The sequence below is a fragment of the Aspergillus homomorphus genome (genome assembly GCF_003184865.1).
Source record: "Aspergillus homomorphus CBS 101889 unplaced genomic scaffold BO97scaffold_36, whole genome shotgun sequence".
NCBI classification, from domain to species: Eukaryota; Fungi; Ascomycota; class Eurotiomycetes; order Eurotiales; family Aspergillaceae; genus Aspergillus; species Aspergillus homomorphus.
In genome coordinates this window covers 1-249,314 of record NW_020291922.1, presented here as the reverse complement: position 1 = coordinate 249,314, position 249,314 = coordinate 1, and the positions used below count along the sequence as shown (strand labels likewise).

The window sequence follows — 249,314 nt, the reverse complement described above, 5'->3', positions numbered from 1 at the left end:
AACGTTCGAGGTGCACTCGAGTATCAATGGTGCATCGTAGGCTCGAAGGGAGAAGAAGGCGCGAGGCACTCCGCGTAAGATGCCGGCCTGTGACTTGAGGACCCGCCGGATTCGGAGGAAATCGTCGGTGGGGGTTGCGCGGGGAGATCGGTAACGCAAATACTGGGGAGCCGGACCAGCGAGGTATTGACAGCAAGATCGAGTACTGCAAAGGAAAGCTGACAGTGCGTTTGACGGCAGGGTGTCAAGGGAGCATATATTGGGAATCGCAGACTCAATGACACGAATGACGGGCAGATCTGTCGCCATCGCCGATTTTGCGCTGTTGGATAATCGCCGGTAATGGAATTACCATTTCGTCCCGCGGTTCGAGCCAACGCATGCGGTGGCTTATCCTCAACTTCACTCGTTGTTTGTTTGACTTCATAGTGGCTTGCTCATGGTTGAGATGCTCGTTAGCTCCTGTCAGAGAAGTACCACCGGATCTATCCACCTGTGATTGCAATTGTTGAGGACAAAACGTGGTGTTGATTGCATGGAAGCTATTGTATGCACGATTGTCTTATTCTGAGGAATCATTTGAGATCGCTAGTGTAAACACGAGGCTACAGGTTGACTCTGTACAAGAGACAGTCACAGATATAGATATCTGAGAGTGTCTGTTAATACGATGGGAGGAATAATAACGCAACTAATTAACCACCTTATACTAACCACCTGCTCGTATAATTACAGCTCAATCCACGTGAGAATGGGTATGACATCAGCGGAAAGCTGTCTGGCGCACAAAACCACCACTCCACTTTCTGGCGTGAGTGTTGTGATTTGCATCTGAGAGAATTCTATCTAAGCATCGCATTCTATCCTGAACTATCTCCATCTGCTTCTACTCGACTTTGACCTCAGAACAGGAGGAGAGCGTGAGGGAAAGTAGCTGGTCCTTGTCCTTGAGTGCCAAGCCGCAGCTCAACGCTTTTCCCGATCAGGAACCGCGAATCCGACGGGCGAGAAGAAGAATTACCGCGGAGGACGAGCAGAAGAGTATCTGAAGCATCCTCGTCTCAGCTCCCGGCCTTCTGCCCTTCTGTCTGCAGATTCCACCCAAGCTATGGCAATGGGTCAACCTTTGAGGGGAGCTGTCCGGACTCTGTCCTGGACTCGTGTTCTTCCCCCTCGGGCGCGACAGGGAGCTTTGCTGCACCGGGCATGGCAGACCAGAGGCGTCCAGATTCGCGCTGCGCCCGCGGAGCAGCCTGCAACGGTCAATGGGGACAATCTTCCGGTGTCCAGTACTCCCACGACCGCTGAATCTGCTGGTGAGTCTCATCGCATGACTTAAGTCAATAAAGCTGCAGGCAATGCCGAGCTCCACGGTCGCCGCTGAGAACTCCTTGCTAATACACCTGCGAATATAGATGCTCGATTCGACGTTATCGGCGCACCCTACTCGCTCCTATCGGTTTCACTTTCCGCCTCCCAGAATTTGTACACTCGTCGAGGAACTCTGGTGGGACTGAGTGGGAAGGCAGACAATGTATGTGGCTATTGGACCTATCGCGACGCGCTCATGTACGAGCTATCTCTAATGGCTGAGGTCTCTGTTACCAGGTGGTTTCCACGCTCAGTGTCCTCGAACCTTTCCGAAGAGCTGTTGTCGGCGTGCCCTTTCTCTACCAGAAGGTCTGATCTGTCCTGTCCTTATAAGCCGAGCGCTCTGGAATATTAATTCCCGTGCAGATATCTTCGGCCAGTCCGGTGACAGCCTTGGTCTCCGTCCGTTCCCCCAATACCTCCTTTGCCGTGGTACACCTCGATGGCTCCATCGACTGGATGGTCGCTCAAAGGCGAGCCTTGCTTGCCTGGACGGGTCGCTCGCTCGCGATTCGACCCACCATTAACACAAACCTGGTTTGTCTCATCCCGAACCACGCATGTGCCCGATGCTATGGCTAATTCGCGAAGAGCTTGGCCCATTGGGGTAGCTCGGAAGTCACTGGGAGAGGATTGCTGGCATTGATCGGCAACGGCCAGCTGTATTCGGTCGAGCTCAAGGCTGGCGAGCAATACATAGTCCACCCCAGGTATGCTTGTCGACAAGCACTTTTAGATGCGCAGCTGACTGATGTCAAAAAGCAACGTTGTTGCTTACACTATCTCGTCCCACCCCCCTCGTCCCTACCGCTTCAAGTCGACCACATTGAAGTTCCAGGTCCCAGGCCTCAAGAGCTTGCCCAACTTCATCCAGGGTTCCAAGTTCCTCCAAGCTATGTCTGAATCGGATACTTGGAAATCTACGATGAAGCTGGTGCACAAGCTTCGCACTTGGTCTCGCATGACCATTTGGGGAGATAGGGTATGTTTAATCCGCCTGATCCCGGTTGCGCAGAGTACTCATATCTCCTGCTTCTAGTTGTTCCTTCAATTCGACGGCCCTACAACCATCCTTCTCCAGACTCGCGGTCCTCGCATCAACGAGGTCCTGACGACACACGAAGTGAACGAGATCGCTAGTGCTCCTCGTGGACTGACCATCGGGCCAGCCAAGCCCCAAACGTCGGCGGAAGACCCAGTCCGAAGAGCAGCGGAGGAGGCGGTGAATGCTGCCCCTGTGCCTTCCCGGACGGTGGACGAATTGTTCCAGGAAGCGAAAGGCACGGCGCAAAGCATCGCCAAGCTCACCAAGGACGGCAAGGTGATTTTTGAGAAGCTGAAATAAGCCAGCTGAGCCGTAAGCAATTTGTTTCGATTATCATTGTTATGCATAAGTGCGAGAGTCTATGTTGGAAGATCCATTTTCATTGCAGGCTCAATGTACTATAGACAGCATGCGTCCGACTGTACGCCAACTTTCTTCATGAATTCTTCATTTATTAATCCTCTTATTAGGACCGGCTTCTGCTTGTCCTTAGCTTCTGCCTCTTCAATGGACTAGGCACACTATCAGTCACAGTAGATCAGACCTGCGGACGAGCCAAGTATAGAAAGTGGTGAACCCCATTCCGGACCAAGGGTCCTGCAAGGGGCTTCACTAGACCGGGCACGACAAGCTTGCTCATCATATCTGACTTCTCCATTGCGCCAAGCCCCCTTGGTTCTGATTGTTTTGAAAGATCCGTTCATTAGCTGACCTACCCGTAAGGGATAACACAACAAACCATGGCGACGAAAGGCCCCCGGGTGATCTCGTTCGAGTTGAAAAATTATTCACGGCCCGTGCCGGCACCTCGTTCTCATCAAGAACCATCCTATATTACGGCATCATCGAGTGGCAGTCCTTGACTAGGAGTGTGGCAGAGTTGTCTTGCCCCTGAAGTGACCTGTCGGACCGCACGAGTATACAAGCCCTCGGCAAGATGACGAACAGCATGCGACGGCCGGAGCTTGAGTTTCCCTATGAACTTCCCAGCGAACTTCCCGGGGAGGACAGCAATGGACTATCTCACAGCCATGGATCGACTTCAACTACACAAGTCGACGTTGAGCCGGACAAGGACGAGCGTAACAACGGGCTACAACCGCTTCAAGCGGAGCAAATAGGAAACAATAACTCGAGGGATGCTGCAGAGAAAACTGTTGCTGCTACGACACAGCTGGCACAGGGGCCTGGCGCACCTCCAGATGGTGGAATGAAAGCATGGCTGACCGTTCTGGGTGGCTTCTGTGCCATGTTCGTCAGTTTCGGCTGGGTCAACTGTGAGTTTTGGCGTTTGAGGACCTGAAATCTTTCCGCTTGGGATGCTGTTGCTAATTCGTAAACGCAGGCATGGGCATATTCATCGATTATTACAAGACACACCAGTTGAAGGACGAGACTACTAGCACAGTGACATGGGTCACCTCGCTGATGACTTTCATGATGTTTTTCGGAGTGCGTATATGCATATGCCCACCGAGTTCATACCCTTGATACTGATCAGAGGCATCCATAACCAAAAGGGCCCCTTTGTCGGGATACTTTTCGACAACTTCGGCCCCCGATACATCATGCTAGCCGGCACATTCTTCCACGTCTTCGGGCTCATGATGATCTCCATCTCATCGGAGTACTATCAATTCCTCCTGGCACAAGGCATCTGCAGCCCCATCGGCACCAGTGCTCTCTTCCACTGCAGCATCACCTCTATCAGCACCTGGTTTGGCCGGCGGCGGGCCCTCGCCCTGGGCATCGCAACCAGCGGAGCGAGTCTGGGGGGCGTCATCCTCCCCATCATGCTAACCCGGCTGTTCGCCCAGCTCGACTTCGGCTGGGCGGTGCGAATCTGCGCCTTCCTGATCCTCTTCTGCCTAATCATCGCCAACTGCACGCTGCAATCCCGGCTCCAACACCGGCGCAAACCATTCCACTTCATCGACTTCGTGCGGCCCCTCCGCGAGATCCCCTTTCTCCTCACCACAGCGGGCACATTCTGTTTCTTCTGGGGCATGTTCCTCCCCTTCTCGTTCATCCCAAGCCAAGCCCAAAAGAACGGCATGTCCGCCACTCTAGCATCGTATCTAATTCCTGTCATGAATGCCGCAAGGTTCGTTCCGCCCCTATCCTTTCACCCCTTTAGCCCCCCTCACCGTCCCGAACAACCCACCTGACCTGCAAATAAAAAAAAAACAGCACCCCAGGCCGCATCATACCCCCCTACCTCGCCGATCTCTTCGGCCGCTTCAACCTCATGATCCTGATGACCTTCTTCTCGGTGATCCTGGTCCTGGCCCTCTGGCTCCCCACCCACGGCAACGTCCCCTCCATTCTTTTCAGCGCCCTCTACGGCTTCAGCTCCGGCACCGCCGTCTCCCTGGCCCCCGCGCTGGTCGCCCAGATCTCCGAGATTCGCGAGATCGGCGTCCGCAGCGGCACCTATTTCTTTATCGTCTCATTCGCCGCCCTCACCGGCACGCCGATTGCCGGCGCCCTGCTCCCTGACCCCCTGCATGGCTCGTATCTGAAGCTCAATATCTTCTGCGCTGTGGTCATGTTCTCTGGGGTCGTGTTTTATTGTCTTGCTAAGGGGTCGATTAGTGGGTGGAGGATTGGGAAGAAGGTTTAGCTTTATTTGGTCTTTCTGTTTGGGTCGTTGATGGCGGGGAGAAGAATCGGTTTTGGAAGAAGGATGGAGAGAGAACAAAAATGCATTAGGATAGAAGTATCGGGTTGATTTATAGACTGTTAGTATGGGTTTTGCACTTTTTAGAATGAGGTTATCATATTGACAGTTATGTGTGTGGTGTTGTGTGTTGAGTGTATCTCCCGATTCAAGAATGGCAAAGTAATTTCAATCATGAGCAACACAATTCACATCCAACTCCGAGAACTCCCTCGCTCAGTAATCAAGTAGTGGTTCACACCACCCATGCATATTCACAGTCGCAACAAATCAAGAAACAAGAAGAAAATGCTGCAGAAACACGGACATCAACCAGTATCCAAAATTCTAAACGGAACGAAGAACAGACTGCCAACAAAGCTTGACATGAGTGCCACCTCGCAAAGCTCGCTTTCTGCAAAACAAAAAGGAATGCAGACAATTATACCAAAACGCCATTACGCATGCTTTGCACACTCTTCATCCCTACCCCCTTCAACTTGCTCAACTCTGCGAGACTGTGGATGTGGACCTGGGCTTCTTCGTGTTCGGCCTCTGGCTGGCCTTCCAGATGCTGGTCCATTTCGCAGAGACAGTCGACGATGGCCTCGGCTTTCTTGGCGCCCACACCCTTGAGGAGCCGGATCTGGCTTACGTCGCGCGAGTTGATGATGGAGAGGAGGTGGATGGTTCGTGGGGAGGGGGCCTCCAGTTCCTCGACGATGTCGGTGGGGGTTTTGGTGCGGGTGCGCTTCCGCCGGCGGGAATGGGCGATTTCCTCGAGGTCGAGCTCGATTTCTTCGAAGTCCTCGTCGTTCGTGGCCTTGTGCGTGGTGACTACGACGGGCTCATAGTCTGCGTCGTCGGAGTCGTCGGCGTTGTGGCGTTTGGGGGCTGGTTTGGCGGTGGGTTGTTGCTTTTTGAGAGAGAGCATGCTGCCGAAGTCTCGCTTGTTTCCTCCTGCTCCTGCTCCTGAGCTGGGGTGAGAGTTGATGGTGCCGGTGGTGTCGACGGCACCGGGGGCTTCCGAGTGGGATTTGCCGTGGATACGCTCCTTCAGCGTGGCGATCTTCCGGGTGAGCTTCTCGTTGTTGGGGAAGAATGGGAGCGCGAGTTGGTACATCTTGAGGGCAAAGCTGTCCTCGCCGCGGCCTTGGTGCTGTTTGGCCATCAGGAGGTAGGATAAGCCCTCTGCTCTTGCATCTTCCGTCCCCTCGATGCGCTGCTCGAGAAGCTCCAGGCGGCGTTGTACTTGCTCGTTGAGCTCGCGGACCTGCGTCTGTCGCGACTGTTCGCTGACGGCTCGCACGGCGAGGATTTCCTCCACTTTCTTCTCGACCATCTCCTCAATCTTGGCGGCCGAGAAGTCCTCGAACTGCTTCGGGGCCTGCTGGTGCGTGGCATATACGGGGCGTGTAGGCTGCTTTGAGAGTCGGGCGGTGGTGTCGGCGCTTAGAGAGGTCCGTTTGGGTATTTCGGGCTTCTTGAACTGAGTGGAGTAGCGGGGTTGTGACTTGTCGGAGTAAACGTGGAATGCTTTCAGGGGCTTCTCGGGGTTTGCAGCGTCTTTGGTAGCTGTTGCGGTCAGGTTGACATTCACAGAGGCAGTCAGCGGCCGCAAGGGTTGGCGAAGTGTGCCAATGGTCGAGGGTCGTGCCACGGGTCTGGGAGGTCCTTTGAAAATAGGCTCATTCTCTACCTCGCGCACTTCGATCTTCTTCGTTCGGTTGGCGAAATTGAGGGAACTGATTGTGTCCAGGTGATAGGATTTAACAGGAGCGAGGTTTAAGATCATGACGGTTAGCCCGTTATTTTGGCCCAGCGAGAGAATCCGGGTCATCTTCGATTCGCGGTATGGGATTCTGGAGTGTTTCTTGCTGATCGCTTCTACACACTGGGCCAGGACAAACAGACTCTTGTTGATACTGGCGGATTCTACCATGCGCTCCTTGTCATTGTCCGTCCGACGATTGTCCTCCGAGCCGGCAAGGTCAATGGCTGATGCGGTGCTGATGCAGGTTTTGTCTCCAGTGCTGACTGCCACGCGCACGCAGAGGATAGCGTGAGAGCGTGATGAGTGGGCGTTTAGCTGTAGTGACGTGAGCATTTAGCTTGTTAGAGAAGGACCAGGGTACATACCTTGGTCGCAGACGTCGATCTGTTGATATTCGCCTGGTCATACAAACTTTCGAACTCCTTCAGATTGTGACATGGCCTCTCCGTCAGGCCGACGACTACGGTCTTGCCTCCGTTATCACGGAGGGGTAGGCCTGCCAATGTTCTTTTTTCTGGGGGCTCGAACAAGTCGAACACCTTGTCGTTGTAGATCTCGTAGTAACTCAAAGAGACCTTGACGGCAGTCTCACCGTTGCTTTCTTTCTCCATCTTTCGGCTGCGCCTGTATATGCTACTGAGGAGACGAGGGATGACGCCTCTGTCGACTAGGCTTTTACCGCCTCGCATAGTATGCGTCTTTCCCGTTCCTGTGACTCCGTATGCGAAGAGTGTGACATCGAACCCGTTGAAGAGGTGTTTAACGGTTGGTGCGACTGGGCGATCAATCAGACTGGTATACCTCTGGCTTTTAGTTTTGGTACTCACCCTCTGCCTCGTATAGCTCCTGCTGTGTCGCTTCTGCCTCGTAGACGGCATTGAACTGGAAGGAGTATTCTTCGCTCTCATTCTTGGGATTGGGAATCCGTACTACAGTATCCCTATCCCTCAATGCTGCTAATGATCCCTTCTCTTGTGCGCTAGCCTTTTTGTCGACGCTCTGAGCAGATGGACCAGTACGAAGAATGATATCCAGGTCGCGCTCCGACTTGAGGAGCGGCCGAACACGTGCAACAACCCGAACACTCATTATGTATTATTGAAGAAGATGATGTGCCAGCACAACCAAGTATCCCTATCGTCAAACTCAAAGAATATATGGTCCCACCAAATCAAATCGGCCGTGTGCTTGGGATCGAGCGTGTTGACCAATTGTGCTTCGAAGCTTAGAGCGATGGCGTTGAGATCATTAGCTTTTGGGTAGATGTAAAATTCGGGAACTGTCGCTTAATGTCGCAATATTAGGATGGTACCGGACTCCGATGAAATGGACGCTCAATTGACTTTCATGGACAATACCGAAGTGCGGCGAACCAACAACCGAAGAATTGGCACAGATGTCGAGGGGCAGTTGACTTTGCGGAGAAGACAGACGATGAGGTCGAATTGAGAGACCGACAGGGATAGCCTCGTTGTGGTGCGACTGGTAGCGGTCAATGCTGTTGGCACGGCAACGAAAGCCACGTTCTCCGTATCTTCTCCTCCCACCTGCCGCTGTGGGCGCCATCGACTTTCATTTTCTTGTCTCTTGGGACTCGTCTTTTATTTGCTAGAGATATAATTCATGTTGGATATATATGTGGTATCATGTCGACTATGGTATCCCACTTTTGTCTGTCATACTATCTGCAACGGTCAGCCGATCGTAATTTGCACCTGCAAACTCTTCAACCTGCGCTCTAAATATATAGTTCCAGTGCACATTATAATTGGAGCTCTGCCTACTGACAATCTTCCAGAGAACGACAAAATTCCAGGGCATCTCACTTAAAGCGACAAGAGAGGCCAACGATCCATGCGACTGTGCTGGACCTACAATCCATGGTAGCAGGTCAGCAATACCCCGTACCCCGGCGGGAGTCCTATAAGTATAGGTTAGTGAAGGTAGCTAGTATGAGATCATTAGTATGCCACAGTCTGCAGGCAACCACTGTGGCTTGTTCAGCACCACCAATTACCCGTGGAGTATCCCCTTGAGTAGATACTACACAATTTAGATTGTAGAGCACCTTGAAGATTCGGATCCTAGAGGAAGCAATTGACTGTGCCTTGTACAAATCAACATGCATAGCAAGCACAGAGCAGGCCTCGAATTCAGGCTTGGATGCGGTGAGGTGCTGATTGGCCGGTTGGCGGCAGCCGCAAAGGCCACCGTACACCATCCACCATTCATCCTGCCCCAACTTTACCTGAAGCGTGCCCTTGACTTGACCACAACCTTCTACTCCTGTTCATCAGGAAATTCCCCCCCCCTTTCGCTGGAGCTCACCTTGACGTGTCCCCCTGCTTGACTTCTGACCCTGCCTCCCCGTGCGGTTTGGTGAATCTGTCCCGTGGTTAGTACACCGTTGCTCCTCCGTTCCCCTCCCTCCCTGACTCTCCCACTTGTATCAATTGTTGATCGACCATCCTACACCCAGTGACCCTATAGCGATTCACATACCATCCCGCACATCCCTCCAAACCGCCTCTTTCATACCTGCATACGTCTATAAATCACAGTCAACCTCCATGGCAGCACCGCAAGGGGGCTATCCTCCCCAGGAAGGGTACGGTCAGCCTGTCGGCTACGGAACCCCCGAACAACAGCCCGCCGGGCTCGCTCCCGGAGCACCTGCCCAAGGCCAGGCTGGCGCGCGAAAGAAGAGACAATATGCAGGCGAAGCCTTCGATTTCGGCTCCGGTGCCAATGCTGCTCTCGGAGGCCAGTTACCTGGGGGTGGCAGCTATGGAGCTTACGCGCCGCAAGCACCAGCTGCTGCGGGATATCAGCAACCGGCCTACGCAGATCCGACTCAGATGCACGCCGCTGCTCCTGGATATGGGGCGCCGGCCTCCCCGCCGGTCGCACAGATGACCCAGCAATTCGGTGCTATGGGAGTCACCGATCCACACTACTTGCCGCCACAGCCAGCGCCTCAAGCTCCCCAGGCTCCGCGGGCTGTTCCCCTCAATCAGCTTTATCCTACCGACCTCCTCACTCAGCCGTTCAATGTTGCAGAACTTGACTATCCCCCGCCTCCGATCGTTCTGCCGCCGGGGGTAAGTCGCCATGATCACATGTATCTGCACGGACTGGATACGCTGACCTCGCTCATTAGACCAGCGTTTATCCCTCCCCCTATGCCAACTGCCCTCCGAAATACGTTCGCTCCACGCTGAATGCGGTTCCTACGACACACTCGCTCCTGAAGAAGTCCAAATTGCCCTTTGCGCTCGTCATCCAGCCATATGCAGCCCTCCACGACTCAGAAGATCCTATCCCGGTCATTCCCGACCAAGTCATCTCCCGTTGCCGACGCTGCCGTTCTTATATCAACCCTTTCGTCACATTCCTCGACCATGGACACCGCTGGCGTTGTAACATGTGCAACTTGACCAATGACGTACCTCAGGCCTTCGATTGGGATACTGCTCTTCAGAAGCCTGCGGACCGGGCCTTGAGAGCTGATCTGAACCACTCGGTCGTGGAATTCGTTGCCCCTCAGGAGTACATGGTTCGCCCTCCCCAGCCGCTCGTCTACCTCTTCTTGATCGATGTAAGCTATGCGTCTGTCACCAATGGTCTGCTGGCGACGAGTGCACGGTGCATCAAGGAAAGCCTGGACCGGATCCCCAACGCCGACCGTCGGACCCGACTTGGCTTCATCGCGGTCGACTCCAGCCTTCACTACTTCAGTATTCCCCGAGATGGATCGGACAACTCTGACCCTAGAATGCTAGTCATCAGCGACCTGGACGAGCCTTTCTTGCCCATTCCGGGCGATCTTCTGGTGACCTTGAGCGAATGCCGCGAGAACATCGAGTTGTTCCTCGACAAGCTGCAAGAGATGTTCCAGAACACTCAGAGCAATGGCTGTGCCATGGGATCCGCACTGCGCGCCGGTTACAAGCTGATCTCTCCTGTGGGCGGTAAGATGACCGTGCTCAGCTCCTCTCTGCCCAACATCGGCCATGGTGCCCTCACCATGAGAGAAGACAAGAAGGTCCTTGGCACCAACAAGGAGAATGCGCTCCTGCAAACAGCGAACAGCTTCTACAAGAGCTTTGCCGTGGAATGTTCCAAGGCCCAGGTTTCTGTCGACATGTTTTTGTTCTCTTCTCAATACCAAGATGTTGCGTCTCTTAGCAACCTGCCTCGGTACACTGGTGGTCAAACGTACTTCTATCCTGGCTGGAACGCTGCTCGTCCCGAAGATGCGATCAAGTTCGCCCGAGAGTTCTCCGACTACCTTTCATCTGAAATTGGACTGGAGGCTGTGCTCCGTGTTCGCGCTACCACCGGCCTCCGCATGAACACTTTCTACGGAAACTTCTTCAACCGCAGTTCCGATCTCTGCGCCTTCCCCGCCTTCCCGCGCGATCAAGCGTATGTTGTCGAGGTCGCCATTGATGAGACGGTCACGAAACCTGTGGTCTGCTTGCAGACCGCTGTCCTCCACACTACCTGCAATGGCGAGAGAAGAATTCGCGTATTGACTCTGGCGCTTCCCACCACGCAGAATCTGGCCGACGTCTTCGCCTCAGCCGATCAGCAAGCGGTTGCAACCTACTTCAGCCACAAGGCCGTGGAGCGGGCTCTGGGAAGCGGTCTGGAACCTGCCCGGGATGCCCTCCAGGCCAAGGCAGTGGAGCTGCTGTCCACCTACAAGAAGGAGTTGGCCGGTGGAAGTGTGAGTGGAGGCGGTCTCCAATTCCCTGCTAACCTGAGAGCCCTCCCCGTCCTCTTCCTTGCCATGATCAAGAATGTAAGTTTCCTCTGCCTATGTAATTGGCCCTCAACATCTGACTCGCGATTAGCTCGGTCTTCGCAAGTCGGCGCAGATCCCTACTGATATGCGCTCTGCGGCTCTCTGCCTGCTTTCGACGCTTCCCCTTCCCCTCCTCATCCAATACATCTACCCGAAGATGTACTCCCTCCATGATATGCCGGACAACGCTGGTTTGCCCGATGAACAGACTGGCGAAATCGTGCTCCCTCCTCCGGTCAACCTGTCGGCTGAGCGGGTAGTTCCCTATGGTCTTTACCTCATCGACGATGGACAGACGCAGTTCTTGTGGGTGGGACGTGATGCCGTTCCTCAGCTGATTGAGGATGTGTTTGGGTTTGCGGACCGGTCGCAGCTCCGGGTGGGCAAGCAGAACCTGCCGGACGTGGACAACGAGTTCAGCCAGCGGGTGCGTGCGGTGATCGAGAAGAGTCGGGACCACCGGTCGAAGGGGGTGGGTAGCATTGTGGTGCCGCACCTCTATGTGGTCAAGGAAGACGGCGAACCGGGTCTCCGCTTATGGGCGCAGACGATGTTGGTGGAAGACCGTGCGGACCAGAGCGTCAGTCTGGTGCAATGGATGGGTTCTTTGCGGGAAAAGGTTTGATTGCTCCGTTTCCTAAGCGCTTTGTCTCCTGGCAGTTGATCCATTACCCTTTCTGCCGTCATCGACACACGAGTCTATACTTGGAGTCACGCAGACTGACGAGCTTTTCGAACACACCTACAGGTTGTTCAGTAATGATAGTTCTCTTTTCCCTTATTGGTAAATTATTTGAAAGATACATCAATACAATTTCCGTGGTTATGTCATGTTCCGATGTTTTTTTTTTCTTCTTCTTCTTCTTCTTTAGCGCTCCGGATGGTGGTCTTACCTTCTGGTTTGGTTTTCATTATCAGGTGGCGATCAGGCGACAAGAAGAGATACAAAAGTACGGGAGTGTGTTAAACGTATGGTTGAGGTTGGATGATGTTGGAGTAATACTACTACTGTGTATGGATTGGGACGACCTTTGGGCATCCCGAGTCGGGCCATGTGTTTTCTAATCCAGTGTGCCCTCATGGGCGTTGAAGATGTGCATTGTACCGAGTACTGTGCAGCAGCATTTTTGTAGATTATCTTGTCTGGTGTCATTGTTCCACGACAATGCTTACCAAAAAAAAACAAAACCACGAAACTCAGTCTGAATGAGCAAGGGCGTTTCGCCCGACGGGGTGTGTTGCATGGGCCCCGGGGTCTGCCATCCCTCGCGCTCCGTCACGTCACTTGCCTTGCCCTTCCGAACAAGCGTGTCGATGTAAGCGGGCAAAGCGTATCGCATGGAAGGTTCCCGGAATGATACGATGGGGGATGGAGGGGTCCAAGTTTAGTTGGTGACGAACAGACGTCGAATTGAGGCTTGTGATTCGATGGACCGGGTTGTGATCATGTAGGACCATCGAGCAGTAGCGGCAAGGTCAGTACTCAGTAGGTCGTACAGTATGGTAGGGTTAGTGCAGAGGGCAGCAAAGCACTGCGCTCTTCTCCTGTAATAAGACGAGAGTACTAATCTATCTGTGCGGCTAGGTCAGGGTGATGGATGGATGGACCGCGGATCCGTGAGCAAAGCAGCGTGTGATGGATTGATCATTAGTACTCCGTAGTAAGAAGACCCTCCCCCCTTGAGTGGAAACTATCGACTAAGTCGGACTAGTTCTGTAGCGTGGGCCAGGGTGTGTTGAGAAGACGGAGAAGTCGGTCGTCACGCCGTCACGGTGGTGAAACTGCCAGAGATTGGCGCCGTGGTGGGTTGAGGTGCGTCGCGTAAGGTTGAAACACTGGTCCAGACGGTGGTTTTTCTTGGGGTTTGACCGTTTGGGTAAGCTATGAGATGACAGGGTCGAAAGAGGATCTTCGACTGAGACGGGCTTTGATTCGGGGAATGATGATGTCTGTGTGTCTACCTATGTGTGTGTGTCTGTTGTCTGTTAAAAGTTGCTCATTTGCGCTCTCCACATAACGTTATTAAGATCACGTAGGGTCCGTAGGTCCGTAGGTCCGTAGGTTCCTATTGAGGGATGATCACATTGTCCGCTTGGGGTTATTGTAGAATATGGGCCATATCCGCTGAGGGATGAAGTGAGTTTGTGATTGATGTGGCAATTTGAATTGGTTTGTTGAGGAAGAGGAAGCGGAAGAGGAGGAGATCTGATACCGAGTATGGTATGTTGAAGAAATGGAGGATCTCTGGATCAGGAACCAAAACGGTGGTGATTTCCACTGCAGCGGCCCCTCCCCTCCTCCGTCTCTTCAACCAAGGTTCCTTTCTTTCCTTTCATGCTTGGGTATTCTACTCTCTGCGACTGTCCCCCTTGTTGCTGTTGTCGACACGGATTGATTATTCTTAGAAGATTCTGGGTGACTTGAAACTGTCAGTCAGTCAGTGACAGTGACCGAGCTGTGTCTTATCTGGCTTTGTTGCTCTCTAGTTATCGATAACTAACTGACTCTCTCCCCCTCTTGCTCCACGGCGATTCAGGTACAGTACACTTCCACTTTCCACTTTCCACTTTCCCACTTCACCCCTCCTTATTCTTCTCTCTCTCTCTCTCTTCCTCTTCTGCTCTCCGTCTCTCCGGTGGTATCTCTTGATCCTTCCCTTCGTTCCTATTATTAGGAATTCAATCTACACAGACCCTCTTTCCCATCTCTCTTTGTGCTTGTTGTTGTTCTTGTTCACTAGGTGGTTGACCTGAATTCCTTTGGTTTTCGCACTCCCCACTTCCGAGTGATTAACTTTCCCACTACGGACACTAGTTTCCCCTCCACGACTGGCACTATTTGCTTTTGCTCTGCTTTCTCTCTCTCTCTGTCTCTCTCCCACTTACTCCAATCCCTCCACCAGCATAATCAGCTGCTAGTCTGTCGTTCGTTACCTTTCCTCGCCTGCTCTTACTCCTCCCTCCCCCCCCGTTCCCCCTCCACACGCGCCGCCCCCCCTCCCTTCCTCTTCTCTGTCGAAACACCGTGGGTTGGTTGCCATTTTTTTTTTTCTTGCTTCAAATGTATTTTAGCCAGAGCAGCTCGAAACTGACCATTGTCGTCGATCTAGAACCAGGGCAGAAGACACCTGGAAGACCAACGGTCCCAAAAATAGAACCGACCTGTGAGACACCCAACAACAGTACTCCAGTTTCCTCACCACAACTGGTATGCCTTCTCCTTTTTCTCTTCTTTCTCTATTCTCATAAGCTCCTCCTCGGAACCTTTAATACGTCCCAAATCTTCAATCTTTCTTGTCGCCGTTGTGGATAATTGACCAATTCGTCGTTTTGTGGTCCAGGTCGTCATCAGTGACGTGGTTCGATCTAAGCGCCGTGTGAGCAGTCTATTTGTTCCTTTCATCACCAACTGCGCCCCTGGATCGTGATTCTACCCGGACTTGCTTCGTCTTTTCGAAAAATCAACAGACACTGCGTCGGAACCTTTGCAGCCAACGTGCGTCTTCCTTTTCCGGTTTGATTGCAGACACGCGCTGTACCCCGCTTTCGATCTTCGACCGTTCCCCGACAACGATTACTCGTCCAGCGCATACACCCTGGCATGCGCATTTGCTGTATTTAGGCCCCAACAGCGCTCAACCCCAGGCTCTTCATGTAAGCGCTATGTCTATGTCCTGTGTCTGTTGCTTGATTGTGTGATGGGCCCTTAGCGGTATCTCGTGGGCGATCCGCTACTTGTCCGCATGTGACGAACCATGCCCACCCTCCCCTCAGCGATGCTCAGGGATTGTTGGTCTGCTGTAGTCTCTCCCTTATCGTTGGGCTGGCAAGTCGGCGATGAGCTGGACTACCACTTGGCGCGGGGTCCGGGGTCCATTACACAAATGTCTGCCACTGTCGACGTGAACTGACTCTTGTTTAGAACTCTTATCATAAACGTCATCATGGTGCAGCAAATGCCTCCTCAAGGGGGATCACGCAAGATCTCCTTCAATGTCTCGGATCAGTATGAAATTCAAGATGTCATCGGAGAGGGCGCCTATGGCGTTGTCTGGTGAGTCCCGTCAGACGAAACGAGCGTCATGGCTCATTGCTAATGAGCCTCAGCTCCGCTATTCACAAGCCTTCCGGCCAGAAGGTCGCTATCAAGAAGATTACCCCGTTCGACCATTCCATGTTCTGCCTGCGAACACTGCGTGAGATGAAGCTGTTGCGATATTTTAACCATGAGAACATTATTTCCATCCTCGATATTCAACGGCCTCGGAACTATGAGAGCTTCAACGAGGTGTATCTGATCCAGGTATTTCCAGCGCCCGAACACGACCTACAGGGACGGGAAACTGATCGAAGCAGGAATTGATGGAAACGGATATGCACCGTGTCATTCGGACCCAGGACCTTTCCGACGATCACTGTCAATATTTCATCTACCAAACCCTACGCGCGCTCAAAGCTATGCATTCCGCGAACGTTCTCCACCGTGATCTCAAGCCCTCCAACCTTCTTCTGAACGCCAACTGTGACCTGAAAGTCTGTGACTTCGGTTTGGCCCGGTCCGCCGCATCGACCGACGACAACTCGGGTTTCATGACGGAATATGTCGCGACCCGGTGGTATCGTGCACCGGAGATCATGTTGACATTTAAGGAATACACCAAGGCGATCGACGTGTGGAGTGTGGGCTGTATTCTGGCCGAAATGCTGAGCGGAAAGCCCCTGTTCCCCGGAAAGGACTGTGAGTGCAAGTACGAGGGTGCTGCGAAGACAAGAAATGCTGATACCTTATAGACCACCACCAGTTGACCCTTATCCTCGACGTCCTCGGAACGCCAACCATGGAAGACTACTATGGGATCAAGTCCCGCCGGGCTCGGGAATACATCCGGTCCCTCCCATTCAAGAAGAGGATCCCTTTCCGTGCCATGTTCCCGAAGAGCAATGACCTGGCTCTGGATCTGCTGGAGAAACTTCTCGCCTTCAACCCGGCCAAGCGCATCACAGTGGAGGAAGCGCTGCGTCATCCGTACTTGGAGCCGTATCACGACCCCGAGGATGAGCCGACGGCGCCACCGATCCCGGAGGGATTCTTTGATTTCGACAAGAACAAGGATGCATTGAGCAAGGAGCAGTTGAAGCGTAAGTGCGCATGTGCTAATTGATGTTGGGTTTTGCTAATTTGTCGTGCAGTCTTGATCTACGAGGAGATTATGCGGTAAAGAACTTGACGAGCGTATGATTGCGGCTAAGATACCAAAGTACGGGGGAACGAAACAAGGCAGTGCCTGGTTGCTGGGTTTGGTCGGGATTTCATTCAAGCACATAATAACATGGATGGATAGAAAGAAAAGGATAGGGACAATGCTCGCGCGGTTTGCCCTGGACAATATGTTGCCATTTGCGATGGAGTTGAAGTGACGAATCGAGCATTTATGCTTGTTTGATATAATGCGAGCAGAGTAACTTTGATAGTAGTACAGTACATATAAGATGAACTACCTTAACCAACAGTGTCTTTCTTGGGTATATACAAGGTATTATCCTTATTCTCTCTGGGTATATACATACAAAGTATTGTCCTCAACTTACTATACATACAGGCACCATTGAGCCCAGTTGAGGGAACTAGATTACTTCCTTCCGGCCCTATACTCCTCCATGAATTTCTGAATCCCCATCCCCACCCCCTCAGGACTCGGCTTCTCCGCACAGACATCAGGCTCGAACCCAACGCGATTCTTGAGATAATCCCTAGTCGTAGGCCCGATCGTGGCAACGAAGAACCTCCTCGTCTTCTCCTTCCCCCTCCCAGATGTCAAGTCCGATAACGCACCCGCGGAATTAACCTTCTCCAGAACCCGCACCATAGCCTCACATCCCGTGGGCGAAAACACAACCGTCCAGACCACTCTATCCTCTTCCCCCTCTGCTTCCTCTCTAAGAATCCGTTCCGCAAACGCCCCCTCAAACCCCTCCATAACCCCCGTCTCATAAACCACAACCTCATCCACTTGAATCCGTTCCGCGACAGGTAGATTCTCATCCATGAGCGTCTTGGGAATGATATCCCGTCGCTGCTCGCCTACCAGGAAGAGAAGCGGTTTTCTTGGTCTCTGCCCTTCCGCCTCTGTACTCCCACCGGAGGGAGAAGGGGAAGGATAAGGGTAATGGGCAAGCATAAACCGCGCCAACGCCTCGCCGGTCCCTGAATCTTGGCCGTGGAGCGTTGCGTTCGGGAGGTACGTTGTTGTTAGAGTCGAGAGGGAGCGGTGCGTTGCGGGGCCGACGGTGTAGAGGGGGAGGTTTATTTCGGGGAGGGGGTCTATTCTCCCATTGGTTAGTTTGTGGGTTTGTATGGTAGGTTGGACTTGGGTATGGTAGGTATGGTGGACTGGGTTGAGCTAGGGCTGGACTGGCTGGGTAATAATTAACATACGACCAATCCCCTCCAACACCGTCGCGAAACCCTCCACTGCGCGCTGGCTGGTGAAGATTATTCCGCCGTATTGCTGGGTCGGAGTGTCCGGATCAAAGCCCCCCGACACTAAGAGGTCGTGGACTTTCTGCAGGTTCGGCGTGTGGAAGTTGTGTTCTAGGACGGGGATGAAGGTTGGGGCGTAGTTGTTTGTGCGGAAGAAGTCGTCGTAGCTGTCGTCTGGGGTGGAGCGGGTTTTGAGGAGGAGGATGGGTGTTCGTTTTTCTTTTTCTTGAGGCATTTTGGAAGTCTTGCTTGTTGGTTAGGTGCTTGTGTGAGAACAAGGAGGGGGGGGATTGAGGGGTTGTCGTTTGTCTGTATGTCTGTTGTTGCTGGATGCGGAGCGCGGGGCGGAGCGGAGATGCGCCGCTGCCGCTGCCGCCGAGGTACATACTTCTTCTAATTCCATAGGCTTACGGGCCATGGGTGAAAATGAATTATGCGTAAACCAGATACTCAAGCAGACCAATCACTTGTAATGCTTACAGAGATTTCACAGTGACGACTACAAAATCAATAATGGGTCTAGGTTGGTATGTACACTAAAGAAACAGACTACTGGTCGTCGAGAACGTGCAGGTACTTCTTCTCCTCCTGTCTCTCCCGCTCCGTGGCAGGAGGCAGATCGTAGTACGAGGCGCTACGGTAACCCAGCTACATTCGTTAGCCATTACCCCAAAAATCTTCAGAAATCAACTTACCAAGTAGTGGAAGGTCAGGTTGCTGAGCTCAGCAGGCTCGATTCCGAGGTCCTTGAACGTCTTGGCGTTAGGGTCGATCACCTGGTCGATGAACTCGCGCTCAACCTCGTCGGGGGAGACGGTGGGCCACCAGAGGAACTTGTTGAGGTAGTGAGCCATGGGCTTCCTGATTGCCTTGGGCAAGTTCACGTGACGGCGGTGCTTGACGATTTCCTTGTCAACCAGCTTGGCGATCTCGGCGGTCGAGTAGTTCTTGGGGCCGTAAAGCTCGAAAGTCTGACCGACAGTGCTGTCATCGTGCAGCATAGCCTCGAGAGCAGCTCCGACATCAATGGCCTGGGAATTGTCAGCACGGCCCAGGACAGAACTTGCTTCGAGAATCATACGTGCACGGGCCAGTAGCGCTCCTGCATGTGGTTGGAGGTGAAGATGTTACCCGCGCGAGCGAGCTTGTGGAGAAGGTTGTCCTCAAAACCGAACATGGGTGCGGGACGGACAATGGTGGTCTCAGGGTAGACGGAGCGGGCAATTTCCTCACCCCAAGCCTGCGGCAGTCAGCAACATGTAGCGGCAATACACCCGATTAACGGACCTTGGTAGCAAAGAACTCGGAAGGAGAGTCCCGGTTAGCATTGTAGGAAGAGACGTGGATGAAACGATCAACATCGTACTTGGCAGCAGCCTCGACAATGCGCTCCGTTCCATCGACGTGCACGTCGGTGTAGGTGAAGTTCCTGTCTATGGGTCAAAAAGGCGTACATTCGCAATGGACCACTGAGACTAACTTGGTAGGATATTGACGACCGACAAGGTTGTAAACGACATCGGAGTGTCGAACAGCCTCCTCAATGGACTGAGTGTTGCGCAAGTCGTATTCCTGCCGAACCACCGAGTTAATGACCTGCTTATGATGCACGGATGGAGGCGTCATACAATGAAGGTGACACGTCCGAGATCACCAGTGACCTTCAAGTGTCTCTTCGTCATCTCCTCACGGTAAGGGATAACAACGTTGATACCCTGACGAGCTATACCGGCGTTAATTTATGGCCCTTCCCAATCGACCACGGACCCGACCTACCAAGCTTGTTGACAATGTAACGACCGAGGAAACCGGTAGCACCGAAGACGGTGGCGGTGTGACCTAGAATATATGAGCCTTTTGAAACCGACGCGAGCAGATTATGACAGGAGGAAAGGGCGATGTACCTCCCAGAGACGACCTGCGGAGCAACCAGTTAGCATCATAGCACATCCATAGACCCGGTATATGCGCTCTTACCGTCCACCCTGAACCTTCAGAATCGGCTTTCCGGTCCGAGTGATAGCGACATCCTGGAGATTCCGGCGCTGGACTTGGAATTGAACCCGAGGGGCGGGGACGAATGCCCTCGACCCCAGGGCGGAATTGGCGGCCCGGCAGCTCTGCATGGTCTCAATTCTGCTTGCGAATCAGATGAGACCACCGAAATGCGTCCGGATCGGTGTTTGGCGATGGACAATGGGTGGGTAGAGGGGAGAGAGCCAAGCTCGACGTCAGGACTTGTGCTCGCAGCTGGTAGATGAAAGTCGCTGTCCAGAATAACCTTGGAGCGGGCACGGGACTCTGGCGCTAGTCCCCTTTCGGTCCACTCCCTGGCCGATTTCGACCTTCGTTCAATTGTCCGATCCTTTTCTGCTCCTGACAATTACCTGGTGAAGACGGTCAATACTCTCAATTGCAATTCTAGGTTGAGATTACTCAAGTACCTCGACTATGTCTATCATATTGGTCGTTTTGAACAGCTCCAACACCGAACAGTCGATCTCATGCCGGATCGCGTCTGACTATTCACGAAACATGATTGGTCGGATATCTGGCAGCGTCATGCTGTAATGCGACGCAACACTTTTGACTACGAAGACATGAACTGAATTTAAGAACAACAATCGCATTACTATCTTGACCGCACTATATCGTCAACGATGCTCAAACTCGCTGGCCCCGAGCAAGGAACAGGGTTTTCGGCAGCTTTGCATGAACCTTGAATGCCATCTTATGCTCCAACAATTCGCTTTGGAAGTCCCGACCCAACCCGGCATTTTCGTAGAGCTGTTGGATCCCCTCCAATGTGAACCCATGGCTTCCGACTGTGTGTTCAGCCTCGCCAAAGTCAAGCTTCTCATGAGCTGAGTCATGGTGCTCACCATGGTGATGGTGGTGATGGTGGTGATGCTGATGATCGTGGTCTCCGTTCGCAAGGATCTCCAAGATCAAAAATACACCACCCTTCTTAAGCCGCTCACCCAACCTGGCCAAGGCCAGTTCGGGTTTCTCGAAATGGTGAAGTGCCATACTGACGACCACAATGTCGAAGTTAGAGTACTCCTCTCCAGAGTACTCCTCAGGTACAGTCTCGGCAAGGAGATCAGCTTTGACTCCAGTCATCTTGTCTCCCAGACCTGCTTCCTGGGCGTTCTTGTTGAACTGACCGACCATGCCATCCGAAACATCCATGCCGACTACTTTTGTGACATAAGGTGCCAGAGTCTTCCGATTGGCCAGGTTAGCTTCGTCGAGACACCGGACCAGCCAGGGCTGGGAAACTTACCATGGAGACGGGACCAGGTCCGCAGGCGTATTCGAGCATCTTGATCTCCTTACCCTTGCCCGACTCAGTGTCGGTCCAGGTATCACTGATCCACGCACGGTGATTCAGGATCTCTCTGCAGTTTGCTGCTATGAAGTCCTTGAATTCGTCATTGTAGGTGCTAGCCATCTTGCTGCAAGTTGTATGAGCATCCTTCAGTATTAGTGGGATCTCATCACTTACTCAAAGTATTGACGGTTCTTCTCAGCGAAGTCAGACATGATGGCGGTATTGAAATGATCAATGTACAATCGGCAATAAAGGCAGGGTGCCAAATAAATGGGTTGAATGGTAAAGAGTAGAACAGTGAGATTGATGGCTACAAGAAAGACTGTTACGAAAAGGAGGAGAAGAAGCCCTTATTTATACCTTACTTGGAGCCAAAGAACTATGAACCACCAAGGTGCAGATGATTCAGAGGGCTGCTCGGAGAGATATCGGACACTTATTGAAACCAACCAATACAGGGTTGCTGTAGAGACTCATGCCTGGATTGGTGCAGCCTGATAGTGTTCAGCTAGCACATACCAGAAGCTACTCCTGATCTTATGAATCAAAGCTCATTCTGGGCAAGAGAAAGCAATAAGAAGTTCGGGAAATACTACTACTGATGATGATGTAGTTGAGAATCGCATCGATGTCATGTGCCTCACCGCCCGAGCTTCAAGGCGGTCGTTCACCTCAGCTCCGCTGCCACCTTCAGATCAGCTTCCTTCTATCTTGCCTCATCTCCGATTGACGTCTCTCTACCTCTCACGACCCTAATCTCTTCCTAATCCCTCTCTCCTGCCCTTGCCTCACATCTCACCATCCCCGGTTCCACCATGGAGAACCAAAGGATCACTGATTTCCTCGCCGACCAGCTCCAGCAAGCTCCCGAGCAGAGCCAGGCCTTGTTCCTGACCTTGGAAGACTACTGGGAGCGCAAACTATGGCACCAACTCACCGATTCCCTGATCGAATTCTTCCAGCTACCAGAGAGCGGTCCGCAGCGACTACCAATATTCAAGAACTTCGTCCTCAGCTTCGCCGACAGAATCAACCAGCTCAAGTTCGTCTCGCTGGGGTTGATGGCATCGACGGAATGTGCAGGTCTGTAACTGCGCCCAGTGGGCTGTGCTCGGAGAATCCCTGCTGACGAACCCTGGGGTATCATAGATGACAAAGAACGCCTCTCTTTCCTCACATCGCTGGCCGACAAGGTCAACAAGCCCGATAGCCAAGATGCTTACATCTACGCCCTCGCAGACGTCGCCAACGTCAAGCAACGACTACAAGATCTGGACGGTGCACAGAAGGACCTGGAGATCTGTCAGAAGGTGCTAGATACGTTTGACTCGGTCGAGACTGTTGTTCACGCCTCCTTCTACAAAGTCAACGCAGATTACTACCACGTAAGGATACCTCGTGCTCATCATAATCCTCCGCATCCAACCCCACCACCCAACCCAGCCAGCCATAAGAACAATGAATTCCAATCCGTTCCCCATCGGCTAATAAACAACCCTTAAAATACCAGACCAAACAAGAATTTGCCTCCTTCTACAAGAACGCCCTCCTCTACCTCGCATGCATCGACCTGGAGGACCTCAGCGACTCGGAACGGGTATCGCGGGCGTACAACCTGAGCGTGGCGGCGCTGGTGTCGGACACGATCTACAACTTCGGCGAGCTGCTGCTGCACCCGATCCTGGACTCGCTGACGGCGACGCCGCACAGCTGGCTGCGCGACCTGCTGTTCGCGTTCAACCGCGGCGACCTGACGGCGTACGACGTGCTGGCGGGCAACATCGCCAAGAACCAGCTGCTGGAGCAGCACCGCATCTTCCTGTACCAGAAGATCTCGCTCTCCGCGCTCACCGAGATGGTCTTCCGCCGCCCGCCCCACGACCGCAACCTGACCTTCGCCGCCATCTCCGCCGAGACCAAGGTCAAGCCTCAGGAGATCGAGCACCTGATCATGAAGGCCCTCTCGCTCGGCCTGCTCAAGGGCGCCATCGACCAGGTCGCCCAGGTCGCCCAGATCAACTGGGTCCAGCCCAAGGTCCTGGACATGAAGCAGATCGAGGGCATGCGCAATCGTCTCAAGGACTGGGATGCCGGCGTCAACCAGTTGGGTCACTGGATCGAGGGTGTCGGTAAGGATGTATGGGCGGCTTGAGAGAAACACAGATAGATTCATATACCTTTTTCGAACCTGCCAATTAACAGGCCACCTAAACAAACCACGTTTTATGTCCGTCTTCTTTTTCAACTACAGCATGTTCCCAAACTTATATACCTCGTGATCTGAACAGAGTAAATCCACCTGCGGTCCATGGATGTATTGAGTACTAGACTCGTTTGTCTTACCAAGCTACTATAGTCGAAGCATACGGAAGATGAACTCTTGCTCTTCTTAATCAAGTCTACTATGTATGAGGCATCGGAGTTCGATAGGAAACAGAACTAAATATATTTATTACCCTAACAATAACTCTATGAAACATATTGACGTTGTCAACAAGAACACTATGTATCTATCATGCAACCACGCAGACACAATAAGTCTAGAAAAGAGAGAATCCCAGCAGAGCACACCCGATCACCCACGCGGGCCACCAGACACACCAGACGACCACCTGCGTCCACATGCCCCAGACGTCCCATCCGAAGGCAGCTTGCGTGAGAACCGTCTCGACGTCGACCCCGAAGTACCAGCACGCGCCGAGGAGGACGATGGGCGGGGACAGCACGTTCAGGAAGGCGAGGCCGAGGACGGACAGCACGTACCGGACGGGGCCAGAGGTGGTCTGTGGGTCGATGCGGTTGACGAAGCTGAGTGGGGTGCAGAGGAGGCCGATCATGAAGGAGAGGGAGAAGTTGAGGGTGGCGAGCGTGGAGAGGAAGAGGCCGAGGACGAGTAGGGAAAAGGACTTGATGAGGAGGTACTGATGCGGTTCGCGCGGAGTGGTTAGGCCGTGGGTGAGCGAGGCGGCTAGGACGACGGGGAGGACGGCGTTGAGCACGATGCTGGCGTAGGTTGCCGATGGGTAGTACTGTTCCTTGATTAGCGGGTGGGCTTGTGTGGGTGGATTGAGGAGTGCTTGGGGGCTTACCTGGTGAGAGATGTTGTTGAAGATGTAGAGAGGGATGAGACCGAGGAGATGGAGGCTGACCACCAGGGTGAGCGGAAGAGCAAGATGACGCTCTCTGATGCTGTTCGTGTCTGGCTTGATGGCTGGTTGCGCGGTGCTCGCATCGGACTTGGTCGTCTCAACATACGCTTCCTTCTTCTCGTCTGCACTTGCAGACGGGGTGACAATGCTTTGCTTTGAACCAGCATAGTATCCAGTGCGCAGCCATAGCGCGATTGCCATGATGGTAAAGTTCACGGCAATCAGCATAGCACTAGGCAGATACGTGCCAATGCTGACGAAGCGGTTAGTTTGCATAAGCAGGTAGAAGAAGAAGCTCTGATGGAGATGCTCCAGGAGATTGTTCAAGCTGCGACAGAGACCCTCGATCGTGCGGCCCAACGCCATCTCATCCTGCCACCCTTCACCCTTGGGCTGCAGCGTAATGGCATCGATATGGTACGGCATGAAACTGCTATGCGCACCTGTCGCGTAGCCGAAGCCCTGCTTGACCATTCCTCTCAGAATCGTTTGCAGCCGCCTCTCATAGCTGTCATCGTGATCCCACATCTCCTGCAAGTTGGACCCAATACCCATCTGTCCACCAGCGATCGACACAGCCGTGTTGAACAGATCCAAGTTAGGCAGCTGACCATTAACGCCATCGTAGAGAATATGCAACGACTCGAACCGATGATCAAAGGGATACTCAATGACCAGCCCTCCCTGCAACGCGCCGCTCTTCAGCGGCAGCGGCTGCACAAAGGCCGGCTGCATATCATGGTATGCATCAATCCACGCCTGAGTACCCGATTTGCTATCCGGAGGGAACAAGAAGATGATATCCTTTGACCATAACGACCATCCTATATGCCTCAACATTGATTAGCAAGAAGAGCTGCACCATCTCCGCACCGACCGAAGCCAGGAAATCCACCACCCACGTTTGAAATATCCCGCCAGCGTCAGCGCAAGGCTCACGCCATTAAGATTTAGTTCATCATCCACCGTCTTCCATGCCGCAACAAGCACAATGGCCTCCGTAGCGTCTCCCCGAGGGGCTTGGATAATCGCGTAGACATTCTGCCCCTGATGTGTGATCCCGGAAGATGTGTACTCGTACTTCTGCGTCGCGACCTTCAACCCGGCAGCCCGCAAGATAGACTGAATCTTATCGGAAACCCTAGCACAAGTGCAAAAAGAAATACCCGGTCAGTACGTCAAAAAAGTGCCATACCTCGCCGGAGCGAGCGTAATCGCGCCATCGCGGAAATGTAGAACATACACCGGCGTGTACTCATCGCTTCTGCTTTCCTGGCCCTCCGGGGTCTGACTCGTCAGGATCGCCTCGAGCTCCTTCTTGTAACCGCGGAAGATATGCTGTTCGCTGCCGGAGAAGTATGCGTGGACCTGGCCGGGGAGGAGCGCGTTTTCGGAGATGTACGTCTGCCGGGAGTAGTCGTTGAGGGGAAGGAGGAGCAGCCAGACGACGCCGGCGACAATGCAAATGAAGGAGAGGATATGCGGCAGGTGCACGAAGAGGAAATGAGGATTGCTCCGCAACTTGCGGATTGAGGCTGCCATTGTTTCTTCTGTCAGCTTTCACTTGTGGGTGTTTGTTGGCCCGCAGAGGGCAATCCGGGGTAGATAAGTGTGGCAGTCGGGGATAAGCAGGGTCGCTGGCGGAAAGGCGGCATTGCGCTTGGGGTCTCAATTGCGCACATGGAATGAATAGACTCACATTGTAAAGCCATGAAAGTCGCGACATTCAAGGGCTTGGGCCCATAAGGTGATGCTACAACTGAACAGGCGCGGAATAATGGCGGCGTTCTGGCCGAAGGAGCCCGGAAATTTACGTCAGCCGCTAAAGACCATCTGTACACTGTCGACGCAGAAATAGTATTATTTGCTTCCCCAACACCTTCTACATATTACAGCAATGGCCGCGTATAATAAAAATGATAATATATGAACAAGAATGATAGGCATTTGAGCAAGCTTGCGTAAAAGTCCTCAAGCACCCAGACGCTGAGAGGAGCCCAGATAACTCATAGGAGTTGCCCTCTCACCACCAGCATTCGTAGTCGGGAGAACACCATACCGACCATATGTCTTTTGGTCGACCGACACATAGTGTGGCAGTCTCCCCAGAAGGTTCAACTTTCCTTCAACCCACCTCAAACCCCACTCAGGGGGGACCAACACTTTCAAATACCCGAGACCGACTAATACAACGTGTTAGAAAGCGCAAGACAAACGAAATTCGAAGAAGAAGATCACTTACGCAGGTAGCCCACGAAGATGGCGCACAGGTGACCTAGGAGGCTTGTGTTGGGGACAAGGATTGAGACCAGACCACACGCAAACAGGGGAGAAGTCCACGTAGGGATCTTATATGGCCCGAGGCTGACAAGTTGTCAATTCCGGCGCCAATGCATTTGACTGGAAACTTAACCTACCTAAAATAAGGGTTGGACTTGAAGGTCCTAATGGCTTCGGAGCCCAGGAGTAGAAACACCCAAACACTAGAACATCTGTTAGACACCCCTCAAGGCCAAACAATACCAGGCCAAAGCCACCCACCTGGCACCAGTCACTGCAGTATTTCTGTGCAAGGCAAATTTCTCAAACAGAATATATAGACCGGCCGGGAATGTAGAGAGAGCTAGATCCAGACATCATAATTAGCACATCTATAATGCCGACATTCAATTCAGGTCATGTTGACTTACGCCCAAAGAACAAAGCCACGGCAGTCAATGTGCCATGTTCAGCCTCAAATCTTTCCAACAATGGAGTGACCGCCAGGAGATTGAGGAAGGCGTGGAAGAACCCGACATGAATGAAGGGGTATGTGTTGAGTCGGTACACTATGTTCTCATGTCAGATACACGCGTCCCTTGTGTCCTCCTGGGGACTACCCGAGATTGAACATACTGGTGCCAATCCCGATCTCCTCCGGTATCAGGGAGCCCCATTGCACAACGCTCCACACCGTTTGTAATTCGAACAACCAGAACAAAATGATGGCTAAGAGCACAAGCCGAGTGAAGAGCGGTAGACGAAGAACATAAGATCGTACCCTTGACGGGTTGAACGGCAATGGCGGTAAAGCGGCTGGAGTAGCCATGATGGTGGTGTTAGAGTCGTTGATTACTGTATATTATGGAATGATATCAGATGAAAGCTGAACCTCGTAGCTTGAGGGTCTGCAATGTAAAGTTGGCTCTATGTAATTAAGGCAGACCGAGAGGGTTGAAGGCGTCGAGCGCACGGTCGTTCGAGGGGGGCGCAGTGGATCGACTTCGGAAGAGTGTGGACTATGCTTCTCAAGGATAAACAATTATTTCGAGCCCAGGCTATAAACGACGCTGCAAGGACTTATAACAATAGACAAAGACTGTGAAGACGGCTGCGTTCGTCAGTGCGACTAGCCACGGGGATGGAATGAACGATAAACACGCGACAGGGTCGCAAGAAGCCAGCAATCAAAGCCACGAAAAGCGAAGGCAACATACACTCGACGAAATTAGCGCATTGCCCCGCAAGTCAAGGGAAAGAAGAATAGCACTACTCCGTAGATCCGTACTTTCTCAAGTTTGCTTGTTGGCTCTTCTTGTTCGGGGATAATACACGCTGAGCTGTTCTCCCCGTCGGCCTTTTTCCCAGCGCCGATCCCCATGGTCACGTGAGTGATAGCCGTCTTATCAACAGCCTTCAACTTTGCTCGACTCACACAACTTCCTGCAGACTTCTACGGAGATCTGAAGAATAATTGAAGCATGTCGTTACTCATCTCTGTTCATTGACTTATGGAAAATCCTAGGCAGAGCGTCCAGGCCCGAACTATATACAGCACATCTAAGCATCTACAAGTACTGGCGGAACCAAGCAATAGCCTGGCAGAAAGCCTGCTCCTTAGCCCACTTGGAGTGCTTGTTGCTAAGATCAGCACGAGTAGCGAAGCCGTGGGAGACGCCGCTGAACAGGTTGATCTGCCAGGGCTGACCAGTCTTGATGAGGGTGCCCTCGGACTCGTGACGGAGCTCGGTGGTGAAGATGGTGTCGATTTCTGTTTTGGAAACGGCGCAATTAGCAACGGGTGGCGACGACAGATGCTGAAAAGGTGCGCATTATCTTACCGGCAGCAGCGATGGAGAGGGGGCCGGTGATGGCGCCAAGCTCCTCGTGGGTAACGAAAGAGGGATGGGCGTTGAAACCAACGTCGATCTTGCCATCCTTCATGAAGCGGCAGACGTACTAATAAGAATTGCCGTTAGAGTGGGTGTCCAGAAGATAGTGGGTCCGAATCATATCTAAAACAGAAGCTCACCTTGGCACCGAAGCAGTAGCCGACAGCAGCAAGCCTCTTGACACCCAAGTCGCCCTTGATGTACTTAACTGCGGCCTCGACGATGGGGTCGACGTTGGCGGGCTGGTGGTTGGGGAACCATGCGCCAATGTCGAACTTGCCAGACTCCATCTCGGCGAACGGGATAGCATCGCCATCGAAAAGATCGGGGATGACGCAGAGGTAACCATTGGCAGCGTACTCATCAGCAAGCAGCTTGGCGTTGTTGAAGAGACCGAAGATGTCACTTATGAAAAGGACAGCCTTCTCGGGAGACTTGTTGTCCTTGGGGTATGAGACGTAGTAGTCAACTGCAAGAAAAAGCTTGTCAATGATATTCCTTGAAGGTTACAGCTTCCATGAGGACGACCTACCGCCATTGACCTTCTTGACTTCACCAACGGGGGTGCCTTCGTGCTTGAAGCCCTGGGCACAGCAAGCTCCGGGAGGGTTGGATGCCATTGTGAGATGTGGGTATTGAAAAAGGAGGGATAAATACAACGATTGAAGGAGTGAGATATGTGGAATGAACAAAATCTTAGAAGGTCAAGAGGCGAGATTGCACTGGATATATAGCCTACATTGGCCGGGAATTGGAGCGATTTACCAGGACATTGTCGCCCACCCCCACTTCTTGCCCCTCCAAGGCTTCCACGGTTAGTTATTTAATTGCGTCGCTCTTACTAATCCTCTTCAATGTTCGAGTACCTGACATCACGAGCCGACTCTCCGTTTTTCTGCGCAAAGAAGCGCATCGAATCAGACTTAGGCGGTCTATCTTGTTTATACCGAGTTGGCTGCCATAGAGCAGATCGCAGTATCATTGATATTTCTCTGCCAAAAGGATTTCATAAGTGGAAGAGATCAGAGTAAAATAGCCGGTAACCTGCCATACTGCCGAGGCGGAAAGATCCTCGTGCCGACGTCGGGCCAACCGTGGCCATCTCTATTTTTTCATGGGCTAAGCTTTGGTGAACTCCGGATTTAACGGCTTAAGCCCGAGCATGCCGATCAGCATTCGTCTATCGAGATGAAACATTGCCCGGAGATAAGGGGGAATTGAAAAGCCTCAAGAGTATCTACAGACTCTTAGCTTGATGGAGTCTGATCTGATCAAGGAAACGAGATCAACAATATGCATAATATCGAATGTTCCCATATTAAGTTTCGATTCGATTGACAACTAGTAAACTTGCTAACGAAATCCCTCATCTCCTCCTCATTATTGCCCGACCATCTTGGGCAGATCTTTCATTCATAAAAAAACCACATTAACACAAGAGTTCATCGTGAAAGGCCGTGGTAGGTAGTCATGTTCATTGTCATTGCCCGAGTCCCGAGCTCCGACACCTGGCCGAAGAACAACCGATGTCCGTTTGGGGGTATAATGCTGTAGAAAGCAAATCTTCATTTTGGGTTTCTTTCTTGCTCGTTCTGATCCTTCAGAGTACTGCTGCTGCAACAAGAACAACTTCACAATTGTCGTTGGTAAGCCAGTCTGCTGATCAGCAAACAAAACGTGCATGATCTATTATGTTCAATCAGGCGGGAAACTGATAGGGTGGCAGCTGGGGGCGGGATTCCCGCTTCACCGCCCAGGCTTTTATCGCGATAGCGAGGATTTCGTAGGCCATGATGAAGGCGGTCAAGCCCATGGTGACGGTAAACACAAACATCGCATCGAGGTCGTAATATTCCATGACCTGAATCACGCTCCGTGTCTGCATTGAAAGTTAGCAGATTGCTTCTTTGTTTCTTTTCGTGTTTGCCAGCAGCACACTTACGCTTAGCATGAAAACCAGGCCACCCGAGATCAGACAGAATGAAGCCACGATCTCCGTAGGCGGACGAGATGGAAGGTAGGAGGTCGGTGGCTTCAGATACATCATCACATAGGTAACGCCTCGGGCAAGCGCGAATCCAACGAGAAGGTTGCCCCACTGCTTGTGGACCATGGTTGACACCATGCTGTCTTGGTGGTGAGAACCCATCATCATGCCCAGAAGAAGGATGACCAGAGCAGGCATGGGGTTCAGGGAAACGCCTTGGGTGTCAGGCAGCTGCCAGGCGGTATCGGCGGGAGCATGAGCGTTCATGTGGGAGGGATATTGCAGGACAGTGCTGTTCAACCAACCCTTGACGCGCTTCGACTCGAAGAGCATGCCGCACAGTCCACCACCGAAGAACATGATAGAGATAGAGACATGCTCAAAGTCGGTCGCAGTCCACTTGCCGCCCCAACCTGTGAGATGCTCTAGGAACATGTTACTCGCACCATATACGAAAATCACGAATGACTCGGTGAATTCTCCAGTGGGGACTCTGGCCTTCCATTTACCAACAATAGCGCTGGAAGGTTTCACGTTCCAGGCCCAGCCGAAATCAGCGCAGCAGCCAAGCATTCGGCCGAGTGTCAGAAAGCCGTACCACACAAAGATTCCGCCTTTGATGAAGTGCGCAAGACCGTTGAAAACTTCCTTGCCGCGCTGTGTGACATATTAGCCAAAGTCGCTCGTGCATTTACCGACGGGCGTGTCATACCATGATACCACCATAGGTCACGAAACCAGTGACGAGGGCGATGAAGCCAAACGGCAAGATGATTCTGTCAATGATCACATACACAATCGAAAGCGCGCGGAGCACACGGTTGGACACCAGGCCGGGCACGCGGCTGGCGAGGAAACGGTCGATGATGGGGATGCGCATTGGCCTGTGTGACTGAGGAGGGTCCTCGGGAACAGGATCCTCAGGTTTTTCAAAGCCGTCATACTCGTCCGACGGGGACGCGCATGATGGCGACTCTGGACAATGGATGGAGGACGAGTTTCTTTCAGTTCCCTGCCCGCTGTCTCTTGACCAGCGATATGAGTGACGAATACCAGTAGGAAAGGTGTGGTGGCTATCGGCCAATTCTTCAGTCGATACGGGAAGAAAGGCGGCGCGTTCATATGAGCTGGTTTCGGTCTCTCCTCTTCCGGCGTAGGCGAAAATCAACGACATGATGACTTGAGCGCTGATGACCCAGGTCACGATCCACCCGATCTTGTGGTGGGCGTTGTTCTCATATAGATCGGGGGTTTGGCTGTTGTAGATGATTCCGACGAGCATCCCAACCGCATTGAGGACCAAGAAGAGGAATTGCGACGGCAAGGCAAAGCGGGATCGTCCAACACTGAACATGACGGCTGTGATTATTTCCGTTAGCCCGCGTGCGTCTGGCTGGGTTTCAAATTGAGTTCGAAGCAGAAGAAGACCTTACCTATCGGAAGAATGAAGCACCAGGAAACGACCATTAGAGCGATGTGCGCCATGATGGCACCGCTGTGCTTGCCATAGGCGAAGTAGCTCATCGGCGAACCGTCATCGGTGTCTGTGTTTTCCTTGGGTTGCGAATCGTGACTGGACATGTCCATGCCACTGTCCATGTGCAATCCATCGTCATCTCCGTGCGGAATAGCATTCGCGATTGAGGCTAGGAGGAAGGAGGCCGCGAGCGCGGCACGAGAAGCTCGCTGCCACATGAGCGCAAGCTAAGAATTTGGTTTGCGACAAGAGAAGAATTGCGACGAAAGGAAATGTATGATGCGCGAGAGCTACGAGCTTGCTTAGACACTCGATAGCTGCTCCCTGGGCTGTAGATACGACAGCTATGAATCGGGAAGAAGCTGTCACCCGCGGATGCAGCAAGTTGACTTAGGTGGTAGGGCTGATGTATGGAATGGACGGTCGAGCGCCGTGGGAGAGCGGACTCTGAAGTATAAGAACCCAAGAGCTCGAGGGAACCCAATCGGTGGCTTACGTGTGAACCAAGAATTGAAGGGGAAGAAAATAAAGGAACGGAGAGCAGGAGGGTTGCGCCAGTCTTTTTAATCAGGTCATTACACATCATTACCGACGTCCGCGCTGTGTTGCTGGTTGGGTCTTCGCTCGTCTTCCTTCGGAGCTGGCGGGGATAGCCATGCAACAAGGCCGAGAGGCCGTGGAAACAACAGCCTCTGAGCTCCCGTGTGCCGATAAAAGTGGAGCGTGGATTACTGCTAGTTGCGCGGGAGCTCTGGCTCACTGCACACCCTTTGCGCTAGGCTAGTAGGGATCAGTTGGTGCTTTTTTTTTATGAACTAATTAACCCATCATCCATCCATTCTCAGCAAGTATCTCTTTCATTCTATAGATGCATCCAGAAGGGGTTACCAACACGCCAGATGTTTCTTCATTATTCTCATTACTTGTTATATCCAGTCTCTTCAGCTCGTCATCATGAGGTGCCGCTCTCGGTAGGGTAGGATTAGTGAGCAATCACTAGAAAGATCGCTGGAACGATCATTTAGACTAGTCCCAATTCTAGAACCTTAATTTTCTTTTTCTTTTTTTTTTTCTGTCGGGATTTCCCATCTCGAACTATCTATACGCTTGCCAGCCAAGGCCGCCCTCTATCTTCGACTGCCTGGAAATTCCACCGCCCAGCACATAATTCTGACTCATAATGAGTATCAGTGAGTAAGCTAAGACCTTTGCTAGTCTGATCGATTGCACCGACCTTTCGCGAGCTCAGGTCTGTGTATTTCGAGTTTGAAGAGCTCTCTCGAATGCACTGCGAAGAAAATCAAACGGGAAAAGCATTAGGGATTTGCTTCGGTTCTCGGAAGGCCGGAGCAGCCGGAGGGAGGAGTAGAGCCAGTAGTCCAGTACTGGGCATTGAAGTCATGTCGGGCTGACGGTGCCGTGGAAGATGACCTCATTCCAAGGTACCGGGCTCTTAGCGCCGGGTCTAGAGCTGACTCTCTGCCTCAGGCTCAGGCTTTGCTCGGCCTTTAACCCATTCCGGTCGATTTCATTGTTGTCACGGGTTGTTCGCGATCGCTTAATCTGCTGCTGATAGGTAAGTGGTTTAAACGCTTCAATAGGATTATGTATCGTTATCCTACTGAGTAGATAACCCTTTCTTGAAGACAGACCTTGTTGATACAGTCGTCTTGGCAAGCAAGTATAGGGAAGATCTGCAACTTACCTAGTACTCGTCACAAACCTTCATTGTTCTCTGGGGACAGGATGAGGTAGCTTCAATGTTTCTGTCTTTATACTGTATACAAGCTTACTGTGGTTAGTAAGTGTGACCGTTTTGATCTGAGAGTGGGAGAGAAACATGAACATTATGTCCACGATTTGCTTGCATACTTGAGGGATGGTCTTCCCCGCATATAGATGTGTAAGCGGCACTACCGAGTTGAGCCGGAAGACCCCGGCTTCACCCAACGACATGGTGTGAATTGATCGTGATGGTTTCTAGTCATATAGATGGGAAGGGTGAGACAATCCAAAATCTAAGTCCGAGTGAGCCCATGTCCTCATAGACGACTCAGTCAGCGCTATGGAACAAGTTCCTATCGCGATGGCTAGTTAATTGAGCGGGGACAACGATGCGACTCGGACTGTTAGCAACTTAGCATGAATGATACGCACTAACACCATAGCTCGTACAAGCCGGCCTCGAATCAATTGGTCCTTAAGGTCAGAGCAGGCCGAGGTCATCCAACGCTCCCCTTGCACGATCCTGGGGCTGAGTGGAGTCATGGGAGCCAAAGATCGTATAGCAGGGCTTACCCATACCCATACTTCTTTCATAAGCGAAAAGTCACAGTCGGCTTTGATAGCTGACTTGCTAAAGTATGCGACTAATCATTTTCCGAGAGGTGTATGGGAAGAGCCTCTTGCTATGGTAATTTCTGATCTAATTGACAACTGATAACGTCCTATTTTCTCAGGTTTTGAAACCTTTAACTTTAAGAACAACGTCAAACGGGCCCTATGTGTGCCTCTCAGGTTGACGATTGTCTCAGATTGGCTAAGGTGAAGTATATCTGATTGTTTATAGGGTATGGCCCTTAATTGCCATTTGTAGACATGGCCTGATCGTCGACAATCTGGGTGCTGTACATGATGGTGTAGCGTGACATCCTCATGCAGCTTGTCACACTAAAAGATCGCGCCTTGGGGTGCTGGAGAGGGAGAGGTACTGTACATGCCGTGGACAATCACACAGCACAGGCATGTGCTGGCACGAAAAGCTGCGTAAAATGCCAGCGAAGATCTTGAAATACGCATGCGTACGAGCAAGTTGACTGTCTAAAGATCAGGAGCTTACTGCTGACTCTGAGCCTAAATCTGAGTCGCGGCAGGCCCCAATGGTACAAGTCAGGCTCTAGAACGTACACGACCTCGTGTACTTAAGGGATGTGGCTTTTTGTTGTACAGTACATAAACTGACTGATTGGCGATATCGTTAATAATGAGGTGCTTGTGCTGGACTCACCAGCCGTGGCTGCCTTGCGATACCGGCTCGACCACCAACAAGCGTCGATCTCTTTAGGTAGTGTCATCCTCCATTTTCCATCCTTCGGAAACAGACCCCACCCACCACCGTGCGGGCCCTCGCACGTTGGGTGCCCAGCCCTGTTCGCGCCCGTGTGCCGTCTAGCTGTCTGGTCTTTTAGACTAGACTGAATGGCCGATGCTGATTTTTACCCCTTCACATTCTCTCCGTTGCTGTCGTCTCACAACCCAACCGGCGATCTTGGCTTGGCGTCACTACTGGAGGAAGCACCTGCATCCGCGCTCTTCCGTACGAACGCCGTCTTGCGAGTAGACCAGATATACTCTAGAAGAGCTGACCTGACCGCCTTGTGATCTACGGAGCATTTCCAGACAGCGCTGCTATCGATACATAATGAGCTCATTGCAATTTTCCAAGGTGAATAGGGCTGTGGGAAGCAGCATAGTGGAGCGAACTTGAACAGCACTTCAAGGTCCAGCTGGCCAAGCAACTTACAATTTACCTTAAAACAACACGCAGGGCTGGCAAAACGTGAAAATGATGTTATCCAAAGGTCGGGCGAACCAAGCTGCCAAAAACCAGACTAACCAAGCTGTGGGAATTCGACACGGACCAGTCCCTCAAGCGCAGCACACTACCAAATGACACGCACCGGTGTCTCTTGGAGACACGCCCAACGCTCCGCAAGACAGCACTCGCATGACCATATGGAATCTCCTTGTCTTCTTGTTTCTTTAGACTTCTCATTGTTCCGGACCTTTTCCCACTGAATGCCGAGTGGCCGAGATTCCTTTTGCGCTTACAGAGCTGCATCGTATGACTCATTGGAGAGCGCCTGAAATCGGTTATCATATGCGGTGTTGGAAAGATGCCTTGACGTCATCGGACCGCGGCCATAGCAGCATCATATGAGCTGATTCCTCGCACACTGACTTGCTTGTCTGCTTATTTGACCTGTTTACTGCTATCTGTATACTTGACCGCTGTGTTCTCGAGCTCGAGAGCCCTCCCCGCAAAATGCCGGGCATCAGAGCAGCAAATCATTACCATCTTGGACATCCGTGCCGCCAGCCTCATGAGGACCCGCCCGCCACACCCATTCCTGATAAGATCTCCTCCCATTTTAGTGCACTGCACAAAACTGTGTGCACTGTGCACAGATCTCATGCTAAAGTCCACATCGAGGACAGCTGTCAGCCGAGAAAGTCCTTTTGGATAATGGTGTCAGCACAGATGAGCCCGGGTCTTATGCATGCTCATGATTGCCCATCACGGCTCACCACTGTCAACTACCTACACTAGTAGTGTGCTGTGCAGAGTCCTGTACAGTAGGTGCACCATAGGTCCCTAGTCCAGGAGTCAGTCAATTGCAAGTGGGACCAACCTTCCGATGCACCGTCCAATCACTACAGCTATAGATCCTTTTGGGGGCTCTCTCGCGACGGGATCTTTTCCTTCATGTGGCATGGGACGTATTAATAATGCGACTCGACTTTGATTGGGAAGAACAAACAAGAAATCCCTGAATTTTGATATTATGGAGTAAGCAAAATACAAAACGGAGCCATTCCGAACGCATGCCGTTGGAGAGCCAACATGGATGTTCTGGCGGAAGGAAAATTTTCTTTGCTTGATGGGGCTGACCCAAGCCTTGTTGGCTCATTCCCACCGTATACGGCAACATAGATGATCTGAACTTCTAAAGTCGTTGCACTTCAATCCCAGCGCTTCACAAAGAAGCGCAGGCAGGCACAACTTGGTCAAAACACACTGATCCCCTACCACTATATATGCTGGATGTACAGAGTGAAAACAAAGCATAGTAGGGCTTTGCTGCTCTCGTCCGACTTACCTTGATCAAGAAAGCCTTGGAATCTACCCGCACTTCCCGAAGCTTCACCCAAAAAGGGTAGAACGCAACGAGGGGAGTGGGAAGTGGGAACACAAAACAGAGGCCGGCAATTCGGCACCGATCCATTGAAATCACGACTCGAAAGGTTGGACCAAATACTTAGACATGAAAAAAGGCCGGGGCTAGGCGGGCAAATCTCCGAAGCCGTTCTACCGCTGTAGACAAACCCCCGATGACCCCAATCAGATCCCGTGGGCAGAATGGCAACAGGTATGCACCCTGGGATGACGGGAAGCGCGGCTGCAGAATGCTAGAAAGGCTCGAATATCGGACATGGGCCAGCGCCATTTGTCACTTGCGATTAACGGCACTTGACCACGCAGAAACTGACACTCGCTTCCAAGGAGGACCATAAGCTAAGCGGGTAATCCCGTCCGCGAGTGGTACTAAGCGAAGCGAGGAATTCTCAACATGTCGGGTTTATCTCGCATTGTGGATGTTTACAGGTTTTCTCATCTCTGGTCATACCAGACTACCTGAGTTCCTGGAAGCGGATTTATGGGATTAACCCGGATGATGGACATGGCAGCTGAACGCTTTGTCGGTCATGGGGGTTAAGGACCAAACTATGGAGGATCACTTAGCCTGATGATCCTTTCTCCTCCCAGTATCCTGCAACATGCCATGTACGGTCTTTGCTCAATCATCTCTCTATTTTGTTTGTAGGTTAACAGTCAGATGACCATCCACTAGTCGCACCTAGATTCCTTGAAGGATGGAAACAAACGCGAGGTACAGTACTGCATATCCAGAAATTGTGAAGATTCTCCCTGTGCATGACCTAGCGGGCGGGCAATCAATAACCTTTCTTTGAATGGCACGGGACTACAGAAGAGGCTTAGAAATCCAGAGTCTGAACCACAAAAACACTAATTACTACCTTACCCACTAGCTCGGGGGCTATTTAGTGTTCAGATTAGTGTCCTAACAAACAATCTTCAACCATTGGGGGTTGAGTTGGATACAACTCGCAAATGCGGGCTGAGCTTCGAACTCAACAAAAGAATGCTACGAGCTGGTGTTAGCAATAGCAAGTTGGTGCTGTGAATTGGTGCAACTGAGGAAATACTCCTTATCCATCGGATGCGCGCGTTCCTATTACACCTCCTGCCTAGGGCATTGCGATTGACGTAGCGAGCACTGTCAATATTGCCCCTCTCCCCCAGACTTTCTATTTCATGAGCATCTTTATACCAGCTCGTTGGGTCACCCCTTCTCGTCAACGTCAAGTCAGCAAAAGCTCGAGGAATTGAGATCAAGAGATATAGAAACAGAGAAGAATGCCTCTTCAATTTGGTAGTTCCTGAACTATTATCAGCACATCACCTTCGCATGAAATCGACAAATTCAATTCCCACCACTATACTACGAGAAAGAAAGCCAGTGATAAGATGGATGATGATAAGCGGTGTCCTTCACCGCCCGTCCCCATGCGCCGTCGACCTGGAGAAACTTGAACCCAGACGATGGTCATGTGACTATACGCATCCCGAAGCGGCTTAGCGGCCCGCAAGCGAGATGGTCCGAGCCCGCCGCCCGGGCAAGCGCAGGAAAGCACACAACGGAATTTCAACCCTAGCCTTTTTGTCTGAATCCCCTCAACGCCCAGCCGACGACAAATCCGCCTGCCAAACACCCGACCTCATCCCCCAGGTTTTCTCTCGCCTCAGAAAATTCAAGATGACTCACGAGTCTGTTTGGTACAGCCGTCCCCGCCAGTAAGTGCTCCCCTCGGAATAAAAGAACGGTATATGGGATGAGACTAACGGAGGATTCGTTGTATAGGTTCGGCAAGGGCTCCCGTGGATGGTGTGTTCAACCCCCCCTGAATAAAAAAAGCAAGAAGGAAACAGAACGATCGAATGAGGAGGAAATACTGCGCGAAAAATAATACGACAATTGGGAAAGAAAAGGGTCAATCAATAATTGAACGGAATGACTGATTTATGCTCGATTAAATTACAGCCGTGTCTGCTCCCACCGCGCCGGTCTCATCCGCAAGTACGGGGTATGGATCATCCGATAATCTTTGTTTGCAGTTGGCGATTCGTGCGATGGCTTGGAATTGGTGAACTGATTGGGGATTTTTGCTACAGATGAACATCTGCCGTCAGTGCTTCCGTGAGAAGGCTTCGGACATCGGATTCTTCAAGGTTGGTTTTCACCTCCACCTATGCACCTTACTCTATCACACCACATGCGCCCGGGACTGGAGGATACGAATGAATGCAACCACGATGAGAGACTCGACGATATCAATAAAGGAGAAACAAGGAAAAAGAACGATCAATGCGAAAGACGATTATTCGAAAGGGCAACAACAGCATGCACATTCATACACATACACACACCAACCCAACCGAACACTCGAAACTAACATATACTTTTCACCCCTTCCAGTTCCGTTAAATTCCTTCCTTCTTCCGAATTCAATTTTCCTATGTTCACGACGGATCTCTTTCACGTGCTCGGGCGCTCGGTACCAAAATGAAGTGATGAATTGGGGAGAGAGAGGAAACTTAGTGTTGTCTCTTTTCGAACAATCCCCCAGAGAATCGCCGCGAATCCTCGAACTTCTCAAAAACCCCATTCCGCTCGGACAATCTTCTTTCATCTTGCTTCTGAAAACAAAGCAACCTTTGTGGAATGGTGGGACAAAACGGTACTCGGGGAGGATTTTGAATTTCTTAGAGAGCGGAGAAATGAGAGAAAAACATGAAATGAAATTTTAAAAAATCGAGGGATGCTTCAATATCTTTTGCCGGTTTTCTTATACTTGCTGTTGGTTTCGTCCTTGAAAAAAAGGGGTCAGTTGTCTCTTTCCATTACACTTTTCTTTCCCATTCATTTCCTCTGGTTCCGTGTGATAGAGGATCGAATTTACGGGGCTGTTTCGGGTTTATACTCAGCACTGGACCCTAGAAGAGGAGGCATCCACTGCCAGGTGTTCTGGTCTTTTCCCTGAATCCGGGACAGACCCGGCAGCGCGAGTCAACAACATGCGGTGGGTGGAAAGCACGGAGCGGCCTCCGTCTTCATCGTAGATTCCTTGTTGCTCGGAGCTGGACATGCGGGATTGTCCTGCTTGTCTGTTTTACGTGGTGCCTCTCCGACATTCTTCTTGCCTTGCCACTCCAATGCGAGTACCCTGTCCTCTCCCTCGTAGTACTCGGAAGACACGTATACTGCCGAAATACTCGTCCCATTTCCCATGTCCAGTACACCTATATCTGTATAATCTGAACATCCATATATCGATTGCGCTTCCCGGATAACAGTACCACTCAAATCAAACATTCTGTACATATAGCTGGGTGGAGTACACCTTCCTTCCCCTCCGATCTGGAATCCATGCTATTTTCGTCCTGGAGGAAACTACGGGCTACCGACCTACGTCCTTATCTATGAACAGTAAAGGATTGGCAAGTGTTGATATGAGTATGCGATGCTGATTCAATTCTCTTCATCCACCTTCTTACCCACACCTCCTTACTATGTATGCGAAGCCAACGGATGATAGACAATTGGAACGGAACAAAGAGCCCTAACAATGATAACGATGAACATCAACGATCGAACTCCGTGCCTTTGGTACTCCGGTGATCTCCTGCTGCTTCTGCTACAGGGATTTCTTAGGAAATGGACGCGATGAATGATAAACGGGACGACAAATCAAGGCTGGATTAACAGAGTCGTGTATGGTGATGATATGTACGGAGGAGATGACGGTGTACGGGAGAGTTGTAGGTAACGATTTAGAGGAAGCCTGGCTCAAGGCGCTATTACTGCGGGGCAGAAGCTAATGAGCGGAGGTTGTAAAATAGGAGGTAGGCGTCTGCGTTGAGGACATCGGCTTCGGTGACTGGCGTTACTTGGTCGTCGTTGAAAAGCATCCACTGTTTTGTAGGGTTAGTATCTGTGTGTTTTCGGGTGGAGGATCGTTGGAAAGGGAAAATCTCACCTCGTCGCCTTGGCGGCAGTAGACGTAGTAGTGGCCTGAGTCCAGCTTGCCCTTGTGCACGACGGCAGATGAGAGATCGTACATGAAGCGTGCTTTGTCGACCTTTGAGTATGGGTTCGTTGTGTAGGGGAGCATGTTGATCGATAGAGGGAATTCGATTCGGCCTTCGAGTTTTTCGGAAACAGAGGAGCTGTGTTCGAAGCGCTGGGGTTGGAGGTTTAGTCTAGGCTGGCAAGGTTTGTGAAGAGGCTTGTAGAAGCGTACCTTGAGCTGCATGCATAGGATGGCCGGCAATTTCTTAATGCGCAATTGTTTGGTTGCCTTCTGGGAGCTCCCGTTGCACTGGCTGCAGTTGTACACTCCCGCCATGAGCTTCTCGGGGGAGGTGAAACTCTCGAGGCACCCATTCAGCGTTGGTGTGGACGAACCGACTCCGCCGCCCATGGCGCGTTTCTTCACTTGGACGTCGAGACTGAGATCCACCATCGGATCCTCCGTTTTGGTGACATTCCCACACCTGTCGCATGTCACACTACTACGCAGCTTGCCATAGAATGTCTTGTGGAAGAAACAAGGACAACCCTTCTGGTGGTTCTCGTGATGACCCTCGGTGCTTGCATGTAGTTTATCCACGAGGAATTGATAGTACTCATGAGCATCCTGTTGCTGATAACCGGACAGTGTCTGCAGTGCATGTCAGCGGCGTTAGTTTGTCACAATATCGTGGAACACGTACGGAACTTGAGCGCCAGGTTGCCAAGAGCAGACTCAAAGCAGTAAACCCTTCGGCCTTGTCGCTGCTGTTGAAGTCGGCAAACGCTTCAGCAACTGCGCAACCTATGCAGTCGGGAACAGTACAGTCGTGGGGCTGATGTCCGTTGCCGAGGAAATATGTGCTGAGGATTGGATCATGAAGGAGAGTCTGAAGGATGACGTTAAGATAGCAAGTTTGGCCCAGGTTGAACAAACCCCTGACGCCCTGTTTTGCACAGGGACGTTTGGTAGCATTGCTCCGAACGTATAACTCATCCGCTGAACTGTCGCTGAACCGACGTTTCTTGGCGACTATGCGCAATCTTAGTGCCTGTGTCTTGAGTCTGCCTGGTGCGAAGTACATGCTTACCTTGTAAGGCACTTTCTGCTGCAGAACATCGGAGCCGTTCCAGGCCATGGTCGAAGACAAAGTCGCCGCACCCCTGACAGAACAGGTTACGAGCGCGAGAATCCATGACTAGTAGGGGGTTAGTAAGTGATCATGAAGTCGACAAGAATAATTTACAGAAGGAATGGCCCGTCTTATCAGTGTGGGCTCCACGGTCGCCCATCAGGAAGCTCTCCGAACACGTCAAGCAGGTATACTTAGGTTTCAAGAACCCGGTTGTCTTCAAACGGGCGTTCTGCTTGATAAGTCCGTCCATAGGTTTCGGAAAGACCGCCAAGGAGTTATGCGCCTTAATAAAAGAGCTCTTGAACTGGTCTGCGGTGTTGGCATCTTGTCCTAGCTGAGTGGCCAGATGCTCTTTCGTAACAATGTCAGTGATTAATACCATATCGCAGACAATGATTAGGCTCAAGGATGTACATACCGCAGCCGAATTCGGCCTCTGAGAGCAACGAGACAGAGACAACACTGGCCGCTGCCGCCACTGCCGCCATGGTGGATCTAAAGAACGATACGTTTCGTTTTGAAAGGGAGCGCGAGAAGCTCAAGCTGGCACAGCCAAGGTAGAGACTCTCAGTATTTTAGGGAAGAGGGAGCGTTGATGTTCAGCAGGTCAACTGCAGATTAGACAGAATCCATGCATTGCAGCACTTAAAAAGATCTAGGTGTCATCCACCATCAGTTTTGTCTGTGAATCAGGGCAAAGACATAACACATGACAATACCTAGTGGGGTCCAATGACAGTGACAGCGGGGGATACTGAATAGATCAGCTCCTCAATAGCAGTAGCAGCACAAGCAGCAGCCCGTGAGTGACACACTGGAAGCGACTCCGCCAGCCACCGGGGAGTTCCGCTGTCGGGGATCGGAAGCGGGTTTATTCTGGAGCACCTCGTCGGGCTGGCTTCCTTAGGCAGACCTCCAAACTAGAGAGCAAAGAGCATGAGAAAGCAAGACTATCATATAACAATAACCAATAATCCCAGAGACAATTACAGATTGTCCTGGATCTCGTGGATGAGGAGGCGCAGGAAGCTGGTCAGATCTTTTTTTTCGCAAGGGTCGACCGCGGCTGCTCCGGCGGCGATAAGACCCCCGGGATTGCACTTGATCCGAGATCGCCTCCTCTTTCTTTCTCTTACACCTAAGCGCATTAATGCGCCTTCCACATTACACTCTCCTGCGTCGTCTACGTATTTGTCCTGTGCAATATATCGGTGTGGTGCATCGTCTCCAATGCGATTTGTGCATTCTAAGAGCTATCCCAAGACTAGTATATCCACATATGACCCCTAGCAACCAGTCTAAGGTCCAGGCGGAGTTGGCTGTCAGATGCGCTCGCTCTTCATCCGGCATTGCTCAACATGCTAAAATTGATGCGATCTGCTCCGCAGGCCCTGCGCTATCATTCCTTTCATGTAAGTTGACTGGTGAGTCTATCGCGTTCATGACCACGCGGACCCTTCAGAAGCGCAAACGGTTGCGAAAGTCTTTCGTGGACCAGCATTTCAGAGCGCAGGCCCTATATACCCAGATTCCTACAGCGTATACTTCGCCATATCTTACCCACAGACTCTATCCCTTGCGCTCACCGAATACCTCTTCCGCGGGGCAATGCGCTGGGCCGGGACCCTCGGCTAGAGCCTCGCGTTGTATACCGTCCAGTTGTTGAACCACGCGTTCCTCTAGTTGCCCCTCTGGTGGTCCCTCTTGTAGATCCTCTCGTAGATCCGCGCGGAGGAGCCGGAATTCTCGGGGTAGGCTTGGTGGAGACGATGCTGGGTGGGTTTTCGACAAACGAGGTATCCGTAGTCCTAACGTGTAAAGTGTTTAGTATAGGTGTGGCACTCAAAGGCAAGATACTTAAAGCAACTCACATGAAGGTCATTTCTGCCTCGTTAACCGCTTGCACGGCTTCCGCTTCAGCTGCTAGAGGATGTCAGCGTCTCATATGCCAGGGTGGAGCCACGAAGATGTACCACTTTGCGATTCTGCTTGTTTTGCCCTCCGGAATGATTCAGAAATCGGTGCCTGAGATTCGGTGAGTGTTTTGCCCACCGTGAGATACGAGTCCGAGAATCGGAGTCAAGGTGCTCCCATACCTCCGGAAAATCCACGCAGAAGGCATTCATGTTCATTCCGTACAGGAAACTGGCGAAGCTCTCGCTGAATCGCGTCAAGCTCTCATGCATCAACTGGAGATGCATGAAGTTGGCTTCTAAGTCCGCCATCGAGTCTGCGAGTTCCGCGAATTGTGGTTCCAGCGCATTGATGGCGGGTTGGGTATAGCCTGTATTACCAATACTGCTTCCATATCCATGAGCTTCGCGGAAAGATGAGCGTGAGCTGGGTCGCAAAGGAGTCGTGGGTCGAGAAGAGGGCCGAGGGCGCGATGATGAGCGAGCATAAGCATCCATGGCGATCTCGGTCGGGTGTATCTGAAACCGAGGGTCGTAGAAGAGATCGGATTCTAGCGACACTGCGCACAATTGAGGCGAGATATTGGGGACTGAAATATTGAGCTGTCTCGGAAGTATATTCCTCAGAGTTATGTATGAAGATGTATGAAGATGTATGAAGATCAAGTTGTAAGTTTGTTGACGATTGTTGCCCGGCGGGCAGCTGTTGTTGATCTCCGCTTTGGGAAGGTGCGGCGGTCATTGGACCGGAGAACCCCTCTTGATTGATGCCATATCTTCCAGGCATTCAATCCGATCTCTGCCTGGACCAGGTTAGCGTTCACTAATTAATGGGCCCGACTATAATTAGGATTCCGGAGGATCCCTGGCTAGGAGAGGACGAAGACTGAAGAGCAAGCCTGGATAATTCGACCACAACTCTCTTATTTCGCGCTACTACGCTGACCCCTTTGCACCCCCTCCTCCCCCCACTCTTAGTGCTCTGTGGTTCAAGACATCCCGATCGCAGTTCGGACCCTGACTGTCCCAAGCGTGACTAAAGCAGCCACTCCTCCTTCCTTTCGCCTCTTGCGCTCTTGCCTTCCTCTTTTCCCCGCATTCCCGCTCGAAATTGAGGGTCTGATCATCCTCTCACGTTTCATCTCGAGCGTTCGGCGCACCAGGTCGGAAATCTAGAGGAAGAAAGTCCAGAGATCGCCAACCCAGATCCGATCTCTTACCCAGACTCGTTCTCCTCTGTTGTCAGGAGTCGCCAAAGAGAAGCACATGCATGCTTGTTCTTCCTTGCGCCGCCGTCTGCTTCGTTCCTCGGCCAATCTAACCCCATCTGTGCCCGCAAGACTTCATAATCTAGGTCGTGCACAGATCCCCCAGTCATTGTATCGGAATCAAAGGCCTATAACTTGGTCTCACTCACCGAGGGCTTACTCCACTTCTCCTCCATCGCATCAGTACGAACCGAGGAAGGCTTCAACCTTCTGGACGATCACATTCACCTTACTCCTGGTTGGTGCAGGAACCTGGCTAAAGGATAAATACTGGACAGTCAACGACGAACCTCTACCTTCTCCCGATTTCTCGGAACATCATCAAGAAACAGAGTCACCTTTTCACGGTATAATCGACACGTTGAAGACCATGCCTATCGAAGCTCAGCCCGGAACCGTGGGGAACCTCACCCCTGATCAGGAAGCGAAGCTCCAGGAATTCTGGGTTTTGCTGCTCAAAGTCTGTGGCGTTGAAGGCCTCGAGCAGTTACAGCAACAGCAAACTAGCGAGGCGCCCTCTCCCAGCCCAGCTCAGGAGAAGAAGAAGCCTGCTAAGCGGCGATTTGGCCTCTTCGGTAGAGGCGGCGACGATGCTGAAGACGATTCCGCGAGTTCCCAGTCGGCAAGCGATATCTCGTCCAGTTTGGCTTCCATCAGCATCGCCGATGGCGACGACAAGTACGGACAATCGAAGGAGTTTCAGCAGGCACTGGTTGACATGAAGCCGGAAGAGATCCGAGCAAGCCTTTGGAACATGATCAAGCATGATAACCCCGACTCGTTGCTACTGCGTTTCCTGCGAGCTCGGAAGTGGGACGTCAAGAAGGCACTGATCATGCTGATCTCTACGCTCCGGTGGAGACTCCAGGAGGTTAAGCTGGACGAAGACATCATGAGGAATGGCGAGCATGGCGCATTGAAGCAGAGTCAGAGCTCTGATCCCGACGAGAAGAAGGCAGGCGAGGACTTCCTGCTGCAGTTCCGCATGGGCAAGAGCTTCCTGCATGGCGTTGACAAATCCGGCCGGCCGATTTGTGTTGTCAGAGTGCGCTTGCACAAAGCAGCGGATCAAGGAGTGGAAGCTCTGGATCGGTTCACTGTCTACACCATTGAGACAGCTCGCATGATGCTTGCGCCTCCTGTCGAAACAGCTGTGAGTAGCTGCATCGGTCTTTATGGTAGAAGCCACTAACTCCAAACTAGTGCGTCGTTTTCGATATGACCGACTTCTCGCTGGCTAATATGGTATGTTCTATCCAGCCCTTCATCATATCTCTTCTAATTTGCCGCAGGACTATCACCCAGTCAAATACATGATTAAGTGCTTCGAAGCAAACTATCCTGAGTGCTTGGGAGTGGTCCTCATTCACAAGGCTCCTTGGATCTTCTCAGGTTTGTCTCTTTCTCTGTCAAGGCTTACAATGTTCGATCTACTCACAAATGTATTTTTTGCTAGGAATCTGGAACATCATCAAGGGCTGGCTCGACCCCGTGGTCGCCTCGAAGATCCAGTTCACCAAGAACGTCCAAGACTTGGAGAAGTTTATTCCTAGGAACCAAATCTGGAAAGAGCTTGAGGGTGACGAGAACTGGGCCTACAAGTATGTTGAGGCTGAGCCCGATGAGAATAAGAACCAGGAAGACGCCGCCAAGCGGGACGCCATGATCGCTGAACGACAGCAAATCGCCAAGGAACTGCAGGAGTCCACCATTGCCTGGATTGCAGCCAGCCAGAAGAAAGATGGCTCAGCTATCAAGGCTGCGACTGAGAAGAGGAACGGTCTTATCGAGCGGTTGAGAGCCCAGTACTGGGAGCTCGACTCGTATGTGCGGGCTACATCCTTGTACGATAGACTGAATGTCATCCAGGGAGGCGGCAAGATTGACTTCTACTCGACTGAGAGCAAGACGAAGGGAAACGCGCTGTACGAGGGCTAAAGCCTCGATTGAGCGGAATAGCCTCCATTAACAAGGCCTTTGTATAAATACATTATTGTTAGATGTTACTTTCTTGTGATGTGATAGATGATTCTGCGGGTCCTAATGATGCCTTTGTCATGGTATAACGACCTGAAAGGAACATGTCTATATGTACAATTGAATTGGATTATTTTTCTGTCTTTCGAGACCCTCTTTTCTTGATACATGATAAGGGCGGTAGATGCAGCTTTTAGAACGCAAGTTAAAGCGTGGTACTACATACATCTGGTAGTAGTATTTTAGCATTTTACCCTATCCGGAAAGCCTCTCAATATCAGAGTCCCAAAATTGAGCTCTGGTCGATCATCGTTCAATACACCCGCACCGCCAAAGTACCAGTTGCTCTAAAACCATCCTTGGGTCTGGTTGATTGACAGCTGCACCTGGTGACGCTTGCTGTGCTTGTCTTGTTTCAGATGTTTGAGATGTTCAGCTGGGGCTTGTGAGATCTTGTATGCTATTTCCTTAAGAGGTATGTGCGCAGGAAAGCTGAGCTAAATCTGAAACCACCAAGTCGGGCAGTGAACGATGAACTCTAACGTTTGGCGATATCCAGACCATTCTGTTGGGGGTATAAGAAGTGACTCGTCCCCCACTATCGGTTTTGAGGAAGATTTACAAGCAAGCTGGCTCGTCGGGATGGGTGTGCAGTTACTAACGAGAGTCTCGCGGACTCCGGAAGACAACTATCATATAATAAGGGCTACTCGAAGCTAATCCACTTAGATCCTAGCCTTGAGCTCCTCGAAGAAAGCCTTGAGCTCGTCCATATTCGCGTCCTTAGCGGGCCATTGGATGCCGAGACCCTCTTTCTCATTGGGCTTGGGGATCTACGAGATATAGTGATTAGTATTGGGTTAGTCGGCGTAGACGAGCACAAGAAGCTTACCATGTGGAAGTGAACCTAAATACGCAGAAGAGTTAGCTTTATAATGTCCTTTCGAAGAATGCGGGCGGGGCTCATACATGGTCAACGACCTGGTGCGCTATACGGCCATTGTTCTGCAGGATGTTGAAGTCGGTGGCGCCCACGGCCTGGGCGATTTTCTTCGCGACAGGCTAGTTATTCGCATAGATTAGAGGCTCAACATCAACAAGGTTGTACGGGGACCTGCGGGCGCTGCCAGGGCTGTGGTACGGGTGGGGGAGGGGGGCTGCTGTGCGTCTCCAAGGTCCCCGTGGATCGTAGCCTTTTTAAGAGCTAGATCTTGCTTCGCACCACAGGTAGGCTTGCATCTTAGATTTCGATCTGACTTACCAGAAGTTCCTGGAGGTGGTCGTCCGGGATGTCGGTGAGCTTGGCTCCGTGGTACTTAGGGATGACGAGCTGTTGCATCGGTACCACAGATTAGCGTGCGGATACTCTTGTTTCACGGACAGATGTGGTTGAGTGAGTAGACTCGGGACATCATACTGGCAGGAACAAGCCAGATGGCTTGTTCCTGCCTTGTGTTGTTGGGTTGGTGATGGTGATAGTGTCGTGCGGGGTTGAGGCTATTGCCAGGGTGTCGTTGAACTTGTTAAACGAGAATAGCACTCACCGCGTGGCCTTTGCTAAGGGGCTGAATGTCAAGGAAAGCGAAGACCTTGTCGCTCTCAAAGAGCTTGAAGGAAGGGATATCACCTATTTGTTTATACCTTCGGTTAGCTAGCTGTTATGAACTGCAGGTCGTATAGGAGGGATAGTTATATTGAGATCTGATTTGTCGGAACGAGAGGCAGAGAAAATGTTTACCCTTGATAATCTTGCAGAAGATGCAGGCGGCGGACATTTTGCTGTATGCACGCGAAGCGATTATGCGTGAGAGAGGGTGGAAGTGCTGGCAAAGTCGTGATGACCGAATGCGGGGTTGAGGTAAGTCAGTCTAAGGCGGAACGCGACGGGGTCGGAAACGAGGAATTGGAGAGACAAAAAGAAAGTGGTGGGGGAAGAAGAGCGCGGTCTGCGGATCGAACGCTGGTAGGGGATGACAAAAGGTACTATAACAAGCACAATAAGTGCTAACCTCCGAGGAGTGGGACAAACTAGCTCAGAACCCATTTCTTGCCTTTTACCAGAGATGGCCGTGGTTTGCCCATAAGACTCCTCTTCTCAATCTTTGGACTCTTCATTCGACACAGCTGTCGATTTTATTGTTTTTCTTTTTCGTCACCATCTATCTTGCTTGTCAGGTTTATGTAGGATTCTGATTTTTTTCGATTTTTATACCATCAAGAAACTGGTTTTCTGGCATCTGTGGTGCGTGTCAATTGGCTTCGAGGTCGGTGGTCGTATTGTCACCTCCCTCCTATCCACTGCAGTATGAACACCTACCCACCTGCCGTATCCGATGCACCCCCAACATACAAACAGAAGACTCTCGCTAAAGACACAGCAGTCATTGGCAGTATTGTGTATTCAGAGTAGTCAGGACTGCTGACCTAACTTGTCAACCTTCAACTTATAGATTTTGGCCTGTTATTTCATTGACACCATGCATATACTAGCTTATCATTGAGACCGGCCATTCTAAACGATTCGAGATGATGTCTTCAAACTACTTCCAGTGACCCATCTAGACTCACAGGCTCGGTGGACCAACTATGATGGTTTCAGGTGGTTTTGACCTGTTGCAGACTCCAGTCGGCAGCAACTGCCTTAGCGGGTTTAAACTCTTTTGACAGGACTGGGTCCTTTACGTGAACTCCAACAGCCGCCCGAAAGGACATTTCTATACGAAACCCATTGCGGGGGTTACCCCTATCGTTGGACGCCCTTGCTAACGTTACATAGGGCAATTGCCGACAGGCATTAGCATGTCTTTCGCCAATTGAGTCAATTGAATGAAGATCATCGGAGTGATTCGCTTCGACGCCATGGAAACTGCAGGCATATGATTCGGCAGGAAGGCCGAATCGCCAACCCCGCAGTATGGCAGCTCGCTATCTTATCGGTTGTTCCTCTTATCAGAATGCTGTCTCCAACACCAAGGGACACCCAGCGCCGAGTACATAAATACCTTGATCTCCGCTTGGGACGAATAATATGATTTGTCTTCGGATTTATACATCGACGCCTGCTAGGGTCACCAGATTTGCAGCCCAACAGCCCGCCATACTCTCGTCGAGAATCCACTCAACGAATCAACGTCGACATTTCTCCGTATCTTGGACGCCAGCCATGTTGTCTACCGAGTTGACCGAGGCTCAGGTCTCGGCTCTTAGGGCCAACAAAGAGCGTCTTGCACAGGATCTTCATCACAGTTGTCAATGGGGTTCTGGGATTCGATGGGGCAGGTAAGTACTTAACCTGCTTGGCGATGTACATACACGGTGTCTGCAATCATGCATGGTGACGATGGAAACATCACCGTTCAATGTCACAAAGCAACAATTCTTGCTCGGTCTGCTATTCAGAGATAAGGTGAGCTAATCCCTTGGAACAGTGGTCCCACGAATACGGGAATGCAGCGCCTCGCCTTGTCCCAGGAGGATAAGCAAGTGCGGGATTGGTTCATTGAAACGACAAAAGCCCTCAAATGTCAAGTCACCATAGACGAGATGGGCAACATCTTTGCAGTTCGCCCTGGACGAAGGACGGATGTACCCCCTGTATTCATTGGTAGCCATCTGGACACACAGCCGACGGGCGGACGATACGACGGAATTCTGGGCGTTCTCTCCGGTATCGAAGCATTGAAGAGCATGGATGACATGGGTCTCGAGACAGAAGGTGGCGTGGGTGTGGTAAACTGGACGAAGTATGACATCCTATATTCCTCCCATCAAATGCTCCTGCTGAAGTCTCTTTAGCGAAGAAGGCGCGCGGTTCCCTATCAGCATGATCTCCTCTGGAGTATGGGCCGAATGCATTCCCCTCGCGCAAGCCCACAGGCTTAAGGAAGTTCCAACAGTCGCATCGCTCCCTACCGCGTCTTCGGCTCCCGAGTCCTTGAAATCGGCACTTGAGAAGATCAATTATCTTGGGAGTGTGCCATGTTCGTACAAGCATACTCCTATGGCTGCTCACTTCGAGTTGCATATCGAACAAGGACCTCACCTTGAGACGGCAGGCCAGCACGTCGGTGTAGTCACTGCCGTGCAAGCATACCGCTGGTTCCGTCTCACCGTTGTTGGGCGGGATACCCATACGGGTACTACTGCTTTCGAGCACCGCGCAGATGCCTTGTATGCTTTCGCTCAGATGATGGTGCGTGCACGCGAGGTCGCCTCTTCTCATGGATGTCTGGCCAGCGTAGGTATCGTGGAGGCAAAGCCGGGCAGCGTTAACACCGTTCCTGGTGTGGTCAGTTTTAGTCTCGACATCCGTGGCCCCGAGGATGAACTGGTCAATGTTGTGGAGAAGCAGTTGAGAAAGGACTTCGACGACATCGCAGCGGAAGAAGGCAAAATCATCGGAAAGCCTTGTCGCGTGGAATGGACTCTGGACTTTGACTCGCCAGTGGTGAAGTTCCACCCGGACTGCATCGACTGCGTCCAACAATCTGCAGAGGCCGTTGTTGCGGATTTCAACTCAACAGAGCCCAAGTCTCTCACAAGGACTATCATGAGCGGTGCAGGACACGACAGCGTCTTCACCTCTCAGAGAATCCCGACAAGTATGATTTTCGTGCCATGCAAAGATGGGTTAAGCCATCATCCGGAAGAGTTCTGCTCTGCAGAGGATTGTGCAACCGGCGCATCAGTTATTTTGCAGGCCGTTATCCGCTACGATCGTAAGAGATTCTCTAGTTAGGGTTCCGGTAACGCGATTATGTGGTATAGTGTCATCCAGTCGGGATTGGTCCCTTGTGTAAACAGCTAGGAGCGATTATACTACGAGTTCAAGATATGAAGTCATGAATCATGCCATTAATCCTATTTCATGGTATCGAGACAGTAAAGAAAGGCATAATCCCATTTTTGGTAGGGTTAAGGAAGTGCATAGTGCGGCAATTTCTGACTAGACGTCTACTCAAGCCACACTAGCAACATCCCGTGTAGCCCTTGGAAGACCTGCAGGCGACATTCTCTTAAGAAGAGGGAGCACCACGGCCACGGCCGAAGCCACCACGGAAGCTAGGGGCGAACTCGCCGGGGGCACCACCCTCCTTGTTCTCACCCTGCTCGCGGCGGCGGTAGCCACCCTCACGGGGAGCACGGGGACGGCGCTCGCGCTCCTCACCACCCATCATGCCACGGGGGGGAGCGTGGGAACGCTGCTGCTTGATGTGGGTAGCGGGGACAACCTCAGCGGGGAGGTGGAGCCACTCGCGGAGGTAGTCAAGACCCTAAGATACAGGTGATTAGATTCTATCTGAGATTTTTTGCGGGGTGATTATTCGAGCATGAACATACCTCGGGGGTGAGGGTGTAGTAGTAGTACTGCCACGAGAAGCGGGTCTTGACGTAACCGCGGGAGTCAAGGGACTGGAGGGCCTTGATCACGTAGAGGTTCTTGGTGTCAATGTCGCCATGCTTGGGAAGGTTGAAGTCCTTCTTGGCCACGAGCACACCCTCTGTTCGAGACCGTCAGTAAACCACATTCATCTCAAGTCCAAAACACTTCCAACACATCCACAGTCCTCGGTCACTATGAGATATAGGCAAGACAGATAGAAAGACATTGACTTCTCTCAACTATCCATCTCGCCACTAGTCGTGATGATCGAAGGCGTGAATGAAAGTGGAAGAGGGACGGTCACATACCGCGGAAGAGGTACTCGTGGATCTTCTTGCGGTCTTCCTTGGGGATAAGCCTGGAATGAGGGTCAGTCAGGGGGATCTTATCATCATTGGTATCTTGCAACCTAAAGGGGCTATACGCACATTGTTGCGAGTTCCTGGCGCTCTTCGGGGAATCGCTCTAACAACGCGCGAAGAGAGTGGTTTAAGAGTAGTTGATGTCGAGTGGAGCGGGCGGCCGTCGAGTGGAAAAAGTGCGGTGATTCCGAATCGGGAAGACCTGCTAGGGCTGTCACCCTAATCGACTCCGCTAGTCTGATAAGACTCACATCACGTGCGGAAGTCGTCTTGTGGCCTGAGGCAAGGAAAGGAATCATGAATTAGTCATTGATCCGCTGCTTATCGGGGAAACTCTCCGCATTGCGTCTCTTAAGACATTCTTCGCCTCAGCAAGCGCCTTCCATCCACGTCAGATCGAATCTTGATATCACCTTAGCAGCTGGCGCAACTGCTGTGACCTGACACATATTCTCTCCATTTTGAACTTCTCAACTAGCTTTACTTGGGATATCAGTCAACACAAACACCTCCAAAATGGCGTCGCAAACCATCAACGTGCTCCTTTCATCCTTCCCGGGACTTTCGCTTCCCTCCACCGTCACCTTCTCGCTGCCTTCATCCTCGAGTCTTGCCGATCTTGCAGACAAGATCTCATCATACCTTCCTCCATCTATCCCCCTGCACTCCTTGATCCTAACGACCACGAACAACAAACAACTCATCCCCTCCGCCGGACCCCTCCTCCCTTATCTCTCCAGCGCCAATGGCGACGCCACCACCCCGACAACCCTGCTCCCTCTGCGCCTAAGCGTGCCCCTATGCGGAGGCAAAGGAGGTTTCGGGTCGCAGCTGCGAGCCGCGGGAGGGCGGATGTCGAGCAAGCGCAAGCGCAACCAGGGCGACGACAACGGGTCCAGCCGCAACCTCGACGGGCGGCGACTGCGCACGGTCAACGAAGCCAAGGCGCTGGCCGAGTACCTGGCACTCAAGCCCGAGATGGACAAGAAGGAGAAAGAGGAGCGGCGCCGCCGGTGGCAGGCCGTGGTGGAGGCCGCGGAGAAGCGGCAGGAGGAGCTGAAGAACGGCGGCGGCAAGCAGAAGATCGACGGCCAGTGGATGGAGGACAAGGAGGAGATGAACGAGAAGGCGAGGGAGGCCGTCCTCATGGCCATGAAGGACGGCCTGTGGACCGATAACCTGCGCGATACGATCCTGGGCGGCTCGAGCACCAGTGCCAGTCCCAGTGAGGACAGTGGTCGGGAGACCCCGTCCACCAGCGACGACGAGGAGGAGGAGAGCGATGAGGAGGCTGAAGTGGAGATGGTTGATGCGCCGGGTCCGTCGAACCCGACTCGCAGTGCGCCGAGACGGTATATTGGATTTGATGAGGATGATGAGTTTATGAGTGACTCCGAGGACGAGGAGGAGGCTGAGGGGCCTGCTGGTGATGTTAAGGGCAAGGGAAAGGCGAAAGTTTGATGGATATAATGCATGGGTCTCATGGTTTCTTATGGCGTACGGTCTGAATAAGGGAAATGCGGTTCTATTCCACTTTGATTGCGGCTTATGCTCTTTTTGCATGGTTATTCTAGTATAGCTTTCACTTAGCAATTATTTTTTGTACCAACTGAACATTATGGAGAAGTTATCTGTAAACATTCTATAGAAGTGCATTGATAATAAGTTATGTTCACAAGTGATCCAATCACTTATCAGTATTCGCCACTCCAACTTTTTACGGACTGCCAAGCGGACCAGCAATGCTGGCTGCTATCAACCAACATTATCCAGTCAAGTTTCTTACTGTCTCGTCTTCGCCGCATTCCTTGGCCCGTACAAGTTCAAAATGCCGGCCTATATCGGGCGTATGGTCCCAAGAGCGACTGGGGTGCATCGACTCTCATCGCGACTCCGATCTCAAGCCGTACGACGTCCATTGCATCTGTTGACGCGGCCGGAAATCCTTGCCCTCCGCACGCCCGCAAGCCCGAGTATCAGCAAACAGCTACGCAGCTACTCCACGGCGGAGGCGGAGCCAACACCCTCTATCTCGCCATCAATTTCGACAGACTTGCTTCCTATTTGTTGCCCGGGATGCGGTGCGTATGCGCAAACCGTCGAGCCCAGTGAGCCCGGATACTACAGCAGAACAAGGAAGCAGACACGGAAGCTCCATAAGAAGGCACAGCGACAACTCGAAGGACAGGAGGCCGATGGGGTGGAAGAGGGAGATGTTTCAAGACTGAAGGCTGAAGGGGATCAGGCGGTGGAAAGGATCCAGCAGTATATTACGACAGAGACTGCGCAGTGGGGGAAACCGCTGAGCAGACGTAAGTGATCAACCATGCTCGATCCAGCCACTATTGCATTGCTCGTTGCTGACCCGTTTGATTCGGTCATAGCTGGAAAGCTCCTCCAAGAAGCCGCAGATACTGCTGGCAAATACCTTGCCAAGACGCAGACGCCCATTCAAATCTGTGACCGATGCCACGACCTCATTCACCACAACGAGGCGGTTCCGGCCGTCTCTCCGACCATAGATTCCATCCGCGCGTACCTGGACGAGTCGCCACACAAGGAAAACCATGTCTACCTTCTAGTCGATGCAGCGGACTTCCCAATGTCTTTCATCGACAACATTCATGAAGCGCTGAATATCATGAGCCCGCGTTCGAAGAACCGCCGCTCCGCGACTCAAGAGTATCGGAGCTCGAAGAAGCTGCCGACCCTCAGCATTGTTATCACGAGGTCCGACCTCTTAGCCCCCACGAAGGAGCAGGTCGACTCGAAAATGCAGTACGTCCGAGACATGCTCCGTACCCGGCTCGGACTCTCCCAAGGTTTCCGCCTGGGTAACGTGCACATGATCAGTGCGCACCGCGGCTGGTGGACGAAGGACGTCAAGGAGGAGATCCGGAATCATGTGGGTGGAGTCTGGGTGGTTGGCAAGGCCAACGTCGGCAAAAGCAGCTTCATCGAGGCTTGTTTCCCCAAGGATACGAAAAATCTGGAGAAAATCGCGGATCTGGTGGAGCAGCGCGAAAAGGAGTCAAGGCTGTTGAACCATGTAGACCCTGCGCCTGTGGATACGGACGGTCTTCTGCCCCCTGCACCTCGCGAAGAAATGTTCCCCGTGCTACCGATTGTCTCCTCGCTGGCCGGCACGACCGTCTCCCCAATCCGCATCCCCTTCGGCCGCGGCCGCGGCGAGATGATCGACCTCCCTGGCCTAGAACGCGGCGATCTCTCGCAATACGTGCTCCCCGAGCACCGCCGCGGACTCATCATGACGAAGCGGAGCGCCTTCCAGCGCCTAACCGTCAAGCCGGGGCAATCGCTCCTGCTGGGCGGCGGCCTCGTGCGCATCACGCCCGTGAACCCGGAGGACGTGATCCTAGCGGCCTGCTTCGTGCCACTCGCAACGCACGTCACCCGCACTGAGAAGGCCATCGAGATGCAGCGCGGCGAGCGCGCGCTACCAGGCGACCCTTTCCTCCGCGAAGACGCGCTGCAAACGATCGCCTCAGCCGGCCGCATCAACCTGCAATGGGACGTGACGCAGTCGCACCTACCGCACTCGCTCGCCCGCGCGGTGGCCGAAAAGCGGATCAAGAACCCCAAAGTCCCCTACCGGGTGCTGGCCACCGACCTCCTGATCGAGGGCTGCGGCTGGATCGAGCTCACCATGCAGACCCGCACCAAGCAGCGCGACGCCCACGCCCTCAATCTCGACGAGTTCAACGAGGACCTCGACGACGACGACTTCGTCAGGGAGTCCCAGGAGGACGACGACGTCGACGCCGGCCTCTTCACCTCCCACCCCCAGGTCGAGGTCTTCTCGCCCCATGGCCGCCATATTGGCTCCCGCGCCCCGCTCGAGTGCTGGAAGTATATCGCTGAGAAGAAAGCCGCCGATAAGCGCGTGCACGGTGCCCGCGGCCGCCAGAATATAAGCCGTCAGCACCGCGTGAGTGCTAGTCGGGGTGAGTAGTGATTTGTCTACTTTTTAGTTCTTAGTGGGATGGGGTGCCCCGGAGGTGTGGTCTGTAAATTATCATGTATATTAGTCTCTATTGGTTGTTCGCATAGCGCTTGGCGCTTGGTGTTGTTGTTGTTGTTTATCTGTGTATATGCTGGTGTGGAATAAAAGCTCTCTCCTATCTGTACACTATATTTTGTATGTTCTGTAGGATATTCTTCCAATGATACGATGACCGTGATACCGGCATGCTGGTTTATTCTTCGAGTTTATGTTCCAGCGATGAGTAATAGGTGACATGTTTAGGATGTATCACATCAGATTGAACAAGGCTCAATTGATATATATCCGTGCATGTCGTATTTACAGTATCTACACAACACACCAACCCTAAAACAGGGAAATCAACAACTTAAGAAGACAAATGAACGTAAATCATCAAACTTTATATTTCTTCCTTGTAAAGTAAAGGATGCCATCTTCACGATATATCTTTCAGATCAAGCGAAACCCAAAACCGTCTGCGGTCTAGATCGCATGCAAACACAACTCTCAAAGAAACACCCCAGTAACTGCTATTGGTACTACTTTTTACTCAATATTGGCGAAGTGGAAAGTCGGCTGACCGGGGACGGCATTCTCAGCGAACAGGCCCTCCTTCTTTTCGCCGGTGCCGACGACCTCACCGGTCTTGCCGCCCTCGTCGACGGCGACGATCTCGAGCTCCTTGCAGCCCGTGACGCGGGTGATGGCGCCGACCATATCCTGCAGGACGGCGAGCTCGTCGAAGGGCAGCTTGCGGTCGAAGACGGTCTCGGGGGCCTCCTTGGCGACGACGAGGCGGCGCTTGAGGGTCTGCACGAAGGGCATGGCCTTCTTCATCTCGCCGAGCTTGCCGACCTTGGCGTTGAGCTCCTTGTCGTTGATGGCCAAGCCGTCGAACGCCTCGCGCACCAGGTCGATGTACTTCTCCTGCCACTGCGGGTACTTCTTGGCCGCGTAAATGGACAGCTTCTTGGGCTTGCGCGGGTCGAACGTCACCTGCTTGCCCTTGGAGAGCTTCTTGACGAAGGCGGCCTCCGCCGAGGTGATGTTCGACGAGGTGGCACGGGTGTAGGCCAGAGCCGCGGAGAGCTCGGGGGAGACGTCGGGGACGGTGGGGAACTGGGCCTTGTGGATGGTTTCGGTCTGAGGAGGAGGTATGGTGTTAGCACTTCCCATATTTCGGAGGCGATGTTTTCAATAAGTTTTGGGAAACGAACCTTCTTCAGGATCTCCAGCCAGACGTATTCTGCCCAGTGAGGAGCAATGATGGCGATCATCAGAGCCTGGAGCTCGATGTACCGGAGGACCATGTCGCGGTGCAGACCAACACCGGCCGTCGTTGTAGCCTCACGGTAGTAGTCACGGGCGCTGACAAAGTCATACAGACCGGACTTCAGGGCGAGCTTGAAGTTGGTGCTGTGGGCTGTTAGCTACTGTTACGTTGCATAAAGGTTTGGGGTGTGCTTACTCCTGGTAGTGCTTCTTGGTCTCACGAACCAGGCTGTTCAGCTCGTTGTCGAAAAGCTTGTCCCAGAAGGAATCAGCAGGACCGGTACGCAGGGTCTCGTCCTTGAGGGTCTCCTCCATCCAGTCCTTCAGGGTGTGGAGACGGAGAATGTTACTGTTAGCAACGGTCTCCTCGAAGTTGGCATCTTCAATACCATCACCAGCATCGGCGAAGGCGATACGAGTGGCATCAGCACCGAACTTCTCGACGGCATCCTTCAAGGTCAGGAAGTTACCCGTGCTCTTACTCATCTTCTCACCGTTCAGGAGCAAGTGACCGTTGGCACGGACACCCTTGGGCCAGTACTCGGGAGGGAAGAGAGCAACGTGGATGTAGAGGAAGAAGGTCAAGTGGTTGGGAATGAGATCCTTTCCGGAGACACGGACGTCCAAGGGGTACCAGTACTCGAACTCTCTGCGCAGCTGCTGCAGGGCCTCCTTGCTAATTCCGCTCTTGGAAATGAGCTCGTCGTTGAGCTCACGGCGGCAGAAGACGTAGTCCCAGACCTCGTCGATCATCTGCTCAGCCTTGATGTTGAGAGAGCCGAGAGTCTTACCATAACGGTCGCCGTGCAGAAGGTGAGCGATGGTGTAGTAGGCCATGTAGACCGTGGAGTCACTCAAACTCTCGACCAGGAACTGGGTGTCCCAGGGCAGCTTCGAACCAAGACCGTAAGTTCTGGCGCAAGCCCAGCGGTTGAGCCAAGAGAGGTTCTTCTCGAAGCCGTTCTTGGTCTCGTTGGAGTAAGTGTTCAAGGTGTTGACGACGTGGTCCAGGGTATCCTGCTGCCACTTGGCGTCGTTCTCACCATAGTTCAAGAACCACTGACCCAGGTAGGCGACGACACAGTCGTCTCCACTGCGGCTGACGACCTTGCCCATGGGGTCGGCGAAGGGGAAAGCATCTCCGCTGTCGTAGAGAGCCTTGCGAATCTTGTCCTTCACAGCACTGACGGGCTGACCCTTGAACTCACCAACAAGCATGGTGCCCTTGTAGAAGGCTTCACCATAAGCGAGTTCCTTGGCCTGTGCCAGCTGTGTGACATCCTTAGGAGAGTTGATCTTAAGCTGCTTGACCAGAGTAGGAGCGGTGAGGTTTCCGTAGGTGGGTGTGTCAATGAGAGGGTGGATCTCGAGCTCGGCCCACTCCTTCTTGATGCCGTAGTACTCGGGCTTCTTAGCGAGATCGAGCAGAGTGGCGTAGTCATCAGGGCTGTCAGAGGGGACAGAGGTGACGACACCAGTGCCTTTGGTAGCGGAGACACCCTCCATGGGAAGGATGCGCACACCTTCAGTGTGGAAAGAGAGGGGAGCGTTGACGAGGGTTCCGACGAAGGCAGATCCGGGGGCCTCGACGACGAGAGGCAGCTGATCCTGGGACTTGGGGAAGTTCTCGCTGTCGAAGAAAGTTCCCTGGAAGGCCATGTTCCAGGCAGCTCTCTTGGTAGCAACGAAGTACTCCTTGTCCTTCACCTTGTACAAACCGTAGGTGATCTTGGGGCCGAGGAAGCAGCAGGTTTGACCGTACATGGTCTCGGGGCGCAGAGTAGCAGGGACGAAGTAGACGCTCGCATCCTCCTCGATCTTACCCTTGACCAACTCAGCGATCTGAGGAGCCCACTCCTTGACCTTCAGCTTCATAGCGGTGTACTCCTGGGGTCCAATACCCTCACCCTCGGTTCGGTCGTGGTCCATGCAGGGCTGTCCATCCTTGGGGGAGTAGATGGTGTAACGGCTACCGTATTGAATCTTGCCGAGTTCGTGGAGGCGGTTCATCTGCCAGCGGACGAAGGCGTCATAGTAGGGGTTGGCGTCGGTGGTGACGAACTGTCTGCGCCAGTCAATTCCGGCACCAATGCTGTCGAGATCGCGGATAGCGAGAGGGGGGAAGTGCTGCAGCCAGTAAGCGGCATCGGCGAACTTGTGAATCTCCTCAAGAGGAATGCCAATGGCCAACATGATCTGGAACTGGTACTTCATCTTGACCGTCTTGGCGGCGGCCTTGCTCTTCTTGCCGGAGAACTTCTCCGCCTGCTCGGCCTTGACCTCCTGGGTCGGGGCAGCGACGATGGCCTGTTCCTGCTCGCTCTCTTCCTTGTAGTTCTCGAAGTTCTGGCCGAACTTCTGGACCTCATCGCGGAGCTTATCGGCGCAAGCCTTGATGGGCATACCGGTACAGTGGAAGCCCAGAGGGAAGAGAGCACGCTTGCCCTCCATACGGGCGACACCGGTCATGAACTCAACCTTACTGGCAGTGAAACTGTGACCAGCGTGCAGAGTACCGTTCATGTAGGGATAGGCCATGGTTCCGAAGAACTTGGGGTGCTTCTCACGGAGCTCCGCGGCGGAGATGCTGCCATAAGGCACTTCGGAGGCGGAGGGGGCATCGACCTCGAAAATCTTGTTCTTCTTCCATTGCTCCTGGTACTTCTTTTCAATAGCAATAAGGGTATCTCTCTTTTCGGTCTGTGAGTGTGGAAGCGAGGTTAGCATGGATTGGGAAACAAAGAGGGGCTCTCGCGGTAGGAAGAGGGGCAGGTGAGTCGAACGTTTTCCAGCTTCAGAGTGTTTTTGGTGCTGTTGCCCTGATCGAGCGCAGCTGCGGATGCAGCGGCGGCTGCCATGACTCCGACTGAATGATCTTCTTTTCGTGGAAATGAAGACAAGAGAGCCCTGGGGCAAGGATGGAAAGCGGAGTCGTATAGATCGTCTCGAGTTCACCGCGGGGTTCGAAAAGAATTCCTCCGTATGTGGGAAAAGGCGGTCCGTGAGTCACCGCCTGCCTTTTTGTACTTTGTTGGCTATCAATTGATAGTAAGTCTTTGAGATTGAGACTGCTTATCCTGACTCTTGAAGGTACTGGCTATAGATATAAGAGTCTCAGCTGCCCTGAAATGCCAACGGTAACAGCTGTGACTCATAGAATTTGATTTGGTGAGAGGGCTGTTGTTTGTCCCCCCACAAATTAAGTGGCTAAGTCGGGGAAATCTGACGGATCTATGCCTCCTATCAGAATGTTGGGTTACATGTAGCCTCCTTCATAATGAGATCCGATCCTAACCGGGTTCAAACCACTGTAGTTGCTCACTCAATATGGTACAACTCAACGGAATACAATATCTCTCGCATCACTCGTCAAACAGTTGTGCTGGTCATTCAAGAGCGGCAGTATCGTATGTCATCACGTGACTTGATATCGGCTGCTTTTCTTTCCGCCCAAAAATCAACGCGGAAGCTTCCAACCAGCAGCCAAACACCTTGAACCATCGCGGACACATTGCAACCAGTCGCTGCCGGATCTGCGCTGGGTAAACCTCTTGAAATCGTGCAGCGGAAAATACGAAGAGCTTTCGAGCCACTCCCGTCACAATGGTCAACCTTTTCAAGCGGATGCGGAAGCTGAAAACTGTATGTTAGCCATCGTCTCCATCCCCTTTGCCGAAACAACCTCGGAAGACTAACCTGGGCCTCGCTTATTCGTACAGAGGGTAATTATCCCCATATCTACATCCAGACGTTCTTATCGCTCCCTGTTATCACATTGAACCCCCCAAGCGACTATCGTCTCCATGCCGCCCGAACACGGAGTGGAAAGACATGCCCCCAACCAACCTAGGAAGAACGCATCCAGGCTAACAAGTAGCACCTATTGCCCGAATACCAATAGATCCTCAATGTCCGCGTCGGAGAGGGAGCGGCCATCCTGCCGGCCGCCGCATCGGCGACGAAGGAATTCCCGGCGATCACGCGGCTGCACCTGACCTACGCCCGCAAGATGTACAACGGCCACCAAGGGGCGCGGCATTTCTGGCGCAACTGCCTGCCGCGACTCAAGTACTACAACCCGGCGATTCCGATGACGGTCCGGCAGACGGACGACCAGGAGGGCCCGGCCGCCCTGACCGTCTACTTCGCCCAGCAGGCCAGCAAGACGGCGGGCCTGCTCGCCACCGCGGAGCTCAAGGACACGCACGCCCCCGCGCCCGCCGACAACGAGACCGCCGCCGCCCTCGACGTCCGAGGACTCGGCTACTCCGAGATCTGGACCAAGGTCAAGAAGCTGACCGGCGCCGAGGAGGTCCCCGCCACGGCCGAGGAATTGGCCGAACTCAAGGAGCTGGAGCGCTTGCGGGCCAAGGCGGTCGAGGACCGCGCTCGTATAGCTGCGCTCCGCCAGGCTAAGAAGGACCAGGAGCGCATGTTGCAGGAGGCTAGGGGTGAGCTTGAGAAGATGAGACAGAGCTAGATACAGTTTGTCTTTCTTTTTCTCCTTCTTGGGGAGTTTGCCTGGCTGTTTTGTGGTGTTGCGCCCATATATTGCGGTCTTCTCTCTCTTTTTTCTTCTTATTGTGTCGTTCGCCAACCCTCCCGTCTTTTTTTTTTTGTTGTGTCCTCGGAGGTGTGTCATATATCTCTGCTTTCCAGATGGGGTTACAGTTTAGGTTTGTGGGGTTCACGACTTGGTCATGGTCACTTGTAGCATAGCATTTCACCTGTTTTATAGTTTCCTATATACTCTTGTTCGATTATGTGGTTTTGAAAATGTTACATCTCCCTCAACAAAATTGGTATACCATTGTTATGATCGGTTGCGTTCTTCGTATTGTATGTAATTGACCCGGGTATCGCTGCATTAAAGAACGGGCTCGGTAAGATCCAGATTTCGAAGATATACAGTCTTTGAGCCAAAGATGAGACTCCCCTCAGTGTTACAACGCCTACCCGCTTGAAAAATTCTTGAATAATCATGAATTAAGGAAATGGGAAGAGAGCCAGGTTCAGTACGTGATTCAGGAAAGTGAAGTGCCAGCCCCCCGTTCAGTACTCCACGACACTATAGATATGTTGAGAAAGGATATTTCCAAGCGGACACACAAAGTAGCAAACACAGAACATGCTCCCAGCTCACACATCAAGCGTGGTCCGGGGTGTAGCTGGTTTCACCCAGCATCGCCTGTCCTGCTGCTACCGTGGGGGTGGGCGTCTGGCTGTGCGCCGCGGCGGCGGGCTGGTTCAGGGTCGACGGGGCCGCTCTCGCGGCGGCGGCCGCCTGGAGTCTCTGGTCCAAAGCCTTGAGGGCCAGGGCACGTCGTCGCTCGGCCTCCTCCCGCTTAGCCATGGCGCGACCGCCTCGCTGGGTCGACAGAAGGCTGGGAAGACCGGCTTCGCCGCGGGCCAGAACCTGTTGATTGCCGGATGCGATGTCCTCGTCCGAGAAGGGGGTGCAGATCTTCAGCGCGACCAAGAGCGCATAGACCTGGTCGGAGAAGAAGGCGATGGGCGGTTGAAGGAGGTCGGGGAACAGGCAGGCGAACGCGAAGGTCTCGCTGGCGTCGCCCTTGATGCCCAGTCCGTCGGTCGAAGTGCCGGTCAGGTCGGGCTGACGCTTGAAGAATCGCAGGTAGGTCCAGCTTGTCACCAGGCCGAGCCAGGCGAGGATCGCGGCGACGCGGGTGCCGAACGCGACGCCGCTGATCGTGTTCAGGAAGAGGAAGAGCGCGGGGAAGTGCTTCACCCGCATCTTCACCAGGCCTTTAAAGATGGTGACCGTGTGTTCGGGGACGAGCTGCTTGAACGCGACGAGGAAGGACGCCTGAATCGAGATACCGCCGCAGATCTGCGTGACGCTTGAGAAGGCCGGGGTGTCAGCAGGGAAAGCGCAGGAGGTTGTGCAGTCGCGATGGGTGGAGGGAGCGTACCCGTCGCTGGCACTGCCGCTCATCGCGGTAGCTAGGAGATAGATCGGTACAATGATCACATTGGGGAGCACTGCGATCGTGAGGATGAATTTGGCGAACTCGCGGGAGCCCCATGCGCGCTCCAAATACTTCCCGCCGTAGAAAAGGGTGGCGGCGTTCAGAAGGACGGTGAAGATGTTCTGCTCCACGAATGTCGCGGTCACGAGAGTCCACGGGTAGTAGATAATATACGACGGAACGAGTGTAAGGTAGGGTACGATGGGGGTGACGGTCGGCGTACCCCCGGTGGTGTCAATTTGGCGCCATCGGGCGATGTTGTACAGCAGGGAAAGGGTTAGGAGACTGACGAGGCAGATACGGGTTGCCGGAGGGAGGTTCACTCGGAGAGCCATGATGAATGGGAAGACTGAAGGAAGCTCTTGCGGTTTGCTAGACCGCAGGCTGTTTGCTCGAGCCCAGCTGGACTTTAGGGGTCGTGAGAAGGAAGGGAGAAAGTGGAAGGACAGAAATTCAGCCCGACTCAAACTGATGCTTCGGCGGTCACTTTGGGGGCTGAAGAGACGAGTCCTTTTTGGGATAAGCTGCAGGGATAGGATCGCCTCGATCTGATTGGCCATCTTGCATGGCCCTATCAGAACGGGGTCTCGTCCTTTAAAACTCCGGCCTACTACGCGGTGCTTGGACCTTTATCTGAACTATTATTCCTAACCACAATGTGGAGCATATCCAGGAAGAGTGTTTGTCGTTACTGACACTGCGGCGGAATAAGATAAAGAAGACAATGCGAAAATCGATGAAAACAAAGCAGGAAGTTGAAAACACTGCCAGCATCTATCTACTGGGAGCGACGACGGAGCCGTTCTCCTCAGCCTGGAGTATGAGATACCCCTATCGTCCTGGTCTTCTTCGATCGGGCTATCTGATTAAGCAGAAACGGGTAATAAATTAGTAAGTGCTCTAATGCCTCCCCGTAGCGTCCCTGTCGTCGATGCCTTCCGAGGGGTTTGTTCATAGCAAGTGTGGCGCAACCTCATCCCTCGTCGTGTCCCAGTACAATGGACTGAGAAAAAGAAGAGGAGGAGGAAGAGAATAAACCCAGCTGATCTAAGCGAGATTCATGCCTGTAATAAAACTACTAACTAACTAATAGGCAGGCAACACAGAGACAACCCTGGAGGCCTGTATTCTCACGGGCGGGGAACGGGGGTTTAGCCCAAAATGCATGCATGCACCAAAAAGATGATGTACAACGAACGGATCGACAGTTAGCCCAGCAAAAGGATGGACCGCACCAAGATCCAGATCGACCATCTAATAATCCCTGTGAAATAGATAACCATGGCAATGATAGCATCATTGATTGAGCCTGAGGGGTAAGGCTGACATCTACTAATGGACCTAGATGGAGATCGTATCACGGATGTCACGGCTTTTCTATCCTGGCTTGAAGGGGGGAAAGTTCCTTTCTTCTGTGTGTAGTTCCAACCATGTGTTCAAGAGGGGATGCTCCATGGATGCAGTGGAAAAGCAATTGACCTGATCAGAATAAGGTAACCAACCAGAAAAAAGAGCAGGCAGTTTCAACCCGCACCAGTCGGCCCCGTTTGCACTAATCCCAACCCGGCCAAGTGGCTAGGCCGATCCGTTGGCCGTCAATTTGATGGTCAGTGATGTTACCTAGTAGTTAGTCAACTGCACGCTAGCCGTGGCCTTAGGTAGCCTAGACGCCACAACGAGTCAAGCGCCCACTCTCCCCCCCGAAATTATCCCAGCTCAAGACCGTCCGTCAAATTGTCCACTCCCACTAAAACAATCATTTTCTCAGCTTGTTGGTGACTTTGAGGTCTCTGCTGAGGTTGATTGAGAAATCTGGACTAGACTCTTGATGAGTTGCATGAAGAAGAGACAGGTAGACTGAGTGACTGACACAAACCAAGTTCAAGGGGTGAGTGAATCTTTAAGATCATCGATCGAGTGTCCAGCCTACAATCCTACTTACATACCGTACCTGGTCTTGTGCTGCTGCTACTGCCCCGAAACTTAAGGTAGTTCCTCATCCGTCCCTCTGGCCTCCCTCTAACTTAACTTCTCCATCAGTCAACTCAACTCAAAACTCCCATAGAGATCGCCCGCTGACATCCCATCCCATCCCCCTCCCCCATTATCTTCGTATCTCTTTTTTTCTGTTCCTTCATTTTCTCCACTGACTGACCCTCTCTCCTCTGATTCTCTCTTTTTGCCCCCCCTCCCCCATTCCACTCTTACCCCCTCCTCCACCCTCACCACGCTTCCTCTTCCCAAACACCTGGTGTTGCTTCTCCGGTCTTTGCAGTTCGCTAGCGGGTCTGCCATCGTCAAGCCACACGTTGGTGTCGATTTCCTCCCGTCCCGATATTATTCGTTCTTAACCTTTCCCTTTCAACCTCTCCATTTCGTGCCTCCGCCAGAGAACTTCTCTTTCGTCAAAACTGTTTCCCCCAGGGAGCTTGTAGAATGCTCCGTGGTACATTGCACTCTTCTTGACTAATCTCACTGCCCTTCCTTCTTGGTTGACATTTCAGGCCTGCGTCTGGGTCCTGCATCTTTAACCTCCCCCTTCCGCATACTGTTCTTCTCCCTTGTCACAGCCTTGGCTGCGTCCTTACCCGTCTCATTCAATCTCCTCCCCTCTTCTCCAGCAAAGCTACCAAGTTCGAGAATTTCTTAGCACGAAGAATCTGCTCCACAGTGCTTATTCAGTCGGCTTGCGGGAACCTTCACACCTTTCGAAGCTTCATCTTTCCATCTCGCGCCGTTGCTCGTCTGTCTCGACGGAGAAGCTTTTCATTCCTGGCATGCTAGCGGACCCTTCATCTTACTAGCTGTCATACATGTAACAATGGCACACCCTGATCTCACATCACATCATGTCAATTACCTAATATGGAGGTATGTATCAGCCTTCCTCGTGAAGCCAACCTCATTACCTGGTCACACGCTCGTCCCCGTTTCACATCAGTGCACTCACTTTGTTGGTGGTTCCGTTGCATTATATGCTGACTCGATGGCAGGTACCTCCAAGAATCAGGTAGAATCCCTTCTTCTCGTGGTCAACGAAACATAACACTGTTTTTTTTTTTTCTTTTTCTGTCTTATTGACTGTCATTTACAGGACACGGTGAGGCCGCAATCACTCTGCAGCGCGCGTGGAATCATGATCCGCAGAGTTTGCCATTCGCCCCATACATCAAAACCCATGCTCTGGTCTCTTTAGTACAAAAGGGCTTACAGTATTACGAACTGGAGCATTCCATTGACCGGGTATGGACTCATTCTTCTCTATCTCATCCTCAAGTGCCTTTCCACCTTGCTATCTAATTCCCTGTTGCCACTTGCTTGCGTGAGTGCGTAAAAGCGAAGGGTGGTCCAAAGTCTAATTTGCTACATAGGATGGAAATGCCACCTCATTCTCACCGTCGAGTTATTTCTTCGGGCCAGCTCCATTAGAATCGGAGACATCAAAGGTTGAAAATGGCCTGGGGGAGACAGCAGTTGGCACTGACCAGGCGCCTGTCTCGCCCGCGAGCAAAGTTGCGCGCGAGAGCGGCGGAGGCGCCGGCGGCGGCGGCGGCGGCGTGATCAACGGTCATTTGACGGCCGAGGCTGCCGCCCCCCAGCCCGCCCCCAGTGTCAAGAAAGCCCGAAAGAGCGACCGCTCAGAAGCTAATGGAGACGAGGTGCCGATGGAAGTAGACTCCAATGGAGTCTCCCATCCAGAAATTGTACCCGCAGTGGCAGTTGAAGAATCGACGTCAGCAGCCGAGATGGTTGTGGATGGGGACGGTGATGTGAGCATGGGCATCCGACCGGAGTCGCAGGACCAGGAACCACCCGCACCGCCGCCGCCGCCGCCGCCAACCTTTACCCTGACAACCGGCCACAGCGTTGGCGTCCAGATCACCCCCGCCAAGGCGGCTGACCTGGGACCCGACACCGCCCTACTGGATGTGGCTGTTGATGAGCACGTGACACGAACCTTGTGGCGCCCCAACGACCCTACCGTTGTCGTCGCCGCCGGCGATACATTCTGTAGTCTATGGAGATTATCATCGAACGCTTCCCCTGTGCAAGAGAAACTGGTCGAGAACAATGGCGACCGCACCTGCGTCTCAGCGGTGTCTTGGGAGCCCAATGGGCACAAGTTGGCTGTGGCGACCTACAATGATATGAGAGGCTCGATCACGATGTATGATGTCTTTGGGCACGCCGTCGACTTGCTTCCAGAGGTACCACGGATGATCACCGGCCTGCACTGGGCGGAGAATGGCTCAAAATTGATTGTGGTTGCTTCCGATAGCCGAATCTCGGAACTCGCTCTTTGGGACGATTCTTTACGTCCGGACGAGTTCCCCTCTCCACAAGTCATCGATGGAACTGTACTCGATCTTTGCTGGCTCGGACCCAGCCAAGTCTATGCTTGTGGTCCTGGAATTGTCTATCAGTGTGATGTGGGCTCAAGCGTCCATATTTCCAAAACCTACTCCTCGAGTAATACAGAGAGGCTTTGGGCTTTCATCCGGTGTGCTACTGTTGGCTCCACACCCGTGGCCGTTGCTGCATCCTCCGCCAATGCTGCGCTGTGGGTACCGACCCACGATATACACCTCGAAAACGCCCATGAAGGCGATATCACCGCAATCGAAATCAAGCCCAACAGAGAACAGTCTTCGGTAATGCCAACACTATTCATGGCCTCATCATCAACCGATGATACGGTGAAGGTCTGGCAGATTAATCTAGAGTCAAAACGATTTGAATGCATACATCAACTCTCTCTCGGCCCGTCTTCGCCCGCTCTGGCTGCCAGCTTCTCGCCCGATGGCTACGCCCTTGCCGCTGCCAGCAAGGACAATCTAGTCATATGGAATGCACAACGGGGTGGGACTGCGATGGCTGCTTGGAAAGCCCCGGGACGTGAACAGCGGAAGGTGGAGGATGAATCAGGCGGGCCTGTCAATGGACATAATGGAACTGCAGAGCCAGTGCTAGATCGCTCTCTAGCGTGGGATACCGATGGCAAAAGACTTGCTTTCGGGTTTGGTAACCAGGTACGTCAATCTTAATTCTCAGTGGCTCATCATATTGACTGGCGAGAACAGCTGGCCATTGTCAATTTGCAACGCTGAGTGGCCCGCATTGCCGAACGAGGATCCCCACCACCCCAATCATTCCCAAATCTGCACTAGAAATCCCACGATATGATTCTCGATCAGTCGAAGCACATACTGCCACTATTATCAAATGGCGATGAAGGCAAATTGGGGGTTCCAGCCAGCTGCAGCACCATGCCTCGATATTTCGGTCAGACCTTGTCTTTTCGCTCCTGGTTCTCGGCAGGCCCCGATGTACTATGTTGTGAAAGCGTACCCTTGGAAAGCATCCATTTACGTCTACAAATTACACCGTTACAGCTATACTACCATAATTATAGTTCTTTCTTCGATAAATCTTTGGGTTAGATCACCTCTCAGCGGCGCATGTTGGGTCTCAGGCAGCAAAAGCGGCGGTTGGCGACTTTACGGGGTGATTTCGGTGGCTCTTTTGACTTCATTACGCTCTCCCTTCCCCTCGCACTGCACCATTTCTTCTTTGAGTCGGCTTGATCGGAGGCAAGTTTCGCCGTCCGACCTCAAATTCAGCGCGCTAGCACCTTTTCAGATATCTCTGGCATTTTGGCCTTGGGTTGCGTCACCGCTGCTTGGTGTCACAATCTATCTGTCCATTTCCTTTTAAAACAGCAAGCCCTAGTCTCAACAATTCAGACTTATTTGGGATGGTCCCTCTGTTTTTGTGTCTGCTCTTTTTGTCGTTGCTCCCTTCTCAATTTGCGATCCTTCTGTCGAATGTGGAAGCCCTCCTCAACGTCCTTCCAACCCCGCATCCATGCTGTGATGCCTTCAAAAAGTGCTTCTCCGTCGTCATCAATGGGCTCCTCTTTGGCACACTTTGTCCACCGCCGTTGATTCTTTCGCCGCCCTCTCATAGTGGGTCTTTCCGCCACAGATATAAGGTGCTGCTTATGCCAGTCATCTACCCATATCTCTAAGCCATTAATCGTTCCTTGCATCGCCTCACGTTCGGCCGAGTCTTCAAGAATATCATTTCGGCTGCCGGTGGGTTCAGTATCAATAGGACAGCAAGGCCAATTTTGGACATTGCAGGATCACTTACAGCTCGTGTATCTCCTCGTCTAGTTCCAATAGTCTCCGTGTCAACTCCTGACGCTCTTGGGTGAGCAAGCTGTGGATTTTGAGCGACTCCTTGCGGCGCTGGTCGAACTCCGCTCTCATAGTCGTGACCTCAGCAAGAAGACTCTTTACTTGCGAGTGCGATAATTCTGGGACAAGCACGACAGGATCGGTTGGGCCAACATGTGGACTCCGAGGGGAGTCTATTGGGCTGGGCGGTCGTGAATGGGCACGGGGCCGACAAAGGGCCACTTCCTGCGACAGTGCGGGACGCGGATCAAGCACGGTCTCCATCGTGTGAAGGCAGTGACGGATTGTGGTCGAGTCGGATTCAGAGATTGAGTGGCTTTCGGACAGAAGGTGCGCGAGTCGCATGAGACGTGCAGGCAAGGGAGTGGCATCGTGTAAATCGCTGTCGAGGATATGGGAAGCGTATTCCGGGTCTGAGAGAGCCTTATCCCAGATTCGGTCTGCTACCGAGGACGGCGGCGAGGGGTGCGAGTAAGGTGTTGGATGTTCCATGGGGGGCTGATCCAGGGTCTGTTGACTTGGTTATATTGTAGGTTTATTCGATCTGATGCTGTAATAATGTCACTTATTCCTTTATCTTGACAGTCCTTCAAAAAGGGTCAGATGCATGCAACGTAATTTGAGAGCAGTGCAAGGGGTGGACTGACGTGCTGCAAGCCCGTGCGCAGGCTGCAGGAAAGATGGAAATGGCGACGGGGGATGGAAAGTAGCGGGTCTCTTAGATATAAAGATTGGTACCCGAGATCAAGCTTGGGCAATGGTGTGAAGCAAACTGGAACAAGTCACGTCCTGTCTGCGATGACAGCGCGGACGACTTGCTGTAATGTCTCCAACAAGAACAACAGCTGATTAGCTGCAGGATTCCCACAGCAACCGGGGAGGAGCTTGAGCTTAACCAACGGGGACCCTTGATCAATGGAAGACAAGTTGTATAGTGATCATGGGCTGAGCGTGAATGATCAATTCGAAAGCAAGGTACTTCAGCAGATACTTAACCAAGCAATTGCCGGAAGAATAATGGGATTGTTGACCTGGGGGTTAATAGTTGACTACCTGATGATGAATAATGATCGGAATGAAAGCCGCCGCCATTTATTCAAGCCGGTAACGCTAGTCCCGCTTGGGATGCTTGTATGCCTCATACATGTAAATGGACTAGAATGGTACCTTGTCCAGCGTGCGTCATGAGCTGCTGCCTGCATTGACCAAGTTCTTTTTAAGGCACACATTTCACCATGCTTGGGAATCTGTTCTACGATATAAACCTGTTATTATATGTCTACCTCTTTCACTTTTTCGAGGCTTACTTGCGACTCGGACCGTTACCGTTGGCTTAGAATCTTTGACCTTGACAATGGGTGGCATGAATCGGGCAGCGTCCTTGGCAACGTTGGCGATTGTGTATATCTAGATTTCCTTTAATTTTTTTTAATGAGCATCTCTTTTCCTCTCCTACTCATTTTTTTTGTTCGATACGGCTGACTTGAATTGTCACCTTTTTAAAACAGATGCCTCGTCTTCTTTGTGGACATTGCGAACCTGGGCATGGCCAATATCGCCCTGCCCACAATCCAGAAGGATCTTGGTTATAATGACGGAACGCGGCAATGGGTTCTGACTGCCTACCAACTGACGGTATGGTCCTCACCTTTTCTGTTTTTGGGAGGTTTTGACGTTTTGGGCCATTGGCCTCTGGCATACAGTTTGGTGGCTTTCTTATGGCAGGCGGCCGGCTAGGCGATATCTTCGGCCACAAATATGTCCTCCTGGCGGGCATGACACTTTTCAACGCAGCGACTCTGGTCTGCGCCCTTGTCAATGACCAGATTGGGCTTATCATTGGCAGGGCCTTCCAAGGTGATTTTGTGCCGTTTCCGCGAGTATGACGTTTGATCTAATAGTTTTTTCTTTACATTCTGCAGGTATTGCAGCAGCGTTGACAATTCCTTCAGCGCAGTCACTAGTTGCCCTGTCATTTAGTGACCCTAAAGCGCGTGTCAAGGCTTTCAGCGCATGGGGCGCTTGTGGCTCGACTGGCTTTGTGTAGGTATTCCATTCTGGCTGTTTTGAAGGCTAAAGCTGCGTACAGAAGCTGATATCTTTGTTTTCTCAGGTTTGGTCCGATCTTTGGCGGCTTGTTTACTTCACTTGTCACATGGCAATGGGTATGCTTGGATAATTTAACCGCCTCCTATGCATTTGCTAATATAATTTCTTTTTATCCTGATCTTAGATCTTCTGGCTTTCTCTTATCGTTGAAGGAGCCCTCGAAATTGCAGCTCTTGCTCTCTTATTTACGAAAAACCTGCCTGATGAAAGCGCAGTAAGAGATAATGATAGTAGCAAATGGTCCAACTTACACATCCGGATCGATATTCTTGGGACCTCTATATCCGTGGCAGCATTGATCCTTCTTGTCTACGGCCTGACGACTGCTAATATCCATGGTTGGGACCAAGTAGACGTTATTACAACACTAGTTATTGCTGTCGTATTATTTTTTGTGTTTGTTCTCGTCGAGCTTAAGGTCTCCTCTCATCCCATCCTGCCTGATTATTTATGGGGTGACAGGATAAAGGTTCTGGGATGTGTGGTTGCAGCACTGACATATGCTGTCTGGCAAGGATCAAATTACTTGCTAACTCTTCAGCTGCAGAGTGCGTTTATCCCATTCACTTATTGCTACTTGATGTTAACAGGTAACAGACTTCGGCTTTTCTGCTCTATCAACAGCGCTTCGCTTCCTGCCCTTGGGAATAACTGCCTGCGTTGTTAATTTCGTCATCCCCATGCTCCTCGCACCTGTCGGCGCCCGCAAGCTACTCATTGCGAGCTGGCTTCTTGCCCTGGCTGGGTTAATTCTTCTGACCCGAATGGGCGCAGGCGAGGATTACTGGCGGCTTTGTCTCCCCGGTATGATCTTGTACATAGCCGGGATTGGAACGGTATATTTTGTGGGAAATGTGAGTGTTGTTGCAACGGCGAACAAAGAGCACCAGGGGACTGTGTCTGGTGTTTATAATGTAAGAGTTTATCCTTTACACTCTACTCGAAGAGTTTCAGGAACTGCTGTGTCAAAAACGTGGAAAGTGAGAATGCTGACAAGAGTGACCTGCCAGATGTTCCTCAACGTCGGCGGTGCAACCCTAGGTGTCGCGGTTTTGACAGTTATTTCTGATTCAGTTGCCACGAAGTACGGCGGAAAAAATGATACACAGGCTCTCTTGGAGGGCTATAGAGCTGGATACTATGGCGCCATTGCTATGATAGCAATTGGATTTGTGGTTTCCTTTTTCTTTGCAGCACCTGCCGAGAAAAACGAAGATGAAGGAGGTAACAATGCAACGCCCACCGAGATGAATAACAAAGCCGGAGAAGGCAACAAAACAAATGATGGAAAGGATGACAAGCAATCATCACCGATTTCTGATCCTAGCGCCGATGGAGAAGAGGATGGAAAGGCTGAAAAAACCGTTTCACCTGGAGTCATGGAAGGGACCTCTAAAGTTAGTGAACCAACCAACTAGAAGATGTCCAATGATTCAGCTATCGTAAGGATGGTTTTTACCTCTTATGGGAGCTGAAATGTGATCAATTGAGAAATTTGACCAGGAGAATGCGCATATGATTTCAGAATTCACACTCTATCCCATAGGAGTATCCGATTATACCTACAGTGAATTTAACTAAGCGCGGAGTCATGAAAGTAAAAGATATACACTAGCCTGTGAAACTTCGGTGAAGGAAATAGTCAAATTAGTGCTTTTACTCAAAACCATCTCTATTAATGGTAATTTTTATTATCATTTCGCCTTGTTTACGCTATGTTACTGTTGCCCTGGCGTTAGGACCGACCGCGAAACCTTCAATGCTTTCAAAGAGAGTACAGAGACAGTATGAATCTACACTATGCTAAACCAGCTCCGAATATCGATCGAGAGGAAGATGGTTTCTCCAGAATGATATTGCGTGAGCAGTCAATAGAGATGTTCTCTTCAGTGACAGAGGAATCTTTGACCAGCTCTGCCTGGGAAGCTCATTTTGTCACCTCCTATTCGATACTTGGATATTTGAGTGCAAACAAAACGTGAAATTCCTAATTATGCCCGGTGATGTAGTGCCCTGCAATGTGGACTGAGCTTGTGTGAGAAGAGGATGGCTTCTGCGTCCAATACGATAATCAGCGGACCAATTGAGTTTTGAAGAGTGGTCGTTGGACTGAGTGTCAGGAAGATATTTCCCGACAAAAGAGGGAGCTTGTAACCCAGCAATCGAAATTGATGTCTGCTACCAGGTTAATATCTGCTGGTTGCCAAAGTGCCTGCATAGATTTTGTTATTAGAGCATCCTGCTATTCGGGATCCGATTGCTCGACCACTGGCAAGCTAGCCACTGGTTAGGGTCTTTTATTGGTAGATGTCGTAACCGCCCAAGCATTGTGGGGTTTTCTGAGTAGTTATCCATTTCGGATTCATACATGTACTAATCTGGACGGACCTAAGTTTTGCTTTTGTGATTCTCATTAGGTCCAGTGGCTAATTCTCCATCCTCTCTGGTCTTTAAGTACCTTCTCTCTCTCTCTCTCTCGCTCTTTTACTGTACTGCCTCTCCACCTGCCCTCCTGCAAGCCCAATACTCGATCCCCGATTTCGGTTCTACTTCCGGAATTAGCCTCTTTTCGATTGTCTTCCTGTCAAACTTCCCCCCCCTCCTCTCCGCCTCTCTTCCTGCTGCCTACTTCTCCGCACATCACAACTCAGTTCCACCACGATGGCACCGCCTGTAAGTGCTTCGCTGAATCGTGCACTACTCTCTAATCTTGCATTGCGCCCGAGGAGGATCACCAAGTTGATTGAGATCAAAGTGGTTGGTTGCATGCTAATTTTCTTTTTGACTCACTCAGATCACAATTGTGCCGTCTCTCGAGACCGCGGGCGAGGTCATCGACTCCGTTCAAGACGCCAAGTTCGCTCCCAACCTCCTGCCGCTAGTGACCTCCATCCCAGCCGACCTCTTGACTCCTACGCTGGCATACCTAAAGATCGCAGAGAAGTGAGTCATTTTAGCCGCCCGCGATACCCTCCCGCCGCGGGAACCGATGCGCTGACCGGTCCAGATCGAAATTGTCGTTCCTCTACGAAAGTGCCGCTACGACAGAGACCATTGGAAGATATAGTTTCATTGGAGCCGGTATGCGCAAATTACACCCCCTTCGCCTACTAGCCAGAGAACCTTAGGTTTGGAGTTAAGAAAGACCCCGTGACTGATTTTCTCCGTTCGCTTTTCCGCACACTCAGATCCCCGCAAAGTTCTCAAGACGGGCGCCGGTCATGGACCCGAGTGTGATCCGCTCCCGATCCTGGAGGAGGAGCTGTCTGGTTTCCGTGTCGCGACAGTGCCCGGCTTGACGCTCCCGCCGCTGACCGGAGGTGCGATCGGCTACGTGGGTTATGACTGTGTGCGGTACTTCGAACCCAAGACGGCCCGCCCGATGAAGGATGTGTTGGGTATCCCCGAGTCGTTGTTCATGCTCTTCGACACGATCGTCGCTTTCGATCACTTCTTCCAGGTCGTCAAGGTCATCACATACATCCCTATTCCCAGCAGCAAGACCGAGCTGGAGGCAGAGTACCGCAAGGGCCAGGAAGTCCTACAGCGCATCATCGCAACTCTACTACGCCCCGACCACCCTCTTCCGCCTCAGGGCCCCATCCTCCAGAACCAGGAATACACCTCGAACATCGGACGCGAAGGCTACGAGCGTCATGTTACACGCCTCAAGGAGCACATCTCCAAGGGTGACATCTTCCAGACAGTACCGTCGCAGCGATTGTCCCGCCCGACCTCTCTCCACCCCTTCAACCTCTTCCGGCATCTACGCACGGTCAACCCGTCACCATACCTTTTCTACATCGACTGCGAAGACTTCCAGCTGGTGGGTGCCAGTCCGGAGCTGCTGGCTAAGGAGGAGAAGGGCCGCATCATCACGCACCCAATCGCGGGTACGGTGAAGCGCGGCCGGACGCCGGAGGAAGATGAGGCGTTGGCCAACGAGTTGCGGAGCAGTCTGAAGGACCGCGCGGAGCACGTGATGCTGGTGGACCTGGCGCGCAACGACGTGAACCGGGTTTGCGACCCCACGACGACACAGGTGGACCGGTTGATGGTGGTGGAGAGGTTTTCGCATGTGCAGCACCTAGTGTCACAAGTGTCGGGCGTTCTGCGACCGGACAAGACGCGGTTCGATGCGTTCCGGTCCATCTTCCCCGCGGGAACAGTGTCCGGGGCGCCCAAGGTGCGGGCGATGCAGCTGATTGCCGAGCTGGAGGGCGAGAAGCGCGGTGTGTACGCGGGCGCGGTGGGTTACTTTGGATATAACATCGCCAGCGCGAATGGTACGGCGGAGGTGCCGGGCGCGATGGACACCTGCATTGCGCTGCGGACGATGATGGTCAAGGACGGAGTGGCCTACCTGCAGGCGGGAGGAGGCATTGTGTTCGACTCGGACCCATACGATGAGTACGTGGAGACGTTGAACAAGCTGGGAGCGAACATCACCTGCATCAAGGGCGCTGAAGCCAAGTACCTGAGCTTGGAGGAAGAGCAGAAATCCTAGGGTAGCGCTTCTTCTTTGTCCTCTTGTTGTACCTATTCTTAGTTTCCAGCTTCTCATGATCTCTTCCTTTCAACGCTTCTAGAACTGGACGACACAATGTTTCGAAGTGAACAATGAAGATGGGGTATAGACTGCTCTTTGATAGTTGGCTGGGTAGGCGCTGTCAATGATTGATGCAGAAGTTTATTTGCACGGGACCCGAACGACAGAAGGGGTTTAGTCGGCAACAAACCGGAATGGATTCTGCTGCCTGTAACTGCTACTTCATCCCCTCCTCTCTCTCTCTTTTGCCCCGGAAAGAACTCGGTCGGGGGAGGTTGGACCCTTCAGATAGCATGGGGTAGGTAGGGTTGAACTCGGTCAGGATGAGGCCGAAGGTGGTTCGATCTGCAAGGCTAGCCTGGCGATGACGTCGATGCGAGGCCGGCTAGACGCTAAACACATTGCTGGAAAAGAATCGCACTTAGAGTTGGTCCTGTGTGAATGAGCAGGACGAGTCGGATGTCTAGGAAGCACGTTGATTCTCTTGCCTAGACCGCTCAGGCTGGGGAGGAAGTGCGTCGAATATATTGTGTGTAGTGTGTAGTGTGTATAGCGTTCCATGGGGGAGTCGGAGCCGAGGAATCGCGGAGGAAGCAGAGACTTGGATTCAATAACAGTGTGATCTTTAACAATAGTAGACAGCTTCCAGGAAAGGAGAGTGGAATGTCTGTATAGACTGAGGGAGAAATGACGAGAGGAAGCAAGTCAAGGGCGAGGCAAAGGAAGAGAAAGAAAAAGAGGAAGGAATGACACCATTCAAAGATCCATCATCGTCTCTTCGGCTTTCCTTCTCCTGATCATCTCAATATCAATCCACTCAATAGACCTAAACTCCTTTTCTCTGGCTCATCCTCTCCCACTTTTCTGTTCTCTGTGTGAATCTACCAGCAATTCATCACTCCATTGTATTACTGTAGCTCTTCTGTACTGTCCTAATTCCCTCTTGGTCCTTGTACATCGTTCTCGGTGCCCCCTATTCGACTCGCCGCTGCCCGAGGGAAGTGGAATGAAGGCCCGAGTGGCAGATCATACAACTTGACGCAACTGCACACTTGGAAGACTTTTTCTTGTCATTACACAAGCACATTGTATCCGAGAATAGCCAGACTAGACAGTTGTGCTATTCCAGTATATTTTGGAGGAGTGGTTTACTATCAGAAGTTGGCTGGGATTGAACGCACATCCGGTGGCACCCAATCTTTAGCCCGCCCGAACTCCTCCCGCTCCAGACTCCAACGCTTGCTTCCTCTTCCCTCTTCCTCTTCTCCTCCTCCTCCTCCTCCTCCACACTCTTCCTCTTTCCCTCCACCTCTTCCTTTCTCGACTCTATCCCTCCCTATTTCCCATCCTCTCCCTCTACGTACCGTCGCGGTCTTCTTTTCCTGAAATATTCCTGGATTGCATCAGTCGGCCCCGCCCTTACTGTGTGCCAGAGCGTTCCAAGTTCCCCGACTGTCTCACGGCCACCGAGTGACAATTCCGAACGCGGCTTACATACGCATCTTCCCCGTTTTAACCAACTAAGCGCGATAAGGAGAGTCGGACTGGTTCTACTCCCCGTCGCAGTCGCTCTATCCTCTTCTCCCATTCACACTTCCCTCTGCGCGATCGCCGTGTTCGCCTCGCTCACGCCCAACCTCCCTCGCACTCTCTCCCTCTTACGCAAGCTAAAGGCGGAAAGGGCCGCCTAGACTATCCTCACCTTGCCCCATACACACGCTCAATACCGCCACCATGTCCAAAGTCGTGCGCAGTGTGAAAAATGTCACCAAGGGTTACTCCTCCGTGCAGGTCAAGGTTCGAAATGGTATGTCGCACTGTTGTTGCCCGCTTATCGGGTCTCCGATCGGCTGCAGCCTATGATGCATCATCCTTATCGTCACAACTGCTGGTCTATTTATCGTCATTCCCATCCCAGCATGCTCTTCGATTGAACAACTTTGAAAGTCGAGTAAAAACTAACGACTCGCGCTTTTCTTCTTCACAGCTACAAGCAATGATCCTTGGGGGCCAACTGGTACTGAGATGGCCGAAATCGCCGCCTTGACCTTCAGCAGGTAGGCTACCCCGCCTCCTCCATGGCCTGCATGGTCCCGCGACTTCCACACTGACCCACCGTGCTACTATATAGCACCCCAAATGATTTTTACGAGATCATGGATATGTTGGATAAGCGTTTGAACGATAAGGGCAAGAATTGGCGCCACGTTCTCAAGTCATTGAAAGTCCTGGATTACTGCTTGCACGAGGGGTCCGAATTGGTGGTGACGTGGGCCCGCAAGAATGTCTACATCATCAAGACTTTGCGCGAATTCCAGTACGTGGACGAGGACGGGCGAGACGTTGGACAGAATGGTAAGCTAATATGGGCTGCATGTGGTTTTCTACGTCATTTGGGCTAATTCTCCTTGTCACAGTCCGTGTGGCCGCCAAAGAACTGACCTCGCTGGTCTTGGATGAAGATCGGTTGCGCAGCGAGCGCTCCGATCGCAAGCTCTGGAAATCCCGGGTGAGCGGTCTGGATGACCACCAAGGAGGCTACGCTTCAGAGCCCCGTCGAGAGCGCCGCGAGCGCCGCCGTACCACGAACGATGACGACGATGCGGAATACCGCTTGGCGATCGAGGCGAGCAAATATGAAGCCGAGGAGGAGCGCAAGCGGCGGGCGCGGGAAGCGGCGGGAGCCGAGGACGACGAGGATTTGGCGAAGGCAATCAAGCTGAGCAAGGAAGAAGAAGAGCTGCGCAAGCGCGAGTTGGAGGAAAACAACGCTCACTCGCTCTTTGATGATACTCCTACGCAAGTTGCGCAGCCGCAACCCACCGGGTACAATCAGGGATACCAGCAGCAGAGCGCGGTCGATTGGTTCGGCAACCCGATCAACCCTCAGCAGCCGCTGACGACCGGTTATCTGAACAACCAATATGCCCAACCTACTGGATTCCAGGGCCAGATGACCGGTATGCCCAATGGGTATGGCAACCAATTCCAGGCGCAGCCGACTGCATTCGACCAAAACCCGTACGGCCAGGCGCAGAACAACTATTTGCAACCTCAGGCCACCCTACAGCCACAACACACCGCATTCAATGTCAACAACCCCTGGGGAGGCGACGCATTCTCCCAACAGCAACACCAGCAACAGCAACACCAGCAACAGCAGCAGCATTTCCAACAATCCCAGGAGAATTTTCTGTCGGCAGGAACGAACAACCCTTGGGCTGGCACACAGCCTGCTGATACTTTGAAGCCTATGCCCACGGGGTCAAACAACCCATTCGCGCCACGGACGCAGCAGTTCCAGAGCCGACCCGCTGTTACCGGTCCCCCATCACTGAACACTCTGGCAGAAGAGCAGGCTACCAACCAATTCACGTCGCCCAACCCGATCGCAAACTACCAGGCACCGCCGCAGTCGCTTGCTCCGCCCCAACAGTCCTTTACGCCGCAGAAGACCGCCCCGACTCAGATGCTGGATCCGCACCGCATGCAGTTGAATGCACTCTTGGCTTCTGGGGATGGTCAGGACACATTCGGCAATGTGGGCGATCTGCGCATTCCCGCTCAGCACACGGCGCCGGGTACGTTCGTCAATTCGGCCGGACAGGGGCTGGACAAGCTCCGGGCCACACGGACGGGCAACAACCCGTTCTTCAACCAACAGCAGCAACAGTTTGTTCCACAGCAAACTGGGTTTGCGCAGCCGGCCAACAACCCCTGGGGAGGGCAGCAGATGTACCATCAACAGCCTCAACAGGGTGGCAGTTTGATAGATTTGTAGGTGGGAGAAGTGAGATGGTTTGTTGAGGTAGAGGTTGATTGTGAGTACGTGGTTGATCAAAGAGGACAGGCGGGGGGTGGTTGGGGGACTGGAATTAATTCTGATTCTGATATCTAAAGCCCGTTGTTGTCCCCCGGGCTTTTTTATGTTTGTTACTATCTTTGCCTTTCTCCTTGTTTCCTTACTTTGTCCCCTTGATAGTCGATTTTTTTTTTCTCTCTTTAAGAGTCATCGAATCCGGATACCAAGTTTTCTTGCCTTATGTTGTTCCTTGTCAATCTCGATCCCCAAGAAACGCTTTCTGTGCTCCAACTACCCACTTACGTACCTTCTGTGATTGACACGCCCCTCGATTCCTTCCCCTCGGTTTTTCCTCCCGCTCTCCTCTCATCCAACCCACCAATCTCTTTCTTTCCCAATTAAGTCATAGTCCCAGTCCCTCGAGATTACAGTATACCATATACCCTCCATTCTGGACTTCAACCTCGATGACAGCTCCATGAGTGCTACCTTCCTTCCTTTTGCCATCCTGTAGACAGATGGGCATCGGATCGTAGTATAGTCAGTTCCTCTCTCTCTCTCTTTTGCCTTGCCCTGCTCCTTACCCAGACCAATGATCACTACCGGGAAATGATTTATAAGCTCGCTCTCCCTACTTCTCCACCTACAACCTGGCCTTGTACCTTGTACCTACAGGAACAGGTTAAGCTGTGCTATGCTATGGAAACGGGTCCTTGATCTTACCTATAGACGACGGATTAAGTTAAAAGGGGAGGTGGAAGAGACATGTACTGTACAGATATTGCATCTCCAAAATCCACACACTCACGCATACGCATACGCACACACACACACACTCTCTCTCTCTGTGTGTGTGTGTGTGTGTTTAAAGGAAAGGGGGGAGAATCACAGGAAAAGGAAGAAGAGAAGGGCGAAAAAGAAATGCCATACATAGCCTTTTAGTCAATTCAATGCACCTAGAACCTGACCCTAGATAATCAACCACCATACCATATCATAGTCAACTTAGGAGGTATATAATCAACCCACGACCCATAAGCCTAGAATCAGGTACTGTACATATACCTACATATATCCTCATTCAGCCATCACCCATCGTCAAACTCCAGAGTAAGCAAGAAGAACCCAACAAGACACCGCATTCCCCGATTGAAGTCCACCCATCACACATCCATACACCCCAGAACAACAGCCGGAAGCCAAAAACGAAGTTGTTTTTTTTGGACGCCTGTGACGCCTGTGATTATTGAACAGAAGCCAGAAGTAAATACTTCTTACTCCTTTCAACCCCATCCAATCCCAACTATAATTCCATTCCTTGAACACGGGATGAAAAGAAAAAAGCACAATCTGCATGGACAGCATATGTTTTATTCATTCTTGGAATAAGCAACAGAGAGAGAGAGAGGACAGACAGGAAGGAAGGGAAAAGGATTATCCCCCCCTCTCACCGAACTGTCTCGCCCACTCCTCGTACTCCTGCAACCCTTCTTTACTGACACTTGGCCGAATGGAGAGCAGACTGGCCTCGAAATCCTGGAATCGGATCGGTCGGATCTGGTCCATCGGGGTGTGAAGTAAGGCTTCCCCTAAGTTGCGGAGCGGGCCCATGGCAGCGTCTTTGGCTAAGGCGGTCATGTCGGAGCCGGAAAAGCCTGGTAATAATTATCTGGTTAGCGGGAGGGGTATTTCGATGGTGTAAAGACCAAAGGGAAGGGAAAGCTCACCCTCTGTGACCTGGACCAGGACCTCGATGTCCTCATCCGTTAACTCGTGGATCTGGTGACTTAACAACTTGCGGAGCTGTTGTTCACGGACATGGTGCTCCGGGAGTGGGATGTATTGTCGGCGGACGAAGCGGCGGCGGGCCGCCTCGTCGATGTCCCAGGGCATGTTGGTGGCGGCGAGGACGAGGACACGGCTGGCGTCGCCGAGTTTCTTGTCCTTCTGCTCGCGGCCGGCGGCGGCGCGTTGCAGGTCGGACCATTGGATGAGGAACTCGGTTTTGGAGCGGCGGGAGGCTTCGTTTTCCGTGCCGGAGGAGCGGGCGGAGAGGAGGGAGTCGATCTCGTCGACGAAGATGATGGACGGCGCCAGCGCTTTGGCCAGGCCGAAGAGGGCGCGCACGAGTTTCTCGCTCTCGCCGTGCCATTTGGAGGTGAGCGTGGAAGCGGAGACGGAGAAGAAGGTCGATCGGGATTCTGTGGCCACCGCGCGAGCGAGCATGGTTTTGCCTGTGCCTGGCGGTCCGAACAGGAGCATGCCGCGGGCTGGTTCGCGGAGACCTGAGAAAAGGTCCGGGCGGAGGAACGGGTAGACCACGGCTTCTTTGAGGGCCTTTTTGGCCCCGTCCAGACCAGCGATGTCGTCCCAATGTACTTCGTCGCCGCGGACGACGATGTCGTTCAGAATCTGGCGTGCAGCGGTCACGTCGACGCCCTTGGGCAGCTTGTTCATGACATTCTCGATCGCATCTTCTTCGTCTTCGTCCTCCGGGTCCTCCTCGTCCGGGTCTGTGGACTTGGGGCCCAATGACTCCGGATCGCTGGAGGGTGGCGTCACGGTACGTTTCAATAGTCGCGGCGATTGAGCGGCTACGGGAGTGCTGGGTGAAAGTGTCAGCCGATCCAGCCCTGGACCCAGCCCGCCATCAGTAGACGAGGTGGGTGTGATCCGTGGCCGTGAGGCCGGATGGGTCCGCGGCTTGCCCAGACCATCCGGTGGGTGTGGAGAAACACCACTTGGGGAGGATGTGGGATGAGGTGACCGCAGGGATACTGGCTTCGGTTTGACAGAAGGTTTGGGGGGAGGTTGCGGCCGGATGACGCTCCTTGACTCCGGACCGACCGAAGTGGGGAGCGATTGATTCGAGGACTGATGTCGAACTTCACCGGTTGGTCTGCGGTGCGTCGATGTCGTCGGGGTGGTAGTTGAAGATGAAGTGGCCGTTCTCTTCGTCGGAGGCCGATGCGATACCGACTGGTCTGACGCACGGGGTTTCCGACCGATTCGACGTTCGTCCGGATCATTCGCGGGATGTGTTGCTCTTCTCGAAATACGTTCATCGCCTGAGAGTGGTCGTCGGGATTCGAATTCTTTTCGAATGCTGGAGTCGTTGGAGGCGCGCGTCGAGGCCAAAGCCGCATCACTGGCCGCCTTGTCTGGCGCCGTGAACGATGGATAGATACTACCCCAGGCTAGCCCCGCGGCCTGAGAGGCTGCGGCCGGCCGCAGCTCCCTCCGTCGGGGGCTGTCCTTCTTCTTGGTCTGTTTCTTAATCTCGGAACTGCGCAGGGTGAACGGCATGGTCAGCTTGCGCCGTTCGGGGCTCGAGGTGCGCGAATCGGGCTTGCTCGGGGAATGCGACTGGGTGCGCAGGGCGGGGGTTCCGGGCATGGGGGGAGAAGTGGCGGCGCTGGCGGACTCCCGTCTGATGGACTCGGAGCTGACGGTGGTGGTGGGAGTCGGACGACCAGGGATGGTGGGCGGTTTGGAGAGATCGGTGTATCCAACGGCGGGGACAGTGCCGTCGCCGATCCAGCCGGGGGTGGCTCGCGGAGGCGATTTGCCTGACGTATCCTTCCTACTCTCGCGGAGGGCTTGCAGGAGATCGACTCGCTCGCGGCATTGCAGCTCCAGTTGACGGATGGAGTCCTGCAGGGCCCGTTCGGTTTCGTTTTTGGGAGTATACTTGGCGGGGACACGATAAGCGTTGTGATAGTAGATCGTTTCCAGGGCGGAGCGCCAAGATCTTAAGGCTTCCTCTTCATTATTCTGGCAGGGTCGGATTAAATTAGCTGAGAATATGGAGGGAGGAGGGGATAGGCGCGGCAGCATGAACCAACCTGACCCTCGAAATAGACGGCAGTTGAGCACATCAGATAGCAATCATCGTAGGTCTTCTGTAGGGAAGACGCCGGCTTGGGGCGCATCATTCATTCGAGGTTTGGAGAAGAGAGGGAGGAAATGCAGCGGGAATGTTGCAGGACCCGCCCGCAATTAAGAGAACAACGGAAATCGACGGAAGGAAAAACGAGTGGAAAGAGAGTGCAGATCAATCAATTGAGTGGGTGGAGAAGTGTGGCAAGCGAGTCCGAGAGACACTGACTGGAGTTGGGGAGTTAAGTAAGTTGAAGAAGAGAAGTCCCAGAAAAGAAGAGTAGAATTGAAACTGAAACTGGAACTGGAACTGGAGGGGTTTGGCCGGCTTCGGTTTGGGGAGGTTCTTTTTCCCATTTTTGTCAGTGACGTCGTTCTCTTCCCTTCCCTTCAATCTTCATCTTCCCTCCCCTTCTATTATAAGTCGATCTAATTGACATAATAAAAATATCTCCATATTTCCAAATATAGCATACAATACATACAAAATTATATCCACAAGGAATCAATCGCAGCAGTGTATCCCGAACAGCCACAGAACCATGACCTACCACCAATGCAGTTGCGGTGCAGTGCAGAAAGGAAGGAGATTAAAAAATATCAAAAGGAAAAACGGAAAATCGTCCAGATATTTCCCCTGCGTCCCATCAACACCTATCAATTAAGCATACATCAGGCCCAGATTCCAAAGGCCTCGACCCAACGAAGCAGCAGCAGTTGTAGTCACAGCAGCAAAATAATCCCCATGGCCCTACTCTCTACCCCATCCAATCCAACTCATCTAGCCAGTCAAACAAGATTCCCCGCCCCGACCAAGGAAAAAAACAAAAGAAAAGGAGAAAGGAAAAAGGAAAAAGAAAAATGACAAGTCAGAAAAGTAATATAAGCATGGCCCTAGCTCGGGGGTCGGAGATAGACAATTCCTCGGACTGTCCCCAACTGGGCCTCGGACTTGCCGATATATGAGGTGAGGGTATCGCGGAAGATGGAGGGTGAAATCAACAAGAGGACCGGGGCTGGAGATAGAAGAACTTGGGGCGAGAGGAAGGTCATGAGAGGACAAAATCCCTAAATCAGCGCCCAGATAGTATCACCTGGTATCGCTCTCTTCCCATTCTCCCCTTTCCCTCCTCACATGTGATACATTGAGTGCAGCGTTCGTTCATCTTCTCTTCTCCACCATCACGAAACAATTTGAGTTATCTTCTGGGTCGTAATTTTATTATTTCTATCCTTAAATGTTTTTTAAAGAAAAAAAAAGAAGTATGGGGGGTGGGAGGGTAGGAGGGGGTGGTTGCGTGTTTCTCCCCGGCGGTGCGATCCAGAGGAAGGGAAGCGAAAAAGGGAGTTTTGGGAGCTGAAGTGTGTCGGATTCATGTGATCGAGCCGTTAAGGTAGGAAAACAATAATGTGATGTTGGAAGATTCGGCTTAGTTGTCCGGCCGGCCCTTGAAGTAGGCCTTGGCCATCTCATAGGAGGTCCTAGAATAATACAATCAGCGACACGATCCTCCATGTGTTGGGCACGAAGCGACTCACCAGCAAATAGCAGTACTGGGCATGGTGGAAATAATGCGGGGGCGAGCGCCACGCAGGAAACCCTTCCAGCCAAACTGCCGCTTGATGATGGCCGCCGCGTTGAACAAGCCCTTCGCCGAGCGGATTTCCTCGTTCTGCGCCAACCCTCGGGTCTGCAGCAGCGTCTTCACCACATCGAGCGGGGTGGTCAGACCGGCCGCAAACGCACCCGCCAGACCACCCGCCATACAGTGCGTGAAGGGGTCATAATCCTGCGACGGGTTCATGATCTTGGAAATAGACTCGTAGGCGACAAACTGAGTAGCGGTGAAGGGAACAGTCATGCAGAGGGTGGTGGGATAGGAGACGTAGAACGCCTGGAAACCTTCCGTGCGGTAAACGGACCGCGCACATTGAAGGAGACTCTTATGTACCGAGCCATGCACTTGCATACGTTGCTTGATCACTGCGCCCCATTAGACGTGGCTTCCAACCGTAGCGCTGTCGCACAGAACTCACCATCGAAAGGATTCATCAAGGCGTCACTAGCGATGGTCGCAGAGGCACCGCTCAGGGCTGGGAGTCATAGTCAGTCATCGCGCTCGCGTCGCCTCAAGTCCGCGGGCTTCGTAGCTCACCTGCCGCGACCGGGTGGTGGCCATCATCGACATTACCACCCGCCATCTCCTTCACCATCTCATATGTTCCAAAGTACACAGCGTGAGCGGGACCTGCCCAAAGGGAAATAACCAGTCAGCAAATCTGCCGGAAGTTCCGACTCGATAGGCAAAAAAACCACTCACCAGCGCCGACAATCACACTCGAGACCCCCTTCCACAGTGTCCGCCAGCCCTCAATCCGGTAAATCGTCGAAACCGCATTAGTCAAGCCTGTGTAGAGCCCTCCATTCGTAGGATGCAAGATTTGCATGCGAGTCTATCAGATCCGCCGCTGTCAGTCTCCCATTCAGATAAACATCTTGCGCATGGCTTGGGCGAGCTGCAGTCGTCGCAGCCGCCCGCCCGCCCGCTGGAATTCAACCGAGTCACTCACCTTCAGCAAGTCTACCGGATACATGACAGAGTGTTCCTAAATCCCTAGATCAGCATGACCCAGCCATCGCAAGACTGCTCTTCGTTGTTCTAGCACATACTGCGATTCCTGCGAAGGCGCCAGCCAGCATGTTGGCGCCTAAGCCGTAGTTGGAAGGGAGGGCTTCATAGCTATCATCATCAGGCTGCGGTTAGCTGGTGGTCAAATAAAACAGCGACGAAACTTCTTGGTCTTTGGCGAGGCATGGCAAGCAGCGCAAGTCACACTTATAGAGAAAGCCTGCGGTAGGAAACTCCATCCGCGAGGGTTCCCCAGCCAGCTGGTGTGGGGGAGCAATTGCCGACTAGAACAGGAAATGTGGATTGAAGGGCAGACGGAAGGCACATACTCATATTCTTGCCCGGGGATCTGTTCGGGGACCGCCATTGAGCTCTAAGGGGTTCTGACCGTAGCAACTGCTACAGAGAGGCGAGGATAGTTAAGAGGGGAGAGGCGACTGAGAAGTCCGAGGAGCGTGGACAGTTGTTCTCGAGCTGGAGGGCGAAAATGCCGACGCAGAAAAACGGACTTTGCGGAGCGGAGAGGGAGGGCCGATCCGGGCGGAGGGGAGAGAGTAGGAAGTGGGAAGACCGGGAGAGCGAGGGAGGGCGATCGAGAAAGGTAGGAAGAAATCGAAAGAAAAGGAGGAGATACCAACAGAACCAGCCTCAACCCGACCAAGGGACGCGGAAGAATTAATGCAGTAGAGGAAGAAGATGAGGGGAGAGAGATGTGCTGGAGAGGCAGGGAAAAAGAGAAATGCTGATAATTCTTGGGATGGTGAACAAAAAAGTCCGCCGGGACAGGTTCGATAGCAGGCCAGTTTCCCATACCGTCTGATTACCGTTTTGACGGTATGGTACCTTGACCTGCCAGGCTGGATCAAGGCCAACCGGGGAGCTCCTGGGCGGTATGGAAGCGGAAAGTCCGGTACGGGTATGGTCAGGATTGCTGATAGTGCAGTTTTTCTCTTGATTTGGAACTATTTTATTCATGGTTATTATTATGCTTCCTGCAGCTTGATTTTGGTTACTGATTGTCCGCCTCTGATAATCAGATAACTGTATAGACCTAGAAGAAGATTATGCTCTTCTCGCTTTCCGTACATGGTATAATTTTAAGTCCACCACTCCTCCACTCCTTTCTTCTATCTTAATGACCTTTCTGTCTTCCATCATCAACTCCCATGTTATCCCAGTGCAGAGGTCGCTGAATCAGCTTCCCCGACCTAGACCGGCTAGTCCGGCCAGCTTAGGCAATCCACAGCAAACCAAATTACACCGAGGCATCCACCATCCGATGACGGAGCTTTTCATATGAGTGAATAGGTAATGGGCTCAACCAGCCCACACCACCGAGAGCCAGCTCTTCTACAATTCCAGTCTTAAGACCGATTCCAATTAATCGCCTAGCCCCCAAATCAATAATCCCTCGCCATCACCCTCACACTTCCACCTAGATAAGCACGCCGTACGGTAGCCATGATAGTAATGATTCAAATGCCGAACGACGGAGGAATCAGCCATTGGCGCCTCAACCCGCGGCCCGGGAGGAGTCCAACCTTAGACTAGGTTAGTCGGGGTTAAGGGTCGCCGAAGATCCGTCACGCTGGACGGGAACCCGGACTCTTTTTCTGATGTGTTCTTATCTGATGGAGATTTTTAGATGAAGGCGGGTGGGTGCCGCTCACTCACTGTCTTCTTACTTAGAAGATCATTTGCCCCTTGGAGAAGTAGGGATTGTATACTATCAGCAATAGATATCTCAACCAGTCTAGAGTCTAAACACACAATACATCACTTAGGAGATCATACTTATAAATGTATCAACCATCTACCTTCCCATCCCCGACCATATACACAGTTCAAAACAAGGACCAACCCATCCAGAATCCCTTCATGAACCCGTTCCATGACAATCAATGTAAGATTCATCCATCAATCCAAAAGTGGAACCCTCAATTCCAGAAAGAAAATCGAAGACACCAACCCGAACTAATTACCTAAAACCAGTGGCACGGCGGCCCTTAGTCTAGTCTCCCAGTCCCAACCTAGTACCTAGTCTAACCCAACAACCTTGAAATCGAATCCAGAGTTCCGAACAGGACGTGACACGGCTCATGGATCCTACCACTTTTTCTTAGTCTATCGAGCTAACTCGCTCACTACTTCCTGGTTCTGTGGGTGGTTCAATGTTTACAGTACTCCCTGCACAGGATAAGTAGATACTGTACTAGATTGTGATCCAACGCTAAGGCAAGGAAAGCAAGGGAAGCAAGACAAGGAGGCTCGTACCGATGAGTAGATCTGCTAGACGAGCTCCCGTGAAACTAGACTAGACGCTTGATCTCCGAAGCGACTAAGTGCTAAGTTCCTCCTCCTTCCGGGCGACCAGTTGCTTCCTTCGCTTGGTGCATGCAGATCGAGTTACTAACTAGTCATGCCGACTCGGAGCTCTGAGTCAAACCTGTCCTGCCGCTCCTGCACCCGACTAGTTCCATCTAGTATGACTGGGCCTCTCTCCTAGCTAAGACCTTACACACTAGTAGCACTAATGAGTGCTTGTATACGAACCCATAGACGCCTGTTGATTTCATTTCTTGATCCAAGACAGTGTATATGTTCAGATTGCCCGCCCCCAGGAAACAGTTCACAAGTTGGAATTTAAATATAAATATAACTCCCTTCCCCGTGCGGCCCTATCTGCTATCGAAAACAAATGATATAGAATCAAAGAAAAGAAGGCCAGTATTGCATACATCAAGAGAGATTGTGGCACGGTCAAACAAACAAAATGGTTTCGCCCAGTAGTGGTCACGTGTATAGAGATACATACAGGAACAGCATCGGGGAACGCCGGTTGGGGAGATGAAAAGAGGTGAAAGTAGAAATATCGATGGGAATGATGATGAACTTGAAGACGGAAGGAGTTCATATGCGCTGGTGGTTTGTCATGCACGTCGTGAATCTTATGCTTTCTTCTAGTTGAAACAAGGAGGAAAGGAATTGGAAAGTGTGTTTCTCTACCAATCCACGTTGAATGACCATTCTCCTATTTGCGCCCAAAGTCAGTACGTTGATTGTTCGGTACGTCGAGAAAGAGGGGGAAGAGACATACCATTTTTCAAATTCTCCGCTGTATCACTCAGCAGGATCACCCGCCGCTTGTTGCAGTAGGCCGTCTTGTCCAAAATGTCAACCTTTAGCTTGGCGAGCTCCGGCACCGGTTTCTCGAACATCTCACTCAGACTCTCCACGGCCATTTCCAAGTCCTTCTGATTGTCCTCGAAGATCTCGGTCAGGTTGTTGCGCGCCAGGTAGTAGGCAAACGCATACGTCCACTTCAGAGTCTGCCGGCATTGCTGTAATGACTGTGAGGCGGTATCCAGAAACTGCACCTCAATCCACGAGAGACCGGATTGCGACTGCAGACTGGTCATCTTTTTCTCCGTTTTCAAGTATAGGTCCTTGTCCAACTTGGCCGACTGCTCGTGGTTGGCATATCGGTTGTAGTAGTGGAGATACCGCTCCAGCGATTCGCGAGATCGGGCCTGCGCTGTGCGGGCCTCGGATCCTGACTTCTCCTCGTATCGATTGCAGTTGTACCAGCTGGTGCCATGTTCCGACCACAAGCCCATGCACATCCAGCAGAACTCGTGCTTGCACTTCCGGCACGTCATGTGATTGCAACCACCATTCTTCTCAATCGTTGAGTGACATCTCGGGCACTCCTTCGTGTTGGCGGAGATCCAGTTTGCCGTCTCAGAATCATCCTCGCACTTCTTCAGCCACATCTTGACCAGCGTGCATGGTGCAGGCTGGTGGTCGTTGAGGGTGCATCCAAAGCAGAAGTAGTGTTTACAGTCGCACTGAACGGTGGGCACAATGCGCCGGAGGTCGCGCTGTTTGATAGGACAGTCCACTGCGTATTGGCATTCCGGGGCCGGGCACCACTTAAGATTGTCTTTGTCGTCGACATACGTGCGCATGAGGAGGGCTTTGTATCTGCAAAAAAGGAACAAAAAAATAACATCAGCAACATGGCGCAATCTGACCATAGACCCGGTATTATCTCACCTATCCCGTAGATCATCCGTCACAAGCAGCCCTAACGATTTCGAATCCACAATCATATGGCAGTCAGTGCCCGGGCATTCGATCCTCGCCGCTTCACCCTCCCCACGGATCTTCTGTGCAAGGTAGTGGCGATAGCAGTCAACGCAGAAGCGGTGCCCGCAGCGCATAGCATACGTTTCGAGCTCATCGCCATCCTCGCAGCAGATCTCACACATAAATCCCGGTACCACCTCCGTCGTCGGCGTCCCGTCGAAGTTGGTCCCCAGACCCGCCTCCTCCAGGGTCTGCTCCGGATGATCCATATACGACTCGATCAACTTCTCGCGCTTCCACCGTCCGTACCGCAACAGGATGGCCGACGACTCCGGGGGCAGTCCGAGGATCGATGAGACCTCGTTAATCTGCACATTCTGCTGCCGCTCAATATCTTCTGGGCTTAGGACTTTGAATTCGACCTCGTACGGTTTCCGTTTCGTCGCGATTATATCTTTGTCTTTGGAGAACCCGCCGTCAAAATCATCACCGAAGTCTATTATGCCGAGAACGAGATCAAACGCGTGTTAGTTGTATGCCACAATAACTCAACTTATAAAGTAGGAAAGACAGGTGCGCAGGGAGAGAGAAAAAAAAAGAACCAGAAGGGGTCATGACATACCATCTCCCAAGCTCTCAACATCACTTCCTTGAGTGTCCAGGAAATCATCGGGGCTCGAGCCGACGCTCATGAAGTCTTCATCGGACTCCATACTGGTGGACGCGGGGGTAACGAAGTCTGTCGGCTTTCTCCTCTCCACAAGTTCCGAAAGGTCGTTGGAGATCGCAGCAAGAGAATCTGTATCCGAGGCGGCAGGTTTCTGCTTCTTCCGGGAGGATTTGTCAGAAAAGGAGGAACCGGTGGCGGCGGGCGAGAGCGCGACGGTAGTGTTCGGGGTGGAGGAGGTGGAGGTGGCGGCGGCTGTTGCTGCTGCTTTGGTCGCGTCGTCTACAAGCGTCGCCTCGGCCGCCTTTCTCTTCCTCGTGAGGGGAGGCGTGGTGAAAAGTGTCGCAGGTTCCGTGGCAAGCCGGGGTAATGTGCTGACACGAAAAAAGGAGGTCTCGAGAGGGGATGTCGAGACCTGCTTTTTTCCGAGACAACACACGGTCACAGCCTACCAAGGAAGGAATTCGGGGTTGAGGTAATTTCTCCGGTCAGGGAGATTTTGATTTTTTGGAACTGGAAGGGGGTGGGGGGAGGTGTAGGTGTTCTGGGATGGTGGGGAATGGTAAGGTATAGCAGCACTAGCTTTCAGCTTCGCTGGATATTTAGCTTGTGATTATTCAAGCTGGAGAAGGGGTTTAATTTTGGGCGGACGAAAGAGGAAGAGGGGGAGAAGGAGGGGGGTGGAGGGAGATGCCGGTGGGTTGAGTGAGTGGGTGTCACTAAAGGAGCAGTGGATGGGATGGATGGATGGAAGGACGTCACGGGAAGGGGAGGAGAAGACTGAGAGGAGGAGAGGAGGAGGAATGAAATGATGGATGATGTGGGGGCAGATCACTTGGTCCGACCGCCTTGCTCCAAGTCCTGCTTCCTCAAACAACTACTACCATCCAGGATGATAATAGCCTCCTTTTCAGACTCAAATGCCGGATGAAGACAACACCTGGCATAGACGAACAATGGTCGGCCAGGGTGCAAAATCTGCCAGGCTCAAACCAGGTCAGGAGAAAGGAGAGAGAGCACAGCTGACATCCTTTTAAAGAAAAAGGGATTTTATATGTCACCTTGAGGCTCCGAAGTGGGGACGGATGCAGGCTGCAGAGCCACCACCATCACATTCAGCCTAGATACAGCACATACCACCGGGGCATGTTAGCGGTTGCAGGGTTGTGAAAGGACATAAACAAACACGGAAAGATACTTATGGTCTTTTCTTCCATTCTCCCAGAGCTGAGAGGTTGAAGCCCCAGTCGCTTACCATCCAGATCCGCGGTATGGCGAAACGCTGAAGTGCTGACTGACCCGGCGGGAAGTCGCAGGGGATGTATAGGTCTCATGTTGACTGACCTCGGCTACGTGTTTCTATTATTGAAATCAATCAAGCCTATTGTCTACACTGTAGCACAATGAGCACTATTGAATAGCCCCGTCTTTCAGGCGCCGAGGCACCGTTACGTCACATCTTCTTCCACTGTCAATCGATCATGAATCTTTATTTTGGAAGCAGTCTATATGCCACACTCTAAATCGTTCATTTACTCGTCATCTTCCTCGCTCTCTTCTTCTTCGCTGCTCTCCTCTTCCTCGGCATTGGCCAACCAGTCAACGAACTGCTGCGTTTGACTGCGCACTTGGCGCATCTCCTCGGTGCTGCTCGACCGCTCATCGTCCCACCACTGCTCGTAAGCCTCCTCATCGATGATCTCCAAGTCATACAGTTCTTTGGCGGTGAACAGAAGAACTGTATCGCCCCGGCTGCGGTGCACCAGGTCCTGCTGGATGAGGAGAAGCAGATCCACCTGGTCGGGCTTCGCCTCACGCTCCCGATCGAACAAGGATCGCTCCACTATCTCCCGGTATTTGCCGAAGATCTCGCGGACTGCGTCTCCAGCACCCTTTCCGCCTTCCATCAACTGTGCAACCCGCTTCATGAACGCGGACACCACCGCGCGTCGAACCTGGTGGTCCGAGGCATTGGCCGTCATACGTAGACTGACCAATTCCAGCTGAACCACGTCCGACGTGACGGCATCCCGCAAGCTGTCGTAGACGCTAGCCGCGGCATCATGTACGAAGTGATCCGACTCTTCGTCATCAGACATCGTAGTACTGAAGCTACCAGAGCGGGAACCGCCGAAGTCTGAGATCTCGGACGAGAGTGTGGAAATCGAGTCGGAGGATAGCGAAAGATGCGCCATGTTGTAAACTGTTGAACGAGACTTAGCCCAGCATGTTCGGGATTAAGCATAGTAAAGAAGAAGTACTTACCCAACCCCGACGAGGCGTTGCTTGCTGTGTCATCTTCATCCTCATCTTCGTAGGGAACATATTCATAGCCCGTACCACCCTCACCAACGACCTCGGGCTCGCTGGTGGGCACACCATCATCCTCCTCTCTGGGCGCTTTCGTGATGCGAAGTCCTTCACTAACATTGACTCCGTCGGCGATTTCTACACCAAAGGAGATCAGAGCACCGGCTTCAACGGTACAGTTCTTTCCAACCACCGCCCGGTCGGCAACAATGGCCTGCTTGACGGTCGTTCCGTCACCGATAACAGCGCCGTCCCAGATATAGGCACCTTCCAAGGTAACGTTCTTCCCAATCTTGCAGTCCCGGCCCAGAACTGTGTCCTTAACCGTTGTCTTGTCTCCAATACTCGTTCCCTGGCCAATGACCGTTCGACGGCCGATGACACAGGAGCGGGCCAGAGTCACGCCCTGCTCCTGGTACAAGCTTCCCTTGCGAAGCTCGTAGTTGTGACCAGGAAGCAGGTTAGTATCAGGGCAAAGAGGGTAGGTCCATCTGGAGATGATATCCTTGCTGACAGCATCGTACGCCTTCAAGTTCCTCACGCGGGCAGCATAGTGGTCCTTGATGATATGCGTGTGGATCGTCTTGCCGTTGAGCTCGTAGTCTTTCAACACACCGAACAAGAACTGCTTGCGCGGCGCCTGGTAATCGAAGCTGTCGGACCAGAGACTCAGCACATCGGGGGTGCAGATATCGATGTTGCAGTCGATCAGGTCCTGGCGCAGGTCGATTTCCTGATGTGAGGTGATGAGCTCGGCCTCGATGTTCAAGCGCGTGGAGTCGGGGTTGTGCTGGTCAATCTCCTCGTAGTGCAGGCAGCGGTCCTTGGTCGGGTCGATCACGAAGACAGGAGACACGGAGGAAGCCTTGGTGCGGTGGTTGCGGCCGGCTTCCCGCAGGATCATTGTCATGATCGCGTTCTTGTCGGCTTCGCGGCGAGCACGGTGCTTGGCCAGGGCGCCTTCGATCGGCAAGTTGCTGATGACATCGCCGCTGACCACGATGAAGTCTCCGGTGATGAGGTGCTTGCCGTCGAGGTCACGCATGACGTCTCCGACCGAGGTGGACGTCGACTTGAGGAAAGTCAATTGCTTGAAGGGCGACGAGGGCGCCCTCCACTTCGATGCACTATCCATGCCATCTCCGTCAGCATCGCAATCCTCATCCCACCATGCGCTGCACTCCGGCAGCACTCGAACATCTGAATCACGTACTTGATATATCTCTCCAACTGATCCGAGTGCGCACCGCCATAGAGGAAGACATCCTCAACACCCGCATTGGCAAGGAACTCCAGGGTATATTCGATGAGGGGCGTGTTCGCGAGCGGCAAGAGACACTAAGAATTCAACCCCCATTCGTTAGCCCACCGATACCCTCAGCCCTGTGTATCCCCGCCAGCGTGAACCCAAAAAAAAAACACATACCCGAGGTCTTTCCAAGGTGAACGGCTCGAATCTCGTCTCGAAGGTATCCGCAAGCACCTAATCCCAGCCAACACATGAATCAGTCAAATAAGCTCGATTCCGGCCGGGTTCCCACCGGCAAATAGATGTGAACCACATACCACCGCCTGCAGCGTCTCCTCTACCGTCTCCGTAGCATTTCCCCTCTGCTTCGGCGCGCCGCCTTTCTTCGGACCCATCTGCGCACAGACTAATCAGTATGAACCACTTGCGGCTGGAGGAGGGTGGAGGATAGAGGGAGGGGAAGGGTGAGGGGAAACTGGAACACAAAGAGAAGCACAGTACAACTCACATCGGGTAGATGATTAGGTAGAGACTGGAGAGGGTTCTTCTTTAAAACTGGACCCAGCCTCACACAAGCCAGTGACAACTTTTCCGACGACAAGAGAGCAAGTTGTAGGCCAAAGACAGAACAGACGGTGCAATGCCCACCCACGAGAGTCAGGACCGCGATTTGCAAGAGTCAGTCGCAAAATCTCCGCCAAGCCCTCGCCCGTCCCTCCGTCGGAGTCAGAACTTCATCCCACCTCGCGCGGCTGTTTGCCTTGTTTGCCTTGTTTGACGGGTGGTTGTCAGGACCGCCCCCCGTCTTGATCACATGACATTTCTCGAGTCCATGGGGTCATGTGACTCTTTCAGCCACTGAGCCACAGCTGCTAACCCCGGTCGGGGATTCTCGAGTCCAGAACGTCATCCACGGTCTGGGCCCTCCTGGACTCAATCAGGAATACCCCTTGTTCAGGAACCGCGGGTCTAGAACTCTAGCTGTCATAATTTAGCTGATGAACCCTCGATTGGGGGCCGCTGGATGCCTGCCAGTGGGTTGGGTTAAGGCGGGTGAAGATCAGATCTCCCTGTTTTGAACGCCGGACGGCGCCTCAAATCGGTGCACTTGTACTCTACACGTAACCAACTACTCCTTGTAGCTGATGAATCGGCCGCACCCCACGTAGAACGACTTACGCGGACTATTACCAGCTAAGTGTTACTTTTGGGAGGAAACCATGCGGTTGATGCGGAAATCTGATGATTGTAGTTATTTTAAATGACAACTCTTCCTGATTAAGTCAAAGAGTATGAGAATGATTACCCCACAATGAGATTACATGAATGCCGGCGCCTTAACGAACCACAAATCAATAGTACGTACAACAAGATGAGAGACAATGCTGCCAGTCCATGGCCTTTTGTGCCACGAAATCTGGATGCCAAACCCCGGGGATCCTCAAAACAAGCCCAGTCATCCAACAGAAACGACAATAGACCAGCTTGGCGGCAAGGAGACCCTCAAATCAAATGCAAGTGTAATGATGCGCCGCAACACCGTGATATATCATATAATTTCGAAACAACAGAAGAAAGCGATACAACGCCTGGATGTCATAGCAGGGTATGACTGAGTGACCATCATGGAAAGATGGGTAGAGTATAGATGCTCAAGGGATGGATGGGCTCGAAGAAGCTCGATGACGATAAAGTATTCAACGAGCTGGAAGGGAGGAGGGTGAGCAGTGATGAATGAGAAAGATGGTGGTCGCTTTAAGGAGGTGGAAGATGCGAAGGGAAATACAGTCGTGAGCAAGATGTCGACTAGGCAGTCCTTGCGGCCTGCATGGAACTGACAATAGGCTGGCTTGGATGTGCGTACATCCGCGGCCTCTTCGCCATGCCCGGGTTCTCAGCCGCGCTGGACATTTCTGAAAGCTGCCGTCGTACCTGTGGCCTAGCAGCAGGTGCTGCTGGGGCGAGGGCCACGGCGGGAGTGGCATATTGGACACCATTTTGATCAACAGCATATGCTGCGGGACCGGGGGTCGTGGGGACATATTGGCTCTGAACTGGCTGCATGTTATGGGGCAAAGCGGTCATGCCTTGGAATTGGCCTGGGGATTGCCAGTTGTTCACGGATGTTGCCGGCGACTGGCCCGGGGAGCTATCCTCTTTGATAGAATGTGCGGCAGAATTCTGTGCAGCCATCGTACCCGGGACAGCGGACTGAGAGGCTTCCATGTTCTGCGAAGCGACCTTCAGATGGGACAGGTGCTTCTCGAGCATATCAAGTAGACTCTTTCGCGTGAAAGGTTTGGGAAGCACATCATCCATACCTACTCTTGCGTCAGTGGGGGTCCATTTTCTCGTCAAATTTCAGGCCGACGGCATGACATACCATGTTGGAAGTAGAGCTGGATATCGTCGCTTCGGATATTGGAGGTCATGGCGATGATAGGAGTCCGATCGAATTGACGGATAAGATGCGTTGCGGATACACCATCCAAGTTGGGCATAATGATATCCATAAGAATTAAATCATATCCAGGGTTGGCCTGTGCTTTAGTCACGGCCTCCAATCCATCCAGCTAGAGACCATGTCAGCGATGCAGGCGAGGAAAATAGTTTCAAGGAAGCATACCGCAGTATCGATGATGCAAGAGAATGAGTATAGGAATTTTCCGCCAATCTGACGACACGTCTGGTCGTCCTCCACCAGCAAGATACGGGGGCTGCGAGCCCATCCAGGGTCCACATTTGCGCTCTTCTTCCGATTATCAGGGACTTGCTGCACCTGTTGGACTTGCTGCACTTGCTGCACCTGTTGGACCTGCTGGACCTGCTGCCTCCGAGAGTCGTCAACCTCTTGTTTCGGCATTGGGTAGGGAACATTCTTGACATGTTCGCCGTACATGGGATCAATGCCATTGGTCGCGCCAACAGGGTAAACGACAGGCTCAACATCGCCGTTCATCTTGGAGTACACCAACGCTGGGTTGGGCCCCGGAGGCGCGCGCACCACGCCATTTCGGGAGGCGCCATCCATGCCAGAACCAGATACGACCGCCCCTGCGGCCTTGGACGGATCACCCACGCCATCGAGTCCAACGAGATTGAACTGAATCTCAGCGTTCATATCGTTGAGAAGTTTCGTAGCCTGCTGCAAGGGAGATGAAGGCTCATCATCCATCGTGGCCACTTGGGAAGGGCTGAGGGTCGAGCCGGCTTGACCCTGGGCTTGAAAAGCCGCAGCCGCCTTGCTGTCGCGCCTTTGCCGGGCGTCGACCGAGAGTAGGTAAGCCATCACCTGGTGGATGACACTTTCGTGGTTGAGAACCGTCTTCTGGACTCGCATAACTTCCTGCAGCATCAATTGATGATCTACCGTCAATTGTGCATACCGGTCCGACAGATGCTGGATCTGCTGTTGCTGTGCCACAATTTGCTGATTCAACAGATCGATCTGTTGGGTGGGAACCGAGTCTTCGGTGTTCTGAGTCTGTTTGCGCGGAGCGGGAGCCTTCCGGCGGATATTGTCGAGCGACTCCTTGCTGTTGGCTCTAAATTCGGGGTGCTTGAATTCCCATGCCTGCAAGTCGGATTAGGCCGATCCTGGTTTCCGCTGTGCATTGCTGCACACTTACATTTTGGCCGTATGGCGATTGACCATTCTCTTCGTTGTTTTGCCTCACTTTGTGAAAGTCGTATTTGTTGAGTTGTCGCACGAAACTAGCGAAATTGCTGTGTTTGAAATGCTTTGGCAGGATGGTCTTCGTAAACTTCTCGCACTGGAGAGAAGCAACCAGTAAGTAAGAGAGTTCGTGATCGCAAGACAGGAAAAGAGGGGGCGGAAGCGCGGTACCTCCAAGACGACGAAACTGTCCCCTTCGTCACCCCATCGCACAATTTCCGCATATGACGGGTCCTCCAGCATCCTTTGAAATTTAGGTCAGTATTCATGTTGACAATATAATAACAGATCGACGGATCTGATATTGGCGCATCGAGACGTGGGACCAAGATCGAGGGAGGGTAGCGTTGAGGAGGGGAGGGGTTAAGGCGGAGGGGAGGTGGATAGGGTTGGGTTGAGTGAGAGGCAAAAAGCGACGATCAGGAACGGGAGAAGGGAAAGGAGGAGGAAGAGCGACGACTCACTTGTAGAGCTTCCGTACCTGAACATGGTTGTTAGCGACTGAAACACATTTGTTGTACAATACGAATAAATCAAAGGATGTTTTTCTTGAGCATGAGTTGCACCAAGATCACGATGAAGACTTACAAAATCGCTGGAGTTGCCGGCAGGGGCGGCGCTGGTCGAGGTCTGGCCACCGTCCATCATGGGCTAGATGGGTCGCGACCGATCGAACAAGCAACAGGCTCAACACACGTCGCAGGGCTTCGAGACCGGGAAGAAAGGGACCAGTCGGGCGCTCAATTTAATGGTCGGCAGAAGTAAGTAACAGGATTATCGGCGACAAACCGAGATTGTTGAAAATAATAAATAATAATAATAGTCAAAAAATGAAAGACAAGATCGAAGAAGGGTGAGGAAGAAGAAGAAGAGAAGGGGAAAAAAATAAAAAAAAGAGAATGGGAGTGGGTGGAGGAGAGAGGAAGAAGGGGAAGAAAGGCAGAGAGACCCTCCGGGTGGCCGAGTGGGCGGCGCAACAGATGAGTGGATGGTTCAAGTCAGGCTTGGTAGTGTGGTAGGAATGGGGGGATTAACTGGAATTATCATTAGTTAATCCGTTTGATTTTAGTTTAAGGTGGGACTGGGTGGTCGGTGATGTGGTGGTGGTTCAAGTTATGGTGGTGGTGGCAGTAATTTAGGTCCGTTGGTTTTGGGCGGGCGGGCGGGCAATGGGCGGCATCGGCTTGGTGTTTTCGGGTGCCTACTTCTATTGTATTGTAGGTTGTGCATTTTGATTTTTCTTGTTTGAAACTATTTGATTTGGTTCTGGTGATTGTTGGAACTGTTTGAAGCAGCTGATCCTGATCCTGATCATCATCGCTACTCCTCTCATCACTGTTTCATGTATGTGTTCTTTCACCTGGTTGGCAACACACAATAGGATAAATCAAGTAAACGGAGTGTATACTAGTAGTAGCAGTATGAAGTACTTCGTAGTAGCCTGGGAAGTGGGTGGATGCAAGAGTAACAGGCAGTAGTGCGTGGTCACTAGCCACAACATCCGACAGTTAGGTAGTAATACGACATATACCTAATCAATTAGTATGACCATACTATTAAATAAACAGCTCCGCCCCTCATTTGAATCTCTTGTGGTCGAGTATATCTACCTCCCGTTCATCATTTGAATTCATATTCCTTCCCCCCCCAAACAATATCATATTTGACATCCCTGCTATCTCTTATTGAAATTCCCATTCCCCCTCCAGTGCCATGGCCAGGCTTTGATAAGCACAAAATGGCTTGGATTCCTTTTCCCTCACGCAAGGAGATAGGAGGGGTAGATAGTCAAGAATTCTAACCCTCACTAAATTTTAGAGCCTCGGAGCTAAAGAAGGACAACTCAGGATGGGCCAACCCATCAACAACGTCACTGGACAGGAGAAAGAGAGAGAAAACCAGAATTTGGGGCAGATGATCGCGAGTCATTGGCAGAGAAATGGAAAAACAAATATCTGAGGACCGCGATCCCTCAAGCAATTCTGGCGGAAAAGCCGGCTGGAAGCTGTCAGTGCGCCTGAACGGTCGCAGACGAGCTGCATGGCCAGGCAGGGAAGGAGGAGAGAAGACAGAGAGATAGGTCTGCTGCCGGTGGGATGGGAGGGGCCGTTCATCCTGTGCGCCCACGATCACCTGGGCAGAAATCAACTGGCTTTCGCGGATCCGGCCTGAAACCAGAGAGGAGGGGAGGGAAGCAGACCGATTAATAGTTAGGCTCGAAACTAAATAAACACTGAGTAGGAGGAATGCCATCATTCAGTCACGGTCAGGCCCCTTCCCCTCCTTTCCCTCCCCCCTTATGATCATCAACAATGATGAACATCCGGGGTTCTGTTCGGTGAGGGGAGTTTCACGGGATTCGGCAACGACTGCCGATCCCTCGCCGCCGCTTTTGTGAGGGCAACACATGAGCGCTCTATGAGCACTCTTAGACACCCACTAATCACTCACTAAGCACGCATCTTGTGCTCCGATCGCTCCCGGCTTGCTCTGGTCAGCTTACTGAGTAATCCCAGAGCAGCTTCTGCTTGTTAAGACTCGATCTCCACATGACTAATACTGAGTCTTGGAACCCTGTATGCACTAACAACCTCTAGTCTATGGACTACCAATCTATAGCTTTAGTAAAGACATCACGAAGATGAGGACTGATACTCTCTACATTTCTATACTATACAACTGTCACAAGCCAGTGCCTGTTATCGGTCACATGAATCACGTGATTAGGTCCTACTAATGCGGGGACACGCGGGGGCGTCCTATAGTACATGAACTTCCTTTTCAAGGAGGCTGAATTCTCTTAGTAATGGGAGCTTTCAAAAAAGCGAAAATATCAAGTGTACGCGAAGCGGTGTGAGTTTTTAAAGTTCCGTGTTAGACTCTTGCCAAGTGTTTAAATAGAGTTAAATCTTGTCTTAATATATAAATTAATTTATATAAGTTAACTCTTCTAAAAGAGGATTCTTGAGAGGAATGGACTCAATACTTATAGATATCTAAAACTAAAATCTATACTAAGAATCTTGATTCTATGATAGAAGCCCCTCTACTATTTTTTTTGCTGCCCTTGTCAAGGTATCGCAACAAGTCCCCGATTCCGCAACACCAAGCTTGGACTTCTTTTATGTACCGCCGCATCACCATCAATCATTGTCTCATCTCCAAGTCCACCATGTCAACCCTTTGGCCCGTCAAGTCTCTTCTGATTGCCCTCGGAATTGTGGGTGTTCTGGGCACCTGGGGTCGTACTGCCCTTGACGGGTCGACCGAACTCCTGACCAAAGTGCTGGATGACCCCAACGGCCAGCTCCCGGGCACCCAGGTGCTTCTTCAGCGGACCTTCACTGGAATTCGCATCCCCATCGACCACATCATCTCCACCCTGGTGGTCTTCTAGTATGAGGTCGTGGACGGCTCCCACCCCTCCTCCACCGCGGTGGCCCTGTATTTCTTGGGACAGCTGCTCCCCTGCCTTGTGATCGCCTACACAAATGCCCAGCGTGCAGCAAACCCAGTCTTGTGCGGTAAGCCAGCCAGCCCTACAATTCTACAGTCAACCACGATGAGCCACCGAACAAGAATCTAATGCAACCCGCTGAAGACCCACCCTCTGGCTCACCCTTTTCCAAATCTGCTCCCTCGGAGGGACAGGCTGGATCTGGGCGTTCAGCTATATCACATCAGCGCTCACCGTCGCCAAGTCCAAAGTCTCCGTGGTGGGCTCGTTCAAGCCACTGCAGGGTGCTTCGACCGTCTCCTCGCCGGCGCTGGTCAAACAGCTGCTCCTGCCCGCCATCATCCTTGGCTATCTCGTCCCCGCAGCCCTGATGGGGATCTTCTCCTCCAGCCCCGCCAGCACCGCGCACAAATCCGCCATCGGCGCCTGGAACATGTACCCCATCCTCATCTTCCCCATCCTCATCTTCCCCATCCTCGGCATCCTCCGGTCAATCTTTCCTCCTGCGGTCGCGACGACAGGCCCTAAAGCGCACCTTCACGCCATCCGCGCCGCCAACATCCCCGCCCTCATCACCAGCGTCGCCCTCCACTTCTTCCTCTTAGGCGTCTCGCTCTCTACTATTCTGTTCCCCTCTATCTTCACCCCGGCCTATCTCGCAGAGCTGCATCCGTCCGCCGCCTTCGTGCCCCCGTTGGTCTTGCCCCCCGCTACCACCCCCGGCGGTGGGGTCAAAGGGTTCCTGATGTGGGATGAGTTGTTCGCCTATCTAGTGGTGCTGGTGGTGGTTGCCCTCGAGCTGCAGGGAGCCTGGTCTACCATCCAGCCGCGCGGTGGAGCGTTACAGTAGTCGTGATTCCTCCCCGCTGCGTTTGGGTCCTCTCTCCTGCTTGGACCGGGGACGACATGTTTGCTAATTAGTTGGTTGCGGGATGAGATTCTGTTTGGTGGGTGTGTTGACAGGAAAAAGGGGAAGAGGGCTGCGGAGTAGATCTGTCTTCTTCAGGTTTGCTGGTTCTCTAGTCGCTGATGGGGATTAGACTTGTAGAACGTTGGTCGATTAGCAGTTAAGGGTTATCGCACGAAGCTGACCCTGTTGTTGACCGTTGCGCGCGGCCAAGGGACAGAACTGACTTGGAACGGTCAACGCACGCGCGCGCGCGCGAGAGAGAAAGAGAGAGATGTAGGCTGAGGACTAGGTAACTAGGCTTGGTTTCCGCTATCCTGGCTTTCTGTTTTTGCTGCTGCCGTGGCGAAATTGGCCCTGAGAGTGATTGGGACCGCACACGTGAGGTACCCCCAGTCCCGGCCTGTGGGGTAATCCCGGAGTCAATCCTTGATCTGAAAGCATTTTAAAAAGAAGTGCAAAGCGCAGACGCTCATACGACTAATCTTTATGATGCAAGAAAACGCTTGTCCATTAGACTTGACTCAGCCAACAGTCAAAGGCCGGGGCATGTTGACGTGGATCTTGGGCCCGGGCCTACCGCAATGATACCCGCCGCACTGGGAATTTGGGGGCTCGTGCACCAAAGTGCACCAAATGACGGGCACGCTGGCGAGACTAATAATGTAGTCGTGTACTGGGTCACGTGACCAGCAAGTGTTAGCTCAGACGAGCGCTCAGGGTGACGGTCACTTTTTCTGGAGTTTGCTCCCGGAGCAGTCCGGGATCGCTCAGGGATTTGCTCAGGACACGCACTTTTGTGCTCATCCCACACTCCGGGCTGTTCAGTGAGCAAAAAGCAGTGTCAATTCGGGCCTAAAACGGAAGGGCAAGTGACTTAAATTCTGCAGAGATCCAGTTGAGTAGCCGACAGACAGAACCTGAATCAAGCTGGTGAACCATTGCGATCGCCTGCCTTATCTGTGCCAATTTATATGATAGACATCATTCTCTAGAAGTATCAATGAGAGTCAGCCAACCCTGTTACAGCATCGGTATGATACCAGACACATACATAAGAGTACATGAAGCTATGGCCTCATGCACGCACTAGTCAAGGGTGCAGAGTCTCAGACTATTCTTGTGGTCCAGGATTTAATATAAACAGTACCCGACTGCTTGGTCGCCCGCAGACTTGCCTTCTCTCGGACACAAAAGCCTTCATCTCGCCCATTCAGGCCGTAGTTATGGGTCTGGCCAGACTCCTCCCCGGAGTAAGCCACTTGAATGTTCGGCACCCTTGCAGTCCGATATACTGGAGACAATACAGGGTAATCGATGAAATTGGAATAGGAGCAATCATCCTCCCCCCTCCCCCCAGCCCCCCCTGAGATCCAGCCGGGCCCATGAAGTTCCAATGACTGCTTGAAGTCAGTTTAATCTAGCTCAGGCGAATTGTATGCAGCGTTCTTCCAACCCGAGAATTGAGCCATCCTCCTCTATATATGCCGCATAGGTCTAGACGACTTCCCGTCCGCCTGCAGACGAATCTTGCGTACAAGACCTTCGAAGCGAGGAATCTCAAATGAAACTGGTTAACATCGACCCTCAATCGCTGTGGTTATTCCGACAGCTCTTTTTTCCGTAAGTAAAAGGAAAGTTGGTGGTGCACGCACGTCCTGCCATTGAAGTGATTGACGTCCGGGCACTGGAGGCGGAAGCGACCATGACGAAATAATGTTCCGAGCTTGGGAGGAAGCTGGGCTGCCACCACTGACTGCACCAGTTAGCTCAGGAACAACCTTCCAACTTACCGTCAACTACCTCCCCAGCTCATCCATCCCCCTTTTCCCAAACAACAAACTCTGAATTGCAACTCTGTTCCAGGGACAGTGGCAAATTCGAAACCCTTTTAGTCTTCTCCCCGATACATCCTCGACTAACTCATCACCCAATTCGCCAATCACAATGTTCGCTGCTCGCCGTTTCACCGCTGGCGTTCCTCGCGTCCTGTCGCAAAAGGCGCTCTTCCACCGCACCGCACCGGCCTTCGTTCAGAAGGGCGACTCCATTCCGGACCTTGATGTTCTGGTCGAGAACTCTCCTGGAAACAAGGTCAACCTCGCCAAGGAGCTGAAGGGCAATGGAATCATCATTGGCGTTCCCGCTGCTTTCAGTATGTGCCATTCCCGGTTTTGCGCCCGAACCTTGACAGCCACGCATGGCTTCTTTTGGCTTCATCTTTCAGCCTTCGTACCAAATTGAGTTCGGAGCTAGTCTGCAAGATAGAGGACAGTACTGACCGTGCTGTTATAGGCCCCGCTTGCTCCAGCACCCACGTGCCCGGCTACATCAAGCACCCCAAGCTGAAGGAAGCTGGCCAGGTGTTTGTCGTTGCAGTCAATGATCCTTTCGTGTAAGCTGTTTGAGGCTCAGGCGGCAGGAGTTTCTGGGGTGCAATCTGGATTAATTCGCGCATAGGACCAAGGCCTGGGGCGAGTCCCTCGATGCCTCCGGCAAGAGCGGCGTAAGTTCCCACTATTGATCCCACACCCAAGATCTCGACAGACGCACTAACTCTGAGCGGCAGATCCGCTTCCTCGGTGACCCTACTGGCAAGTTCTCCGAAACGATGGATGTTACCTTCGACAGCGCCGCCATCTTCGGAAACAACCGCAGCAAGCGCTACGCGCTGGTCGTCGAGAACGGTAAGGTCAAGGAGGCTTTCGTGGAGCCCGACAACATCGGCGTCAACGGTATGTCTACACCAGACTTCCACTCGCGACTCAACCGTATCTAACGCGATTTGTACAGTCTCCGCTGCCGAGAAGGTGTTGGGTTAAGCGAATTGAATGGCTTGGCGTCGCAATGCTGTTTTAACTATAGAAATCTTGTCATACATGCAGAAAGCGTATGATATTTATTCATTCATATATTCTTTCTTCGCAACCATAGCATTACTTTAGACATGGACTGGCAGTGCAAAGCCTTGCACATGGAACAACCCTCTTGAACGCCTCGGATTATGCTGTTGGCTCTTGGACAAGCATACCCTTGTGACGAGCAAATCAATAACCCAGAATATATTTCCATTTTCGCCGATGATAGTCCGTAGTCGGCTTTCCCACGCATAGCACCCCATCAGGAACAAACCCCCTCAACCCTGGTGCAGCGCCTGCCACTGCTCGGGGGTGTAGCACTTGGGCGTCCAAGCATGAATGGCGGCGATCTCGGCCTTGAGGACCGAGTTCACCAGCCGGTGCCGAGCCAGCATGTTCTTCTTCTCGAACTGGGGCGATACAATCACGGCCTGGAAAGCCGATCCACAACCGCCTAATAAATAAAAAAAACCAGTCATTAGCAATCCGAGACCCAATTCTGAATGATCGATACAGTAGCCCGCGATGACAGCCAGTAAGGAGGAGAGGGGCCACGGATTAATCAGCCACGGATTTGAAGAACATACCCGACAAATCCTCAATCTCAACATGTTGCGCCTGGAGTTGGTCGAATAGCTTGCTCTTCAGCAGATCTGCGGTGACGCCGGAACTCATATCGGCCATGGCTGCGTTCACGGCCGTGAAGGAGCGAGCGGAGAAGGAAAAAGTCGAATTCGGAAGGCCGGAGGGCGTGCGGAGAAGGTAGCGGCAACTTCTGCTCAACAAGGGGAGGGTCGTGCGGGAGTACATCAAGCGTGGTGAGGGGGGACCTGGGGAGAGAGGTAGAGAGAAAGTTGTATTATTAGGTAGTGTCTATGAAGCCGGGTTGTTTTCCCAGAGGTGAGGATGGATGGGACGGATGAATAGATGGGCTCCAGTCTCGCGGGCGGTGATGATGCTTCTTCCGATGTAGGATGGATGACGGAATCTCTTACTTACTTTCTCTCTCGTTAGTTACTTACCGTAAGTTACCTACTGTCAATACATATTGGTCAGCGAACGGGGAGTTGGTGTGGCTGGTGGGATGAGCTAGTCTGTGTTAAGGCTAGTGCCAGTGCGGTTGTGGCGCCAGCTTCATCCTCGGCTTTGCTGTGTTCGAGACAAACTTCCTATGCTCAACTAGGTAGATAGCGTTATCAGATTGGAAAAGTCGCCAAGATCGCCATTTCGTGCTTTCGTCAAATTGCTATCTGCTCTAGCTACTACAGACATTGAAACCGAGTCTCACAGTGTCTATGACCCTCCTGTTGCGGCGATCAAATCGTCTCTATTCCACAATGGCTGCGTCTCTGAACCCCGCCTCGTCGCCGTTCACTCAGGCTGTGGTGAGCTCTATGAGGACGCTGTACGCAACCAAGTCCCAGCATCAATCGGCTCACTCTTCACTGACACAATTACTGTTTCTAGCTACCCTGAGTCACTGGCCGAGAAGAGCTGGGATAACACCGGCCGTGAGCTCTTCCCTCTTTCTCCACACGCCCTCACTCACTAACCGACTGCCCCAGTCCTCCTGGAAGCTCCCTTCAACGCATCGCGCCGCCAGAAGAATTCGGTACTTCTCGCAATTGACCTCACGAAAGCCGTCGCAGACGAGGCGATTGCGCGCCGAGACTCCATCGTCGTAGCCTACCGTACGCCGCCACCACCTCCTTAGATATCCGTGTATCTCACTAACCCTCACTAGACCCCATCATCTTCCGCGGCCTCAAGTCCCTCACATTCAACGACCCGCAACAGCAGACCCTCCTCCGGCTCGCGCAAGAAGGCATCAGCGTATACTCGCCGCACACGGCGATCGACGCCACGCCCGGCGGGATGGCCGACTGGCTCTGCGACATCGTGACGGGCGCCATTACCCCACTGACCACAACCAAACCCAGCACAGGCATCGAGCAATCCTCCTCCGCAAGCTACTCGCAACCCACGTACCCGGCACCGCAACCCTCCAAACCCAGCACCACCGACAGCGTCCCCAACCACACCCGCCAAACCATCATCCCGTCCCCGCCGCCGCTCCCCGATGGAATGGACACCGCCGGCATGGGCCGCCTCGTGACCTTCGCCGACGCCCAGCCGCTTACAGCGATTATCGACCGCATCGCCCAGGGCGTCGGCTTCCCCGGTGGAATCCCCATCGCCATCCCGCAGGGTGCCTCCGTGGACAGTCTCCACATCCGCACGGTGGGCGTGTGCCCCGGCTCCGGGTCTGGCGTGCTGATGAAGGGCGCCAAGCTCCCTGACCTGCTATTTACCGGTGAGCTGAGTCACCACGAGGCGCTGGCGGCTATCGAGCGCGGCTCCGTGGTCGTTGCGCTTGCGCACTCGAACACCGAGCGCGGGTATCTGCGGGCTGTGATGCGCGAGAAGTTGGCGAAGGAGGTCGAGGCGGTGTGGGCGGACCAGCGTCGTAGTTGTGCTGCTGCTGATGAAGTCGAAGGGTGGAAAGAGGTGCTGGGTGATGCCTCGTGTGAGGTGGCGGTTAGCGAGAAGGATCGCGATCCGTATGGGATTATGGTGAGACGGGTTTAGACCTTCGTCTTTATACTACTAGGAGGCGACCTGTGTGGATATACCCATACTTAAAAGGTACTTAGCCCGGTTGGGAAAAAAAGAAATATGCGCATGAGCAAGCTTAAAATACATCTACACTCTTAATGCATACTACGTTTATAAATACGTATACATTTTTATACAAAACCCACACTAGGACATCATGAAATCATGACAAGAGCCTAACTCAACAACACCCGAATCTCCCCCGTAGTCCGAGGGAACAACTTCCTCAACCCCCATTCTGTCTCGCCCTTTTCCTCGTCCGCCTCTCCATCCCTGTCACCACCATCACCATCATCATGGTGTTCCGATACAACCCCCCCATCACTACCCCGCCGAACGACGCTCCTCCGCGCCTCATCCGCCCCGATAATCATCCCCTCCACGAACTCAAAGTCCCGGCAGAACGCCTCGACCGCCTCCTCAGTGACACTTTTCACGAACGTGGCGCTCTGCACGCGCTTCAGATGGTCCGTTGCGTCCATCAGGGCCGAGGGGAGGAAGTCGTCGAGCTGTTGGCTTGTGCGAATGAGGGCCTCGGGCTGGAAGGCTGGGAGGGCGGTGATGTCTGCGATGTCGGATAACTGGGGTTTTTGTAGAGTAGGGTTGTCATTGTTGGAGGGGGATTTGGGGGGGGCGGACGGGGAGAACGGTCCTAGAGCTGTGAGGAGGGTTTGCAGGCCTGATTCGGTGAGGAGGTATTGGTGTTGGATGGATAGGAGGTCCATGCGGAGGGTGGAGAGGGCTGATGATAGTGCCGGCAGGTGGGTTGCGCTGGCGAAGGGGTAGGGGGTTAGGGCGGCGCGGGTTGCAAGGTGGATGTTCGTGAGGTAGATGGTTTGCGGGGTCGGAGGTAGGTCCTGGGCTGTGGATTTGGCGAGGTCCAGGAATGGGTCTAGTGCGCAGCGGAGGACCGGGGTGAATCTGTTAGGCTTCGGGTCTTGGGCGCCGTTGCTGTCGTTGTAGGGGGTGGGGGGTTGTTCCTCGGCGCCGAAGGAGATGTCGTGCGATTTCATGAGGAGGGTGAGCGATTCGAGGGCATCCTGCAAAAATTGCGGTGGGGAGAGATCGTTGGGCGGGGCGAGGGCCGAGTGGTCGCTTGAGAGGCTGTTGACTTCTTCTTGCATGAGGGTTTCGAAGTGGCGGAAGGTGAACTTCTCTAGCGTTTCGAGGAGCTCGGCCAGACTGGATTGGGATCCGAGGAGTTTAGCGAAGGTGGAGCGGTAGAATGACAACAGGTTGACCACCTTGTAGCATGTGACAGGGTCGTCGTGGCCTTGGACAACGAGCTCGACGCGCTGGCGGAGCGCCCGTGAGACGCCGACAAGGTCACGGTTGACGAGATCGCTGAGGGCCTTCTGTCCGTCGAAGGTGACTTCTTGGTCTTCGTCGATACGTGACCAGGGCTCGCTGCTCAGGCCGGCCTGGATGCCCTTGGCGAGCTCTTCGCCATCATCGACGAACAAAGACTCGAGGGCTTCCCGCTCCGAGACGGTCGTCGAGTGCACCCAGGCCAACATATCTCCAATGTATCGCAGAGGGTCATGAGCGGAGAACTCGATGGGTTTCACCTGGCGGTCGCCTCCACCTCCAGCAACCGCATCCGTAAGAGCATAATGGAAGGCATCGGAGAGAACATAATCGCGAGCTTCGGCGAAGAAATCCAAGCAGCTATGGAACAAGCTGGGTCGCTCCGCCAGCACGCGCAGGACGCGCCGGATAGAGCTGCTGATGCGAGAGTCTTCCAGGTTCAAAGACCGAAACTCTTTCTGAATCCAACGGTAGAGTTTCTGATAGGCGGAGTTCAGGCTCCTAGTGCTCTTCTCCATGAGCTCCAGACCCAGCCGCTCGTTCTCCCCGCCCAGCAGCACTTCACAGTCCCGGTGTACCTGCTTCACGCGGGCAAGGACTTCAAAAAAGTGGTCATCAATGGGCTCCTCGACAGCTGTCAGCACCAGCAATTCCTCTTCCGGGACAATAAAGTGTTGTGTGAACGCATTCAGCAGCTGTTGTTTGGTCTCCGCCTCGGTCCTTTGCCTCATCAACGCGGACGCTTCTTCGAGAACGGGCGTTGTGTCCTGCTTGGCGAGGACGATGTGTTTGCGCATCTCCTCGCATGTTTGATTAAGATTTGTGATGACCGTCCCGATCCGCTTCAGTTGCTGTGTGTTTTTGGGTGTCAGTATCTCTGCCATGCGAGCCCAGGCCCCTTCGGGGGCTATCTTACCTCCGCAACCTTCCCGAAGTCGCGCACAATCTCCGCATTACAATCGACGACCTCTTTTTGCACATCCAGACGAAGCTGCCGTCGAACTTCTGCGGTATTGTGGATGCCCCGGAGACTGAGAGTCTCTAGAGCATCGCGAATGTCCGAATCCGCGTACGATGCGGAAAGTACACTTGTCAATCGGTTGGACAAGGCATTGGATCGCTGCTGATTCGGCGGAGAGAGCGGGGACGAAGCTGGAGAAGACATCCTTGTTGACGATGCATGGCTTGCAAGATGTGCGTTAGGCGGGAAGTAGCTGGCCATTCTGACTCAATTGCTGTGCCTGAACAGGTGTGTAGGTATTGCTGCCCTGGGGTTGCGGAGTATCGCAATGGAAGCGGAGAAATGCCCGCGGGCGGAAAGGAGCGCGTGCTTACGTCAGGCGTATTCAGGAACCAGAATCCACCCCGCGCAAGAGCTACAAAGACATAGTCACAAGCGCATCAGTGCTTTGAGTAAAGGGGTACTAGATTCCAGTCATTCTTTGTCGACATCCTCAATCAATACACGGAGTCCTCTGGGACAACACCTATCACACTTTGTTGCGACCACCTCCATGGATAACGCTCTCCTCTCCCCTGCCAAGGCACGACAGGCTGCCATTCAAGCCAAGGATTGGGCCTACGTGAACTCCTGGCTAAGTCGGCAGTATGCGCCCAATCCAGTGCCCAGATTTGAACGGAACGACGACACTCTCCGGACCCTGCTTGCATTGGCTGCCGCCAACGACTCGGCAGATGAGGAGGCAACGCTACTCCATGATGCACGCGAGGAAGCGGTTCGGGCATTCAAAGCCTGGGAACAGGACCAGGACAAGCAGAAACTCGAGATCCTGGACGAGATAGAGCTCTCGCTCGATGGGAGTGGCAAGCAGAATCTTGATGATTTGGCGGAAACGACTGCAGTACTGGGAGCAGTGAGCACCGACGCAGTAGACCTCGGCCAGTCGATCATGGACCTCACGACGGAGGAGTTCGACGTGCAGCAGCAGATGTCTAAAGTAGAAGCGCTACAGAACTATCTCGAGAAGGAGCTTACTACTCTGCGGGCACAATTGGATGATCTCAAGACTAATGAAGCGTTTGAGATCCCCCCGGATCTTCCACCATTGACGGCCGAGTGGACGAGGAATACCAAGTTACTTAATGCAAAGGCTAGGGAGTATCAGGACAAGATCGCTTCTTTAAAGAGAAGCAGAAGCAAGGAACCACGGCTGGAAGATGTCATAGCCAAGGAGGCGGCTGTGATCAAGCTCATCAAAGCAGTCGAAAGCCTAGAGACCAAAGTCGCTATGTTCCAGGATCTGCCGAATGATGTATCAGGAGCTCGGGCAAAGTGCAAAGAATTAGAGCGAGAACTTAAGGAGCTCACTCCGTAACAATATGTTCTAGCCGATGAATGAAGAGATGATGGATACTGTCTAATTCTACGACAAATGCACATATTTCTGTTTAAGCAAGTAGATGAATTAAACCTAGTGAAAGTAATACAATCAAAGGCTTGGTTGGTATCGTCAACTCATGAAAATCATAAGAACAATCTGCCCAGAGTCGCCAGCTATCCTCCTTCGGACACCAGAAGTTATTCACATGATGGAAACCGAAAGTCCGCCGCTAACCCATGATACAGTTGTGTTCGGGATATGCGAGCCTGGCTTAGTTGTTGCCGAGGCCGACGGCGTTCTTGATCTTGTCACCACTGCACAACTGTTAGTATTTGTCGACCAAGTTCACCTCGGGATGAGGGATACTAACATGGACTCGGAAGAACCGCCGTGAACGGTGTTGTCGTGGGAGCGCTGAGTCTTGTCGAAAGCCTCCTGAGTGGTGGACTTGGAGTTGTCAGACTGAGTGCCGCGGGCAAGGCGATCAGTGGTGTCGGTGAAGGTCTCCTTGACCTTGTCCTGGGTGGACTTAGAGGAGTCAGGAGTCATCTCCTCCTTGGCCTCTGCAGGTACATGTGAGTTGTCAAGTTCGCAGCGAGGGGCAACGAGGGGCAGCGAGGGGCACAAGTGGGAATCACTTACTGGTAGAGAAATCCTTGCGACCGGTGTCAGACATGTTGATTGATTTGTGTTTGAACGAAGAGGTTGTTCTTGAAAAAGTTTGCTGTAGGTTGAAAGCTTTGTAGAGTGATTGAGTTTGTTGGATGATGGAGGAAAGATGGATGAAGAGGCTGATGAAGAGGGCTTTATATAACCTGTGAAACCCATTCATCCTCCTCGATGACGTCGTTTGCTTTATCGTTCATATTCACAATCACACGCCATCTGGACCATCTGTTTCGTATTCAGGGGCGTTTCCATGGAAGAGATACCAGCAAATGAACGTCATCATGAGGGGATTACCCCGGTCCCAATCATGGGGGCCAGATCGAGCTGATCGTCATAGTGGATGAGAATTTTGGGTCCATACCGAGGCAGTGAAGGCCGTGAGGGTCGCCGCAGTGGTGAAGGTCGTCAAGCCACGGCCGAGAATCAGGGAATCTTCCATTAGCAACGAGTCCAGATCCGATCTCTGGATCATGACGTCGTCATGACTGCACCCCAGATTTCCGAATGCGGCTTAGGCTCTGTGCTACCGCCAAGCCCATCGGATTATTGTTTTAGCGTGAGCCGTTTATCCGCTATACCTTCTCTGTACTAGCCTCTCTATGCTCTGAGAATAGTAAGCGGTATAAAGTGACAGAAAAGTGACAGTTGTTCACCGCCACCCGATGACTCCGCCTCCCGTTCGAGCCTGAGCCGCCCATGCCTGACCAACGCTCTCTCTCTCCCTCTGCATCCGACTCATCCTCATTCCTCCTTCTCTTTCTCTCTTCCTCCTTCTTGCTTTCCATGCTAACGTTCTCTATACGGGTCTTCTGACCAACATGTGGATTTTCTGCATCTGGATGCTTTCAACTTCTCTTGCAGACTCGTTCTCATAATCCTTTGATTCGTGTGGTTTCTTCAGTCAGTCTTTGTTATCATTTCTCATCGATATTGACAACCCCGCCCTTATCTGTCTCGGGCACCTATTGTTGAAGTGTCATTGCTCCACAACTCTATTGTTTTTCCATCGCCAAATCTTTCAATGCCATCTTCTGCCGAGTCAACTTCGAACTGGGATTTCACTCCGGTGATAAACCTTCTCCGCACGCCTACCTACGGCAGCGGCAGCTCATTTCTCCCTTATCGCCACCGTGATTCTCCCCCTGCTTCTCTGCCCTCTTCGGTAGTCAACCAGGATGATTTCACTCCAACAAGTATTGAACAAAGCCAACTGAGCCAGGGACGTCGTTCTCCCAGACTTGGCGACTTTGGCTCACTGTGGGAGCTCTTAGGGGGTACTGGCGACTTGTCTTCCAGTACCGACTTCGAGCCTCAAGATGCTCAGGAGAGTTCATCCTCGCCACCGACCACCAAAGTCGAAATACTTCAGCGTCCGGCTTCCAAGAACCTCTTGAACGATACCGATCAAGCACCTCCTCCGACATCACCCAAACCCATCCCTGGCTCTGGGAACCGAAGAGCCCGCAAGGTGCAGGCCGAGGTTGCAGCTGAAATAAGCAAGGCCAACTCCTACGATGCATCAACTAAAGTCACGCACGACCTCAGCTCATGTGAGAGCAACGTGGGTGCGGAATCCGACGGCTGTCTAAGTGTCTTTGATCCTCCTCTCACCACCAAGAAAGGCATCCTCTCTTTGGTTCCCCCACAAGTGGGTGCAGCGAGTGCTTTTGTCGATCCATACGACACCCCGCCATCTTCTTACGACGAGCCGGTGGAGCCTTTAGCTTCGAAAGTTGTCAGGTGCCCGCCTAACTCGGACCCTCTACGTGTCCAGCCTCTTACCTACAAGTCTACCACGGAACGACGACTTGGTCTCCTGACCAAGCTGTTGAAAAATTTCCCAGATTACGCAAACATCATCGCTCAAGCGAATCGGCCTGCGGCCACAAATAAGGACAAATTTCCAAGCCCTCCCATTCACGTCTTCGTGGATATGTCTAATGTAAGCATCTCGTTCCGTCACTGCACGAATTGCGTCGCTAACGCGCTTTAGATTATGGTCGGGTACCACGACACCATGAAGCTATCTCGAAATATTCCTGTGAAGACGCGGATTCGGCGCTTGCCATTGTCTTTTCAAAATTTCTCTTTGATTCTCGAACGTGGCCGGCCCACTGCCAAGCGAGTCCTGGTAGGGTCAGATCGGTTCGCAGCCATCCGTGAAGGCGAACAGCTTGGCTACGAAACGAACATTCTTGATCGTGTGCACAAGGTCAAACATATGACTTCCCGTCAACTGAAGTTTCGAAAGAATCTTCGGGCGGGCAACCACGACTCCGGTAGCGGTTCAGAAACGAACGAGGGACCGGGGGTGCGGTGGGTTGAGCAGGGTGTGGACGAAATTCTACATCTGAAGATCTTGGAAAGTCTGCTGGATACAGACGAACCCGCAACCATTGTCCTGGCCACGGGAGATGCGGCGGAAGCCGAGTTCTCGGGCGGGTTCATGAAGATGGTGGAGAGGGCACTGCGACGCGGGTGGACCGTGGAGCTGGTGAGCTTCACCCAGGTGACTAGCTACGCTTATCGCAGGAAGGACTTCCGTGCGAAATGGGGGGATCAGTTCCGGATAATAGCGTTAGATGACTACGTTGAGGAGCTCCTCGATATGTGATAATGCTTTTGGACCCTAGTCATGTATTCTTGCCATGCTGCAACCGTAGCTTGTAATTGAGATCAAGTGAGAGGATACTATCTGCAAATAAGCCTAAGCACCAGTACATGTTATCGCCAGGCCCAACCTCGTAGCAGATACGAACCCCTTTCCCATTGCGACAATCCCAACACATGCAAGCCAAACCTGACGATTCTCAGCACAACCACCTCCTCATCCCAAACAGCCAGCCCAGTCCGCGCATCGTCGTCTTCGCAGGCGCCGGCATCTCAGGTGTGAAGGGGGCGGTTCCGGTGAGGGAGACACGGCTTGAGATGGAGGGGTGCGTAGGAGAGTCTGCAGACGTTGGTTGAAAGAATGCGAGGTATACGATTCAGCAACTGATAGAAGTTTGCTTCAGGGAGTCATCAACGCATGTTGAAGAGTCACTGGAGAAGAAGTCGACGAATATCCTCGGAAGGAATCCGTCGTCTACTCAGGTCATTGCTATATCAATAGTGTGCAGCCATTGCACGCTCGAGGGCATTTATGATTCGCTTGCTGTTCCCAATAGTATATATAGTCCAGCCTGCACACCGAGACTCTTATAACATTCTGCAACGTGATATGTTTCAAACCGAGCATTTTGAGTCATGATATGAGTCCTGAGGTGGTCTAGATTATATACGGTAGTGAGTTATAGGCAGAATGAGTCATAAGGCTGAGCATAATTAGTCATTTATGCAGACCGAGAGACCCCGCAGCCCCGCTATCATGTGAAGTTCTTCCATCAGCTTGAGCAGCATTTTACTTATACAACATCTAACTACAGCGCAATCCATCTCAACAAGACATAAATACCCTCAAATCACCCACGAACCAGCTACTCACTCTCTCGCATACAAAAACTACCCAGTCCCCTTCCTCGCACGCCCAAACCAGACCACAACAAAACAAGACAGAAAAAAACAATGTCAACCTACACAACCCAACCCCTCTACGGCGGCGCCATAAAAGGCCTCATCCCAACAGGCTGGATAGACGCAAGGTATTTCCCCTCCCTCTTCCTTAATACCAGCCCTCACCTCAACCTCTGCTCCAAATTCCCCCCACCTTCAAAGTTAGCTAACAATAAAAAAAAAAGCACCCTCCGCGAAATCCCAGATCACCAAGAACTCTACCTCTCCCCAACAACCCTCTCCTCCCAAATCATCGAACTAAACCAATACGTCCCAAACCCCACCGCACAATCCACCCTCGCCGCCCACCCCTCCCTCCTCCCATCCGTGAGTGATGATTTAGACCAAGAATCCACCGACAAAGCCGCCACCCTCCACCACCTCCTCGACATCCGCGATCCCGCTGACTCGCTCACTATCGTTGCGCCGCCTGTTCGTGTCGCTATGCATGGGTTTTCTGCAAATGTGAGGGCGTATGCGGGGCAAGCTGCTTTTATTTCGGTGCTGGATGCGAGGGCTAGCTTGCGGGGTATCACTTCTGCTTCTGCTTCTGGGGTGGGGGGTGCAGCTGGTGCATCGGGCGTGGGCGGCGGGGTTGCTGTGCCCGGCTCGAGTGGCGAGGGCACGTTGACGACGACGACCAGTTGCTACTTTCTTTTGGTGCGGTTCGAGGAGCAGGGGACGGATCTTCTGGTTTTGGTTAACGTTCCTCAGAAGGAGTTTGAGGAGAGGGCCGATGCGGAGGGGTTGAGGGGGGAAAATGCTCTAGCGGGGGGGTTGATTGAGGGGTTGGTTCGGGAGTTGGAGGTGCTTGAGTGGGGTTTGTTTGAGGGTTAGTTTTGTTCTTTTCATCTATGGGGGATTGGGGATGGGTGTATAGCTGCGTGCTGCGGGAAGGAAGGGAGGACTTGGAGGATTTGGGATGGTTCTCGGGGGGGGGGGGGGGGGGGGGGGGGGGGTGGGGGGGGGGGGGGGGGGGAGGGGGGTGGAATGAAAGCGATGGTGATGGTCTTCATAGGTAGATAAGTTGTTACTGGCTCGGCCGCTTGTATAGATAGATAGATAGATAGATAGATACCTAGTTAGCAATGAATTACAATTAATCAATCGATTATATTACTTAGTGTCCGTCCTTATACCAAGAAGCAATCTTTGTACATACATGTATTGAGCTAGCTGAGCATGCCCAACACCAGGTCGTCGGCAGCTCCTCCCATTCCAAGCTAAGTACACCAAGAAAAAAACCCCCAAAGAATAAATACACCAAATGCTTTGTCGCTCAAAACTGAACAGAGGAAAAAGAAAGCCGTCAAGACTATTATGTTATACCAAAAGCCGCCGGTTCAGCCATCACTCACTTGCGAACTTGAATCACGCATCCAGCGTCGTGACCGCCGCAACCTCGTCCATCACCTTAACCACCTCCGCCAGCAAGCCCTGCGCATTCGGCAACAGCGACAGCGGCTGCTTCTTGCGCGGCGAAACGCTGCGCGGCTTGGGCTTGATCTGCTGCAGCAGGCCGTGGCACTTCCCGCAGCGCGAGCGCACGGGGTTAATGCTCTTGGAGTGGCGGCCGTAGGTCTGTCCGCAGTCGACGCAGCTCCACACGTACTTGTAGTCGATCTTGTAGTTGTGCTTGGTGGAGATCTCGACGCGGCCGCCGCCGTAGACCGGGTGGTCGCGCAGCGCCTCCATGCACCGCCGGCCCCACGCCTTGAAGCTCTCCCCGTGCGGGTTGTCGTGCACGTCCGAGATCATGTAGTTGGCCAGGTGGCAGTACTCGTGCGCCATCGTCTTGATGATGCGGTCCTCGCTGTCGATGATGCGCTCCGCCAGTTCGATCTTCACGTAGTGTTTGGCGGAGGGTGCGACGCTACTCTCTGTGGGGAGGGTGTGGTCGGACTCGCGCGGCCGCTGCTTGCCGGACGTCACTCGCTTCCAGGTGGCGCGGCCGGCGGTGGTTTGGAGCGTCTTGCTCCAGACGATCGAGACGCCGCCGGTCGACGCCGCCAGCTTCTGCACTTGGCCCTTGTTCACGGCATCGTCCAGCGTCGTGAAAAAGTTCTCTGCGAAGGCAGCCTTGGACTCGTCGAAGGCTTGCTTGCGCGCCTTCTCGGCTTTCTTTTTTTCGGTTTCCGCGCGTTTGAGCGCTGTCTTGCTGGGGGGTTTGCGGGTCGGGGTCGCTGGTTGGCTGCCGCGGTTGGCTCCCCGGGGCATGATGTCCACGTCGATGACTTCGGGGTCGGACTCCTCGTCGAACTCGCGGAGGAGGTCTTCGACCTTGCAGGGGGAGTGTTGGGTGACCCAGTCGCTGGTCGCTCCCTCGCTCCAGAAGGCGTCTACGCTCTCGCGGTACGGGGTCGGTGGGATTTGTACCCGGAGTCGGTCTTTGGTAGGGGATCGGAGGCGTCCCTTGGAGGGACTCGATGGCGGCGTCGAGGTTGTTGTGGTCGTCCCCGTTGCCAATGTAGAGCTTCTGTTGGCCGGCGATCTCTTGGTCGGAGAATCATCGTATTGGGCGGAACTGGGGTGGGTATATCAGCATAAGAATCGGGGGTTGTCGCCAAAGCGACAGGGAGTGAATGGGGATTTATGGTACTTACGTGAATAGATCCTGTTGGAGTTGCGCGGCTGATCCATTGTTCTCCAGGCGTAGATGGTTCAACTTCTCGGTGAGGTTGATCTCATCCTGAAAGAGACGTCTGGGTTTGGCCTCCAGCTTTGGAGCAGCCAGTGTCAACGTCGCTGGCAGCGTGGGTTCCAGGCTCAGGCTCACTTCATTGTCAGAACCCGGCGTGGATGCCTCTTCTTGCAGGTCTTTTTTTAATTCTCTTTCAGCTTGGGTTGGTCGTCGACCCCTGAACAATCTCTTTCTTGTTATTGTTCGAGGTGGAGAGGGCGTGGGCTGCGGTGGTTTGTTTACTTCGGCATCTGTTTCATTCTCAGATGAGTCGTGGAAACTGAGGTCTTCATTGTCGCTGACAATGAAATCATCCATTGAGTCGGCGTCATTGTCTCCCTCGCTTTCTTCGTCTGCAGACCCGGGTTCCGACCGGCGATAGCCCGGGAACACACGGCGGTTATTCGACATTACCCTCGCTGGAGTCGGCCGGGTATCAGTTTGCCTGCGCGTCGAAGATCGAGCCGACGATGCATCCGAAGGGTTCCTCGAAAGCGAGGGGCCGTTGCGATCCTCCGGCTCATGCTCGTGTTCGATGGGGTCATTCTCCTTGTCGTAGTTGTACGTCTCCGGCTTCCTTGTTGACCTGCTACGGCGAGGCGAAGGCGGCGGCGGCTGCGACAATGGGGCAGACAAAGAGTTAATCTGCGACAGTCTCAAAGGGTCCGTTGTCCGGGTTTCGCACAAAGACCGAGTCGAGGACCGAGCGCTGCTGCACTCGGTTTCACTGAACCCGCCATCGCTGTCCGAAAAGATGTCGAAGGCGCCGCTCGAGACGGTCTCGGTTCTTTGGAGTCGGACTCTCCGTTGTTGGGGTCTTTCAGTTGTGGATGTGGTCGTTGTCGCGCGGTCACTCTTTGTTGACCCGTTCCGTGCGGTGACAGTCCATTGTCGCTGCTGGTGATCATCCTCTGCCTCTGACGCGGACGAGGTCGTGTATTGGGACACCTCGCGGACGACCGTCCTGGTGATGGGCTTGGCCTGGGGCCGGAATAGAGCGGGCTTGATGGGGCTGTTAGGGTTGAGTCGGGCCATTGTGTGAAGCTATCGGATCTGTTAACTGTAGGTACCAGTTGCTTTGCAGTGCAGCAGCAGCCCCCACACTCCGCGTTGTTGATGGGCCCCGTGGCGATCTGAGGTGTCATACAGTACCTGCCGTGGCGTGGCAGTCGTCGGTCGGTCGGTCGGTGAGTTGTCGGTCTTCTTCGCACGCTTTATCTGCGAGAGGCTGGATCACTGGAGACGGCTATGGACCGGCGGTGGGAGTTTGGAGAGTGGTTGGCACAGCAACGCGGGTCGGGCAAGATCCCGGCGACAAAGAAACCAAGGCACTGGCCGGTAAGGTTCTTGGTGGTGGATTTTGGGGCTGGGGTTGGCCCATCCGATGCCCCATGGGCGTACACCGCTTGATGTCTCAGTGTCTATGATGGCATCATCGCTTGGAGGATCGGTCATAGCAAGAAAAAAAGAGACATCATCAGAATACAAAAAGATTAACGGCCCGAGCCGCGGATCGAACGCGGGACCTCTCGCAGATATGCTTGGGTTTGTATCCCTAAGCGAGAATCATACCACTAGACCACCCGGGCTTGTTATGCTTGGAGGCGCCGTATTTAAATATATCTCCCTTTTTTGATATTCTGGAGCAAATGCCCGTATTCACTGGTTGTCGTGGGGTTGGTATACTGACAGGTGTTCAGAACACTAACTAGCCATGTTGTTACTAACCTACCCTGACTGTACCGCTATGAATATATCAAGTCTCTGCTAACTAGCATTTGCCAACCGTACAATTGACGATGCGTAGATTGATGTTTCCCTACGACATAGATGGGTGTTTCTTGCCGGATATATACTTACACACCGCAGCTGGTGCTTCTGGGGAATACTTGGTTTCATCATGTATGGACAACGACCACGAAAAGTTCAAAGACCAGCACCCAATAATGCCGATTAGCGCTCTCAGGAGATACCAGTACAGAGACAAGCCCCCCTGCACCGCCATTGACACCCAAATACACGAGAGTTCCGACCCCAATGCTGACGGCACCGAAAACCCCGCACTATATATGAACGAGTGCGCCTCCGAGGTCTGACCTGTATCACGGATGACAGCATCGGGCACAGAGTATGATCACAGGCGAGAGGGAGAGCATGTTCAGATGTGCACGAACCCCCATTACAGCCGGTAAGCGCCCCAATCCTGCCGTGCCTGAGTCTTGGCCAGCGGCTACAAAATGGGCAGATAGCGAGGTGCAAGACATGGAAGTGGGCATGGGCGAGACTCGGGCGGGCAATACAAAAAGCTGACACCCGAGCGGCAGACCATATACGCATACCGAGAGCAACATGGAGTCACAGTAGCTGATGGATAGAACAGACGCGGCCAGCTCTGCGGCGTGGATGGATATATCGATGTATGGCAGCAGACCAGCGGGACCACCACCTCCTAAGATCTACGATATCAGGGAGGACCCGGCTACGGGGGAATCCAGTATAGGCCATGGGACCATAGCCGGCAACATATCAACCGAGACGGCTGAGATCGACCTAAGAAGCTCCACAAGGAGAGCAAGCCCAAAGCCGCCGTGCAATATGCAAGAACCACAAGGACCAGGGGCTCATACACAGCAACTTAACCGACATGAAGAGCCCGCAAAGGTAGCTCTTCCACAACGTCAGTGGCTACCAGCCATCAAAACGATCAGACGACCGCGGGACAGTCACGATGCAGCCACTGAGACATTCGTTCCCAACAAGGAATAACCGCAGATCCTGGAGGGAACCAGGAGTGGGAGAGCTAGAGAGCTTATTTTATCGTCCGCACTGGACTGGAGGCATAATTGTTCTCCAAGTTCGTGCTACAATGTCGGACGGGAAAGCATTGCCCATACCCAATCGGACACCCATACAGCTAGACCCCAGCGACGCCATCAAACGAACCCGCCTGAGTAGGTAGTAGGATCTCAGCTTTGTCCCACGAAATTTCATAACGGTCCCACGCGCGCGCCAATGACCACCAAACTGCGATACCGAGCGCGGAAAGGCCACCGCGAAAGGTGCGCAACATGAGAGGAGGTAAGAGATAGAACAGTCGCACATCGACGGAGATGGACTACGGTCAATCGCAGCAGTGGTCGCATTCGGATCGTCCTGGTACACAGGACTATATCGGCCCATGAAATCTATTTCAACCTGGTTGTCATACTTGTAGATGGTGGTCCCAGCTCAAAGGGATAGCATCCCCAGACAGCACCGCGCCGCAGTCGATGTGGCAAAGTCATCCATAATGACCGGTAGAAGATGCCGATGCGACATCCTCTAGGGTTGAATCACCATGCGACGATCCTTTCTTTTCCCGTCAGTGGAACTGTCCTAGCCGGCAGCGCACTCACCACCTTGAATGGAGTCTGGAGTATCGGAAATCTCAAACTAGTCGCGTCGCGAGCCGGTTCGCACAGATGATCATCGCACCTTAAACCAAAAGACCAACAGAGAATGGCTATTATACTTGAAAGATGCACGACTGATCCGAACAGAACCCCGTACCGCACTTTGTTGGCGGGTAACCTATCCATTGCATATGTGGCGTCGCGTTGTCGAAAACGGTCACCATGGGAGTTACAGGAGCACCTGGCACAGAGGTCTGTCTGCTTCGTAAGCGTGTCGCCGTGTGTACGAAACCAGGTGAACAGCTAACTAATCATTTTCCGAATCGTCGAGGATAGGTTTGTCAGCGTTGTACGTGGCGAGACCAGTGAACTAAATGAAATAACGAATCATTAGGGAATAGGGAAGTGATAGCGTGACGGGGCGGGGGAAGTCAATCAGGCGAGATGAAACCTGAAACATGGCCCCCCTTTTTTACTCCCATCCATCCTTCGACCGGGCCGGACCACACAATCAAGTTCTCAATCAACTTCGTCGCGGATATTGCCACCCGCTTTGTAGTCCCATCCGATTGGTGTTCGGCTACATCTCATGCTCCATTTGCCCACAGCCACTTCTGCATCTAGTGCCCTGTCGTGTCTGGACATTGGCCCATTCAATCGCTGTTGAAACCTGCTCCCTGCTAGGTAAGTGTCCTGAATACTATGAACACCCCACAACCGAATGAAGCAGGGCTTTAGGATGGGATTGGGATTACTGCTTGCGGTCGCATATCCCGCAAACTAGTACGGAGTCGTTGGAGGGGTGAAATTATTGGGGGAGGGGAAAGGGGCATTGACGAGGTGACCATGGTGGGTGAGATAGAGCCCCCCCTCCGCTCATCAGGGGTGGTTTTGGGGGAAAGGGTTCATCTGATGCCATTGAACTGATGTTGATCCTGCTAGGAGGGGACGTCTTATCATCTACTTATAGAGTCGCATGACAGACACTCAAGAACGACCCTGCAACTTGGGTTGCTGTCTTGCCCTGTCCTGTAGGTTCCTGATCTGCTGCAAGGGCAAGGAAGATATAAATGGAACGGGCAGACTTCCATCTATCTTGCATATCACCCCCCCCGGGCAGCTGCCAAACAGCTGGCGGACCATCCCACCCGGCTAGTATTGCGCTATAGTATTCTCTTGAGGTTCTAGGTCCAGTGAACCCTTTATTTTAATCTATGCGATGAAGATCACTATACTGCTAGAGGGCTAACTATCAAGAAGGGAGAACCGTAACCAGCAACTATTTTTTTTTTCGTGTGTTGAGGCTGGTCGGTTCCATGGCTACTGCCTGGTTGGCTCCCGGATCAAAAAATATTTGCATATTTTTGGAACCCTGATTCAGCCCATCCATCCATACAATCAACAATCATCCAACCCACGCAGGCGGAAGAACGTTTAGACCACCATAAATTTGCTTGGCTGCAGCCAACTGATAGCCTGATCTGGATTGGGGGGGAGAGAGATATCGAAGAGACCAGTTATCGTGGACGTTTCCCTCCCACCGATGCCGATGTCATCATGGATCTTACGTAGCTGGTGGGGCCGGCTACGCTTTTAGTTGAGCTTCTGACCTTCTCACAAATAACAGGACTGTCTTTGGGATACCGTGGCCGCGACGATTGAATTTCGGTACTTACTCATGGGCTGGCCATTGATATTGTTTTCCATTCCCTCAATGGGGTCTTTTTTTAGAGACGGGTTTCTCTTTCCTTAGGCGAGGAGCTGCAGCCAGAATATATTCACTTTTCTTCCCTTCTTTCCATACTATCGCCAATGGCCCGGACATAGGTTTCGACTTCGTCAATAGTGGGAGGTCGGGGAGTTGGTCCGTTCGTCCGTCCGTCCAGGGAAGATGGGTTGGTTAATAGTAATTAATACCTTAAGTTTGAATATGTCTCCACAATCTCATCTCCCTTTATCTACGAGTAAAAGGCTGGAAAGGCTGGAAGCCTGGAAGAGAGGGCCGGGAGGCTGGAACAACAAGCCAGAAGTACAAGTTACACCTGTCGATCATGCAGCTGATTAGTTGATTATGGAGCACAAACTACAAGTGCCTCCCTTCCCTTTTACCAATAGGAATTCAACGTTTCATTGGAGTTCAAAAAGGGCAGACACCAAACAGCAAGAAAAACAGCCACCGCAATCAAGGCTTAAAGTTGGGTCTTGTTTTCTTTTGGGGTGTGGGGGCATTTTCCATCCTTCTCCTACGCCGCCGCCGCCGCCGCCGCCCCTCTCCCCTGCCCGTCTGCGCAATCTGAGTGGCTTGCGCCTTTACATTTGGCGGATTGTTTTGTTTGTTTGCAAATATTACATGCCGCTACGAGTGGACGTACAGTAATTCTCCTCGTACGGTCGGAACCTACTCTGCAGGTATCCCGAAGGTAAGTTTCAAATCGCTTACAGTGGTTTGAAGACGTGTCTGGCTCTCTGTCTGTCTGCCTGTCGGTTATCGGTCTTATCTGGATCGCAACGGTTGACAAGTGTAGAGTTATCGATCGGACAGCTCGGGATGTAAGGATCCTGAAGAAGGAGACTGTTGTCTCACTATCTATCGCATTTCCTTATGCTAGCGAACTCCAGAGGAAGAGTTAGACTCGAGCGACAAGTCAATCACAGTGTGTTCATGGGCATCTTCCCCAGAAATAGCTTTCAATGATCTGAACCTATCCCCATCAACGATCGCAATCCAGTAGTGCATCCCTTGATCGTTGAGTAGATCTCTTCTGCAGGCAATCGCGGGTTCCCTCAGGGTCAGAAGAGTGGCTCTCTTGTCACTGCTGTCTTAGATGCACCCCCCATCTGCAATGCTTAAGAATAGATAAGTATGGAGCGCGGAGTCGATCTTTGGTCTTTCCAGTGCATTGGCGAACCCCCGCCCGCTCTCCCCCGACAGAGCTGAGCTGACCTGCTTCTTCTTGTTGCAGTAGGCGAGAATTCGGAATGTAATGTATCTGCCGCGAACCCTCGAACCGGTCACCAGGGAACCAATCCTCGAAACTCAATGCAAGTCTCCCGCAGGAATTGGCTTCACAGACCACGTTGTCCCCCTTTTTTTATTTTATGCTTAGGGTTGGTGTACAGTACGGATGTTCAGAAACTTTAGAAAATGGTATTGGTGGGTTGTCCAGACCACCTCCAGGCATCTCCCCCCCCATTCTTTGGATAGACTTGATGTGCAGCCGCTGTCACTGGATAAGTTTCGTGCCCACTGACTGGGGCCCGGGGCTATATTCGATCCAGCTGGTAATTCCGGAGCTTGGTTCTGGCAGCCACTTTGGCCTGTCAGAAACGGCCCTCCTTCCATAACGAAGGCCAATGTGTCCCTCTTCTGTGTAATGATAGGTGTGGCAAAGGAGACAGGAAGAAAAAAGATATAATTGGAAAGAAAAAGTCGGATTTCGCTGTCTGCCTTACTCAGCGGCATTGGGTCGAAGCAGCAAATTATGTAGGCTGTATGCTTCCTTATGCGTGTGGGCTCGTGGCGAAATAGTGAAGTACAACGCATAGAGCTTTTTTTCTTCTTTCCCTTTTTGTTGCTCGATGATTTCTTGTTTTTGCGTTGCATTGATCTGTATGGATTTGGCAGCGATAGGTACCCAAGCTCTATTCGTGGACGCAGGCGATAGTTATGATCGGTAGTTCATGCCATCAGGTTGATTGGAAATGCGACTGCGCGCCAGAAAAGTGTGTGCCTATTCTTGTCTTGCACTGATGGTCATGTTACTGTTACTCTACGGGCAATGGACAATTTGTGCTTGCTTCCTTCGAGCCGGAGTATATCTGCAGGAAGTGCCAACATTCATGTGCTTGCTTAGTCGAGGGGAGGATACCATGGCGAAGGAACTATGAGGAGGCGCGATTTAAGAAACGGAGCTCCATAGCATGAAGCTGTTGCAATAATCCTCCTCTGAGGGTCCCATCGAACCAAAGACCACAATAAACAACCAGCCAGCCCCGGCGACGCATTCGTGACCTTGCCACTATGATATTCTAAGGATATGGACTGGTGGTTGGCTGTTACGGGCGGGTTGAGGAATGGCGATGGTTCATGATTCATCCCTTCATGCCGAGGGGGAGAGCAATGTAGGTAAGTAGGTCGGTCCAAGACAGCAAGTATACACTTACAATACTACATATAATACACCAATACCACCACCTCTCTCACAGTTCGGTACGATCCGGGTAATTTTCCTATTCCCTGGCCTTGAGTGTGGGTCGGGGGCTTCAGGGGCCGTCGCTGATTTCCATGGATTCCGAACGAACCACACAGTACGTATCTCCGGACGACTCTTGTCCACTTGTTGCAGATTTCGATGCCGGTAAGCCTCCGTCGAACTTGTGTGTGTGTGTGTGTGTCCACTCCAGGCTTCAGAGGAGAATCATGGTTCGAAGTGGCTTCTAGCTACGTCAGTTGGATCGGATTGTCTCCATCCTGCCATGTACTGGACTGCTGCATTCGGTTATACCAAGGACAGGGCTCAGTTGGTTTTCTATGGACACCATGTGGTGGTTTCTTCGGGAAGGCGAATTGTCGGGGCTCTTCTACGCGTACTCACATTCGGCAGATGTGGCACCCGGGGAGGTTTCAACCACGGTCTCTGAGGGACCTTACTAGAGCACAGTAGACTGATAAGTTATTAGGAAGGATACATAGTAAGCAGTTAGGGACTGTCGGCCTGTTTTGAAGCCAATGGCCAAGAAGCTTTTCGCTGATCCAGCCTCTACTTAATGGTCGAAATAATGCTGAGAGGTGAGGTGGTGGTCAGTACTTGGTACCTGCTGGGATGGATAAGTGTAGGTGACTGGGAAAGTGGATAAGATGAATGGTGGTGGTGGTGGGTAATGTACCTAATACTAGGTAAGCTTGACTGACTGTTTTTACTTGTCTTAATACACTGGCTCTGTGTTTTGCATATATTCAACATACCGAAATGTGGTAAGAAATGGTAAATACCAGGTACACTGCAGTATCCTCCCATGGAACATTACGTGGGGAGTTCCTGGTTGGCTGCATATCCCCGCCCTGGTCTGGCTGACCGGACATATTTACCACTAGTCCAGGAGGAATCGTTTTTTTTTTTTTTTTTTTTTTTTTTTTTTTTTTTTTTTTTTTTTTTTTTTTTTTTTTTTTTTTTTTTTTTTTCACAACCCCCCCCCCCCCCCCCCCCCCCCCTTCCCAGTCTCTCTCTCTCTCTCTCCCACACACTCTGCCCCCTCCCCTTGTCCCTCTCCCCCCCCAAATCCTAGGGAAGGAGAAAAAAAAAGGCCTAGAGAAACCCGAGAAAAGGTCCTACTTGGGTTAAGAGGAGAAAAAGAAACAGTGAGAGACTGACTGGCCCAGTAAAAGTAGCGCCAGTGCTATCTTCCCTGCTTGTCGGTCAATCAATTCCCTTTTTCACCACTACCCGTCCAACTCAAGCCTCCTCTAACCGTCCTTCGCTCTGGGTCTTTTCCTTCTCTTCGTTCTCTCTTGCTTCTCTCTTCCCTAACCTCTTCCTTTTTTTCTTTTCGGTTCCCTGTCTTGTTCACTCTTTTGTTCTTATCATCCCCTCCCCCCCAAAACACACCCACCCACCCACACCACCATCCACCCCCCCAAGTCACCCAACCACTTTTCCTGCCAGGAAAACGCGACTTGGCTCCCTTCCTTCTTTCTGATTCTTTCGTTTGAGGAAAGAAGAGGGAGGTCTTGCTTGAACCGAGACGGACAGGTTCGACCTGCAACACGCCGGTCATTGACGCCTCCAGCTCTCGGTCGCCCTCCCCCTTTAGTTTCATTTCGACTACTTGGCTTGACCATTCCACTCGTTTGACAAACGGTCTTCAATTAACGATAACGCCGGCTTCGACCCCACACGAGTCGGCCTCACTACAAAACAATCAATCGTTTTCGGTTCGAGTTTGAATCACTTCTACACCGTTCAACTGTCGGGGACTGGTGCCTCCAGGGGACAAAAAGCGCTCTCGGTTTTGGTGTACTCGACGTGTTTCGACACCCTTTTCGATCTTTAAAGCGAACGGATCATAGCGGAAATTCGACTGCCTGTTATATGCTCCAGCCATCGGGATTACTTTCAGTTAATTTTTAATGGGTCATTGTTCATGTAAGTCTGACCACGACCGCCCGCTGACGGGTTGCTCCTTGCTCGCCATGAACACAGAAACTCACGACTCGCTATCTTGATAGAATCTTTTCGAAGACTCTGTGATTGTGGCACGTCAAAATGTCCGGTTATCCCGCAGGAGGCCACTACGAGGAGGGCTACGGCCACCACCAGGAACATGGTGACTCCTACTACCAAGACGAACATGGCCAGGCTTATTATGATCATGAAAATTATGGCGATAGTTACTATGATAGAGGGTATGTATCCCTAGTCTCTCCTTCTGCATAATTACCCCCCCTCAAGGATTCGAATTGACTTTTGGCCAGTAATAGCAACTATTATAATGCCGAGGGAGGTCAAGGATATCAACAGGAAGGCGGTTACTATGATGCTGGCCACCAAGACGACTACTACGGTGACCAGTACTATGACCAAGGAAATAATGGTGGCAGGGGAAGACGTCGTGGCGACTCCGAAGAAGACTCCGAAACGTTCAGCGACTTCACCATGAGATCCGAGACTGCCCGGGCCGCCGATATGGATTACTACGGCCGGGGGGATGAGCGTTATAACAGTTACGCCGACAGCCAGTACGGTGGTCGCGGCGGATATGGCGGTTATCGCCCCCCATCCTCCCAGGTCTCCTATGGTGCCAATCGATCCTCCGGAGCCTCCACCCCCGTGTACGGCATGGACTACGGCGGTGCTCTGCCTGCCGGCCAGCGCTCGCGGGAGCCCTTCCCGGCCTGGGCCTCGGATGGGCAGGTGCCCGTCTCCAAGGAGGAAATCGAGGATATCTTTATCGACCTGGTCAACAAGTTCGGTTTCCAGCGGGACAGCATGCGTAACATGTACGACCACTTGATGACACAGCTGGACTCCCGAGCTTCTCGTATGACCCCCAACCAGGCTCTTCTGTCGCTCCACGCCGACTACATTGGTGGTGACAATGCAAACTACCGTCGCTGGTACTTTGCCGCTCACTTGGATCTGGATGACGCCGTTGGATTTGCAAACATGAAGCTCGGAAAGGCGGATCGTAAGACGAGAAAAGCCCGTGCCGCGGCCAAGAAGGCTGCCCAGCAGAACCCCGAGAATGTCGAAGAGAACCTCGAGGCTCTGGAGGGAGATAACAGTCTCGAAGCTGCCGAATATCGGTGGAAGACGCGGATGAACCGCATGTCTCAGCACGACAGAGTGCGCCAAATCGCACTTTACCTGCTGTGCTGGGGTGAAGCCAACCAGGTCCGTTTCTTGCCGGAATGTATCTGCTTTATTTTCAAGTGCGCAGACGACTACTACAGCTCTCCCGAGTGCCAGAACCGGGTCGAGCCGGTAGAGGAGCTCACTTACCTCAATGAGATCATCACGCCGCTGTACCAATTCTGCCGTGATCAAGGTTACGAGATCTCCGATGGCAAGTACGTTCGTCGCGAGCGCGATCACGACAAGATCATTGGTTACGATGATATGAACCAGCTGTTCTGGTACCCCGAGGGTATCGAGCGTATCTCTTTCGAGGATAAGACTCGTCTGGTAGACGTTCCGCCCGCGGAGAGATGGACCAAGTTGAAGGACGTGGACTGGAAGAAGGCCTTCTTCAAGACCTACCGCGAGACTCGTTCGTGGTTCCACTTGATCACCAACTTCAACCGTATCTGGGTCATCCATCTTGGTGCTTTCTGGTTCTTCACTGCTTACAACTCCCCGACTCTTTACACCCACAACTACCAACAACAGCTGAACAACAAGCCACCAGGCTCTTTTCAATGGTCTTCTGTTGCTTTCGGTGGTGCCCTGGTCTCATTCATCCAAATCATGGCTACTATCTGTGAATGGCTGTATGTTCCTCGCCGTTGGGCTGGCGCGCAGCATCTCACCAAGCGTTTGTTCTTCCTCCTGGCTGTCTTCATCGTCAATCTCGCCCCCGGTGTTGTTGTCTTCGGATTCAAGAATACAATTGGGGAGACCATTGCTCTTGTCATTGGTATCGTCCATTTCTTCATCGCATTGGCAACCTTCTTTTTCTTCTCCGTCATGCCGCTTGGCGGTCTCTTCGGCAGTTACTTGAAGAAGCACGGACGTCAATACGTTGCCAGTCAGACTTTCACTGCCAGTTTCCCCCGGCTCAGCGGTAATGACATGTGGATGTCTTACGGTCTGTGGATTTGCGTTTTCGGTGCCAAGCTGGTCGAATCCTACTTCTTCCTGACCCTGTCACTGAAGGATCCTATTCGCATTCTGTCTCCCATGCGCATCCACCAATGTACTGGTGTCACTTACATTCCGAACGTCCTCTGTCACGTTCAGCCTCAGATTCTCCTCGGTCTAATGTTCTTCATGGACTTGACCCTCTTCTTCCTGGATAGTTACCTGTGGTATGTCATCTGTAACACGATCTTCTCTGTTGCCAGGTCTTTCTACCTTGGTGTCTCGATCTGGTCGCCCTGGAGAAACGTGTTCTCTCGTCTGCCCAAGCGTATCTACTCGAAGGTGCTTGCAACTACCGACATGGAAATCAAGTACAAGCCAAAGGTTCTCATTTCCCAGGTGTGGAACGCCATCATCATCTCCATGTACAGAGAGCATCTTCTGGCCATTGATCACGTCCAGAAGCTTCTCTACCACCAGGTCCCCTCCGAGGTTGAAGGCAAACGCACTCTTCGTGCCCCTACTTTCTTCGTCTCCCAGGAAGATCAGTCTTTCAAGACCGAATTCTTCCCTGCTGGTAGCGAGGCTGAACGCCGTATCTCCTTCTTCGCCCAGTCTCTGTCCACGCCCATGCCGGAGCCTCTCCCCGTTGACAACATGCCCACCTTCACTGTTCTCATTCCTCACTACGGTGAGAAGATTCTGTTGTCTCTCCGTGAAATTATCCGTGAAGATGAGCCTTACTCTCGTGTCACTCTGCTCGAGTACCTCAAGCAACTCCACCCCCACGAGTGGGATTGTTTCGTCAAGGATACCAAGATCCTGGCTGATGAGACTTCGCAATTCAACGGTGACCAAGAGAAGAGCGAGAAGGATGCTCAGAAGAGCAAGATCGATGATCTTCCCTTCTACTGCATTGGTTTCAAATCCGCCGCCCCCGAGTACACTCTCCGTACCCGTATCTGGTCCTCGCTCCGCTCTCAGACTCTGTACAGAACCATCTCTGGTTTCATGAACTTCAGCCGCGCCATCAAGCTCCTGTATCGTGTTGAAAACCCCGAAGTGGTCCAGATGTTCGGTGGTAACTCCGAGAAGCTTGAGCGTGAGCTCGAGCGGATGGCCCGCCGCAAGTTCAAGATCTGTGTCTCCATGCAGCGTTATGCCAAGTTCAACAAGGAAGAGCGCGAAAACACCGAGTTCCTTCTGCGTGCCTACCCTGATCTTCAGATTGCTTACCTCGACGAGGAGCCTCCCACCGAGGAGGGCGAAGAGCCTCGCCTGTATTCTGCCCTGATCGACGGACACTGTGAGCTTCTCGACAACGGAATGCGCAAGCCTAAGTTCAGGATTCAGCTCTCTGGTAACCCAATTCTCGGTGACGGAAAGTCCGACAACCAGAATCACTCCATCATCTTCTACCGCGGTGAATACATCCAGGTCATTGACGCTAACCAGGACAACTACCTGGAAGAGTGCTTGAAGATTCGCAGTGTCCTTGCTGAATTTGAGGAGCTGACCACCGACAACGTTTCCCCTTACACCCCTGGTGTTCCCTCTGCTAACACGACTCCGGTTGCCATCCTCGGTGCCCGTGAATACATTTTCTCCGAGAGCGTGGGTGTCCTCGGTGACGTCGCTGCCAGTAAGGAACAGACATTCGGTACTTTGTTCGCCCGTACTCTTGCCCAGATTGGCGGAAAGCTGCACTATGGTCACCCTGATTTCTTGAACGGTATTTTCATGACTACTCGTGGTGGTATCTCTAAGGCTCAGAAGGGTCTGCACCTGAACGAGGATATTTACGCTGGTATGACCGTCTTGCTCCGTGGTGGACGCATCAAGCACTGTGAATACTTCCAGTGTGGTAAGGGTCGTGATCTTGGTTTTGGCTCCATTCTGAACTTCACCACCAAGATCGGTACTGGTATGGGTGAGCAGATGCTGTCCAGAGAATACTACTATCTCGGAACCCAGCTGCCCCTCGATCGCTTTCTGTCTTTCTACTATGCTCACCCTGGTTTCCACATCAACAACATGTTCATCATGCTGTCTGTGCAGATGTTCATGATTGTCCTCGTCAACCTGGGTGCCCTGAGACATGAGACGATCACCTGCAGATACGACTCCAACTTGCCGATTACCGATCCTCTCCGCCCCACGTACTGTGCCGACCTGACGCCCATCGTGAACTGGGTCAACCGCTGCGTTATTTCCATCTTCATCGTCTTCTTCATCTCCTTCGTTCCTTTGGCTGTTCAAGAACTGACTGAGAGAGGTGTGTGGCGTATGGCGACCCGTCTGGCCAAGCACTTCGGTTCCTTCTCTTTCATGTTCGAGGTGTTCGTCTGTCAAATTTATGCCAACGCTGTCCACCAGAACCTTTCCTTCGGTGGTGCTCGTTATATCGGTACCGGCCGTGGTTTTGCAACGGCTCGTATCCCCTTCGGTGTGCTCTACTCGCGTTTCGCCGGTCCTTCCATCTACGCCGGTTCTCGTCAACTTCTGATGCTTCTTTTTGCCACCTCCACCGTTTGGACGGCGTCCCTGATCTGGTTCTGGGTTTCACTGTTGGCCTTGGTCATCTCGCCCTTCTTGTTCAACCCTCACCAGTTCGCCTGGCACGATTTCTTCATCGACTACCGTGACTACATCCGTTGGCTCTCTCGTGGTAACTCCCGCTCGCACGCTTCCTCCTGGATCGCCTTCTGCCGCTTGTCTCGTACGCGTATCACCGGTTACAAGCGCAAGCTGTTGGGTGTTCCCTCGGAGAAGGGTTCCGGTGACGTTCCCAGAGCTCGCATCTCGAACATTTTCTTCAGTGAAATCATCGCTCCCCTGGTCGTCGTTGGTGTTACCCTGGTTCCTTACCTGTACATCAACTCCAGGACCGGTATCTCCAACGACAACAAGCACGCCTCTAACGCCATTATCCGTATTGCCATCGTTGCCTTCGGTCCGGTTGGTATCAACGCCGGTGTTGCGGGTATGTTCTTTGGCATGGCTTGTTGTATGGGTCCGCTCTTGGGCATGTGCTGCAAGAAGTTCGGTGCTGTCTTGGCTGCTATTGCCCACGCTATCGCTGTCATTGTTCTTCTGGCCATTTTCGAGGTCATGTTCTTCCTCGAGGGTTGGTCTTGGCCCAGATGTGTCATGGGAATGATTGCCATGGCCGCCATCCAACGGTTCTTCTACAAGCTCGTCATCGCCCTTGCCCTCACAAGAGAATTCAAGAATGACCAGTCCAACATCGCCTGGTGGACCGGTAAGTGGTACAGCATGGGATGGCACACTCTGTCCCAGCCTGGTCGTGAATTCTTGTGTAAGATCACCGAATTGGGCTACTTCTCCGCCGATTTCGTCCTGGGCCACATCCTTTTGTTCGTCATGTTGCCTGCGCTCTGCATGCCTTACGTTGACAAGTTCCACTCGGTCATTCTCTTCTGGCTGCGCCCTAGTCGCCAGATTCGTCCTCCCATCTATTCCCTGAAGCAGTCCAAGCTTCGCAAGCGGAGAGTCGTTCGTTTTGCCATCTTGTATTTCACGATGCTGGTTATCTTCCTCATTCTCCTCATTGCCCCTCTTGTCGCTCGTAACCAGAACATCAACTTGGGTTCGGCACTTCCCATGAACCTCATGCAGCCCATCGACAAGGACAACAACGACACGATTGCCAGTTATACCGGACGGGGTCTTCCTGTTGGGTTCTCTGGCTGGACTCCCACCAACCCGGCGGCTACCAGCACTGGTTCGAGCTCGTGAGGTGTCTGATGCCACATCGATTCTCATTTTATTTTCTTCTCTACCTTCTCTCATTTTTGCGAAAATGGAACATGGAAACGAGCTGTATAAAGTATTCAGCGCCTTGAAGACGCTGCCGAGTCGCATACATTTGCTTTTGTTTTATTCTCTTTGCTTCTTGAATGACACTCTGCGTCCATGCTCCTTTCTGCCGTCAACATTAATGGATCCAATATCTGTCAATTGAATTCTGTATTCTCGAGGTGTTTCCCAGTCCTTCATGTATGTTCACTAGACTTGCAAGTTTCTTTCCTGTTGTCAGCATTCATTCAATTCCTTGTATTCTTGGAGATTTATTCTCGTTGGCAATTAATGGCCCGGTGGGATGCTAATTGCAAGCCTGCCAAGCCGTAGAAATTGGCATGTAGGAGCCGTTAGCGTTGACCTAGTGGCTCCCGGAGTCCTTCGTAGTAAACGGTGGGTGTTTTTGGTCCCTGACTTGCGGGCTGACTCGCCCAGCGGTCACGCCCCCTCGGCTTACGCTATGTACTACCACAATCACACCGCCATCTTGAATCGTGCTTTCTCCATCCTTGCTCTCCCAGTAGTTATGGTCTACTGCGGCAAGCCGTCGAAGGCTTGTGAGCCCTGTCGAACGCGACGTGTGAAGGTGCAACTCCGTTTGATTTTCTCCCTATCTGTGTCCATCTGATCGTCTCTGCTAGTGCGACCTGCGACGTCCAAGATGCAGCCAGTGCCGAAACAGCGGCCGTGTTTGCAGCGGGTATCGTTCCGACATCGAGGTCAACTTCCGCAATGAGACCAACACGGTGGTCCAGAAATACCAGTCGAAACCTGCAGCGCATGCCCTGCAGCCTTCTCGACCGCAACTGCTGGCTCTCAAGTCCTTCCAGACCGTAGGAACCACTCCCTCCATCGCCATCTCCTGCTTCCTGACTCAGAACGCCGACACCATTCGCGCTGAATACCTGCTTCCGCTAGTCAACCAACCGCACTCCTCCAATCTCCTCACGACAACTCTCGAAGCCGTCAGTCTAGCCTCTCTAGCCAACGAGCAAGGCCGCCCCGACCTCCTGATCCCCGCGCGAGAGAGATATGCCCTCGCGCTGCACCACCTTAGACGGAGCCTGCGCGGCCCCGGGCACCACCCTAGTGAGCTGCCCTGTACCTTCGCATCGGTGATGCTACTGGCCCAATTCGCAGCCCTATCGGCCCCATCCCCCGAAGACGAGAGCCCCCGCGGCGCCTGGTGGTCCCGTCACATCAATGGGGCCTTCTCGATGTTAGTGACGGCGACAGCTCAAGATGAGCGTTCTTGGTTCCCCTTGTCCAATCCGACCCACAGTAGCCTATTCCAGCACCTGGTGGCCTGTCTCTTGGTGGACTGCATTCAGCGCCGCACGACCTTTTCGCCCCAGCTACGGGCGAACCTGCATGCCTGCCGGATGGTTGTTCCGGAGTTTCAGCTGCGGTTCTGGGGGCTAGTCGATCGGATGTGCGTGCTTTCGGCTGCCGAATCCCGTTCGACCCGAGACGATGACACGGGCCGCGGGTCTTTGCGTGCAGCGGAGCAGAAAGGAAGCGCGTTGCCGCGAGGTTTATTGGCCTGGTTAGCGCTGGAACGTGAGGCAGATGTGTTGATGTGCAACATGCCGCGTTCGCAGGCGTATCAGTCCCTCGCGATGGCGGAAACAGCGGAGCTGGAGCTAGACCCTCACCTTCATGTTTACCCCAGCTACAGGGTCGCGCAGACGTGGAATACCCTGCGCATGGTGCGTCTGTTCGTTGGTGAGCGAATCATCGAGCATGCTGCTGCTGCCACGGAGGAAAATGATGATTCGTGGACGCTGATGATCGCTCAAGCTAGAGAAGTGATTGCGATGATGATTCACGATATCTGTGCTAGTGTACCTGAGCACTTGCGGCATTCAGTCATCGCAGAGTCTCAGCGCCGTGAGTTGCTTTCTCGTAGCGGTTGGGCGTATTCGCTTGCTTGGCCGTTGTCGCTGGCTGGTAATTCGCCCCATTGTCATGTGGGGCTGAAGGGCTTTATTGCGCGGCAGATGAAGATTCTACAATCTGTGATCGGGATGGATATCACGGCTACGGAGGCACCGCATGAATGGTAAGAGGAGCTCGAAATAGTGATAAGACTGCAATTACTGATCTACTCTATGATTCAGGCTCCATGTGTTCTTTCTTCTATGAGTAGGCTCTATAGCCCTCCATCTAACAGTTGGATGGCGATGACAGGCTGTCCCGCTCCAATACCACCCGGAAAGCAGAAAGCTCGATCTGCGTCACTGGGGACGTCTCGTTCTTCTTCCAGAATACTGCTTCGTTCAATGCCGTCCCCGCGTAGCTCAGCGGGTCTATGTTGGATACGCAATAGTCCGCCCAGATGGACGTGGCATTGCCCTGCGTTTCCGTGTCGCCGCCGTTCCCTTCCATAACGTTGATGAAACGCCATACCTCGCCTACGCGACCATCCGCATCGGCCCGGATCTCGAACGTCGGTATAAGCTCGAGGTCGAGGTTCTCTCCCGTGCCAGCTTGCGCAGCCACCAAGGGGATGAGGGCGCCCAGCACATCGGTAGAGTTAGACGTCCAGGAGGCCACGTACAGTGACTTCTGCATGGAGTGGCTGATCGTCACAGAAGATTTAAGCCCGGTGTGGACGGGTGCAAGGTACGTTCCCGCGTAGGTGGTGTTGAGGCTCATCTGAGCCACTTCCTCTGCGCCAACGATGACCGGGTCCACTACCACGTCGAGAAGCTCGTTCAACACGGTCAGGTCTCCTGCAGCCGCCATGAAGACCACAATATCGTACCCTGGAATCACGAAGCTATAGGTGTAGTAGCCGGCCAGGCCACCGCCTTTGGTGTTGATGGTGACAGTTCTGGTGCTATTGGGTAGTATGGCTGGCGAGCGGAAGATCTCCCAAGGGTACCCCAGATAAGAGTGGGCGCCTGAGGAGTAGGCTGCAGGCTGGAACCAGTTGAGAGCCGGAGTCAAAGTGTTGTGGTTCGCGAGTGCGAAGCGAAGGAAGGTGATCATGTCGGCTGGGGTGCTGTATAGTCCGCCGGATCTGCTCAGGTCTTAGCACCGCGACATTCGTGAAGAGGCAAGCGCGGTCCTTACGGATTCCCGACTCCGAGGTCTACGCCCCAGTAACTGTCGTCCACCAGGACACCGTTCGCTGCAGGCGGAGTGAATGATGTTCCTGTGAGGTTCAAAGGTCTAATGATCGTGGAATCGATGTATTGCTCGTAGGTGGTGTTGCTGATATTAGCCAGCACCTGACCCAAGAGATCAAATCCGACATTGCTGTATGAGGGTTCGACTTTCGCTGGAAAAACTGGCTGTGCATCTTGCAGATATTGCAGGAGGTCTGGTGACTATGTTAGCCTCTCCGAGATCTGTGACTCAGTGGATCTAGGATTTACCTTTCTTCGAGCATGGTTGCGTGTAGTTCGAGAAACCCTCGCACGCAGGCAGTGCCGCCTTGTCCGCAACGATAGGGGGTAGTCCCAGCACCGTCGGATCCGAAAGAGACAAGATCAAATCATCTTCAGCATCTGTCACACAGTAAAGGCTGCAATCAGTTTCGGGCCGTAACGCTTGCACACATACAAATAACAAGCCCATGCAAGTTGAGTTGGCTGGCACATACAATTGTCCGGAATTCCGCTCATATGCGACATCAGCGTCCGAAGCGTGATGTCTTCCCACGCGATCCGACTCGACGCATCCCCGCTCAAGCCGGAAATGAACTTAGTGATGCGGTCATCCAGACTCAGCTTCCCCGCCGCCTCTGCCTGGAGGATCCCTAACGCGGTGAACAATTTGGTATTGCTAGCGATGCGGTACGCCGAGGACCCGTTCACTGTCTCCGCGGTGGCCAACCCAGACCTGTGGAATGAGTACAGAGCTTGCTCCCTTGACGCAACCTCCACGGAGACAGCCGTGTTGTTGAACCGCCCGCTTGCTGCAAGGGCACTGATCGCTGCATCGATCTGGTCGACGGTGCGAGTCAGAGACTCCGCGGTGTATTGCGGCGGAGGGAAGGGGATCTCAGGCTCGCAGGCTGCGAAGGCTTGAGCTATCACCGAGGTGACTATGAGCAGAGGAGAGTGGAAGCGCATTTTCTGGGAGAGAGCTCAATGGTGTGTTGTAATTGGGAAAATGGCTGCTTGATGGGTTCTTGATATGGTGGTGTTCTGGCGGCTTTTATGCCTTTTTTTGGGGGCAGATGGTGTCCATGATGACTGAGCCCGTATGATTCTTTCTGCCTGGAGGATTCATGCTTGTCAGCGTTCGGCTTGCGACGAGAGTTATTACAGGCATGATTTGGTGTTTGATGGATTGCAGGCCAAACAATGGCGGACGAGCTGCACACCCCATTCGGGTTAGCGCTGACGGATCAGTGGGAAGCCAGGGCTAGTGTGGGGATTACTTTAATTAGAGTCGAGACTCAAGCGGTTCTATACAGCTAGAAAATGAATGCCTAGCAAGAAATAGGAGGCTGGCTGAAGGTGGTAGACTAAGCAGCTAATGCCTACTGCGCCTCTATCTGTCCAGGTTCTGACTTCTATCTTAAATTATTTACACTAGTCTGAGGGCAAACATTAGCATCGCTCAGATCACATGACCATATATTATATGGCTGCCGGCAAGGAGCAGCCCGAGATCACGTGTCTCTTCCCTCCGTGCCGGAAGTTGGGACTTTCCTCGTCGTTTCGACTTTCTGACGCCAGCTCCTTTACTGGTTTCACCTCCGGTTCCAATGCGAGAAATTCGACTGTAGATTGATTTGCTGTTGTTTCCTTTCCTTCGACCCTGCTTTCCACCCCTACCGACGGCGTCTTTCGTCCAGCGCCCCGAGCGCTTCGCCAAATCCGAGACCATGGATATCCAGGAGACTCAGCGTCTTCTTGCGGAGTACCTCCATGAGCTCGCGGCCCTGTTCCATCGCCTACCGGGCTCCGCCATTTTCCTACGTTACGTCAAGTCCAGCTACCAGAACGACCCGATCCGATCCGCCGTCGAGCTGTTCTTGTTCCTGTTCGCTGTTCGCTACCTTCTCGCCCCGAAGTATTCGACCAAGCCCGGCGTGGTCCAGCTCTCGGAAGATGAGATCGATGACCTCGTCGACGAGTGGACGCCGGAGCCACTTGTCGGCAAGCCTACTTCCTTGGAGGCTATGGAGGTGGACAAGCGAACGGTGATCGTTGGGTAAGCATCCTTATAAGCGCCTAAGCGATTGATCGCCATGCTGACGCGGGCGCGCGAACCAGCCCCGTAGGTCCGAAATCCAAGCTCGCGAACGGCCGGACGGTCATGAACCTAGGCTCGTACAACTTCTACAACTTCAACACCAACGAATCCCTCAAGGAGAAGGCGATCCAGACGCTCCGCAACTACGGGGTCGGACCCTGCGGGCCCCGCGGCTTCTACGGAACCCAGGACGTGCACATGAAGACCGAAGCCGACGTCGCCTCGTTCCTCGGCACCGCTTCCTGCATCATCTACGCGCAGGCGTTCTCCACCATCTCCAGTGTGATCCCTGCGTTTTCGAAGCGCGGCGACATCATCGTGGCCGATAAGGGCGTCAGCTTTGCTATCCGCAAGGGTATCCAGATCTCCCGCAGCATCGTCCGGTGGTATGAGCATAATGATATGGCGGATTTGGAACGCGTGCTGGCTAAGGTCACTAAGGAGCAGGCTCGGAAGCCGCTCACTCGCCGGTTTATTATCACTGAGGGGCTGTTCGAGTCTTATGGGGATATGGTTGATTTGCCTAAGATTGTATGTGTTTTCCCAGGGTTGTGGCTACGTGAGGGAGGGGGTGCTAACTGAAGCGTGTGTGAAGATTGAGCTGAAGCTCAAGTACAAATTCCGACTGATCCTTGATGAGACTTGGTCGTTTGGTGTTCTCGGCCGCACCGGTCGCGGAGTGACGGAGCATCAGAACGTCGATGCGGCTGAGGTGGACATGATTGTGGGCTCGCTGGCCGGCCCATTGATTGCTGGAGGAGGCTTTTGCGCGGGTTCGGAGGAGATCGTCCACCACCAACGGATCTCGGCTGCGGCGTACACGTTCTCCGCCGCTTTGCCGGCCATGCTGTCGACCACAGCGAGTGCCACGATCAACATGCTGCAGAATAGTCCGGAGACGGTGAGCCAGCTGCGCGAGTACACCAAGGCCATGTGGGCGCAGCTCGACCCTCGCAGTGACTGGGTGTACTGCACCAGTGCCCCGGAGAATCCGATGATGATCCTCGTCCTCAAGCCCGAAGTGGTCACGGCGAAGAAGCTCTCGGAGGATGATCAGCAGTTCTTGTTGCAAGATATTGTCGACGAGGTAAAAATCTCTGTTGTCTTACCCCGGTTAATGCCAGATTACTGACTTTGGTGCTTCCAGTGTCTCGCCAATGGGGTTCTGATCAGTCGCCTAAAGACTCTGCAGGACAACTTCGAGCCGAAGCAGGTGGTGGCGCCTGCTCTGAAGGTGTGCGTGACGATCGGTTTGACGCGAAAGGAGATCGAGAAGGCGGGCACCACCATCCGCCACGCGATCACGAAAGTCCTGAGCAAGAGGAAGTAATGTTGAGCCGTCATCCCTTTGCCTACTCCTTGATCTGTTGGGGATGGGCTATGACGTTTAATGCTTCCATGATATGCCCTCTGCCCTCTTGTCAACATGTTCTGCCCAGCCTCATTGTTCCACCCATTGTTGATAAAACCACTGTCGATGCACAGTTCTTGTACAGCATATTGCACCTAGATGAACAGGTGCCCCGGAGCTCCCGCTGGACGCTCCTGCACATGCCCAACCGGACGGGAGACTTGTCATTGTTACCACGGGGTGATGTTAGTCACCGATCCATGTTGCCCTACTTCTTTTGTTACCACGGGACCATGGACATTATTAGAGATCATATTATTTTAATACACCTTTCTTATTCTGTATCGGTTGCAATCTTAAGGGGATGCAGGGGTAAAGTAATTGCGGGGGGACAATCCAGGATCGCGCAGGAGGGAGGTTTTGTTCAAGGGGCATTCTCGCGATCGGCCAGTGTGTCCCGGCATGAGTCCAGCATTCCGGAGGCGAGTCTCATTCTTGTATAGTGACTCGCGGTCCTTGTTAATGCCCTGTTCCAGGGGGGATTTCATGGCCTAGTGTGCGTGCAGCTCGTAGTCTCAGTTGAGTCTTTTGGTGCTTGATCTTTCTTCTTGGCCTCTTCGACTGCACTGCCGTTCTGAACGAGGCAACTGGTGATATTGCACGAACTTGAGCGGCAACGCGGTGCAGATAGGTAGGGCTTGCAATGCCGTGTCTTTCGCAGCTGGTGGCCGCATGGCTGCTCAGCTGTGCTGTTTCTGCGCTTCCCACCGGTTTGTCTGTCTGTATACTCGGGGGTATGGTGCATTGCTAAGGGACATGTAGGACCAGCACCGCAAGAACAGCAACAACCACAACGCAACTGGTTTCCCTTCTCTCAAGCCAGCGCAGCGCTGGACTGGCTGGACCAGAGCGCGAACCAGCTGGGGAAGGGCGTGAACCAAGGCGTCAACGCAGCCGCGAGCGCGACAGACAAGGTGTGTGTTTCTTTCCTTTCTTCAGCTTGGACTGACTGTGAATACTATCCTAATAAATGACCAACAGCTCCCCAGTGCTCTCCTCCCCATCCCTGACAGTGTTAGAACCAACAAGCCCAACCCCCAATCCCAACCCCGACCCTCAACCTCTTCCACAACCGGAACAAAAGACGACAACTACCACTACGGAATAACCTACACACCCTACACAGCCAGCGGAACCTGCAAAACCTCCTCCCTGATCCACGCCGACATCGCCCAGCTCAAATCCTACGGTCTAATCCGCCTCTACGGCACCGACTGCAACCAAACCGCCGAAGTCCTATCCGCTCTCGCCTCTCCAAGGCCTAAAAACCCAGCCTCGACGCAACCAGAAACAAAAATAATCGCAGCCCTCCCCGACCTAAAAAACCAACAACAAAACCTCAACCTCATCATCACCGCCACCACGACAAACCCCACAGGCTGGACAAGAATCCACAGCATAGCAGTCGGCAACGAACTCCTCAACAGCGCCCAAGCCACGGCCCCGGAGATCGTATCCGCCGTGCAGACCGCACGAACTACCCTCCGCGCCGCGGGGTATGACGGCCCCGTCGTCGCGGTGGATACCGTCCCCTCCCACCTCCAGCATCCGGAGATTTGTCAGGTCTCGGATTATTGTGCTGTGAATTGTCATGCGTTTTTTGATGACAAGGTTACCCCCCAGGAGGCGGGGCGGTATGTTAGGACCCAGGTTGATGCTCTCAGGGAGGTTCACGACGCGAAAAAAGTGGTGGTGACGGAGAGTGGCTGGCCTCATGCTGGTATGGGGAATGGGGTTGCGGTGCCTTCGGCGGAGAATCAGAGGGTTGCTGTTCGGGCTTTGAGGGAGGAGTTTCGGTTTGGGGGTGAGGGTGAGGAAGGGGACGTGGGCTTGGTTTTGTTCTCTTCGTTTGATGATCTTTGGAAGGTTGATAATGCTTATACCTTTGGGGCGGAGAAGTTTTGGGGCATTCTTGGGCATTAGGTTTGCTTCTGCGTTTTTGGTTGAGGGGGTTGGATGGGGGACTGGGGCTTGATCATGCTGGTTGTGGTTGGGTCTTGGGTGGGTGTGGTTATGGTGGTGGTTATTGTGGTGGATATGGTTATGGTGTCGGAGGGCTATAGTATGGCGTTGGGGTCGATATCTGTTCCTGTATCACTGCAGTATTTATGTAACTATCTACACCTGTAAGTCTACGTTTCAATCTGGAAATCAAAGATATGTCCAACATTACCATACTGTTCATTTCATTCAACAAGCTTAAAACAACCCGCCCACGCGCCCCATCCCCCCCATAGCATGAGCACTCCGATCCGTCCTCAACTGCCCCTCAACTCCCACATATCCCGGCAACAACGCCGACCTCCCAGAGGTCGCCAACAACACCCTCAGCCCCAGCGGCGCATGACCAAGCAGCACATCCAAAAACGCCCTGCACCGCTCCTCCGCATCAGCCTCCATCTCCACCAGACCAGAAACAATACAGTACCCCAGCACCGGCGTGCCAGCCAACAGCATCCGAAACACCTCCAGCGCGGCCCGCCAGCCGGCACCATCCTCCCGGCATTCACTCATAGCAACAAGCATATCCAGCGGAAGCTGCACCGCATCCTCCTCCGGACGGAACTGCAGAAGCTGCAGAATCAGACTATACACCATAGCCAGCAGACCTGCCTCGCCCGGGGTTCCTGAAAACCCGGCGGCGATCTCGGACGGGTGCGGCCGGCGGCCGACGTGCGATATGAACGGACCCTTGGCCCGGATGGCCACCTGGATGACCTTGATGGCGGCCCAGTCGGCGCTCGTGCGCTCGCCCCGCTCGTGCGGACTGCTGATCCATAGTGTCTCGCAGGACGACTGCTCGGACGATTGCAGCCATGCGCCCAGTCGGCGGACCAGGACCGCGTCCAGGCGGATGAAGGGCGTGTCGGTCGCGAGATCGATCCCGTCGCTGGCGCCTACGGCGTGGATGAAGGTTTCTAAGTCGGTGCAGTATTGCGCTGCTTCGGCGCGGGAGACGGTTTGTGGGGTGCAGGGCGTGGGGTTGTTCTCTTCCGGGGTTGCGGCTGGGATGCTGGGTGGTTGGGGCGCGGGAGTAGGGGCTTGTGGGTGGTGAAGCTGCTCTAATTGTCGCACGTGGTCTGGTTGATGGGTCAGTGAGTATGTCCCGCCATGTAAGAGGAAGAGGTGACTGACTTTCTTGGGCGGCTGTGGTTTCCAACAGCGTGTACATGTATTGGCCCAGCTCCTTGCGGAACGTCTCGACCTCTTTGAACTCGGTGCGCCATTTCGTCATCGCCTCGCGGACGTAGGCGGCTGATCGGGATAGCTTCAGCACTCCGTCCGCGATGAGCGTCACTCCGTACTCCGTCATCAGATCCAGGGACCGTTCGATCGAGGAGACCGTCGCTTGATACTTGGGCGCGCAGTGGCTGTTGAACGAGTCCACGACCCGGGAGTACCAGGGCTTCAGATACCAAGCGGCTACTTCCGTGAAGAAGTCGAAGAACGCCCCGTAAATGCTGGACAGGCGTGCTTGCATGATCGGCTCATCGAAGGTGTCCACCCACCGCGTGCAGACCAGGATGCGGTCGGACAGCGTGTTGATATGCGAGGACAGCTGCTCCGCGATGGTCGAATAGTTGACCGATGCCTGGATGATCATCGAGACGGCGCTGCACAGCACCGACGTATAGACATTTTCGCTCGGGAAGCACTCGAAGATCGCCCGGTGGGCGTCGAGGTTGTTGCAGATGGTATTGAAGTTGCGCGAGATCTTTTTTTTTTTTCGTGGCATGTCAGTTCTGCGCTGCGCTGTACTGTACAGTCTTGTCCGCGCAGAAGGAGACTGACCTTCCCCGTACCGTCCATCCACTTGTCTCTCGTCTGTTGAGCCAGGGCTTTGACATGCTCGACCGTGTACAGCTCGGCGTCTTTGATCTCCACGCCAACCAACTGGCGTGACCCCGATTTGCGATGTCTTCGGAACCGCGACGGCGATGTCTTCGGCGCTCGGTCTTCTTGGGCGGCGAAGAATTCATCGCATTTGGCCTGTAGCGCTTTGCGGGCTATCTCGGCGCCATGGTATACTTCACTGGATTGGCATCAGTCCACCGTGCCCTGCACGTCTGGAAAGGAGTGATGGTGAGAGTCAGTACCCTTCTTCTGGAGCCAGGTCGTAGTAGATCCCATTCATGCGTCTCCGGTCGTTGGCGTCAGCCTCGTGAGTGAGACTCTCCGGATATGCTTTGGTCTGGATGTCGAGCTCGGAGGTCGGATTCAGTTGCCCTGCAAATGCACGGGCGGAAGCGGAGGAAATCCAGTCACTTTTGCTGATGGACATGATCAAGGTAGATACCTGGGAAGGAAAAGAGGTATAAGGGAGGTTTCTTCAACCTATTTGGAAGTCCCCTCAAGGACCTTTGTCACCGGTATATTTGGCTAACTAAAAAGACGAGCGAAAGCGAGCATACAGTGCAACTTATGGCAAGCTTCTTTACTCAGCCCCGCGTCACAGCGGCTCGGCAGAGGTTTGTATGATAGACAGAAGGCTGAAACCAGCCGGATTATATGCGCTTGCAGCCTTTAACCATCTGCTCAGCCTCGCGCTTCACACCTGACCATTCCATAGTAGGATAGTCCTTGGCCAGAAATTACTTCAAATAAGCTGACTTGCACCCGCACTGACAGACCCTTTGGATTGGCTCGCGTACGAGGCGGGGTGTTCGTGCGGCCGCTATCCCCCGCGCAGGATTTGACAATTTCCGTCCTTACTGTCTGTCATAAGACTGAAGAGGCTGGGAGATGCAGACTGCTTCTGCAGCTAGACGTACCAGTCTAGCATGGAGGACAGTGCTCTCTCCATGAGTGGTGCCCTGTCAGATTCAGTGGGGTGAGAATAGCCCACCGAGTGATGGTCAATCCCTATCACCGCTGCCACCGTAAGCATTCGCCTAATTCCCAGCGCTTGCAGCTTGTCATTCCCAAATTGGATCCCGTGTTCTGCGCTGACGGTGAGCTGAGATTGCTTTAAGAAGTAGTGTCGCCGAGTCTGGACGGACTCGTCATTTGTCGATTTCTCGAGAGTCCGTTCTTATATTTCTTCTTGTCTGTTGGCTTGCTCCCGTTTCTTTAGTGTGTTGCTCACCACTGTGTCGCTGACCACTCCGTAGGCTTTGAACTTGATCTACTTCTTGATCTTGAATTGAGCCTGGATACCATGTCCAGCGTGGAGGTTGAGGCTGCTGAGGCCGTCGGAGCCGTTGGAGCTGTCGGAGCCCCTGTTGAAGCCCCTGTTGATCGGAATGGGATTGCCCCAGTGAAGCCATGCATCACCTGTCTTGAGGAGAATGGTAAGCGAGGACATAATTAAGATCGCTAAGCATATCATCCAGCGCTGATGAGCACCGACAGGAGACCCCGCACCCCCTGCGACCAAGGAGACCCAGGGCGCGACAGCTCCGAAGGACATTGTCCAGACCACTGCAAACCCCGAAGACAGTCAAGATGCGACCGAAATACCGTCCAAGGGTGAGATCACGTTTGTTGATCCGGCGGGGACTCGCTGGAGGTTTCCTTACGCAATGTGCAAGACGTGGAAGGTCCGCGAATGCTCCAAGAATATATCCCACAACCCCAATTAACCTCATGCTGATCTGCTCTGCGTGAAAAGGAAGTCAAGGACTTGATCAAGAAAGTTTACGTCAAGGCTTACCTTCCTGACTGGTGCAGCGAGGAGCTGGACAAGGACAACGATCCCTCGGTCGAGTATGCGATCATCACCCTGAAACCGCACCGGTCGCATATTCTCGCTAGCCACTGGGAACACCTGGTGGCCCCCGACCTGGAATTCACCGTCCAATTCGACGCCAGCTACAACGTCCTTGACCAAATACGCGCCAGGAAGGCCGAGCAAAACGCCGAAGATGACGCCGACTCTTCCGGAAACGACGGCAACGCCACGCCGGTCGGGATCGAGGATAAGACGGCGGACATCGTCTACAACGTGGTTTTCCTGCAGCCCAACGAGTACCGGGATAATGTAGTCGTCGCCAGTAAGACCTCGGAGAACGAGCCGGTGATCGATGAGGAGGACGAGGACAAGAAGAAGAAGGAGACGGGCAAGCAATCGGTGCTGGAGGAGAAACGCGAGGTGGCGCGCAGCTCGACAGGGCTGGTCGGTGGCTCGCAATTCATTACCTTCACCAGAGAAGGGCCCCCGATTCTCTACATCCGGTCGGCGGTGCTTCTGGCTGCGCTGAAGACGGTCATGGATCTCTGCTCCACCCCAGAGGAGTATACCCCGCTGGAGTCGGGAATGGAGATGATCACCACCAACCTGGAGAATGGGGTGTTCATCTATCCCTTCACGGATCTGTGCCTTTACAAGGATCGGCTGCTTGCATACAAGAGCGATGCAGCCCATGAGACGCGGCTCCGTCATTCACCCGAGTACAATGCCCTGTGCGACAAGCATATCGATGTCCTGGTGAGGTATCTGTACGCCCAGCCCACCATCGGGCTGAAGGAGGCTGAGGATCTCTGGGCGCAGCCCATCCCCAAGACCACGTTCAAGGCGCTGTGGCTGCTGTTCAGGCCCGGGGCCGAGGTCTACGTCCATGAGCATGGCAAGCTCAACGCATATGTGGTCGAGTCCGTCGAGGGCGGGACGGAATGGAGCGACGTATACCGACGGCCGCAGCCCTACGAGGTGAAGGTCTGGAACTTGAACTACGATGGAAGGTATCTGACCCGGACCGTAAAGCTAATCAACATCTTGGTGTTTGATGGTGAGCGTGAGATTCGCAGCCTGCCTCTGTATCCCACGCGCTTCGCCGAGGACCCGGTCACCCTCCACCGCAACCTGGTTGCGCGGGGCGAGCGATTTGTGAGGATCATGAAGAAACCCACCCTCCAAGAGTTTACAGGACCAAGTACGCTTCAAGGAGCCCGAACGGTGAGTTTTGCGCCGAACTATATTGTTCGCCTGGTTGGTTGAAAGCAAAGTCTGACGGATGATGAAATCCCCAGTTTAGTCGCGCGCGGGTGGTGGTCGACCACACCTGCCAGCCATGGGAGCTTGATGAAACCAAAGCACAGGCTCAGGATAAACCTGGCAACCGGATAGTCATGAAGGACAACGAGTGGGGAGCCTCAGACCAAGTCGTGCAGCTTGGCTTGCGCACGCGACATGCTCGCTGTCCGTGCAAGGTGTGCGAGTCGCCCGAACCCCGCCAGACAACGTCGCTAAGGACCAAGTTCGATGATTACGACAACCTCGACCTGCAATCGAGCAAGGCGATTACCGAGCATCACTACTTTCTCTGTTACTCGCACGTCTATGCGTTTGTGCTTCGAGATCGGGCCTGGGGTACGTCCATCTCTTGCCGAATGCTTCGTATTCCATACTGACCTCCAATTTGTCCTGCAGATCTCCTCGATGTAGCTCTCATGGAAGATCCGATTCATAACAAAAACGTCATCGACACTTTGGTGATGAAGCCGGAGTCGAACAAGCAGATGATCCGGGCCATCTGCGAGGTCTTTGGTGGGACCTCTGTGCATTCGCCGTTTACGGCCGATTTCATCAAGGGCAAAGGCGAGGGGCAGATCATCCTACTGCACGGGCCTCCAGGGACCGGCAAGACGCTCACAGCAGGTACGGTTCCCGTTATTGCCATTTGACATTCAAACTAACCTGAGAACAGAATCCGTGGCGGAATACACGGCCAGACCATTGCTGAGCATCACAGCCGCGGATCTGGGCCATGAGCCCGAGATGCTGGAGCGGAAGCTGCTCAACTTCTTCCGGGATGGCAATCGATGGAACGCAATCGTCCTCCTCGATGAGGCCGATGTGTATCTAGAGCGACGATCGCAGTTCGATCTTCGGCGGAACAGTATCGTGTCGAGTGAGTTCGAGGCCATGCGCCCACTTCCTCTCACAAACATGACATAGACTTACGATCAACCTCCAGTCTTCCTCCGCGTCCTAGACTACTTCCAAGGCATCCTGTTCCTGACAACCAACCGGGTGGGCCACTTCGACGAAGCGTTCCGGTCGCGCATCCACGTGCAGATCGGCTACGATCCGCTGAACGACGCGGCGCGCGAGCGCATCTGGGAGAATCACTTCCGCAAGCTCGAAGACAACGCCAAGAACGGCGGACAGGAGATCATCTGCAGCTATTCGGCGCAGGAGTACATCCGCGAGTCTCGGCGGCTGCAGGAATTGCGGTGGAACGGGCGGGAGATCCGGAACGGTGAGTCCTCTTTGTCTACTGACGGCTTTGTATGTATGCTGATCCTTGGGTTCTGGCAGCTTTCCAAACGGCGGTGGCGCTCGCGTGCTTCGAGGCCAAGCAGCGCAACGAGCCGGTGCCGAAACTGAGCGATCGCCACCTCGTGCAGGTGGTGACGATGTCGCGCAACTTCAAGGCGTACATGCAGGCGACGGAGCGGCATGATGAGTCGCAGGTGGCGTTTTTGGAGGGATCGAGGGATGACCGACAGACGGCTAGCGGGGAGATGTCTTAGGGCTGTGGATGTAGATGTAGATGTATGCAATTTCTATAGAACAAACTATCTTACTATCACCTCAATCCAATCAATACTCCACCTCCCTACACCCAGTACACACCCAAGCCAAAAGATAAACCTACCCCACCCGCCCCCCCAAAAACAAAAACTAAGGTAAGGCGACCATCCCCTGAACCTGCACCGCCCCCTCAGCGGGAGCAACCCACCCCAACCGACTCCCCGTATAGATCTCCGCTTGAGGTTTATGACTCTCCAGAAACTCCTCATCATCAAGTATCCCCGCCCGCAGAATCACAGTCTCATGCGGAGTCCCATCCTCCTGCAACCTCCACCCATACAGCGGGGTCCCTATATGCCCAACAGTATCAGCAACTCAGCTCATCCCTCAGCCCCCCAATCCTGGATCTTTGGGGGGGGGGGGGGGGAAAAAGGGAAAAAAAAAAAAAAAAAAAAAAAAAAAAAAACCGCACCACACTCCCCGCAGAAATAATTCCGGATCTGGTTCCCGCTGTCGGCGGTTTTCCGGACTTCTTTGGGTTGACCGGAGAGGAGTTGGAGGTCCGCGCGTTGGATTACGAGGCTGTAGATCGACAGGCTGCCGGAGATTTTGCGGCAGTCTTTGCAGTGGCAGATTCCCTTGAATCATTGTCTATTAGTATTTGGTTTGGGGGTTGTTTGGGGGGTTTTTTTGGAGGGGGGGCGCGGGGATTCGCTGCTTGGAGCTGGGGGCTTGGGGTTGACGGACTGTGGTTATGGGCTGGCCGGTGTAGTTTATGCGGATGTGGCCGCAGAAACAGCTTCCTGTTGGCATTTTTGCTTTGGATTGGTTTTGGGGGTTGGAGGGGGGTGTGGGGTGTATCAATTATTGATTTGAAGAGTATGGAGGGTGTCTTTGAAGAATAGAAGAAAAAGAGGAGTGTATTGTGGAAAATAGAGGGTAATTGGGTTATGCTGGTGGACTGGGACTGGGGATTATTATATGCTGACTAGAATAGACTCGGATCAGCCTGGATGACTGTTTTGTTGGCGTCTCAACGGATATACTCTGTCAGAGTGTTGGGTTACGGGGCTCCTTACTATCTATAGAATGGATTCTGGCGGGGAAGGATCGCGGTAGGAGGTTTGGTTGAACGGCCCGTGCAGGCTTATGCTTCTAGATGCTTGGTTCGGCATTCTTTAGATTGGAAGGAAGTGTATCGTGATCGAAAGAAGAGTTCTGTTAGCATGTGAACCTAATTCTGTCAATATACTTGTGCTAATGCACGTGTTGTGTGGAGTGAGTATCATACGTATATCGAGTAGTACAGTACAACAATCGTGCTAGCCATGAACAGGATGCAGATCCTTGCAGCCTGGAGCAACCCCGCAGCTGTGGTCTAACAATATGCTGCTACATAAATAGGAGGTATGGTCTCTCACTCTCGCAGATAATCCATCCATCCACAAAAAAAACATACTATATACGATAAAATGACCCCCAAGAACACTAACTCGTACTTCCTCCTGGGCAATCCCTACTACCCACCCGACGAAGCCATCTGCTTAGGGCAAATCGTGACGGATCTCCGGGCCCCGTTCCGACCCCTCGCGCGGCCCCGCCTGCCACTGCCCCCCATCCACTCCCTCGTGCAAACCGACTACACCTGCTCGCAGTCCTCCCTCAACTCCCATTCAGGCGGCCTGACCGCGGCCTTCCTCGCGCAATTAGGCTCCCCCCTCAGTGCAGACGCCAGTCTCCAGTCCAGCCGGTCCGAAACCCAGGAATGGCACGTCGACCGGCTGGAGACGTATTCCATTGAGCCGGATGAGAGCTACGTCCGGGAGAGCGTGTTCGGCGGCGGTGCTGGTGCTGGTGTTGGCCCCGTTGGGCCAGATTCACAGTCTAAATCCCCCGTGCAGGACTATCTCATGCGCGGTCGGTTGCTCGGCAAGGCCGTGTATATGATTACCGGGGTGAAGGTCGGGAAGGGGCTGAAGTTCCAACGGGTCAGTGGGAGTGATTTCTCGGCTGATGCCTCTGTTAAGCTGGATGCTACCGCGTTGGCTGGGGTCCCCGTGCAGGCGGGCCCCAAGACTGGCCTCAAGAATCAGAAGGAAGTGCATGAGAGCTTCGAAGTGAGTGCCGCGTTTGTGTTCGCCTATCGGGTCCGCAAGATCTTCGTCGGTTGGCGCCCTTCTAAAGGGGTGCGGACGCGGGAGGTTTTTGGTGGGCAGCTGTTGGGGATGGATGATGATTCGGACTATGTGGATGAGATAGAGGATGATGATGATGATGATGATGAGGAAGATGAGGAGATTGGCGTGGTCAAACTAGAAAAGCGGGACTTGGGAGAGGACTATGCTCCAAGGGGATTTCAAAGGGTTATTCTGAAGGACGAAGGCACCGGGGAAGAGTGTCGCGTGCTGGTTTGACAAACATTCTCGCAGTCGGCTCTATGCACTCTCTAGGAGGGTGACCAGCATGATAGTTGACAAATGCTCCTCGTACGATCGAAAGCGACCCCGATCGCCTTTCCACGGCAATAACATCTTGTATCCGCCATCCGACCCCACGCTCATTCCGCTAAACACCCGATAGATGTAGTCGTAGTTCTCCAATGGCTCTCTCAAGGCCAACTCCGCCGCATTCATCCGGCAGTAAGTCAGAACACTGGCAGCCAAGGCTGCTGCGAGAGGGGTTGCCACTGACGTGCCCGACATGTATTTAGCCCTTCCAGCCAGCTCTTGACTATCAATCACCCCTTCTGACTCCTTAGACTTTTGAGACCAAATAGAGAGAATGTCGATTCCGAGAATGCCAAAATTCACACAATCACATTGAGGGCTAGGAGTGAAACGGGCAGGCTGACAGTCGATATCCGAAGCATGGATGCCAAACACAAAACGGCTCCTAGCAGGGTAGGGTATTAATTGTTGGTTTCCATCGTTGGAAGCTGCGCCGAAAAGAACAATTCCTTTTCCATCAGCAGCTCGGAGCTGTTCGTCAATCTCCCGGGTCCGTCCCTCGAGTCCAAAGGACATGGAGATGACGTCCACCTCCAATTTGTTGATGGCATATTTGAGAGCCTAACTGTTGATTAAGAGAAGGCTTACAGGAAGACCGAGCCAAACGGAAACTGACCTTCGCAACCCGACTGTGAATCTCTCGATCACGGCGAAGATCTTTGCGACGAGCGGCAATGCGGACAACATATAGATCAACATGGGGAGCAGATCTGAGGATGATACCAGCAACATGTGTTCCGTGACCATCCACGTCACTACCATGGGGATCGGTCCCTGCACCAGTAAAGTCTTGGTAGCCGCGGTCTTGCAATCCATCTCGGCGCCAATGGGCCTTGACGAATTCATGTTCAGCATCAATTCCGGTGTCAAGAACGGCGATCTTCGTTTTCACGTCCGCATGCCCATTTCTTTTGGCCAGAAATTGACAGAAGACTTTGAAGTTGCCGAACCATTCCTCGGTCGTCTGAGATCTATTGAGGACGAGACCGGTTAATCACACAGTAGAGAGACCAATGGGAAGAAGAATCAAGAAAAGACCTTTCGACTTACTGTTGTAACTTGTTGCTGTCAAAGGCCGAAGCCTTTTCTCCTAGAATGCCCATGATCAAGAATAAATCGTCCTTCTCCAAATCTCTCACCACCTTGGTAGGTTGAAGTAACACCTCATCTTCTGGCTCAATGCCCACAAGTTATAGATTCTGGTATCACAGTTTACCCCTCTTCCATCCTCCCTCCCAAGTAAGCACTAAGCGCTAGGTGCATGAAACCGCTGATCACGGCGCTTACGAAGAAGATCCCTTCCTCCCATAGCTAGACGATCAAGTCAAACCCCTGTAAGCGCCGGTGACAGAAATGCCAAATGAAGAGACATGCACGAGTGTGGCGGTTAGACTTCCTTACTGAAAATAGACCCTATCCATTCAATCCCTGCCAAGTTCGGTGCCTGGTCTCAATCGGCGCTACCAGTACAATACAGTATATTTTTGGATTGTGATGCCGATGACTTGGCCAATTAAGTGATAAGGTTCTATATGTCAATCTGATTCTCAAAGAATTCCTTATTATTCCTTTTCTTCTTGGCAATATGAAGTGATTCCAGTAGACTGCAGCAGCTAAAAATACTTGGCTTTTGTTAGCCGCCCGCTTCAGTGGATCTCAGAGACAATTGGGAACTCACGGCGACAGAGGGTTAAGCCGAACAAGCTGAGAACCAACGCCGCTTCTCTCATAGATGAGAAATGGTCGACATTCAGCTTGCCAAGCGCGGGGCTGTATCCTTTTGACCAACCCCCAAGGGGACATGGTCAAGGCCCGATGAAAGTGCATACTCGACCTGACTTGAGTCGCGGCCTGGGCGGCGCCTAGTGCGACTGACCGTGACCCAGAAATCACGCACGTTCTCAGAGAATGCCAATGATGCGCCTGGTCAATCTAGGAGACAGTCTAGTTTCAATAGGCAGCGCGACTAGTTCATTTGACGTGGTGGAGTGCCCTAGTATCTCATTATACGCCATATAGCTCCATCAGCTCTTGGGTCTCGAGGATTCCTATCGATCTTTCATCGATCCTCAACATCGAAAAGGAGTATGTACGTATGAAACAACCGCAGACCGACCCGTTTAATAGAACACGCATTGTTCGTCGTGAAAGCAGTAGCGTGTCGATTCGGCAGAACTGAGATTTTCTCAGGGCTCCAGTGTGATCACAGTCGTGTGCACTGGCCCAGCAGGAACAAAGGGCGCCCGGACAAAATGCATGGCGATTTGCTGCTTTGCTTCGTGGATGTCTGCAGACACCTTCCGAATACGACCAGATTCGGGCACGTACGTGGAGCCATCCTGGCGGCTCAGCATGCTCGCTTCCTCGATCTCAATAATCCGCCGCGCACACAGTCCCGAGTATCGATCGCGCCACGCCCCATGATAGAACGGCGATTCAAGCATGAGCTGGCATGCTCGTCGTCGGATATCGGGGTGACGACACCGGGATGCCACCAGGAACACTGGCGGCGTGATGTCCAAGTCGAAGCTAAACAGAAGGCTGTATCCCTTCGTGGAGTGTTGCCAGTCCGCGACGATGTGTTCGGCAGATTGACAATGATCTGAAAATAATTGGCGTGCTCGTCAAGTGAAGTCTCCAGTTCCGCATGATAGGCCCCGATTATGACGGTTGACGTATTGTAGTATAGGCCTAACAGGTGGCGGCTACAGGACTGGAGCGGAGTCGATTATAAGGATATCGAGCAATCGACTGCGGCTTTCCACTGGTGCAGGATCGCAACGGGGTCTTGCTTGATATGGTCATAATAGACAGCCTGGTTCGTTTCTAGGGCCGAGAATATGTAATTCATTGCGCGGTCAAAATCCCGGCGCGCGGCGTCGAAGGAGAAGTACGAGGAGGGGATAATCGGAGGCGGAAGACAGGGGCTGATGCCATATGCCTTCCAGCTATGGCGGGAGTCCATACACAGAGAGAATTGCACGCGGAGTCGTTGCAGGATCGGGATAATCTTCCCATTCATGAACTCCGATACGGGCCGCGAGTAATCCTTGAGATTGTTGTAGTTGCCCGTGCGTAAGCGGCACCAGTAGATGAGCTTGAGGCCAGCTGTCAGGTACACTACGCAGGCATCATCTTCGTTGCGAAGTTGCTCGAAGCAGACGAAAAGAATGCATAGAATCATGGTGACGTCGGGCGCGAGGACATACTGCTAGATCCAAGGAGAAGGGCCTGGATGACCTAGTTATAATGCTTTAAAGCCAGGATCTGGGCGGACGAATTGCGGTCTCGTTGCGATTGACGCAGCCAGGGGAGCCCAGTGGGCTCTCGTGTAAGGAGGCCAAGGCAGTGAGACCATGGCGGACGGCACTGTCAGCATGGCCGCGTTGAAGGAAGATAGTTATCCAGTCACTGGCATCCTGCTCGCCGAAAATTGAATGCACCGTGCGGCTGTGGAAGAAAGCAAAGGCTCGTCGGTCTTCATCCGCAAGGTGATTGGCCGTAGACAGAGCTTGGGAGACATTCGAATAGCCCTCGCAGATGCGCTGGGTAGTCAGACACTGCAAGCATGCTGGTTTCTGCTCGTCACATTTCACGCGCCTGGAGAAGGAGGTCTGTAGCTGTGAATTTGAGAGGGTTCAGGGTAGATGTGGGAGTGGAGAGCAGATGAGTACCTCTGCCTATATGTCCAGAAATTGAATTAGAACCGGCAATCTACCAGAGTAAGGAAGGTAGAATGGCTTACTTGCAAGTGAGGCAGCCCGTCCGAGCCTTGTACCTCTTGGTGACCGAGGCATTCGGCCTGAGACAATCTGTGGCCGTCGGAATAGCGGCCATTCCCAGTCGGACGTGGAGCTGTACGTAATACTGATCAATATAGTTGCGAGAATAGATGGGAATAGGAAGTCAGTGGGAAGAGGCCGGGGGGTGGATGGAAGAAGGACTGGGTTGAGTGCCGAGTGGGGATTTACGGTTCGGTGGCCGAAGGACCAACCCGCAGGTACTGTACAGTTACAACTACATGGATAATGCAACCAGAAACCTACTTAGCAATGAACGGGTTCTCCATCTTGATGAGTCTGCCAAGTGAGTGCAATGATCTCATCAAGGTGTCAATAAGAACCCATTCACAGACAATATGACAATAGAACCGGTGAATCCAGGTAGCTGTGGTGTATCTTAGTGAGTCATTTCCGCAATTGCAATTGAAGGTCTGCGCACCGCTCAGGAGTGAGCCATATAAAGCTTCAATTTTTTAGGTGTACATGATCTTGACCCCACTGGTTGACTTGTGAGAAGTTTCTCTATCTTACAGGACGGCTGCATGATAGGTTGCTCAAGCAGCAATGTCATAGATTCATTGCCCATGTGGTGCTGCAAACTTCGATGAACGAATCTGAATGGTGATTGGTCCGATCGCAAACCAACTTCTATAGCCAATAAGAGCTAATAGCTTTCGTGGATCACAATCTTCAGCTGGCCAATAGCGGTATGCTAAACGGCTCTAAAGGTCAAGCTTTATGGGACTAGACCGAATGTGATGCTAGTGCGATACGTCAGTAAGGTGCAGGATATAGTAGTATCGTTACAGTACCTAACATAATGTAATGATCCATTGCTTGCTTGCTGTTGACATGGACAAAGTACGCCACTCTAAGATTCTGGCATTTTACATCTCATCTCGTGCATATCCAGTCTTCCAATTTATCCAACTATTCCCTCTCGCAGTATGCATCAGCACATCCAACAAGAAGAGTCCGAGATGACGCTCGACCCCCGCGAACCCTCGCCCGAGGATCCGTCCAGCGGATTCGGCCAGGCCTTCCCCGAAGGCGGCTGTCAAGCATGGACATGTCTGCTAGGATCGTGCCTGTTGATGTTCCCATCCTTTGGCTTTCAGGCTGCTGGTGAGTTACCGTCATCATGAAGAGTCAACACAGTTTGAGGGAAAATCACAGCAGCCACCAACTGACACACTGTGTTCAAAGTGGGCGCCGTTCAAGACTGTATCAGCCTGCACCAACTGTCCGGGTATAGCGTGCGAGACGTGGGCTGGATCATCGCTATCTTGGTGTTTCTGACCCTGTCCCTGAGGGTCCAGGTCGGGCCTCTTTTCGATCGGTATGGGCCGCGGATCCTATTGATCAGCGGCTCAGCCGCCAGCTTTCACCTCGTACATCCTGCTCGCCGAATGCACCAAGTACTGGCACTTCATCCTCTGCCTATCGATCCTGGGAGGCGTCTCCGCAGCCGTCAACACAATGGTTGCAATCGCAGTGCTAAGCCAGTGGTTCCATCGCCGACGGGCATTAGCCTCTGGCCTGTGCATGGCAGGCTCGTCCGCCGGCGGAGCAGTGATCACTCTGATCCTCCAAACAATATTCCCCTGCTACGGTGACGACCTCCATCCGCACGATCGCCTTCATCGCGCTGGGATGCTACACACTAGGCGTGATCCTGGTGCGCGGCCGCCTCCCAGCAGGCAACCGCACCGCCAGCCGCGCAACAATCGACATGGGCGCGTTCCACTCCCCGCGGCTGTGTTTCCTGACCGCAGCGGTATTCGCCTTCGAGTTCATCATGTTCGGGTGCGCGGCGCTGCTGCCGACGTACGTGCGGTTTTCCGGGATCTCGACCAACGTGCAGCTCTACTCGCTCACAGCGCTGAACAGCATGAGTCTGCTGGGGCGCGTGCTGCCCGGGTTCGCGGCCGACCAGGTGGGTCTGTTCAACGTCTTGCTGTGTCTGGTGGTGGTCACATTGGTGGTGATGGCCGCCGTGTGGCTGCCGTTCGGGTCGCGTGACGTCGCTATCTTTGGCTTCGGGTCCGGTGGCTGGCTGTCGCTGGCACCGGTGTGTGCCGGCCAGCTCTGTCGCACTGAGGAGTACGGCCGGTTTTACGGAACGGTTTACTTTGTTGCTGCGTTTGGTGTACTTTTGACTGTGCCGGGTGGTGTTGAGTTGTTGCAGGCCACGACGCCGCAGGTGCTGGTGGGGTTTTATGCCGCTGTGTTGCTTGTGGGACTTGTTGCGTTGACGCTGTCGCGGTGGGCGGTGTTGGATTAGAAGTGGCGGTGGAAGGTTAAGGTCTAGGGTTAGAGTCTTCTAGTTATGAAGTCTGTCTTGGAGGAATTATAGGAGCTTTGGATGATGGCAGTAGTGATTCTTTATGTGCATTCTCGATTTACTATAAATCCGTCTTATGCAGGGCTTTCATCCTCCCATCCCACCCCTAACCACATCCTCATAACTAGGCAGTAGCCCTCCCTCATCCCCCTCACACAAACCAATAGGCCAGTCCTCACCTACGCAAGTCTCGGGAGGATTACCAAATCCCCGCTCGCACACCACCCGCACCGGAACCTCAAGCACAGTCCTCCGCGGCCACGCTATTGACCCATACGAGACATGCAGCTCCAGCACATGGCCCCGCAAGACGTCGCAGGACTGGAAGGACACTTCCGGAAAGTCCAAGACTGGAGTTCTGGGCTGGGCTGCTTTCCGGCGCGGGAGCACGAAAGAGACTGCGACGGTGGCCGTGTAATAGCAGCCGCGACCCGCCTCAGTATTGCTGGTGCTGAGTCGTGTCCATCGTATACGCTCTGTCCCGCTTAGTAGTTGTAGCATGGTAATCTGGACATGCGAGCCTAGATTCGGGCGTAACTGCGCGGCGGGGCCGGTGAGCGGGGGGACGGTTGTCGTCCGGGGGTTGGTGGTGTAGTCTGTTTGCGTGCGTAGCATGGGTCGGATCTTGTGGATGACTGGGGGCTGTTGCGCTGTGTGGTGATTTATTCGGGCTAGTAAGGGGATCGTGGCGATGGGGGAATAGGAAGGAGTCTGGGACGTGGCATCGGAGTTGAGAGGTGGGAGTGGAAGGCAGATCTCTAGAGGCGTCGAGATGGTGGTTATAATCATAGACTTTGGTTCTCGATAACGCGGGGGAGGCCGGTCGAGGGTCTCTGGCAGGGTCTGTGTTGCTGACTGAAGGCTTGGGAAAGTCCTCAGGGAGATGGTAGTGGTCGGAATGATCCTCAGCTCCCTGGTTTGCGAGGCGAGAGACTCGCTTGGGAGTCCGGCCATATGCTGCTGCACGATAGTGAAGCGCACGAGATAGAGAATCTCGCAACTGGATCGGGAGGTGTTGGTGAGGTGCAGAGTGGGTGGTAGCTGAATGTGCTGCTTCTCGGGCAGACTGGGATCGCTGGTCGGATGCGTGCAGGAGTTCGGCAACAGGTGGGTAGGAATGACATAGGTGTAGGGATAGGTGTAGACGTTTCCCGGCTGGAGTACTCCATTCCCCTGTACAGTAGGTTGATGTAGCTTGAGGAATGTTCGAGATGCTGCTGAATACTGTAAGACCGTGTCGGTTGGCCCGAGAATCACCTTGGTTGAGCCTACAGTCACGCCAACCAGTTAGCCACTGACGAGAGTAACGGTCTGGAGAGAAACCTTCGAATGTGAGATTCAGACTGCTATATGAGATGGGTCGGTCCACATTGACTGTAACACTCCCTTGGATTTGATCTCCGGAAGTGTAGTATGGCCGGGGGTCAGACAAGTGAATCGATATCCCAATGCCAGAGGAGCGCTTGGTTGAATTCAACCCCCTCCAGACGTTAGAAGGCAAAGTCATTCTGCAAGTCCAGTGAGGTCTCAGGCTACTAAGCACCTAGTATTCCCCTTGAAGCGCTTCGACACCCCTCCTTTAAGCGCTTGATGGGCCGGGATTGCTTATGGAGGCAGGGGTTTTTATGGATGATGTATCGGCATGTCATGATACAGTATCATACACCATATATGGTATGTACGCGGAGAACTCTCCGATTGGATTGATCGCATCTAGGACCGTAGCACCAATCGGATGGCAGGCTTTGACATGCGGTTCCCACCGGTAGGGCGTAGAGGTGGAGCAATCGAAGTAAGCCGGTACTGGGTATGAAGAATCTCATGCCGAGCAGACCTCAAGACGTGAATTGTGTTATTACAGAAATGAAGGCAGGATCTAACAATAAGGGTTCCAAGACATACTGGAAATCGTTCCATAGCTTTCCTGGCCTACCGTGATCCAGGTGCGGATACTGATATGGCTAGACTCGGTTCGCAGACTTGAAGCTCAGACGGGGCGCAGAAGGAAAATCGGGGAACTTCTTGGAGTAAGCAGCCAGATCTGTCTATGTCCAAGGCATGTCTATGTTGGATCCTTGCATGAGGCTGTGCTGACATCCACGGGGATATCAGTGACCTCAGCTTTGGGCCACGGCTGCTGCTTCCAGCTCGGGCGACACATACACAAATATAACTGACGTGAGCGGGCGCTCTTGTATCTTCCTGCACTTCCCTTGCTCACCTCGTCCACTATTACACCGACGAATCAAGCCACGGGTCCTCCAGCAGCTCTTTCGCCGTCTTCCTCTCTTCAGGCACCCACCGCAACATGGAACGTATGAATTGAAGAAACAAGCGCTGATTGATGTCGTCTCCACAAAGGGATTCCTCAGATGCTTCCAGCGAAGCCGTAGGGATGGTGACGCCCCCCGCACCCAGCCATTTGCCTAAGCATGATCCTTCTCATTAGCTTCAAAAAATTCTGGTAGAATAGGTGGGGAGGTGCAACTGAACCATCGTCGGTAAAAACATGGCGAGTATCTTGACTCCGTTTTACAAAAGACAGAAGGGGCAGTCCAAGACATGCCACCATCTCAGCTACATGGTGGGAAGGGGAGTAATCTCCGTCCTCGTCAAGCGCATGAAACAGATGTTTATCTTCAAAGACATCCCACACCTAGTGGAAGGATTAGCACTCCTCTAATATCTAGAAATATGCCGCATACCATGACCCCCAGGTTCCAGATATCAACACTCGGGCCCCATTCCATATCAAAGAGGACCTCCGGGGCCCTATAGGTATCCGGTTGGATGAGTCCGCGATGCGAGAGTCCGATCCGGGCGTGTCCCAGATCACAGAGAACAGGCTGGCCCCATAGCCCGTCCTTCGGGAAGCGGAGCTTCCGCGAGACGTAGGTCGTTCTATGCTGGTTGACAACCTTCCGCGGACTCGGGCTCTCGCACTCCGCTTTCTCAAAATCAGCTAGCATCGTATCATCATCGATACTGAGCATGATATTCGAAGCTTTGATATCTAAACACTATAAGCCATTTCCACTCACGCAGACAGCACACCCCTCAATCAAGATCTTCTGGAAAAGGGACACACCAGAATGAACAACTCCGGCCACCGAATGCAAGAAATCCAGCGCTTGGAGAACGCACCCCAAAGTCTGCTTCAGAATTCCATCGCTAAGCCCCCACGAAGAAGAAGACATCCGTCGCAGCTCATGCAACGACATGTGCATCGGCGGATGCACCAGACATCTATGGACACCGTCCGGACCGGATACATCGAACGTCTCGTACAAGCCCCGGATATATACGCCTCCGATATGTGTTGAACGGAGTTTGCTTAGATGGTCGTAGACTCGTAACTCTCCGGTTAGGGACTGCGCGGAGTGGGTGGTTGTTTGGATCTTGATGGCTGTGTATCTTTGTTCGCTGCAGCGAGTGAGAGTCAGTGGTTGTTGGTTGTTGGTTGTTGTTTATTGGAATACCCACCTCTGGTCGTGGCATAGCCATACCGTCGAATCGGACCCGTAGCCTAGTTTGCCCACTACCCGGTACTTTGAATGCAAGATTTCTCCGATGTGTACGGGGTAGAATTCCTCCGGCCGGTAGAAGGGTAGTCTTTCTTCTTCCCAGGGTTGGGTGGTCGGGATGTGAAGTGTTCGCGTGTGTGGTACGCGCTTACATTTTGGGATTGTTGCGAGGGGGATTATGGGGTTGAGGTTGGGGAGGGATAGAGTCCGTCTTGTTGCTGAGAGGTACATTAATTGGTGGGGGCGAGAGTGAGGGCTAGGCTTAGGATCTAGGCTTGGATGATGAGGACCTAGAGATTATATGGGAGATGAATAGTACGAGCTATAACTAGGGAGCGATGTGGCTGGGATAATGTGGCTTGGATGTTGGTGAATGCTGGCTTGCTCATGCGCACTCTAAGTATGCGGCCGGGGCGGATATCAACGTCCCCCCGGGCCAGCGCTCTCGACAGCATCAGTGAAGACGATGGCACGGTGTTTGAGCTACTTGTTACACACGGTGTCCAGTCTCCTTTGGGGCTACCGTCGGCTCGCGGAGCGTATACAAACTGCTAACACGCTGCCCTCAGACAAGGCCACCCGCATTGGCGGGACTAATAGCAAAACCCTCAGTAATGCATTATCCAGATAGATAAACCTCTCAATTAAAGACACACGCCGATATGCCAATGCAAAATTACCCTCCAAATGACAAATAAGTGAGAAAAAAAAAAGGCTATTCCTCTAGAGACATGTTCTGCACCGCTTCTTCAACACTGACAGGCCCTCCAGACTTCACCCCCAAGATCGAGGGCAGTCCTACAGCGTGGTCCTGCTGCTCGTCGCAAGGATCAACTCCACTCAGAGGAGTCGGCGCTTCGTGCTCGGCGGGTGACTCCGGTCGTTGTGAGGGATCCCCCGGGGTGTGTCTGCCCCGTCCCCAACGACGGGTCTTGGGAGGCTCCGGTTTTTGACCATGCTTGGAGTTGGAAACCATGTTAACCAAGCTGCTCCCGCTCCCTGAGGCGCTGACATTATGGTGATGGAGCTGGGGGACGACTCGCGATGGACTAGTGAGCGGCGTACAGTGGCTGGACACCGAGAGGGTGGCGGCGCCAGGCACAGCGGGATGGGTCGATCGTCGCGGTGGAGGAACCGCTGGCGGGGGATTGGAGGCGGACCGACGCGTGACCCGGGGAACAGGTACGTCTAAGCTTGATGTGCTGGTGGAATTCCGCCGATCACCCGCTCCACCCGTAGGAGGCGGGGGTAGCGGACTGGTGATTTGGATCTCTCGATCCTCCGGGATCCTATCCGCGTGGTCGTCATCCTCAGCCCTGGGACGGCCCCTCCAGCGACGGGTCTTTGGGGGAAGCGGTTTGACTTTCACTCTGCTCTTCAATGGACTGAGAGGACGGTCCGAGTAAGTGTTGTTGCGGCTCGGTGTGATCACACCCGGCTTTTCATGTTGCGATGCCACCTCCTGCACGCTAAGCGAAGATGATGAGGCCGGCTCCAAGTGCATGCCCAGTCTTTGCGCCTGACTAAGCTTACGGTGCGCGTATGGCTTACTATAGCCCGTTCCAGCCTCATCATCGACACGGGTAGGAGACAGATTCTCCGAAGAACTGTCCGCAGTGCTCGTCGGGGAGAGCGTCTGGGACAACTCCAGCGACACATCAAACTCACCTTCAGGCGGCTCGTCATCATTGACGTCGGCGGTTTTGATTGGTGTCAGGGCGTCCTTCCGAGCCTCCTTCGACTCCGCCTCCCGAATCCAGTCCACGGCTGCGCACCGGAGAACCAGCCTCCGCGTGGTTTCATCTGCATCGTCAAAGTGCATGATCTTCTCTTGGTCCGCCTCACTGTCGAAGAGCTGACCGTTAACCAGGATACTGAGCATCCGCTTGATATCATCACGTTTGTAGTAGGGCGGCAGTCGCAACTGCGTATGGGCGAGCAGCGGATAGAGAACTCGGAGGTAGGTGTGTCGAAGGGCGGACGACTCTTCCGGCAGATCCAGCAAGTTTCGAATCAAAATGTCAACCAGGACATGCAAATCGTTTGTGTAAAAGTATTCGTAGGTACTCGGAGTAGTGAAGATGAGGTATAGAAGCTTGAGCGTCAGAAGCTGGAGTGACGTTTCGCCTATACCATATTAGTCATTTGTCCAGACACGAAACCAAAGCGCAAGCTACCTTCTCGGTTGATGAGAAGAATTATGTTCTCGCCAAAGGTCTTGTACATATTCCCATGCATCGACAAGACCTTGATGACTTTATTGGTCAGGACATTCATGGGCGACTGCTCGTCAACGGGGTCGTGCGCCGAGATCATGAATTGCTCGTTCAGGACCAGCTACCACCGACATTAGCGACCTCGCCTCATCATTCCAAGCGCAAGACTCACCAGAACACGGATGACGGGGTAGTGATAAGGATCATTGACGTCGTAGGAGAGATCCTCGATAATGTCAAACAGGCCGCGAACAAAGTCGTCGTCCACCAGAACTACCACGCACAGGGTCAACAGAGTCCAAACCAGGACATGTCGGGGCAAGAAAGACCGGCGCAAACCCACCCAAATCCTCAATTTTCACCCGTTGTATCCGCGACATCTCGTACATCAAGTCCATGAGAAGCCGATGCAGGCCCGCCGGCATGCTCTCATCCTCCTCCGACCGATTGCGTATCTGCAGCAATTCCAGCAACCGTGGGAATGAACCCTCTTCATTCATCATCCGAAAAGCCACCTCATGCTGTCGACCATCGAAGAGCAAGAACGAGGCGATGAGATGAAGCGTAGCCGGGTCGTCGTCCTGGATAATTCGCCAATGTTAGGCCTTATGACAGCTTCGAGTTTGTAGAACGCCCGGGCGATCTGATTTCTTCGGCGTACCTGCAACAAACAATAGATCATCTGCCGTCGGACATAGTCTGTATGCGATTCGAACACTTTGGACGCCAGGAGCTTGTACAGGCACCGCGTAACATCCAACTCGCCTTGGAGGTATTCATCTATGGGTTGCCGCCCTGCGTCAGCTGCTGCGGGTCTGTTTGTTCGTCCAGCGATGACCGGAGCCGACCTTTGTACTTTGTAGCCAAGCTCAGATACGATCGGAGTGCATTGTCGATATGGTCTTCCGAGGAGCAAGGGGCGGAAACGATCTCTTGGATTTCTGCGGGTCGAGGAACCATTAGTACCTGATGGATCGGGTTGCGATAGATGGGGCCAGTAGAGGAACAAAAAAAAGAAATTCTGTGAGGTTCGGCGAAAGACTCAGAGCCTAGATGGCAGCACTCACCGTCCCAGAATTGCTGCTCGTTCTCCAGGATGACCTCAAACTCCATTTCCCACAGCTCGGTCGTCCTCGTCGGGCGTGGCGTGTCCCTGCACTCATCCCGTCTTGCGCCCGTAGCGAGTGGGTTGGATAGAGTGCTGCTCCAGCCAGGGAAGGGGAGCACGAGCGAGCGGGGGAGGAGTGACTAGTGGAGAGGAAGATAAGATTAGGTTTGAACAGAAGACGAGAAGAGGAAAAGGAAGAGGTGGAGGTGGAGGCGGAGAGAGAGGAGAGGAAGTGAAGCGGAGAGGGAGTGCTGTCAATAATAATCAATGAAGAAGGCGGGCGGGCCGGACGTCATTCCCGCCCTCCTTCGACTTTCGCTTGTCTTGTCCCCGCGGATTGCCCCATTATTCTCTGGTAGTCAACCAATCCACCTGGCATGATGAGCTCATTACTGACCGGAGACAACAATATTCTCAGTTGCACTAGACTCGTTCCTTTGCAGTGTTGATCTGACGCATGGCTACCACTCTATCCATTATTTACTACTAAAGTTCCGTACAATAGTACGCCTATACAATACAACATCATCCACAGCCACAGCCACCACCACCACCACCACAGCCATCACCACAACAGCAGCAATAGCATCAAAACTGACACCATATATAAACCTCTTATTTCCAAAGCCAGCTAAAGAAATAACGGAGCGAGCCCCACCAAGAACGACGCAAACAAGATAACAATAGGGGGATAATGCATCAATCAACAACTCATGTACTGGACCGTGGTATCTGTACTTTTACAAGCAAAAGCAGCAATCAAGGGAAGAAAGAGAGAGAAAAAAAAAAGCAAGGCGAACGTGAAATGCACATGCATACAAAACCATTATTAGTTCGGGCGCCTCAGAGGATGCGCTTCGGTGTTCCTGTACAGTGCCAGTTAGCCAGGGCACTTTATCGGGCCACAACAGAAGGAAAGACTTACAGTACATAGTCGTCGAGACTGACGACCGTGGGATCACTGAAGAGAAGGTAAAAGTACTTCAGCGTCTCGGCGAGCCAGAACGACTGCATCTCGTCTGTCATTTGGGGAGTAGCGACGGTGACGTCGTCAATCGCCGAATTAGCGAACTCGGTCCGAGTGTACTTCGAGACTGCCTGGAACATCTCCCAACCCTTCTTTCGCCAGGACTCGTCGCCGGTGAGGCGGTACATGATGAAGACAGACTCGATGGCCTCGGGCCGCAGTAGGTACTTGCGGTTGATGAGCCTCGTCACCCCCGGAGGCAGGCGTTCGTTACTGATACGTGTCGCCACGAACTCCTCGTGCGAGGGCACCTTCTCCTCTTCCTCCTGAGGAGGTTGCTCTGGCTCCGGCTCTTTCGATGCCGTCTCGTCTTCCAATCCAATGACATGCCAGTTGCCTCGCTCACGCTTGCCAAGCAGGGTCTTTTTCTTCTTCAAGTCAGCCACTTCAGTCTCGGCCTGCATTGCTGCCGCTGCCTCTTCCTTTTCCTTCTGCTCTTTCCGCTCCTGCGCCCTGGCGAAGCGCTCCAGCATGTCTGGATCCAAAGCGGTGTGGTAGACCGACTCGTCCCATTCGCAGGGCTGGCCCTTTTTGCATGGAACGAGGGAAAATTCCTCGGGCATGATACCAGTCTTAGTAGACTGGTACGCCCACACACAGCCATCGGTTAGTTGCTTAGCCAGATCCATATCATTATTCAACCCGAAGAGCTTGGCTCCAATGCCGACCATTCCACCGAGAAAGCACGACAGATGATCCCCTTGGTATTCCATGACCGTAGGACCTGGCTTGTTCTTAGGGATAATCGCTGTACTCAGGAACCGAACGTCCCAGCCACCCTTGATCATAGGCTGGAAGACGAGATGCTGCCGAATAGTGTTCATGGCCTTTTCGTACATCGAGCGGTACTGGTCATTGAGACCACCCAAGAGCATATACTCCTTGGGCAGGTACTCATAAGTAGAGTCAGCAAGAGCTCCCAGGCTGTACTTCTCCTTATCTATGGTGGCCGTATCCAGTCCCTCCGTGCACTGCGCTTCGGGTGGAGCCACGTTCGAGTTACCGGATCCTTGCGCCACAGCGCCAGGATACTCCGCGGGCTGCGCATCTTCGTGTAGAGACCGCGTATCATGGATTTTGAAGAAATCCTGATAGCTCTGCGCGTCCGTCGGGGCCGGTTTCGTCGGATGCGGCTTGGAGGAGTAAGTCCTCGTAGTCACAGGAAGCCGGTCGCGGGCATATTCCTGCTCAAGGCGAGCCTTGGTGTTCTCCTTGGTGTTGCCATTGGTCCCTTTTTGGCATCCCGAGGCGTCTAGCTTCAAGGGCCACAGTCCTGGATACTGGGTCTGGTCCTGAAGCTTCTCCAGCTCGTTGGTGATGCGCGCAATAGCATCGTAATATTTGTTCTCTTTCGTCAATTGCGCCAGGCGCGTGAATTCCACAGAGAGCGAGCCGATTTCAGCTAAGATGGCCTTCTTATCGGCATGATGGGGTCTAGTCAAGTGAGACCTGTGTTATAAAACTGTAAGCACCAATCAGAACACAGATTCGTAGTTAGAATCGACTTACGCAGAATACTTGTACATAAGCGAAGGCATACGATTGGGTGTGTCAAATGCACCCATCAGAACCTCGGCCAGTTCCACAGCCTTCTCCAGCAGGACATTATACTTATGTCCCGAGACATCATAAGCACTGATCAACCCACCCAGGTAGCGAATGACAGTTTCGAAGAGAGGGATATCGGCTCTCTTGGAAGTATTGAAGTCAATTGTCTTCACGTAGTCGACTGCGATCGAGAACTCCTCTTTCAAGTCCATGAGCCAGAGTGTATCCAACGAGTCCACCAGCGTCGCTCCCCAGCCGTTAAACGGGTCCCGGAATCCACCGCGCAGGGGCTTAATCTCATCGTGTCCCATGGCGGACGTCTTATATCCAGTCCAGGCGCGCTCGAAGACGGCCTTGATCTCCGACAAGCGTTCGAGACGTGTCATCTTATCGGCCGAGGTTTCGTCTTTGAAATCCGCCTGCAGTTTGGGGAGCGGCTTGGACTGACCCGAAGGCAACCGGATCAAGTCCTCGCTCCGAATGGGGAAGAGCTCGGGCAGCTTCTGCCAGTGCGGGCGCGTCCATGTTGCCTCGGGGGCTTCGCCACCTAATTTACCTTGTCCCTTGAGTGGTGCTCCAAGTCCTGCGGTTTTCCGGTTCTCCCCATCCTTCTCGGTGGTGGGTTTCTCGGATGGTTGAGAAGGTTCGGCCGAGGTCGACGGGGGCGCCTCTACGGCGACATCCGGTGCAGAGTTCTTGGACTCTTCAGTGGTGAACTGCTCGGGTTTGTATTCATGGGTGGACGGAGGAGAGACCGGGGAGAGAGGGGCGGCTTGCTCAGGAGTGGCGGGCGGGTTGGGTATTGAGGCGCCGGGTCGCTGATCGGCGGGCGGCGGCGAGGCACGCCAACTGGCAGAGGATTGTTCTCGTGAACCGGCAAAATGAACCAGGGCCAAAACAAAGATAGCTGCGAACACCAGGAGAACCCGGTATCGCCGGGCTCGGAACATCATCGATGAGGATGTGATCCGGAGGATTTCAGGAACGAGGTAACACAAAGAGGCCCCGGAACGAGGGAGGGAGACCTCGAAGTAAGAAAAGACAAGGTAAACGAGTAAGGGGAAACGAAGGGAAAGAGAAGAAGAGGACGAAGAAGTAAGAATCCCCAAATGAGAAGGTGGGAGAAAGACTCACAACCGGAAGGGAGACTAAAGAAGGAAGAAAGAGGGGAAAATACGAGCAAAGAAGATCACGCGGTGCCGGGGGGAGGGTGTGTGGAAAAATGTCTTGAACCTGCAGGAAGTAGTGGTAAGAAGTCGCGTGAGAAAATAGAATAGTGAAGCCAACGGTGCTTCAGGACAGGATGAAAGAGACTGATCTGATATGAGGAGTATGGCGGTAATCGCTAGCGACAGACAGGAGTTAACATGAAGACTCCCCAGAGGCAGAGGAAAGAAGGAATGACTGGTGACGATAGAATGAATATTGGACTCAATCGATCAATCAATCAATCTAGTCAGAGAAACGACTGACGAGAAACAGGAGGGAAAACAGAAAAATGGAGGACACTGAAGCCTCGATCAGGTCATGATTATTGACTTGGAGGAGTGGAAGAAGAAGAAAGATGATAGTGGAGGTGAAATTACCGTAGGTACAAAACTGCGGTAGTAAGTAGTCACTAATCAGTGACGGACTTCGACTGGTAGACTAGTAAGTAGTCATCACACTGCCCGACTCGGGAGAGGAAACGGACAATTCGATAAGCGTCAAACCCAAAGACTGGAAAAAGGACCGCAGCGAGTCTGGGCCAGACCATAACTGGGATTTGCCTTAAGAGCTCAGAGGTGGTCTATTCGCTGGAATGACTGACTGGGCCAATGCATTTTCTCTTACGGAGTAGCTAGTCTGAAATCCTCAACAGTGTGGAGAAAGAACCCGCTTGGGTGTCGCAACCCCGTGGATTCTTGTTTAATTAATTAAATTACTCAGTCTTTATGATTCTGTGGTCTGTACAGCACTCTGCAGGGCATTCATGAGAGGTGGACAGCTTTAATCCTCAATTTTCTTCAATTCGCGTAATGCCAACCCGGATCAGTCCGGGACTTCTTACAGTCGCAGGAAATTAATTTGCACCCCCCCCTCTCCCCCAATGTTTGGTTCTAGAGATACCGCCTGCTTGAAGCGCTCACACACCGCCTAAAATATATGGGAAGAAGCTGGCAGAATAGCCATAGGCTAGACTTGATTAGGGAAAGTGCTGAACTCTTTCTGAGGGGGGGGTGCATATTAATTTCCTCCCACTGTAGGGCAGAGGTAATCTAGTAAGTAAGTAGACTACTGGGCAAGGAAATCCTCCGACCAGATGCAGTCAAACTGGGAATTGATCTATCGATAGTTCATGCATCCATCATCATGGAACCAAAGTTAAAAATCGAACCAGTTGAGGAAAGAGAAAGAAAGACGGAAGGAAGGGCGACAAAAGAAAAAGAAAGAAAAGAAAAAATAAAAATAAAAAGGAAACCCCGGATTCGCGAGACCTGTAAGGAGATCAGCGGGCATCAGCCAGTCTGATGGAATGCGCCATCGATGGAACCAGCCCAGACTTGCCGATGGAGTCAGTCTACTTAGTTTAGTCTAGCCTAGTCCAGAGCATTCATCTCGGCTCCTTCCCTCCTCCTCACCCCATCCATGGTTATCCGACCGCACTGTTCATTCTGTTTATTCTTCCACTTCAGTTTACCTACTTCGGTGTATTTTCTCTATCCCGATATTGCCTGAATTTCACACAACGGACGACCTTCCCGTGGCCAAAGAAAAAAAGAAAAGAATGAACAAGTTTAGAAAGTGCCATCATCTGACTGCAGGGTGCGTGATCCAGGGGGGCAGGGAAGATACCAAGGAAGGTTTAGGGAGAGGGGCCCGTCCCGGAGGTTACTATTAATAACTGGGTATAGGATTTTCCCCCTGCTCCGGAGAGCGCCAAAGTGTCTCCTCCTCCCCTCCCCCGTAATTAAGTATTTCCGTCCCCCGACACTGGATGGACCGGATGGATGAATGGATGGATGGATGGATGGATGGATGGATGGATGTCTTTACTCCCTAATTTCCCTTGGCCGTTTCTTGGTTTTTGTTCTTCCCTGTCTCGAGCGGCCGCAGGAAGAACCAACAATGCCATTCCTATTCGGGGAGTTGCATAGAGAATTGAACCTAATGGAACAATGAAAAGCGGGATGGACAGGAGCCACCGTGATCGAGAATCATGACAAGGTGTCTGTCAAGTCATGTCTGGAGCAATGTACATAATTAGTACCTCCGAGAGTAAGCAGGGTATCATCGTGACCGCCACTTCTCCTGCAAGACACCGGCGGACAGACCCTTCAGGCCAAATCCACTAAGAGCCCATCGTGATGAAGCATAAGACCCTGACGGAGACCAATTCTGCTTTTCGAAACAAAAGTCCCCTAAGGTGAAACACCCGGGGGAGAATATTTCGCCCAGAGCGGCTGGTTGAGACAGAAGTGGGAATAGCTTCCACCCATCTTGCTCCTTCTAATGGCGGGCGATTACCGAAGGTCGCGCCGGGTGTTCGTGTAAGAAGTATCGCGTTCTTGCGTTTCTATTTTGAGCCTGCATGGGACATCTTGCCAAGCAGAGTGGCTAGTATACGCTTGCACCCAGACCTCATCTCTATCATTATACTCATGGCCATCTAGCTAGATGTTGATCCGGGGCGCTCACAGAGCCGGAACCCGGAATCCACCCCTATTCACATCCTGGTGAACTCAAAATGTCTGCAAGAAGACGGACTTCAGAGCCCAACAGTCGTACGCCCCCGATTGTCCTTGCTTACTTGTTGAAACCGTTGGATCAGTCCCAAGACCCCCGCGCCCCCGGCAAGCGCGTCGACGTTCTCTCCGCCTTCGTCTTCATCATCATCTTCGTCCTTCTCCTCCACCAAGTTCATCCGCCACGACTCCCCCAGATTGCTGTCGCTCGTGCCTAGGCCCGCCCCGCTCGATCCTGAAGCAACATGCGGTGAAGCTTTGACTCCAAGACCGCGAGTCGGCATGGACGGCCCGTCTTCATCCGCAATCGGGTCGGAGATCGTACGTGATGGTCGAGAGGGACGGTAACGAGAGTAGGCTGATGCACGATGGGTGGAGCGGAATCCTGACGCAGACGGCTGGTGATGCGGATCGAGGAGGATCGACGGCGCGGGAGACGCATGATCGCCCAGGCCCGGGGGGCCGAATCGGGGAGCGCCAAAGGTAGACTGTTGGCCCATCATTCCGCCAGCCGGGCCAGGCTGTGCCAGTGTGGCATCCAGTCGCTCGCCATAGTTGCCCATCTCGACGGTCGAGGGTGAACCGAGAGTTGGGAATGTGGGTGGAGGATGGAACTGTCGCTTGTTTGATGGACGGGGATTGGCCCCGTAATTATCCAAGAACCCATAGTAGGAAGCCAACATCTTACCATCCTTGGTTGAGAAGTAGTCGGCCCGCAGGTCCTGCCGTGCGGGATCCCGTCGCCCGGGGTCCGCCTGGGAGATGACGTTGGTGCCCTTCTTGAAATCAAACACAGCAAAGGAACACAGGTAGCCCATACCATCAACATGGACGGTAAACTCCCGAAAGAAATCGATGAGGCGGTCGCTGCATTTGGGCAGGCTGAACCACAGGATGAAAGGCGTGAAGATCATACTCATAATCTCCTCCAGGAAGATCACGATCTTCATCTGATATAGAGTGGCAAAGTCCTTCCGGACCTCGTCACTATGCAATCGCCCTTTCCAGTGGCCCGGGAAGTAATGAGTGAAATTAATCACCTCCAAGAGCGCATACTCGGGATCGAAAACATTTGTCTCCTCCGGCACCATGCCCTGGGCGACCGCCCAGACAGATCCAAAAACACCCAGGTAGAATAGCACGGTGCGGTCCGGGGAGATTTCGAACCCCAGAAACAATTCCGGGTCCACAACGGATGCTAGAGCCAGCACAGATGCCAGTGCTCCGGAGACGAAGGCAACGAACCCCGCAACCTGCACGGTCTTATCCTTGGGAAACTGGTCAACGTAGCGGCTAGCGAATGGATAGGACATGTTGATTCGACGCTCAAAGAGGTGCCAGAGCTCGTTGAACTCCCGAAATTTCCACTCCGCCAAGGGGGTGTATTGGCGCGAGCCAATCTGGGACGGATTCTTCTTGTATTCGTTGAAGTAGCGGAAGAAATAGTGTGTCATGAAATAGACGACAATGAAAGGAGCTGCAAAGATGTTCATGATTCCGGCAAAGATGAATCTGCGGCGCAGGCCGTCGCTCAATGCCCGTCGGTGAGTGTCCTTCAGGAACAGCGTTCGAACTTGGCCCTGCTCGTTGAACACATAGTCCATAACGCACAAATTGATGTTCCATTCTAGCGTCCGAGAAAATAATTGTCTGTTCCGCAAGAACGGAATCGGAAGCGTGAGATCAAGTATGTCCTTATTGACCAGAGCTATTAAGTAGTTTTCTTTGCGCATCAGCCGGTTAGCGATATCATGAGCATCCATGCGCTGTTTGGACTGGCTGCCCATGAACTTGCGATTTTTGGCAGAAACAGCGCCGGCGGTCGCTGGATTAGAATCTCGCAAGGTCATCAAGCGGCTGACCACTTCCTGCCAAGATATTGTTTGGATCTCTGCATCGGAGATCCCTAGTAGATAATGGTAGAAGTCATGCATGTGCTTGAGACGCCGAATATCGAGAACATACTGGAATGTCTTGCCAATCCAGAACAACGATAGCAACCAAAGTAGGAAGCTCGAAGAGAACGACATCTTTTTGGTACACTGCTGAATGTAAATGTCGTCTAACCTTTTACTTCCGCGTACACTGCGATAGTCGATGCAATTCGTCAGGAAGGTACTGAAACCTACGACAAACGCAAAAGTTCTATGGTCAGTCAGCGGATGTCAGCATTTTATCTCAATGGACCGCGAAGTAGTGAGAGCGTACAAAAGGCTTAAAGCTCGGTTCAGCAGGATCGACCAGATCCCGTTACCGAGGTAGTACGTATAAACTTCCTTCAAGAAGTTGTCTAAATCCTCCACGTTCGCCCACATCCACATTGCTTTCACTTTGGGATCTACTGTGGCCAGATCTGGGTATCCGGCTGACCATAAAGCCCCATGGTGACGCTTTCCAGGAGCACTGTGTACCGGTAATTGTCCCCGTGCCGTCTCCCAGGGCGTTTGTTCCCTGTGCGAGGGAGGCCCGGCGTGAGAATCATGGTCGCGAAGGTTATGAGAAAGTGGGGGTGGAGGGAGTTTCGCTTTGAGGTCCTCCTCGTCCTCTTGGTCGCCTTCCACGAGGAGGGAGGCCGGAACCTCGTCATCACTTTCCTCGGGTTTATGTTGCGGCGAAAGTGCTTGCGTTCGCCGCGAGCGACTGAGATTGCGATTCTGCGAGAGGCTCTTCATGGGAGCTTTCCCAGCTGCTCTTGTGCTCGGCGGCGCTTCGAGGGTCAAGAAGGGATCGCTGGGGCTTGGGGATTCATCCCTCTCCGCATCTGCCAGGGCTTCCTCCAGTTCTCGATCACTAAACCGGTTTAGGTGATCATCTTCTGGGGCAAGTCCTGCAAGCTCTTCAATATCCGACGAGTCTGAATGGGAGTCGTGCTGCCGGATGGTCTCATACACTGAAGGCGAACCGTGTGGAGGAAGGAAACGAGACAAGATATTTGAGCTCATCATCTTGGGCCAAATATCTCAAGTGAGTCATGAGCAATAGACGCATCAGTAGCTGGTATCAGCCATCAGCCGGGCTTTAGATCACTTCAGGGTCTTGTAGCATGTGGAACAGCTCCGGGAAATTCCAAGGACGCGAGGGTGCTTCGGAGTCAAATGGCGGAGCGGAACCGGAGACTTGAAGGCAATCAGTCTTCCGAACCGATAAGACAAAATCGACTTGGCAAGGCTTGATGCTTGATCTGCTTCAAGATGCAAAAGACGAGAAGTAATCAAGAAGCATCGGGGAAGGATGAAGATATGGATTTCGAGAATGAAGCAGGTCGGTTGACGCGGTCAAGGTCAGGAGTACCACCAGAAGCTGGTGACCGGCAGCCCTCGTGATAAGCCGCGATGATGCAGGCGGTCACTGAACGGGGCAAGAGCATGCTGCCTGAGGAAAGAGGCAGTCTATCAAGTCATGTGATGTACATACGCGGGGAAGATTGAATTCAGCCTGGAGATTGCGCAGTGGGCGGAGTCTAGCCTCGCAGCCGCGTCTATAGCTCACGTGATATTCAGGCTGACAAAGCGGGCTAGTGTTGACGAGTCAGTCCCGTCCCTAGTGGACTGGTCACGGGAGGTCATGGGATGAACCGCCAACGAGGACCACTGATTGGCTTCAGCGCCTGCGATCCCTGCCACTTGCATGGCCGCTTGGACTGGCTCGTGCGGGGGTGGACGACCAAGACTGAGTCGATTGCGGTGGTACCTTTGGCCTTCTGCTTTCTCGAAGGCACTAAAAGAATATCATGACGTTCAGCTGCCAGTGGTCTGGGCCGGGGTCCTGAGAGAATCTACCGGTTTCCATACGCGGCGAAGAGGAACGTTGCGACAGGTCTTTTTTCCATCCGATTCCTCAGCCCTTCGCTAAGACCGGAGTCGGAAGAGATGACCGGACATTAGTACTATTCCTGTTCCTGCTTATTGCCCTACTTCTCTCAGTTCTCTGTCCATCAAGACGGGAAAACCCTGGTGATCAACTGGTTCCCCGAGAGCGCCACATCCAGTATCCAGTGTGAAATGACTTTACGGTCTTTCTCGGGTCAAGGCTGAACAAAGTACGGACTACAGTATGTGGACGGACTATGGACGCATGGACGTGGTCTGCCATCTTAATCGGCCCCAGTTCCTTACCCCTAAGACGAACGACAATCCTCCTCTTTCTCTGCGCCTCTCTTTGGGATGTCCCCTGTCGTCAGTAGCTGAGAAGTCGACTAGGGACTGGTGAAAACCAATCGAAGGGTAAGGAGGCGGTCCATTGTTAGCAGCCACATCGCGCCCGAGTGATCGACTGGACCACTCAGGCCACAGTGCCTACAGTAGTGCCAACGCCTCCACCACGGAGGAGCTCATTCTACGACTTCTAGACGTAACGCAATCATTAGTATGGCCCGCAGGGTGCAGGACACTTGGCACTTAAACGGTCAACGATCAGGTCTTGCAGTGCACACCGTTGACGGGTGAAAGACGTCGGCAAGCAGCCATTGGACCACGCCAACACCGAATATATTACTTACTTCAAGGGAGGCGGGAAGAATCCCAGTGGCGATTATCGTTAGGTTCTCGGATCTGACCGCCGCACCCTGTTGGTCTGATTCTGGAATTAGGCCGCAGACCATTCCCTCCTTCCACTCTACTACAGACATTCTGTACGGGGTACCATATTCCGGAACCATCAAAGTGGACATCCGCTTCGTGCGGATAATCGGACCGGTGAAATTGGCTGGAGGACGACCGAAGCGGCGGAGAAAGGCGCAGAAGAAGACGAAGAGTGAAGAGAGAGGAGAAATTGACAGGCCGCGACCACGATGATGCAAATTAGGAGCCGTGAGGTTCGCTACAAATTTTCGTGGATCTACTGGAAAATCATGACTCGGCGATGCTTGGAAGAAACGATTCGTCAGGGGTGTGGGTGGAAACACACCGCAGCAGGAATAAAATAAAAAGGCCCCATCCATATCAGCGGTGGTCTATAGCCGGGACGAGGATTATCGTTCATTTCTCCTGAACTTAAAAATCCATTGGCAGTAGTCCCTGCGCGGTGAATAACAGTTTGTTGTCGATAGACCAACCATTGCCCGGTGGTCTCCATTAGTCAAATTGATAGAAAGACGACTGCAATACTCAGATACTGTAGGCCGCCCACCGACACTCGCGGAGTCCATCACCGCGTTGATAGTGGATCTCAGCCTCAGTTCTGGGGCCTAACAATTTTCCTTTGCTCCATTCACCCGCCTTCCCATTCTAGATAGCTGCACAATAGCAGGACAGCAGGTGTGAATTTGGATTGATCAGACCATGATGCTGGACAATGCAGGTGCGTCTATGACAGGTCGAGTGTCGTCTATTCTCTCTCTCTGTGACTGTGGGTGCGCCAGTTGCCCCTCATGAATCCTCCACTTGAGGAACCGACTCTGCACCTTCGCAGCGAGAGATACGACAAATTTGTCGGTACCTACATGGGAGGCACTTGGGGAGAGTAATATTATATGATTGTCAAGCATTGGTAGAGAAATGATCCTGACGAAGAAATTGGAAACTCGAGTACTCCGTAGTGCGGCAGCCAATGAATGGCAGATCTTCTTTTCCTTCCAACGCCTAAGGTAACTAACTAAGATTCCCCCTGCATCTTGGCTGATTTGCATATCTCCTACCTTTTCTCTTCCCTCACCACCATTCATCACTACCGCTTTATTGCCATCCTGACGGACGGACTGTTACCCAGTCGTAGTCTTCTTGCCTTCCGGCTCAGTGATCTACCCAGGGTGAAACGTAACTGCGGTAAGTACCGGTACTTTGTTTTCTGTTGGGTCTCCTCTTCTTCTCGAATTTTTCCTTTTGTTTTTTTCTCTGAATGCGACACCGGGAATACTTGGGGAGGAGTTATTTGGTTTGCTTGCTGCACTGTACGCCCAGGGTCACAGCTTTATCAGCTCTGAGCTATCTACACTTTTCCCTCCAAGCACTATTGATGGGGGATGATCAATTGTTCTTCTTCCGCTCTTGACCTCATCTTTCCCCACGATTATTCCGATTGAGTTTTTGTTTTTGATTGCCGTTTGCCGTTCTCTTGTGTCAATTCATCGTGTTGCTTCTTTCAGCTTGCTGTCTGCCTTTTCTCTGCCTCTTGTCTCTCTCTGCCCACGGCTTCAACACCGCCTCCCGCTTTCTCTCTCTCTCTCTCTCTCTCTTCTCTCTTTTACACAGGCACACGCATTCTCTCTTACTCTCCCTCTCCAGCCAAGCCAACTCCATCCTCTCTTCCGATCCTCTTCCTCCCACACTCTCCATATACTCTCTTTACTTCGCCTCGCTTACCCACAAGCCTCGACGGCTTTCCCTTGCTTGTTCCTCTTCCCACACCCTCCCCCCACCATCACCACCACCATCACCACCGCCACCACCAGACCAGCCCAACCCAGTCCAAATAACGAATTGTCGTACGAAGATGCATCCACGTTGATGCAGGATCTGCAGCTTTCACCACGCACGTTGCCAGGGTCATTGATTTCCCACGTCCATCAATTTTCTATCAATTCTCCTCTCCGCCCGCAAAATCACTGTCGCGTCTCCCCCTCTGATTGACAAGACCATTGAGCAGAGGATCAAGAAGACACCACTCCCTCCTCTCAGCGGATGCAGGTGCGTTAATCATCCTACCATTATGTTCTCCTCTCCCTGCCCTCCAGATGTCCCTCTCCAAGCTTCTCCATCGACTCCAATGATATCACGCTTCCCGGTGGTTCGAACCAAACCTTTGTGCCGACCGATTCCTTAGTACAAGGAGGAGTACCTTAGAAGCTACTGTCATGACCTAATCTCACTCAATCGTCTTTCTCCCTGCCTACCCTAAACTTATCAATGGTCATTATCTTGCAGCGATCCTGTGGTGTATCACTCGACGTTTCGAGGATAGGACTCGGAGCGCACTGATTAGCGATTTTCAGCCCTCGACATTCTGTTACGCCTCCTCCCGCCCACCCACTCAACGACTGCCACCGCACCAACGCCAGCGCCAGCACCATCTCCACCACCTCCTTTGACTGACCCCCCTCGAGCATCGTCACTGGTCCTTCTTCCTCCATTCTATTCAGAAACAGTTGATCTGTAACATCCTCATCGCTTGTACTCCCAACGCGCCGGCCTCGACCGAATGTGCGACTCCACGTCCTTTCCTCACCCCGGACTCCATGCGTTCAGCTAGCGACCCATTGGACGACAAAGGCCCTCAATTGTTCGAGGACGGTTGCGCAGCGTACGTTGGGTGCCAGCGTCCTGCAACGTAACAACCCCGCATCATCTCATCGCCTCATCGGTTTCTGTGTCTCGGCTCGCCTGTCTGCGTCTTCTGTAGCGACCTCGTTTGAGCGCCGCTGCTGCCGGTTCCGTCGTGCGTGGTTGGAAAAAAGATGGAGCCGGAAAGTTCTAACGGGTTCAAACGGAACTCCATCCACGGAATATACAGTCGTCCAGTGGAACGGCGCCCGAGCAAGAAGTCTTCCTCTAAAGATCGGCATGGGATGGTCTATCCGGAAAGTTTTCGAGATACAGGCATTCGCACAGTGACCCCCGACCCTGAGGCTAGGAATCATTCCCCTGCGTCAGAAGCAGAGCATCTGGCATCAAGTGCGGCCCCCTCTCCTCGTGCTGCCGCCCGGGCACGAGCCTCCGATCGCGAAGCTCGTCGCGAATTCTACTCGCGTCATTCGGCCGGTGACGAAGACGAGCCGCCGGTGGAAGTCAAGGCCCAACGGGCGCGGTCACGAACCACCACCCTGGATGGTCAGCGCAGCGAATTATCCCCCAATACATTTTTCAGATCCCGAAATCGTTTGGGTTCCATCAACACCACAAATCCTCAGTCTAGAACACCCGACGAGCAAACGACATCGATCGGGTTTCCGTCCATACAATCCCCCACTTACCTTAGCCATACCCTTGGCCGGCAGCGATCAAGCAAGCCTCCGGGTAGCTCGAACTTGGTAACGAGCGTGTCGGCCAATCAAACGACATCCCCGCTGTCGAGCACTGATGCGTCAAAGATCCTGCAACTCATGAAAACAACTTGTGGAAGGATGCACGGCATCCTTTCGTTTCGGACTGCATCTACAACCGCCTGGTCGTCGGGTTATTGCGCCATCAATGTTGCCACCGGAAGCTTGATATACCAAGCTAAAGGAGAGCCCGCATTGGCCAAGACGCTGATTCCCGATCTTCGTGGCTGTCAGGTTCGCACCCTGGTCGATCCTGAGACCCGCACCAATTATCTCAGCGTCTCAACGTTCACCTCTGGTTTAGGGGTGGAGCTGAAACCGCATGTGAGCGAAACATTTGACTCCTGGTTGGCTGCGCTCCTATGCTGGCAGCCCATCCGACCGAAAGGGGTTCAAAATAAGATGACGAAACCACAATCAGTCGTCATTGGAGACCGGCGCTTAGTTGATCGTAGGCGAAACTCAGAGAGCACTGTTCAGAAAGAGGCCGCAATTATCAAGGTGGGCAAGATGCTCCTCTGGGATCGACCGAGTGCCTCTGGTGTCCGACCATCGTCGGGGCGTCGGGTGTCCACTTACAGACAACAAAGGGCGCTTTCCGCGTCTTGGTTACGAGTAAGCTGCACGCTGCAGGAAAACGGCGCTTTCAAGCTATACACGGAGTCGGACATCACTCTGGTCGCTTGCGTTCAGTTATCGCAACTCTCCCGTTGTGCAGTACAACAGCTGCACGCATCCGTCTTGGAGGATGAATTCTGCATTGCAATTTACCCGCAGTATGCAGTACACTCTGCCTCGGGCCTGACGCGCCCAGTATATCTAGCTCTCGAAAGTCGCGTTCTGTTCGAGGTGTGGTTCGTCCTTCTACGTGCCTTCACAATTCCAGAGCTTTACGGACCTGAAACGCCGGTAGAGGAGGACTCACCGAAGACCCCTGGATCAAGCGATACTAGTGTGGCCTCTGTCGCCGACATGTTTCGAATCGAGAGAGTGCTTGATGTAAGAGTAACGGAAGCTAAGCTATATCGCTGCAGAACCGCGGACAAGGCCCCCCGCAGTCGGAAACAGTCTCGGTCCCATAGCAACTCCGCCCCAGCCTCTGCAGTGAGCGACTACTATACCGAAGTTCTCCTAGACGGTGAGATTCGGGCGAAGTCTGCCATCAAATACCGCACAGCGAACCCTTTCTGGCGGGAAGACTTTACCTTCAGTGACCTTCCGCCTGTCCTGTCTCAGGTCTCGATTCTTGTGAAAACGATCAACTCAACCCAGAAAGACTGGTCGCTTATTTCACATGGCTCTCATGCCTTGGGCCATGATTCGAACCCTCTGCGCGCGTTGGATGACGTAGAACTCGCTTCGCATGATGCCACCTTCGGCCGAGTTGATCTGAAACTAGATGATTTGCAACCAGGCATGGAAATCGAGAAATGGTGGCCGATCCTTGACGACAAAGACCAACCTGTGGGTGAAATGCTTATGAGGGCTCGGATGGAAGAAACTGTCGTGCTCATGTCTCAAGAATACACACCAATGTCCGAGCTTCTGCATTCCTTCACCAACGGCCTCACGATCAACATGGCCCAGGTTATGTCGTCCGAACTCAACCAATTGTCGGAAGCGCTCTTGAACATCTACCAGGTGTCAGGGACGACTGTCGAATGGATCTCTGCCCTGGTAGAGGACGAAATCGACGGCGTGCACAAAGAATCGACAGTAAGCCGACTACGATACACGTCAAGAATCCACTCGAATGACGCCCGGGAGTCAGCTCAGGATCGAGAAGTCCTCGTCAGAGACCTGGGTCGAACTGCTACTGTTGAGGCGAATCTTCTCTTCCGCGGTAATTCGCTTCTGACCAAGGCACTCGATTATCACATGCGTCGACTTGGAAAGGAATATCTGGAGGAGACGATTGGGGAGCGGCTTCGTGAGATCGATGAGACAGATCCGGACTGCGAGGTCGACCCGTCTCGGGTACATCGTTCTGATGACCTCGACCGTAACTGGAGAAACCTGATCGCTCTCAGCAATGGAGTTTGGAAGTCGATTGCGGCCTCTCCGTCCAGATGTCCGGCCGAACTGAGGCTCATTTTCCGCCATATCCGGGCTTGTGCGGAGGATCGGTACGGTGACTTCCTTCGAACCGTCACTTACAGCAGTGTTTCTGGCTTCCTGTTCTTGCGATTCTTTTGTCCGGCAATCCTGAACCCGAAGCTCTTCGGGTTGCTGAAAGGTAAGCAGCGACCGTCGTCTCTGAACATTCTGTGAGCGCTAATGCCGAGTAGATCACCCACGCCCTCGTGCTCAACGTACTCTGACTCTAATCGCGAAGGCATTGCAGGGTTTGGCCAATATGACTACTTTCGGGAGTAAAGAGCCTTGGATGGAGCCCATGAACAAGTTCCTGAACACAAATCGGTCCGATTTCAAACAGTTCGTGGATTCGATTTGCGCCATACCCGCTGATCGCCCGGCCCCAATTGTAACCCCTTCTTACGCCACGCCCATCCAGATTCTGGGCCGCTTACCCCCGACGTCACGCGAAGGATTCCCTAGTCTCCCTTTCCTGATCGATCATGCGCGAAGCTTTGCCAACCTGATCAGCATTTGGCTGGAATCAGCACCGGAGCGCCTGAACGAATTGGAGGATGTCGACTCCGCAGTGGGCAAGTTCCATGAATTGGCCCTCCGGCTCCATCAGCGGACGAAGGATTGCATGAGCCGAGCCGAGCAGGCAGAACGACCAACTGGAAGCCTGGAGGTCAAATGGGAGGAATTGATTGATTCTATGGAGCGATCAGCGACCTTTTACGACGACAGCTCTAAACCGGCAAGTCCGGCGACGGAGGCGGCGGTGGCAGGATCTGCCTCGGTGACGGGCAGTCATCGCAACTCGATCGGTTATTTTACTACACGGCCCTCCCTTCCACGTCGATCGACCGATCATCCGCCGGAGGGTGAGGAGGACACGCCACCTAGTTCCTCGTCCGCAACGTGGGACCAGAGCCGGGTGCCTTTTACGATCCCTCGGTGGGCTGACCCTCGGGATAGTACCGGTAGCTCAAAGAATTCATCGACATATTCTCTCGAATATCAGGAGCCCTCCAGATCTCGTCGCTCCAGCATTACGAGGGAAACAACAAGCAAGTATCGGTTCTTTGACTTTGTCCCTGCCGCGTCTCGGCGCAAAGCTAAAGATCGAGATCAAGCTCAACAGCAATCCCGTGAAGAGCAACGAAGTGAGACATGAGTATAACGCATTCGGTAGGCTGACCCTCAACTTCTCGAGGTTCACGACATATATGACGACCAGGCGTGGTCCGATTGAATGAGCGTCGCGACAGTAGCCTCGCGTCGTTTCCATGTCTCTACAGGAGCCGAGCCCCTGTTGCGGAGAAAATCGATTCATGAAGTATAAGCCGCATTCGGTGCGAACGTCGATCGAACGACCCAAAACCTATCGCAGGCGGCAAATCCACTGTTGTTATTCTTCTTCGTTTCTGTATAACACGAGATCGATTCATTTATCGAAAGACCAGCGTCTTCCGGTGTAAATTCTTTTTATATCTCCTTCGTCTTTCTCCCCATTGCCTTCCTCTATCTCCATTTTCTCTTGCTCTAAACAGCATGTGTCCATGATTTAACGTACTTTCTCCTGTGTGGTTGTTTCTGGAAAGCATTTGTCATGGTGTGTTGATACCCTGCTCCAACGGGGGCTGTTGTGCGTCCACTAATCGCAGGGACGTGTGAACAGCCCACTGGATATATTGATCTTTCGAGGATCGGGCGTGGCTCAGAGAGAGAGAAAGGTCTCGTCGCTGGCCACCCAATTCTTGCTTCCTTTTCTTAATCCCCGAAATTTTCTTCCTATGTAAATAGCATCTTTTCTTTTCCCCATTTCTCTGGGTATAGATGACACAAACTACTCCGTCAACTTGTTAGATCTCTCGCTAGTGGTTTCTTTGCTGTCTCGAGTAATCCATGTGACTATGTAGTATCTCCTTACTTCAGTCCTCCGGTCTTGCGAGATTACCTACCCACGACGCAATAGCGCATCACGCTATATCTACATATATACACCCACAGCCTTTAATGGATTCAAAACAAGGACATCAGGAACCACGCTATCAGACAGTCACACCACCTTCTCAAGAGTACCAGCCCGGACTCTCTTTTTACCTATCACATCACATCCACAAGCAGATCTTCCCACTAGCCGTTCCACCCGCCACCCAGTTCTTACTCCGATGGAAAACCGCGACAGCCGGCACGGCCGTGATGCCCTCGCCGCCGAGCTGCGCGAGTTGGTCGCCCGCAGCACTGTAGACGTCCACGAAGCGGTTCATGTTGCCGATGCAGAAGCGTTGAATTGGGGATTGTGGGAGTTGTTGCCATTGGGGGCGGAGACTGTTTACCCCCAGGGAATGTTAGCATCTGGTTTTGAATACTGCGGGGGGATTCTTTTGAGGAAGTTTGCATACATCGTCACCCATCGGCCCGTCTGACAATTATGCCGGACCACGGTATCAGGTTTCAGCTCGTCCTCGGCGAGAGTATGGCCCTTCGCCCACTTGTTGATGCCCTTCGGCCCGCTGAGGTCGTAGATCTTGATCGTGTCGTCGTACGAGGAGGTGGCGATTTGGCCTGCGCTGTTGAACGCCGCGTGCGACACCGACAGGCGGCTGTAGTGCTCGGCCACTGGGGTCCAGGTTTTGTCCTCTTCGTCTTCCTCCTCTTCCTTAATGGGGGCTTGTTGGCGTCGGGTAGATGATCTCCTGGTGCTGCTCGATTGCTTAGCGGCAGGGGCCTGCAGCATGCGCAGATCCCAGATACGCATGGACCGGTCCAGCGAGGCCGTGGCGAAGTAATGCGGCCGCGCCGGGTACAGCGAGAAGCCCCCGATTTTCTTCTCGGCCAGACGCCAGATCGTCACGGCCTGCGGCGCGCGCGTGTCGTGGCGCCCGAATTCGCCGTCCAGCGTCGTCCAGTACAGCACGTGCGGGTCGTCTGCTGCCATGTCCAACCCGGAGATCGGCACGTCGTCTGTCGTCGAGGCCGGCGCGTATTGCTCCACGCTGGTGCTTTTCTCGAGGTCCGTCGCTCGGATGCTGCTGTCGTAGCTGGCTGTGTACACCTTCGTCGGTGTCGATGGGTGTATGTAGATTGAGCTGATGGTGCGGGTGTGTGGTTTCAGGGTCGTGAGGTTCGGGTCTGCGTCCTCTTCATCCTCGTCCTCGTCCTCGTCGCCTGACTCCTCAGCTTTGATTGCTGTGTTCCGTTCTTGCGAGGCGTCTAGGATGCCCAGGTGGCCTAGTTTGTCGCCGGCGAAGAGGAGGGGTTTGCTCTCTGTGGGGTGGAAGGCCATTGTGTAGATCCGTTCGGGGGTGAGCTTGATGCCTGTTTTTAGTATTGTAGTTAGTATAGGGAATTCGGGAACGATAGGATGGGAGAACGAACGATTAGGCTCCCACGCCTCCCACAGCTTCAACCCACTCATCTCCTCCCTCAGCGCCTTCAGATCCTTATCCGTCGTCTTCTCGATATCTTCCTCGTCGAACGTGCGCTGGTAAGGCATCGCCACGCCCTTGGTGACCACGTCCACCCCAATCAGACTATCCCCCGACAACTTCTGCCCGTACACCACCATCTCATTGAACGAGAAAGCATCCGACTTGCGCACGCGCTTTGCCCGCTCCGCCGCCTGCAGCGCCGCGTCCTCCTCCTCCGCCTTCCGCTTGGCGACCTCGCTCTCCGCCGCGATGCCCCTCAGCCGCGACGACGTGCGCCGCGGCACCGGCGACGCCTCCTCCTGCTTGACGCGTTTCACGGGCGTCTTCTTCTTCTTCGCGCGGGCGGATTGATCTCGCGACGAGGGCGTCCTGGAGGGTTGCATCTTGGCCGGGAAGAGGCCTGAGGATTGCGCCTCCAAGGAGAGCTTCTTGAGGAGCGCATCGCGCTCGGCGATATTTGCCAGTCGCTGCTTTTCGAAGTCGGAGATCTCTTCGCCCATTTTGTCGCTTGCGCAGGCTAGTGCTGACTATGGGCAGGTATGCAAGGCCAGATCGGAGGCTAGAATATCAATTGAGACGAGACGAACGGCGAGGGAAAGAGAGAAGGTGATTTGCCATCCATCGTGCGAAGGAGACGCAGAGACGGAGAAAGGCGCGTCTGGGCCCGCCGCGTATGCACGTGACTTTAATGGACGGGCGGCGGGAAAAAAAGTGAAATAATTTCCAGTCCGCGGAAGTTTATTGATGGCAATCGGTGGTTCCGCAGATTTACGATTATCTTTTTTTTTTTACTTGTTCCTCCACCACCATCACCTTTTGTACCTGCGTATCATTGTAGGGTGTCGCATGATGAGTGCCCGCAGTTCTCGCGCCTGGCTGGTCCTGGCCCGGGCGACTCGCAATACTTATGCTCCGTTCCTCTATCAGACTCGCACGCTCGCCGCGGTGCCCGTTTTGCGATACCAGCATCGGCAGCTTGAGCGCCAACAGATTCGGTCCCTGACCACCGAGCCGCAACGACAACCACAAAAAGAAGAGGACGACGAGACGGACTTTTTGAAAGATGATGACTTCAACAAACAGACGAAAGATACATCATCGTCATCAGAAGCGCGGTCCGGCCGCCGCAGCTTCCTCAAACGCAGAGCCGCCTCCGTAACCGTCACGCCCGCGCTACCCTCCAACAGCAGCAAAACCACGACTCCTCTTCGGCCCTTGACGATGATGACTAGCAGCGAGAAACAAGCCTTCGGCGAGCTGCTCGAGGCTCTGGGCGCCGGAGTTGAAAAGAAGCCTGCTGCCTTACCCACATTGTCCGCCTGGCCGCCGCCACCCACATCGCCCGAAATCTCCATCCCCGACTCCGACCCTTCCCCCTCCTTCTCCTCATCCCTCGAATCCCTCGACCCCGACGAAGCTGAACTCGAATCCGGAGACGTCTCCTCCAAGGGTCCCACGCAAGCCGAGCTGGACGAGATGTCGCAGATCTCCGCCATCTTCGACACCGTGCTGCAGGACCTGCGGGCCCGCAAAGTCCGGCAGCAGCGGCAGGAGCAGCGCAAACAGGAGGAGAAGGGCAAGTCGTCCCTGGTGACCACGTACTCGACCTCCTACTATGCCGGCGGCGAGGACCAGGCCACGTCGCGGACTAATGCGTCGCTGACGGAGTTCATTGAGGCACGCATGAACACCGGCGATTTCCTGGACTCGCAGCTCACGGACTGGCTCGCGCGCCAGCTCGTTTCCACTGAGCGCGCTATCGAGGCGGTGATCACGCGCGAGAGTAATGTGATTCAGGCGGCGTTGCTGGATGCGGTCAAGAGGAGGAAAGGCGATATCAAGCTTTGGGACGTCTGTCGCACTAAGGTCTTCCCGCTTGTTGGCATTTTGGAGCGGTCCGTCGGCATGGAGACGGAGTATGCCGATGTCGCGAAGGCGAAGGCGGATGCCGAGGCCGCCGTTGCCGCTGCCGCGACTGAGTCTTGGGATATGGTCCCCGTCACTGAGGACTTGGCTGATGTGAACGTCGAGTTGAAGGACGCTGAGGATAGTGTGGAGGAGGAACAGGGAGTGGAGGAGCGGAAAATAGAGGAGAAGAAGGAGGGGGAGGAGAAGAAGAAGGAGGCAGTCGAAGAGGCGGCAGTCGAAGAGGCGGCAGTCGAAGAGGCGGCAGTGAAGAAGGAGGAGTGGCTGGATGATGCGCAGTACGAGGCGCCATACGAACTGTCTGTCCCCGAAGGCGTGCCCCTCACCTCGGTCGTGACCCGACTATACCCCCAGATGCTCCTCGTCGCATTCCGCCTGTTGAACCTGCATCACCCGGCGTCGCCGCTCATCGGCCAGTTCCGGGCCACGATCCGCTCGATGGGCCCTACGTCCACCCTGCTGGGCGGCTCGACCGAGCTCTACAACGAGCTGATGTATTTCTACTGGCGTGGATGTCAAGACGTCCCGGCCGTGGTCGCCCTCGTGCAAGAGATGGACATCATCGGCGTGGAGCCGGACCAGCGCACTCTGCGCCTCCTGTACTCGATCTCCGCGCAGCGCAGGCGCGACGTCGAGGCGCATTGGCACCGGAACATCCAATCGGTACCGAAACCGGAAGATCCGTCCAAGCGGGCGCGCGTGGGCCGCGAGACGTGGTGGGATCTGGCGCCGAACCGGAAGGCCTACTTCGCCTTGTTCGGCGAGGATGGATGGATTGATAAGATTAAGGTGCGCGTTGAAGAGCTGCGGCGCAACCAGCAAGTCGCTCTCACCAAGTCTCGTCGACAAAAGAAAGAAGCTGCATAGGTTATATAGATGCTAGAGAAACCCCAGCCAAGTGTAATATAGTGTATAGTACATAGAACAACTCTGAAGAACAAAACAACAATCCAGCAAAACTCTCTCTTTCTCAGTAGACAAGAAGACCAAATAATTAGTATAAGAGGGAGACAGTGGGAACAGAGATCGTCTCTAGATCTTCAACCCCCAACTCCGGCCCAACCCAACAGCCGTCGACCCCATGAAGCCCAAACACTCCCTCACGCCCGTAAGCTTGTCGCCCAGAGCCCGCGCATCCGCCCACCGACGCGCCACGAACTCCTCCGTATCCCGCAACCCAGCACTGGTGTCACGAGTCATCACGAAATCCGAAGCCGCATACACAGCCGCCACGGCCATGCGCTTCGAGTACCACGACGCATCAACAGACTGATCCCCCGCCAGATTCATGATATCGTCCGCCAAGGCGTGAAGTTCCGAGAGAGCCATCGGGATATTTTCACCGAGGGACATAACCGCCAATGCCTACATTCGAGATGCGTTAGCGTGATCATCCTACACTCTTCCTTCCATCCTTCCTTCCCTTTTTCATTTCTTCTACCTGCTTCAGATATTTGAGAAAAGGGAACATACATCCTGCCACTGCTCCCTAACCTCAACATTCAAGCGCAACCGCTCCATCAACAAAACCTGGATCTTCTCGTCCACAGAAAGCACGGAGCCGCTCCCCGCCAACAGCCCGTCGGACTCGACCTTCGAGCGGAGCAGACCCCGCCGGCTGGCCAGCCAGAACAGGATGAGGTCGAATTCGCCCCGCGGTAGCAGCTGCACCGACACATCCAGGAACCCGGCGTCCCGTGCGCCGAGCGTCAGGGCATTCCGGGTGAAGCCGTGCGTTGGGACGTGGTGCAGCGCGGCGGAGAGGATCGTTGTTTGAGAGTTTGTGTATTCGTGGGGTTGGCTTGGGTGGTGTTCTGAGTGGTAGGTTCGGGCATGCGATCTTGGGGTTTGTGGGGTGCTGCGTGGTTTGGTGGTCGTTTTGCTGGTGATGGCGGCGGTGGTGGTGTGGATTTGCGATTGGGGTTGGTGTTGGTGGAGGAGGGTACCGGTGCGGAGGATGCGCGGGGAGGGGGATGAGCGGGGGGTGAGGCTTCTCCGTGTTAGGGCTAGGAGGCTGGTTGGGCGGGTCATTTTGTTTCTTTTTTTCTTTGTTCAGTAGGAAGGGTTGGAGGTGAGTCAGGTGTAGAGGAATTGAGTTAATGGTGGTGGTGTTGGTTGGAAGAAAGTCGGATGGTCGGCGGGAGGAATTTGTTAAGCGGTGGCCTGAGCGGAGCCAAAGATTGGTTCGCCGCCGGGGGAACAATGGGAGATAAGTTCAAGGTTTGATCAACTGTCTGGGGATTGATATCGTCTGTTGGGGTTATGATATTTGGAGATATGGTGAACGTGGACCTAGGAACTATTGCTAGGTGTATATGGTCAATGCTGGGTTCGTTATATATTTTCTGCAGAAAATGGTTCACAGTTGATTTTGTACATACGTCCACCAACTACGAAAGGATACTGGAACTTCGGAAGTCCGGATAGTCTCAAAGAGCAAGCTTAAACACAAGAGTGTAAGTTAATTGACAGGAGATACTAATTATGGCATAATTGACTGGCCAATTGCTTCGCCGTACCTGAAGATCTTCCCTTTCTTATCATTTGGCAGTGATCCTGTTGTTGATGCGAGAATTGTGACAGCAGAGAATAGCCATTCAATGAGCACGATTGTTCTTTAATGCGAGTACAGAAGAAGTATCGAAGAAGAACGGGATCGATCGATCTTGTCTGATCTTCCTCAACTTGATCGATCTGGTTTACTCCGACACAGGGGGATGTGGGATTCCGATCTCTAGCTCTACTTTATACTGTAGTCATCAACCCTCACTACTAACAGGCAGGCTACTTCCGACTAATTTCCCCCCTTCATCTTATCTTGGACTGTCTGCCTCCACCCCCCACTCATCCTGTCATCATCCGCATCTGCATTCCATCCCCTCCCCTTCCAACCATCCACTCATCCGCCTCTCCTTTCACCCACACACCTTTTATCTTCTGGCCTCTTTCCTCGTTATTTCTCTCCTACTATTTGCTCCCGACTCTACGATTTGTCCCTGATCAGAAATCGTCATGGGTGGGTTTGTCTTTTCGATTCGTGTCTCGTCCCGTCTGTGTTTACTACCCCATATTCCTCCTCAGCCTAACATCCATTCCCGCCCTCTTCTCCAAATGAGACCAACCGAGGACTGCAGCTATCCTGCCTTGGGAGCGGCAGTCATGCCTGGTGTATCCTCATTCCCTGTAGACGTTCTCCAGTTGAGCCCTTGTCTGAGTAGGAGACATGTGAGGCAGACGATCGCACAATTGGAGCAGCAAGCATGTCTGTGCCGCCTATGTGACCATGATCCCTGTCTCTTGTCCGTCTCATTCATTGATTCATTCTTCCTGGTTGCATTCCATTGACCCCCACCGTGTCAGTCTGTCTCGGTTGCTGTCAGTCAGTCCGTCCGTCCTTCAGTCAGTCAGTGGGTGCGAGTGTTGGACTCAAGGCTGGCTGACTGACTGGGTGCAGTGACCAGAGTGAAAGCGGGCAGCGGGAAGCCGAGGCCAATCACATCCGGGGGAGCTGCAGGTAGAAGGAGAGACAGACACGGGCTGGAACAATCACTGATTGACTGATGGGTTGGTTGCTTGGTTTGTTGGTACTGCTGGTTGCTGGTTGCTACTGCTGCTGCTGCTGCTGCTACTGCTGCTACTGCTACTACTACTGCCAGTGTTCCTTCGTTCGTTCTTTTACTACCGCTACCACTGCTACCTTATGATTGATTACTACCACCACCACTACCACTGTTTCCGTCTTGTCTTCTGCCAACCAACGAGTGTTCCCTATTGCTCCCCCCCCCGCCATCACCCTCCTTTATCTCTCGTGCTCTCTCTCTCTCTCTCTCTCTCTCTCTACTCTTCATTCTCGCCTGTCTGCTTCGGCTGACTACTGACTCGTTTCCTCTCCGCCTCCTCCTCCTCCTCTTCCTCCTCCTCTTTCTTCACATTCCATCTCATCTTTCTTCCCCCCGTTCTTCCCCTTCCCCTCCTCTTTCACTTCACCTCACTTTCCTCCATTCCCATTGCTTCCCACTCCTCTTGCCCGTCTTCATTCTTCCTACTTCGGTAAATCTCTTGGTGGTTTCTTTGTCTTTCCCCGACCATTGGTTTGGTGGCTTACCATCTAGATTCGGGTGTTCAGCCGACGTGTATCGACCTCAGCAAGTAAGTGTGATTACTGTCTCTTTTCTTTCTATGTGCAACTGGAGGGGGGGGGAGAAAGGGTTGTGTAGCGGAGGGACGACCCTGGCCCCGAAGGTCCTTTTATTGTTGAGAAGTGGACAGGAATGGAGGCAAGAAGAGAGTATGCAGTGAGTGAGAGAGAGGCAGAGTGGGTGATGAGCCGGTCCCCACCGGGCGGGTTGTAGCCTTCCTCTCTTTTGCTTGGTTGCTGCTGCTGCTGCTCCTCTTCTCCGCCTGGGGCAACAAGCACCGACCACCACTACTGCTACTACTGCTACTACTCCTTCATCACTTCTTTTTGTTAACTCTCTTGTCGCAACACCGTGGATTGCGCTTATCTTCGTGTCTGTTTTGCTTGTGAACTGGTCCTTGGCCTCTGTTTCCTCCCTATTCATTTTATGCTCTCACTGTCCCACAAGGTCCCTCTTCCTCTCCTGCCTTGAACCTGCCTTCAACTGCCCGTCTGTCTGGCCCGCACCGGACCCGAAGGTCACCTGACTTAGAATCTCATCACTGGACTGCCCGGCAACTCGGGCCAATCCCTCCTCGTCTGTGACTGCTGCTCGAGTCCTCTCTTCCCCTTCCCAACTCACCATCTTTCATCCCTCCAATTCATCCACATCCCTCCCCAATCTCTTGTCCTTCATTCCTGTTTCAACCTTGAACAGGGACCTTGCGCGCACATTCTCCACTTCCCCTCCCCTTTTCCTTCTTTTCCTACACGTTTTCTTCACCCCCCCCTCCGTCTGTGCCCGGCTTTCCTGCGGCGCGCTCAATCCTCGCTCGTCGTCAATGTCTCCACCCGCCTTTGACGATACTGACCACGCCCAGCGCGAGAGGTCCCGTTCCCCCCGTCGCCGTTCCCGTAGCCCTCGACGCAGTCGTCGTTCCTACTCTCCCCGCAGTCGCTCACGCAGCCGTGACGACTACCGCCGCTCCGATCGTCGTTCCCGTTCGCCTATGAGCGCGGCCCAAGGCCCTTCTGGTGGTCATTCATCTTCTGGTTACGGTGGGCGCAGCAGCTACCCGCCTCCTGCTCGGTCATTCGAAGAACGCGCCGTCCACAAAGAACAAATGATGCAAGCCGTGCGCGAGTCGTCCCAGCAAGACCGTCGTGTCTATGTGGGCAACCTTTCCTACGATGTCAAGTGGCATCACCTCAAGGATTTCATGAGACAGGGTGAGCAGGGTCATATCGTCTTGAGCGCCTGGATCGCTTCTTTCGTCGCTACCGGATTTGAGGGCTGACTTTGGTGGGGGGTTCACCCGCGTCGTGTGTTTACAGCTGGAGAAGTTATCTTCGCCGATGTCTTGCTTCTTCCCAACGGAATGTCGAAGGTGGGCGCCAATGCGTAGTGTGGCTGGTTTTTTTTTTCTGCCCTTTTGTTATTCCTGGACTCTTTCCCCCTTCCCTTTCCCCCTTCTCGTTGGTTTGCTTGTTATGGACTGTTTGGGTTGACGGGCTGGGCCTGGCCGTCCGGGATATTGTAGGGATGCGGGTAAGCACACCCTTCTCATGATATGGTTCTGTATTCCAGAGCGCACGCTGACTTGTCCGGCAGGATTGTGGAATACGCGACCAGGGATCAAGCGCAGAATGCGGTCAACACCCTTAGCAACCAGAACCTGATGGGGCGCCTTGTCTACGTTCGTGAGGTAGGTTGCGGCTTTGCTCCGGCTGTTTACCATTGCCTACTGACGGGATGCCTATAGGATCGCGAACCCGAGCCGCGTTTCACCGGCGGACCTTCGCGCGGCGACTTTGGTGGTGCTGGTCGCGGTGGATTCGGTGGTGGTTTCGGCGGTGCTGGTGGTGGTGGTGGTGGTGGTGGTGGCCGCCAGCTCTTCGTGTCCAACGTGAGTGTTGCCAGTAGAACCACGCTGATTCGAGATGGATAATTGATGGTGAAATTTCTAGCTTCCGTTCAACGTGGGCTGGCAAGATCTGAAGGATCTGTTCCGTCAAGCCGGTAAGTCAACCTGGACGGGAGGCACCTGAGGCTCTCCGCCCGTTCTTTTGCGTCATCTCCACGCGACCAGATTGGATTCCAGCTGATTCTGTAGCTCAACAAGGTGCGGTTATTCGTGCGGATGTTCACACTGATGCTACCGGTCGGCCCAAGGGCTCCGGTATTGTCGCGTTCGAATCTCCCGAGGACGCTCGCAACGCTATTCAGCAGTTCAACGGCTACGACTGGCAAGGTCGGCCCTTGGAGGTCCGTGAAGATCGTTTCGCTGGTGCTGGTCCCGGCTTTGGTGGCCGCGGTGGCTTTGGTGGTGGTCGCGGCGGCTTCGGAGGCGGCTTTGGTGGCCGCGGTGGCTTTGGCGGTCGTGGTGGTTTCGGCGGCGGCTTCGGCGGTCGCGGCGGCTACGGCGGCGGTCCCGGCTATGGCGGTCCTGGCGGCCCCCCTGGCGGCCCCGGCTTTGAGGGTGTGGCTTCGGTTCCCCCTAACCCCTTCACCGACTTCGCCACCTCAGGCGGCGAGAAGAGCCCCGTTATCTACGTGCGCAACGTAAGATTCACCTTCCTGTCTTCCGGTGGCCTCATTCATGACTGACCTGGACAATATAGCTCCCCTGGTCCACCTGCCACGAGGATCTCGTCGACTTGTTCTCGACCATCGGCAAGGTTGACCGTGCCGAAATTCAGTATGAGCCCAATGGTCGCTCTCGCGGCACCGGTGTGGTTCAGTTCGATAATGCGGAAACTGCGGAAACTGCTATCGGTATGCGCATGCCCCTGGCGAGTCTGTCCTGAATTGCTCCATTAACCGTTCGTACAGCCAAATTCACAGGGTACCAGTACGGTGGTCGTCCTTTGGGCATCACTTTCGTCAAGTACATGAACGTGGGTGGCCCTCCCATGGACGCGATGGAGGGCCAGGAGCCCACCGCTCCCATTACTCAGGATCAGATCATGTAATTGTACCGGTTTGATGGAATATCTTGGCTTCCGGAGGATATGGTCGAAAAGTTTGCGATGTATGTCTCCGAGTGGTTCAAAGGATCACCTGTCGGCGCGGGCTCGCGTATGCTGATCACCTTGAAATATCGCCTCGCACCTCATTCCCCATTTTCGATATTGTTTGTGTTCTATTCAACTCACCTTTTATGATGTGTTATCGCTGGTTAGCTCTCATTATATGTTTTCTCATCTCCGGCGATCTGATTTGCGTGGGGATAAATCAGATGTGGTTTGACATGGTTCAAAAGAATGTGTTCTCCGGGCTGGGATGGGGAGTCTGCGTCGGATGCAGCCGCGGTTATCATTTTCTGCCTTCTCGACAAATTGTTGGTTCTGATGAACAGAGGGTGCGGTGCGATGATATCCTGGATCATCCCGTATTTGGTAGGCCTGGTAGTGTGGTAGGCTGTGTACAGTAGTGAGGGAGGTGTTTGACCTTTGTAGAATACCTGGCGGACTTAAAAAACCATCTTCGTTCCCTAGTCTTGTTGTCTTGGGCAACCATGGACAACATCGAGACATGATCGGTTATAAGCTTCTGTCTTATTCATATATGTCTTGAATCCTCGTGATGCATACACATCACATATCTTGATGCTTATCTGCAGAAGTAACAAAAGAATAGAGTGTTACTCGAATTACTAACTATAGGCTAGCTGACTGGCTACTAAGCTACACAGTAGCTTCTACTTATTCATCCTACATTCCCTCGGGGTCTACAGAGCAAGAAACAACATAGTCCAGTAAAAAAATTGGTCCAATTTTTCTGTGATGTGTCTGTCTGATAGACCCCATCCCATCTACACTAGCTACTTATCTAGGGAACCTGGTACCTATCCATCCATTCATCCATCCATCCATCCATCCATCCATCCATCCATCTCACCTTATTCCGGGCAACACAACAACCATATCCCAAAGGATGATATGGTAGGATATGATATGATACGACACGCAAATCGTCAAGAATAAAACGGAAGGAAGAAATCGACGAGTTCAGTAACACGCAAGACCAGCTGGAAAGTAAAAGAGATCAAACTAAATTCAACGAGAAGAGAAGAACTTCAAGCTCAAATCAACACCGACATCTGCCTGATGTGATGATAGCGCGATGGTAAATATGATACAGAGAAGTGAAGAGCGGATTTGTAAACTAAAGGGGCTTAGAGAGGAAAAAGGAAAAGAAAGGAAAGAAAAGAAATAACTTGAAGCCGATTTGGAAAGCTGAGAGCAGAACAATAGGTAGCAGTACTACTTGGCAATTGGTAGCAGCACACGCATAGTAGCGTAGTATTTCATATATGTTAATATCAATATTCGATTGCTGAACTATCCCAACATTCTCCCCAGTCAGCAGCTAATATAGTTCATGTAATTTTATTTCAGAAGGAAACTTGGGCGCGCATAATAAGCCGCCCTCTTTTTAGCCCCGCCTTCGGAAGCTCAATAGCCTTGAGAGGCTCGATATGCTCAGAATATTTTAGTTAAGACATACCGCCACAATTATACTAACAATAAGCTGTTTCATGCTCTCTAAGACCCATATACATCTTTTCAAGAGATTGATCTATCTCTCATTGGTGCCCTTATAGACACCAATTGATACTAGGATTTTCTCTGCCAATTCTTCAGTTAAAAACATTCGGGCTGTGCCATTTGGACCGAAAAACAGCGAGGATCACTCTTTATATTATAGAGTGTGCAAGTGATATAACATCTGCATAATCCATTGAAGATTTCGTTCTTTTCCCGTACCCCCTCAATAATACTCTATTAGGAATCCTCAATGCGGTACAGGCTTCTTGAATCCCAACGCTCCTTCATATCGTCGTACATGTTCCGCATCACAGAGCGATTGCTCAAATGGACTGAGGGAACGCCACTATAAGATTCGTCTCACTAGCACAGCAAGTGATGGTAATGACAACGGCGACAATTCAGTATATCGCGCTTTGGCAAGAACAAGTCTTAGTAAACGCGTGTTTCAGCCTCTAACTCTTGCTGAGATCCGTGAGTACGTTCCACGACAGACAAATGAGGACACCGAAGACCCGTATTATGGGGAGCTTATTCGAATAATTGAGTACGACGAGGACGGTGAGCCAGAACCACCAAACGTCGCTGTGCAGAACACATTTAGAAATGCCCCATTCCAGATTGGTACCGATGGTCTCGTGGGCTGTACAGTTGTGACCGTTGTGTCCAGGAGAGCAGTATACATGGTAAATGGTTCCATATCCATCCTAATTTCGGCTGGACTATAGTGTTAAATGTGTTAGATCCAACTAACATTCTTTCTTTGCGGTAGGGACACTACTGGGAAGGTCCGAACTGGAAAGACCCCAACGATTTCGTCACAATTATCCTCAACTTCATCAGCAACACGAATCCACGGGATGGCAGCGGCCCTGCCCTCAACCCAGCACTATTCAATCGGGCCACCGACGACACACGGATCTACATCATGCAAGCCGTGCAGAGAACAGGGAGGACGACTACAGCGCCCTATTATGCCCCAGAGCTTAGGCAATAGAAGACCCTTCTCAATCAGCAGTTGCTGCCTGGCGCACCCACGGCGACGTGGATGTACATTCCTATTAACTGGGAAGATGGCGAGCCCGATCCCCTCGCTGACCAGCCATGAAGACGCCATGCAGTCTTCCAATATAGTCCCCAAGCGCATAGCACCGGCAGGAGAAAGAAGGGATGGAGGCTCTTCTACGAGGGTCATTATTTCGATGATACCAACCCTCCTCCTTGCCCTGAGTCAGCTAATGGGATTCCGGATAGCCCGTGAGCGAATTTCCTATCGGTAGCTATTGAGGGCAGCCGTTTTATGTAATATTTGTGTGTTGGGATATTTATTTATGTTTATTTCTTTTTTCTTAATTATTGTCGAATTATCCTCGAATATAGCGCAGCCAGGGCACTCTTGCCGAGTCGCCAACGGCCAGAAGAAGGTATTCTTCCCTAGCACACGCTAGCAGTCGGGAACCATGAATAGGATGTCAGGAAGTGTTTGAAACAAGAAAAAGAGACAGTAAAGGTTGAGACAGCGGCTTATAATCCAGCTATTTCTTATTCCATCATATATGCACTCTGCTTGTTACATATACTATCTATTCTGCTCTTTTATCCCTCCCAGAATAGAAAGGTATATAAATAGCCTTCAAAGTCTTGATTATATCAAGAAATAACGAGCCGGCGCGGAGACCCTCACCGCTTCGAACCTCCACAATACGCAATATTCAACCTTGCTTAATTCAGTCAAAATTAAAGTTACTTAGATATATAGAGAGTCTTTCTCAAGATAAAAGGCTAGTACTTACCTGCGAGGCTTTTAATTACAGTCAATTTACCACTAAAAAGATATACGCTGCGGTATTTCATATCAAGAAAAGTATTAGAAATAAGATTCTTACATATATAAGTTTATTCAACATCAGAATTTTTCTGAGTCTAGCTGAGCTATTTTTCCGGCTCTGTTCTGAACCACTTGCAGCTGTATGCTCCCACGCACCGCAGTTGGGGTTCAGACCGGAGGAACCGTGGGCGGAACATCCTTTATGCGGAGGAGTGACAGGGAGGTGCCTCCTTAAGTTGTGCAACACAGACACAAACTACGAAAGAAACCGACAAGAGGGAAAACATCGGTTTTCCATAATGGAGGGTCTTGTCCCCCTTGCCTCCGCCCCCGCAAGGAACTTCCCCCTTGACGTGCACAATGACTACTCTGAGACCCCTGTCCGCTTCAACTGCCAAGCCTGTGTGCGCAAGAAGATCAAGTGCAACCGCGCGGTGCCCAAATGTGCCGGCTGCATCAAGTCCAAGCTCGACTGTGTTTATCTGCCACGGCCGCCACGGCGCAAGAGGAAGCGAAGCCGGGGCGAGGAAGATGCACAGGAACGATTGGCACGTTACGAGCGTATCTTGCACGACCACAATCTCCTTCCAACAGCCGCTCCCTCGATCACTAGCGGCAGAGACTCAGAGACCTCAGCAATCAGCATACAGACTCCGACTCCAGGGCCAGCGAATTCGCAGGCTGACGCCACAGCAGATAAACTGCGTCCCACTAATGGCAATTCTCGCTATATTGACAATGTTCTGCTCCTTGACGCTGGAGAGGGTGACCTATGTGAGCTATCTGAGTCTGAGCAAGAACACCATTACAAAGATGAGCCTGGACCCGACAAAGCCTCTCCAACCAGTCTTCTCGGTGCCCTCGCCGCGCATTCAATCTCGGACGCAATCCTCGGAGGCACGATAGGCCTCGCCGACCTTCACCCTAGCTACGAGCATGCGGCCAAGCTCTGGCATACCTACGTGGAGAACGTCGAGCCTCTTTGCAAGGTCCTTCATGTTCCGACTATTGCCAGAATGGTCGATACTGTCTCCAAGCACCCAGCGATCGCCTCTAAGAACGATGAATGCGTGCTGTTTATCATCTATTATTTCGCCGTATTCTCAATGTCGGACGACGAGTGTTCACGTGAACTCGATAATTCAAGGACCTACTTGATGTCTAGATACCGGACCGCACTTATCCAGGCATTAGTAAATGCGTCTTGGCTCAAAACAACCGCGATGCCGGTTTTACAGGCTTATACACTCTTCCTTATCGCGTTGCGTACCCAGATCGAAGCCCATACATTTTGGATTTTGACTGGGATTGCAATTCGCCTAGCCCAACGCATAGGACTACACCGGGATGGAGAAAGTCTCGGGTTACCCCCGTTTGAGGTTCAGATGCGCCGGCGGCTCTTTTGGCAACTACTACCCCTGGACAGCTACGCGGGTCAAACATCCGGCACGGGTATATCCCTCTCACCTGACAGCTGGGATACTAAACAACCGTTGAACATCAACGATGACCAGATCTTCCCTGGAATGACTGAGCCGCCTCGTGACCGACGAGGCGCATCGGAGATGATCTTTTGCTTGTCCCGGATGGAGATATCAAATTTCTACACTCGAACGGGGGTCAAGCTGAAAGAAAATATGGGTACAATCCAGTTCCGGGATCCCGAGGATATTGAGCGGCTAATCGACGAGGTGGAAGACCTCATTGAGACAAGGTTTTTACGGTACTGTGATATCATGAATCCTTTACACTTTCTGACCACCGGTATTATGCGATCAGCCATCAACGCAATCCGCTTACGCGCGCGAATGCCGCTGCTCAAGCAAGAAACTATTACTGACACCCAGCGGAGATACCTTTGTACTCTTGCCGAAAAGGTACTCGATACTAACAATGTCATTTATAACAATCCCGCAACGCAGAAGTTTCGATGGCATATGCAAGCGTTTTTCTTGTGGGACTCCCTCCTTTGCATTCTGAGAAGCATTGCGAAGGTTGGGTTTTATTCGCCATCAGAGCTTGATGCCGCCTGGAAAAGAGTTTCAGAGGTCTACATGAATCACGAAGCGCTGCTCCAGGGCCGAAGAACCCTGTACGTAACAATTGCTAAAGTAACTTTGAAGGCCTGGCTAGTAAATCCGCCTCGTAATCCATCTCCCGAGCCGGCTTTCATCACCGCGCTTCGCGCTCAACGGGAATCCAAAGCTATCGAGCAGCGGGATTGCAGCCTCTTTTCTGCCGATCAAGCTACGGATGGGGCCTTTTCTTTCGATGAGCTGTTCGACGAAATGAGCAGGACCGACCCAAGCAGGAGCAACGCCTTCAATCTCGACTCATCTTCCGATTGGCTATTCTGGGACCAGATGTATGGAGGAGCCAATCTGGGCTGAGAGGAACAAGTCCTTCACGGGTTTTGTTCTCAGCGTGTGACCCTCGGATTTTGCAGGGATTTTGGACGCTCAGCGGGATCTACAGAGCACGCGTCAACAGCGAGCGCAAGCTTTAAGATTACGCGTCGGAAAGTTATGGGGAAAACATATCATGATTTTGGGGCCCTCTTATCACCCAGCATCTCACGGGGCCGCTCACCTCCCCGCCCGATGCTATGCACAGGATGGACAATTCACGCCCTGTCCTCATCATCGGTGCGGGTCTGTCGGGCCTTGCCCTTGGGCGACTATTTACAAATTGTAATATTGCAAACATCGTCTTCGAGGCATTCTCGCCGGAACGCAGCCAGGGGTTTACCATTTCCATGCATGACTGGGGCAATCCACCGTTGCTCGAGGCCCTCGGCGGGCTGTCCCTGCAGAGTATGACGAAGGCTGTTGCACCAGATCGCTTCATCGGGGGCAGCGGATGGGTAGACCTTGCAATGCGCGAGAACATGCGGGCCAGATACTCGTCGAACCGGACGCTAATTCCCCGCCAGCGGTCGTGCGAGCGAATCGCAATGCATTGCGGGCTTGGATTGCCGACTGCGGGGACGACCAGCTGGATTTGCGTTATGGACATTGGCTGAAGAGTATATCGGGGCCAATGGGCAACGTTTAGGCAGTCTTCGAGAATGGAGTTATATATCGGGGCTCGGCGTTGGTTGCTGCTGACGGTGTCCACTCGACGGGTATGCAAGACTAAAACTGTTTACATCTTCGGCTGTATATCGGCTGACACGTATTTACTGACCCTCTACCCAATGCAGTGCGTTCGCAAGTCCTGCCACATATCGTTTCGGAAGTGGTGCCTGTAGTGATCTACCATGGCGAATTCGAGGTGTCGCGCGATGAGTACGACCGGTACCTGCGTCCTGTCATCGGCAATACTTTATTCTTGCTGGTGTGGGCGACGGGTTTAATCCTCCGATCACAGTCTGCAATATCACGAAGACGCGGGTGCACCTTGACTGGTCATATTCCCGACCAGCATACGGCGAAAATGACCGATTGTTTAATGCTAAGAAGCCGGAAGTCCAGACACGTGAGACACCCCAGGCGCTCCTGGATGAACTGTCATCGGGGCAGCTCGCGGAGCCGTGGGCACGATACATCAACTCGGTGACCATCCGACAGCACTGACCCATAGCAGAATGGCGGGTGATTGCGGAGAAGCGGCGGGCCAAGGTAGGTGCTCAAGCAGTAGATGGGGGTGAGATAGTGACTTCTAGAGGCTAGAGATAGCAAAAGTCTGAGATGATAATGGTGCCATGCTCATGAATTCCACAATCCTCTCTGATTTTCCCTCGGCACCTCACCATATATTGCCCGTCCTATTTCGGGGATCCTCATGCCGCCCCGTCTTCCGGGCTGCCTCATGGTCTCCGCTAGCACGGCGGTCACCTGCTGCACACGCGCCTCATTATGATGGATATAAAGTTACATCTTGGTGGGTAGGTCCTCGATGATTGCTCCGTGGCCTGGGTAGCCCCTTACTTAGCCGAGCGCTGCCATGCGCGCGAGACTTGCCATGTACTCAGTCAAATCCTGTACGACGGCGAAACCGTGGCCCAGCACATTGTCCCCCGTAAAAACCGCGTGCTCCTCTTCGATAAGGAAGCACATGTGGTCTATCGCGTGGCCAGGTGTGAATACTACGCGCACCGTCGCACCTGCTACTATGAACTGCTGCCCGTCTGCGATGAGCAATTGACCTCGGTCCGGGCGATACTTGTAGATGCGTGACTGCAGCGTCGGATCGTGTGCGATCAGGTCGGAAATTCCGCCCACATGATCGCCGTGCCAGTGCGTCATCAGCACGTACTCCAGCGTTAGGCGATGTTCTCGAAAATACGCTACCAGCATGGTGTGCCAGATCAACCGGCCTTCCCCGGTGTCGATCAGGCCCCCGTGCCGACCAGGTATGTGTCCGTGCCTTGCAATTGCACGACCCCTGGGTTGCCGGCCAGGAGCCGACTCACCCTGGGTGTGAGCTGCGTCAGCGCTGGGAGCGCTGGGAGGGACGCCTCTTGCCCCGACAGGTATTCTTCCCAGTAACTCTCGTCAAAAGGAATTCGTGTAACCATTTTTCAGTGTTTCGATCTGTGGGAGCAGTGCAGGGAAGGTAAGGCTCTAAGGAAGACAAGTATTGTGCAGGTTGGCGTCGATGATATTGCCTGCCATTGTGGTGTTCGTCGGGTTGAGTTACCTCGGGGCTTTGAACTCGGATTTTATACTACCACTTCTCCCTACTTAGCGTGAACTGCCAGATCGACAAGGTAAAGTCCGATTGACTATGTGTACGATGAAAATAAGGGCCTCCTCCGCTCCTGGCAGATATTGTCATCATATCACATCGCGGATACACATCGCCAACATGACATCCGGCAGCATTACTACAAAGACCACCGCGACCAATGACCTCCAGAGGACTCTTCCCAGCGAGGAAGTTATCTATAAGCCATGGGATCTGCTGATCCACGAGGTCTGGGTCCTGGGTATCGTCTCGACCTGGGCCTGGGGCTGCAGTACCTCCGAAGATCTTCTCCCACAATTCCGCGCCAGTATAGGCAAAAATCACCTCGATATCGGCAGTGGCACAGGATATTACCTTCGTCAGGGCGAGATCCCCGCCACGACGCTCCTGGCACTGCTAGACTTGGAGCACCCTGCGCGGAATCTGGGCTTGCAGCGCTGTGGCCGACCAGACGCGTGCGGCCTACAAGCTGATATCCTACAGCCCCTGCCGGTAACCGACACGTTCGATTCGGTCTCCATGTACTATCTGCTACACTGCATACCGGCTACTATGGCCGAGATATGTGCTATCTTCAAGCACATCAAGCGCAACATGACCCTCGACGGCATCATACACGGTGCCAGCGTTCTGGGCAAGGGTGTGCGCAAGGACAACTGCTTCGCTGCCCATGTGCGCCGCAGCGGACTGAACACCGGCATCTTTCACAATACCGATGATAATGCATATGACTTTGAACATGCTCTGCCCACGAACTTTGAGGAGGTCGAAACGCGAGTTGTAGGCTCAGTGTTCATGTTTCGTGCCTCGAAGCCTAAGCAAAAAAAAAGGGTGATTTGTTAAATAGTAGATTCTACAATTTTGCGAGCGGAGGGGAAGGATCTGCCTTGTGTGGTAACTGTCATGGATGGCTGGGTTGCAAACTTGAGATGATGCAGTTCGGATATAGATTGAAATGCTTCCTTAGATGCATTGCCATGAATACACATACAAACATCGAACATGGGAGAAGAAGTTGTTCATAGATACACTCATGGCTTCATTCTCTTTGCCCATGCTGGGAAAGCCTCACAGAACCTTCACCCAGTCATGCTGTCGGACTTTGATAGTTCTTGGCACAAAAGCCCCAACTCCGATCACAATAAACTTTGAACTCTGCATGCAGTAGACGCCTTCTTCTTTTAATATTTTCCCCAGTCATTCTTATAGTGACCACCATGTCTTAGGAGCCTCGATTTCCACCTTGGTCGCAGACACAGAATGCTCACTACCACCCTCTTGCAGAACTGGTAGGAGCGCCTCCAGGCGCTTCCTCCGCTTCCTTACGTCCTCGGCGCGCTTTTCTTCGCCTACCTCGCTTTCCACCTGCTGTTCAACCTCTTCCAACCTTCCACATAATTTGCCCCAAAGTCAGCTACTACCCCGATGCATTGTTTTTTCTGTCCAGAGATGTCATAATCTGGAGTACTTGATTGTAGTTTGTAAGTACTTACCGTTCAATTCACATAACACATAATTGGTATACTGGAGTGGGTATAACTAATGCTCTTCCATCTACAATAATGAAGCAAGCTCCCATCCCCCTAAGGACCCGCTTCGGGGCTTGCCTGCTCGTGGAAGATCCAGAGCATGATGAAATGCCCGGCATCGGATTACTTACCAGCTCTCGGGCCCGATCCAGGGCTGCCTCCTATTGGATAACGCATCGGTCCTTGGCCGGCAGTCCGGGCCCGAAGCAAGATCCGGCTTTTTGATTGGCTGGTATACATTTACGTACATCACTTGATGGGTAAGTAGGGCTGTTGAACAAGGACTATAATATGATATATAACGACACACAGGTTGCTCCAGACGAGCCGAAGAATCTACTTCTTCAGGCTTTACCCCCTTCCCCCTTCCCCCAAGTCATGAAGATTCGCCAACACAAAGATCAGTGATACGAGAAAAATGAGTGAAAAAGATGCAATGGCATCCAAGCAGGACCTTGAAGCAGGCCCCCAAGCGATCACCAACCCCGAGCTTCCCAACCAGGCCGAGAACGACAAAGATCCGAACCTCGTCACCTGGAATGGACCCGATGACCCAGAGTTTCCCAAGAATTGGTCAAGGGGCCTGAAGTGGAAGAACACCTGGTCGGTTTCCCTATTTGTCTTCATTTCACCCGTGTCCTCATCGATGATTGCCCCCGCCCTGGAGGGTCTCGCCCAGTCGTTGGGGATGCACTCGGAAATTGAGACATATCTGTCGTTGAGTATCTTCATTCTCGCGTATGCCATCGGCCCCGTTTTTTTCGGGCCGGCGTCTGAACTCTACGGTCGACTGCGTTTACTCCAAGTCAGTAATGTGTGGTATCTGGCCTGGAATCTGGGATGCGGGTTCGCGAAGACCAAAGGGCAGCTTTTTGCTTTTCGTTTCCTCGCAGGTATTGGTGGTAGTGCGCCGCTAGCTATTGGAGGAGGAGCCATCAGGTGAGTACTTCTAAAGATGAGATAAATATAACCCGCATTGTGCACTTCGCAGGAGAGCTGATCACATCGGGCAGCGATATGTGGTCCGCAGAAGAACGGGGTAAAGCCATGGGTGTCTATACTCTTGGGCCACTCCTAGGACCCGTAATCGGTCCGATCGCTGGTGGGTTTATTGCCGAGTATTCAACCTGGCGCTGGGTATTCTGGTCCACCTCCGCTGCGGCTGTCGCAGTGCAGGTAGTCGGGTTTTTCTGGCTGAAAGAATGCCACCCGGGCACGCTCCTAAGAAGGCGCCGTGACGTTCTTGCTAAAGAGACAGGGAATGAGAACCTTCGCACTGCAGAGAGAGTTGAGACGCTGGCTTACAAGCTTCTTCATGCACTTGAACGACCGGTGCGGATGTTTACGACACAGCCTATTGTCCTCTGTATGGGACTTTATATGGCCTACCTCTTCGGCGTCGCCTATCTGGTGTTTGCAACCTTCCCGGATATTTGGACCGAGGTCTACCACGAGAGACCCGGAATTGGAGGTCTCAATTATCTCTCCATCGCGATTGGATCTTTCATCGGGCTCTTCTTTAATCTCAAGCTCGTGGACCGTATCTACAGCATTCTCAAAGCCCGGAACAATAATGTGGGCAAGCCCGAGTTCCGAATGCCGTCCCTGGCTGTAGGATCGATCATCAGCACCATCGGGCTCTTCTGGTACGGCTGGAGCATTGGCAATACTCACTGGATCATGCCGAACATCGGTGCGCTGATCTACACGATGGGCACCATCTCCTGCCTACAGGGCATGCAAACATACATTGTCGACAGCTACCAAACCTACGCAGCCAGCGCTATGGCGGCCTGTGCTGTGCTTCGGAGTCTGTGCGGTTTTGGCTTCCCACTCTTCGCTCCCTATATGTACAACTCCCTGGGTTACGGTTGGGGCACGAGTGTGCTGGCCTTCATCGTCATGGTCTTCGGATGGGGTGGGCCATTTATTTTCTGGAAATTTGGGCCCCGGCTGCGGGCCATGTCTGAATATGCCTCTGGCTGAAGGAGGCAGAAATTTGGCACATGAGGAGGGCTGCGTGAGAGACCACAGCGATCGCGAGGCGCGAGTGACTTCTCGGCCTGGATCGGATTCGCCGGGTGATAGTTGTCACTGGGGCGGATGGAAGAATGCTTAAACGGGTCATATACTACGGGCGTTGTATTATTATTTACCGGTTGTCATATAGAGATAACTCCTATTGAATATAAGAAAGTTATGTACCATAAATGTCTCGCCTGCCGTGGTTCCAGATGGTTCAAAAATAATCCGACTGCAGAGAATGATGTGTCCGTTGTCAGCAGGATTTCGTCCCGCGCATGTACATCGTCCATTGGCATTATCTTAAAAAGTTATAAAAAAAGGTATTTTACCTGGGTATTTGATATCTAGATCTTCTATCATACTAAGGATTTTACTTTGAATGATAAGTAGATATTCAGATAATATGACTACTTTCAATATTAATATTATACTCAAAACTAGTACCTGACTTTTTCCATCTATAGATTAGATACTTTTTCTGCTGGCTACCTCTCAGCAAACAGAGATAGATACTTAAATAAAAATTATTAATCTTCAGACTTACATATTTGTATCAATTCTTGCTAATATATCTTTTAAAACTGATAGTCTGCTGCCTAGTGATCCCTCTGGTTATTAGTGCTGCAGGACAGCTTAGCCACATCCCTTGCCTACGCAGCTGTATAATAAGAAAACTCCAGGAATTAATTCTGCCGGCAGATTTGCAGTAAGTAAGAATTCTAAGCCCTTTGGCCGCAAAAGTCTGCCGTACCGCCGCCACCGAGATGTTTCCAACTCCGTAGTGTGGATCTGACCATCATCAACCAGCCCACACATCCATCACGACACATTTCAAACTATCGCGACTGTCGCCCAGAGAGACAGGCTCGATAATCGAAGGCTACACCGTCTCATCATGGTCTCGTCTCTCGCTGCGTCATGTTCGTCGCACTGCCGACAAACGCATTTATCGTTGTTTTTGATTATGACAATGTTATCTCATGACGGCCAATTCCCCCCTGATCGCGTGTGATATCTCAGCCGTCGCCTATCTTATGCGAGCGCCGATCACCGATGCAAAAAGCCCATCTCCTTCCAGGCCTGGACATACTTCCTCGCCACCGCCGCCGGGACGGGGCCCTGCGCGGCCAGGGTCGCCGAGTGCTCGCAGCTGTGCGCCGTATCCAGCAAAAGCCCGCCGCAAGACATGCGCCTGAAGTGATGGTCCAGAAAGTCGACCAAGCGTCCGGCCGGGTTGTCGGTCTCGACGGGCAGCGGGGAGCGCCGTACCCGCTGGATCCACTGGTCGAATGGGATCACATTCTCCAGAGGGATGTCCAGCGCTTCGGCCAGGACGGGGATCATCTCGCGCCAGGGCTGGCCGACCGGGTTGTCGACGTGGTAAACCGGATAGAGATCTTGGTCCTTGGGAAGCAGCAGCAGATCGACCAGGGTGCCGGCCACCTTATTCACGGGGACCCAGGAGAGGATGCCGTCGAGGGCGGGGAGGGCGCGCAGGGACTGAGCGGACTTGACCAAGAAGGCGAAGTGTTCGATCGGGTTCCAGTAGCCGCTGGTCTGCGAGCCGGCGATTTGGCCTAGCCGCACGGTCGTCGCGCGGAAATGCGTTGGGTGCTGCTGCAGGGTGGCCTCGAGTAGGCGCTCGCATACCCACTTCGCCTCGCTGTAGCCGTTGTCCAGCACCGACTGCACGGCCATTCGCTCCTCGGGCACTCGAGTCTGTCCGCTCCACAGCGGGTGGTGGCCGACAACGCCGATCGAGGAGACAAGTAGAAACCCCAGCTGGAATCCCGCAGGCCGCTGGGAGTGGGCGACCCCGTCGCGTGCGAGGAGGATGAGGTTGCGCAGGGCCTCGAACTGGGACTGGAAAGCCCGCACCGGACGCGAGCCGCTCATGGGCCAGGCGTTGTGAACAATCTGGGTGACGTGCTGCGCGAGCCAGTTATACTCCGCTAGGGGCACGCCGAGTTGCGATTTGGCCGTATCCGTCTCAAGTATCCGGAGCTTGGCCTGCTGCGCCGGGTCCAGTATGATGCCTCGCGAAGACAAGGCGTGTTGCTGCCGGGTCTTCACCGATACGCCCGTTGGCCGGTTCACACATACCACCTGCCACACGTCCTCGCGCCGAACCAGCTGCTCGATGAGGTGGGATCCCAGGCTCCCCGTCGCCCCGGTAAGGAGGATACAGTGGCCGGCAGGCTGTGGCTGGGAGGATGGAACCGCGGAGCGGGCAACCCTAATGGGAACCTCGAATCCTCGACTGTAATTTTCGACATACCGAGCGGCTTCATCCTCGCGTGCCTGGTCATTGCTGCCGTCTGCGATCGACGCTCGCTCGACCCCCGGCTTGGGCAGACGCTGCTGCGCGGGGCCACTGGCGAGGGCAATGATAACCTTCTGGATATCGTTCTCAGGCAGACGCCCGTCGGTCCAGTCTACGTGGCCGAAGCCAACGGACTGGAGGTCTCGCTCCCATCGTGACGGAGGCGCGATGGCGTGCTGTCGCCCATCCTCAAACAACCACCATCCCTCGAGCAGGCCGAAGATAATATCAATGAAGGGCACGATCTCCGTCATCTCCAACATCATGAGAAAGCCGTCAGGGCGGAGTGCCGCCCGGATGTTTTCGGCGGACCGCGTGAGGCTGTGGGTCGCATGAACCGCATTGCTCGCGATGACTATATGCTGGTTGCGCAGCTCATCGGCCGGGGGTTGCTCAATGTCGTGCACGCCGAACCTCATGAAGGGGTACGATTTGTACTTACGCCGGGCCAGCGCCACCATCGACGGTGCAAGGTCAGTGAAGGTGTATTCCACGGGGATATCGAGGCTGGCCAGAAACGGCACGAGGACCTGGGTGGTGCCCCCGGTGCCCGCGCCCATCTCCAGGATCTTCAGGGGCCCCTGTCCCGCTGGCAGGCGCGCAATCAGTCGGCTGATGAAGTCCTTCATCTGGTGGTAGGACATCCGATTGAACGAGTGGTCGCAGTAGAGCGCAGAAACCAGTTCCCGCCCTTCTGGGGTCCCGAAGATGACCCGGATGCCGTCGGTTTTGCCCTGGAGCACGGCCGCCAGGTGTTTCCCGGCGAAGGAGGTCAGCTTAAGGGCATACACCCACTCGGGAAACTGCCGCAGCAAATCCTCCAGTATCGTCTCGCTCGGCTTCTTTGGGGGTGCGATCGCGGTGCGCACGATTCGTTCCCCTCTGTCCTCGCGGTCGATCAGCCGGGCATCCTTTTCCAGGAGCTCATAGAGATACCCCACCAGTCGGTGATGTTGGGGCTCATAGGGGATTCGATCCAGGACCTGGCCGGCCGTGGCGGTGCGGAGCGGGCAGCCGAGTTCTTCGAAAGCTTCCACCACGAGGGCAACGCAGAGCTGGGTGGACTTGGCCATCACGGTGTCCGCGAAATTGTCGATCCGATAATCCCGGATGAAATTGTCTGTTAGGAGTTTTGACTCGGCAAAGGCTGCAAGCACCGCCCCTGCTGGGATATCCAGTGGATGCGGGAACGACGGCAATTGTACGACTGCTGCCTTGACGTCTCGGTCATCCGCGGTCTCCCCTGGTGGAGTGACCGTGAGCGTTGTGCGTGGAGTCTCGTGGCCGTTTGTCGACGTTTCCGACCCAGTCGAATCCTCCTCGTCTCCCTCCGGCGCCGTGACAGCACCTTCGTCGCCCTCGTCCAGATGCAGAGCGGCCGCGATACACTTAACGAACTTGCGAAAATCGGTGGCTTCCATGAGCTCGACTTGATCCAGCGTGCACTTAAACACGGTCTCGACCTCCCTTGCCAATTCCATGCCCATCAGCGAATCGATGCCAAAGTCAGCCAAATTGGAGTCATTCTTGATCTCACTGGCCTCCAGGCCGGAAACATTGGCGATGATCTCTCGAACTTGCTTGCTGAGGTCCGGCCTCGAGGACTGCGGCTTCTTGCTCCCCTGCCGTTTCGCCTGCGGGTCGACCGGCTGCGTCACGGCCCCGGCGGTGGTTACGGTCTCCCGCTCCAGAGGCAGCGCTGCTGGTGCACTCTTCGATATAGGGGCGGGCAAGGCCTCTGGGGCTGTGAGTCGAGTCAGAATCTTGCTCATAGACACCTTGGAGACTCGCATATAGTGAATGCCGAGCATCACTAAAACCAGGGCGCCGGTTGTCGCATCGAACACGAACACATCGGTGAGGAACATTTTCTCGGACTGGCGGTGATGCGCGGCGAAGACATCCCACGTCTCAGGGAAGGCATACCCTTGTTGTCGCACCTTCGGGGATCGCATCAGCAATTCGCACCCGCTGGCGATGTACAGGTCCGTCGCGGCGCGATCCGTCATGCAATTTACCCAAATGCCGGCGACCTGGCTGAAACAGTCGGCCAGCAGCGTGTCCAGCCAGGTCTCCCCTGTGTACGCCTTGCAAACACGACCGGCGCATTCGTCGCCTTTTCCGACCACCTTCTTCACGCCACGGTAGACCTCGCCATAATCCACGATTTCAGCAAATGTGCGATAGATGTTGCGGCCCTGGATGATGTCGTCGGCAGCCTCGCCACTCTCCAACACGCTTAAGCACCGCTTGTGGGCGACCATCCGCTCGTAGCGCGCAAACTCGGCCTGATACTGGGGGTCCTCAGACGAACAAAAGCGGATCTTGCCGGCGACATGGACGGTGTCGCTCTGCTGCGGCGCGTCCAGGCTCTGGTGGTTGCTGACAATCTGCCATGCCCACGTGTGGCCCTCGGGGTCGGCGACGGTGCAGTCCAACCATACCAACCGGGAGGGATCCACGCACACGGGGACCTGGTTTTGCATATCCAACAGCTGGGGCTGCATCTCCTGCGCCGCAAGCTCGGGACGCAAGCTGCGCAGGGCCTCGATGGCCATATCCACTTGCAGCGTGGCGGGGCAGATGGGTGCGGTCTGCGCGATCAGGTGCCCACTAACCAAGTCCTTGTATTGATCCGTCATCGTGTTGATGCGGAATCGCGCGGAGGTTTTCTCGGCATTGCAGTACTTCGTGAACGTCCAGAGCCCTACGGGGACTTCGTGCTGCGGGTTGACGTACGCATCGGTTGACAAGCCGGCGACTGCGGACTGGGGTACCTTGAGCTCTAGCCAGTGTCGGTGCTTCTCGAACTGGTACGGCGGCAAGATCAGAGGGGCGTAATCGGACGCCTGCAGCGCATGATGGCCCCAGAGAGAGACGCGAAGTCCTTCCTGCCACAAGCTTGCCGTAGCATCGGACAGCTTTTGCATTGCACCCTCACTACAGAGGTCCATGGCTTGAAAGTGCGACTCCCCTCCTCCTCCTCCACCAACTGCCCGTTTGGCCATCACCGTGATGGTGGAGTTGGACCCGGCTTCTAGCCAGACGCACGATGGATGCTCTTTTCTGAGCCGCTGGACCGCATGATCGAAGAAGACCGGCTGGCGCATGTGCTGGGCCACATAGCCGGTGGTCAAATGATCCGGTGATTGAAACGCTTCAGTCGACCGATGGAGTGGAATGAGCGGCCGTTTGAACGCCAGCTGCTCTCCGAGCGACTCCAGGCTCGGCACGAGCGGGTCAACCAGGACGGAATGAAAGGCGTTAGTGACGTTCAGCCTCTTGGTCCGGATGGAAGAATAGGTTGGCGCCTGCTGCGACACGGTCTCCAGCAGTACATCGATCGCCCTTGTGCTTCCCGCAAGGGTGAAGCTGCGCGGGCCGTTATAACAGGCAATGCTGGCCGGGCGATCGCCTGCATAGGCTCGGTTGGCCTCGACAATGAGCTGCTGGACAACATCCGGGTCGCCCTCCACGGCGACCATCGCCCCCGAATCATCACCCCACGCATCTCGGATCAATTTCGCCCGTCCAGCCACCAAGTTCAGCGTGTCGCGAAGGGACAACGCACCCGACACGCAGAGGGCCGTGAGCTCGCCGAAACTGTGGCCGACGACGGCAGCGACCACGATACCGCAATCCATCCAGCACTTAGCGCACGAATATTGCATGGCAAACAGCATGGTCTGAAGTTGAACCGGATCGTTGACAGGCGTCCGTTGAAAGATCGCGGGCAGGATGCTGGGGAGACCCAGGGATCGGATCATCGCGTCACAACGGTCCAGGAAACTGCGGAAGATCTTCACCTGCTCGTAGACGGCCTTGTCAAGGCCCACGAACGTGGAAACCTGCCCGCCAAAGCACAGGATGACGGGTCTCGCGGGCTTAATCAACGTCGCGGAGTCCGAGGATTCCTGTCGACCATTCGCATATGATTGGAGCTTGTCCTCCAAGTTGGCTAAGGAGCTGCAGCTGAAGATCAAACCCCGTGGCAGGGATCGGTTGGACTGGCGCGAGACACTGAACGCGATGTTGGCGAGCGTGGCCGTCTTTTTGTTACTATTCCTTGAAGTGATGATAAATTCCAAGAGCTTCCGACAATACGCCGAAATAGCTTGGTCATCGAACCCCGGAATCCAGAACGGATATCTCATGTCGGAAGCGTCGGTGCCCTCCGTCGTTGACCCCTCATCTTCACCGTGAGTGAACTGAGTAATGACCATCGAAGCATTCGAGCCAGATGCGCCGTAGTTGTTAATCAGTGCTGCCTTGAAGGGCTCGTCCCACCGCCGAAGGGTGGTCGGAATCTCGATCATCTCGGATGCAGCGATATGGTGGCTTAGTTTGGAATGACTGGCCTGCGGTGGGATGAAGCCCTCTTGCAGCATAAGGACCGCCTTGATCAGGGAAATGACTCCAGAGGTGCCTTCTGTATGGCCCACGAGCCCTTTCACCGACCCCAGCTGCAAGGGCCTAGTGGTTCGCTTCGCCCCTGCTGCCAGCGCCAGGCGAATACTTTCATACTCAGCTGGGTCCCCAACGGGCGTTCCGGTGCCATGAGCTTCCACAAAGGAGATATCCTCTGGTTCCAGCCTTGCCTTGCGAACTACCTCTCGGAAGAGATGAGACAGCGAGGGGGAGTTTGGCACGAAGAGCGGGGTGCAGTTCTCATTCTGCAGGACGGCGGTGCTCGCAATACAGCCGAAGATCTGGTTTCCGTCCGCGATAGCCCGGGACATCTTCTTCAGAAAGACGCAAGCGATACCTTCGCCGCGGCAGTAGCCATCTGCCTTCTCATCGAACGGCTTGCATTGGCCCGTGGGGCTCAGGAATGTAGCGCCCGCCAGGTTCTGAAACCATATGGGATTGCTCATCGTCGCTACGCCGCCGGCCAACGCGCCCCCTGTACACTCACCACTCAGGATCGCGCGGCACGCCGTATGGATGGCGACCGCCGAGGCAGAGCACGCCGTATCGATGGTCATTCCGGGGCCCGTCCAGCCGAAATAGTGCGCGACCTTTCCCGGGATGAAGCTTTTGAGATTGCCCGTGGCCGTGAACGCGTTGGGCGGGTAGCATGCCACGTTATGTTCGTAATCGGCGGCGCAGGCGCCTATGTAACATCCTATATGGTTGTCTGGGTTGGGCTGCGCAAAATATCCGGATTGCTCGACGGCCTGATACGCAGCCTGCAGCATGAGCCGTTGCTGTGGATCCATCGTGGCTGCTTCCCGCGGACTTCGCTTGAAGAACTTGTGATCAAAGGCGTCAACGTCGCGAATGAAGTTACCATACCACTTCCGCTCGTCCACCTCGCGCCACTGCGTCTGGAACCCAAAGCGGCTGGTTGGCACCTCCGTATGCTGGGATTCGCCGCGACGGTTCAAATCCCAAAACTCGGCCACGTCGTCCGCCCCGGCGACACGAATCGACATGCCGACGATGGCAATATCATCGTCCTCCGCGTTGCGGATGCTGGTGGCGCTCCGGTCAATTTTGGGATCCAATACACTGGCCGAGAACTGGGGTGCCTCCGGACGTTCCTCTATCATCGGCGCCTGGACCAAACGCGCTCCTAGCTGTCGCACTAAGGACGGAGGGACAGATCGACTGGGCCCAAAGGAAACCGCCACGTCACTGTCGGACTGCAGCACAGACGACTGCACGGCTGTGAAGGTCTTGTACCAGTTGCACTGCTCGACTAGGACCGCCCGCAGAGCCAAGTGATGCAGCCTCCCGGTCACCAGGGGCTGTCCGTCCGTATTGGTATAGCTTGGAAGCGCCAACTGCGACGCATCGGGGAACTGGAACCTTGGCTCTGAATCACAGAAACGCAAGACGGTCTCCAGATCCTTTTCATACTGTCTGCAGTGGAAGCGGCCCTGAAGTCCCACCTCCGACGCCACCATGCCGGCCGCATGGAGCTGCTGCACGAGCAGAGACGCTGTGTGCTGCGATATGGTCACGGTGGCCCGCTGGGTGTCATAAAGAACCGAGATGTATGCCTACAAGAAAAGAAGGAGCCATGTGAGTCAGCAGTTTCAACGGGAAATGTCTTGTGGGAGAGGTAAACAGTTGCAGGTTCGATGGCCTCCAGCTGACCGATCCTCACGCACCTCGGGAAACTGATCTATGATGCGATCTAAGATAGTACCCTGCTCGGTCGACGTCCATGCTATGGCAAAAGACTTGGCTGGGCCGTACACCGTGTCGGATGCCTCCTGCGCGTCGACCAGAGCACCGATCAACATGGCGAGGCGCACGGCCACCGCAGCGTAGTGCGGCAAGTCTTGCAAGCTCTTCGAACTGGACACTGCGAAAGCACTCAAGATTCCGGTACAGAAACCCAGGGTGGCACAACCACTCAGCGGCATGTCGTTACCAAGGTTCCTGACGCTGAAATATTGCCAACACTGTCCCAGCTGGGAAAGAACCACGAGGGGGGTGAGAAGAATGTTGGGCAGGTCATAGTTTGTCTCGGGGAATGAGCTCGTCATAAACCATCCCTCGAGCTCGGCGAGCAGCTTCTCGCCTCGTACCCACTGCAGTGTGGAAATCTGCTTCGCGAGCGTGGGCCAGTGAGCCCGCAATTCGGCGACCAGGTCCAAAACCCAGCGACGATCTAAAGGGCTATCCGAAAGAGACCTCAACAGGCTTTGGAACGATTGCTTGGTGAAACCAAGCGCCTGGGGGCCGAACAGAAGAAGTCGACTCCTGGCCGCGGAGTGTGTATTGGATGCTGAGCCCAGAGCCATGGCAACGGTGGTTGCTTGTCCCGGCGAAGAAGGCAGAAGATGTTTAAATAGATCTATTGTTGAAGGGGGACATGTAGTGACCAAGCTAGACCGTGAAACGAGGTTTGTTGAAAGGTAGGCACGGCTGTCGACTGACTGGTTGAGGGTCCGTACAGACTCTATAGGCAGCCTCCATGATTTTTAATAAGCCATCCTCTCCACCTGATCGCAGATTACCGGGGCTTATTCGGGTTCGCGCCAAGTGAATCGGCCGGCGTATCGCAATTGAGAAACACCCTCATTGCTGCTGCAATGAGACGATAGCCCAAGGGTTAGTCGGAAGCAGCCGAACCGACGCGGCCTGGGGAAATTGTTCCGAGTGGCGCATGAATGTTCCGACGGAATTATCCTCTTGAGACAATATGGCCCGGAGGCATCTGAAAGGAGCCAAAGCTCACGGTTGAGGATACACGTACAGTCGTCCCTCGTCCACGGCGAATTCACACGCACACACACACACACACACACACACATCTACATCTGTGTACACGAGAGCCACCTCTTCATACAATTCAATCATGGTTTGGAACAGGACCAACGGGGTCTGGCACGATGATCTGGACGGGGCGGAGAAGGTTTTCTACGACATGTCCCAGGCTTTTCAACCGGTAGGCAAAGAGCATGGGTCGGTCTACACGGTGTGCAAGATCCGCATGCTCGAGGATCAGCGTCCCCAGCACCCTCTCGAAGTTCGACTCCGGGACGCCTGGATCTCGCTACGGATCGAATTTCCCTCGTTAAGTGTCGTGGTATCAGACGCCCAGCGGAAAGAGTACATGTCGGCGAATCCTCAGCGTCTCCAGCATTGGGCGAGTGAGACCTTCTGGGTAGACGACTCGGGTAACTCAGCCATCCAGGTCGTGTCCTCGCTGCACCTGAGAAAGTTTCCCTGCCTGATCTTCCTGCCGCGAACCTCCGAGCTCGTCTTCCATTCGTCCCACTGGCGCATCGACGCTTTGGGGGCCTGTATGTTGTTGGACCGATTGTTCGAAAAGCTCTCCCGCGACACCGACACGATTTCCGTCAACGAGGACGATAATATGTCCCCGAACCTCTCTCCTAGCCTGGAGGATGCGTTTGGCTCCCCAGCAGCACCGACTCCCCAGATGGAAGCTGTGGCGAAATGCGTTCAACGGAGAAATTTCCAGACCTCGTACCCGACCGCCGGACTGCCCGTGGCGATGGGGGCGCGAGCCTCACCACCTGCCAGGTCCAGCCCGCAGGCCCTCGCGTTGACGCGTGAAGCAACGGAGGCCCTGCTTGCGGCCTGCAAGCGGCATGCCATCAGCGTCACCGCGGCGGTTCATGCTGCGTGTGCGCAGGCCGTCTTCGATCGCTGTCGCGATCCCGAGGTCGACTATAGCACCGTAGTATCAGTCAACCTGCGAGACTACCTCCCCGCGCCGTACAACGCCCGGGCCGGCGCCTGTGCGACCTACGTGACGGGCATCACCCACACCGTGCGGGTAGGGGATTCCTTTACTACTCGCGCCGGCCAGCTCACCAAGGCCTATCGGGGCGGTGATTGGGATGTGTCGGAGTACATGGCGGCGCTTCGGCCGATCTACAGGGTCCACGGGGAGACTCTCCGAGCCCTGGCCACACCCCACACACGGGCGCCTGCCACCAACATCACCGTCAGCAGCTTGGGAGTCATTGACAAATACTTAACCAGAAAACACGGTGCAGGGGTCCTCGTGGAACAGTTTCATCTCGGGAGTGCAATCATGAACCGACAGATGACTTTGTATATCTGGACATTCGACGGACAGTTAACCTTGTCGTTAGACTCCAACGAGGCGTATTACCCACCCGAGATTGTCCGTGGTATACTAGGGAGCATTTGCGCCTGCTTAGAGAAAGAGCTGAATCTGAATACGGTCCTGATGAGGGCGTGAAGGCGAAGACATAGTTCGATATCATCGTTGGATCTCATGTCGGCGTTTGGAAGGCCGCTTTGGTCAGCCAGTCACGTGCTACAGGAAACCCGCGATGCATTGAATCTCCTCACCACCACCATAGCAGATAACAATCATGTACGTAGTCAGAATACACACATTTTGACAACCATCGGGGCAGCAGGTTGACTGCCGAGAATTTACAATATTCTGGGAGAAACTAGTGCACAATTCAGACCTTTCATGCAACTTGAAACCATGCTCGCATTTCCTCATCACGGCTCAATAACTCCTGTTCCGCCTCGGGGAGAATAACAAACAGTTCGTAAACCCGCTCACTGCCCCGTTGACGCCGACCACTGTCGGGGAATATTATGGCGCAGCCTGGCATAGGCAGCATCCAGGTTCGGACACTGCGAGGGGGGCCGATGCCAAAGTCCCAAGTCGTGGGATTAGCCCCGCCCCAGCTGGTGACCAGAAAATTCTCCTGCAGAAGCCCCGGCGGACGGTATTGCAGCTTCTCCGTGGGCCCCATGGTGGCGCCCAGCGCCGTGACGGCGGCGTTAGAGGCTCGACTAGTGCTCTCCACTGATTGTCGGATTTGGGAGGCAGCCACCGAGAGGCCTCGCGGCCCGATCAGCTCTCTCACGGGCACCGGCCCTGCGCTGGCCACGGAAACTGCGTTTCCGAAGTAGTTCTTGGGAATTCCCGACCCGGGCCTGCTGCGCAGGTCCACCGGGTGCAGGAATCGCGAGGAAAAGTCCTGCAGACTCGGGTTGCGCGCGGTGCGTATGCGCATTACGCTTCTCCATAGCAGGCCGACAAGGCAGTCGTAGGTCGAGACATAGGCCACGCCATCCAAAGGGGTGCAGGAAATCTTCAATCTCTGAGCTGTGGACCCCTCGATTCGATAGACGACGCCTTGAAGGACAGTACCGCCGCTCTCGAGGACCTTGGTACTGTTGTTGCTGTTGCTGCTGCCTTTGGTGGTGGCCGCACCGGCATCGAGCACGGTGTAGTCGGGCACCTCGGTCAACAGGGCCTGCCGGGAAAGAGATACCAGCCGCTGTGATGCCGCAAAGGGACGCCGGTCATAGTCGAATGGGATAGGGGCTGTCGTCTCAGCGTTCTCCACCGACGCTTTGGTGCACCGGCAGATCAGCGAGATGGCAAGATCCATCGATGCCATGTCCAGGGGAACATGGTTAAACCCTATCGCCATGATGACTCCCCCGGGAATGACGTTCAACTGTGGAATGCACAGCGGCTTTTCCTCTGTATCCTGGTCCGCGCTCTCGGGCAGCAGCAGCCGGCGATCAAACTCGCCCGGGAAAAAGGAACGGTCGGCGAGCTCCTGGTACGATTTGTGTTGACCAGTCTCAAACACACGCACGGCAAGAGTCAAATTCCGGCCTGTCATTCGCTGCAATGGCTTCTTGCCGCGGTCGAAGGAGATGGTCGCTGCGAGGGATGGAAGGTGCTGGACGGCTTCGTTCAATCCGTTCTGGAATGCCGACACGAGCAGCCGCACATCGCAATGCGATGGCAATTCGTAGATCAACAACGGTGTCACCAGCGTGTCGGGCATAGTCAAGTCCAGATCAGACAGGATGAAAGGATCATTGCTAGGTTGCAAGCCGTGCTGGTGGGCGTTGCAGGGAACAGCGCCCCCGTCGCCCATGGACGAGCCCGCATCGTTGCCTAGACGGTTGACCATTGTCGTCCTTGGTGGGAATGGTTGGCCTTCACCCCGAATGAAGTTGGTCTTATCTTCTCAGCCGGACTGCTGTGTCAGGACACCAAACGAGGTGATTTCAGTGTCGAGCTGACAGAGGAAACCAGGCCACGCCTTTGTCGCCGAACCAATCGGAGGGTTCTCTTCGGAGTTTGCGCGGCGTCTTCGGTTCAGACTCGGAGGAAAGCAGTTAAGCCTCGGGCTGACAGGGCTAATCTCCAGGATCAAAGTGTTGGAGCCCGTGAGACTGGCATGTTAGTGGCCACGAGACACAAAACCCCTGTTTGTCCTCTGGCACCGACGCTTTTTGCCTGCAAGGAATAGGCATTGGCCGAGATCTATCAACACATGATGCATTCTGTCTCTCTTTTTTCCCTCTGGGTGGCTCCAGCCCTAGCCCTGGCACCGGCCGCCACTCCCCTGAGCGCTTCAATCACCGGGCGAGCGGACCCGCTGATACAATGCTTGTCTTCCTCGCTGTCCCCCAACGGGTCGATCATCTTTCCAGACCAGCCGTTGTTCACGGTGGACACTGCGCGCTACTCGGAGCTCTATGCGCCGACTTTCCGCCTCATTTCCAAGGTTGAAAACGAGCATGATGTCCGTGTCTCTGTAAGGTTTACCTACTATCTGCCGTCTTTAAACCCTAGTGCATCTCTGACCACCTGGGAACCAAGATTCAATGTGCAAAAAGCACCAACACCACATTTCTCCTCACGGGTCCACGACACGGCTTCTACCAGGGGTTTCAAAAGATCCGGGCTGGTCTCGAGATCGACACATCGGCCTTCAACGAAGTGACAATCGACCCGGAAGCCAATACGCTGACGTGCGGAGGCGCAACGATCTTTCAGCAGGTGATCGATGTTGCTTACGCCGCGAAGAAAGATATGCGTGAGTATCCAGGGAGAGATTCTCCTCACCGTCCAACTCCTCAACCACAACCTGTCTAACTATGAGGGCGCAGCAACCGGAAGTGGATCCTGTGTCGGGGTCCTGGGGGCTGGCGTTGGGGCGGGCATCGGGCGACTGGAGGGGTTGTATGGCCTCATCATTGACAGCCTGCTGTCGGTACGAATCATGTTGCCCAACACCACCGTGGTCGAGGCTTCGACGGAGCAGAATCCCGACCTCTTCTGGGGCATTCGTGGTGCGGGCTGGAACTTCGGCTTCATCCTCAACGCTACTTTCCGGGTTTATGACCAGGTCCCCAACGGCCTGCACCTGAACGCCGATCTCATCTACCCGTCCAACATCACCGAGTCGTTCTACGAGATCCTGCGTCAAGAGGCACCCCACATGCCGGCGCCATTGTCTCTCGCGTCTGGCCTGGCATGGAACCCGGCGTACAACGATGTGAGTGAAGCGGAGAAAATATCCCGTACAGGTGCCAGGCTGATGAATGGACCACAATCAACACGCAGACCACCTTGACCATCAATGCTGTCTATGCAGGGCCGGAACGCGAGGGTCGTGCCGCCATTCAATTCCTGCTCGACCAGGGGCCCATCCTGCGACAAAACATCACCATGGTGCCCTGGAACCAACTCATCCCCGCCACCTTTTTTGGGGCCGGCGCCGATCCAACCTGTAGCCTGGGTGGCGTGCGCAAGTCCGTCCTATCCTCCGCGTTCAACGTGATCGACCCCAAAGCACAGGTAGCCATCACTGAGATGTTCAAGGAGATGGTCATCCGCTATCCGCAGACGGGGGACAGTGGGCTGGCCTTGTACTTTCCCGCGACGCAGGCCGCGCGTGCCATTTCTAGTAACGAAACCGCGTACGCATGGCGTGATGTTTTGGGGCATATGTGAGTGCCTTCAATTCTGTGCTGTTGCTATTGCTGATCGATCGATCAGGAACTTTGAGATCGTCTACTCGGACAACACGACGACTGATGCCACCATCGACTACATTCCCGAGAAGATGCGCGATACCATCGCGGCCACGGCGGGCACCGATGGACTACAGGTCTACGTGGGCTTCTCCCACGGCGACGAGCCCCTCGAGTCGATCTTCGCCAAGGACAAATTGCCGCATCTGGCCGCGTTGAAGAAACAGTACGACCCCGAGGGATTGTTCAACGCATACCATCCTCTTCCCACTGTCTATCCCTGACCGTTGATGTGCGGGGTGGAAAGGAGGGGCGGGGCGGCGAAGGGATGGTGGTCTACTGATCGTGTTCCACGAGGGAAGGAAGGTTGAACCCTGTAAATAAGTGGCAGAGACCGTGTGGATGAACCCGATCTATGGTTCCTTGATCGAGACCATGGTGAAAAATGCTTTGTCTATCATATCCATCTAAGCTGGACTTCGGCTATCCGAGTGGTACTCATACACCTTTCAAGTCGGTATACATGGCCCCGCGGATTCCCGCGACTCGTAAAATTCCTCCGGTCACCGCATCGACATCAACAGTTCGAATCGGAACCCGATGTTCGCCATCCCATTCGATCAGGAGCGCACTGCCCGGGGCCGCGTACTCGCGCAGCAGGAGCCGATGGAAGGCGAGGCCGGGGTCTTGCAGTCCATGGACGTGCAGTGTCGGGGTAGTCGTCCAAATCTCATGTTCGTCCTCAGCAGCAGGAGCAGCTCGGTGCTGGTGGCTGAGGTTGTAAGGGGGTCCCCGACCCGCCAGCAGGACGCCGAACTCCCATTGCACGCCCAAGAAGAAACGGCCCTCTTTCCCTCGGCCCTTTTCTACCCGTTGGTCTTCCAGCAGGATACTGACCGCCAGACGCGCGCCTTGGCTGAACCCGAGCAACCCGACCCATCTCCCCGTGCCGGCGGAGTCGGCCTGCATCGCGTGCAGCAGGCTCGCTCGGATAGTTTCAATAGTCTCACCAGCCGGAAGGTCGGCATGCTGCGGCAACCAGCCAGCCCAGCGGTAGCAGGGACCCATCTGGCCGTAGACCGAAGTGAGGTCAGGGTGCATCTCGCTGGGGAACGGGCCATCGGCGAAGACCAAGCGGAAGTGCAGGGCCAGGGCCTCGATCAGCTGCCGCGCTTGCATTCGGAAGATTCTCGCCGACACGCCGCCTCCGTGTAGACACAGGATGCGTGGTTTGTGTAATGTTTCCGGGCCAGATGTATACATGATGTGAGGGCGTGACCTTATTCTGGGATGGGCAGCGAGGTGATTGAAAAAGGACCATGGACATGAATGGAATTCTGTAGAAATATAAAGAGGCGACGCGCGCTTACTCTTGCCTGAGGATGGTCAATAGCCAATCGGAGGATTATTTCTGATTTGTATCTAAGGAGAGGTTCATAACGAGCTACGCGCTTCGGAGCTAAGACCCCCCCCGTGAGTCCTTCAGCTGGCGGCAATAGCCGTCTTTGGCATCTTGCAGCATCTGCTCGATATCTAGATACCAGATGCGATGGGCGCGCCATTCGATCTCCTGCTTGCACCGATCCGGGTCCCCCCCGGCCTGCGCGTGCGCCCACTCATAGACCTCGCATACCTGCCGGGAGCTCTGGACCAGCCACTGGCTGCGTTCGAGGCGGGCGTGGCTGTACGCCTGGAGACTAACCGCAATGACCGCTGCCACCGAGTCGGGATCATTGCCCTCCATAGCAGTGATGGTAGCCACAGCCTCTTGCAGGAGCGTGCACAAGACGAGGGCGTCCTCGACGCCGAACCCGGCGCCAGCCCCGTGGTGCGGCGACGAGGCGTGGCGGCGTCTCCGGCCAGACACACGCGGCCCAGCGTATAGTAAGGGGCAGGATGGTCGTAGGTGTCGAAGATGGCCCACTTGGTCAGCATATCGGGCAGCAGGTCGATCATGGCGCGGACTGCAGGCCCCCAGTCGGCGAAGGCCGCCACCACCTCGTCGCGGCGGGCAGGCGCATCCATCTTGCCCTCCAGTGGCCAGTCGCCTGGATCGTGGACGAAGGCCACGACGTTCATCATCGTGTGCATGGCCACAGGGAAGTTGAGCACGTGGGCGCGGGGTCCCATATGCATGCACTGGTTGAAGGCGCGTTCTTTGCCTAGGGCAGCCACGGCGCTCTCCATGGGAATCAGACCCCGATAGGCGATCTTGTGGGTGTAGTGCGCTTGCGAGACCGGGTTAGCCTCGCCGAACATCTTCTGTCGCACCCGCGATTTGATGCCATCGCAGCCGACCACCAGATCGGCCTCGGCCGTCGTGCCGTCGCAGAACTGCAATTGCACTTTTCCCCCTTCAGTCCCATCATTCGCATACGAATCGAGCCGCTTGCGAAACTGCACCACGCCCGGCGGCAGCAGCTGGACCAACTCGGCCAGAAAGTGCGCGCGGTGGCAACCATCGAAGCCGACATCGCCGGCGTAGATCTGGAAGAGCAGCTCCTCCTCGCCCCCAGAGCGGTCGTGGTATCCGTCGACGTATTGGTAGTACTCGTTGGGATTCTTGTTGGCGACGCGCCTCATCCCGGCCAAGATGCGCGGGTCTAGCAGCTCCATGCACCGCTGCGCGTTGGCCGTGAAGGCGACCCCGGCCCCAATCTCGTGGAACTCATGCGCCTGCTCGTAGATCGTCACCCGGATGCCGTGTCGGAGCAGACCGAGAGCCAGGATGAGGCCCACGATGCCGCCCCCGATAATGGCCACGTTGAGGGTGGTGGCGGCGGCGGGCTTGCTCGTCGTCGTGGTGTCGTTGGGGACCGTCATTGCCGAATAGATCTCTCAGGGGGAAGTGAACAGGCTAACAGGGGAGGCGATACATGAACCGATTCCAGCGGTAGATATATTGTGTCATTAAACCCTAAACATCGGTGATCGTGAAATCAACTGCCATCGGAGCAATTTGAGTACCAGATTCTCGTCGTCCACCGTTCCCGCTACAGCTACCTGAAACAATGGCATGATTCTCATTCGTGCAATTCGCCAAACGTAGTGAAAAAATCCTCCGAGCCCCGAATTCGAGCTCGGCGCCGCGGCCAAATGCCGTTCTCTCGCTTGGCCGAAAGCCGCTTGATGTCCCTTTCAACTAATCCTTCCACTAGAAAATCCCTGTCTTCCGTCCCAAGTTATACTGGTTTTTACATCACTACTATGGCTGCAATCACCCGAAAGACCGTGCTGATCACGGGCTGCAGTGAGGGAGGGTTAGGAGCGGCCCTGGCGCGCAGCTTCGAACAAGCGGGCTTCCATGTCTTCGCGACGGTGCGCGACCCGAAGAAAGCCGCCTCGTTGCGAGACGAGCACATCGAGCTCCTGCCACTGGACGTGACCGCGCCGGACACCATCCACCGGTGCGCGGAGCAGGTGCGCTCTCGGACGGGTGGGACGCTGGACGTACTCGTGAACAACGCCGGGGCGATGCTGATGAGTCCTCTGTTGGATGCCTCGCTGGCAGAGAGCCGGCAAGTCTTCGAGGTGAACGTCTGGGGGATGCTGGCCACCACGCAAGTGTTTGCTCCCATGTTGATCCGGAGTCAGGGCGGGGTGATTTTGAACATCTGTTCCATTGCTGGGGCCGTCCGGATGGCCTGGCAGGGTACGTATCGACCCGGGACCGGCGGCCTGCCACAGATCCTGACTGACCTGACCGAGCCCCAGGGATCTACAATAGCTCAAAAGCGGCAGAGACATGGCTTTTGGAGACGCTGCGGATTGAGATGGAGCCCCTGGGCGTGCGGGTCATTGCGGCCATGGTCGGCGAGGTCGAAACGAACATCTACCAGAACGGACTGCGCACTCTCAAACTGCCGGCGGATTCCTACTATCGGAGTGTCGAGCACATTATCGCGGATCAGGCGGCCGGAAAGCTGCAGACGAAGAACGAACGCCCCGAGGTGACTGCCCGCAACCTGGTGCGCGACGTCCTCAGCGGCCGCTCGGGCTTCACCTGGCGTGGCGGCGTGGCGGGCACGGCCAGGCTGGCCTCGTGGCTGCTGCCCACGCGGTTCTTTGTAAGTGGTCTTATGATACCATGGGGTGGAAATCATGCTGATAAGCTCTAATGAACAGGAATGGATTCTCCATTCGCACAGGGGAGTCTACCAAGTGCGTCCGCCGAAGGCTGAGTTGAGTGATGGTTTCTGATAAGGGCCAGTAAGGGAGCGCAAAATCCCACGCACTTGCTAGCAGAAGAACTATACATCAGTACTACCAAATATAGTCTGCCATGTCCACTTCTAGCTAGACATCTTGATGTAATGCAAAACCCTATAAATTCATTCATGTGAAGTTTCAACTCCATGCACCTCAGCCAAACCGCTACATACACGTATCCAAAATGCCCTACGACACCATCACCATGGAGCCCTATCCAATGCAATCCGCATAGCGCCTCCACTCCGGATCGACGTCCAACCCAGCAAAATCCTCCTCAGTCATACAGAGCAACGCGTCAACATCTCCCTCCTCGGTGCGCGGCATGAAGTAGATATCGCTCTTCAGCGGCGCAAAATCAGGGCGTCGCACCAGAGCGGGTTTGCCGAGGAGTGGCCCGAACGCAACCCGGTAGAGCTGTACGTCGGCCCACGATGAGGACCCGATATCGGTTTGCGGGTCGAAATCGCCGCCGTACGAGATACGCGACCGATCCTGCTGCGTAGTAATCCGCGTCGCGAAGCTACGAATGTAGTGGCGTGTATCCCACGAAGCAGGGTGCCAAGGGGGACCACCGCCACGCAACTTGCAAGGGGGTAATCCCGCCGCGCGAGAGAAGGTAGCACTGGCGACGCTGGCGATGACCCGTGGAGAGGACGAGCAGCCTGTCTCCGGTGCAGTAAATTTGCATGCTGCTGCTCCTTTGGGGACTCATAGCACAGTCTGGTCACCAAGTCATGAAGACCTTGCATCCGTGCCAACAGCTACCAGCTGGTCAACTGCGCAAACCCCCTTGCTCGCATCCATTCCCCGCGTTTCGGATGCGACGCTGACGGGGTCCCCAGAAGAGCACGGGTCCAACTGGTTGCCGATACTTCACGCCAATGACCACATGGATGCGGTTGGCACGGGTCTGCCTGCCGCGTTCTGGGAATCCCTGATCCGCGGATCAGATCATGACTTTTCCTGGGACATGGACTGGCAACCCCTGAGTGCAAGACCCCAAGGGCACCCCGATGACCCCGGCAGCCGTCCACATCGTGCTAGTATGGGAGAAATGCCAGAGGCAAAAATAGGCCCCGTGCAGTCCGCGCAGCTTAGATCGCTTGACGACGGGCAGGTGAACAGGATACCCGCGCCAGACTTTCGCACGCAATCGCTACCGTCAGCGTTGCAATCAGAGCTGTCTTTCCCCACGTCTGCTCGTGCCAGGCCATCGTCAGAAAACCTAGGGAGCAGCAGTCGCGATAAGCCCGCCACAATTCCGCACTTTTGGATGCAACAGTTCTCCGAGTTGAACATGCGTCTGTATCAGTTGGCAGCGACCAGCAGCACCCCAGAACGGGATAACAACCGTCCGCGGCAGCCCGCGTCATTCCCTACCCAGTATGCTGGGAGGGTCATCGATGTGTCCTCGGCGTTTCTGGCACTGTTAAAGGCTATCGGGAGCCACACGCATGGTATTGATGACACCGACGTCAACAACCTGTCCTGGGACAGGGGAGAGAGGCGCCGAGATCAGCATATGAGCTTTCCGGAATACTCGTCTGAGTCCAGCGAAGACGAGTTTGGGGAAAGAGGAGGACGGTCACTGGAGAAAGATGGGCGCCGATCTTGGCGTGATGCAAAGAAATTGCGGAAGACAACACCCCCCTTGACAGATATCACAACCCTGCTGCAGCTGCTGGCCTGTTATCTCCGCCTCCGCCGACTACACAATATCCTCTACATTTACATAGAGCAGTATATGGCAACGACGGCGGCGACAGCGGCATTCCGACCGACATCCTCTCAAGAGACTTTTAACGCACTCGGAGGAGGCATGGGCACGGGCATACAGCCGCCATTGTTTAAGGATCTTCACATTGGAGGAGCCCCGCTGGGAGACTACCACCTCTTCCAGGTCAAATTCGTGCTACAGATCGTGGTACATATTCTGGGTGAAATCGAATTCTCCCTAGGATTACCGGCAGTCTACCGCATCAGTAAACGACCAGACGATGAAGGGTCAGGTATCCTTGGCTCAAGCATCTCCCCACAGGGTGCTCAGTACCGTGATGCAGGACCAAGCAGCCTCCGTTGGGCGCGATGGCAGAGAGACCAGCATGGTGTTAGCCATGCGCAAGCGGCTGGGCCAGATACGGAAGCTTCTGCGAGGCTCCATTAATCTGTAGACATCATTTCTCTCTGGCTAGACTATATATATAACATGGCAGGCAATATGAACCTGATGAAGGAGTACCAAATAAAAGACGTAGACGCTCCAGTAGGCAGTAGTTGGCTCTTAAGCCCAATGAGCAGGAGTCATTTGGACGCCCTCGTGGCCTTAGATCCGAAGCACAGGGCGGATATAGGTGATGGCCGGTCCACGATTGATAACTTCTTCTGCTCTGAAACTGGCATACCGATCCGGAATCGGCTTGAACTCGAAACTGAGAACGAGCATAATAATCATCATGCGCAGTTCCAAGCGAGCTAAACGTTTGTCCTGTAATCCCCTTGTCAGCGTTGAAACGAAGCCCTGCCAGGATTGCCTGGGGTTCCATACCAAAGCAGCCGCGAGGCCCGGCACCAAAGGGCAACATGGGTCCCGCATAGGCGTCGTAGTTCCCCTGGGCATCGATCCACCGTTCGGGCTGATACACTCCTTTGGTGGTGCGGTCCCATTTCCCGGTAGTTCTCGGTCTGGAAGAAGGGGAGCGCAACTGCGGGTCAATCTCAAAATCATCCATGTCCTCCAAGCTTTGCACACTGGGGGCTCCGAAGATGTCAATCCCCGGTGGGATTCGATAACCTAAGACCGTCACTTCCCGGGTGGTGCGGCGAGTCCATGACGGCGCGGTGAGCGCGATGCGGATTAGTTCTTGGATGCTCGCCTCCACGAACGGGTGTTCCGAATTCACCATCTCCTCGTGCGAGGGCAAATTATTTGCATTGGCCCCTGGGAACAGCTCCAGCAGAGCCTCCCGGAGCTTGTTCTGCTGGTCTTGATACGCCGTGAGATACTTCAAACTCCACTTCGTGGTATCCTGCGTAGTTTCGTGTCCTCCTACAATATAAGCAAATGTCTCGTCTATCATCTCGCGATGACTCGTCTGCCAGCCCTTGGCTTCTGCTCGCGCCTCCCGCTGGAAGATCTCGTCCATCGCGCAGCGGACTTCCCGCTGGGTGGTGTCGCGGCCGGATGATGCGAATTTACCGCGGGAATTCTCAATCAGCCGCATCATGGCGGACTCTTTGACCCGCCACGCCTCTTTCCAGGAAGGCAGGAATGAGATCCAGAGCTTGGTAGCAGACAACCAGACTGAGCCACGCATGTTCTTCAAATGTTCCACCAGGATATGACAAGCATGCACAATGTCTGGCAGGTCGTGGGATTCGGCGACGTATGCCGCCTGATCAATATCAGCAACATCCTAGGTCGACTTGGGAGTCTGTTCGGCGGCCTTGATCCGTCTCGTGGTCAGACCGAGATCGTCACCGGTTGCAGTTGTCCAGATCCTGTCATCGTTAGTCTCGAACCTCTAGACTTGTCCCCAGAATGCTACGTGGGAACAGTACATACTATGTCAAACCTCACACGTCAGTATCCCCTCTCATATTAGGACAGGCCTGATGTTCATACCATGTCAAAGGTCACTTGCTTGATGTCATCGGACACTTCCACCGGCCGTCCGTTGGCCAGGCGCACTTTGGTGGCCCACAGACGAACCAGATTGCCCGTGTGCCGGTGGATTGTACTCGCGGAGACCGTGTTCAGGAATTGACTGGCCATGGTGACCGCCCAGGTATTGCGCTGCTGCTTGAATTTGTCGTGGGAGGGCATGGAGATGGTCCCCTCGGGGAAGAGGATGCCCACCCACTCGGTCAGAAAGCCACCGCGGTCGAACTCCTTGGTCCGCCGCGACGAGATATCAATCAACTCCTGGATATCCGCCACCACCACAATCGGCTTCCGGAAGGGCCCCAGGAAAACCTGGAAGATCGGACTCCGGAGCTGGCGGCTTTTCGCGGCAAACCACCGGAACCCTTCTCCAGTCCGGCGAGTGAGTTCACAAAATCTACGGCGTCGCCAAACGGATTCCAGGGAGATTGCAACGTGTAGGGAATGCCGGGGAGAGGTTTTGGCACGGCCGCGTAGTAGATGGCCGTCATCAGGGTGGCGAGGGAGAGGACAGCGGTTGCGAGAGGGTGAGATAGAATCCCCTCTAGCACGCTCCGGGATCCAGAGGACACAGCGAGCGATAGTGTCTCGCTTGGTTCACGTATTGCCTCCATGGCGTTCCTGATAATGTGTGTTGGCAAGTAGGGGGTTGTATAAGGTTTGGTAAATATGTTCGATACCAAGGCAGTCTGGTACCAGCGGCAACGCCATATATATCCGAGCCTCATCGTAGCTGCGTCGGTGTCGGAGACGCTCTGAGCTCTGATAGTCTCGAGGCATTACATCTAAACTCTCCGATTCGTCGGTCAAAGCCTTCCAGTTCTACTAGCCCTCGGGCCGAGTCAAAATACCTAGGGCCATGGTTTACGGGAGAAGAAACATCGAATAACATACGGTGTCGTGGGTTTATTTCAAGCAGCGGTCTCATCTGATTGAGTCCTATCCGCAACTATCACGTAGTAGTCATATAGCCAAACGGAAATTAAACCAACAGCGGGTTCAGTTGGCCAACGTGACCAGCTTCTTCGCAGAGACACCCTTCTTCACTGAATCCAAAGCTTCCTGAATGCCCTCCAGGCCCTTGGTCGGCACGACCTCCGGCGGGGGCGCAACCTTGTAAGCCCCCTTCGCCAGCGCCTCGGGCAGATACCCAGCAAAGGTGGCGGGGTTTGTCTCATGGTAGATAACCGCACCGCCCGAAGCAAAGATCATCTTGGCCTCCACGCCCTCAGGGGCAGCGCCTTCAGGGACAGGGTTCGTGGCGACGACGCGCAGGTTTTGTTTCGATTGATGCGCCACCTGGCAGGATGGCGGCACGTCGCCAGCGGCTTGTAGAACCCCAACACATTCGCCCTTGTCCAAGTCGGCAACAATATTGCGAATCACGTCAGGGTCGTTGTAGTCGTAGACGTGATCGGCGCCCAGACCCTTGACGTACTCAAAGTTGCGGGCGGAGGCAGTGGTAAAGACCTCAAAGCCCGCTGCCTTGCACAGTTGGATCGCGTTGCCGCCAACTCCTGAACTGCCGCCCCAGATAAAGATGGATTTACCGGTGCTGTAGACAGGCGTGCTGGTCGTGGGGAAGGGCAAGCCAAGATAGTCCTTGGAGAAGAGACCATGGGCCGCCGTCGCAATACAGAGAGGAAAGACCGATGCCTCGGTGAAAGACAAGGAGTCGGGAAGCTTGCACGCCATGCTGTGGTCAAGGATCACATACTCCTGGAATGCGCCTTGCTCAGGCTTCGCGACGGCGGCCCCGAGAGCCAGGCCTAAAACACGATCGCCAGCCTGAAATCCGTCCACTGCTGAACCGATCTTCTCCACCGTACCGGCAACATCCTCGCCCAGGATCAGTGGGTATTTGATAAACGGCAAAGGCACATCCTGGACCATAGCATCAGCGGGATTCATTGCCCAGGCCTGCACCTTGACCAAGATTTCGTTATCAGCGATGTTCGAGGGTATCGGACTCTCGCGGATGACGCCGGGCTCACCGGCCTGGTCCTGCCAAAGAGAACGATTCATAGTCGGCAATGGTTCTATGCTGAGCGTGAATGTGTTGGAGATCTTTCATGAAGAGTGGAAAGGACTACAAGGCTCTAATCCGTAGAGTCTCTGTTCCACTCTTATGCTCCTGCCTTATCATGGACGGTGTACATGGCACCCTCAAACCGAGCAAGGATCTACTTGCTGTAAGTGGACACTTGCATCAATCGCAAGCTTTACAAGCATCATTAGTCCTGTCTTCGCGTCTCTTTAGCGTCGGAACCAGGGGTTCGGAGGATTGTTTGCGGATGTAAGCGGACGTAAGCGGATTTAAGTGTGCACAACTCGGGGAGACTCTTGTTGTTCGACTCGTCCGAGTCATAAGATTCTTCATATCCGCGCCCCTGTCTCCCCGACTAACATGTTGGTTGGGTAATGATCAATGCGCTGAGAATCTGTGTGTACAGGCTACGTAGTCATGTTGCAACGCTGGATTCTTATGCTCACACAGCCGGGTCCTGTCGAGCCCGAGATGCTCGCACACCACTACCCCGGCGCCGGAACGGCCGACGAGCCGTATCGCATCGACTTCCTGAAGCACGACCCCCACGATCCGATGCAGTTCCCTCCGTGGCTGCGATGGATGCTATGCTGCATTTGTGGGGGCGCCACCTTCTCTGTGGCGTTCATTTCCAGTTCATACGCCAGCGGAGTAACGCAAATAGCCAAAGATCTAGGAAGTAGTGAAGGGATTGCAACGTTAGGGCTGAGCCTCTTCCTCGTCGGCTTTATCGTTGGACCCTTATTTTGGGCCCCTGCTTCTGGTACGCTTGAACACCGCCACTCTTTTATCTCCTCTGACGTTAACCTTCGCAAACAGAATGGCTTGGGCGTCGGCCAATCTTTGTCCTCTCGCTCGGAGGCCATGTCGCCCTGAACGTGTGTCTCTGCTTCTGCCCAAACCTGGCCGCTGTACTCCCCCTGCGCCTTCTCTCCGGTGCCTTCGGTGCCTCCTCGTTGACGAATGCAGGGGCGGTCATAGCAGACACCTTCCCTCCTCAGGTACGGGGTCTGGCCATCACCGTCTATGCGCTAGTGCCTCTCTTCGCCCCGATCCTGGGTCCATTAGTTGGTAGCTTTGTAGCCGAAGCATGGGGTTGGCGGGCATTGATGGAACTGAATGCGCTTCTCTCTGCAAGTGCCTGGATTGCCCTGCTCATCGCGCTGCCAGAGACATACGCGCCTGTCTTGCTACGGCTGCGGGCTCAGCACATTGGTGAGCTAACGGGCAAAGTGTGCGTCTCATCCATGGCAGTCCAACCCAGCGACGAGCCTGGGGTCCGGTTGCGAGATGTCTTGTCGCGACCAATTCGGCTCGCCGTCCACCAGCCGATCCTCCTCCTCCTGGCCGGATACCAAGCAATCGTCTTCGGGACCCTCTATATGGCCTTTGCCGCCTTTCCGATTGTACACAGCGCGGGCCGGGGCTGGTCTCCCGGGATGAGCGGACTGTCAATTCTAGGTTTGGTCGGGTCCCGGTGCTCCGTACTCTTCCAGCTCTGGGATCACCATCGATATGCGCGGCTGATAGAGCGCTTGGCCCCCCAACACCCCTCGCCCGAGGCTCGACTGCCCGGATGCTGCCTGGGCAGCGTTTCTCTCACCATTGGGCTCTTCTGGTTGGCGGGGACGAGCAGCCCCCATTTCCATTGGCTGTGGAGCATCACTGCAGGCATCCCCTTTGGGTTCGGGGTGGTTTTGATCACCATCGGGTCGACCAGTTATCTGGTTGACGCCTACACGGTTTTCGCAGCTTCTGCGCTGACGGTCTGTATCTGTGCACGCGCAGCATGCGGCGCGTTCTCTCCTCTCTTGATTCGCCAAGCCTTTTCAATCTTGAGCGTCCGGTGGGCCCTCTCGATCCCGGCCACTCTGGCCCTGGTGTGCGCGCCGTTTCCCTTTGTGCTCTATCACTGCGGGCCACAGATGCGATCACAGTCCGGATTGGCACGTCCACTCAAGTCTATATCATTTCAAGATCGGGATCAGAACTCTTGGCCGGACTGGACTCCTTTGCTTCCGCAGGTATAGTGGGTTCTTGGCTTAATTGGGTTAGCATCTGGATTGTGGCAGACTAGAGAAGCCATGGAACAGATTTCCAGTGAGTCTAGAAGTCTTCTAGTACGAACTTTCTTTAGATCAGCACTTACCTTAATCTCACCCCCAGGGTCTGAAAGCCAAGCGCCACGGCGGTTCCTACGTCCCACGAAGCAGTAGCAATTCCACTTCGATTACCTCCAACCGCACGCAAAATACCAACACCAACATCGTCACCGCTCACGAACACACGCAGACCGTAGCAAGTGGTAGACAGGACGAAAGCCAAGGATCTCAGTCCAGTTTAGAAAGCATGGCGCAAACGATGAATGTCTACTTTCGCCCCCAGTCTCGTGGCGGTGGTTATATTCCCAAGCGAAGTGCTTAAGAACGCCGTCGAAAGCGAACATTGTATTTCCATAAATGGCAAAGAGGCAAGAATTCGGCGAAGGTTCTATGGCTTCGTTGAGAGGCGCAGGAAGCTTCTGCGATCATAGTTGAGAGGGGAGCTCAATGAGTACTAGTGTAACCATATGGCATCTAGTAGATTACCAGCGAAGCCCTCGTCTTATTACTCTATAATAGTACTGGACTACTTGGATTGTGTCCCTGCTTCCATTCATTGCAAAGTTCACTCATGGAATGTAACTACCCTTGCCTACCTTGGCCTATATTCAAGAGAAGAAGAAGCCTATGTGCGCTCTATGTACATGCCCACGTTCTGGACCTCATACATAATATTACCGTCACTGCTGAAGCAACTCTGATACGTTTGTCACTCGAGGGAAGCTGGCCCTCACGGGCACCCGGGGCTTGTGCTGGTCCTCGGGCAGAGAGACAAAAGAGCTCGCAGCTCAAAATCCCGGTTTTGAGGATGGGGGAAGAGTCCTAAGGTGCTATGTCTCGCGGGCAGGCTGTGGGGACCAGATAATGCCCTTGGCAGGAGCCGCTACAGGGGAGGTGCGCGAGAGAGACCCAGACATTATGACATTAGAAATAGACGGTCACATAAGACGGAGAATGCCAGGTATGCGGGCATCAAACCCCACAGTCACGCTAGCTTGTACTGCCGGAATATTTCAATGGGCATTATATGAGCCACGATGTCATCTCAACCATCGTACCCGGGTGAGAATTGAAAGCCCTTCAGAATAATCCCCGCCTCCTCCGCCTCCTCTTTGTCCACCCGGGAGGGTGATATCGGGGCGCAGCAAGCTTAGGTCAAGTAGAAAGGAGCAGCAGAAAAGAACGAAGTGTACAAAACAGCCAAGGATTGTCGAAGGCCCTGGAAAACATAAATGGAATGACTAAGAGATGAAGTAGCCAATGGTAGAGCAGGGAAGTTTCTACCTGGTACTAGAGGCACACAGATTACAAGGGAGGACATCGCCCTAGACAGCTTTCACACGATAGATTTCTTTTTTGGCTCTCCCGCTTTTGTCTATCTAGTTAGATATCTTGCCACATGAGGATGCCAGTCACTTTAGACCGAAAAGTTAGACTCAAACCCAAAGTTACGGTATAACACAATGAGGAGCCCAGCAAGTATGATTACGACCGTGAGTAGGCGATTGGACCTGGGGGAGTCCTGGCCATGCCTAGTTTATGTATATTGACATGCAAACCGGCGCATGTGCCCAACATGAGGCAGCTAGTAGTCTACAGCCTATGGTAAGTAGAACAGTCTTTTGCATACTTGCAAGTGATACTCTGGGTGGACTAGTTGCTTGGCTGATCATTCTGCCAGAAGAGGAATAATTTCTACAGAACTGTAAGATCTGCAAAAACGAACAGTGAGCATATGATCAAGGGATAAAGGGCTAGTGACGTGAGATCTTGTAGTAGAACTCGATCTCGCAGGTTTCTTACCGCCATCCTTCCCAAATATGCCTTCCCTCATGCGAGTATCGATTATCTACTTGGATGGTGCAGGTGCTTTAGACATCTGTTTATTGAGGCCCTCTATTTTTCGTTGATTAGTTGGCGCAATAACGTCTGAACCACTCGAACATATGAACGAGCCAACTTCGAATCCGAGCCCGTGTTATATCTGAATTGTGAACCCTGTACGAAAGTCTGAGCCTTCATGATACGAAGAGCTTGAGCCCAAACGGGAAAACTAGCCAGAATGGCTGAAAGACAAAGGCGCCAGGCGACTCCCGCCGGTGCAATATTTCGCTGGTGACCAGCCTTTTCCTGCAGTAGTTGTTTTTTATTTTTAAAAAAAAAGAAAAAGAAATCAATTAACTGGTTATTCGAATGAGGCTTTCTTATAAGCAGCAAACATAGCATTGGGGTGGAACATTCGAGAATAGATGACGACGAGGATCCCATGCCCCTCATATCCTCCACTCGATCAAGTGAGGCAAAATCATTACCCTCACCGTCACTCGTCAAATAGACCCTACCTTGCGGCTTAATGTCTGCCGAGGGAAGACAAGCCCGAAGCAAGAGGCCATTTTATCATGGTCACGTACACTGAGCACAGACATAGAGAGGATTACAATAAACGATCACCTACTCGCCTTGCTCAGACTGTGACTCCTGTTGGTTACTCTTGGTCTATAGCATACTTTCCTGAAGTTTAACAAAATGGACAGCTCTGTACCTATAGGCCTATCGCCAGGGTAGTGGGATGGCGACATCTAAGCTTGCTGCAATTTCCTGCACTTTGTTGTGAGTCACCTCCAGAATGATGAAGAAAGTTGCCAGTCTCAGCTGAGACTTTACATGTACTTGTGGTCAGGAGAACCTGTAGGTGTTTCCAACGGGTCTCCTTGTAATTGGTTGCCTTGTCAGACTTATGGCCAGGGTGCATGGCGGGGTAAGGCAAAAGGGAGGGGAGAGGAGAGCTTAAGCAGCACAAAACCTCAACCAGGCGAAAATTGCCAGCGGGGCCCGTGCCATGGCGGCAGATATAAGGTGGTGTTGCGCCCCTCGAATTTGGCAGATTAACAGCAAGATGTCGGAAGATGTTGGTCGAAGGGGTTTCCGTTGTCTGGAGTGCGGAGGAAGTAATGTTTTTCAGCGCCGAGTCCAGAAGCCAAATATTTTGCTGAATGGGGGGCGTCCATACCAGAAGTGCTACGGCTGTCGTGATCTCTTTTGGCTCGATGGCAAAGGCCTCTGGCCTACTAACCCGCCTTGCCCAGAATGTAAGATCCCTTGCCGTCTGCAACTTTGTAGAGGAGGATCTGGCTGTCAATCGTGCTGTGCTTATGGAACCTGTGGCTACTATGAGCCGAGAACTGTGGCAGAGGCAGAAGTGTGGATAGAGGAATTCCGACGTCAGGTGCAGATAGATCTTAGCCGTCTCGCTCTCGAAGAGGCATTTCTCAGGAGGTGTGGGCTGCGAGAGGAAGCTCTGGAGATGAGGCGTCTTTTTGAGCGGCGCCGAACCTTGAAGAGGGAAGAGGATGAGGCGCTTGAAATGAAGGGGTTCTTGCGGCGAAGACGGGGTTTGACTATGGGGGATGCGAACATCTGAAGCTTGGGGGCAGTGTGCAGTTCGAGTCAAATGTAAAGCCACAAAGGCTTTAGCGCGGGCTCATGATGTGTTATGGGGTATTTTCGCAAGTGCTAGGGAAAGAAAAGAGATGGGGACTTACCCTGTGGCTTTATTCCACAGGTGCGCCTAGGGAGAGCTGACGCCGCAAGGAGGGAAATTGATTGTTTTCTGATGGGATCTGGTGAATTTAATTTTTTAATTTATTTTGATTGCGTCGAATACTTCACTCGTAGCATAATTTGTTTTTCAGTACTACTTCCGCCCACGATCTGTTCGGCGGTTGTGCCTCCAGTCTGGCCCGGAAAGTTTGAAATTCTTCCCGCAGTTCCTCATTTTGAGCACGAAGGAGCTGCTGTCCTGCTTTTAGTTCCTGCACTTCAGATTTCACTGGCTCGGTTATCTGTCTGGTGCTTAAGTATATTATTGAAGCTGATTAAAACCGGTCAGATATCCTGGTTAATTACCCGTCTATTATTTTCTCTGTAAGTTGTGAAGTCCGGGTTTGTGATCAGTCCATTTTCTTCTATATCAGCGCCTCGTCTGCAATATATCCTTGTTGTCTGATCTTTAGGCTAAAGTTATATTAGCTGAAATATTTGGTATTCTCTGTAAATTTATAGAATAGGGTTTAGTAGCCCCTGCAGGCGGGATTATTATTAGACTGGAATTAGTTCCTACTCGGCATACAGCAACAGCTGTCATAATAAGACAATTCTCTGCAATTGTTTGATATTGAATCCTACCGACGAATCCAAATCCCAAGTCAAGGATCAATGTCCTCCTTTCTCGACCGTCCTTTTGTCACCTGTTCTTGACCGGCTACCACTCGATACAGTCGAATACTACAGTCAGGTGGTACAGTTAGAAAATAAACTAGATTCACTAAATAATATATAAGTATTATAGATATAATTACCTGGATTAAAGCTACTCAAACTATAAATAGGATTTTTAAATTATCCTAAACTACTTCAGAATGATTTTCTAAAGTTATAAGATAATAAAAAAATCTATTATAGTATCTAGTATAATTTATGGCTCTACTTTGAATTGCTCCATACAGCATGTAGTATTGTCAAACAGCATATTGACATTACAAAATGAGCAAAGGTGCGAACTTTGTTACATTGCAATTTAATCTTGGAAGAAAACAAAAGAAGTACCACTAGATCGGCAAGTAGCTACGTACACGAATTTCCATCTTACCCATTAAATTGTTTCCCATTGCTTAACGACTTCCAAGATAGTTTTGGTCAAGTCCTCCGGGGCGGACAATTGCGCACTGTGACCGGTGGCAAGTTCCCGGGTGATCCATTTGGCTCCAGTTGCCTGAACCATGGCCATCTGGGCCTCATAAGGCACCGCGCGATCATTGCGAGTATAGATGTAGGCAATCCTGTCGTTGAAGGCCTCAGTGTTCCAGCTGGCCTCGGGACAGGGGCTGGAGAAGGAGGTCAAGCCCTGACTAAGAGAGGTCTGGATAGCCGCGTCGGCAAGGGTGGGTTCAACGTCGTAGAAAACAGGCGGCTTGGGCTCGTCACATTTGACGAGATTTTGTTCTTTCTATTGATTCCTGATCGTTAACATCAAGTATGGAAGTGGGCCGGGTCAATTTTTGTTGGTGGTGGGGAGGGGAGGCGGCGGAGGAAGAGGAGGCACATACATCCATATACAAGTGAGGAGGCAAATGCCCACCAAAAGAGTCAATAATACTCAGACCATCACCTCCACGGGACAGGATTGCCGCGATAAAGATCTGGCCAAGCACGGAAGTGGATTTGCCCTGAGCGGCACGGTCGGCGGGACCCAGTCCGCGTGCGGCCGCGCTGGCAGGCATCCCACCGTAGGAGTGGCTGATCAGGATCACATCTTGGTTCCCAACATCCAGAAGAGGGAGTAGCAGCCGGTTTCGCACATAGTCGGCGTCGTCGGCTGCGGTGACAGCTCCTTGGGCGCCAATGCTGGGGAGGAGGCCAGTGAGGGCTCCGTAGCCAGCAGATAGGAGGAGGTGGAGGAGGTGGGCGTAGTGCGCGGGGTTCTGAGAGGCACCCGGCACAACAACCAACGCAGGCTTCTTCTTGTCGGGGGAAACAGTCATGATTGTATAAAGTTATTGTGGGAAGGGAGAAGCTAGTAATAGGATATGGTAAGGGGCAAAGAAGAAAACCAAAAATATCTTAGCCGTGGGAGAAATAAGTTCAGCTGCTGGAAGGGCAAACAAAGAGGGGTTTGGGACAAGTATTTATGTCTGTAAATGAGGGGGGGGGAGCCTTACATGACAGCAACGACTACCACATTCCCCTCCGAAGGCCGGCGCTTACCATATATTTGAGCGTCGTAAGATGATCTTTGTCTATCGCCATAGCGAGAGGAAACTACGTTTGCTGAAGCCAGCCAGGCTGAGTCTCGTCTTGCTCCAGAACAGGCAAGGGTAGTTGGGTGCCACAGTGAGTGAGGCAATGGAGGCAGTCGAGTAGCCGAAGTAATAAAGAACTACTGTTTTGGGGCTGAAAAGTTTTGTTGCTTCTTCGGCGATGTTCTGGACACTGTAGGCTGAGCCTTGGTGACCACACCTTAATTTATAAGGTAGATGTAGTAGCATACAATAATATGACGTAGTTTTAAGGATAATGACCAAAGAGACACAATTTCAACCACCCTCCATGGTCCAGCATTTACTTTTCAGACTGGCAAAAGTTCCACCTGGCTTGAGGAAGTTGGATGCAAAGTCTTCTCTGCCCCATGCTGGTGAGATTTTCCCGACTGGAAATGTGATAGCGGACAGTTGCGCGCCTCGTGGAACTTCGTTGATCCCTCCTTCTTGCTGCTGAGGAGCCGAATCCATTGTTTAGGCCCTCACCAATTGTGTAGCAGGGGTCCGTATATAAGTATAGAGCCCACAACAATAAAGATGAGTGGCTCGAGAAGTACCCATAGAATATTATAAATAAAGGGCGCTAGAAAATGAAATAAATATGTTATTAGTTAACATATACAACGAAAACTGAGACTGCAATATCAATTCCGGGAGAACATACCTTCAAATATACTACTGATGGTTGCAGTCTCCTTCGTCCACTGAACAGCATAGTAAAGTCTAACAAGTGATACCGCCATGCAGCTATTTCACCTCTCAATAATCAATTATCCGACGGAGTAACTGAAAGAAATATTAATATCACTTACGTGCTTCCCAAAACAAAGATCACAGACATAAACAGCTTCTTTGATTGATCTATTTGTAAGTTCTGTACAGCTGCAATTAGTAGAGCTAGTATCAGAAGATTAAAGAAGCTATTTCCAGCAACGTAACAGATTAGAATCGCTAACGTATTAATATCATAGGATACGGTGGGGTCCCATTAAAGGTATACCAGCTATTTTAAGAAGATAACAGCCAGTATAATAACCAAAGTAAAGCTGGAGATCAGTGTAATAAGCATATTACTCGCCACGACAAACGGACAGGAAATGCCAAAAGTTCGCCGGTAGAAAATAGTAAGGAGACTTTTATAACCCCCATAGTAGCAATCTAAGCATTTTCGCAAGCGAAATTTATCTTCAGTGCGAAAATAATAGCTTCCATGGTTGGCTGATAGTTCGGGTCTCCGCTGCCCGTAACTGCATCTATATAGTCAATAATTATACTAATACCACATAAGACGATCTGGTCACAAGTACTGAATATTAGCAACCTGAATAATTAGAGTAGATAATAAGCGAGCCCTACCAGGGCAAGGATAGTTATCCAGTCGTCGACACCTAGATAGAGCTTGGAATATATCCGCACGTAGACGCGAAGTATAACGGTAAGAATAGCTAAAACTCCTAAAATTGTGGTCACAGTAATGATAACCTTAGCCATATTAGTAAATACCATAATCTTTATAGTATAATATCTTGCTGATTTAGATTGTGGACAAGTAGTATAGGTAAAAGATAGAAATAAGTAATAATTATAGCAGAGGACTAACGGCTAAGATTTATCTTCTTATAATAGCTGGAGAAGAGCATAATACATGTTCTCCCTCAGCTATTCCGTAAGGGGGCTGGAAATAGACAGGTTAAATACTAGACTAGCTCAATATCTGTCTGCTAATGTCTGTCTGACTATAGCGACTGTATAGCCCCAATACACCAGGATTAGAGATATACTATGTCTGTAGCAAGGCTGTCTATATTAGTAGATAGACCAGAGCAACCGTGGGGGCCAAAGAAGTTTCCTGAAAATGGCAGACACGGGCCTGTGACAGAAACTGTATGAATCACAGTAGCTTTACTAGGCTGGGGGGAGAGGGAGGGAAGAGAGAGAGAGAACTGTGTTACAGAGATATAACTACTTCAAGGCAGCTATGCTAGTAGACTGCACTGCCCATGTAGCTCAGGGTACTCGGAGACTGAATAGAAAGGGGCATAGTGTCTCTAGGTCTCTGGAACAATGCCAAGGAAGCTATTAATTAAAAGTAATCTTTATAAAAACAGCAGGTATCAAAGGACTAGTTCGGGGTCCTATGACTCCGGGCCGCCCCGTGGATAGACTAGCCCTCTAGCTCCTCAACTCCTGTATATGCACTTCGGTGGAAAGGGTGGGTCGAGCGCAGCGGAGATTTTTACTTTTTAGACTGACTATACGCTAGTACACTCAGATTAAAGTATCGAAACTCTCAAGTTGATCTGCTATCTGACCTAGACTACCCGCATCTATTCGCTTTCCCTCAGACGCTAAGAAGATTCCACATAATCCCTCTGTTTGCTGCACACCGGTGGCTATGGCTTACAAGTTCGTGGGGTCCAAATGGTGAGGTTTACTCATCACCCCGATCAGGCACTGTTGCCGATGTCAGGACACTTGTTGATAACGCCAAGAAGGGGAATCCGAAATCCGAATGCATGAACTTACCTGTCCTCGTAAGTGATGAAGCGGGTGTTCAGTACAGCAGAGGCATCACGCTCCTCAATTTCGGATGGAGCTGTGACTGGGGCCGCCGTGGCAGTGCCGGCCAGGGTGAGAAGCGCCGCTAGTGCGCTGAATGCAGTACGCATAGTAAAGTGGTTTATGAAGTCAGTGGCTAAGCTCGGTGTCGACCTGAAGTTCAAGGAGCTTGGTAGTAAGAAACAGGAAGAGATGAGATAGAGAAGTTGGTGAGGTTGCCTCCGCCAGGATATCACGACATCACAGAGCGGCGACGAACCTTAAATAGTCCATACTCTTCGCCAATATCCTCAGTCTCTTGATATAAGCTACTTGCTGAGACGGTTCCCCTCCAACCTTCTCAAATTAGAAGTCCCTTGAGATGGTCTCGGGCTAAGGGAATTCTAAGCGGCTGCATCTTGTCCGCCCTCTCTCACATCAGTCCAGAGTAGACGTGTGCTGCGCATTAGGTCAGAAGTGGGGTTTACATAGTATCTGTTTGATCCTTCTTCGTACTGTGCGAAAAAAAAATAGAAAAAAAGCCTCTCAATCGACTAGTACAGGACCTTCCACGTCCTTCCTGATGTGGGATGAGCGGTGGGTCAGAGACGAGTAATTACACCAAACGACTAGTGGCTAATATCAATCATGCATTAATAACTCCAGGCTAGTCCTTTCGGCAACCTTCTAGGAGCAAAACGTAGGAATCCCGCACTAATTTTGCCCCCACCATCCATATTCGTGAGGGTCGATAATGATGTGCATCGGTCTGGGTGTATATGGCTGGGGCAGCTGAATATCCAGCTCGCTTAGAGGTGAGTCTCACAGCAGTGGCTAGGCTTTGGTAAACACTCCTCACTCCACATCTCCGCTCTTTCCTCTGTACTTCCTCCTACTGATTGCCTTTCCCCAATCGTGTTGTCTGTAATCTTTTCTGGTGCAGGTTTTTCCTTGGTGCCCTGTCTTCCCTCTATAATTCCTCTTCTCTGCCCTCTGCATTTTTCGTACTATCTTCTACCTCTTTAAAAAACTCTCATATACATTAACACTAGCTATTACCATAACTGCATCCAGGCTAGAAGATAAGCGGAGCGAAGAACACCTTATTTCAAGTTTTAATATGGAAAATTTCCTCAAAGACAATAAACATCCCGGGGCGAGAAGGCCACGATGGTGCCGGTATTATCCTAATAGGACTCTGACTCTATCCTCATAGATTTTGTTTCTGGTTATAGCTTCCGCCTACCTTTGGTCAACAATAGCTCGTCATCAGAAGACAGCTGCGGCTTGCTAATGCGCTGACTACTTACCAATCAACTCACCAGCATTGGAGGCCCTTGAGAACACAGGCTATATTGAGAAGTTCTACAGCAGCTTTGCGAAGCCCAATGCTTTCAAGGGGCCTCCAAGCCCTGCCATCAATGCTGCCTGGGATGATATTACTTATGCTTCTGGTAAATCGTCTTCAAATAGACCCAGTTCTATTAAACACGAGGCTTACCATCCAGCTGAAATAGGTGGTATCATCAATTTTGATGAGCAAACTTTGTAGCATATCAATGCGTCCGAATACTCAGTTGATTTGGCTGACGAGCTCGGTGGTGGTTACATGGGCTCAGTGGAAGTTTTGCATCAGCTACATTGTTTGAATATGCTCCGCCAAGCTAGTTACGAGGATTATTACAAGGATAAACCGGGCCCGTGGGAGGATAGCCCGCAGATTCTACGGCATCATCTTGGTAAGTTATGACTGGGGGATGAAAGTACTTATAGGAAATCAAATAACTTGTTGATACATCCATTAATATAGATCATTACATTGATATCCTCCGACAGAAGGTAAGCCAGGATGGTGTTTTGCATCAGTACTTGACGTTATTGTTTGAATGTTGCACTGGCTAATAGCTTTCACTTGCCAAATTGTTGATATATGATGCGGACGTTGGTATTCTGACATATATCTGGGTGAGGGGGTATAAAACCCCATTTCTAGACTTCAATATCTATAAAACGACCTCCTCCGTCCCTTTCCCACTCCAGCAATCATAATACATGTAGCATCCTTCAAGGGCTCAGATTTGCAGGTACAAGGCTAACTTTATATGACATTTACAGGCACTATAAATATCATGATCTTCACGTGGTAAAGCAATAGGTCAGGCAGCATTAACTCTACACGACACCCGAACATAGCATTGAGCACTTTTCTGGGGCGAAGGAGATACCTAGCCCACCGTAAATACTTAGATATTATACAGACGACTATCCGCCATAAATATACTTCAGGTTAAGAGATCTAACAAGTGTTCACCCAGCAAGCAGTAAGGGACAGAGTCACAGCGCATGACTTACCGAATAGACCCATTATCATCAATATAATTTACTACAAACTAAGTTTCGAATATATTTATCAGTAGAACAGTTCATAAAGGGGCTTTCAGTACAATAATATAATTCAGAAATTCAGATACCCTGGCATAACCCCAGGTCATCGCTTTTGCGCCACAAGATAAGGAAATATCTTACCTATTCTGACATATTTAGCCTCAACAATCTCACCAACAGAAGTCTTCAGTTTTCATAGTCGATTCAGGTCTGTTTCCCCTTAACTATCATTTTCAGCCGCTGTCCTGTTCGGGGATTATTATTATTCTATTCTCATAAGTACAGAGTACAGGAAGAGGTTAATAGACTCTGTGAGAAGATCGGAGAATTAAAGACAGATATCTGGATCGGCATCCTCCTGACAGAACCCTCCAGAGCGTAGGTTAAAATAAAGAATACTCAAAGCATCTTCTTCATTGTTACTTTTGAATAACAAAGTTCTTTGCAGTATGAAATACAGCAGACTGAAGAAAGCCCGAAGAAGAAAACAAGTTAGTTAATATGATTAACAGCAACTGAGAGAGAGCAGAAAATACGTAAATACTTACTAAGATACAAGATTACAAGCCCATCTTTCTAGATGAATAATATCCATTGCTTTTAGCATATCTTGTGTTTCCAGGAACACTTGAAAAAGTCAGGCTTCGCTTTCCGTCTGCTGGAGATAGCCCCCTGGCCCTGCAAAAATAGCTAAAGTTTAGCAACCAAGCGGAAAGAGTATATCAAGATGGTCGCTAGAAAGAAAGCAACAACTTACTCAGAAGTAGCAATACATATTCAAGCACTCGTGTGAACTTTTCCTCCGTGATTGCATAAGCAAGGCCACAGATATTAACCAGGCCGAACTGCCCATGAGAGCGAACATCGAAAGGTTGGGTGCAGTCGTGCTGCACAAGTTCGATTCCCTAGATGGGGCTGTCGGGAAATGCGGCTGTGTTCATATCAAAGCTGATAAGAGATGGGAGGGCTGTTGTAGTCAAGGATACAGAGGTCCCAGTTCCTTTTTCCAGGCTGGCTTGCGGAGTAAGGGATAGCTGGGATTAGGCAACTTCCTCCAGCCAAATACCCGTTCCGCAGCCAATGTTAGTAATTCCATCTCTTAGCGACGACAATGGGATGGAAGGGTAGATCAGCTGATTATTAAGAAAGGTCTGCTGAATAGTTAAGGTTATGCTGTTGATTCAGCCGCTTGCGTTCTTTAGTTTGCTTGGAACAGTAAGAGAGGATATATATCTAGTCTCCAGACTCTACAGACGCAGGTATAGTGAAGAAAGTAAAATATGGATTAAGATTAGTATATTTCTGCAGCCGAAGAAAGAAGAGGTTAAAGAAATACAAAGGCAAGATGGAACTAAGTAAGGGTTACTCTCTACTTTATATTAGTATTTATGCGCCGTAATATCCTAAGAATAATAAGAATTAGTCTTTGTATATACAATACCAGTACTTGACTTTACAGCTAGCTGACCTCTCCCCTTTACATATACTTCTTTATATTCCGGGCCGCTCAGTGAGCAAAAAGCAGTACTAAGTTTAAACCTAAAACAGAAAGAGAAAGTCGCTCGAGTTCTGCAGTAATCCAGTTCAATAGCAGTAAACAGATTCCATTCTTCTTGGTCCATAACCCCGTCCAACCGACCAACCGACCGCCTGTCCGTCCGTCCGTTCCATCCGAGTTCAAACGCCTGTAATAAGGAAAAGCAGAAAAGAAAAACAGAACAAGAAAATGTAGCTGTGGTCGGTGTGGGTAAATCCCCTTGACCTGTCAGCTAACAGCATGTACCTTGGCTTATCCCACGTTCAGTTCTCTGCTGAATCGGACTTGTCATATCTTGTGGATAACCGCCAAGAGGAATCTGTGTGCGAAGGTTTGCGTTGGGGAAAAATGTGTATATATATTGGAGGGGGCGGGGGAAGCGGAGGAAAGGTGAAGAATTGCAAAATCTTGCAACCTTCCATCTCTCCACAGCGTATGAGTTGAAATTGTTATGTTTAATATGTGTCGGCCATCTTTTCATCCAATTCGTCATTGAAGGATAAGAAGCGTACACATAACCGTATCACCACGTCATTGGCCGTCAATTCGTGAAAATGTACAAAGGAAATGGAAGAAACATAGGAAAGCTGTGACAAAAGAAAATGGCTTTCTTGGGTGGCATGATTTCTTGTTTCATGGTCACCCAAGTTGGCGGCATTTCAGATTGATGGCAACCACCATCACTCTGACGACGCCAAATCCCTGGATTGACTGCGCTTAGGGGCTCAGATTGTTTGCAAGGGGGTAATGGCCGGGAATTTGCAGTTCAAGGGTGGAGACACTGCTCTTGGTTTGTGCGGGGGGCCGTTTGACGCTGCCATTCTGTGTGACAGCCATGTCCGTTGCCGCAGTGCCAACGGCCGGGCCAGCATGCACAGGCCCAGCACCGATGGCAGCTGTCGTGGGTTGCTTGGCTGCACCGTCGAGCTCGACCCCGGCGATATCCACGTCTGGCTCGTCGTGCTCGTCGATGGACGTCGGTAGCGTGTTGTGCGTAAATTCTGTTCCATTGGTGGCCGTGGGCGCTGTTGAGGCGCTTTCGCCACGGTTGCGTTGACGGGTCAGAGACGGATCCCGCGAGCTCGTGGAGCCTAGTCCGGTCACGAAGACGGCATCGCCGGTTTCCCGGTCCTGGTACCCCCTGTCATAGCCTGGCTGAGCTGGCTGAGGCTGCTGGTTGTGATCTCCGGCTGCCATCCACGTACCGTAATAGCTGTCGTGCCGTTCTACTGGCCTGGGGTATTCGGGGTTCTCTTGGAAGTGAGTTCCGTTCACCTCGCCGTCCGTCATGGCGCTGCTGAATGGACGAGGGTCGGAAAAGGAGCCGGCCGCGGCCAAAAGGTCTCTATCCCCGGAGCTTTCACCGCTTGAGGGCGATAGAGGCGCCTCTAAGTGGCGGTCGATTTGGACGTCGCTGGGAAAGCGACCGCCCGGTTGACGGGGCTGGGAGGTGGGACGCTCTTGATGCAGGACGGCCGACTCGGCGGAGTAGGGGGTCCGGTCGGCTTCATCCTCATCCATTCCATCGCTACTGTTTCGAAAACTGGCACCACTGACGGTGCGAACATGGCGTCTCACGTACGCATTGCGGGCCTCACCGGTTTTGGTCATGAGGCTCTCAATATCTTCATACCAGGCCATCATTGTCTCATGTGACTCCGCGCGGAACACCCACGAGTGACCCCGATGCATGGTTCCGGTCTGTCTTCCCTTAAGCATGAACTTGTGGGAAGTCGAGTCGGGCTGCGAGTGCGACCCTAATTTCTGGTCCAAAAGGTTCAAGGACATCACCGGTTGTTGCCATGCAACGCGGTCGGCGGATTTGAACTCATGGAGATGAGTGGGCGAAAGAACATACCAGCCGGGGGTGTAGCTCTTCAGGTACTTGCTCTTTCGCTCCAGCATGCCCGACCGGACCTCTGCGGCGGCAGGGTGGTCCTTGCCTGGATAGGTGATGTTCTCAACGTCACGGAGAGGCACCCGCGGATCAACCAATTCGTCAGTATCCGCAATGAAGGCGTTCCACTCGTGATCGTGCGGCATCGAGATGGGGCCAGCGCGGAGTTTCTCAACAGTGTCGTAGGTTTCATCCGCCTCCCGTTTGAGAATGCTGGCATAGGCGTTGTACGCCTTCTGAATCTCACTGACCACAATAGATTCGAGCTCGCGACCGGAATTCTCCAAATTCAGGAAGGCCTTGTTGGTCATTAGTGTCCAGTATGTATAAGACAGCGGACTGGGGGACAGCTGCAACATACCCGGTGCAAATAGTTCTCTTCTTCGATCTGCTTCTCGATCTGCTTGTCCACGCTCAACCGAACAATGAAAGGGTCGCCTTTGCCGGAGGTCGCGGATGGGTCGGTGTCCACCAGACCCAGGGCTTCATGCAGATGCCGAATGGACTTGCGGGTGGCGTCAACTTCTTTGTCGACAGAGTTGCGGAAATCACCCGACAGGCTGCGGATCTCCTTGGTCTTCTTTTGCAGATCATTGCGGAGACCCATGAGCTGGGTGACAACCTCGCTCTCCACCTCGGCCGCCTTAGTCGCTTCCACATAACCCTGGCGGTGGAAATCGCGCAAGATCTCGGTCGCATCCGCCAGACCGCCCGACTTGAGGAATGTCGGTGGCAGCGATGTGTTGTTCATGATGTTCGATGCAGACATGAATAGTTTTGAGCGTGTTTCATACGACTTCTGGACCTCCTTGAAAAAAATAATGAGATCCTTCAGGATTTTGCGCCATGCTGCCGCCAATTAGCAAACGGCCTCGTGAATGGGTCTTCAGATATGGGAGGGTTCCTTACATTGGAAGCGGTTGGCTAACACCTCGGTCGGACTTCCGTCCGTTGGAACAGGAATATAAAATGCGCTATTCGGATCCTCGCCGTCGACGCCATATTTCTCCTTGTCTCCGAGGACAAGACTTCGTACACTACCCGCGCGCAAACTTCTCTTGCTACCGCTGCGACGCATGCTGCTTCTCTTACTCAGGGAGGCCTTCTTCCGCAGAGTGCCGGATCGGGTCGGAGTTGCCGAACGAGACTGTGACATTTGTGAAGCGGAGCGTTGCATGCCAGCGCCCGACGGACCGTCCATAAAAACGGAACCGCGCTGGCTGGCAGCGTCAAACTCCTCGTGGAAGCGACCGGTGTAAGGGAGAGGGGCGGGGTCGGTGGCGTTGGTGACGTTATAACCGGAGGTGCTGGCGATGAAAGAGTTGGGTCGGGAACTGGAGCGCGCGCCGTACGCTCCGCGATTTAGTAGTGAATCTGGATGTTGAGGGAGGGTGCCATAGGGGTCCTGCACCGGCGTTTGCGACCTGACGGCCATAGCCATGACTGGGCAGGAAAGGGAGGCGAGGAGACGAAAGGAGGGGGGGAGAGAGAGGTAGGGAGGGAGGGCGGAAGGGCGGACGAGCAGCGGTAGTCGTCGTGTTGCAAGTAATTGTAGTTAGTGTTGGTGACGGGCAATGCAAGTCAGCGCAATCGGGCGGTGCAAAGGGAGTCCAGGCCCGTGTGTCGATATCAATTCGGTCCGTCGTTGGAAAAAAAAAAAAGGTCCGTTGCCGGATGCGGGCCGTGATCAGAGTTATAAGGGCGTCCAGAGTAACAATATATCATGAAACGCGAGAACTTAGTCAAAGAAATAAATGAGGATAAGGAGGAGAGGAGCGGCAGAAGGAAGGAGGAAGAGAGAGAGAGATAGAGAGAGGGAAGAAAAAGGAGAATCAATCTAAAAAGAACCAGCCGAATATTCGGATTAGTAGAGTGGTAGAAGTAATAGTAGTAGTATGGCTGGCCGGGGGTGGCTGGTTTGGTTGGTAGTAGTAGTAGTAGTAGTAGTAGTAGTAGTAGTAG

The 249,314-nt window shown here is 53.0% G+C and overlaps 93 protein-coding genes and 1 non-coding gene across 94 annotated transcripts; 43 read left to right on the top strand and 51 right to left on the bottom strand.

The window, feature by feature from the left end:
- Positions 1 to 1,004: 1,004 nt before the first annotated feature.
- On the top strand, positions 1,005 to 2,828 carry BO97DRAFT_162942 (AIM24 family protein). The gene is made up of 7 exons (XM_025690236.1): positions 1,005 to 1,316; positions 1,416 to 1,534; positions 1,609 to 1,680; positions 1,738 to 1,908; positions 1,963 to 2,081; positions 2,134 to 2,353; positions 2,411 to 2,828. The coding sequence occupies exons 1-7, from the start codon at positions 1,109 to 1,111 to the stop codon at positions 2,714 to 2,716; spliced, it is 1,215 nt and encodes a 404-aa protein (XP_025548815.1). The 5' UTR covers positions 1,005 to 1,108; the 3' UTR covers positions 2,717 to 2,828.
- A 537-nt stretch (positions 2,829 to 3,365) lies between these two features.
- Positions 3,366 to 5,039, top strand: BO97DRAFT_351368 (MCT family MFS transporter; the record flags this gene model as incomplete). Its single annotated transcript, XM_025691976.1, has 4 exons — positions 3,366 to 3,693; positions 3,762 to 3,868; positions 3,937 to 4,520; positions 4,607 to 5,039. 4 exons carry the CDS (start codon positions 3,366 to 3,368, stop codon positions 5,037 to 5,039), a joined length of 1,452 nt encoding a protein of 483 aa, XP_025548814.1.
- A 279-nt stretch (positions 5,040 to 5,318) lies between these two features.
- Positions 5,319 to 7,938, bottom strand: BO97DRAFT_472315 (kinesin family protein; the record flags this gene model as incomplete). Its single annotated transcript, XM_025700122.1, has 3 exons — positions 5,319 to 7,164; positions 7,215 to 7,624; positions 7,677 to 7,938. 3 exons carry the CDS (start codon positions 7,936 to 7,938, stop codon positions 5,518 to 5,520), a joined length of 2,319 nt encoding a protein of 772 aa, XP_025548813.1. The 3' UTR covers positions 5,319 to 5,517.
- A 1,481-nt stretch (positions 7,939 to 9,419) lies between these two features.
- On the top strand, positions 9,420 to 12,284 carry BO97DRAFT_427290 (COPII subunit SEC24; the record flags this gene model as incomplete). The annotated part of the gene is made up of 3 exons (XM_025697193.1): positions 9,420 to 9,950; positions 10,010 to 11,656; positions 11,709 to 12,284. 3 exons carry the CDS (start codon positions 9,420 to 9,422, stop codon positions 12,282 to 12,284), a joined length of 2,754 nt encoding a protein of 917 aa, XP_025548812.1.
- A 3,319-nt stretch (positions 12,285 to 15,603) lies between these two features.
- Positions 15,604 to 16,878, top strand: BO97DRAFT_436740 (mitogen-activated protein kinase; the record flags this gene model as incomplete). Its single annotated transcript, XM_025697808.1, has 5 exons — positions 15,604 to 15,713; positions 15,767 to 15,962; positions 16,016 to 16,397; positions 16,451 to 16,798; positions 16,850 to 16,878. 5 exons carry the CDS (start codon positions 15,604 to 15,606, stop codon positions 16,876 to 16,878), a joined length of 1,065 nt encoding a protein of 354 aa, XP_025548811.1.
- Positions 16,879 to 17,289: 411 nt separating this feature from the next.
- Positions 17,290 to 18,438, bottom strand: BO97DRAFT_445347 (uroporphyrinogen-III synthase HEM4; the record flags this gene model as incomplete). The annotated part of the gene is made up of 2 exons (XM_025698542.1): positions 18,096 to 18,438; positions 17,290 to 17,981 (listed from the first exon to the last, which is right to left on the bottom strand). The coding sequence occupies exons 1-2, from the start codon at positions 18,373 to 18,375 to the stop codon at positions 17,290 to 17,292; spliced, it is 972 nt and encodes a 323-aa protein (XP_025548810.1). The 5' UTR covers positions 18,376 to 18,438.
- Positions 18,439 to 18,632: 194 nt separating this feature from the next.
- On the bottom strand, positions 18,633 to 20,383 carry BO97DRAFT_396001 (complex I NDUFA9 subunit family protein). Its single transcript, XM_025694066.1, has 9 exons — positions 20,118 to 20,383; positions 20,045 to 20,058; positions 19,917 to 19,979; positions 19,769 to 19,863; positions 19,621 to 19,712; positions 19,428 to 19,569; positions 19,222 to 19,380; positions 18,836 to 19,171; positions 18,633 to 18,788 (listed from the first exon to the last, which is right to left on the bottom strand). The coding sequence occupies exons 1-9, from the start codon at positions 20,264 to 20,266 to the stop codon at positions 18,690 to 18,692; spliced, it is 1,149 nt and encodes a 382-aa protein (XP_025548809.1). The 5' UTR covers positions 20,267 to 20,383; the 3' UTR covers positions 18,633 to 18,689.
- A 375-nt stretch (positions 20,384 to 20,758) lies between these two features.
- BO97DRAFT_407589 (class I SAM-dependent methyltransferase) lies at positions 20,759 to 22,035 on the bottom strand. Its single transcript, XM_025695672.1, has 3 exons — positions 21,649 to 22,035; positions 21,427 to 21,598; positions 20,759 to 21,365 (listed from the first exon to the last, which is right to left on the bottom strand). The coding sequence occupies exons 1-3, from the start codon at positions 21,684 to 21,686 to the stop codon at positions 20,805 to 20,807; spliced, it is 771 nt and encodes a 256-aa protein (XP_025548808.1). The 5' UTR covers positions 21,687 to 22,035; the 3' UTR covers positions 20,759 to 20,804.
- An 88-nt stretch (positions 22,036 to 22,123) lies between these two features.
- BO97DRAFT_445344 (proteasome regulatory particle lid subunit RPN9) lies at positions 22,124 to 23,706 on the top strand. The gene is made up of 3 exons (XM_025698541.1): positions 22,124 to 22,557; positions 22,624 to 22,859; positions 22,985 to 23,706. The coding sequence occupies exons 1-3, from the start codon at positions 22,290 to 22,292 to the stop codon at positions 23,624 to 23,626; spliced, it is 1,146 nt and encodes a 381-aa protein (XP_025548807.1). The 5' UTR covers positions 22,124 to 22,289; the 3' UTR covers positions 23,627 to 23,706.
- Positions 23,707 to 23,995: 289 nt separating this feature from the next.
- Positions 23,996 to 28,198, bottom strand: BO97DRAFT_472309 (GPI-anchor transamidase subunit GAA1). Its single transcript, XM_025700121.1, has 10 exons — positions 27,519 to 28,198; positions 27,314 to 27,451; positions 27,165 to 27,246; positions 27,041 to 27,106; positions 26,866 to 26,987; positions 26,603 to 26,806; positions 25,867 to 26,158; positions 25,526 to 25,764; positions 24,564 to 25,447; positions 23,996 to 24,503 (listed from the first exon to the last, which is right to left on the bottom strand). Exons 1-10 carry the CDS (start codon positions 27,709 to 27,711, stop codon positions 24,015 to 24,017), a joined length of 2,709 nt encoding a protein of 902 aa, XP_025548806.1. The 5' UTR covers positions 27,712 to 28,198; the 3' UTR covers positions 23,996 to 24,014.
- A 160-nt stretch (positions 28,199 to 28,358) lies between these two features.
- On the bottom strand, positions 28,359 to 29,557 carry BO97DRAFT_472308 (dienelactone hydrolase family protein). Its single transcript, XM_025700120.1, has 4 exons — positions 29,307 to 29,557; positions 28,915 to 29,243; positions 28,724 to 28,841; positions 28,359 to 28,653 (listed from the first exon to the last, which is right to left on the bottom strand). Exons 1-4 carry the CDS (start codon positions 29,392 to 29,394, stop codon positions 28,451 to 28,453), a joined length of 738 nt encoding a protein of 245 aa, XP_025548805.1. The 5' UTR covers positions 29,395 to 29,557; the 3' UTR covers positions 28,359 to 28,450.
- A 529-nt stretch (positions 29,558 to 30,086) lies between these two features.
- BO97DRAFT_407584 (Ytp1 family protein) lies at positions 30,087 to 32,742 on the bottom strand. The gene is made up of 4 exons (XM_025695671.1): positions 32,195 to 32,742; positions 31,474 to 32,120; positions 30,717 to 31,418; positions 30,087 to 30,653 (listed from the first exon to the last, which is right to left on the bottom strand). Exons 1-4 carry the CDS (start codon positions 32,454 to 32,456, stop codon positions 30,474 to 30,476), a joined length of 1,791 nt encoding a protein of 596 aa, XP_025548804.1. The 5' UTR covers positions 32,457 to 32,742; the 3' UTR covers positions 30,087 to 30,473.
- Positions 32,743 to 38,746: 6,004 nt separating this feature from the next.
- Positions 38,747 to 40,076, top strand: BO97DRAFT_407581 (40S ribosomal protein uS14). The gene is made up of 5 exons (XM_025695670.1): positions 38,747 to 38,896; positions 38,964 to 38,987; positions 39,144 to 39,186; positions 39,275 to 39,331; positions 39,579 to 40,076. Exons 1-5 carry the CDS (start codon positions 38,859 to 38,861, stop codon positions 39,585 to 39,587), a joined length of 171 nt encoding a protein of 56 aa, XP_025548803.1. The 5' UTR covers positions 38,747 to 38,858; the 3' UTR covers positions 39,588 to 40,076.
- An 884-nt stretch (positions 40,077 to 40,960) lies between these two features.
- BO97DRAFT_351429 (putative ubiquitin C-terminal hydrolase Ubp8) lies at positions 40,961 to 42,795 on the bottom strand (the record flags this gene model as incomplete). The annotated part of the gene is made up of 7 exons (XM_025691979.1): positions 40,961 to 41,074; positions 41,140 to 41,343; positions 41,404 to 41,823; positions 41,876 to 42,204; positions 42,263 to 42,370; positions 42,419 to 42,658; positions 42,726 to 42,795. The coding sequence occupies 7 exons, from the start codon at positions 42,793 to 42,795 to the stop codon at positions 40,961 to 40,963; spliced, it is 1,485 nt and encodes a 494-aa protein (XP_025548802.1).
- Positions 42,796 to 43,559: 764 nt separating this feature from the next.
- Positions 43,560 to 44,887, bottom strand: BO97DRAFT_395977 (DASH complex subunit DAM1). The gene is made up of 4 exons (XM_025694065.1): positions 44,404 to 44,887; positions 44,281 to 44,332; positions 44,179 to 44,230; positions 43,560 to 44,115 (listed from the first exon to the last, which is right to left on the bottom strand). The coding sequence occupies exons 1-4, from the start codon at positions 44,716 to 44,718 to the stop codon at positions 43,890 to 43,892; spliced, it is 645 nt and encodes a 214-aa protein (XP_025548801.1). The 5' UTR covers positions 44,719 to 44,887; the 3' UTR covers positions 43,560 to 43,889.
- Positions 44,888 to 45,125: 238 nt separating this feature from the next.
- BO97DRAFT_395975 (CRAL-TRIO domain-containing protein) lies at positions 45,126 to 47,539 on the top strand. Its single transcript, XM_025694064.1, has 4 exons — positions 45,126 to 46,641; positions 46,692 to 46,733; positions 46,781 to 46,880; positions 46,945 to 47,539. Exons 1-4 carry the CDS (start codon positions 45,487 to 45,489, stop codon positions 47,424 to 47,426), a joined length of 1,779 nt encoding a protein of 592 aa, XP_025548800.1. The 5' UTR covers positions 45,126 to 45,486; the 3' UTR covers positions 47,427 to 47,539.
- Positions 47,540 to 48,109: 570 nt separating this feature from the next.
- Positions 48,110 to 49,340, bottom strand: BO97DRAFT_445336 (HIT family protein). Its single transcript, XM_025698540.1, has 6 exons — positions 49,204 to 49,340; positions 49,010 to 49,092; positions 48,727 to 48,795; positions 48,435 to 48,527; positions 48,358 to 48,372; positions 48,110 to 48,298 (listed from the first exon to the last, which is right to left on the bottom strand). Exons 1-6 carry the CDS (start codon positions 49,238 to 49,240, stop codon positions 48,191 to 48,193), a joined length of 405 nt encoding a protein of 134 aa, XP_025548799.1. The 5' UTR covers positions 49,241 to 49,340; the 3' UTR covers positions 48,110 to 48,190.
- Positions 49,341 to 50,628: 1,288 nt separating this feature from the next.
- BO97DRAFT_351412 (M20 family metallo-hydrolase) lies at positions 50,629 to 52,203 on the top strand (the record flags this gene model as incomplete). Its single annotated transcript, XM_025691978.1, has 3 exons — positions 50,629 to 50,744; positions 50,894 to 51,208; positions 51,261 to 52,203. 3 exons carry the CDS (start codon positions 50,629 to 50,631, stop codon positions 52,201 to 52,203), a joined length of 1,374 nt encoding a protein of 457 aa, XP_025548798.1.
- A 277-nt stretch (positions 52,204 to 52,480) lies between these two features.
- On the bottom strand, positions 52,481 to 53,670 carry BO97DRAFT_436728 (40S ribosomal protein eS10; the record flags this gene model as incomplete). The annotated part of the gene is made up of 5 exons (XM_025697807.1): positions 52,481 to 52,738; positions 52,806 to 52,966; positions 53,157 to 53,193; positions 53,277 to 53,412; positions 53,624 to 53,670. The coding sequence occupies 5 exons, from the start codon at positions 53,668 to 53,670 to the stop codon at positions 52,481 to 52,483; spliced, it is 639 nt and encodes a 212-aa protein (XP_025548797.1).
- On the top strand, positions 53,572 to 54,820 carry BO97DRAFT_407574 (telomere maintenance SDE2 family protein). Its single transcript, XM_025695669.1, has one exon. The coding sequence runs from the start codon at positions 53,727 to 53,729 to the stop codon at positions 54,669 to 54,671; it is 945 nt and encodes a 314-aa protein (XP_025548796.1). The 5' UTR covers positions 53,572 to 53,726; the 3' UTR covers positions 54,672 to 54,820.
- A 167-nt stretch (positions 54,821 to 54,987) lies between these two features.
- BO97DRAFT_395961 (uncharacterized protein) lies at positions 54,988 to 57,277 on the top strand. The gene is made up of 2 exons (XM_025694063.1): positions 54,988 to 55,522; positions 55,595 to 57,277. Exons 1-2 carry the CDS (start codon positions 55,039 to 55,041, stop codon positions 57,181 to 57,183), a joined length of 2,073 nt encoding a protein of 690 aa, XP_025548795.1. The 5' UTR covers positions 54,988 to 55,038; the 3' UTR covers positions 57,184 to 57,277.
- Positions 57,278 to 57,653: 376 nt separating this feature from the next.
- On the bottom strand, positions 57,654 to 61,406 carry BO97DRAFT_445331 (leucine--tRNA ligase CDC60). Its single transcript, XM_025698539.1, has 4 exons — positions 61,272 to 61,406; positions 58,685 to 61,188; positions 58,434 to 58,632; positions 57,654 to 58,359 (listed from the first exon to the last, which is right to left on the bottom strand). The coding sequence occupies exons 1-4, from the start codon at positions 61,344 to 61,346 to the stop codon at positions 57,763 to 57,765; spliced, it is 3,375 nt and encodes a 1,124-aa protein (XP_025548794.1). The 5' UTR covers positions 61,347 to 61,406; the 3' UTR covers positions 57,654 to 57,762.
- A 568-nt stretch (positions 61,407 to 61,974) lies between these two features.
- On the top strand, positions 61,975 to 63,215 carry BO97DRAFT_407570 (mitochondrial 54S ribosomal protein mL61). Its single transcript, XM_025695668.1, has 2 exons — positions 61,975 to 62,130; positions 62,390 to 63,215. The coding sequence occupies exons 1-2, from the start codon at positions 62,092 to 62,094 to the stop codon at positions 62,966 to 62,968; spliced, it is 618 nt and encodes a 205-aa protein (XP_025548793.1). The 5' UTR covers positions 61,975 to 62,091; the 3' UTR covers positions 62,969 to 63,215.
- A 95-nt stretch (positions 63,216 to 63,310) lies between these two features.
- BO97DRAFT_407569 (rhomboid family protein) lies at positions 63,311 to 64,914 on the bottom strand. The gene is made up of 2 exons (XM_025695667.1): positions 64,422 to 64,914; positions 63,311 to 64,349 (listed from the first exon to the last, which is right to left on the bottom strand). The coding sequence occupies exons 1-2, from the start codon at positions 64,811 to 64,813 to the stop codon at positions 63,635 to 63,637; spliced, it is 1,107 nt and encodes a 368-aa protein (XP_025548792.1). The 5' UTR covers positions 64,814 to 64,914; the 3' UTR covers positions 63,311 to 63,634.
- A 513-nt stretch (positions 64,915 to 65,427) lies between these two features.
- On the bottom strand, positions 65,428 to 65,843 carry BO97DRAFT_162078 (uncharacterized protein). Its single transcript, XM_025690235.1, has one exon. It carries the CDS (start codon positions 65,776 to 65,778, stop codon positions 65,557 to 65,559), a length of 222 nt encoding a protein of 73 aa, XP_025548791.1. The 5' UTR covers positions 65,779 to 65,843; the 3' UTR covers positions 65,428 to 65,556.
- Positions 65,844 to 67,036: 1,193 nt separating this feature from the next.
- BO97DRAFT_162015 (WD40 repeat domain-containing protein) lies at positions 67,037 to 70,072 on the top strand. The gene is made up of 5 exons (XM_025690234.1): positions 67,037 to 67,349; positions 67,472 to 67,488; positions 67,573 to 67,721; positions 67,850 to 69,508; positions 69,560 to 70,072. The coding sequence occupies exons 1-5, from the start codon at positions 67,300 to 67,302 to the stop codon at positions 69,584 to 69,586; spliced, it is 1,902 nt and encodes a 633-aa protein (XP_025548790.1). The 5' UTR covers positions 67,037 to 67,299; the 3' UTR covers positions 69,587 to 70,072.
- Positions 69,613 to 70,410, top strand: BO97DRAFT_161837 (uncharacterized protein). The gene has a single exon (XM_025690232.1). The coding sequence runs from the start codon at positions 69,702 to 69,704 to the stop codon at positions 70,191 to 70,193; it is 492 nt and encodes a 163-aa protein (XP_025548789.1). The 5' UTR covers positions 69,613 to 69,701; the 3' UTR covers positions 70,194 to 70,410.
- On the bottom strand, positions 70,209 to 71,411 carry BO97DRAFT_161921 (uncharacterized protein). Its single transcript, XM_025690233.1, has 3 exons — positions 71,326 to 71,411; positions 70,632 to 71,265; positions 70,209 to 70,567 (listed from the first exon to the last, which is right to left on the bottom strand). Exons 2-3 carry the CDS (start codon positions 71,168 to 71,170, stop codon positions 70,225 to 70,227), a joined length of 882 nt encoding a protein of 293 aa, XP_025548788.1. The 5' UTR covers positions 71,171 to 71,265; positions 71,326 to 71,411; the 3' UTR covers positions 70,209 to 70,224.
- Positions 71,412 to 72,032: 621 nt separating this feature from the next.
- BO97DRAFT_395944 (MFS transporter) lies at positions 72,033 to 74,376 on the top strand (the record flags this gene model as incomplete). Its single annotated transcript, XM_025694062.1, has 8 exons — positions 72,033 to 72,079; positions 72,187 to 72,313; positions 72,382 to 72,535; positions 72,601 to 72,721; positions 72,792 to 72,843; positions 72,912 to 73,335; positions 73,385 to 73,701; positions 73,798 to 74,376. 8 exons carry the CDS (start codon positions 72,033 to 72,035, stop codon positions 74,203 to 74,205), a joined length of 1,650 nt encoding a protein of 549 aa, XP_025548787.1. The 3' UTR covers positions 74,206 to 74,376.
- An 849-nt stretch (positions 74,377 to 75,225) lies between these two features.
- On the top strand, positions 75,226 to 77,294 carry trpE (anthranilate synthase TRP2; the record flags this gene model as incomplete). Its single annotated transcript, XM_025700717.1, has 4 exons — positions 75,226 to 75,460; positions 75,582 to 75,730; positions 75,795 to 75,868; positions 75,976 to 77,294. Exons 1-4 carry the CDS (start codon positions 75,449 to 75,451, stop codon positions 77,292 to 77,294), a joined length of 1,554 nt encoding a protein of 517 aa, XP_025548786.1. The 5' UTR covers positions 75,226 to 75,448.
- A 1,290-nt stretch (positions 77,295 to 78,584) lies between these two features.
- BO97DRAFT_374348 (epsin) lies at positions 78,585 to 81,589 on the top strand. Its single transcript, XM_025692932.1, has 4 exons — positions 78,585 to 79,143; positions 79,324 to 79,393; positions 79,468 to 79,691; positions 79,754 to 81,589. The coding sequence occupies exons 1-4, from the start codon at positions 79,071 to 79,073 to the stop codon at positions 81,115 to 81,117; spliced, it is 1,731 nt and encodes a 576-aa protein (XP_025548785.1). The 5' UTR covers positions 78,585 to 79,070; the 3' UTR covers positions 81,118 to 81,589.
- A 517-nt stretch (positions 81,590 to 82,106) lies between these two features.
- Positions 82,107 to 85,256, bottom strand: BO97DRAFT_445323 (putative AAA family ATPase). The gene is made up of 3 exons (XM_025698538.1): positions 84,984 to 85,256; positions 82,866 to 84,912; positions 82,107 to 82,793 (listed from the first exon to the last, which is right to left on the bottom strand). The coding sequence occupies exons 1-3, from the start codon at positions 85,071 to 85,073 to the stop codon at positions 82,573 to 82,575; spliced, it is 2,358 nt and encodes a 785-aa protein (XP_025548784.1). The 5' UTR covers positions 85,074 to 85,256; the 3' UTR covers positions 82,107 to 82,572.
- Positions 85,257 to 86,447: 1,191 nt separating this feature from the next.
- On the bottom strand, positions 86,448 to 88,014 carry mrsA (putative mitochondrial carrier protein; the record flags this gene model as incomplete). The annotated part of the gene is made up of 8 exons (XM_025691972.1): positions 86,448 to 86,499; positions 86,557 to 87,001; positions 87,055 to 87,111; positions 87,174 to 87,266; positions 87,339 to 87,471; positions 87,589 to 87,624; positions 87,689 to 87,758; positions 87,977 to 88,014. The coding sequence occupies 8 exons, from the start codon at positions 88,012 to 88,014 to the stop codon at positions 86,448 to 86,450; spliced, it is 924 nt and encodes a 307-aa protein (XP_025548783.1).
- A 2,635-nt stretch (positions 88,015 to 90,649) lies between these two features.
- BO97DRAFT_351301 (RING finger protein) lies at positions 90,650 to 92,740 on the bottom strand (the record flags this gene model as incomplete). The annotated part of the gene is made up of 4 exons (XM_025691973.1): positions 90,650 to 90,678; positions 90,745 to 91,631; positions 91,704 to 92,232; positions 92,359 to 92,740. Coding segments are annotated over 4 exons (1,827 nt in total), but the record flags the coding sequence as incomplete, so codon positions are not given.
- Positions 92,741 to 93,910: 1,170 nt separating this feature from the next.
- BO97DRAFT_395926 (translation initiation factor eIF2B catalytic subunit epsilon) lies at positions 93,911 to 96,617 on the bottom strand. Its single transcript, XM_025694061.1, has 6 exons — positions 96,471 to 96,617; positions 96,280 to 96,357; positions 96,140 to 96,196; positions 95,927 to 96,051; positions 94,669 to 95,840; positions 93,911 to 94,606 (listed from the first exon to the last, which is right to left on the bottom strand). Exons 2-6 carry the CDS (start codon positions 96,355 to 96,357, stop codon positions 93,936 to 93,938), a joined length of 2,103 nt encoding a protein of 700 aa, XP_025548781.1. The 5' UTR covers positions 96,471 to 96,617; the 3' UTR covers positions 93,911 to 93,935.
- Positions 96,618 to 97,768: 1,151 nt separating this feature from the next.
- skn7 (putative stress response transcription factor SrrA/Skn7) lies at positions 97,769 to 100,494 on the bottom strand (the record flags this gene model as incomplete). Its single annotated transcript, XM_025694060.1, has 7 exons — positions 100,227 to 100,494; positions 100,103 to 100,119; positions 99,810 to 99,882; positions 99,592 to 99,735; positions 98,589 to 99,536; positions 98,346 to 98,535; positions 97,769 to 98,286 (listed from the first exon to the last, which is right to left on the bottom strand). Exons 1-7 carry the CDS (start codon positions 100,284 to 100,286, stop codon positions 97,769 to 97,771), a joined length of 1,950 nt encoding a protein of 649 aa, XP_025548780.1. The 5' UTR covers positions 100,287 to 100,494.
- A 781-nt stretch (positions 100,495 to 101,275) lies between these two features.
- BO97DRAFT_161578 (uncharacterized protein) lies at positions 101,276 to 102,094 on the bottom strand. The gene has a single exon (XM_025690230.1). It carries the CDS (start codon positions 101,892 to 101,894, stop codon positions 101,436 to 101,438), a length of 459 nt encoding a protein of 152 aa, XP_025548779.1. The 5' UTR covers positions 101,895 to 102,094; the 3' UTR covers positions 101,276 to 101,435.
- A 716-nt stretch (positions 102,095 to 102,810) lies between these two features.
- On the top strand, positions 102,811 to 103,945 carry BO97DRAFT_427261 (uncharacterized protein; the record flags this gene model as incomplete). The annotated part of the gene is made up of 3 exons (XM_025697192.1): positions 102,811 to 103,034; positions 103,145 to 103,162; positions 103,240 to 103,945. The coding sequence occupies 3 exons, from the start codon at positions 102,811 to 102,813 to the stop codon at positions 103,943 to 103,945; spliced, it is 948 nt and encodes a 315-aa protein (XP_025548778.1).
- Positions 103,946 to 105,949: 2,004 nt separating this feature from the next.
- On the top strand, positions 105,950 to 106,824 carry BO97DRAFT_436715 (peroxiredoxin family protein; the record flags this gene model as incomplete). Its single annotated transcript, XM_025697806.1, has 5 exons — positions 105,950 to 106,157; positions 106,298 to 106,397; positions 106,463 to 106,508; positions 106,572 to 106,737; positions 106,796 to 106,824. 5 exons carry the CDS (start codon positions 105,950 to 105,952, stop codon positions 106,822 to 106,824), a joined length of 549 nt encoding a protein of 182 aa, XP_025548777.1.
- A 98-nt stretch (positions 106,825 to 106,922) lies between these two features.
- BO97DRAFT_374327 (BolA family protein) lies at positions 106,923 to 107,816 on the bottom strand. Its single transcript, XM_025692931.1, has 2 exons — positions 107,448 to 107,816; positions 106,923 to 107,314 (listed from the first exon to the last, which is right to left on the bottom strand). The coding sequence occupies exons 1-2, from the start codon at positions 107,668 to 107,670 to the stop codon at positions 107,139 to 107,141; spliced, it is 399 nt and encodes a 132-aa protein (XP_025548776.1). The 5' UTR covers positions 107,671 to 107,816; the 3' UTR covers positions 106,923 to 107,138.
- Positions 107,817 to 108,047: 231 nt separating this feature from the next.
- BO97DRAFT_374324 (Nif3-like dinuclear metal center hexameric protein) lies at positions 108,048 to 109,506 on the top strand. The gene is made up of 4 exons (XM_025692930.1): positions 108,048 to 108,265; positions 108,328 to 108,371; positions 108,426 to 108,551; positions 108,605 to 109,506. The coding sequence occupies exons 1-4, from the start codon at positions 108,156 to 108,158 to the stop codon at positions 109,447 to 109,449; spliced, it is 1,125 nt and encodes a 374-aa protein (XP_025548775.1). The 5' UTR covers positions 108,048 to 108,155; the 3' UTR covers positions 109,450 to 109,506.
- Positions 109,507 to 109,652: 146 nt separating this feature from the next.
- Positions 109,653 to 112,006, bottom strand: cog6 (Golgi transport complex subunit COG6; the record flags this gene model as incomplete). The annotated part of the gene is made up of 2 exons (XM_025700119.1): positions 109,653 to 111,635; positions 111,701 to 112,006. 2 exons carry the CDS (start codon positions 112,004 to 112,006, stop codon positions 109,653 to 109,655), a joined length of 2,289 nt encoding a protein of 762 aa, XP_025548774.1.
- Positions 112,007 to 112,187: 181 nt separating this feature from the next.
- BO97DRAFT_472284 (uncharacterized protein) lies at positions 112,188 to 113,120 on the top strand (the record flags this gene model as incomplete). The annotated part of the gene is made up of 1 exon (XM_025700118.1): positions 112,188 to 113,120. Exon 1 carries the CDS (start codon positions 112,299 to 112,301, stop codon positions 113,118 to 113,120), a length of 822 nt encoding a protein of 273 aa, XP_025548773.1. The 5' UTR covers positions 112,188 to 112,298.
- Positions 113,121 to 113,243: 123 nt separating this feature from the next.
- On the bottom strand, positions 113,244 to 114,223 carry BO97DRAFT_407555 (heat shock 9/12 family protein). Its single transcript, XM_025695666.1, has 3 exons — positions 113,769 to 114,223; positions 113,497 to 113,689; positions 113,244 to 113,440 (listed from the first exon to the last, which is right to left on the bottom strand). The coding sequence occupies exons 1-3, from the start codon at positions 113,800 to 113,802 to the stop codon at positions 113,398 to 113,400; spliced, it is 270 nt and encodes an 89-aa protein (XP_025548772.1). The 5' UTR covers positions 113,803 to 114,223; the 3' UTR covers positions 113,244 to 113,397.
- A 291-nt stretch (positions 114,224 to 114,514) lies between these two features.
- On the top strand, positions 114,515 to 116,450 carry BO97DRAFT_374312 (NYN domain-containing protein). The gene is made up of 2 exons (XM_025692929.1): positions 114,515 to 115,737; positions 115,789 to 116,450. The coding sequence occupies exons 1-2, from the start codon at positions 114,817 to 114,819 to the stop codon at positions 116,407 to 116,409; spliced, it is 1,542 nt and encodes a 513-aa protein (XP_025548771.1). The 5' UTR covers positions 114,515 to 114,816; the 3' UTR covers positions 116,410 to 116,450.
- Positions 116,451 to 117,194: 744 nt separating this feature from the next.
- mog1 (Ran GTPase-binding protein MOG1) lies at positions 117,195 to 118,184 on the top strand (the record flags this gene model as incomplete). The annotated part of the gene is made up of 2 exons (XM_025694059.1): positions 117,195 to 117,436; positions 117,533 to 118,184. The coding sequence occupies exons 1-2, from the start codon at positions 117,360 to 117,362 to the stop codon at positions 118,182 to 118,184; spliced, it is 729 nt and encodes a 242-aa protein (XP_025548770.1). The 5' UTR covers positions 117,195 to 117,359.
- A 485-nt stretch (positions 118,185 to 118,669) lies between these two features.
- BO97DRAFT_445311 (SprT family zinc-dependent metalloprotease) lies at positions 118,670 to 121,062 on the bottom strand (the record flags this gene model as incomplete). Its single annotated transcript, XM_025698536.1, has 2 exons — positions 118,670 to 119,871; positions 119,951 to 121,062. 2 exons carry the CDS (start codon positions 121,060 to 121,062, stop codon positions 118,719 to 118,721), a joined length of 2,265 nt encoding a protein of 754 aa, XP_025548769.1. The 3' UTR covers positions 118,670 to 118,718.
- Positions 121,063 to 121,525: 463 nt separating this feature from the next.
- On the bottom strand, positions 121,526 to 121,616 carry BO97DRAFT_t219. Its single transcript has one exon. It is a non-coding gene; the product is annotated as a tRNA-Pro (tRNA).
- A 7,802-nt stretch (positions 121,617 to 129,418) lies between these two features.
- Positions 129,419 to 135,564, top strand: BO97DRAFT_161398 (1,3-beta-glucan synthase). The gene is made up of 3 exons (XM_025690229.1): positions 129,419 to 129,562; positions 129,646 to 129,822; positions 129,892 to 135,564. Exons 2-3 carry the CDS (start codon positions 129,683 to 129,685, stop codon positions 135,473 to 135,475), a joined length of 5,724 nt encoding a protein of 1,907 aa, XP_025548768.1. The 5' UTR covers positions 129,419 to 129,562; positions 129,646 to 129,682; the 3' UTR covers positions 135,476 to 135,564.
- A 988-nt stretch (positions 135,565 to 136,552) lies between these two features.
- BO97DRAFT_407551 (uncharacterized protein) lies at positions 136,553 to 137,255 on the bottom strand. The gene has a single exon (XM_025695665.1). The coding sequence runs from the start codon at positions 137,124 to 137,126 to the stop codon at positions 136,938 to 136,940; it is 189 nt and encodes a 62-aa protein (XP_025548767.1). The 5' UTR covers positions 137,127 to 137,255; the 3' UTR covers positions 136,553 to 136,937.
- A 449-nt stretch (positions 137,256 to 137,704) lies between these two features.
- Positions 137,705 to 139,957, bottom strand: BO97DRAFT_395891 (serine hydrolase domain-containing protein; the record flags this gene model as incomplete). Its single annotated transcript, XM_025694058.1, has 4 exons — positions 139,149 to 139,957; positions 138,922 to 139,053; positions 138,617 to 138,866; positions 137,705 to 138,563 (listed from the first exon to the last, which is right to left on the bottom strand). Exons 1-4 carry the CDS (start codon positions 139,618 to 139,620, stop codon positions 137,705 to 137,707), a joined length of 1,713 nt encoding a protein of 570 aa, XP_025548766.1. The 5' UTR covers positions 139,621 to 139,957.
- A 264-nt stretch (positions 139,958 to 140,221) lies between these two features.
- lcbA (serine C-palmitoyltransferase subunit lcbA) lies at positions 140,222 to 142,430 on the top strand. The gene is made up of 4 exons (XM_025700716.1): positions 140,222 to 140,710; positions 140,773 to 141,283; positions 141,348 to 141,839; positions 141,900 to 142,430. Exons 1-4 carry the CDS (start codon positions 140,382 to 140,384, stop codon positions 142,080 to 142,082), a joined length of 1,515 nt encoding a protein of 504 aa, XP_025548765.1. The 5' UTR covers positions 140,222 to 140,381; the 3' UTR covers positions 142,083 to 142,430.
- Positions 142,431 to 143,261: 831 nt separating this feature from the next.
- scw4 (putative cell wall glucanase (Scw4)) lies at positions 143,262 to 144,086 on the top strand (the record flags this gene model as incomplete). The annotated part of the gene is made up of 1 exon (XM_025691974.1): positions 143,262 to 144,086. A coding segment is annotated over one exon (825 nt), but the record flags the coding sequence as incomplete, so codon positions are not given.
- Positions 144,087 to 144,362: 276 nt separating this feature from the next.
- BO97DRAFT_445307 (uncharacterized protein) lies at positions 144,363 to 146,678 on the bottom strand (the record flags this gene model as incomplete). Its single annotated transcript, XM_025698535.1, has 4 exons — positions 146,261 to 146,678; positions 145,956 to 146,196; positions 145,299 to 145,878; positions 144,363 to 145,243 (listed from the first exon to the last, which is right to left on the bottom strand). The coding sequence occupies exons 1-4, from the start codon at positions 146,443 to 146,445 to the stop codon at positions 144,363 to 144,365; spliced, it is 1,887 nt and encodes a 628-aa protein (XP_025548763.1). The 5' UTR covers positions 146,446 to 146,678.
- A 472-nt stretch (positions 146,679 to 147,150) lies between these two features.
- BO97DRAFT_161276 (uncharacterized protein) lies at positions 147,151 to 147,660 on the bottom strand. The gene has a single exon (XM_025690228.1). It carries the CDS (start codon positions 147,571 to 147,573, stop codon positions 147,289 to 147,291), a length of 285 nt encoding a protein of 94 aa, XP_025548762.1. The 5' UTR covers positions 147,574 to 147,660; the 3' UTR covers positions 147,151 to 147,288.
- Positions 147,661 to 148,425: 765 nt separating this feature from the next.
- On the top strand, positions 148,426 to 150,638 carry BO97DRAFT_351351 (ATP-binding protein; the record flags this gene model as incomplete). The annotated part of the gene is made up of 7 exons (XM_025691975.1): positions 148,426 to 149,058; positions 149,133 to 149,228; positions 149,313 to 149,472; positions 149,533 to 149,760; positions 149,810 to 150,013; positions 150,080 to 150,364; positions 150,424 to 150,638. The coding sequence occupies 7 exons, from the start codon at positions 148,426 to 148,428 to the stop codon at positions 150,636 to 150,638; spliced, it is 1,821 nt and encodes a 606-aa protein (XP_025548761.1).
- A 151-nt stretch (positions 150,639 to 150,789) lies between these two features.
- Positions 150,790 to 151,670, bottom strand: BO97DRAFT_374291 (GFA family protein; the record flags this gene model as incomplete). The annotated part of the gene is made up of 3 exons (XM_025692928.1): positions 151,387 to 151,670; positions 151,112 to 151,277; positions 150,790 to 150,989 (listed from the first exon to the last, which is right to left on the bottom strand). Exons 1-3 carry the CDS (start codon positions 151,450 to 151,452, stop codon positions 150,790 to 150,792), a joined length of 432 nt encoding a protein of 143 aa, XP_025548760.1. The 5' UTR covers positions 151,453 to 151,670.
- Positions 151,671 to 151,878: 208 nt separating this feature from the next.
- Positions 151,879 to 153,249, top strand: BO97DRAFT_161190 (uncharacterized protein). Its single transcript, XM_025690227.1, has one exon. It carries the CDS (start codon positions 152,112 to 152,114, stop codon positions 153,051 to 153,053), a length of 942 nt encoding a protein of 313 aa, XP_025548759.1. The 5' UTR covers positions 151,879 to 152,111; the 3' UTR covers positions 153,054 to 153,249.
- BO97DRAFT_445304 (S8/S53 family peptidase) lies at positions 153,075 to 154,322 on the bottom strand (the record flags this gene model as incomplete). Its single annotated transcript, XM_025698534.1, has 3 exons — positions 154,197 to 154,322; positions 153,763 to 154,117; positions 153,075 to 153,707 (listed from the first exon to the last, which is right to left on the bottom strand). The coding sequence occupies exons 1-3, from the start codon at positions 154,247 to 154,249 to the stop codon at positions 153,075 to 153,077; spliced, it is 1,041 nt and encodes a 346-aa protein (XP_025548758.1). The 5' UTR covers positions 154,250 to 154,322.
- A 1,010-nt stretch (positions 154,323 to 155,332) lies between these two features.
- BO97DRAFT_457831 (Zn(II)2Cys6 transcription factor domain-containing protein) lies at positions 155,333 to 156,943 on the bottom strand (the record flags this gene model as incomplete). The annotated part of the gene is made up of 6 exons (XM_025699217.1): positions 155,333 to 155,695; positions 155,743 to 155,859; positions 155,899 to 156,354; positions 156,449 to 156,766; positions 156,821 to 156,822; positions 156,892 to 156,943. The coding sequence occupies 6 exons, from the start codon at positions 156,941 to 156,943 to the stop codon at positions 155,333 to 155,335; spliced, it is 1,308 nt and encodes a 435-aa protein (XP_025548757.1).
- Positions 156,944 to 157,908: 965 nt separating this feature from the next.
- On the top strand, positions 157,909 to 159,320 carry BO97DRAFT_457829 (MFS general substrate transporter; the record flags this gene model as incomplete). The annotated part of the gene is made up of 4 exons (XM_025699216.1): positions 157,909 to 158,053; positions 158,135 to 158,247; positions 158,303 to 158,540; positions 158,596 to 159,320. The coding sequence occupies 4 exons, from the start codon at positions 157,909 to 157,911 to the stop codon at positions 159,210 to 159,212; spliced, it is 1,113 nt and encodes a 370-aa protein (XP_025548756.1). The 3' UTR covers positions 159,213 to 159,320.
- Positions 159,321 to 159,359: 39 nt separating this feature from the next.
- BO97DRAFT_427239 (uncharacterized protein) lies at positions 159,360 to 160,779 on the bottom strand (the record flags this gene model as incomplete). The annotated part of the gene is made up of 2 exons (XM_025697191.1): positions 159,360 to 160,540; positions 160,596 to 160,779. The coding sequence occupies 2 exons, from the start codon at positions 160,777 to 160,779 to the stop codon at positions 159,360 to 159,362; spliced, it is 1,365 nt and encodes a 454-aa protein (XP_025548755.1).
- Positions 160,780 to 161,504: 725 nt separating this feature from the next.
- BO97DRAFT_457814 (kinase domain protein) lies at positions 161,505 to 163,144 on the bottom strand (the record flags this gene model as incomplete). The annotated part of the gene is made up of 5 exons (XM_025699215.1): positions 162,756 to 163,144; positions 162,361 to 162,695; positions 161,978 to 162,285; positions 161,766 to 161,928; positions 161,505 to 161,698 (listed from the first exon to the last, which is right to left on the bottom strand). The coding sequence occupies exons 1-5, from the start codon at positions 163,025 to 163,027 to the stop codon at positions 161,505 to 161,507; spliced, it is 1,272 nt and encodes a 423-aa protein (XP_025548754.1). The 5' UTR covers positions 163,028 to 163,144.
- A 258-nt stretch (positions 163,145 to 163,402) lies between these two features.
- On the bottom strand, positions 163,403 to 166,353 carry BO97DRAFT_407545 (uncharacterized protein). The gene is made up of 7 exons (XM_025695664.1): positions 166,080 to 166,353; positions 165,861 to 165,953; positions 165,674 to 165,792; positions 165,356 to 165,593; positions 165,185 to 165,285; positions 164,974 to 165,133; positions 163,403 to 164,923 (listed from the first exon to the last, which is right to left on the bottom strand). The coding sequence occupies exons 1-7, from the start codon at positions 166,123 to 166,125 to the stop codon at positions 163,512 to 163,514; spliced, it is 2,169 nt and encodes a 722-aa protein (XP_025548753.1). The 5' UTR covers positions 166,126 to 166,353; the 3' UTR covers positions 163,403 to 163,511.
- A 596-nt stretch (positions 166,354 to 166,949) lies between these two features.
- BO97DRAFT_351381 (class I alpha-mannosidase 1A) lies at positions 166,950 to 169,645 on the bottom strand (the record flags this gene model as incomplete). The annotated part of the gene is made up of 3 exons (XM_025691977.1): positions 166,950 to 166,986; positions 167,046 to 168,596; positions 168,657 to 169,645. 3 exons carry the CDS (start codon positions 169,643 to 169,645, stop codon positions 166,950 to 166,952), a joined length of 2,577 nt encoding a protein of 858 aa, XP_025548752.1.
- A 2,615-nt stretch (positions 169,646 to 172,260) lies between these two features.
- On the bottom strand, positions 172,261 to 175,679 carry atgI (autophagy protein ATG9). Its single transcript, XM_025695663.1, has 2 exons — positions 174,629 to 175,679; positions 172,261 to 174,565 (listed from the first exon to the last, which is right to left on the bottom strand). The coding sequence occupies exons 1-2, from the start codon at positions 175,363 to 175,365 to the stop codon at positions 172,444 to 172,446; spliced, it is 2,859 nt and encodes a 952-aa protein (XP_025548751.1). The 5' UTR covers positions 175,366 to 175,679; the 3' UTR covers positions 172,261 to 172,443.
- A 4,131-nt stretch (positions 175,680 to 179,810) lies between these two features.
- Positions 179,811 to 183,648, top strand: BO97DRAFT_427234 (GTPase-activating protein BUD2; the record flags this gene model as incomplete). The annotated part of the gene is made up of 2 exons (XM_025697190.1): positions 179,811 to 182,631; positions 182,684 to 183,648. 2 exons carry the CDS (start codon positions 179,811 to 179,813, stop codon positions 183,646 to 183,648), a joined length of 3,786 nt encoding a protein of 1,261 aa, XP_025548750.1.
- Positions 183,649 to 184,389: 741 nt separating this feature from the next.
- Positions 184,390 to 186,514, bottom strand: BO97DRAFT_395868 (WD domain protein). The gene is made up of 3 exons (XM_025694057.1): positions 185,856 to 186,514; positions 184,880 to 185,795; positions 184,390 to 184,805 (listed from the first exon to the last, which is right to left on the bottom strand). The coding sequence occupies exons 1-3, from the start codon at positions 186,406 to 186,408 to the stop codon at positions 184,586 to 184,588; spliced, it is 1,689 nt and encodes a 562-aa protein (XP_025548749.1). The 5' UTR covers positions 186,409 to 186,514; the 3' UTR covers positions 184,390 to 184,585.
- A 177-nt stretch (positions 186,515 to 186,691) lies between these two features.
- On the top strand, positions 186,692 to 188,701 carry BO97DRAFT_445297 (uncharacterized protein; the record flags this gene model as incomplete). The annotated part of the gene is made up of 1 exon (XM_025698533.1): positions 186,692 to 188,701. Exon 1 carries the CDS (start codon positions 186,755 to 186,757, stop codon positions 188,699 to 188,701), a length of 1,947 nt encoding a protein of 648 aa, XP_025548748.1. The 5' UTR covers positions 186,692 to 186,754.
- On the bottom strand, positions 188,687 to 189,940 carry BO97DRAFT_395861 (uncharacterized protein). Its single transcript, XM_025694056.1, has 2 exons — positions 189,308 to 189,940; positions 188,687 to 189,199 (listed from the first exon to the last, which is right to left on the bottom strand). The coding sequence occupies exons 1-2, from the start codon at positions 189,863 to 189,865 to the stop codon at positions 188,867 to 188,869; spliced, it is 891 nt and encodes a 296-aa protein (XP_025548747.1). The 5' UTR covers positions 189,866 to 189,940; the 3' UTR covers positions 188,687 to 188,866.
- Positions 189,941 to 192,793: 2,853 nt separating this feature from the next.
- On the top strand, positions 192,794 to 194,924 carry BO97DRAFT_436693 (RNP domain protein; the record flags this gene model as incomplete). Its single annotated transcript, XM_025697805.1, has 8 exons — positions 192,794 to 193,181; positions 193,287 to 193,353; positions 193,564 to 193,657; positions 193,715 to 193,858; positions 193,920 to 193,971; positions 194,066 to 194,514; positions 194,574 to 194,727; positions 194,785 to 194,924. The coding sequence occupies 8 exons, from the start codon at positions 192,794 to 192,796 to the stop codon at positions 194,922 to 194,924; spliced, it is 1,488 nt and encodes a 495-aa protein (XP_025548746.1).
- A 1,967-nt stretch (positions 194,925 to 196,891) lies between these two features.
- Positions 196,892 to 197,778, top strand: BO97DRAFT_457798 (uncharacterized protein; the record flags this gene model as incomplete). Its single annotated transcript, XM_025699214.1, has 2 exons — positions 196,892 to 197,188; positions 197,275 to 197,778. Coding segments are annotated over 2 exons (522 nt in total), but the record flags the coding sequence as incomplete, so codon positions are not given.
- A 796-nt stretch (positions 197,779 to 198,574) lies between these two features.
- On the top strand, positions 198,575 to 200,787 carry BO97DRAFT_160772 (putative C6 transcription factor). Its single transcript, XM_025690226.1, has one exon. The coding sequence runs from the start codon at positions 198,630 to 198,632 to the stop codon at positions 200,718 to 200,720; it is 2,091 nt and encodes a 696-aa protein (XP_025548744.1). The 5' UTR covers positions 198,575 to 198,629; the 3' UTR covers positions 200,721 to 200,787.
- An 826-nt stretch (positions 200,788 to 201,613) lies between these two features.
- On the top strand, positions 201,614 to 203,862 carry BO97DRAFT_436690 (uncharacterized protein; the record flags this gene model as incomplete). The annotated part of the gene is made up of 2 exons (XM_025697804.1): positions 201,614 to 201,626; positions 203,213 to 203,862. The coding sequence occupies 2 exons, from the start codon at positions 201,614 to 201,616 to the stop codon at positions 203,860 to 203,862; spliced, it is 663 nt and encodes a 220-aa protein (XP_025548743.1).
- Positions 203,863 to 204,984: 1,122 nt separating this feature from the next.
- BO97DRAFT_436689 (MFS transporter) lies at positions 204,985 to 206,534 on the top strand (the record flags this gene model as incomplete). The annotated part of the gene is made up of 2 exons (XM_025697803.1): positions 204,985 to 205,487; positions 205,562 to 206,534. 2 exons carry the CDS (start codon positions 204,985 to 204,987, stop codon positions 206,532 to 206,534), a joined length of 1,476 nt encoding a protein of 491 aa, XP_025548742.1.
- A 970-nt stretch (positions 206,535 to 207,504) lies between these two features.
- BO97DRAFT_457764 (putative polyketide synthase) lies at positions 207,505 to 215,651 on the bottom strand (the record flags this gene model as incomplete). Its single annotated transcript, XM_025699213.1, has 2 exons — positions 207,505 to 214,901; positions 215,013 to 215,651. The coding sequence occupies 2 exons, from the start codon at positions 215,649 to 215,651 to the stop codon at positions 207,621 to 207,623; spliced, it is 7,920 nt and encodes a 2,639-aa protein (XP_025548741.1). The 3' UTR covers positions 207,505 to 207,620.
- Positions 215,652 to 216,208: 557 nt separating this feature from the next.
- Positions 216,209 to 217,588, top strand: BO97DRAFT_395848 (uncharacterized protein; the record flags this gene model as incomplete). The annotated part of the gene is made up of 2 exons (XM_025694055.1): positions 216,209 to 217,028; positions 217,161 to 217,588. 2 exons carry the CDS (start codon positions 216,209 to 216,211, stop codon positions 217,586 to 217,588), a joined length of 1,248 nt encoding a protein of 415 aa, XP_025548740.1.
- Positions 217,589 to 217,629: 41 nt separating this feature from the next.
- BO97DRAFT_407536 (uncharacterized protein) lies at positions 217,630 to 219,378 on the bottom strand. The gene has a single exon (XM_025695662.1). It carries the CDS (start codon positions 219,303 to 219,305, stop codon positions 217,830 to 217,832), a length of 1,476 nt encoding a protein of 491 aa, XP_025548739.1. The 5' UTR covers positions 219,306 to 219,378; the 3' UTR covers positions 217,630 to 217,829.
- Positions 219,379 to 219,645: 267 nt separating this feature from the next.
- BO97DRAFT_407535 (FAD-binding oxidoreductase) lies at positions 219,646 to 221,590 on the top strand. Its single transcript, XM_025695661.1, has 5 exons — positions 219,646 to 219,935; positions 220,001 to 220,217; positions 220,291 to 220,679; positions 220,748 to 221,133; positions 221,183 to 221,590. Exons 1-5 carry the CDS (start codon positions 219,672 to 219,674, stop codon positions 221,439 to 221,441), a joined length of 1,515 nt encoding a protein of 504 aa, XP_025548738.1. The 5' UTR covers positions 219,646 to 219,671; the 3' UTR covers positions 221,442 to 221,590.
- An 89-nt stretch (positions 221,591 to 221,679) lies between these two features.
- Positions 221,680 to 222,399, bottom strand: BO97DRAFT_314194 (uncharacterized protein; the record flags this gene model as incomplete). Its single annotated transcript, XM_025691252.1, has 1 exon — positions 221,680 to 222,399. A coding segment is annotated over one exon (720 nt), but the record flags the coding sequence as incomplete, so codon positions are not given.
- A 217-nt stretch (positions 222,400 to 222,616) lies between these two features.
- On the bottom strand, positions 222,617 to 224,322 carry BO97DRAFT_457757 (FAD/NAD(P)-binding domain-containing protein; the record flags this gene model as incomplete). The annotated part of the gene is made up of 2 exons (XM_025699212.1): positions 223,027 to 224,322; positions 222,617 to 222,922 (listed from the first exon to the last, which is right to left on the bottom strand). The coding sequence occupies exons 1-2, from the start codon at positions 223,978 to 223,980 to the stop codon at positions 222,617 to 222,619; spliced, it is 1,260 nt and encodes a 419-aa protein (XP_025548736.1). The 5' UTR covers positions 223,981 to 224,322.
- Positions 224,323 to 224,364: 42 nt separating this feature from the next.
- Positions 224,365 to 225,275, top strand: BO97DRAFT_351475 (putative short-chain dehydrogenase/reductase; the record flags this gene model as incomplete). The annotated part of the gene is made up of 2 exons (XM_025691982.1): positions 224,365 to 224,809; positions 224,872 to 225,275. 2 exons carry the CDS (start codon positions 224,365 to 224,367, stop codon positions 225,273 to 225,275), a joined length of 849 nt encoding a protein of 282 aa, XP_025548735.1.
- Positions 225,276 to 225,579: 304 nt separating this feature from the next.
- BO97DRAFT_427216 (uncharacterized protein) lies at positions 225,580 to 226,118 on the bottom strand (the record flags this gene model as incomplete). The annotated part of the gene is made up of 2 exons (XM_025697189.1): positions 225,580 to 226,031; positions 226,112 to 226,118. The coding sequence occupies 2 exons, from the start codon at positions 226,116 to 226,118 to the stop codon at positions 225,580 to 225,582; spliced, it is 459 nt and encodes a 152-aa protein (XP_025548734.1).
- Positions 226,119 to 226,258: 140 nt separating this feature from the next.
- Positions 226,259 to 227,533, top strand: BO97DRAFT_427215 (uncharacterized protein; the record flags this gene model as incomplete). Its single annotated transcript, XM_025697188.1, has 1 exon — positions 226,259 to 227,533. The coding sequence occupies one exon, from the start codon at positions 226,259 to 226,261 to the stop codon at positions 227,531 to 227,533; it is 1,275 nt and encodes a 424-aa protein (XP_025548733.1).
- Positions 227,534 to 227,692: 159 nt separating this feature from the next.
- Positions 227,693 to 229,644, bottom strand: BO97DRAFT_427214 (cytochrome P450; the record flags this gene model as incomplete). Its single annotated transcript, XM_025697187.1, has 4 exons — positions 227,693 to 227,841; positions 227,915 to 228,761; positions 228,992 to 229,363; positions 229,432 to 229,644. 4 exons carry the CDS (start codon positions 229,642 to 229,644, stop codon positions 227,693 to 227,695), a joined length of 1,581 nt encoding a protein of 526 aa, XP_025548732.1.
- A 285-nt stretch (positions 229,645 to 229,929) lies between these two features.
- BO97DRAFT_407533 (zinc-binding alcohol dehydrogenase family protein) lies at positions 229,930 to 231,127 on the bottom strand. The gene has a single exon (XM_025695660.1). The coding sequence runs from the start codon at positions 231,053 to 231,055 to the stop codon at positions 230,030 to 230,032; it is 1,026 nt and encodes a 341-aa protein (XP_025548731.1). The 5' UTR covers positions 231,056 to 231,127; the 3' UTR covers positions 229,930 to 230,029.
- Positions 231,128 to 231,494: 367 nt separating this feature from the next.
- On the top strand, positions 231,495 to 233,107 carry BO97DRAFT_351456 (MFS general substrate transporter; the record flags this gene model as incomplete). The annotated part of the gene is made up of 2 exons (XM_025691981.1): positions 231,495 to 231,840; positions 231,897 to 233,107. 2 exons carry the CDS (start codon positions 231,495 to 231,497, stop codon positions 233,105 to 233,107), a joined length of 1,557 nt encoding a protein of 518 aa, XP_025548730.1.
- Positions 233,108 to 234,008: 901 nt separating this feature from the next.
- BO97DRAFT_160682 (uncharacterized protein) lies at positions 234,009 to 234,443 on the top strand. The gene has a single exon (XM_025690225.1). It carries the CDS (start codon positions 234,044 to 234,046, stop codon positions 234,266 to 234,268), a length of 225 nt encoding a protein of 74 aa, XP_025548729.1. The 5' UTR covers positions 234,009 to 234,043; the 3' UTR covers positions 234,269 to 234,443.
- Positions 234,444 to 235,766: 1,323 nt separating this feature from the next.
- Positions 235,767 to 236,799, top strand: BO97DRAFT_160663 (uncharacterized protein). Its single transcript, XM_025690224.1, has one exon. It carries the CDS (start codon positions 236,019 to 236,021, stop codon positions 236,598 to 236,600), a length of 582 nt encoding a protein of 193 aa, XP_025548728.1. The 5' UTR covers positions 235,767 to 236,018; the 3' UTR covers positions 236,601 to 236,799.
- A 932-nt stretch (positions 236,800 to 237,731) lies between these two features.
- On the bottom strand, positions 237,732 to 239,148 carry BO97DRAFT_395836 (alpha/beta hydrolase). The gene is made up of 2 exons (XM_025694054.1): positions 238,285 to 239,148; positions 237,732 to 238,184 (listed from the first exon to the last, which is right to left on the bottom strand). The coding sequence occupies exons 1-2, from the start codon at positions 238,717 to 238,719 to the stop codon at positions 237,831 to 237,833; spliced, it is 789 nt and encodes a 262-aa protein (XP_025548727.1). The 5' UTR covers positions 238,720 to 239,148; the 3' UTR covers positions 237,732 to 237,830.
- Positions 239,149 to 239,303: 155 nt separating this feature from the next.
- Positions 239,304 to 240,486, bottom strand: BO97DRAFT_436679 (uncharacterized protein; the record flags this gene model as incomplete). The annotated part of the gene is made up of 7 exons (XM_025697802.1): positions 239,304 to 239,448; positions 239,482 to 239,578; positions 239,660 to 239,742; positions 239,808 to 239,946; positions 240,084 to 240,153; positions 240,244 to 240,288; positions 240,352 to 240,486. The coding sequence occupies 7 exons, from the start codon at positions 240,484 to 240,486 to the stop codon at positions 239,304 to 239,306; spliced, it is 714 nt and encodes a 237-aa protein (XP_025548726.1).
- A 940-nt stretch (positions 240,487 to 241,426) lies between these two features.
- On the bottom strand, positions 241,427 to 241,664 carry BO97DRAFT_427210 (uncharacterized protein; the record flags this gene model as incomplete). The annotated part of the gene is made up of 2 exons (XM_025697186.1): positions 241,427 to 241,469; positions 241,522 to 241,664. The coding sequence occupies 2 exons, from the start codon at positions 241,662 to 241,664 to the stop codon at positions 241,427 to 241,429; spliced, it is 186 nt and encodes a 61-aa protein (XP_025548725.1).
- Positions 241,665 to 242,944: 1,280 nt separating this feature from the next.
- BO97DRAFT_351435 (oxidase ustYa family protein) lies at positions 242,945 to 243,582 on the top strand (the record flags this gene model as incomplete). Its single annotated transcript, XM_025691980.1, has 4 exons — positions 242,945 to 243,050; positions 243,111 to 243,272; positions 243,344 to 243,372; positions 243,439 to 243,582. Coding segments are annotated over 4 exons (441 nt in total), but the record flags the coding sequence as incomplete, so codon positions are not given.
- A 2,478-nt stretch (positions 243,583 to 246,060) lies between these two features.
- On the bottom strand, positions 246,061 to 248,887 carry BO97DRAFT_160616 (SLM1 family PH domain-containing protein). Its single transcript, XM_025690223.1, has 3 exons — positions 248,262 to 248,887; positions 247,714 to 248,201; positions 246,061 to 247,651 (listed from the first exon to the last, which is right to left on the bottom strand). Exons 1-3 carry the CDS (start codon positions 248,791 to 248,793, stop codon positions 246,173 to 246,175), a joined length of 2,499 nt encoding a protein of 832 aa, XP_025548723.1. The 5' UTR covers positions 248,794 to 248,887; the 3' UTR covers positions 246,061 to 246,172.
- Positions 248,888 to 249,314: the final 427 nt, after the last annotated feature.

Excerpts from the sequence above, each read along its gene's own strand:
- BO97DRAFT_374312 (XM_025692929.1), top strand. The coding sequence starts at position 114,817 with ATGCCATCTTCTGCCGAGTCAACTTCGAACTGGGATTTCACTCCGGTG. Across the intron at positions 115,738-115,788 it reads TCTTCGTGGATATGTCTAAT|ATTATGGTCGGGTACCACGA; the intron begins GTAAGCATCTCG and ends AACGCGCTTTAG.
- BO97DRAFT_395868 (XM_025694057.1), bottom strand. The coding sequence starts at position 186,408 with ATGGGCGAAGAGATCTCCGACTTCGAAAAGCAGCGACTGGCAAATATC. Across the intron at positions 185,796-185,855 it reads GGAGGCGTGGGAGCCTAATC|GCATCAAGCTCACCCCCGAA; the intron begins GTTCGTTCTCCC and ends TACTAAAAACAG. Across the intron at positions 184,806-184,879 it reads ACGGGCCGATGGGTGACGAT|TCTCCGCCCCCAATGGCAAC; the intron begins GTATGCAAACTT and ends GGGGGTAAACAG.
- BO97DRAFT_407589 (XM_025695672.1), bottom strand. The coding sequence starts at position 21,686 with ATGTCTGACTTCGCTGAGAAGAACCGTCAATACTTTGA. Across the intron at positions 21,599-21,648 it reads AAGAACCGTCAATACTTTGA|CAAGATGGCTAGCACCTACA; the intron begins GTAAGTGATGAG and ends TACAACTTGCAG. Across the intron at positions 21,366-21,426 it reads GACCTGGTCCCGTCTCCATG|ACTCTGGCACCTTATGTCAC; the intron begins GTAAGTTTCCCA and ends GCCAATCGGAAG.
- BO97DRAFT_445323 (XM_025698538.1), bottom strand. The coding sequence starts at position 85,073 with ATGATGCGCCCCAAGCCGGCGTCTTCCCTACAGAAGACCTACGATGAT. Across the intron at positions 84,913-84,983 it reads CCGTCTATTTCGAGGGTCAG|AATAATGAAGAGGAAGCCTT; the intron begins GTTGGTTCATGC and ends CGACCCTGCCAG. Across the intron at positions 82,794-82,865 it reads CCTGGTCCAGGTCACAGAGG|GCTTTTCCGGCTCCGACATG; the intron begins GTGAGCTTTCCC and ends AATTATTACCAG.
- BO97DRAFT_160682 (XM_025690225.1), top strand. The coding sequence starts at position 234,044 with ATGCCCTTGGCAGGAGCCGCTACAGGGGAGGTGCGCGAGAGAGACCCA.
- BO97DRAFT_162078 (XM_025690235.1), bottom strand. The coding sequence starts at position 65,778 with ATGATGCTATCATTGCCATGGTTATCTATTTCACAGGGATTATTAGAT.
- lcbA (XM_025700716.1), top strand. The coding sequence starts at position 140,382 with ATGGATATCCAGGAGACTCAGCGTCTTCTTGCGGAGTACCTCCATGAG. Across the intron at positions 140,711-140,772 it reads AAGCGAACGGTGATCGTTGG|CCCCGTAGGTCCGAAATCCA; the intron begins GTAAGCATCCTT and ends CGCGCGAACCAG. Across the intron at positions 141,284-141,347 it reads TGGTTGATTTGCCTAAGATT|ATTGAGCTGAAGCTCAAGTA; the intron begins GTATGTGTTTTC and ends GCGTGTGTGAAG.
- BO97DRAFT_407536 (XM_025695662.1), bottom strand. The coding sequence starts at position 219,305 with ATGGTCAACCGTCTAGGCAACGATGCGGGCTCGTCCATGGGCGACGGG.
- BO97DRAFT_395926 (XM_025694061.1), bottom strand. The coding sequence starts at position 96,357 with ATGGGTCCGAAGAAAGGCGGCGCGCCGAAGCAGAGGGGAAATGCTACG. Across the intron at positions 96,197-96,279 it reads AGGAGACGCTGCAGGCGGTG|GTGCTTGCGGATACCTTCGA; the intron begins GTATGTGGTTCA and ends GGCTGGGATTAG. Across the intron at positions 96,052-96,139 it reads TCACCTTGGAAAGACCTCGG|TGTCTCTTGCCGCTCGCGAA; the intron begins GTATGTGTTTTT and ends TTGAATTCTTAG.
- BO97DRAFT_395977 (XM_025694065.1), bottom strand. The coding sequence starts at position 44,718 with ATGGATGCTTATGCTCGCTCATCATCGCGCCCTCGGCCCTCTTCTCGA. Across the intron at positions 44,333-44,403 it reads TCTGCGTGGATTTTCCGGAG|GCACCGATTTCTGAATCATT; the intron begins GTATGGGAGCAC and ends ACCGAATCTCAG. Across the intron at positions 44,116-44,178 it reads GAGGCAGAAATGACCTTCAT|GACTACGGATACCTCGTTTG; the intron begins GTGAGTTGCTTT and ends TTTACACGTTAG.
- BO97DRAFT_445331 (XM_025698539.1), bottom strand. The coding sequence starts at position 61,346 with ATGGCAGCCGCCGCTGCATCCGCAGCTGCGCTCGATCAGGGCAACAGC. Across the intron at positions 61,189-61,271 it reads ACACTCTGAAGCTGGAAAAC|ACCGAAAAGAGAGATACCCT; the intron begins GTTCGACTCACC and ends CCACACTCACAG. Across the intron at positions 58,360-58,433 it reads GGCTGGAGATCCTGAAGAAG|ACCGAAACCATCCACAAGGC; the intron begins GTTCGTTTCCCA and ends CCTCCTCCTCAG.
- BO97DRAFT_407570 (XM_025695668.1), top strand. The coding sequence starts at position 62,092 with ATGGTCAACCTTTTCAAGCGGATGCGGAAGCTGAAAACT. Across the intron at positions 62,131-62,389 it reads GGATGCGGAAGCTGAAAACT|ATCCTCAATGTCCGCGTCGG; the intron begins GTATGTTAGCCA and ends GAATACCAATAG.
- BO97DRAFT_445344 (XM_025698541.1), top strand. The coding sequence starts at position 22,290 with ATGGAGAACCAAAGGATCACTGATTTCCTCGCCGACCAGCTCCAGCAA. Across the intron at positions 22,558-22,623 it reads GGCATCGACGGAATGTGCAG|ATGACAAAGAACGCCTCTCT; the intron begins GTCTGTAACTGC and ends GGGGTATCATAG. Across the intron at positions 22,860-22,984 it reads TCAACGCAGATTACTACCAC|ACCAAACAAGAATTTGCCTC; the intron begins GTAAGGATACCT and ends TTAAAATACCAG.
- BO97DRAFT_161921 (XM_025690233.1), bottom strand. The coding sequence starts at position 71,170 with ATGGAACATCCAACACCTTACTCGCACCCCTCGCCGCCGTCCTCGGTA. Across the intron at positions 70,568-70,631 it reads GACGAGGAGATACACGAGCT|CCGAAATGATATTCTTGAAG; the intron begins GTAAGTGATCCT and ends ACCCACCGGCAG.
- BO97DRAFT_374327 (XM_025692931.1), bottom strand. The coding sequence starts at position 107,670 with ATGTACTCCCGCACGACCCTCCCCTTGTTGAGCAGAAGTTGCCGCTAC. Across the intron at positions 107,315-107,447 it reads TGAGATTGAGGATTTGTCGG|GCGGTTGTGGATCGGCTTTC; the intron begins GTATGTTCTTCA and ends TTTATTTATTAG.
- BO97DRAFT_395975 (XM_025694064.1), top strand. The coding sequence starts at position 45,487 with ATGCATGCTTGTTCTTCCTTGCGCCGCCGTCTGCTTCGTTCCTCGGCC. Across the intron at positions 46,642-46,691 it reads CGCCTCCTGTCGAAACAGCT|TGCGTCGTTTTCGATATGAC; the intron begins GTGAGTAGCTGC and ends ACTCCAAACTAG. Across the intron at positions 46,881-46,944 it reads GGCTCCTTGGATCTTCTCAG|GAATCTGGAACATCATCAAG; the intron begins GTTTGTCTCTTT and ends ATTTTTTGCTAG.
- BO97DRAFT_407574 (XM_025695669.1), top strand. The coding sequence starts at position 53,727 with ATGGCGTCGCAAACCATCAACGTGCTCCTTTCATCCTTCCCGGGACTT.
- atgI (XM_025695663.1), bottom strand. The coding sequence starts at position 175,365 with ATGATGAGCTCAAATATCTTGTCTCGTTTCCTTCCTCCACACGGTTCG. Across the intron at positions 174,566-174,628 it reads AACCGAGCTTTAAGCCTTTT|AACTTTTGCGTTTGTCGTAG; the intron begins GTACGCTCTCAC and ends GACTGACCATAG.
- BO97DRAFT_161190 (XM_025690227.1), top strand. The coding sequence starts at position 152,112 with ATGACCCCCAAGAACACTAACTCGTACTTCCTCCTGGGCAATCCCTAC.
- BO97DRAFT_162942 (XM_025690236.1), top strand. The coding sequence starts at position 1,109 with ATGGCAATGGGTCAACCTTTGAGGGGAGCTGTCCGGACTCTGTCCTGG. Across the intron at positions 1,681-1,737 it reads TGCCCTTTCTCTACCAGAAG|ATATCTTCGGCCAGTCCGGT; the intron begins GTCTGATCTGTC and ends ATTCCCGTGCAG. Across the intron at positions 1,909-1,962 it reads CCACCATTAACACAAACCTG|AGCTTGGCCCATTGGGGTAG; the intron begins GTTTGTCTCATC and ends TAATTCGCGAAG.
- BO97DRAFT_445336 (XM_025698540.1), bottom strand. The coding sequence starts at position 49,240 with ATGTCCGCCGCCTGCATCTTCTGCAAGATTATCAAGG. Across the intron at positions 48,796-49,009 it reads CCCTTAGCAAAGGCCACGCG|CTCGTCATCCCTAAGTACCA; the intron begins GTGAGTGCTATT and ends CCGATGCAACAG. Across the intron at positions 48,528-48,726 it reads ACCACCTCCAGGAACTTCTG|CCTGTCGCGAAGAAAATCGC; the intron begins GTAAGTCAGATC and ends GCGAATAACTAG.
- BO97DRAFT_374348 (XM_025692932.1), top strand. The coding sequence starts at position 79,071 with ATGTCCAAAGTCGTGCGCAGTGTGAAAAATGTCACCAAGGGTTACTCC. Across the intron at positions 79,144-79,323 it reads GCAGGTCAAGGTTCGAAATG|CTACAAGCAATGATCCTTGG; the intron begins GTATGTCGCACT and ends TCTTCTTCACAG. Across the intron at positions 79,394-79,467 it reads GCCGCCTTGACCTTCAGCAG|CACCCCAAATGATTTTTACG; the intron begins GTAGGCTACCCC and ends GCTACTATATAG.
- BO97DRAFT_374324 (XM_025692930.1), top strand. The coding sequence starts at position 108,156 with ATGACCCTCCTGTTGCGGCGATCAAATCGTCTCTATTCCACAATGGCT. Across the intron at positions 108,266-108,327 it reads GTGAGCTCTATGAGGACGCT|CTACCCTGAGTCACTGGCCG; the intron begins GTACGCAACCAA and ends TACTGTTTCTAG. Across the intron at positions 108,552-108,604 it reads CTCCATCGTCGTAGCCTACC|ACCCCATCATCTTCCGCGGC; the intron begins GTACGCCGCCAC and ends AACCCTCACTAG.
- BO97DRAFT_472308 (XM_025700120.1), bottom strand. The coding sequence starts at position 29,394 with ATGGCATCCAACCCTCCCGGAGCTTGCTGTGCCCAGGGCTTCAAGCAC. Across the intron at positions 28,842-28,914 it reads GCTACTGCTTCGGTGCCAAG|TACGTCTGCCGCTTCATGAA; the intron begins GTGAGCTTCTGT and ends AATTCTTATTAG. Across the intron at positions 28,654-28,723 it reads CCTCTCCATCGCTGCTGCCG|AAATCGACACCATCTTCACC; the intron begins GTAAGATAATGC and ends TTTCCAAAACAG.
- BO97DRAFT_160772 (XM_025690226.1), top strand. The coding sequence starts at position 198,630 with ATGGAGGGTCTTGTCCCCCTTGCCTCCGCCCCCGCAAGGAACTTCCCC.
- BO97DRAFT_407581 (XM_025695670.1), top strand. The coding sequence starts at position 38,859 with ATGACTCACGAGTCTGTTTGGTACAGCCGTCCCCGCCA. Across the intron at positions 38,897-38,963 it reads TGGTACAGCCGTCCCCGCCA|GTTCGGCAAGGGCTCCCGTG; the intron begins GTAAGTGCTCCC and ends TTCGTTGTATAG. Across the intron at positions 38,988-39,143 it reads GGCAAGGGCTCCCGTGGATG|CCGTGTCTGCTCCCACCGCG; the intron begins GTGTGTTCAACC and ends ATTAAATTACAG.
- BO97DRAFT_407533 (XM_025695660.1), bottom strand. The coding sequence starts at position 231,055 with ATGAATCGTTCTCTTTGGCAGGACCAGGCCGGTGAGCCCGGCGTCATC.
- BO97DRAFT_407535 (XM_025695661.1), top strand. The coding sequence starts at position 219,672 with ATGATGCATTCTGTCTCTCTTTTTTCCCTCTGGGTGGCTCCAGCCCTA. Across the intron at positions 220,680-220,747 it reads GGAACCCGGCGTACAACGAT|ACCACCTTGACCATCAATGC; the intron begins GTGAGTGAAGCG and ends ATCAACACGCAG. Across the intron at positions 221,134-221,182 it reads CGTGATGTTTTGGGGCATAT|GAACTTTGAGATCGTCTACT; the intron begins GTGAGTGCCTTC and ends TCGATCGATCAG.
- BO97DRAFT_161578 (XM_025690230.1), bottom strand. The coding sequence starts at position 101,894 with ATGATGGCATTCCTCCTACTCAGTGTTTATTTAGTTTCGAGCCTAACT.
- BO97DRAFT_161276 (XM_025690228.1), bottom strand. The coding sequence starts at position 147,573 with ATGTCCTTCGGAGCTGTCGCGCCCTGGGTCTCCTTGGTCGCAGGGGGT.
- BO97DRAFT_396001 (XM_025694066.1), bottom strand. The coding sequence starts at position 20,266 with ATGCAGAGCTGCCGGGCCGCCAATTCCGCCCTGGGGTCGAGGGCATTC. Across the intron at positions 19,381-19,427 it reads CCGAGTTCTTTGCTACCAAG|GCTTGGGGTGAGGAAATTGC; the intron begins GTCCGTTAATCG and ends TGACTGCCGCAG. Across the intron at positions 19,172-19,221 it reads AGCGCTACTGGCCCGTGCAC|GCCATTGATGTCGGAGCTGC; the intron begins GTATGATTCTCG and ends GACAATTCCCAG.
- BO97DRAFT_161398 (XM_025690229.1), top strand. The coding sequence starts at position 129,683 with ATGTCCGGTTATCCCGCAGGAGGCCACTACGAGGAGGGCTACGGCCAC. Across the intron at positions 129,823-129,891 it reads GATAGTTACTATGATAGAGG|TAATAGCAACTATTATAATG; the intron begins GTATGTATCCCT and ends ACTTTTGGCCAG.
- BO97DRAFT_162015 (XM_025690234.1), top strand. The coding sequence starts at position 67,300 with ATGGCACACCCTGATCTCACATCACATCATGTCAATTACCTAATATGG. Across the intron at positions 67,722-67,849 it reads TGGAGCATTCCATTGACCGG|GATGGAAATGCCACCTCATT; the intron begins GTATGGACTCAT and ends TTTGCTACATAG. Across the intron at positions 69,509-69,559 it reads CTTTCGGGTTTGGTAACCAG|CTGGCCATTGTCAATTTGCA; the intron begins GTACGTCAATCT and ends TGGCGAGAACAG.
- BO97DRAFT_395961 (XM_025694063.1), top strand. The coding sequence starts at position 55,039 with ATGCCGGCCTATATCGGGCGTATGGTCCCAAGAGCGACTGGGGTGCAT. Across the intron at positions 55,523-55,594 it reads GGGGAAACCGCTGAGCAGAC|CTGGAAAGCTCCTCCAAGAA; the intron begins GTAAGTGATCAA and ends ATTCGGTCATAG.
- BO97DRAFT_407551 (XM_025695665.1), bottom strand. The coding sequence starts at position 137,126 with ATGTTGCACATCAACACATCTGCCTCACGTTCCAGCGCTAACCAGGCC.
- BO97DRAFT_407555 (XM_025695666.1), bottom strand. The coding sequence starts at position 113,802 with ATGTCTGACACCGGTCGCAAGGATTTCTCTACCA. Across the intron at positions 113,690-113,768 it reads TCGCAAGGATTTCTCTACCA|AGGCCAAGGAGGAGATGACT; the intron begins GTAAGTGATTCC and ends ATGTACCTGCAG. Across the intron at positions 113,441-113,496 it reads GGCGGTTCTTCCGAGTCCAT|TGGTGACAAGATCAAGAACG; the intron begins GTTAGTATCCCT and ends ACAGTTGTGCAG.
- BO97DRAFT_395861 (XM_025694056.1), bottom strand. The coding sequence starts at position 189,865 with ATGACCCGCCCAACCAGCCTCCTAGCCCTAACACGGAGAAGCCTCACC. Across the intron at positions 189,200-189,307 it reads TTAGGGAGCAGTGGCAGGAT|GCATTGGCGGTTATGTCCCT; the intron begins GTATGTTCCCTT and ends TCTCGAATGTAG.
- BO97DRAFT_407584 (XM_025695671.1), bottom strand. The coding sequence starts at position 32,456 with ATGTGGCAGCGAGCTTCTCGTGCCGCGCTCGCGGCCTCCTTCCTCCTA. Across the intron at positions 31,419-31,473 it reads TGACCTATGGTGGTATCATG|CGCGGCAAGGAAGTTTTCAA; the intron begins GTATGACACGCC and ends TATGTCACACAG. Across the intron at positions 30,654-30,716 it reads GCCTGGTTTTCATGCTAAGC|ACACGGAGCGTGATTCAGGT; the intron begins GTAAGTGTGCTG and ends CTTTCAATGCAG.
- BO97DRAFT_395836 (XM_025694054.1), bottom strand. The coding sequence starts at position 238,719 with ATGACTGTTTCCCCCGACAAGAAGAAGCCTGCGTTGGTTGTTGTGCCG. Across the intron at positions 238,185-238,284 it reads CTCCTCACTTGTATATGGAT|AAAGAACAAAATCTCGTCAA; the intron begins GTATGTGCCTCC and ends AGGAATCAATAG.
- BO97DRAFT_160663 (XM_025690224.1), top strand. The coding sequence starts at position 236,019 with ATGGCGGCAGATATAAGGTGGTGTTGCGCCCCTCGAATTTGGCAGATT.
- BO97DRAFT_407545 (XM_025695664.1), bottom strand. The coding sequence starts at position 166,125 with ATGGAGTTTGAGGTCATCCTGGAGAACGAGCAGCAATTCTGGGACG. Across the intron at positions 165,793-165,860 it reads CTTGGCTACAAAGTACAAAG|ATGAATACCTCCAAGGCGAG; the intron begins GTCGGCTCCGGT and ends GGCAACCCATAG. Across the intron at positions 164,924-164,973 it reads TCTTCTCATCAACCGAGAAG|GCGAAACGTCACTCCAGCTT; the intron begins GTAGCTTGCGCT and ends AATATGGTATAG.
- BO97DRAFT_161837 (XM_025690232.1), top strand. The coding sequence starts at position 69,702 with ATGGCGATGAAGGCAAATTGGGGGTTCCAGCCAGCTGCAGCACCATGC.
- BO97DRAFT_160616 (XM_025690223.1), bottom strand. The coding sequence starts at position 248,793 with ATGGCTATGGCCGTCAGGTCGCAAACGCCGGTGCAGGACCCCTATGGC. Across the intron at positions 248,202-248,261 it reads GTTAGCCAACCGCTTCCAAT|CATGGCGCAAAATCCTGAAG; the intron begins GTAAGGAACCCT and ends AATTGGCGGCAG. Across the intron at positions 247,652-247,713 it reads AAGAGAACTATTTGCACCGG|GCCTTCCTGAATTTGGAGAA; the intron begins GTATGTTGCAGC and ends ATGACCAACAAG.
- BO97DRAFT_407569 (XM_025695667.1), bottom strand. The coding sequence starts at position 64,813 with ATGGCTCTCCGAGTGAACCTCCCTCCGGCAACCCGTATCTGCCTCGTC. Across the intron at positions 64,350-64,421 it reads AGCGGCAGTGCCAGCGACGG|CGTCACGCAGATCTGCGGCG; the intron begins GTACGCTCCCTC and ends GGCCTTCTCAAG.
- BO97DRAFT_472309 (XM_025700121.1), bottom strand. The coding sequence starts at position 27,711 with ATGGCTACTCCAGCCGCTTTACCGCCATTGCCGTTCAACCCGTCAAGG. Across the intron at positions 27,107-27,164 it reads ACTGCAGTGACTGGTGCCAG|TGTTTGGGTGTTTCTACTCC; the intron begins GTGGGTGGCTTT and ends CAGATGTTCTAG. Across the intron at positions 24,504-24,563 it reads TCAACAACATCTCTCACCAG|TACTACCCATCGGCAACCTA; the intron begins GTAAGCCCCCAA and ends ATCAAGGAACAG.